Source organism: Phyllopteryx taeniolatus, chromosome 6, assembly GCF_024500385.1.
Source record: "Phyllopteryx taeniolatus isolate TA_2022b chromosome 6, UOR_Ptae_1.2, whole genome shotgun sequence".
Lineage (NCBI taxonomy): Eukaryota > Metazoa > Chordata > Actinopteri > Syngnathiformes > Syngnathidae > Phyllopteryx > Phyllopteryx taeniolatus.
This window is the reverse complement of record NC_084507.1, coordinates 27,914,288-28,162,674: the sequence shown is the minus strand read 5'-3', so window position 1 is coordinate 28,162,674 and position 248,387 is coordinate 27,914,288. Positions and strand designations below refer to the sequence as shown.

At 42.0% G+C, this 248,387-nt stretch overlaps 22 protein-coding genes and 1 long non-coding RNA gene across 52 annotated transcripts; 17 read left to right on the top strand and 6 right to left on the bottom strand.

The window, feature by feature from the left end:
* Positions 1–8,251: 8,251 nt before the first annotated feature.
* Positions 8,252–13,620, bottom strand: has1 (hyaluronan synthase 1). Its single transcript, XM_061775989.1, has 5 exons — positions 13,355–13,620; positions 11,827–12,560; positions 10,942–11,167; positions 10,730–10,862; positions 8,252–10,054 (listed from the first exon to the last, which is right to left on the bottom strand). Exons 2-5 carry the CDS (start codon positions 12,535–12,537, stop codon positions 9,379–9,381), a joined length of 1,746 nt encoding a protein of 581 aa, XP_061631973.1. The 5' UTR covers positions 12,538–12,560; positions 13,355–13,620; the 3' UTR covers positions 8,252–9,378.
* A 2,306-nt stretch (positions 13,621–15,926) lies between these two features.
* On the top strand, positions 15,927–20,209 carry clxn (calaxin). 2 transcript variants are annotated; one of them, XM_061776028.1, is made up of 6 exons: positions 15,927–16,295; positions 17,731–17,889; positions 18,905–19,009; positions 19,087–19,235; positions 19,721–19,825; positions 19,903–20,209. In XM_061776028.1, the coding sequence occupies exons 1-6, from the start codon at positions 16,166–16,168 to the stop codon at positions 19,948–19,950; spliced, it is 696 nt and encodes a 231-aa protein (XP_061632012.1). In that variant the 5' UTR covers positions 15,927–16,165; the 3' UTR covers positions 19,951–20,209. The 2 variants fall into 2 exon arrangements, with proteins under 2 accessions (XP_061632012.1, XP_061632013.1); XM_061776029.1 differs by lacking the exon at positions 15,927–16,295 and adding an exon at positions 17,247–17,559 and having other exon boundaries at positions 19,903–20,204.
* On the bottom strand, positions 20,210–23,486 carry rbm48 (RNA binding motif protein 48). The gene is made up of 5 exons (XM_061776009.1): positions 23,097–23,486; positions 22,774–22,964; positions 21,588–21,733; positions 20,465–20,994; positions 20,210–20,330 (listed from the first exon to the last, which is right to left on the bottom strand). Exons 1-5 carry the CDS (start codon positions 23,310–23,312, stop codon positions 20,268–20,270), a joined length of 1,146 nt encoding a protein of 381 aa, XP_061631993.1. The 5' UTR covers positions 23,313–23,486; the 3' UTR covers positions 20,210–20,267.
* Positions 23,487–24,528: 1,042 nt separating this feature from the next.
* Positions 24,529–27,860, bottom strand: LOC133479286 (trypsin-3-like). Its single transcript, XM_061776023.1, is given in 6 exon segments — positions 24,529–24,783; positions 24,785–24,793; positions 24,874–25,010; positions 25,737–25,999; positions 26,081–26,240; positions 27,813–27,860. Coding segments are annotated over 6 exon segments (750 nt in total). The 5' UTR covers positions 27,853–27,860; the 3' UTR covers positions 24,529–24,642.
* LOC133479297 (uncharacterized) lies at positions 24,735–26,311 on the top strand. Its single transcript, XR_009788903.1, has 3 exons — positions 24,735–24,828; positions 24,901–25,002; positions 26,093–26,311. It is a non-coding gene; the product is annotated as an uncharacterized LOC133479297 (long non-coding RNA).
* A 6,559-nt stretch (positions 27,861–34,419) lies between the features above and the next one.
* LOC133479278 (chemerin-like receptor 1) lies at positions 34,420–40,345 on the top strand. Of its 3 annotated transcripts, XM_061776004.1 has the most exons (4): positions 34,420–34,530; positions 35,581–36,722; positions 38,546–38,589; positions 39,533–40,345. In XM_061776004.1, exons 1-3 carry the CDS (start codon positions 34,479–34,481, stop codon positions 38,546–38,548), a joined length of 1,197 nt encoding a protein of 398 aa, XP_061631988.1. In that variant the 5' UTR covers positions 34,420–34,478; the 3' UTR covers positions 38,549–38,589; positions 39,533–40,345. The 3 variants fall into 3 exon arrangements, with proteins under 3 accessions (XP_061631988.1, XP_061631987.1, XP_061631989.1); XM_061776003.1 differs by lacking the exons at positions 38,546–38,589; positions 39,533–40,345 and having other exon boundaries at positions 35,581–38,509; XM_061776005.1 differs by lacking the exons at positions 38,546–38,589; positions 39,533–40,345 and having other exon boundaries at positions 34,464–34,530; positions 35,561–38,509.
* An 880-nt stretch (positions 40,346–41,225) lies between these two features.
* LOC133479281 (chemerin-like receptor 1) lies at positions 41,226–45,232 on the top strand. Its single transcript, XM_061776010.1, has 2 exons — positions 41,226–41,774; positions 43,529–45,232. Exon 2 carries the CDS (start codon positions 43,540–43,542, stop codon positions 44,647–44,649), a length of 1,110 nt encoding a protein of 369 aa, XP_061631994.1. The 5' UTR covers positions 41,226–41,774; positions 43,529–43,539; the 3' UTR covers positions 44,650–45,232.
* Positions 45,233–46,788: 1,556 nt separating this feature from the next.
* si:dkeyp-84f3.5 (uncharacterized protein LOC334144 homolog) lies at positions 46,789–68,361 on the top strand. The gene is made up of 2 exons (XM_061775987.1): positions 46,789–46,924; positions 62,730–68,361. The coding sequence occupies exon 2, from the start codon at positions 62,890–62,892 to the stop codon at positions 64,723–64,725; it is 1,836 nt and encodes a 611-aa protein (XP_061631971.1). The 5' UTR covers positions 46,789–46,924; positions 62,730–62,889; the 3' UTR covers positions 64,726–68,361.
* A 2,428-nt stretch (positions 68,362–70,789) lies between these two features.
* Positions 70,790–135,685, top strand: znf1035 (zinc finger protein 1035). Of its 15 annotated transcripts, XR_009788895.1 has the most exons (6): positions 70,790–71,593; positions 75,996–76,243; positions 79,080–79,166; positions 80,569–81,762; positions 83,721–83,779; positions 88,273–97,206. XR_009788895.1 is itself a non-coding variant. In XM_061775960.1 (5 exons), the coding sequence occupies exons 4-5, from the start codon at positions 101,320–101,322 to the stop codon at positions 106,916–106,918; spliced, it is 4,842 nt and encodes a 1,613-aa protein (XP_061631944.1). In that variant the 5' UTR covers positions 70,898–71,593; positions 83,721–83,779; positions 101,147–101,207; positions 101,285–101,319; the 3' UTR covers positions 106,919–107,765. The 15 variants fall into 15 exon arrangements, 12 of the variants coding, with proteins under 12 accessions (XP_061631944.1, XP_061631949.1, XP_061631947.1 ...); XM_061775960.1 differs by lacking the exons at positions 75,996–76,243; positions 79,080–79,166; positions 80,569–81,762; positions 88,273–97,206 and adding exons at positions 101,147–101,207; positions 101,285–106,142; positions 106,900–107,765 and having other exon boundaries at positions 70,898–71,593; XM_061775967.1 differs by lacking the exons at positions 75,996–76,243; positions 79,080–79,166; positions 80,569–81,762; positions 88,273–97,206 and adding exons at positions 101,147–101,207; positions 101,285–106,142; positions 106,900–110,337 and having other exon boundaries at positions 71,106–71,593.
* A 1,121-nt stretch (positions 135,686–136,806) lies between these two features.
* Positions 136,807–139,162, top strand: LOC133479274 (uncharacterized). Its single transcript, XM_061775998.1, has 2 exons — positions 136,807–136,966; positions 137,295–139,162. Exon 2 carries the CDS (start codon positions 137,333–137,335, stop codon positions 138,752–138,754), a length of 1,422 nt encoding a protein of 473 aa, XP_061631982.1. The 5' UTR covers positions 136,807–136,966; positions 137,295–137,332; the 3' UTR covers positions 138,755–139,162.
* Positions 139,163–140,393: 1,231 nt separating this feature from the next.
* Positions 140,394–146,815, top strand: si:dkeyp-84f3.9 (zinc finger protein 484). 3 transcript variants are annotated; one of them, XM_061775970.1, is made up of 4 exons: positions 140,484–140,502; positions 140,596–140,703; positions 142,436–142,561; positions 143,034–146,815. In XM_061775970.1, the coding sequence occupies exons 3-4, from the start codon at positions 142,445–142,447 to the stop codon at positions 146,604–146,606; spliced, it is 3,690 nt and encodes a 1,229-aa protein (XP_061631954.1). In that variant the 5' UTR covers positions 140,484–140,502; positions 140,596–140,703; positions 142,436–142,444; the 3' UTR covers positions 146,607–146,815. The 3 variants fall into 3 exon arrangements, with proteins under 3 accessions (XP_061631953.1, XP_061631955.1, XP_061631954.1); XM_061775969.1 differs by having other exon boundaries at positions 140,394–140,703; XM_061775971.1 differs by lacking the exon at positions 142,436–142,561 and having other exon boundaries at positions 140,394–140,703.
* A 469-nt stretch (positions 146,816–147,284) lies between these two features.
* LOC133479433 (trypsin-3-like) lies at positions 147,285–148,695 on the bottom strand. Its single transcript, XM_061776433.1, has 2 exons — positions 148,647–148,695; positions 147,285–147,634 (listed from the first exon to the last, which is right to left on the bottom strand). Exons 1-2 carry the CDS (start codon positions 148,693–148,695, stop codon positions 147,285–147,287), a joined length of 399 nt encoding a protein of 132 aa, XP_061632417.1.
* A 364-nt stretch (positions 148,696–149,059) lies between these two features.
* LOC133479287 (trypsin-3) lies at positions 149,060–150,323 on the bottom strand. The gene is made up of 5 exons (XM_061776025.1): positions 150,193–150,323; positions 149,944–150,106; positions 149,610–149,863; positions 149,403–149,539; positions 149,060–149,324 (listed from the first exon to the last, which is right to left on the bottom strand). Exons 1-5 carry the CDS (start codon positions 150,230–150,232, stop codon positions 149,175–149,177), a joined length of 744 nt encoding a protein of 247 aa, XP_061632009.1. The 5' UTR covers positions 150,233–150,323; the 3' UTR covers positions 149,060–149,174.
* Positions 150,324–151,818: 1,495 nt separating this feature from the next.
* Positions 151,819–159,097, top strand: si:ch211-261d7.3 (myb-related transcription factor, partner of profilin). Its single transcript, XM_061775996.1, has 4 exons — positions 151,819–151,947; positions 152,273–153,871; positions 154,654–155,076; positions 157,104–159,097. The coding sequence occupies exons 2-4, from the start codon at positions 153,616–153,618 to the stop codon at positions 157,895–157,897; spliced, it is 1,473 nt and encodes a 490-aa protein (XP_061631980.1). The 5' UTR covers positions 151,819–151,947; positions 152,273–153,615; the 3' UTR covers positions 157,898–159,097.
* A 149-nt stretch (positions 159,098–159,246) lies between these two features.
* zgc:66448 (uncharacterized protein LOC327401 homolog) lies at positions 159,247–170,714 on the top strand. 3 transcript variants are annotated; one of them, XM_061775974.1, is made up of 6 exons: positions 159,252–160,091; positions 161,334–162,188; positions 162,375–162,476; positions 163,366–165,615; positions 165,858–167,020; positions 167,435–170,714. In XM_061775974.1, the coding sequence occupies exons 4-6, from the start codon at positions 165,243–165,245 to the stop codon at positions 169,157–169,159; spliced, it is 3,261 nt and encodes a 1,086-aa protein (XP_061631958.1). In that variant the 5' UTR covers positions 159,252–160,091; positions 161,334–162,188; positions 162,375–162,476; positions 163,366–165,242; the 3' UTR covers positions 169,160–170,714. The 3 variants fall into 3 exon arrangements, with proteins under 3 accessions (XP_061631957.1, XP_061631958.1, XP_061631956.1); XM_061775972.1 differs by having other exon boundaries at positions 165,858–170,714; XM_061775973.1 differs by lacking the exon at positions 162,375–162,476 and having other exon boundaries at positions 159,247–160,091; positions 161,334–161,531; positions 165,858–170,714.
* Positions 160,013–163,676, top strand: LOC133479431 (zinc finger protein 790-like). Its single transcript, XM_061776432.1, has 3 exons — positions 160,013–160,091; positions 161,334–162,188; positions 163,534–163,676. Exons 1-3 carry the CDS (start codon positions 160,013–160,015, stop codon positions 163,674–163,676), a joined length of 1,077 nt encoding a protein of 358 aa, XP_061632416.1.
* An 811-nt stretch (positions 170,715–171,525) lies between the features above and the next one.
* Positions 171,526–183,285, top strand: si:ch211-261d7.6 (zinc finger protein 135). 5 transcript variants are annotated; one of them, XM_061776761.1, is made up of 4 exons: positions 171,526–172,015; positions 175,906–177,447; positions 181,956–182,123; positions 182,213–182,400. In XM_061776761.1, the coding sequence occupies exons 1-4, from the start codon at positions 171,850–171,852 to the stop codon at positions 182,248–182,250; spliced, it is 1,914 nt and encodes a 637-aa protein (XP_061632745.1). In that variant the 5' UTR covers positions 171,526–171,849; the 3' UTR covers positions 182,251–182,400. The 5 variants fall into 5 exon arrangements, with proteins under 5 accessions (XP_061632745.1, XP_061632742.1, XP_061632744.1 ...); XM_061776758.1 differs by lacking the exons at positions 181,956–182,123; positions 182,213–182,400 and having other exon boundaries at positions 171,527–171,731; positions 171,804–172,015; positions 175,906–180,543; XM_061776760.1 differs by having other exon boundaries at positions 171,531–172,015; positions 181,956–183,285.
* Positions 183,286–184,258: 973 nt separating this feature from the next.
* LOC133479573 (uncharacterized) lies at positions 184,259–196,192 on the top strand. The gene is made up of 10 exons (XM_061776736.1): positions 184,259–184,351; positions 185,966–186,412; positions 186,845–187,354; positions 187,912–191,279; positions 191,409–191,676; positions 192,561–192,740; positions 192,837–192,914; positions 193,130–193,310; positions 193,560–193,734; positions 193,824–196,192. The coding sequence occupies exons 2-10, from the start codon at positions 185,995–185,997 to the stop codon at positions 195,036–195,038; spliced, it is 6,393 nt and encodes a 2,130-aa protein (XP_061632720.1). The 5' UTR covers positions 184,259–184,351; positions 185,966–185,994; the 3' UTR covers positions 195,039–196,192.
* A 2,282-nt stretch (positions 196,193–198,474) lies between these two features.
* On the top strand, positions 198,475–205,352 carry znf576.2 (zinc finger protein 576, tandem duplicate 2). Its single transcript, XM_061776737.1, has 5 exons — positions 198,475–198,679; positions 199,833–200,010; positions 200,896–201,011; positions 202,554–202,697; positions 203,831–205,352. The coding sequence occupies exons 2-5, from the start codon at positions 199,863–199,865 to the stop codon at positions 204,677–204,679; spliced, it is 1,257 nt and encodes a 418-aa protein (XP_061632721.1). The 5' UTR covers positions 198,475–198,679; positions 199,833–199,862; the 3' UTR covers positions 204,680–205,352.
* A 226-nt stretch (positions 205,353–205,578) lies between these two features.
* On the top strand, positions 205,579–210,704 carry wu:fe05a04 (zinc finger protein 135). The gene is made up of 5 exons (XM_061775426.1): positions 205,579–205,674; positions 205,754–205,924; positions 206,012–206,599; positions 207,845–208,815; positions 209,830–210,704. The coding sequence occupies exons 3-5, from the start codon at positions 206,020–206,022 to the stop codon at positions 210,388–210,390; spliced, it is 2,112 nt and encodes a 703-aa protein (XP_061631410.1). The 5' UTR covers positions 205,579–205,674; positions 205,754–205,924; positions 206,012–206,019; the 3' UTR covers positions 210,391–210,704.
* A 979-nt stretch (positions 210,705–211,683) lies between these two features.
* Positions 211,684–215,912, top strand: si:ch211-79k12.2 (uncharacterized protein LOC568844 homolog). 2 transcript variants are annotated; one of them, XM_061775431.1, is made up of 3 exons: positions 211,684–211,894; positions 211,980–212,160; positions 213,026–215,912. In XM_061775431.1, exons 1-3 carry the CDS (start codon positions 211,868–211,870, stop codon positions 214,273–214,275), a joined length of 1,458 nt encoding a protein of 485 aa, XP_061631415.1. In that variant the 5' UTR covers positions 211,684–211,867; the 3' UTR covers positions 214,276–215,912. The 2 variants fall into 2 exon arrangements, with proteins under 2 accessions (XP_061631415.1, XP_061631414.1); XM_061775430.1 differs by having other exon boundaries at positions 211,685–211,894; positions 211,980–212,175.
* si:dkey-34d22.1 (discoidin, CUB and LCCL domain-containing protein 1) lies at positions 215,369–229,222 on the bottom strand. 3 transcript variants are annotated; one of them, XM_061775428.1, is made up of 15 exons: positions 228,778–229,222; positions 225,309–225,530; positions 223,993–224,130; positions 222,337–222,388; positions 222,184–222,256; positions 221,575–221,708; positions 221,454–221,491; positions 221,101–221,292; positions 220,727–220,839; positions 220,436–220,607; positions 220,272–220,358; positions 220,088–220,181; positions 218,701–218,738; positions 218,510–218,617; positions 215,369–216,468 (listed from the first exon to the last, which is right to left on the bottom strand). In XM_061775428.1, the coding sequence occupies exons 1-15, from the start codon at positions 228,881–228,883 to the stop codon at positions 216,092–216,094; spliced, it is 1,944 nt and encodes a 647-aa protein (XP_061631412.1). In that variant the 5' UTR covers positions 228,884–229,222; the 3' UTR covers positions 215,369–216,091. The 3 variants fall into 3 exon arrangements, with proteins under 3 accessions (XP_061631412.1, XP_061631411.1, XP_061631413.1); XM_061775427.1 differs by having other exon boundaries at positions 218,510–218,620; positions 228,778–229,221; XM_061775429.1 differs by lacking the exon at positions 228,778–229,222 and having other exon boundaries at positions 218,510–218,620; positions 225,180–225,451.
* Positions 229,223–229,317: 95 nt separating this feature from the next.
* LOC133479017 (glucocorticoid modulatory element-binding protein 1-like) lies at positions 229,318–246,423 on the top strand. Of its 2 annotated transcripts, none has more exons than XM_061775433.1 (10): positions 229,318–229,620; positions 232,646–232,739; positions 236,040–236,098; positions 236,225–236,346; positions 236,442–236,545; positions 238,931–239,112; positions 240,663–240,788; positions 244,080–244,217; positions 244,397–244,522; positions 245,290–246,423. In XM_061775433.1, the coding sequence occupies exons 2-10, from the start codon at positions 232,654–232,656 to the stop codon at positions 245,769–245,771; spliced, it is 1,425 nt and encodes a 474-aa protein (XP_061631417.1). In that variant the 5' UTR covers positions 229,318–229,620; positions 232,646–232,653; the 3' UTR covers positions 245,772–246,423. The 2 variants fall into 2 exon arrangements, with proteins under 2 accessions (XP_061631417.1, XP_061631416.1); XM_061775432.1 differs by having other exon boundaries at positions 232,608–232,739.
* The last annotated feature ends 1,964 nt before the right edge of the window (positions 246,424–248,387 follow it).

Here is a 248,387-nt window from a genome sequence, read left to right as displayed (position 1 = left end):
AAAAAGCTACAAAACAATGTTTCAAAGCAAAGAAGAAAGTGGCGGCATATTTTTACTTTTCATGGTTCAGGATATTAAGAAACCTCAAGCATAAACTAACCACCCGTGAGGATGTGATTATGTACTTGGCAGGTCAGCACACTAAATCATCAAGATATGGGTCACTGTTAAATGAAAGGCATGTATCTCTGATTTTTTTTTTCATTTTTTTTTCTTTTTTTATATCCGAAACAAGAGAAAATCAGTTTTTGTTGCATTTTTTTTTTTTTTTAAGCACAAATTATCATAATTGGTCTGTGACACCCTCAAATCAGCACAAAAATAAATATAGCGTGTACGGTACAGTTCAGTTGACAGTAAGTCAACTTGTTTCATAAGTTGGGTTTTTTTTCTCTCTTGTATCAAATGGTTCACAACACAATGGGGAAGAAGTTTTTTTTGCTTGTAAATGTTAAAAATCAATTCTTATGTAAAAAAAAAATAATAATAATTCATCAAAATAAAACACAGGAGGTTCGTTGGCTTTCATCTTTTTACAGGTTTGCCTCGAATTTAGGGATCTTAAAATTACTTGACCTTAATGTCCAATAGGAAGCACAGTGTGTTAGTGGTTAGCACATCACAGTGAAAAGTTCTGGGTTCGAATCTCGGCTCCGGCTTATCTGTGTGGAGATTGCAGTTTGTTTGTATGCAAATGCAGCACACCAACATTGCATCTATTTTAATTTTGCTTTATTGTTTTAAAGCTCTTTGAACTTGTAATCTTACAGCCACGGTTCCACTTAATTGTGTTTAATTTATTATACTCTTAAGGCTTTTTTTTGTTTGTTTTTTGCAAAGCACTCAAATCCTGCCAATAATGTGCTCTTTCTTGTCTTGGTGGTGGTGCAGCACCAAGGCAGTGTGAGCGTGAGCAGGCTGCGCGAGCCTTTAAAAAGGAGTAGTAAACTTCTAAATATAGTCAGACATGAGTCAACGCCTCAACGTGACGTTTCACCGACACGTTACTAGAACTTTTTCCACTGGTTTTCTCCGTCTCCCTGGCAACCGCAGATGCGCGGTGACAGCCAGGCAGAAAGTGTCAACTGTACGCATGTCATCATCGACGTCTGGATGTACTTTGGTCCACTGCACTCCTATTGATATTATGGCAGGGTGCGAACTCCAAGTCATTCAAGTAAAACTTAACAACAACAAAAAAAGAAGTTGTTGACACTGTCATAAATCTTTCTTTTATGAGAGATTTTTGTGTTTGGAGGGTGGCGGGGGGACTTGGAGCCTTTCTTTCATGTGTGTCCTAGAAAGCAGCCCTGGCCCGCTTCATTTGTTTTATTTCAAAGTGCCGCGCATCCATCATTATTGTAAATGTTATGCTCTTGACGTCACCGTGTCGTTTTCGCAAGTCCTTTGCTCATCTTGCATGGCAACTAGATTGTTGCTGTGTTTTTTTCTGAAAGAACTTTTTCATCGAGCACAATGTGACAAAAGTCCCTGTGTCATTCTGGTGTGTTAAAACTCCACCCATGAGTGGCGCAGCCTTTCATGACACTGTTCTCGTGAGAAATTTAGTGCGCAAAGGTCAGACCCTGGATGATTTGCCAATTGCACTCAAAGATCGAAAACAAACCGTTGTGCGACACTGAGAATAATCTATAATCCCCGGGTCAATCTGTTTACGATGGATTTACGTCCCTACGGCAACGACGTAACGTGCTGTAAAAGAAAATTTGTATAATCGCCTATTTTAATAGTTCAAATTCGAAATACACCACTAACTATGATCCGAAGAGTTTAGCATTTCAAAATCATCTTCCAACATTAACCTTAAAACAATTGTTTAAAGATTAATTGGTTTTGAAAACATGTACCAGAAGTGCGCATTTACGTGTACACGAGGTGAAGGAAGACGCTCCGAAACTTCGTCTAACAACCCAGGCTAAACTTAATTCACAAACATACAACGCTTGCCTCTAAGTTATGATGTATCACTTTAACAAACTTCCTTGATACCAATTCCTGTTTAGGTAGGGCTTTGGCGGCAACTTGTTGGGGCATTTTAGCGGTTTTTCAGCGGATAGGTGGGAATGAGTTCCACAGGGGGAAAAAAAACAAAAAAAACCTGTAGGTAAATTTGTGAATATCGTGAACCGCAAACATGAAGGGAATTACTATAACATTAACATACGCTAACAGGTCATATATATATATATATATATATATATATTTTATTTTTTTTTTTTTTTTTTTTTGTGTGTTTGTGTGTGTGTGTGTGTGTGTGTGTGTGTCCATTTGGCACATTACTTTTGTGTAAGGGCAGCGCAGTTGCCCTTAGTGGTTAGCACATCAGCCTCACAGTTGAGAGGTTCTGGGTTCAAACTTCAGCTCAGGGTCTCCTGTGGGGAGTTTACATGTTCTCCCTGTGTTTGTTTGTTTTTTTTGCAGTTACCTTGGCTTCCGTCCACATTCCAAAAATATGAATGTTAAGCTAATTGAAAACTTTAAATAGTCGATAAAGGTGTGAATGATTGTTTAGCTATATGTGCCTTGCAATTAGCTGGCAACCAGTCCTGGGTTGTCCCACCTCTCACCCTGAGTCAGCTGGGATAAGATTCACCTCAGCCGCAACCCTAATGACAACAAGCACAATAGATATGGATGGGGGAGCATTTTTGGTTAAAATTCAACGTGTCAGGTTTTCTTGCAAGTTAAAAGTTGCCCATACATCTGACCTTACATTTTCCCCTTTCAGTGTCAGCCAATTTGTAGTGCACAGAAGCAGACGAGGAGCATTTTGGCATCTTTCTTTGCTGTTGAAGCAGTTGCGAGTGGCGTAATGCAGAGAGGGCGAGGGGGGGGGGGGGGGGGGGGGGGGGGGGGGTCGGTACAAAGTGATGGTAGTACAAAATGTCAAAAGATAAACAAATATATAGTTGTAGTAGTGGAAAAAAAGTTGCAGCTGGCAGCTTGTTAGCTTCTGTTGCCTTGGTCTCCCCCTCCCTCACCTGTTAGGGAGACAGCTATCAGATCCAGACGGCCTTTTTTTTTTTCTTTCTCAGACTATTATCTGCTCTCAGTATGAAAATACCGCGATCAGAGTGACCAAAATTAACACTCTTATCAGTATTATCACAATATTTCCAAAAGAAATGTAAACAAAAAAGTAAAGATAACACATTTGATTTTGAATGCAAAGAATGTAAAATCAGCAGCCCTATGTACTGTTTTGAACATTAGAAATTGCACCCCACAGAATCTACTTAAAATGACTTGAAAAGATGAATACATTTTAGCAAACATTTGGGTGGTGTACAATTTTGGGCGGGGACAAGAGGTGATTCAAAAGAATTGACAAATTGCCCCCCTTTGCTCCAATTTTTAATTTTTTTCCCCTGCATTCTTTGCTTGAAGGGTAATTATCTTGACTTAACTTTCCAGTTGCTGTCTTATAAGAAAACAGAGTACGCCCACACCAATTCTGCTCGAGTCCGCCGTCATCCGGGTTGGGTTCTGCCGGGATTCTTACCACCGTAACGCGTGCGTCTGACTACTTCTTCACTGTCTGAGTTGCATCCCGTTCGTCTTTTTCAACGGTTCTTTTTCAACGTTGTCTATCAATGAATTGTACTTAAGGTACCTTGACAAGTGCCCCAACTTACAAATTTTTGCCACTTGGTTGATTTTTATTCATTTTTGTGCTTTGCTGTCTCAAGCCAAAATTTGACTAGCAAGCCTCAGATATGTCGCCGCTCAAGCGATGTGGGGGGAAGAAAGAAAAACAAAGTCAATGTCACCGATACACTTTTAGCCGCTTATTGAAGCGTAGAAACAGTTACAGTAGGCCAAAACTCATGTCCCGATGACGCTCACAGGAAGACTAGCTGGCCATGTTCCTGACATCACGCCGCTTAAAGGCACACATGCAACACTACAGTTTTTGTGACGTCCCCTTTGTCCCTCAGTACAGTAAAATACATCAAATCAAATGTAGTTTCTTTCTTTACATTCTCATTTATTATGTTTTTATTCAATACAAAGCTCTTTTTCTTTATTAAAAACAAAAAACGCGATGTTTTTTTTTATGTGGGCTGCAACGGATTAAAGGCATTTCAATTCATTTCAATGGGCAATATTGATTTTATTGAACAAATTAAACTCATAAGTACGACTGTAATGAAATTTCCATTATTTTGCAAAAGCAACATTTTGGGGAAATCTGATTCAATTGAAGTTGAAACAGCCTCTTGGGATGAATTGTGTTGTGTTGTGTTGTGTTAGTCCATTCTACTTGTTTTTGCACAAGTGCCAGTGTATCAGACAGCAGTGCCTCTGTCGGAAGTGGACTTTGTCCCATCTGTTGCAGTGGTGGCAATTCTGTTATTTCCTTGTCTTTCTTGTACAGTGTGACAGTAACCGTAGTTGTATGGAAAAGCTGATGGGTTCTTGCTAAACTCCAGTCACAGATGTCTTTAATCCCTAAATAACTGCATCCGGAAGGTCCAGACTCATGATTCTTATTCGTACTGAATCAGTCCAGTCATGGGGCCCAGCCAATGTGCTTCCTCCTTCTTGACGTCAGCGAGGGAGGAAAGCCCAGACAGGGTGGGGGAGGACTGCCTAATTGAAAACAGCCTCAAAGGGAAGCGAGCGATGCCGGCCTTTTGCCAGAACTCTCATTGAACACAGTATATCACGGATGAGTCACGCCAATGCCAGCCTTAAGGAAATGCATAAACTTTTACTCATACGACAAAATGTTCTCGGTTTCCAAACTACAACTGCTTTGACAACCGCCACAGATTTTGACTCACAGACTGTCCGGATGAAAACGTAGTGTTTCACGATGGCCCTGTGGTCTCGTCGACGTCGGCTCTGACCACATCTAACATCCAGATGAATAGTGGTCTCTTGCATTTCTACATGGGGAATTTTATCGCCTATAAAATTGGACAAGGAACCGTCATTGGAAATACTTTACATCCCTCTCTATCAAGCAATAGAACCTCAGGGTTTCAGCGGTTCTGGGTTTGAATCTCGGCTCAAGACCGTCCTGTGTGGAGTTCGCAAGTTCTCCCTGTGCTTGTACTCCAGCATCCTCCCACATTCCGAAAACATGTATGTTAGGTTCATCGAAGAATCTAAATTGTCTGTCGTTGTGAATCTGAGGGTACATGGTTATTTGTCATATATGTGCCCCGTGATTGGCCAGACCAGGGTGTCCCCCGCCTCATGCCCAAAATCAGGAAAACTAGTGGTCGGCACGTGGCCAGGTATGTAAAATAGTTGCTGTAGTCGATTTCGACCACGTTACAGAAAAAAACTAAAGCATGCGGATTGGTGTCAGTAGAATACAATAGAATGGAATACAATACAATACACAAACTTTTTTGTCACTATTACAGGAGGAAAATCAGGCATCTCACTTCATTTACAACACTGAGCTAAAAAATATATAAGCACAACATTATCAAAAGAAAAAGAGTTAAAAAGCTAATTCTTCATATAAGATGCCGTTATATTTTTTATAATATTTGTCAAACTCTTACTGATCCTTTATCACATCCACACCTACAGTCAGAATGTATCGATCCATCACCCTGAGAGCATGCACATAAACATGAGTGACAAGAGGACACTTGAGTTTGGAACAAAACTTCATTTCTAAGGTCAAAAGTCACACAAGTGTTAGAGCAATTGGTAACGCCTTGTTTTTATGACTTTACACAACGTGTCTAAATTTGTCATCATTTATCATGGATTTGTTATTTGGAAGCCTGATATCAACGATGAACTAAAAATATTTACAAATGGTTTCACTTTACAGGTTCACGTTTTTATCGTCAGCACAATATTTCATTGATTATTTTTTATTTATTTATTTTATTTTTTTTAAATGATACTTGAACCAAACTATCTCACTTTTCCGGGATCAAAGTCATACTGATGCTCAAAATATTTTGGGTCAATCCTCTTATCAGTTGCGCCTTCCAACCAGTTTTGCTCAGTGTTAATCAATAACGACGTCATTCAGCATACGTAGATATTTTTCCAAAAGACAATTAGCTGTGTACAGTAGGCCTATAATACAGCCTTGCTGCAGCCTAACTCATGCCTCCACAACTCACATAAAATACAAAGTAAAAAATAAAAAACCTTCCTCAGAAGACATAAATGACTACGATAAGCTATTTACAGCTGTCACACTTCTAAGGAACACTCGCTTTATCTTAGCAATCACAATAAACTTATGAGTCTTTCCACCAACTATTCCACAGCTTGAGTATTTTTTAACTCGAAATATAAAAATACAGATATTGACCTACTTAAAATATGTGTTGGCTCGTCTCAGGAAACTTATTTGTTTATATGTCAATACTTTATTGCACTGAAACTCCTCATTTGAGTAACAGAACTGACAGTAGGTTTTTGGCATCAAATTAGCAAATGCATAAAATATGACATTTGCGCTAATGGCATGTTGACACGAAGCACATTAGAGGGATTCAACAAATATGTATTTGTACAGATTATTTTTTTTTTAATTACAAAAAAACATTATTTAAGTATACCGGTCTGTGCTGAGATCTTAATCTGGCCCCCTTCAATTTTGGCCTTCCCATGAATTGTTTTTTGTTTATTTTTGTTGAGAAAAGAAACTTAAAGTATAGTTAGAATAAGGACTAACACAAATATGTCAAAATTCTAACAATTATAAAGGTTTTAAATTATTATATTTCATCATAAAGTCTTAATTTTAGGGACTGGGGCCAGGCACCAAATTATATTTTTCCATTGTTCAAGGTAGGTATTAATTTTTAAAATTGTATTTATTAAATATGCAATCAAATCAGTGTGTAGGACACTCAATACATCCATCCATTTTCTGAGCCGCTTCTCCTCACTAGGGTCGCGGGAAGTGCTGGAGCCTATCCCAGCTGTCATCGGGCAGGAGGCGGGGTACACCCTGAACTGGTTGCCAGTCAATCGCAGGGCACATACAAACAAACAACCATTCGCACTCACAGTCACACCTGCGGGCAATTTAGAGTCTCCAATTAATGCATGTTTTTTGGGATGTGGGAGGAAACCGGAGTGCCCGGAGAAAACCCACGCAGGCACGGGGAGAACATGCAAACTCCACACAGGCGGGGCCGGGGATTGAACCCGGGTCCTCAGAACTGTGAGGCTGACGCTCTAACCGGTCGACCACCGTGCCGCACACGTAATACAATGTATTCAAATTAATTGCTTAATAAAAAATTATATTTTACAGCTAATTTTATCCGGAATTTTTTTATTTGATTTCCTTGTGACCCTAATGGAATTCGGTGGAATACAGTACTGAGGAAATCCCAATTGCCAAGCCTGTGCCCTACTGTCATATTTTGTTTGTTTATTAACATACATCATCATCATCTGTAACCGTGTCAACCTTTGTGTTTGCTCCAATTCATTCCCGCCTTATCTATCTTGTCCTCCTTGATTCGTTGCCGATTTCGGTGGAATGATTATCACTTTGTTAATAATTAAAATGTGTATTTGACAAACACCTCTCCATCAAATACAATAATATATATTGCTCGCTAGCTGTCAAGCTTAGTGGTTTTTAAATTCTAGTCAGAAAACTTTAAATGTTCATGTTCTTTTCTACAGTGACATGGAAAAGTGTTAGCCCTCTTCTCAAATTATTATTTTTTTGTAGTTTCCTCCCTTTAATCTTTAAGATCATCCAATAAATGTAACCCGGGTAAACATCAAGATGCCAGTGACTTTATTTCTCATCTCTAATTTCTTTGGATCGTGGTGGCATTTTATTACACCTTTTTGAGATCTTTTGGCCGACTTCATTTTTGTCAGACGGGTTCTATTTAAGTGATTTCTTGATTGAACAGGCCTGGAGGTGAAAATTAACGCAGCTTTCTAAAAAATGTGATTAGCCGCAGCTCATTTGTGATTTAACAAGGAGGGCAATTGTTTTTTTCACACAGGGCCAGGTAGCTTTGAATACATTTTTTGTCTCTTAATAAATAAAATCACCATTTAAATACTGCATTTCATGTTTAAGTCTACCTTTGTCTGATATTTACATTTGTTTGACAATCATAAACATTAAAGTAGGGGGGAAAAAGAGAATTTGAGAAGAGGCCAAATAATTTTTCACAGCACTGTATCTTTGTAGCTATCTGGCTAGCTAAGCGGTTAATTGTTTGTAGTTTGAAAACTATTTGTACAATTTGCTTGAAAAATATTTTTTTTACATTATTCAATTTACCTTGTGTATGTTTTTATGTTTTAAATTAGAAAATATTTACTTGTTAAAATTGTATCAAGTCTTATCTTGCTAGCTAGCTAGCGATTGAGCTGCCTAAGTTTAGGTGTGTGATTTCTTTTTTCTTTTTTTTTAAGTGATTTGTATACAAAGACAGCAGAAGTTAAAAGTTAGAAAAATATTTTTTTATTCACATTTTTTCTTCACATGACGACATCAAGCCATTTCAAATCCTTTGTTGTTTTATTAAACGTGTAAAAAAAAAAAAAACGACCAAAAAAACTGCTCATACATTCATACTTCACACGTGAGTGGACTGCTACACCGTTTTGTTAAATTACTGCATAAACGTGGCTGTATTCATTTGATGTGTTTCTTTTGTAATGGCAATCATCTATGAAGTGAAGTCTCAGTATAGGCATATACATAGTTTTATTTCATGCAGTTCTAGCTGGGGCACACCTGATACATGCTTCCATGAACAAATAGCAAAAATGATGTCGGTCCCTCAGAGCGTGGGAGTGGTCTCTTATCAGGAACTCAGTGTTTTGGCTCAGAAGTTTCCGTGAAGGTCTCTGGGAGCCAGGTGGACTCCCTTTTTCTCACATCGCAAATCCCACGATTTTGACAAAGGGGATTCCAAAGCAAGGGTCATTTGAAACATATACATATGTAGACACGTTGCGTATTTTCAAGTGTGCAACCCTGCAGCAAAGAACCCTCGGAACTCCAGTGCAACAACAAAAGTAGTGAAAAGTGTTTTTTGTTTTTGTTCTTACCGCTATTCACATATGTACAAACACATATTTCATATAAATATTTCGACAATACCCAAGACCCCGTATGTAATGTGTGTCTCTTATTTAAGTGCATAGGCCCAAAAGCCCTCAGTACAGTTTCATTTCAATGTGCAAAAAACACGTCCGTGTCAAAGGGTGTTCTGGTCCTTATACTAATTAATACTGCATTCACTCTGTTGGTTGGTTTAGCAGCTGCATGAAAAGCCCTTCATTATCCTGAGATTGGAGACAAAATAAATACATTAATTTCAAATTTAAAAGAGCAAACGTATAATAAATTAACTCAGCGGGACGTCACTAGACGTTGTGGACCTACACCTTCAACGTGTAACTTTTGGCACGTGGCCGACATAACCTGCGGAACCACACCCAGTATAAAACCATCATGATCAGCCAGTAACATAAGTAGACTATGCAACCAAAGATAAGAAATTCCGTTTCCAGACTTTTTTCCGGGGTAAACCATTCGACTTGATACTCTCTGTAGATTGTGTAACCCAGTCCTGACAATAAAATGGCTGCCCACACAGACAGGGGCAGCAGGGGCATGTAGTTCCCCACAATCTTACGCCGGCCCGACGTCCCCCAGCTGCTCTTGTTCATGGTGATGATGGCGAAGTACTTGGCCGGCAGCAGGCTGGTCATGTACAAAGCCGAGTAGAGCGACATGAACACCATCACCAGGTCCCGCCGCAGGATGCAGGCGTACGCCGCTTTCACCAGCCCGATCAGCTGGATGCAGCACAGCACCCACAGGATGTCCCACAACGTGCCCGTCCAGAACAACTGGATGATGGTGGCCGTGACGAAGAAGGGGAAAACCCCCGAGACGATGGACTCGTAGGTCATCCACAGGTTGTGCTTGTGCCACCACATGGCGTTGAAGAGCCACTCGCGGAAGTAGGACTTTGTCCAGCGGGTCTGCTGGTTGAGCCAGCGCAAGAACTGAGCCGGCGTCTCCGTGTAGCATTTGGAGCGAGATGTGTATCTGGAGAGGAAAAAGATCAGTGGAGACTCCACGTTATTGGCCGCCGACAGTGCCTTTGTTTGATATTGTACATTTACGACGCCGCTTATTAGCAAAGTTGTCATTCACAATTCACTTATACATTGATGAAGTGTATTCAAAAGATGGCTTTGTCCTGGAGGACAAGAAGCAGTTGGTGTTTCTTTACGTTGTTAATGTATCCTACGGAGATTTTGTATAGATCTTCCAAAAACACACAAACAATTCTGTTTTTTTCTACTAAGTTCTTGTCATGTAAACGTAGCCTTCATTTGTGGAAATAAATTTGTTTCAAACTTAATTTTTCCGTTCCTGTCTTTCCTTGGGGCAGAGTGCCATCTGCCCCTCGTTTACCAATCAACCAACCTAATGGGTGTGCCTGACATATATTGGGCACAAATGACGCTCCACAAATTAAGCGGGTGACCTGACCAGCAGAAGGTACTCTGGCAATTCAGTGGCTCTACAGCTAGCATTTTATTGCAGCAATAAAGTTTTGTAGTGAATAACAAATCAGTGTTGAAACCATTGGAGTTTGATAAAATATCAATAAAACTGGGTGTTGTGTTTTACTAATATGTGGCCTACCTTTGTGTATAAAAAGATTGGAAGGTTATATTGTGCAGTTACTGTAGCATTGTTTAAAACATTGCTTACTTTGTGGCATATCCTATGCTCAGCATGCGGTTGGTAAGATGTCTGTCATCTCCAAAGGTGCAGTGAGTCCCCAAAAACTTTTGATTGTACCAAGATTCCAGAAATGCCTGAAGAAGATCATTCCTGTAGAGACCTAATCCACAAGAGCGTCAAGTTTACATTTATGGCGAAAGATTGCACTGGCGTCGGTTTTTCTCGAGAAATAAACATACCCAAAGGTCCACTTATGCAGGAGACGCAGTTGAAGAAGGACTGGCAAGAGCGCTCTATGTTGAAGGCCATCCAGTAGCGAAGGCTGCTCATGAAGCTGATGTACGAGTCCTTCATGTTGAGGATCATCACATCCCCGCCGACTGCGCCGTACTTGGTGTTACTCTCCAGCACCTTGCACAGCTCCACTGTGGCCAGGGAGTCCAGCTTGGTGTCCGAGTCGCATACCTGAATGAGCGTACGGCCAGCCGTTTGAAAATGTATTGCATACAACTGATAGAGTACGCCTGCGAGTATGGAGTATGCTTCATTTGTATGTGTTGCTGCACCATGTGGGGAACAGTATCATTGAAGGTTTATGATTGCTGTATCATCAATGCTAATTTCTTTTTGCATTATATGTTAGCATTAAGCTAGTGGACTTACGTTAGACACGGGTACAGGTATCCTGTTTAAGGTTCACGCTCTTTGTCCTCGCGAGTATGTCAATGCAGAGCATTCGTTCGTCTTGCTCTTGACTAGCGGTATCGGTATTGCTCGTTAGCAGGATCGTTTCCGCAGCATTGTGCGATAAGACTTAATTGATATGGACAGCACAGATGTCAACTAATGAACAATGTTGCCTCACTAATAACATGTAGTTGCCCTACCTGTGATGACAAAGCGCATACCAGTACATGGAGCCTGAGGCTGAATATCAAGGATATTGAATATATGCTCAAATGACTTGCCATGAAGCCATCTGAGCATTTGTCGATATCCAACAAAAGCACTCAATTGTCTTATTAGTGAGGACAAAGAGCCTAGCGGACATGAACCTTAAGCTGGACATCAAGTTTTATCGAATCAATGTTTAATAGACTGAGATGAAGCAGAGCTCGACCTACCTGGATGTAGTCGACTGAAGATCCGAGGGCCTTAAAGGCGGTGTACATCACCTCCCGCTTGCCACCCCACTTCTGCATGATGCACACACAGGATTTGGTCTGGATCAGGTGCTCCACTTCCTTTCGCTGGGGGTCCTCTCCTATAATATAGTTTCCCCCTAACCCTCCCGGCCCCATGGAACCGGTCTCCTCATCGTGCTGCACCTGAGTGGGGTCCCACGTGTGGTAGTTGTTGTCCCACACGTAACAGGCGGGGTCCCGGTCGGCGAAAACCTCCAAGAACATCTCCATCATGTAGCGGTCGTCGTCGCTGTTCCCGTCGACCACCATGATGATGCGCAGCAGTTCGGACGGGTACTCTAGGGCCCGGACGGAGTTGAGGCACTCTCTGAGGTAGACGGGGTCCTCCTGATAGGCGGAGATGGTGAAGCCGATGGTCTTGGTGAAGGTGCACCGTTTTTTGCGACTCTTCATCTGCCATTGCTCGATGAAGGCGAAGAGGCTCTGGACCAGCACGTGAAGCGAGAGCAGGAGGCCATAAAAGCCGAAGGAGATGATTCCATACGTGGAGGTGACCAGCTGGAAACCTGCCACGTAGGCCCACACCATCACACCAAGGACGATCAGCGCGAAGAGGAACGTGAAGATGGCTCGGAGTATGGAGCCCAGCTTCTTGAGGAGAGGTTTCAGCTCCATTGTGTGTCTGGACATGGACGGTCAGTGCACCTGTATAACTGGGGCATAAAAAAAGAACGTCCAATAAAGTCTCTCGGTGGTTTTATGAGCACACTCATTATGAAACGTAACAGGCTGCCACGCCTACTAAATGTTTGCTATGCTCATTGGAAAATCATGGCAAAGGACACGTAAATTAGAATAGCAACTGTCTATTTGCTATATGGACACTGAAGTCAAATACAGTACTGTTTTTTCTCATCTCAATTCAAGGCAGCATTTCAAAAAAGAAAAAAAATATAACAAAGCTAAAAAAAAAGAAGAAAAAAAAAGAAAGAAATGGAAGCTAATTCAAACGTAACATCTTGTAAAATAAATGAGTTATTCATAACGAGAGTGAATGAAGGACTAAAAATGCCATACAGCACTTGACTGTCGAGAATGAATTTCTACAATGTGAATTTTATCAAAGTGGACGGTATGTGATTATATATACTGTTGTTAACGACAATAGAGTACAAGTTTACCATGGGAGATATTCACAACTGACATGAAACACTTGGAAAAACTGTAAAATTACATCATAATAATAATAATACATGTATAGAATTTAAAATGCTGCAGATGGGTATAAGGTGGACACATGACAAAGACATACTGTAGTTCACAGGGGCTTTACATAATAATAATTGTATTTATTTTTTAAATAACGGTGTAAATAATTTGGTTTGTTCTAATTTAAAGTTCAAATTCAACCCGAAATAAAATGAAAAATAGTAGGTGTTTTGTTTTTTAAACCCCTAAATAAGGAGCACATTGAAATATGAAGTGATCCGTTGGGATCCATCTGTACCTGGCGTTGCGCTGGCGACGCATCCACTCTCGCGTTGCTCCTGTGTGGTGAGCTGGTGTGCAGGAGTTTGTCTTTATAAGCTCCCAACTTGGATGTGAAGAGCCATGTGCGCGCCGGCCTGAGAGTGAGTGATGATCGAACGGCGCCCCCGCTGAGTCAGCCGTGCGTCAGTGAGACTGTGCAAGGCGGTGGTCCCCTTGGCTGCAAGAGCGCGCCCTCCACACTCCTTTGTTCTGGGTTTCTTTTCTTTTCTTTTCTTCTTTTTTTTTTTTTTTTACTCAATCATCACCATAATGTCCGCTATCCCCTATTCCACAAAGTAAAATAACCGACTTGTGTTGCACGGTTGTGCTTGGTCTTTTTTGTCTCTTGAATTTTCACAACCAACCTGGCACCTTTACCCCCCTCCACCTCTCCCCTCACCCTCCTCCAACATTATTTGGCAAGCATGTAAAAATCAAAACTGGAACACCCCCCTCCCCTTTGTAGCTTGATTTTCATTCATACATTCCATTTCAAAGCATTGCGATCAGATCAACCTTGAAAGTTAACACAAAAGTAACTCGTGTTTTTCTTTCCAAATTAAATGGCGCCCTCTACTGGCCGTTTCCTTCCACTGCAAAATTAAATGAGTTTAAATTTGTCTTTCTCTTTCGGCCACTTTTTTTTTTTTTACTGTCAATTATATCCGATATCATTTTGACAACAGACATAGGAATAGTTCTTTTAATAACATATTGCTCAAGATTATTTTTTTTTAATCAAAACAACATGTTCCCATAGCTTTGCTAATGTTTTGAACTGACGGAGGAAGAACAAGAAGAAGAAGAAGAAGGAAATTATTTGGATACTTGACACAACAACAAAAAACTGCACACAAAATGCTTTCCCCTCTTTTATTACCTTTCATAATGAATAAAGAAAAATGCTAGGTAGCGTTTTTTCTTTATTCATTATTTTATGCTATGTGTTCCCATAGCTTTGCTAACATCGTGGACGGAATAGCTAAAAATACTAAATTAGCTATTGGTAACACCGGACAAACTACACCTTATTTGTATGTTGTTTTGTTTTTTTGTTTTGTTTTTTTTTGTTCGAGGAAAAAAAATGAGTAAGTGCAAACGTAAAAGGGAAATGTTACTGTCAGTTATATCCAATAATGTTTTGACAACTTGGCACAACAACAAAAAACAAATTTAGAAAAATTGCACACAAAGGGCTTTCCCTCTTTTACTAACTTTCTTAGTGCTTGTACTTAGAAAAAGGGTTAAAAAAAATTTTTTTTTAAAAAGCTACACACTACACCTTACACTTTGAATGTTTTTTACGATTATGCTGAGAATTTTTGAATGGCAGAAGCAGGATTTTGTTTATTGGTTTGTTTGCATTCATAAATCTCCTCTTTGGTCTTTCTCTTTGCCTCCAACCTGGCGGCTCCATTTCCAGCATCCTAACAATACATCCACTGTCCTTCCTCTGCGTATGTACAAACAAACCATCTCAATCTGGCCTCTCTGGCGTTGCCTCCAAGCCTTCAAGACCGCGCTGTCCCTCTGACGACCTCATTCCTGATCCTGACCATGCTTGTCACTGCCAAAGAGAATCTCAGCATCTTGAACTCTGCCGCTCAGTTTTCCGGTCTGTCTACTGCCTTGTGAACCTTTCTTTTCACTTGACCTGGTGCTCTTCTGTCACAGATCAGCGCCAACGCTTAAATAGCAATAAGGAGGAATATTTAGTTACTCGAAGGTGAGATCAAGCCCACTGTTGCACACTCACTTGCCAGCAAGATCCGGCCCGCAACGCCTTTGTAGATGCAAACTCAGGCTTCATAAAAATTGTGCGAGTTGCACAATTTACATTCAAACTCCATGAGTACAAGTGCATAAATGACCCTAACTATTCATTAAGCCCATTACCCTCCTGTTTTTAACCAATAATAATAACGGTAATCGAAGTGGACGGTATGTGATTATATAATATACTGTAGTTAACAACAATACAGTACAGGTTTAAGTAGTAATTTAAAATCCCAAAACATTTAACCCATAAATGCTCATAATAGATCGTTTTATTGTCGTATCATCCATCTGTTTTCTATGGGGTTTATAATGATTTGGGTCACATGCACATGAGCTGGAGCCGATTCCAACTGTCTTTGGACGAGTGGCCAGCCAATCACTGGGCACATTTGACAACAAGCATTCACAATCACATTCACCCAGACAATTTAGCCTTCAATGAACCTATATATATATATATATATATATATATATATTGCATGTAACATGCATGATTATGAGGGATGTGGGAGGAAGCGGCAGCGGTCGGAGTAAAAGCCACGCCAGCACGGGGAGAACATGCAACCAGAACCTTTCGGCTCGGAGGCAGATGTGCTAACCAGCTGTCCACCGTGCTACCTCATTGCATCATATTGTTCATGAATTTACGATGGTTCTTTTTTTGTTTGTCTTTTTTGTGTCTTTTTGCAAGCCGATCTGTTGACTGCTCATGAGGGTCCACACCCTTCCTTAACCACACGAGCTGCTTGAGCCATCACAACACGCACTATGCAGTCCAGGTCAGGCACAAATAGAAAGCCACCAGGCAGCTGATGTCATGTGAAGCAGCTGGGCCAGTTCATGAGTATATGGCAGGAGGTCAACTAGATGTGTTATTACTCTGACCTTTCCCCGCGAGATCTGTTTATGTGCTCAAATGGACTTTACAGATGATGATTATGCTGGAGGATGACGTTTCTATTAAAGTCAAGTTTCAACAAGATGACAGCATATCCTGGATGAGTAGTCGATGGAAAATTGTTGCGTTTTTAGTTTACTACCGACAGTGGTTTTTTTTTCTTTTTTGGAGCCTTTTTGTGCTGCGATTGGCTGGCGACAAGCGGATGGTGTAGCCCGACTCTCGCCCAAAGTCAGCTGGGGTAAGCTCCACCTCACCCGCCACTCTAATGAGGAGAACAGGAATGGAAAATGGATGCATGGATGGGATTTCAATTCATGAAACAGACAGTGGGTCACACGATCATGTGATGATTTTTAAATGATTATCATGGGGCACCAACCTGTTTAGAAAAGTCTCCATACCAGGAAAACTTTTTAAAGCATATTTTATTCTCAGAGGGAAACATTGTGAATGGTATAGGCAATACCGATTATTTGTGTTCCATGAGAAAACCTCCCAAGCGAAATGTGGTGTTAGCAATCTAGTTAAATTTGCACCGCTGCTTATTGCGCGGCAGAAACTTAGGAACTAAGTTGTTGGGTCCCAAAACCTGAGGAAAAAAAGAAAACTGGCATATGCGAGATGTGTTTACTAGGCTGAGGATGACAAGTATTGATTTGCTGCTCTATATTAAATATTATTATACTCAATGATGATATATTTTTCATTAAATGTTATATATTATATCAATTACCTATGGGTAATCAATTGTAAACATCCGGGACTCATACTAAGCTATAAGCTCCTTTTCCACGTCATTTTGTATTCTTAAGAAAATACATTTACATTTTTAAAATCAATATGTAAAACTATTCCATTTTACATGGTGCCTCAAATTTATCTTTAACAAATTTTTAAATTGATGAGAGTAAATGCAACTAACATTGCTTGAAATAGTTAAATAAAATTTGAAATTAAATTAAAACGGACCGGTGGGCCAGGTAATTCATAGATCTTTTTTTTTTTTAAGTTTTGCTCATACAGTAAGATATTTGAATAAAAATAAGTCCTTCACATTTTGAACTGTATTATTTATATTTCAATTATAGATTATCAATCACTTATTTGACAAAATAAATACAAATACAAGTAAAGCTAAAATGTATTTTATTATTGATTTTTTTTTTGCGTGAAATAAACAAAATATCATATAAATTAAAATTCACGTACGGAACTTTGGTCACCCCTGCTGTAGATTGTGAATAACCTCGATAAACAATGTTCTTGGTGGGTTAAAGGAAAGAAACGAGGAAATGTAATACGGTTCTCGTGAATTTCGTGAGCGCACGCCCTCTCCAGTGAAGCGCAGGTCAAAGCTGGGCGGTTGCTATGGCAACAACAGGTCAACTTCAGCTCGCGCTCCGCCACCACAGCGGACAACATGTTGCCTGCAAGAAGGTCCAAAATGTCCAAAAGGATGGTACAAAACCTCGCGGAAAGCATTTGCAAGCAAGTGGCCCACTGTGAGTATGATGCGATTTATTGTATTAGTTTTTTTTTTTTTTTTTGGGGGGGGGGGGGGGAAAGTAAGCTTGGAGTGTTTGAGCACTGCGCGACTTTTGACTCGTTAACGCGATGCAGCCGCACACCCGACGACGCTCATTTGTCCTTCCTTTCTGTTTTATTGGGCCTAGTCAATAAAAGAGAGGTGGAGTGCCTTATCGGAGAGTTCCGTTTTTTATTGGGCGAGCCGGCCAGTCCTGCGAGGTCAGTGGGCGGCTTGGACAGATGGAAGCTGAGAAGCTTTCTGCACAACACCCTTGGACTCACCAACGACACCATCATGGATGCAGGTGCAGTAGTACACTTTCTCTTTCACATACAGTGGATGTAAAACAAAAAAGTTCAAAAGCCAGGTTTTTTTGTGATAGAAAAAAAAAACAGACCCTGATAAATCATTGAAAAACTTTGCACCATTAATGTGACCAATATAATCTGTACAATAAAAAAAAATATATATATATATATATATATATATAGATATAGATAGATAGATATATATATATAAGCACATATGTCAAGAAAAGCCAACTAGAACTGGTGAACTTTACTGAAATGGTGGCATTTGTGTGCTGACTGTCATTCAACCTAAGTTTGAATGTGATTGGTTACTTCTGAACACAGCCACCTCCCCAGTTATGAGGGTGTGTACACTTGTGCTACGACATTATCTCAATTGTTTGTTTACTTCCTCTCGCGCAAAGATTTTATTTCAATTGAGTTGTAGAGGTTATAGGTCACATTAATGGTGGAAAAAAGTTTTGAAATAATTCTTCTTGGTCTCATTTATATATATATATATATCACAAAAACCGGGCATTTGACAAGGGGTGTGTAGACTTTTCATATCCACTGCACATACACCTAGAGGTGGCAAAAGTACTCACACTCTGTACTTAAGCTGTCGTAGATAATTTGAAATACTACAAAGACTCCAGGAGAAGAAGTACGGATTGAACTCTTTTACTTCCCAACAGAAGTTATCTCAAAGCACTTTAGACATTGAGCAGGTCAAGAACCACACTCCCTCTTAAAGCAGAAAACACAAATTCAACAATCGATCAATCCATTTTTTTTTAACAGTTTGTCCTTGGCAGATGTCTGCGTGGTTCACTCATTAGTGCTTAAATTTGTGATAGCCTTAAGATTTTTAAACACTACTGCACTTGTAGCTCCTTCAGGCCACACGTATTACAGTCAACTGTGTTTTTTTTGTTTGTTTTTTTTGTGTGTGTGACAAAATGTTAACCAGAAGCTCATTAAGATTGTGTAACCTGATGCATGATGTGATTGTGTGTGGTCCTGTAGTGTTCCGGACATTTGACAAAGACAATGACGGGTTTGTAAGCTTGAAAGAGTGGATTGAGGGACTAGCGGTTGTTCTTCGTGGCACCTTGGACGAAAGAATAACGTGTAAGTCTGAAAAGCATACCACTCAAGCGAGGACTTCACCCAGTGATAATACCCCTTTCTCCCCCCGTTTCTGTAAGACTGCTTCCACGTGTACGACTTGAACGCTGACAAGTACATCACCAGGGAGGAGATGTTACAAATGCTGAGGTACAGCCTCAGGCTGCCTGGAGAGGAGGACCCTTACGACGGGATCAAAGATCTGGTGGAGATCACACTCAAGAGGATGGTGAGAATCTTTTTTTTTAATTCAAGTCCAATGAATGGCATGAAATGGTACCAAGACAAATTCATTTTGTGTTTTTTACATACTTGGCAAATAAAGATGATTGTCAAGTGGTGAACTTCCAGAGGTTGAAAAAAAAAACTAGGCAATGTTACCTAAAACTGAATAAAACGGTCTCTAAACTTAAAACTTTAAATTGGACAAAAGCGGGAAAGCCCCCAGTTATGGGAACCTAAGTTTAGGGGGCAACTACCTTTTTGCACAGGGCCAGGTAGGCTTCAATAGTTTATTTTCCCTTAATAAATAAAATCCCCATTTAAAAACTGCAGTTTAATTGGGTTATCTTTATCTGATATTTACAATTGTTTCATGATCTTTAATATATTTAAAAAAAAAAAATTAAATTACAGTAACCTGCCTCACAGGGAGGAAAACAAGATCTATAAATCAACTTTTAAAAAATGTATTATTATTCTGTCCTTTCGCAGGACCGCGACCACGATGACAGGTTGTCTTTGGACGACTTTGAGAAGTCAGTGAAAGAGGTGAATCACATGCTTGAAGCTTTTGGAACTTGCCTCCCCAACACCACTGTGAGTTCAAACAGCTGTCCAGCCTAACCCCCAAAGACGTTCTTCCACTTAAAATCCTGTTTTCTCTCTTTTTACAGAGGATTGAGACTTTTGAGCAGCGTGTATTTCAGAGTCAAGTACACTGATGATGCTGTCATAGAAATATTTTATATACAGTAACAATAGCGGTCTATCTATGCAACACCCATCCATTTTCTTCAGCCCTTGGTAACCATTCCCACTCTCATCCACACCTTTGGACAAATTAAAGTCTGCAATGAATCGAACGTGCATGTTTTATGGGGGGAATGTGCGAAGAAGCTGGAGTACATGCAGAAAACTCACACAAGCACTATGGGAGAAGTTCAAAAGGTGTCAACAGATAAAAAAGGATGTTCAAAGAAACAATTTGAACAGTTGTTTTATTAATAGTTGTGATGATCGTATCAGTCAAGTGTCATGATTAAATGCGCCGACGTGGTTTAATCTTCTTTTCCACTGGTTTGAGGTCGAGAACTGATTCCACCTAAAAACAAAAACAGAACATTTTATTTAGGAACTTGTATGCATTCATGTATGCGTCAAGGCAGCATAAATAGAAAAATGCCCCTTTAATTATTAATGGTTCCAATACACAACACAAGAAGACAGGCGTGTTACCCGTTTCATTGTGTTCCTGATCAGGTTGACAGTTGCGTTCAGGGAGTTGTCCTCCATGTCCACTTTAGGAGCGGCCTCTAGTTTCGGCCCAATGAGTGGCTCATCTTTTCCGCTGACCTCAGCCGGCGAGTGTGAGACGAGCTCTTCAATCTTGCGTTTTCTGCTCTCCAAATGTGTTGTCCTCGGTACAAACGTGACCGCGGAGGGCTGATTCGAGGTCAGTGTAACCCGTGCACCTCGAGATTTATGTGAGTGCTTTTGGCAGTGGCTTGAGTTTGATGCCGCCGCCCCTTTCGCGTCAACAACAGCATTGTGCAACGTCCCCATTTTGTCCTCTGTTGGTACAGTCCTGTGGGGGCTTTTGTGTGCGGTGTAGTGATGTTCCTGAGGAGGTAGTGGCAGCAAAGGAAAGGCTGAATTCACGTTCCAACGCTCTCCTTCGCTGTCATGAGTGGGGATGACGGCTGCTGCGGGTTCTTCTGATGATGCCGGCTCTTGGTTCGCCGCCTCTTCCTGCTCCCTCTCTCGGACTTTAGAATAAAAAAAAACACACAATTGCAAATAAATATATAAACATAGATTAGGAAAATGTAAGACCAAAATATTTTTCTTAGGTTCCAAAAGTAGTCTGTAATATTCCTAGTGGACAAATATTAGCACTTTTACAAGTTTATTCTTGTAAAGGTACATTTTGTTTTTCTCTGAATACAGCAATATTTACAATAGTACAATAGCAGTAGAATCTTTTATCATGTATTCTCTTAAAATTATGTTGTTGTTGTTGTTGTAATTAAAGGACTATTCTCATAAAAAGGTGAGCACTATATTATCGTAAAATTACAACTTTGTCTCTTAATTTTATTCTCTTAAAACAAAAATCCTCTTTTTTACTGTAACTACTTTTACTCATGGGTGTTGGGTGTCACAGGGACTCAGTGACTGCGGGTGGGTGGGAGGTTTGTGTTTACACTTTTTATCAGATGCTAGACAAATAAAGGTTTGGTTGATGTATTGGTTATATTACTTTATGCAAAAAAAGTTAATTCAAGTAAAACCAACAACTTTTACTCAATTTTGTTATTTCTTTTCAGTGGGGGCGTAATAGTTGTTCGTAGGATTATACCTCTGTTCTGCGCCATCCTCATTACGTATCTCTTCCGGTCCTGAAGCTTCATCCTGGTGTCCTCTACCGTCTCATATTCAGGGACGTAGCAAACATGCAGCACACCGCCATAGAAACTCTTCTCATCCATGTGTCGTTTGGCAGCTCTGAAAAAGACAATTCACAGAAGACTTGTTATTCAGATGGGATCCACATTGTGATGGATTAAAGATCTTTTTAATGAAGTGCAGACTTTCTCCCTGTACTTAAGTAGATTTTTCGGGCATCTGTACTTAGGTTTTTATTTTACTGACGACTTTTACTTTTACTATCTACATTTGAAAACGGATATCTGGACTTTCCACTTCTTACTTTATCAAAATAGGCTTCTTTCAACTCCCATGGATGTCAACATGATGTATTAAAAAAAAAAAAAAAAATAAAATAAAATAAGGGATGTAACAGAGAGGTAAAGTCAACCACGGTTGAGATCTTGATCGATTGAGATCTTGGAGTCTTGCTAAGGCGGAATAAAGAGAGTGGCCAGCAATGCCATAAAGGAATGTAAACCAGGGAGCGTTACAGACAACAGCAACAGATTCGGACAAGCAAAATATTCCCCATCCTGGGCCTCATTAAAAGAATTGTTTGACATTGGTCGGCTACAAGAATTACTTGTGGTGAATATATTGTGTCTCTTAAAAAACAGTTTCCGGCGATCAAAAATTGACAAGTCTTATCTTAAATAACAGATAAAAGTAAGACTTATTTTTCTGTTATTATCATTAGCTATTTTTGCTTTTTTTTGTGTGTTTGTTTCTCACTTCACAAGGTTAGCTAAGCTGTTGGAATCAGTTGTTTTAATAGTATAAACATCAAGCCAAAACTAACTAGCTCTTGGTTGGAAAAAAAAAAACATCATCATCATCAACATGATTTATTTCTTCTTAATACAAATTACTGTCAGTGCAGTTTTTTATTGTTGTTGTCAAGTTATCAAACTGGGCATTATATATTATTGACAATAAAAAAATAAATACTTGTGTACTTCAGGAATTTCATAGTCTATACTATTTTACATTTGATTGAGTACAGTTCTGCATTCACGAGTTCTGCATTCACGAGTCAAATTATTATTATTTTTTTACAAAACTATGTGTACTTCTGCCACAACTGTGTACTATTATTAAGCGAAAGCGCTATGAACCTGGCACTAGTGAGCTTCTGGAACTTGACAAGGTAGACCTCGGTGAACTCTTCGGCGGGGTACTCGTCCAAGGGCCTGTACTCTTGCACGACTCCATACAAAGCACACAGCTGGATGAGCTCTGTCATAACTCCGATGGCGGGGACCCCTTGTACCATCACATAACAAGACTCCAAATTGACGGTGTACACCTGACATGAAGACAGACAAGAAGACAAAAGTTCCCCTTTTCAAAGCGCTTTCTTTACTTTCCTTTGACTCACACAGGACTTCGAAACTAAGCTACATCCAACTCTGGATTTTATAAGAGCTTTATAGCTTACCTTGACGGCCCTGGCTTTCCTCCCCTCTCGATATTTAGGTCGAGATATGCACACTTTCCGCTGTTCGTGGTGTTTGTAAACCTCCGGAGCCTTCCAGCAGCTACTACCCGCCGCCATGTTTGCTGGAAACACGTTTCCAGTTTGTGCACTTTCAAAATAAGAGGCAACCCTCAAAAGCGGCGAAGTCGTTGGAGTACAGTTCGGGGATGCAATCATTTATTTTGAAGCGCAGCGGGAAGTAAACGACGAGATCGGATAGTGGCGCCATTAATGCTAATTTAGCACGTTGTTGCTAGATATTGCAACTTTTTTTCGAATGACTTTTCCCTCTCTAAACGACACCCAATAATTTTCTGTCACACAATCACACAATGGCCTATCGGCTAATAGCTGCAATCTACTCACATTAGAAAAGGGACTTACTGTGAAATCTGAGTCTGTTTAGTTGTAAACAAATCCATTATATTCTGTTACAGTATGTGATTGGCAACAGCTGAATACGCAGGCTAATTGCATCTTCTGCCATCTAGTGGATAAGCATTTAATTGCTCTGCCTGTCACTACATTGCTGAACAAAGAGATATTATTTGTTGTAATAAATAATGATTTCCAAACCATTAAGGGAAATTGGATAATTTTCTACAGCACACCTGACGATTTCTCACGGCACAGTGGTTAGGAATCACTGCACAAGATTGTCGCACAATAATTTGCTTACCTTTGTTGTTGTTAAAAGGAACATTAATAAATGTATTGACAGGCTGTTGAAAGGTGAATCTATCCCCAAGGCTTTAAAATCAAAGCTGAAATCTTTGAGATTCCAATATGGTGCCAAATGACATCCACTCAGATCACGTACACATGCTCCTTCACTGGCTCAAGATTTTAATTTCCATGTAAATAACCAACTACAACATTTTTTGCTTGTTTCCCCTGCATTTAAGGTCACACACACAACCACTAAAACATGACCCTCCAATTGAAAAGAGCAAAATACAACATTTGGAACTGGGCTCCCCATTCAGTGATTATGGAGAAAGGCCAGAGTGTATGACATGCTTTGCAATTTTAAAGCCGCATAGAGCAGCATTGCTGTATTTTTTGCTCTAGTGATTTACAGTACATGTCATGTTAGTACATTTGTGTTCTGCTGAGATTTTTTGAACATGAACAGTTTGTAGGCATTTCATTAAAACACAGTTTGTGGTGATGTTAAATAATTGGGAAACGCTTGAGATCTGCTACTTAAGTCAGAGTCAAGTTTACCAATGTTATAAATTGTGCCACTGGCATACGATTGAAACCTTATGGACGTGACCAAAACACCTGTCAGTCAAGTCAATTGAAACCCATTAATGTTTAAAAAAGAAGAAAAGGGGGGAAAAAACAGTGCACATGAGCTGTGCTAGTGTGGGAAAAAGTGACAGAAAAGCAGATGTTCTCACGTCATTTATTTTTGGTCTCTTTTTGCACCCTCATGCTCTGCGTTGCCACACTGATAGACCACAAGGACACTTCACAATGTTCTCACATCAGTCTTCCAAGTTTAGTCTATCATCATTGTCTTCTTGATCCATGTGACGTAATTGCAAACTTTAGTGTACACTCCGGGCTTGTTTCTCAGTGCGCAGCCTTTCCCCCACGACACCACTCCGTGGAGCACTCCATCACATGTCATTGGACCCCCCGGAGTCACCCTGTGCATCAAAGAGATGAATTATTATTGCAGTGGGTATGTCTTCAAGAAACGCACTGTTGGGCGACATCTCCTAATTACCTGACAGGAGTCTTTGCCTCCCTCCAGGTAACCGGCGCAGATCATGTTGTCAGTGATTTGGAGAGGATATGCATTAAAGCATGCATCATCACTCAGGAGAGGGACATCCAGGCACTGCAGCATATGAGGGTACCTCGCTAAAAAGAATGCATGACAAAGGATTTAGTGTGTGCAGAAACAATTAGGCTTTTACAGTCCCATGACATTTTTAGGTATGTTGGAACCTCCACTTTCAATTTTTACATAGATATTGCAATTGAACTCATCTGCACCCAAACTTGTAAACTTACAAATTAAAGTACTTCAACTGAATAGAACACATTATTTGAACCTATTGTAAACATATCTGAACACACAAAAAAACTGCAAGCATAAAATGTATAGAAAACACTGAGCACATTGTAGGGCCTGTGTGTGTAGCTTTAATAGACAGGGCCTGAGAGGGTGGCATGTGATGATGGTGAGTGAGTGTGAGCTGTGGTTGACAGCACTTCCTGCATGAGTGTCTTCATTGTGGTTTTTGTGTTTTACTGTTCTCCCTGCATTCTATAAACCGCTAAAAAGTGCATTAGTGACTGTGGCTCTCCTTTCCTACATGCGAGAGCATTACAGTCAGTTATTTAATAAGAAATTAATTTCAAAGATTCTTGGTGCAAGTGCTTGGTGGGCCTAATTAAACAAAGGAGTGGGCCATATGTGGCTTTTCTCACTTCTGCTTTAGACGCTCACTCAGCTGGTATCGCAAGTTTGCCAAAGTCTCACATGATGTCACACATATAGTAATAACAAAGTTTTCATCTTGACTTCAGAGCCATATTTTTTCCAGAAAGTATTACTTGTAAGACGTTAGTCCCAGAACTCACAGCCTTCATCACTGGGGCGGATGCTCCCCCAACCAGAGACATGGCACACGGTCCCATCAGTGGAACATTTAGAAGGGAGCGTCGCAGGACGAACGTGGCTGCTCAGAGAGGCGGGCCGACTCAGCTTGATGAGCATGATGTCGCTGTCCTGTGTGCGGGGGTTGTAGTCGGGATGGCGAATGAACTCGGCAGACATGATGTGCTGCTCAGGGCCCTCGGGCTCCCAGAGGTCATGTTCCCCAAGCCGCACCTCTACATTGGATCTTGATGAGGCATTTAAGATTATTCAACACTCCTGTGCAAAGGTTCATGATTTGAAAAGTAATAGTGGTCATTTGTCTCACTTTGCTCTGCAGTGGGCAGCAGAGAACACCCACTCTGGCGACAGGAGTGCCCCTCCGCAGACGTTGTACCCAGTAAAGAGAGACACTTGGTAGGGCACTGAGTTTCTGGGACACTCGTACCCGCCGACTATCCTGTCATTGTCCTTCAGTGCAGCTGCAGCTAAAATTGACAAACCATCAAAAATAATCCATCAACCTATCAGCATATGTACGGAGGATATTAAAAGTCTACACACCCCTGGTTTTTGTGTTACAAAAAAATGAGAGTGCAATAAATAAGTTCAAAACCTGTCCAACTCAAGTGAATTTTTAAATATCTTTTCAGGAGGGGGAGTAAAAATAAAAAATGGAAAAAATGCGCTTGCACAATTGTGCACACCCTGTGAAATTGGGATGTGGCTGTGTTCAGAATTAACCTACCACATTCAAACATGTCAAATGGGAGTCAGCACACCCCTGCCACCATTTACAGCTGGCCCCAAATAAAGTTCAGATGTTCTATTAGACTTGTCTTGACCGTATTTTTTTTGGTTTTCTAGCAGAAGGCTGAAGGCTTCGCGCTAACACTGACTGCTATTTCAAACAGTTCATAATGCCATCCATCTTGAGTGATTGGTGTCTGAGGCAATATTCTCATTTTTTAGCCTCTGCCCGTTTGACGGGGGTTTAAATAAAGCCCCTGTGATGCTCACATCCTCTTTATCCGCCCGAATGCAACTTGACAACTTTTGTAAATGTTTATATTGCAACTGGCATTCTAAAGGTCATTGTTTTCATTTCTTTAACAGTGGGAGACAAAAAATAGATTTTGCTGTCATTGTAAGACTAGCCCCTCTTGTGATTTAAAAAACGTGTATTTGAAATATTTTGCTTGGTTGTGTCTTTTCTAAAACTAAAGCTGCTTTTGAGGAATAATGTGTCTTCTATACAGTATTAGACCGTTAAGATCACTGCTGCAGCACAAGCGTGTGTTTAAATATAAAGTAGTGATATACTGTTGGCGGAACACTGGTGTGACATGGGGAAATCATCCAGTTTCACTTAATTGTTTAGAAATCTATTAATATACTACAACTTATGTCTTTGTTCGTCTATCTATGCCAATGATATATAGTGACAGGCCGAACAATTAAATACTCTTCCACTAGATAGCAGAAGGTCCATAATTAAAGTGTATTATCGTGTTTTGTTACCTATATGGTCTAATGTGAAATGCAATTGCCCATGCAGCCCTCCACCGACCTAAATCTTGAGTTAACTGTGATTAACCACGCTTTTTGGACAGCTGAGTTTAATTTTACTGGCCACACCCAGGCCTGATTATCGCCAGATTTGTTGAAACAAGAAATAACTTTGGGGATAGAGCATTGCTTTTCATTCCACCCGCTCATGTTGTCCCTTCAAGAGAATTAAACTCGGCGATCACTTTCTTGAATAATATTGTAGTCATGATAGAAGTCTAAAAAGTCGCTTAATATCGCGACCAAATCACTAAGTTGGCTACGCTAAAAGGTTTTTGTAAAAGAGCTCCCCTGTTCATTGCCATGTTGTTAGTGTAAGCAGTGCACAACAGATGGGATGTGCTTTGATCTACAGCAGCTGCTAAAAAAAAGTTTAAAAAAAATCATCCTGACAAATAAAATCAATCGTCAAGCCCTAATTTGTATAACACGTCCACCCTGCTTTGCTATAATATATTATATATATTATAATATTATTTTTTTTAGAATACCTGCACTTCCAAAGCGAGCGAGGAGAACCAAAAGCTTCATTCCCTCCATTCCCCAGAACAGCAGTGTTAATGTGACCTCAAGCTATTACTTTAAGCAGTGTGAGTGCTCTTATCTCTTTGTTCTCAAGGTCTGTTTTCGTCACACCTCAAAGTACACTAAACATCTGCTACATTACCCGTAAAGTGTTTATATGTTCACATTACAGTGGATATACTGTAGGATGAGCACACCCGTGTTAAAAACAAATACATTGTTGTTGTTTTTTTGTTTTTTTTTTACTGTTAAAACATCCAACCTTGAGTAAACCTATGTTTAAAGAAAAGCTTAGCTTCACCAGAGGAACATGAAAGTTTTGAAATGACGAAAAAAAAAAGCCCAGACCTAAACCCACAACATAATCTGCGGGGTGACCTGAGTAGGGTTGTGCACGTCCTCAAGGAGCTTTTGCGATCAAATCTAACCACTTTTGGGTTGTTTTTCTATTTATTTATTTATGTTTATTTACTTTTTGATTTAATGTATACAGTACATACAGTAATGCCCCACTGATCATTATGACAAAAAGTAAGTTGTGGCTGTGTTGCAATACATAATGTTCCCAACGTCACCGTCCACATTGCTAACCTAAAATGTGAGTCATCTGTATGTTACGAGTCAATAATTCATTTCACTTTACGGTTATTAAAACAAAATATGAATTCATTGTGCGGTGGCTTTATGAGTCAGAGTGGTTTACTCATGTATGAACATATAGGCGGTAATCAACAACAGACAGGAACACAGTTGAATGTGAGAGAACGTTGAACCAAACCCTGTGATTAGACACTTAAGGCTAAAATACAACACATTCCCTTCCAGCACAGGCAGGTTCTACCCCTCTTTTGCGAAAAATTCCATCTTGGTCTTGCAGCTCATGCCTTGCGCTCTTTGACTTCAAATAAAACACACACAAATTTAATTGGTCCCACTCTGCTAAGTATTTCTTTGAAACAAATACTGTTATCTTCCTGTTGTGATGTTCCTTTCTCTGCATTTAATTTGACCTGGAAATAACTTGAATTAACTGCCCTTTACTTTTTAAATTGTGATCAATGCTACAACGGGTGGCGTCGTTATATGCAAAAAAAATAAAAAATAAAAAAACGACTTAACTAGGCTACAAACCAAAAACATTACAGTACTCGATTTACAGTCTGAAGTTGTTTTTTAACTTCCAGTTTCTCTTCCGATGGTAGTATTGTTAATTGCAAAAACAAGACAAATGATTCATTATTCTTAATAATACTTTGTAAGTGAAATACAATTGCAACTGTCTGATTTTGTTTGTGTAGCCACTTGAGTTATAGGGCTTCATCATAACTGCCCCATTGACCAATAAAAACGGGCACAGAAAGAGACGCGAATGACGATAAGAAGTTTGTACACTCTATTTCCTCAAATAGTGGCCGTTCCTCTGATAGACACCGTACCCCAATTTGCCGCAAGGTGCATTATCCTCTAACGGCAAAGATCTCTTCTATTAGAAAACTATGGTCGTAATTGTCATCATTTTAGTTCATATATGTTATTGTTCTCACACCAACTGTTGACCCCATGTAAAATGTTTGAAAGGTTTTTTTTTTTTGTTTTTCCAAAAACTTTCACTGTGTCACATGTGACACACAGATGCCTGTTTATTTATACATCTGCACAGCAGAAATTGTGATGGAACTAAATAAATAGAAGGCTTTTATTAAAAGAAACTTTCCGCATTGTATTTGAACTCAGCGATAAGAATGATAAATGCACAGGCCGTAGTGTTAATCTTAGCATTGCTGACCTTGCTTTCAGTAGTGAATTGTATTTATTTGACCATCTGGTGCCCGCTGTTTAACCAGTTCTGGTTCCCCTCATCTCATTCAACTGTGCCTCCAAATAAACTGGTCCAGTGAAAGGAAGCACTGTATGACTTATGCATTACCAGATTTTTTTTTCTGTCAGGCAAAGCCAAGGTTGATTATTCATAGCCCTCTGGTCTGCTGGAAGGCACCAGCCGTTGTGGTGGAAAGTATAAGGACCAAAGTAAGGAAGTGGTTTCGGTTGTTGAGGCTCAGCTTTTTTCCCCCCTTGTGTGCGGTGTCTTTTGTGAAAAGAAAAAAGAACACGTCAATGAGGCATAATAGGGGCAAGCGCAGTTGGCACTCATTTCGTCTTGAAAAACAAAATTCCCAACCTTTCCACACTCGGGGAGACAAGAATCTGATTACCAGTCAGCACCGCAACAAGGCCAACAAACCTTTGAGGGTTCAGCTCACTGCGGATTCCCACTATTTGTGTCTTTATGACGCCGCCGTAACTGGAATCCAAAAGTTCCATCACGATCGTGTCACTCATCCTGCAAAAGAAAAACGCTGTGAGCTTAACTGTTTTGCACTGCGCAGCTATGATAAGTACCGGGTGAATCACAGTACAGTGACTGTGGAAACTGCACTATGTTATTAGCGATCCAGTGCACCACACAAAGACATGCAGACAGTAGTGTGCATATATTGTTGTTTTGCATTTTGGGTTATTCCCCCACCTCTCTAAATTCTATATAATGAATAATAAAGCCACATACTCCAACTGCGTATATCATTCTGCTCTGGCATTCGCTTTAAACCTCCACTGGTTCCTTTGCACACCCAAATTGGTATTTGTGTGGTGTACACATAATTGCACGTTTGGTTGGTAAATCAAGAACTCTGGCAAAACCCTGGCCTCAGAAGGCGTCCCTCAAACTATAGCCTTGGGATGACTATTAATATCCCCTACAGACAGCAGCGAAATGCTGCGTCTTTTGCTTCTGTGAAAAGACTGCGCACCAAAATGTTTGGGGGATAAATCTTTGTGCAGAAATGAAAGCTGGTATTTGTCAAGAGCATTCAATCTAACTTGAAAAAAGTAGTCAGCCTGTCTAGACTTAAGCTCGAGCAGGCACAGTAGTTTTTAGGAGGTTGCTGAAGTTGACTTTTTGGTCGAGTTGCAGGAATATGGGGAAGTGTTGGTTATTAATGTGCCTGAGATAAAATAGTTGGTGATGGGTCTTCCCACGCGCTCCAAAAAGGGCGTTGTTCAAGTTTAAACTGAGCGTGAGCGGGTGTAAATGGACACAATCCCTGACGTTTAGTGTTTCTTAATCCCCCCTCCCCATTCTTCCTCCCCCTCACATCTGGACTATTGGCAGAGATCAGTTCCTGTGCAGTTGTGTTTGTATATTAGCAGGGGACTTGGTTTTGGGGTTGGGCAGGTCTTGGTAGCTTACAATGCAATTTTGATCATTTCACTGTTTTGAGCATCATCGTGTTCTTCCACATGAACATGCGGAATCAACAAATCTATAATCCCCATTATGAAACACACCTCTGTAAATACAGGGAATTTTCAAAGTCAAATGCGACTAAAATCTGAGTTCAAACTGCTAGAATTATACGTCGGACTTTTTCCTTTCCCTTTTTTTTTTTTTTTTTTTTTTTTTTTTTTTTTTGCATCAGTCGTGTATGGCGAGACATGAGAATATCACATCAGTGTACCTAAGCTCAGTTCATCATTTCACTCTGTGCAAGCATTTTGCTTTTAATTTGCCTTTTTGTTCCTTTTTGGCAACACTTATTCCAAAAGATCGACACTGTTGTGCAAAACGACTTCAGAATATTGCACAAGTCCTCAGCTCAGTTCAGCACGCACCAAAGGATTGACACCGTGTACGCGTTTTGCTTTTTATTTTGCTTTTTTCTGCAGCACAGTATATTATTACAACCCTAAATGCTCAGCGCTGTGTGCATGGCAAGGCATCAGAATATTGCACAAGTCCTCAGTAAGTAAGTCAGTCAGTGAGTCCTATGTAAGAACTGTATCAAAGACTCTGCATGTGTGTTTTTATTATCTTACAATTTGTGCCTGAGATTTATTTGAACTAAGAGACCAACTGGGACAATTAGTGTTAAGGGCGGAGGGAAATGAGAACAGAAGAACACAGGAAGCTCCATTGTCTTTTAGCCAGTCGTGAAGGTATGAGTGTTTTGTTGTTGAAACTGTTGAAACTGTTTTAAAACTGGTCAATTTATAGGACGTGAGGTTGAACTTTATATCAAGGTTTATTGACATTGTTGACCAATATACGATAAAACAGTTTGGCTCGTTTGTATTCCCTCGTAATAAAATTATCGAATGTGCGGATTCAGTATCAACTTCTAATTACTTCCATGGCTTCATATTTCTACACCGTCACATAGCTAAATCACACTGTCATGAGGGACACCGAGCATTTGACATGTTTTGCAACATTTCTCTGGCGACTTACAAAAAAAAAAAAAAAAAAAAAAGTTAAACCATCAACCCAATATCATGTCAGATGTATGAATGAGTGGCAAGTTGGGCTGCGAAAACCAAGAAAACTAACCATGCGGAAGGAAGTGTGACCACAGGGTTAAACTGAGATGCTGGCTGAAAGGTATAGAGCTATACTTGAGGGACACCAGCAAGAGATTGATTTTCCCTCCCTCCGGGTCAACACTCCCACTTCGTTCCATGCGTTCCGCTTGCCCGTCTTATTGTATATGTTCATCTGATCCTGTTGCTGAAGCGCTTATTTTTTTAATTCTGTCACATGGTGTTTGAAATGTGTTTGGCTTTTTTACGACGCCACATTGAAACACTCAATTACAAATGCTGTGTGACCTTTCAGCTAGTCATCAGAAAGAATTTCCATATGCTTTAAAATTAAATTAGTCAAAGCCAATCTCTTTATTTTTAACTCTTAATGATTTTTTTTTTTTTTCAAGGTCTGTGTTTTGAAGCCATGCAGATGTACGACATACCAATGTATCTGGTTTAGTGGATTACATGGTTTGCGGATAAAAGTTTGGATGGAGCCTCTCTGGAGATTCCAACATGCTTCTTTTTGGGCATGGCCTTTGACTGCCAAATGTTTCAGGAATGTATGGTTGTGTGAAAGAAGACAAAAGCGTTCCCAAGTGACCAGAAACATGCTGACCTGTCCACCGAAGACCTTTTTTGTTTTTTTTTAAACTTTGCCCTCTTTACTGCTGTGTACAATTTTGCCTGTCTGTTCATTTGTTTGTTCCTCTATCTATCCCTCCATTTACCACTCTGTCCATCCATTCATCCATCAATGTGCCCAACCCTCATCTGTCTGACCATCAATCGATTTGTTTGTTGATCTCTATCATCCATCCTTCCATCTATCTGTCCATCGAAATCATCCATCAATCTATCGTTCCACCCATCCATTTTGTTGTTCGTACATCATCCATCAATCCACCTCTATCCGTCATCCCGTCTATGCAGCTATATCAACCATCTATCCCTCCATCATTCTGTCCAGTTGACCATCCGTCTGTCTGAACCTTTGGTGGGTTCGTTTGTCCAACTATATCTTTGTCCATACAACCAGCTTTTCCTGTCTGTCTGTCAGTCTGTCCATCGATTTATCCATCCATCCAAAATTGTCTATTGGTTCGTTTGTCTTGATCTGTATACGTCTGTCCATCCATCCATCATCTACGTATATCTGTTCACCCGTCTGTCCATTGTTTCATTTGTCCATCTTTCCATTCATACCACCCCTCCATTGTCTGTCTGTCTGTCTCTTATATCTGTCTATCTGTCAGGCTGCCTCTCTGTCTCCATCCATCTGTCTGTCAGTTTGTTTTTCCATCTTTTTCATTTATCTAAGCCACCATCCATCCATCCGTCCATCAGTTGATTAGTTGTTATATCTGTTGTCCATCTATCTACTTGTATCTATCTTCATACCTATCCATATGTTTACCAGGCTGTCTCTCCGTCTGTCTGTTTTCAATTGTCAAGATCACATACTGTAACTCCAAACTTTGCAGTGTTCACCTACTCACGTCAAAGCCGGGAAGAAGTTTTGAAGACATCATTTTGTCCCTCCACGCCTGTTTTGCTTTGGACCGGACAATGTCCAAAGTAGAGTGGACAGCTGCAAAGATGTTATTTCCTCTCTCTCTCTCTCTCTCTCAAGGAACAGCTCGGTAACTCTAATTATTGACAGATGCTGTACACGTCAAAAAGGGTACATTACAAATACGTTACCTACATGCTCAGATGTCATTTCAAAGTACACAGCAATTAGAGTTAACCTCAAGCATGAGCTCAGCCCACGTTGAGGAAAAACACGTCGTGATTGGTGGAGATGAAGAGACACAGGTTGTCATCTCAACAAACCACAATTGATGATTCACTTTGTTTGATCGCTCTTGTGTTTTCACTTGTGGACTTTCCCAAAGGACAAATGTTCTTTCTTCAAAAAAAAAAAAAATAATAATAATAATAACTAAAATGAATAAAAACGTGCTGTGACAAGGCTCTCTCTCTCTCTCTCTCTGTCCTCAGATGACTTGTGTGTGTCTATGTGTGTGTTATCTTCCGTCCAACGTGGACAAACTTGTGTTTACTTCAACGGGTATCATAAAGTTGATCTCCATGACAGGAGCAGGGTGCACCCAAAATTATAATCACAAAAGCACGAGGGGGCGGAGGAGGGGGCGGGAGGGGGGGGGGGTGATTGGGGCTTGGTTTACGGCGGCTTGTGGTCCCGCCTGGATGTGACCGATGACGTCACATACTTTAATGAGACTGGGTCGAGCTTTGCAGCTCGCATGGAGCAGTCAAGTCAGAGCTCTGCTTCGGACACATCGACGCCAGAACAAGGTATTGTGTCTTTGTTTTCTTTTTCTTTCTTTTTTTTTTTTTTTACATCTAACGACAGTCAACATCTAGATTGGAAGTAGAGCACTGTTTTATGAGTTAATAATACGCATTCCGAGTGGGGACTTGGAATGGATCATATTTTCCCTCACAGAGTAATGACTTGTGTTGAGCATAGAAAGATGGAAAAAGAAAAAAAATTTGAAATATGCGAAATGCAATATGTGAAGAAGTATAAACGTTTTATAGATCGTATCTATAAAACGTCATCTGAGTATTGGGGGCCACAATTAAAAGAGAAATAACTAATGTAGAAAACTGTACACAATAATGTGATGTGAATAAAGTGGTAATATTACAAGAAACAAAACAATGTGACGAGAAAAGGGTCCTAATATTTTGAGAATAAAATTCTATTTTTTTTTTTAAATTTGAATTATAATACAAGAATAGAAGTATTTTAAAATGAGCTATTTGGGGATTTTTTTTTCTTAAGGTTTTAATTGTAAAGAGTGAAAGTCGAAAAGGTCAAAATAAAACGAGCAGCCTTCTCTCTAGAGACCTACCACATATTCATGATCAAAGACACTTCAGGTAAATATCATAAAATATTTTTTTTTAAATCACTTGTAGTTGATGATGGAACAAAGTCAACAAATGCTTTCGTCATGTGTCCTTCTTTCTCAAGAATACACACAAATGTTTGTACAATCACTTTAAAGTTGATGAGACAAAACACTGAATGTTTCATTGTTTGTTAAACTAACAAATTGACTTGCCCTTATCTGAACAAACATATGCATGCTTTTTTCTTGCAACATTACTCTATTCTCATAAAATCCAACCTTTTTCTTGTCATATTACAATGTAATTAGATTTTTACTTTCTTTTTTGTCATATTATTACTTTTTAATTTTACAACTGTGCTCTTCATATTATTTTTTTATTATTATCTTTTATGATTAAAATGTATTCTTGTAAAATTACAATTTCTTCTTCCCCCCCCCTTTTCTTTCATAATTGATAATGTTAGATTATCTGTTCGTGTCGCAGGTTTCAGGACAATGATGGACATAATGGGCGTGACGCCTTACTACGACATAAACACTTCGGACTCCAGCATCACAAATGGCACTTTTTACGATGACGAGTATGATTACAAGGACGACCACGCCGAGCTGAGGCAGTCCCTCAACATCATGTCTCTCATCGTCTACTGCCTGGCTTTCGTCCTGGGCGTGCTAGGCAACGGCGTAGTGATCTGGGTCACTGGATTCAAGATGAAGAAAACAGTCAACACCGTTTGGTTCCTCAACCTCGCTGTGGCCGACTTCCTCTTCACGGCATTCCTTCCTTTGAGCGTGACTTACACCGCCATGGATTTCCACTGGCCCTTCGGGAAGTTCATGTGCAAGCTGAACAGCACCATGAGCTTCCTCAACATGTTCGCCAGTGTCTACATCCTGATGGTGATCAGCATTGACCGATGTGTGTCTGTGGTGTGGCCTGTTTGGGCTCAGAACTACCGCAGTGTGCAGAAGGCATCCTGTGTGAGTCTGGGTGTTTGGGTCCTGGCTCTGATTCTGAGCACCCCGTACTTCATCTTCAGGGACACTGGGCCGTCATACAACAATGAAGAAATCATCAACTGCTTCAATAACTTCGCCTTCTCTGATGATTACGTCACACTACGTGTGACCCAGCTGCGATACTTCCGCCATCAGGCCATGACCATGACTCGTTTCTTTCTGGGATTTGTCGTCCCCTTTACTGTTATTGTGTCCTGTTACGCTGTGATAATCCACCGCCTCCGCAGGAACCGTACCCTGGCCAGCCAATCAAGTCGTCCCTTCAAAATCATTGCCGCTGTCATCACCACTTTTTTTCTGTGCTGGGCTCCCTATCACATTCTGGCCCTGATTGAGTTGGTCAATCACATGGCTGATTATGAGAATGAAATATTGGACCATGTCATCACTATCGGGGTCCCCATAGCCACCAGTCTAGCCTATCTCAACAGCTGCCTCAATCCGCTGCTCTATGTGTTCATGGGACAAGATTTCAAGGATAAAGTTCGCAAGTCCATCCTGAAAGTACTGGAGACTGCTTTCCAGGAAGAGATTTCCCGCTCGTACACCTATACAAACTCAATGGTCACCACTCGAAGCAAAGACAGGTCCCTTTCTGAAGCTGAGGTATAAAGCTGCCCATGTTAGTTACTGTACTTGTACATATAGCTGTTGAGAAGAAGAAGAAGAACCACCTTTTATTGTCATGAACATGCATGCATGCACACAAAATTTGCTCTCTGCATTTTACCCATCACAGTGAACACATTCACATGTTAGTGGAACACACTGGAGCAGGGGGCAGCTGAAGCGCCCGGGGAGCATTTCGGGGTATCAGTGTCTTGCTCAAGGACGCCACAGCCGTGAGTCCGGGGGATGTAGGCGGATGGTCCAGTCGGGGTCTTGAACCTAAGTCCCCCACAGTGGCAGGCGATGATCTTAACCATTGGGCCATTGTTGCAATTCTATATGACAAATAATTAGTTTTTGCCTCAACTGCTACTAATCCACAGCTACAATGTGATTACACTGGCTGTTCAAAACATTGTAACCAAGCTGTGAAGAATTTATAGGCTAAAACATTTTGAAATGTGTTTATTTCTATACCGTGCTGCAGTGTTCGCCTAGCTGGATGGTCACTTCAAAGACAATAGTAATGAGTTAGCATCGGAAATGATACAACTTTAGACTAACTAGGGATGTGTATAAAATTCATTTAATTGATTGTTAAGAATTTGGTCAGTTGAGTACAACTGATTGTCGTTAAATCGTGTCTTGAAGCTATCGAGTCAAAATGTAGTGCACTGCAACCCAAAGAGATGCTGTTGATTCAGTCTCAACTACTTTACAGCGTAAATAAGAACAGCATGACGTCGGCTATGGCAAGTTGAGATACATCCCTGCAGACCTCTGCTGTGGCAACAACTCCTCCAACAGTATTTTTCTGCTAAATACAACACTGGCGCGGAAACAGGAATTCCAAACATTCAGACAGATTCTCTCAAACCATCAATTTCCCCGTAGTCGATCCAGGAAATGTAGTCAAATGCCCGTTCCTAGTAGGTATTTACTGTATTTACGTATTGTTTTGTATCAAATTAAACTATATTAGAATACATGTTCAAGTGAAACTGGACTGCACAACAAAATACAAATTACTATTTTGGAGAAATGCTGCAAAATGGCAAGAACCACCCATTCATCCATTTTTTGCACCGCTTCTCCTCACAAGGGTCGTGGGCATGCTTAAGCCTATCCCATTCACTTATCGCAAGTGAATGATTGAGGCATGGAGTCTATTAGAGGGAAGGCCACTACTTGGGGAAATTATTGTAAAATAATTGTCATTCCAGAAGCCCTCACTCTAAAAGCAGACTATTTTTTGTTCGTATTAATGAATAAATCATACAAATCAATAAGAATACCAAATTTGCACTTTTAACCATACCATATAGTTTTAGTCTCACGCCATAACTGGAATAAACTGCATATCCTGCATGCTTTTGTATGTTGTTCATGGCTTTGTTAGTATCTTTTAAAGGCTTAACCTACTAAATGCATATTGTCGCTATCTAAAGAAAAGCAAAATGCTGAGAGTTCTTTGTTTTGTTTTCACACACACACACACAAACACACAAAAACAATAGAAATGACTTTACATAATTCAGATGGCCGTACATGTTTTTCATTGGCATTATACTACAAAGTGATTCTTTATGGCGGCTACATGATACATTTCACTCGATTGTTTGCCCCCCTCTTAGTAGTTATGGACTTAACTAGTCATGAGATGGCTATTGGGATATAAGCACATGACCTGTATATGAAAGCTTAATTGTGATGTAAAAAAAAAATGTAAATGATAAATACAGTATGTGTGTACAATAAAAATGGTTAAGGATTTGTTCAGTGAAGTTGGTATGTAACGTCCATTCATGTATTCTCTCTAGTGACCTCCAGTGGCTCAAGTTCAGTACGGACTCTGTAAAGCCATGTAAGTCTTCTTTGAATTCCCTATTAATAAATGTTATCATTAAAAAAATATATATATTGTCCAAAAAAAGCTATTATTTTCGTAGTTTTTGATATGTTAATTATTATAGTAGGCAATAAATAAAAGACAAAATACTGTAGAAAAAAAAGCTGATTTTCCACATACCCTCTATATGTACAATTTACACAGTCAATCCCAAGAAGTTTATTACCCATTTCTAATGTGCTTGTTTTTCTCCCTCTCCCCTTCGGTGTTCTTTTGGTGCAAGGGGCACTGTTTTGCATTTCTCATCATTTGATAAAGAAAATAGGCTGAAGCAGTGTCTGCATTCTACATAGTTAGAGGGTATTCCTTTTATTCTGCAAGTTAGGGATGTCCCTTTTCATGTTGCATGTGATGGGACACTGTGATAACAATAGTTTTTATGACATTTCAACCTGTGATTGTTTTGTAATGTCCGCTTTATGTCCATACTAATGTAAAGCCCTTCACAAATTTTGTCTCCAGATTCAAAATGTTGTGTTATTCCCATCATTTTTTGACGGGCTGCATCGGTAGGTTATTTGTGTGCACTGCAGCTTGCCAGCGATTCCATGATGCCGTGTGTTGCATTATGAAGTCTGCTCTGATTCCAACCAGGCAAATGTCTTTACAGAGTTGTTCTATCCTTGAAGATCATATTTCCAATCTGAACTTGCCAAGTCCAAGGCACCCAAAATTGCAGGTCTATCATGTGAATATTGTTATTGAGACGCGGCCATGGTCTTTGTCAGGGACTATTCCGGTCTTGCGTTGGCTCTGCTGTTTTCGGGATTTTTAAAAGTGTGTTTTGGCTCTTTCTGGTTCTGATCATCTTGCTTTATTTTCTTGGGTTACTCTTTACCCTTGTTTGAGTTGACTGTTATGGTTACCACTCGTTAAATTCTCCTATTCTTTCACACAGAGACACCACAAAAATTGCCGCATTGGAGCCGTTACCAAGAACCAGCATTTATCCAGTTGCACAGAACCCACAAAGCCGGATATCGCCACAACTGTGTGCAGTTTGACTTTGGTCACATCATCCACTTAAGACACCCATATTGTCCGATCAGGAAAAAAAATGCAGCATGCCCATTTGAACTCCATTGTTAACCAAAACAGCAGCACCAATGCATGTCTCTTCGGTCAAAACAGCAATGGTGTCAAAACAGCATCTCGTACAGGCAGTGTAAAAAGGGACAGCTGTGTCTAAATGTTAATCAGCCTTAGCCAGGGTGGGCAAAGTATGGCCACACACGTCACACTCCTTAATCCTTAATTCCTTAATCAAACCCTGCACTGAACAGTTATATGATCAAGCGTCCTGTAATATTTGTGGCATTTATTTCGTTGAGTTTTCTTAAAATTGGTTAACTGAATGTATTCATTCCTTTTTTTTATTGTTCTAATTTATTTATCTCATTGTTATTGGTTGATTCATTGTAATACAATTGATACATTTTATATACAGTATATACTGTAGTCCTATACAGTTTTGTGATCATTTTATTAATTGGTTAATTATTTACACAGTGATTAGCTGTTTTATAACATAAAATGAAATTGTTATAAAAATAAACTATATAAAGTATATATTATACAAACATTTCAACATTTCCCCCTCATCTATAAATGTACTGACCCATCTGTTTTAATAACCAAATGTGGCCCTTGAGCACAAACGTTTGCAGGATCCTGGTATAGGCTCAATCATTAAAGTCTATTCTAATTGTGACTGCTGTGACAACACTTACTACATTATTTATTTGGTCTATTCTTGCTGTCATGCAAATGTGTTCATGTACAGTATTTCAATTCATCCATCCACATTCTATAGCACTTCACATGGGGGAAATGGAGCCAATCCCACCTGAGGGTGAGAGAGGAGGCGTACACCCTGGACTCATCACCCTAAACAAAAGTCAAGAGTCAATATTCAAAACAAGACCAAAACTAGATGCACTGTCGAAATACTTAACAATTGTTCATTCTGATTCTTTTTTTTTCCCTTGAAAGATTGAGAAATTATTTGGACAGCAGCGAGATTGGACAGGCCTCAAATTCTAGAACATGATGGACACACAAAGGAAAGCTTACCGAGGAGCAGGGAGGTTTACACGGAATGCTTGGCTGATGATGGCAAAACTGGGAATCTTGCGAGTAACTGGAAGCATATGTGAAGGATCAAGGCATTGATACAAGCAGACAGCAGGACGAGAACTGAAGTCAAGTTTGTTTATATAGCCCTTGGTCACAAAAGAGTCTCTCAAGGGCTTCACATGGTCTAACCCCCCCAGACGGACAAGAAAAAACTCAAAGAAACACATTTAAGAAAAAAACACGTTTAGAAGAAATCACAGATGGATGGATAATTCTTCCAGGATGACCAGGCCGAAATAGCAAGTGGGCACCTCTAATCACATATATTAAATAGATGCTCGCTCGCTTGCTCTCTCTCTCTCTCTCTCTCTCTCTCTCTCTCTATATATATATATACACACACACACACACACATAATGTTTGTTTAAGCAGCATGAGTCCTTTTGATGAAATGAAGTGGCACAGGTAGACACTTCCAAGGAGGTGGTGTGGCTAAGGTCAGGCAGAATCCTCCACAGCAACAGCCTGACTCCGCTCATCGCCACCTATTGCCGGGGGAGTGAAGAGAAGCGACAGTTAGAGAGGCCAAAATCCAAATGTCAGGGGGTGAGTCAGTGCGAGAGACTAGTTGCATACGAGGTGTGGTTCAACCAAATGCGATATTGTAGAAATAAGTCTTGAGTCGAGATTTAAACATTTCGACAGAGGCTAAGCAGAAAATGCTCTAGAACCTTCTGACTTCGTTTTAGCTCTCGGAGTCCCAAAAAAGACCAGCATGTCGTGACCATAAGGCTCAGGATGGAGTGAGAAAATAAAAGATCAACAAATTTAACAAGACACTAATGGGAGCACGTTGGCCAAGTTGTTAGCACGTCTACTAAGTTTACATGTTCTCTTTGTGCTTGCGTGGGTTTTCCAAGCTCAAGCTTCCTCCCACATTCAAAAACATGGTTAAAAAAAGACTAATGTGGTGTCATCACACCTGTTGCTTTATTAGAGCGATGGACTCGAGTAACTTCTTCTTTTGTTGCATATCTTCAGCTCACTGGAGAGCTTTGAGAAAGGTACTGTACATATGTTATTATTAAAGTTTATTTGATTTGGTGCATCTCAATAAATTTGAACATTTTCAAAAAGTTCATTTATTTCATGAGTTCAATTCAAAAGGTGAACCTCATTTATAGTCTTTGAACAATAAATACAGGGAAATAATTTTCATAAAGCCAATTCCAAAGGAATTGATGTATTTATAATAATTCTGATTGTTTTTTATGTAATATTCAGATTTCTTTATCTGGTGAATCTTAAAATTTCTGTTACTTTAACCTATAATCATCAAAATTATAATAGATGTAAGTACATTTGAGAGTAAATTGAGGTAAGTTCATCATTAATTCAATATACATTACACACTTTTAGTGACATTTTTGCTTGGTGTTGGTGCTGTAACCATGTAAAATGTATCTTGCCTCAATAAAGATGGGGAAACACTGCTTAGATGACAAATTGACTCATTTTTCTCTCAAGTAATTTCAACACAAAAACCTGCATCATCATATGTCATGTCATGAGAAATGTTAAGGTTGAAATATTTCTCATTTTTCAGATGTAAAAAGTACAACCCCAATTCCAATGAAGTTGGGACGTTGTGTTAAACATAAATAAAAACAGAATACAATGATTTGCAAATCATGTTCAACCTATATTTAATCGACTACACTACAAAGACGAGATATTTAATGTTCAAACTGACAAACTTTATTGTTTTTAGCAAATAATCATTAACTTAGAATTTTAATGCTGCAACACGTTCCAAAAAAGCTGGGGCAGGGTCATGTTTACCACTGTGTTACATCACCTTTTCTTTTAAAAACATTCAATAAACGTTTGCGAACTGAGGACACTAATTGTTGAAGCTTTGTTGGTGGAATTCTTTCCCATTCTTGCTTGACGTACAGCTTCAGCTGTTCAACAGTCCGGGGTCTCCGTTGTCGTATTTTACGCTTTATAATGCACCACACATTTTCAATGGGAGACAGGTCTGGACTGCAGGCAGGCCAGTCTAGCACCCGCACTCTTTTACTACGAAGCCACGCTGTTGTAACACATGCAGAATGTGGTTTGGCATTGTCCTGCTGAAATAAGCAGGGGTGTCCATGAGAAAGACGTTGCTTGGATGGCAGCACATGTTTCTCCAAAACCTGTATGTACCTTTCAGCATTAATGGTGCATTCACAGATGTGTAAGTTACCCATGCCATTGGCACTAACACAGCCCCATACCATCACAGATGCTGGCTTTTGAACTTTGCGTCCATAACAGTCCGGATGGTTCTTTTCCTCTTTGGCCCGGAGGTTTACAATTTAGCTCTGTCGCTACAACGATGACATAAGGCGAATTTGTACACAAGTCCGAACCCACTGTAGTCTATCACTAACCTACGTTAACGCAGTGGTGAAGTTATAACTCCAGTAAATTTATGCATGTATGAAAAACACTTCTCGGCCATTAAAATGAAACAATCAAATTTAAAACAGATGTTGTTCCACATGACCACAGATTTGAGCGCCACTGCACTTTTCATAACCTCGAAACGTTTGTCGGTACCATCCAAAATTGAGCACTCCCTGTATATAAACGCGTTCAACTATTTTGAACAGTTTGTTGATTAGCCAACAGGAATTACGACATAAGGAAGTCACCATTTTATTATCAACAAAGGAACTTGCAGCGTGTTGCATAATTGCTTATTCTGTGCACAGCATCATTGTGAACTGAGATCGAGAGATATTTGAGCTGAAAACATTTTTCTTTACAGGTTTCAAGACAATGGAGGTCACGACTCTATCTGTCTTTCCCATTAATAAAACCACTTCAACTGGAGAGGACTTCAATGACTCAAATGACCTTTTTGGGAACCAAACAAGCGATCCATACGCTCAGCTGAGGCATTCTCTCAATATCATGTCAATTGTCATTTACTCCCTGGCTTTCGTCCTGGGCGTGCTGGGCAATGGCGTTGTTATCTGGGTAACTGGATTCATGATGAAGAAAACCGTTAATACAGTATGGTTCCTCAACCTTGCCGTGGCTGACTTCCTCTTCACAGCCTTCCTTCCTTTGAGTGTGGTTTACACTGCTCTACAATTCCACTGGCCCTTCGGGACATTCATGTGTAAGCTAAGTAGTGCAGTTAGTGCTCTCAACATGTTCGCCAGTGTTTACATCCTGATGGTGATCAGCATTGACCGATGCATGTCTGTGGTGTTCCCTGTTTGGGCCCAGAATCACCGTAGTGTCCAGAAGGCTTCCCGTGTGAGTGTGTGTGCTTGGGTGTTGGCACTGATTCTAAGCACTCCATTCTTCGTCTTCAGGGACACAGGCCCATCGTTCTTCAGTAAAGATGTCATTAACTGCTTCAACAACTTTGTATTTTCTGAGGACTTTACACCAGAGCTGAATCAGCTCCGATTGTTCCGCCATCAGGCCATAACAGTGACTCGCTTCCTCCTGAGTTTTGCTATCCCCTTCACCGTCATTGTCTCCTGTTACGCTGCCATCATCCATCGCCTCAGAAAGAATCCCAACCTGGCCAGCCAATCAAGCCGCACCTTTAAGATCATTGCTGCCGTTATAATTGTTTTTTTCCTCTGCTGGGCTCCCTTTCACATCCTTGTTTTAATGGAGCTAACCAGTTACAAGTACACAAGTGTAGTATTCCAAAGTGTCGTAACGCTCGGGCTCCCAATTGCCACGAGCTTGGCCTTCATCAACAGCTGCCTAAATCCACTGCTCTATGTGTTCATGGGACAAGATTTCAAGGCTAAAGTTTGCAAATCCATTGTGAAAGCACTGGAGACTGCTTTTCAGGAAGAAGGCTCTCATGCAGACTCAAAGACAGTTGAAACCAGTCAGGGCAATGAAAATAGTTACGTTTGAGTCTCTTGGAGACACGGTTCCAACAGATACAGAAACATTACATTGTAAATAATTGCAACAAAAATGTAAATGTTGCTGTTTTAGCTTTTGCAGTCTTTATTCGTAGTTTGGGTGTCTAAATCTTGACTTGAACCACTGACTTAATGAATACAGGTACATCTCAATAATTTGGAAAAGTATAGAAAAGTTAATTTCTTTCAGTACTCATACATTATATACATTTATTATACACTTGAGAAAATACTTTTCGGAGGGAAAATTCCTGCCTAATTTCAACATTAAAAATCATTTTCATTGTTTGTTGAATTTTTTTTTTTTTTTTTACACAATTTTCGAGTTTTTAGAAATGAAGGATTTGAGGTTTTCATTTGCTATAAGCTATAATCAAACATATTTTAAAAAACATCATGAAATATTTCACTCTGAGTGTCCGTAGTGCTTATCTATAATGAGTTTTACTTTTTGAATTGAACTAACTAAACTCCTGACACTATTCTATTTTATTGAGATGTACCTGTATATTGTTCCTGCATGTTGTGTTAAAAATGCATGGCTAAATAACCAATTAAATTGTGCATCTCCATTTGTTGATTGCTTTTCTTTGTTTTAATAAACCAAGTACAAACAACCTTAGGTTTAAGCAGAAAGTGTGGTGGTAAAAGTACACTTTTTAAATCATTGATTGGATTGTGACAGATCCATCCTCATTACAGGTAAGCTGGAGCCTATCCAAGCTGACTTTGGCAAGAGGTAGAGTACAACCTGAACTTGTGACAAGCCAATTGCACAGAACGTATTGACAAACAACAATTCACACTCGCAAGCGCTATGGAACATTTAAAGTCTTCAATAAACCTAACATGCATGTTTATCCAAGGAAGCCAGAGTACCTGGAAAAAAAAGTATTTTCTTTTTCATGGTTTGTTTTTGTCTTTTGTATTGTTTTTGTGACAGTGGCCACTGTATGTTCGACATATATTGAGGACTGACAATAAATATTACCATACCATACATGCTAATCATAGGCCACTTTGTGACTGATGCATGCTGATCACTGTAGGCTGAATTAGTCATTCAGTTTTGAATGATGTTGATTTCAAAGTGTCATTGATGGGGTAGAAGATGGATGATTTCAACGTAAAATAACAATACTGTGATCTGAAAGTGCCTGATGACCAGTCCAGGGTGTACCCCTCCTCTTGCCCAGCTGGGATAGGCGCCAGCTCACCTGTGACCCAAGTGAGGATATGGCATAGAAAATGGATGGATGAATAATAGTGCTGTGATGAAAATGCAAGCTTTGTTTGGACAATTAATTTCATATCATTACAAGATGGCAGTAACGTGAACAGATTTGCAGCGTTCCTCTTAAATAGGAAACCATTTTTACATTTACAGTTACACACTTGTCCTCCCTCAAACACGGACATTCCAAGCCTACTTCAAAATTTCAAGACAGTCAACATACACATACATACACAGTGATAACTGTAAACATACAAATTGTATGTTTCCGGTGCTAAATCTGTCAAATTGCAGCCATTTGTGGTATGTTTTATGAAATATTTTCCGCAAAAGACTACAATTGTCATAATGTCACACCTTGTGGTGATTAATGAAAGTTTTAATAGATAATTTAAAATACATTTCCCAGAATTTTGCAACTATTTCAAATAAGTTGCTACATATGGAAATTCAATATAGAACCACGTATTACGACAGTTCTGTTGGTAGCTACCAGACAAGCTAGTAGTTCGTATTTTGAGAATACATTCAAAAGACGGATGAATATATATTTTTAATTACTATTTTAACTTTCCAAATGAAGGAAGTTTACAGAAAGGACTGTTAAATGATTTCTTGGTTCGCCATGTTGAGAACGCTGAAGCGAAAGAGATGTTTTGAAAGTGAAGACTCTTCTACAAACTGGATCATAAAATCCTGCGACCGCTTTCTACTGTCGATATATGTCAACAAGTGAAAATGTAAGCATCACTGACCGTTTGTACACACAGCGAATAGCCCTAATTGCAACCATTAGCTCACAAGTAACTAGTTTAATAAACATAAGAAGCGAGTTGTGAAGCGGTTGCTGCGTCGTAACCTTTCGTCGTGGAGGGAAAAAAAAAATCACTTGACGCCATCTTCCTGTTCGACAGGATCTTTGGGTGGTCCGGCCTGCCTGGAGCAGGAAGCGGTGAGCTAGCAACGAGCAGCGTTTTTGGGAGCCTTCACGAATCACTCTGCGTTGTCAACAACCGTGATCAATGCCTCGGTAAGTGCTATCTTAATTAATTATGAGTGTGTAGTGGTTGGCATACGTCCCTTATTTAAAATGTGCCAGTTATATGACGTTCTGCTAGCGGTGGCTAACGCTGCCGAGCCCCGAACACAAACTGAGACAAAAGCCTCGAAATAAGATGGCGTACAGTACTGTTCTTGCTTTCTCACATTTGCTGTTAATTTATAATTTTTTTTTATACCGTGTGTATGTCCCGCATGAAGGTGAGTTTCGGTATCGTAGAGGTAAGCTGAGAAAATGTACAATAGGCCGTATGGAAAGGGGAGTTCTCCTGTCTCCATCTGGCGGTGTTAAGGTCTATATCTGCAGACCTTTTTGGACTGCCCTGTTGACATTTTTCCTACCTTCTAAATATTTGTACTATATCTCTTTATTATGTATTTCTTTTAGTGAAATGTATTATGTGGGTTTATATTTTTGTGTTATCTGGTACTATGCTTGGAGTGACTTTATGTTGCATTATCCATTGACTATGGGACACTGTGCTTCTCAAAGTACAAATGAAGTTGTGTTGTACTCCATAGCATTTAACCTTTTTGTGTACTAACCTGAGTGTTACTTTTTGGCAGTAATTCCCAACCAGTGTGCCGTGGCACATTAGAATGCCATGAAAAATGATCAGGTCTGCCACAGGAAATTATCTAATTTAGCTTAATTGTTGCAGAAATGATTTATGTACTGCAAATATTGTATTTGTTCATCTATCGATGCTAGTGACGTATAGTGACAGGCAGAAATATTAAATGCTCTTCCAGTAAATAGTACATAATTAATCTTTGTACACGCTTTTTGCGACATTTTTGTTTGGTGGTGTGCCATGTTCCATGAGATTTCTTTTCCAATGTAAAATACTGTATGTGCCTTTTACTCAAGAAAGGTTAGGAAACACTGTTTTATGGTATTGTTAGATGTTAGTTTTTACCACTATTCAAACATTGCACGAGAGCATTTAATTATTCATGAGCTACTTTCATCAATAAGAATTACCCTACATTAAACATAATGAATTTGTTTAGCGAACGCCTTTTTTTTATTCAGAAAACATGCAGAGAGTAAAAAGTAAGTTTTGTTGACCGTTTTGTGTCTTGACGTGCAAGCAATTAGAACTTCACATATTGTACAGGAGGTTAGAACCCTTGTGTATTAGTCATAGTTGTTGTCATCTCTCGTTGGCAAGCTTCACCCCCTCTCATGCAGAACAACTGGTATAAAGACATTCCTCTGTAATTTGGGGCTTTTGTTTAATCAGAAGACTAGCATGGAAAGAACCTAATATAATGCTGATTCTATCAATAAAAATTGTAAACGTCAAATTGGACTGTTCATTGAGTCTATCAATATACTTTGGAAACTTAATATTGACCTGTTTATGGACTCCTTTCCCACAAGCTCAATTAAAGAATTGTAAGACAATTAAAGAATTGTAAGACAATTCAATATCATATTTTTGCAGCTCAAACATGGAGGGATTTGGTATTTGATTGACAGTTGAACTGGACAGGGTTGCAATGAATTCAGCGGTCATGCCCACTGTGACGGAGAGCAGAAAAAATGCTTGATTTTTAACAATTTTGAAACCTAATTTTATATCTTGACGATGTTTTTCAATTGTTCAAATTTGGCAGGGTTGATAATAGGGCTGCACAATTAATCAAATTTTAATCGTGATCACAATTTTGGCTGCCACGATTAAATGCGCCTGATTGTTGGCGATTTATTTTTTTACATTTAAAATGCGGGCACTCCTGCACACGATGCTCTTTTTCAATCTAGTCAGCCAGCCACCAGGGGACGAACGTGTGGTTAAGGCTTCATTAAGCTGCCTAAAGAAGAATGAACGCGCCCAGCACCCCCTGCAGTCTGAGCCTCTCGGTGGAATTAAATGATTGGTAGTCATGCCAAAAGAAGCACGTACAGCAAAATTGGGAGCCAGGACCTCAGAAAGGGATCAACATCCATTCTCTGGACATGTTTTGATTCAAGGCAAGTGACGTTAAACAAAAAGCTGTTAAGAGTGCAACTGAGTTTTTTACCCAGCAATCTAAACACAACTAATCTGTTCAGCCATCTGAAACGTTAAAACACTGGACAAGAAACGTGATCCCCTTATGCAATTATTTATCCGAAGCGGTATTAAATACACTGTACGAACAATGACTGCTGTCAGGACAGCAAGCATTACGGTAACACGCGGCCCGATGCCAACTTCAAAATAAAAGCCTAAAATGGCATTGCTGTCCAATGTATTAATGTCCAATGTATTAATATGTGAAGATTTTATTTTTAACTTGTCCCTCGCAACACATTGGCAGAGAGGCGGTGTGTTACCGTAATGCATTAGCATTAACAAGCGTTGAAGCGGCTGCCTTGACTTTGACTGGAAGCTGGCCTGACCACAGTTACAAAAGCCGGGAGTGAATAGAGACCGAAATCACAACTTTGCAGTTTGCGACCGTGCACAACTGACCTATGGTCAAGCAGAACAATGGAGCCTTAAGGCTTCTTTATACTCGCGCGGACGGCGACCGCGCTGACGTCACTGCGGCTGTGCCTCGCGTAGTTTGCCTTTATACTCGAGCGCAGTTTTGAAAATGTACTGCAGTTCACCTTCAAGTCGGGGGTGTCGCTACGGCTGGTACTGGCAGGGACACCACAGGGTGGAGTTTCCTCTGCATTTTTTTGCCCATTTCCGGGAGCCGTTTTTACTTTCCTATCAGTAACAAGGAACAAAGCAACAACAATGGCGACCGTGGAACTGTGTCTGCTAGAACGAATGGACCTAGATGACCAGATGATGCGTTTAATTATGCTGGAAAATCGATCGAGAAGGCGGCGGCGTAGATGGTATGTAGAACCAAGGGGCACGCTGAGTACATCATCACAGCATGTGACTAAAACGGACCAATCACGAGAGATGATCTCCGTGGCATTCGACACAAAGCAACTTTTTTTGCCGTGTGCGCGTCAGGCTACGCAGAGGGGCCGCGCGGGGCAATTCGTCGGTCACGTTATTCAATGCGGGCGTTGTCGACCGCGGGAGTACAAAGAGGCCTTTACCCTTCCTTGACAATTCACTATGTTGATGGGGATTTTCATTGCCTTTCATGCCTGAACTTTAAATTGCAATTCATGATTGCACTTTGCTATAGCATATTTATTCAATTAGCCCTTGGTAAATTATAATTTCTTAGGTAATTTAAAAAAAAAAAAAAAAAGACTGAAGACGGTTTATATATTGTTTGTTGAAAAGTAGTGCAATTAAAAATAAGTTTTCCCTAACGTGGAATAATCGTGATTAATAATTGTGATTACAATATTGATCATAATATCCATCCATCCATTTTCTGAGCCGCTTCTCCTCACTAGGGTCGCGGGCGTGTTCGAGCCTATCCCAGCTATCATCGGGCAGGAGGCGGGGTACACCTTGAACTGATTGCCAGCCAATCGCAGGGCACATACAAACAAACAACCATTCACACTCACATTCACACCTACGGGCAATCTAGAGTCTCCAATTCATGCATGTTTTTGGGATGTGGGAGGAAACCGGAGTGCCCGGAGAAAACCCACGCTGGCACGGGGAGAACATGCAAACTCCACACAGACGGGGCCGGGGATTGAACCCCGGTCCTCAGAACTGTGTGGCTGACGCTCTAACCAGTCGCCTACCGTGCCGCCTTGATCATAATAATCGTGATTATTATTTTAGCCATAATCAGCATATAAGAACATAACATCACCCTTGTTTGTGGTGTGTCAAATTTGAAAGACATATTTTCACTTGCCAGTACTTTCTCTGTCAAATCCCATTCATTCATTTATTGCCTCTGTTAACAAGTATGCTATATTGCTCCCTTTGTGGCTTCTGTGTCGGGCTCGAGCCTGCAGAACATTTGACACTAATTCCCACTTGTTAGAAATGAAATGAGAAGAGCTAGTTAATGTATAGACCCTTTCCACAAAAAATTTATATCATGGAGAAGTTTATTTATTTCCATAATTCCATTCAAAAAGTTAAACTTTCATAGATTATAGATTCAGGGCCCACAATTTAAACAATTTGAAGTATTTGTTTATTTTTACATTATTTGGCCTTCCAACTAATAAAACCCACAAAATCAGGAATTAAAAAAATTTGAATACTGTGAAGAAATCAGCCCAAATTTTCCAGGCCATAAATGTTTTAGTGTCTCAGTGTCGCACACTAATCATCTACTAAACTCAAACCACCTGCACAGGTTTTCCCAGGTGTCATTAAATTGCTTCAGTTTGATTCAATTGTCTCAGTTGGGTGCAATATGGGGAAGACTGCAGACTTGAGAACTGGCCTGAAGAACATCATTGATAGCCTCCATAGGATGGGTAAGCCACAAAAGTTCGTAGCTATGGAGGATAGCTGTTCACAGAGTGCTGTGTCCAAGCATAAAAATGGAAAGTCTAGTGGAAGGACAAAATGTGGCAGAAGAAGATGCACCAGCAGAAGAGATGACCGTGGGCTTCAGTGGATGATCAAACAGAGAAGATTCAAGAATCTAGCAGAGATCCAGAAAGAGTGGAATGAGGCAGGAATCACAGCTTTAAAAACCACTACATTCAGACGCATCCGGGAGATGGGCTACAACTGTCGGGTTCTTCGGGTCAGGCCATTTCTGCGCTTGAGCCGACGTAGGAAGCGTCTCAACCGGGCCAAGGAGAAGACGGACTGGACTGTTGGGCAGTGGTCCAAGGTCCTCTTTTCCGATGAAAGTAAAGTGTGCCTTTCATCCGGGAATTAAGGTCCGAGGGTTTGGAGGAAGACTGGTGAAGAACAGAACCCAAGCTGCTTGAGGTACAATGTGAAATATCCACAGTCAGTCATGTTTTGGGGTGCACTGTCCAGTGCAGGTGTTGGTAAACTCTGCTTTCTGAAATCCAAGGTCACTGCAGCAGTCTACCAGAATGTTTTAGAGGACTTCATGGTTCCTGTTGCTGAGGATCTGTATGGAAATGCAGATTTCATCTTCCAACAGGACCTGGCCCCTGCCCATACTGCCAGAAGCACTAAAACCTTGTTTGATGCCCATGTCATCACAGTGCTTGACTGGCCAGCCAACTTGCTGGATCTAAACTCCATTGAGAATCTATGGGGTATTATCAAGAGGAAAATGAGGGGCACCAGACCCAAAAACAAAGAAGAACTGACAGCAAGCATCAAGGGAATCTGGGCTTCCATAACTCCCAGGCAATGCCACAGGGTGATTGCCTCAATGCCACGGTGCATCCAGGCAGTGATTCAAGCAAAGGGATTCCCAACCCTATTGAAGTATTGAAGATTAACATATCGTTTTGAAAGCATCATGTTTTGATTGATTTAATGTGACCCTAATTTATTTTTTTTCCTCCAAAAACTGAGAAGTAAATGGTGATTTCTTCACAATATTCAAATTGTTTTCAATTCCTGATTTCGTGGGTTTTATGAGCTGGAACCCCAAATTATGTAAAAATAAACAAATGCTTGAAATTGTTTCAATTGTCGGCCCTGAATCTATAATCTATGAACGTTTAACTTTTTGAATGGAATTATAGAAATAAATAAACTTTTCCATGCTGGCGACCAGTTCAGGGTTTACCCCGCTCTCGCTCGAAGATAGCTGGGATAGACTCCAGTAGGCCTGTGCAAAGTAACCGTTCAAGTTCACTTCAGTTATTTTTTTTACCTTCAATAGATGGTTGGGACAGTTGAATATAGTTGAATATAGAATAGGTGTAATTTTTTGTGTGTCGTATTATAGTGAACTTTAACTGGAGTGTCAATCAATGACTTTAAGCAAACAACATTCATGCTTACTCCTTGCTACTTTGCTAGCACACGATGTTGTTGCGATCATGTGGGCGCTGCACGTTATGGGTCCGACGCTGATGGATAGAGGTGGTGGTGCAAAGCCTAGAATGGACTGTCTTGTATCAAGAGTGCTTACGTCGGCAATTTTAGATCCAGTCTGACATAATCCGATACTTTTTTGCTGATATGGGGCCAATATCAAAAATTCAATTGGGACACCCCTAATTTCAATGTTGTGCCACAACAAAAGAGGAATGGATTAGAATCTTAAAATTAGGGGTGTCCCGATCCGATCTTTGAGATCGGAAATCAGTCCGATGTCAGCAAAAAATTTAAGATCGGCTTGGAAAGGATCTAAGTCTTCGATTTTACCACTCTTATACAAGCAGTCCATTCCATGCGCTGCTCCAGCACTCTATCCAGCAGTGCCCGGATGGCTTGCAGAGCCCATGTGATCACAACAACAAGGAGTAAGAGTGAATGTTGCTTGCTTAAAGTTTGACACTCCAGTTATGTTCATTTTTGTTCACATAAATCGCTAGCACAAAGCTAAAACACAATGAAAGAAAAACACTATTGACGCGCTAACGAAAATTAGCATCAAATTCGCGCCACTTTTATTTCTCAAAATAATGAATATTGGTACACAAACGCTGTATAAACACATACAAACAGACAATATAACAATACTCTGGCATATATTCGTCAAACTGTGGAAAAACAAGTTATAATTAAAATATTGGATCGTGACTTCTACTTTCTTTGTTATTGCAAGTGTGTATCTCATTGCATGCACCACACTGCTCCTCAGAGTTCAAGACGTGCACCGCAGTTTATGTAACCCATTGGTTAATAATAAATGGGTCAGTTTTTTTTCATAGCTACCGTTGCTGGTTGATTGTTTTGCCTTTTCTAACATTCGATACAACTAAATAAATAATGTATGAAATCGTATCAAACCGATACCGGTATCAACCAAAACTCAAGGCTGCAATATCTGTATCGGATCGGAAGTGAAAAAGTTGGATCGGGACAGCCCTACTTAAACATATTGTAACCCTAATTCAGGGTTGTCAAACTCATTTTTGTCGCGGGCCGTGTCGTAGTTATGGTTTTCCTCAGAGGGGGCAGTATGCCTAAAACCATAAAAATGTATAATCACCTCATATTACAAATCCACAATAAATTAGCTAATGAAAACTGTTCAACTATTATTCATTTTATTTTAAAAGGGGCACTCTTAACAAAAAAGCTTGCAATTCTCAGTTGTTGAAGGTGAAGACAATTTGCAATTTTGGTATTTTAGCAAGAAACATGGTTTCGTGCGCCACATTAAAAGTTGTGGTGGGCGGGATCTGGCCCCCGGGCCTTGAGTTTGATATCTCTGTGCTAATTTCTAGGGGAAGACAACTAATTTTGATGCAGCAGCACGTCTGCATAGGCATTAACAGTATGCATTTGTTTCTGGAGTTAATCAGCCGCCCCCACCTTACTGTCACCTTACCGTGGTGTTTGTGGGTCCCAATGATCCTAGGAGCTGAGTTGTCTGAGGCTTCATGACTCTAGTAGGGTCACCAATTGCAAACAGTCCCCAACGGGAGACCTTGGAGGGAGTGCTGAAGTACTCTCCTGTTGGGGACTCCCTTGTTCTGCTGGGGGATGTCACCGGTTACATGGGTAATGACAGTGAGAACTGGGTGTAGAACAGGTTCTAAGTTTGTTCATATGACTGAACTTTAGAATGTGTCTTAAGTACAAAAAAAATCTGTTTATCAAACGTGCAGACACCTGTTGTATGCACACTAGTAATGTTGATAAATCCCACCTTTTCTAAACTGCCATGCTCGCGCACATTTAGCCTCATTTGCATAGAGAAAAGCCTTCAATTGACCATATACAGTCCCCTCCAAAAGAATTGGAATGGCAATGTCAATTCCTTTGTTTTTGTTGTATACTGAAGACATTTGGGTTTCAGATCAAAAGATTAATATGAGAAAAAAGTTCAGAATTCCAGCTTTTATTTCATGTTATTTACATCTTGGTGTGTAAAACAACTCAGGACAGAGCACCTTTTGTTTGAAGCCAGCCACTTTTCAAGTGGCAAAAGTATTGAAACGTGCCTAATGGGTGTTTCTAGTTGGTCAGGTGTTGCCTTTTAGATTGATTGCTTAAACATTAGATAGTGCTTGATTTTGGCTTTGGGTTGGGTGAAAACTGCATTTGCTGTTAAGCAAACATAAAGACCAGGGACCTGTCTATGGGAGAAAAGCAAACCATTTTAGAGAAGAGGGAAAATCGATCAGAGCTATTGCACAAACATTGGGCATAGTCAATACAACAATTTGGAATGTCTTGAAAAAGATACTACTGATGTACTGAGCAACAGACATCGATCAGGTCGGCCAAGGGTATCAACAGCAGTTGATGACACAAACATTGAGAGATGAGAAGAAACACCCAAAGACAACAGTCAGTGGCATCACACAAGGAATGTGTCTCCGGTAGTTGGAGCCGCTCTTGTACGACAACAGACAGTCAATTGACAGAGAACACTTTTGAGACATAAGTTCGAGAGAAGAAATATACAGGCCATACCACAAGATGCAAACACTCTTCAGCAAAAAGAATCAGAAGGCCAGATTGTATTTTGCAAAGAAATACAGAGATAACCCACAAAAGTTTTGGAATTTTAAAGAGGAGACCAAGATTAACCTCTACCAAAGTGATGGATAGGCCAAAGTATGGCAGAAAGGATCTGCTTGTGATCTAAAACACACAAACTCATGTGTGAAGCATGGTTGAGGTAATGGAATGGCTTGGGCTTGCATGGCTGCTTCTGGACCGGGCTCACTAGTCTTTATTGATGACGTAACTCATGATGGGAGCAGCAGAATGAATTCTGAAGTCTACGAAACCATTTTGTCTGGCAAGTTACAGAAAAATGCATCCAAGTTAATCGGGAGAAACTTCATCATGCAACAAGACAGTGACCCAAAACACACTGCCAACACAACAAAAGACCTCATCAGGGGGGAAAAGTGGAAGGTCATAGACTGGCCAAGTCAATCACCGGACCTTAACCGAGTAGAGCATGCATTTTACCTCCTGAAGAGGAGACTGAAGGGAGAAACAAACAAGAACTAAAAGAAGCTGCAGTAAAGCCCTAGAAAAGCACAGACGAGCATTATCTCACCAGAACCAGTACCATCAATCAGTCACTGTAGACAATATAAAAAGCTGAGCTGAGGCGTTTGATAAATATTTATTTAGATGGTTTAATTTGAAAAAATCCATCCATCCATTTTCTGAGCCGCTTCTCCTCACTAGGGTCGCGGGCGTGCTGGAGCCTATCCCAGCTGTCATCGGGCAGGAGGCGGGGTACACCCTGAACTGGTTGCCAGCCAATCGCAGGGCACCTAGGAACAAACAACCATTCGCACTCATGCCTACGGGCAATTTAGAGTCTCCAATTCATGCATGTTTTTGGGATGTGGGAGGAAACCGGAGTGCCCGGAGAAAACCCACGCAGGCACGGGGAGAACATGCAAACTCCACACAGGCGGGGCCGGGGATTGAACCCGGGTTCTCAGAACTGTGAGGCTGACGCTCTAACCAGTCGGCCACCGTGCCGCCTGAAAAAATCCAATACAGTGGAACTTCGATTTAACGGACTAATGAGGGCGGGGGTCGTCCGTTACAGCCGATTGTCCGTTATATTGAAGCACGTTTTTTGTGGCCATATGCGCCCATATTACTGTACAGTACAAAATTGTTTTGCACTTTTTTTTTTCCATGGCTGAAAACGCCCAGCACTGTACAAAGGTAATGTAAATACAAAACACAAACAAACAAAAAAAAGCTAAAATGATTGAACTTTTAAATTTTATCCAAACTTATTACACTGGTGTGCTTGGTGGCAACGGTCAGTTGTGGCAAGTTAGGACAGGTCACTTTCATGAGCCGCAAGGAATTAGTGTGCTTCCTGTTTCCAACTTTCCGTTAAGAGTAGTTGCTTGACAAAAGAAACTGTTACTGTACCAAAAATGGAATATATCAAGCAAATTCACTGCAGTACGGCTCCAGAGACATCTCTTAAAGTAAAAAAAACGCCGTTCATGCGTTCAATAAATAAATAAAGTTGAGTATCTGATCACCACCTGGGGGTGTGTTTGCTTCAATGGTGGGGCAAGATTATGGCCCGACCTGGCAACCAAATGTATTGCGAGGGTTTGGTGGGAATGTCTGGCAGAATCCTGTCAGGAGGAGTTTCAACACCCACCTCCGGCAGGACTTCGACCAAGTAGAAGAAGAAGAAGAAGAATCACCTTTATTGTCATGAACATGCATGCATGCACACAAAATTTGTTCTCTGCATTTTACCCATCACAGTGAACACATACACATGTTAGTGGAACACACTGGAGCAGGGGGCAGCTGAAGCGCCCGGGGAGCATTTCGGGGTATCAGTGTCTTGCTCAAGGACACCACAGCCGTGAGTCCGGGGGATGTTGGCGGCTGGTCCAGTCGGGGTCTTGAACCTAGGTCCGCCACGGTGGCAGGCGAAGATCTTAACCATTGGGCCACAGCTGGTTCTCGGGGTAGGCGAGGGACATTGAGTCCAACTGGGCCATGTTCCATGCCTCCATTGTTGAGACAGCCATCCAGAGCAGTGGCCATAAAGTGGTCGGTGAGTGTTGTGGCAGCAGTCCCCGAACCTGTTGGTGATCACCAGCGGTGAGGGATGCCTTCAAGTGGGAGGAGTCCTATCAAGCCTTTTTGGCCAGTGGGACTCCGGCATCAGCTGTTGGCTACCAACAGGCCAAGCAGAATGCAGCTTTGGTGGTCAGTGGAGCAAAAACACAGGCGTGGGAGGAATTGAGTGAGGCTATGGAGCAGGGCTGGGATAAAAAAAATCAATAACTCTGCTAAGTCGACTTAAAAAATACATCAATGCAAAATTTCTGTCCGGAACCATGTTTCCGGAGCCAGAACTAATGTTTCACACAGACATTTATTGCAGCTGGACGCAGTGCATAAACTGCCACAAACGAAATAGGAGCGTCTGTAAGTAATTTCTTTTTAAGGCACTGTTGGATTTGTAATGTACAGATAACATTTATGAGCGAGCTGAATGGTAGTTAGCGTTTTTTTAACCTCAAATGGTAATCGTTAGTGTGCTAATGCTAATCATGATTCCTAACCATTAAGCATTTACCATTTTGCTGTCTCAAATTCTGTACACCAAATTCATACCATACTCTCCCTACCAACATGCAGTTTAAGGATCAAAGTCCATCCCGCATAAATGAGAATGAAATGCATGTTAGTAGTGATTTTATTTATTTTATGATTTATTTTTTTTCTTCCCTTTTTTTTTTTTTTTTCTCAATAGTGGTGGTTGGGTGGGGGGCTCGGAGTTGAGATCTCCTATCCCTGGGTTTGAGGTCACAGAGGTGGTTACAAACCTCCTCTGTGGCACGGCCCCAGGAGTGGATTAGATCTGCTCAGTAGCTAAAGGCTATGGATGTCGTGGGGTTGTCCTGACTGACACGCCTCTGCAAAATCACATGGACATCGGGGACAGTGCCTCTGGATTGGCAGAACGGGGTAGTGGTCCCACTTTTTAACTCATTCACTGCCAGCCTTCCCAGTTAAAATGGATATTTGACTTCTAAAGCCGTCATTGGCAGTGAATGTGTTAAGGTGACCAGAGGGTGTGTTCCAGCTACAGTGGGGTCACACTCCTCAGCCTACCTTTTGAGGTGTATTCAGGGGTTTTAGAGAGGAGGCTTCGTTGGGAAGTCAAATCTCAGATTCAAGAGGACCAGTGTGGTTTTCACCCTGGTTAAATTTGTTTCCAGTGCGGGTTAGACTCCGCCAAAGCTGCCCTTTGTCACCGATTCTGTTCATTACCTTTAGGAACAGAATTTTAAGGCGCAGCCAAAGCATTGAGTGGGTCCGGTTTGGTGACCTCAGTATTGCGTCTCTGCTTTTTGCAGATGATTGCAGGTTATTTTGGCTTCATCAAGCTGCGATCTCCAAATCTCGCTGGAGTGGTTCGCATCCAAGTGTGACGCGGGTGGGATGAAAATCAGAACCTCCAAATCTGAGGCCATGGTCCACAGTCGGAAAAGGATGGTCAGGAATGAGAGCCTGCCCCAGCGGTAGATCGACAGGCACCTTCTGCAGTAATGCACTCTGTATCAGTCTGTTGTGGTAAAGAAGGAGCTGAGCTGAAAGGCAAAGCATTCGATTTACCTGTCGGTCTACAATCCTACCCTCACCTATGGTCACGACCCACAGCTCGTGACCGAAATAACAAGATCCCGGATACAGGCGACCGAAATGAGTTTCCTCCGCAGGGTGTCCTGGCTCTCCCTTAGAGATAGGGTGAGAAGCTCGGTCATCCGGGAGGATCTCAGAGTAGAGCCGCTGCTCCTTCACATCGAGAGGAGCCAGATGAGGTGGCTGGGGCATCTTATTCGGATGCCTCCCGGACGCCTCCCTGGTGAGGTGTTCCGGGCACGTCCCACCGGGAGGAGACCCCAGGGACGACCCAGGACACGCTGGAGAGACTACATACTTCGGCTGGCCTGGGAACGCCTCGGGATCCCCCCGGAAGAGATGAATGAAGTGGCTGGGGAGAGGGAAGTCTGGGCGTCCCTGCTAAAGCTACTGCCCCCGCGACCCGACCTCGGATAAGCGGTAGAAAATGGATGGATGGATGGAAAACACTTTGTCCATAACATCCAAATTATTAGGGCGATCATTTTGATATTTTCATAGGTTGAAGTGGGCATAAATAGAGATGTCCACATAGATCTTGGTGACGATTGACTGCAGTTTAGTGACATTAAGCGACTTGAAGCTTTTTCTCGAAAGTGAGCAAGTGGGCGGCTGTGGCTCAGTAGGTAGAGCAGGTCGTCCAGTGACCGAAGGGTCATTGGTTCGAATCCCGGCTATGACTGTCCGCATGTCGAAGTGTCCTTGGACAAGACACTGAACCCGAATGTGCTTCCAGTGGGCCTGGCAGGGCCTTGCATGGTAACAGTCGCCCATTGGTGTATGAATGTGAGTGGGTGAATGTGAAGCTTTGGGTACTGTGATGGTGTGGATCAGGGGTGTCAAACTCATTTTTGTCGCCAAATTGTAGTTACAATTTCCCTCAGAGGGCCTTTGTGAAACCATATAAATGTTTAATCACCTAATCACATTATTACATATCCACAACAAATTGAAGGATACATATTGAAATCAGAAGACAAGGATAACAGTTTTTTCAACTTCAACTTCAAGCTACTGTAAAAAGGGGTTTGGTAATGGAAAAAAATACAATATCTCAACATTATTGTTATTTATTACATATGAGATTTAGAAATTTTGTACAGATTTCAGCAAGAACCATGGCATCTGACGCTTATGATTTGCTTTCGCGGGCCACATAAAATGATGTGGCGGGCCGGATCTGGCCCCCAGGTCTTGAGTTTGACACCTATAGTAAAGCACTATATAAGTGCAGTCCATTTACCATTCTCTATAGTGAGCATATACGTATAGAGGAGTCTCCAAAGAAATTGAAGATGTTCGATTTCACTGCCGACTCCCTGGCGAACCGGGTAGTCTCCAGGAGACTTGAGTTGCCATCAGGTCACCAACTAGTCTCCAGGCCAGTGAGATAGGGGTCTAGTGTTTTTGCTGTCTGTCTTGTAGGATTTAGCTATTTTTCAGCCTGATGAGGGCCTCCTTCACTTCAGATGTGCTTAGTCATTATATTGGTTTCTCCAGTCTAACAGCTGCCCAATGCCAATGCTAACACCTGACAAACTCCAGATTTTTATCTGTTCATCTGCCTTGAAGCAAACTGGGAGCAGACTGCACTGGGAGAACATTCATTCAAACATTTATCCTGTTCATCAGATAGGGAAGCTGGACACCACCACAGTAGACTTTGAGTAAACAGTTTGGTATCACCGTAGACTAACACCAGTCATCACTTGGCATGTGGAGACAAGCGTTGACTCTCACATTCACATCTATGGGCAATTTAGAGTCTACTGTAATGACTCAGAAATATGTGTTTTTCGATTCTGGCTGTAGGCCGGAGTCCACAGAGAAAATCCAAACAAGCACAGGGAGAGCAACTTTGTGAGACAGACCTTGACCTTGTTAGTGCAGTACATCCATGCTGAACAATGTCTTCTTGACCATTATTTTAAAAGGGGCTTTACTCCACCTGGACCTGAATGTTAACCTGGAAATTTAAATAAGTGCTAAGCATCAAAGAACTATCACGACAGTCGTAGCTAAAGTATGCCAGAACATAACCAAAAGCATCACACTGCCTTTACCACCTTGCATACTTTCAATTGTGCATCCTTTCCTGGGTAAGTACTAGGGCTGAATGATTTTAGGGGGAAATATTGTGATTTTCTTATTTGGGAGATATTGCAGTTTTGATTTGATTCACGATTTTCTTCAAATCAAGCTTCAGTGCAATATTCACAGTGTACAGTAACATTTACAAACATGACAAATGTTGTTGATTTATGGAAGAGTTATTCATTTAGATGATTTTGTTGGTGCAGTGGTTCCTATACTTTTTAAACCTGATCAGGGATTACTGATCCATACCAGTAACAAATGTGTACAGGGCAAACTGGAATGGAATGGAGCTATTGGTGAAAACAGGGCCCTGAGTATATTTTCTTCGTGTGAAATAAAGTGGGTGATACTCCACCCTTTGTTTCCAATCGAGTCCACTGACCATTTTCATTAGTAAAGTTTTCAAATTACCACAATTAATGCACTTGCACATATTTATCTGTAAATGAATGAGTGAAGTTCAATGCTTCTTAACCTGGGTGTGATCGAACCCCACGGGTTGAGTTCTGACTTTCTGATGACAATTTGTCCAACTGTAGACTGATGGACATCAAGACTTTTAGATATACTTTTGTAACCTTTTTCAGCTTTATACAAGTCAACAATTCTTAATCGTAGGTCTCCTGAGAGCTCTTTTGAGGAAGGCATCATACACATCAGGTAAGGCTTTTTGACGGATGACAATTCTGACCTGATGTGTGGTTTCTTGTGGCCAGAGCAGCTTTAAGCCACACCTCCAATCTTGTGTCATTGATTGGACTCCATGTTGGCTTACACCTGCCTCTGATTAGCTCTTGCAGAATTCGCAGGCCAGAGGTTCACTTTCTTTTTCCTCCCTGCCCTGTGAATGTTTACATGTTGTTTTCAATAAAAATATGAAATCATAGAATTGTTTGTGTGGTATTAGTTCAAGCAGACTGTTTTTCTTGTAATTTAAATTAAAATCAGACCACATTTTACGACCAATTTCTGCAGAAACTTAAGTAATTGCAAGGGGTATGCATACTTTTTCCTTCTACTTTAAGAATAAAGGAAATGCACAATTGTCAAAAATTTTAAAAATCTACCGGCATTACCAGATTACTGGCAACCTTTTATTGCTCAGTGTTTTTCTCAAATGTCTTTGTCCCAAAGGTATTCTCTGTCAATTGACTGTCTGTTGTCTTACTAGAGTAGCTCCAACTACCGGAGACATTCCTTGTGTGTTTTTTGGACATACTAAAGATGATTCTGATTCTGATTGGGCAGTATTATGCGATATTGGCTTTAAAAAAACATCCACTCTTCCACCCGGTCATTAATCTGCTTGATTCCACCATTCTTCCCCATTACTATTGTATGACCAGCAGCAAATTAAAAAGAAGAACCAGGTAAAACCACCAGTCCCGAATAACGCTTTGTGTACCACAAAATTGCAGTATTTAAAACAAGCAACATCAATAGAAAGGCTGGTGTCTGAACTGTCATTTATCGGTAGTTGATATAAATTAATGAGTAGCGGCAGAGTAAATATTAGTTGTGCCAAAAGGATAAGTGTTACACTTTGGTAGTGATTTTGATCTTTTTTTCTTCCAGGTGCTGTTAAAAGATGGACAACCTATACAGGCAAGAATGTGCAGCTTTGAAGGACACATTTTTGGACAGTTTTTGAGAGACTGAGGACTTTTGTTTCCAACTCCTTATGGAAAATAGTTTTGTGAGTGTTTGGATAGTTTCTCTTCATCTCACATAAGTGATGCCTTCAGCACATGGACCACATCATTTCATTATGGAAAGGCAGAAAGCATTGAATAGTGTCTCTTCAACACAATTCGGTGGAGAGCCATGTACCTTCATCTGCACAGAGTGTGGTGATGGGTTTTCTCATTACACGCAAGTGCTAGCCCACATGGCCATTCATGGACCTTTGGAATCGTTTTCCTTTGACGGCTCATCCAACGGATTTGAAGTCCCTCGCGAATACGTGCTGCAGGAAAATGGCACACTGGCAGTTGTAAACGGCTTTTCACTGTCGCATTCCTCTGTGAAACCACCATCTCCTGGAGTCCTTCCACATTTCACACCCGTTGCCAAACCTTTGTCTCCTAATCCAAGGCCACAGTCCATTCCAGAGCCAAATACCCAGAAGTCATTGAACGTGAATGGTCCAAAGGAAAAGCCTCCCCAGGTCGATTACCGTTGTGAAATATGTAGTAGATCGTTCAACAGCTTGCATACTTTACGTTGCCACTATCAGTACAGAAAAGGAGAGCAAAGTTTCAGGTGTACTTTGTGCTGCAGGCCCTTTGAAGGTCGACAAGCGCTGGAGACGCACCTCCAAGAACATGCAAGAGAACGGTTCTATTCCTGTAGTCATTGTGGAAAGCGATTCATTAAAGCATATGCTTTGGTTGCTCATCAAAAAGAAAGTCGTCATATTGCCACTCCTGGTAATTCAGAGAACAATGAGGAAAACAAGTTTAACAAAACTTATCCATGTCGGAAATGCAAGTTACATTTCTTTTGGTTGTCAGATTTTCAGACTCATGCACAGCACCATTGCAAAGGTAAAGCATCTAATGCTACATTTGCATCTGAAATTGAGGTGAAGTCCAAAAACAATAATGACAGACTACTTGAAAACTGTTACAGTAATGGAAACTTTACTGACCTTAAGGATGGTCATGAAATGAGTGATCAGAATACAAGCTACAACATTGACGCTACACACTCTTTCACACCGTACAGATGTGGTTTATGCGGGAATCGTTTCCCAAATTTAATCACACTTAAAGAGCATCAGCTCACACATCAGAATAAGGAATTGTATCATCTGACTCCAGAATTGATCACCCCGAAGCAAAGAATAACACTTAAATCTCGACATAGAAGGGCAAAAAGTAAAAATGGAAAACGATATCCCTGTAAAGTTTGTCAGCGTGTCTTCAATCATTCAAGTAGTTTGTCGAGGCACATGAGATATCATAAGGGTACTATGCACAAATGTACATTATGCGGTAGGCATTTCCCGCAGCGCTGTGATCTAATGAGGCATCTAACTCTGAAACACAAAGCTGAAATAGAAAAGAAAACAGGGTTGAAACAATTGCTATTGCGACCAGAGAGTCAAAATTCAGGCAATAAACAGTCTGTATCAGAAGTAGATCAAGAGGGGATGAAACCAAAGAAAACAGGCCGGGTCAAATATAAGTGTCAAGAATGTGGGAAGAGATTTGGGCTGGCATATGTTTACCAGCGTCACTTGCGCTATCACAAAAGATGTCACTATAAGTGTCCCATATGTCCTGCGAAATTTATGACTGCTTCCTCACTTGAGGTTCACCTTAAGAATCACCCAAGCGGTTGGGAAAAACCCAATGTCGAACAATCATTTCATGCCACTGACACAAATGGGAAGTCTGTGAAGAGCCATGCAGATGATATTGAGGACAATGACACAGTGGACCACACCCAAAATGATAAAAGAAATTCCAATGTTGTCTATGAATGCACTGAGTGCACAGAGACATTTTCATGCTTGGAGCTGTTTCTTCAACACCAGACTTCTCATGGCTTCGAAAAAAATGGGTAACTATGTTTGACCTGTCATTGATATTGCCAAGAATGGAGCTCTCAAGAGTTGAGCATTTTCTTACGTGTAAATGATAACAATATTGAAAGTACATTTGCTGCAGTTCTATTAGAATTTTTATACAGTTTTCTGTGGCGTAAGGACAGAATCTCTTTCTGCAAATGAGAGTATTTTCAAAAGCTCTGAAGAATACTAAACAGTTCTGCAGTTCTAGTACAACATATAATGTTAAATAGCTGAAATTTGATTGTGAACATTTTCTCACAGTCTAACATTGAAGTTTACCAGAAAATTCCACTCAATACCTGGAGAAATAAGGAATGTTACTTTCCAAGGTTTTGTCAAAGGCATACCACATTTGTCACAATTTGCATTCATTTTTATATTTTCTTCCTTGTATCCAATCTGTAATGCAACAGGATGGTTATTCATTGTGATTTTATTTTTTTATTTTTTTTTGTCCGATTAAATTTATTAAGAGAAATTACTGAATGTTGTCTACTTTTTAGTCCCTCTTTTGACCATGTATTATTATTTTTTTTTGTATGGAATTGGAGTACAATATTTAAGGCATTCTCATAGCGTGGCTACAACACAATAACCTTTGACAATTCTAGGGTAATCCAATGTAACTGTTGGAGGCACAAATTTAATTCACATGTTCATTTTCAGAGTGAGTGGCAATTGCTTGCCCCATAGGCAATAGGAATTTTGACACTGAGTGTTTAGGAGAAAGTGTGCCTTAAAAGGGTGTCTCACCTGCAGACATACTCTTGATTTTATTTTAGGCATATTATGTTACTATTTAAATTATTTTCACCAACGTACATGGAAGGATAAAGTTTAAGATAAGGGAGAACACGTACAACTTTGGTGCAGATCTGGATAAAGATCCAAGGTGTCGTCTTCATTTCTTTGGATGTTGTTAATGTTATTTTGGCCACTTACTTAGGTGTGTTAGAAAAGTTCCAGGACTGGTATCATAAAAGATATATTTCAAATCCAAATTACAAACTACCAGTTTCCCCTACCACGTAATCCCCCTGAAGTCTTAACACACATTCCCAGTCTTTGCAATGCCTTCATGCACTCATGAAACGATTCTTCCCAGATCCTCCGCAGCTCCCTAGTCTTGGCCATCTTGATGTTGGCTATGTCTTCAAAACAGGTACCCTTGATGAACCCCTTGAGGAAAGAAATCACACGTAGCTAGGTCGGGGTGAGAAGGGAGATTGCACCAGCATGGTGATGTTCTTCTCAGTTAGGAACTGTCAGATGCTCAGGGCATTCTGAGGAGGCGCGAGTTGTTCTACCACAACTATAGTCTCTTCTCGCACTAAGCAAAGCAAATCCCGCAAAATCTCTTTGTCGATGTACTGGTTGACTGTTGACTCTGGCAAAAACTCACTGTGGACGATGCACCTCACATCGAAGAAGCAATCAACATGACTTTGGACTTTGTCTTGCTTTCTGCGGCCTTGGCGACATCTGACTCATCAATTGAGACTGTCGTTCAGTCTCAGGGTTGTACTCAAAGATCCATGACTCCTCACCAGCAATGACCCCCTAGCAAAGTGTTGTCTCATTGGTCTCATCATCTGTCACTCTGCTCAATGGTTGACAAATTGACAGAGGGGACATGTATTGAAAATCATGTAGGGGAAAAAAGTGCAATGGCTGCAGAGAGCTGAGGTCACAGTTATAAATTCCAGGGCGTTCACATTGAAGGGAAAACCCTTAGTTTGGGTTTGAAATTTATCTTTTATGACACCAGTCCTTGAACCGTTCTATCACACCTAGTATGTCATCTGGGCAAGGATCCCTTATGTATGACTCAATTTACAACGCTGTTAGGTGTTTCACCTAAATCGGCTACAGTACCCTCTTTCACACTGGCAATCAAAGATGACATTTTATTGATTGATTGATTTTTTTATTTTTTATTTTACCCCTTGGGGGGGGTTGAAGTCGACATTGCAGCCAGCTGTGACAAGTATTACGTTGAACACCGGTAAGACCAACTGTCCACGCCCTCTTCTGTTGAAAATAGTTGTTTCCATTGCACTGATGTCACACACATTCAATTATTTTATTGGGCCAAGCCCCAACTGCTGTGTGAATGCGCACTTTGGATGCAGCAATGTTCTGCTTTGATGAGTTTTGCACTCTTGCTGAGTGCCCTTCTAGTTCCCATTATTTTACATAATGTAATCCCTGGCCGGGTCTACGTGGAGCCGTATATTCTGATTCAATCTTTTTATCTACTTGTAACTTGTTTTTATCAAGTTGTGCGTTAAGTGAAAAACGAATCTCAACTACTGTCCTAAATAGACAACTGACCTCCATCTCGATAAATCGTGATGTTTACATCGATCTGCACGTCACACGGCTGTTCTGATTAAATGTTGTGCTTATGTATACACCAAATTGGAATAGATCACATCACATGTTGACCAGAGATCTTTAATCCAAATGAATTTAATCGGAATGACAAAAAGGTCTGCATGTAAATCTGGCAAATGTAAATCACTCAGCACAACCTTGATACTTGAAGTGGCAGTAATACAGAACACATCCTTCAAAATGTTTTAGATGACTGTGAATTTTACACTGGTACCTTGACTTATATGTTCAGTTTGTTCCGTGACCAAGCTCATAACTTCATTTAGTCGTACATCAAATCAGTGTTCCCCTATGAAGTTAAATGCCACTAATTTGTTCCATCCCCCAAAAAACACCACCATTTTTGGGGGTGTTTGTAATAAAGACTGCACTTCTGAATGAAGAAAAATAAACGAGAAAAGAGAATTAAAGAAAATAGTTTTGTAACGTGTCATTATCGTACATACTGTTGTATTTGTTCGGGATGTGCGCCTTTAGGGATGTGGACTAGTGACTAACATCAGGAGCTGGAGCAGGTTGGTTCAGTGTGAGCATCTGGGTGTGAGTTGGCGGTGGTTGTTCTTGACAGTATGTACCATTCAATAAACAGCTGAAAGTCCATCAGCAACTGTGGCTATCCTTGCCCACTTGTGAGGGCATTAGTGTATCTAAATTGCTTTATTTCATTTTCTCACTGGAGCGGTGATGTATTTGAAGCTCGCATAAAACTTTATTTTTTATTTTTTTTAACTCGTAACACATTGCAAAAAAGTCGACCAAGCGATGGGTTCTAACACGAAAAAATCTGAAGTTGGGGCACTGGGGATGTAACTCAAGGTACCGCTGTATTTGGAATCGCAGGGTTTTAATAATGTGTAAACGTTAATACAAATATTCTTCTTGGGTCAGTAGCCTTTGAATTACACTGGGTCATAACAGTTGTACTGCTACAAACGTTTGGACACTGGTTTTCAAGCTGTGCATATTTGAGACGGAATGAAATGGTAGTACCGTTCAGTCCGCTTAGATACAGTCTGTCAACTTTCCATTTGAGTCTAGTCTTCAAACCAACGTATGGGACCTGTCACCAGCACTACCTCTAATGGTATACTACTCATTTTACCAGTTTGTGTCCTGGAGATATGTACAAAACTCAGCAAATCAGGCTCAGAGTGCTGTACGTGTTTCACTGATTGTGTTACATTGTAAAATATTGAACCTTTTCTATGATTAAACTGCAAAATGATTACATGATGAAGTCTAAGGCAGTTTTGTTAGGCATGTCTGGAAGGTGAAGTACAAACACGCCATCTTAATCAGTTCGTCGTTTTGGTATGTCATGCATTTTCTATACCACAGACTGATCACAGGACAGCTGGGGCCCATGCCAGCTGACTTCAGGTGAGAGGTGGGCTCGACCCTGGATTGCTCACTTGTCAGTCACTCAGATTTGTTATTGAATGCTGTCTCCCAGAAACAGCAGGAACAATCGCAGACATAGTTTTGACTTGTCTGTCGAGATATCACCACCTCCATAAGTGACTCTTAAACCTGATATGCATGTCTGTATCTGTGTAATCCTCATCCCAAATTAATTTAGCTCTATTGGTATGTTCTGGAGATCAAAATGGAAGTTTAATTTTTATACATTTGTGTGGTCCTCAGACATGATTCTGGTTCTTCATGTCCTCCCAAAACCTATGCTTGTATATCATTTGGTGTTCCCAGTCATTGGAATGCACCTCTTGAAACATTTATTTCTCCTATTTGTAAACGCAATGCAATTGAATGTCCACAAGTCCAACTTTTGGATTTGATTGGTACAGGTATTTTGAATTGTGGCTATTGGTGGTGTAGTACCCTTAGCTTACTTTACCGCAGCTGTTACAGGCATGATTCCTGGTGAGTACCCCATTCGTAATCACCTTGGAATTGATTGGCAATAAGACCATTGTGTAGTCCTCCTTTCACTGCAATAGGCTCCAATATCCTTGACATCCCTAAACAGCATGATTGGAAAATGTTTGTGTAGTTTATTACATGCTGAATGGTGAAACTTCAACAATCAGCAATAGTTCCTGGTCTCCAAGCTACTGAGAAACAGGCAATGTACTTTCTAACCTGAGGGCACTACAGAGATAACAAGTGGTTCAGATAATTGAAGTCGATGTACCAACCACTTGGGTAGTCCACGTACACATGGGAAAAGAACAGCAATTTACAAGTTTACTTTGAACCCACATCCATGAGTTGGAGCTGTTCACTGTGACCTGCCAGCACAGCATTTCTGTTTGAAAGGGGTTATTGTAATTCATTATATAACAAAAAAGTTTTAGTTAGCAGGTAGACGCACAGACATTCTTTAGGCCGGCTGTGGCTCAGTTGGTAGAGCTGGTCGTCCAGTGACCGAAGGGTCGCTGGTTCTAATCCTGGCTCCGATTGTCGGTATGTCGAAGTGTCCTTGGGCAAGACACTGAACCCTAATTTGCTCCCAGTGGGCCTGGCAGCACCTTGGACGGCAGCAGCCGCCCATTGGTGTATGAATGCGTGTGTGAATGTGAGGCTTTGTAAAGCGCTTCTGGCACTGTGATGGTGTCGATAAAGCGCTATATAAGTGCAGTCTATTTACCATTTTAAAGTCGGGAACAATCCAACGAACACTAAGGATATTAATATAAAATGGCACTACAAAGGCTGTGACAAGTTTATATCAACAATTTTGCAATTACAGTGTTGTATCACAAACAAAACAAATGAGCTTTTTTCAACACAATGGCATCTGCTGGATGGGGGTGTAATGCATTATTGAACTAGCCTCTCACGTAAACTCGACTGGGTGCAATGTTCCTTAAGCATGGTAGGGAACCGCAGGTATTTACAAGGTTACATATAAGAGCGACAACTGTACCATACAGCCCCTGCACCTCTTTTCAGCTCTACACACACCATGAGCCACCTCTCCTCTCAAGATTTCATTGGCCACTTTCTAGAACCATCAGGTCCTTGATGTGTCTTCTAATCTGTAATGTAAGATTAACAGCAGGTGTAAAAGCAGAGATTTGTTCCCTTCCCACAAAAATATTTTTGTTTCTGAATTTTATCCATTAATCTATTTTGCTTATCCTCACTTTTAATTATTATTTTTTTATATAAGTCATAATCGCTCAAGGAGACATTCACCTTGTACTCTGCTGTATATATTTTGTATTGCACAACACACAAAGAACCAAATCAGCCTTCTGCAGGCATGCTTGGAGGGATCTCAGTGAGAGGGAAACAAACAGTGCTGCACCTCATGACCTGAGGGCAAGAGGTTACAGGACACTGCCTCGTTCAAGGACACCTCTCCAATAATGAGTTGCATTTAAAAAAAATATATATGTTTTTATCCACAGTTGGAATTTAACAATGACCTTCCAGTTCCAAAGACCAAGTCTTTACCGACTAGCTACTGTCAGCCAATTGCAAAAGCCATCATGTCCAGGACTTAAGTGTCACATGAACAAGTGTCTGCTGTTTGGCACCTATCTTGAGACAACATAGGATTAACTGCATGTATCCATCCAGACACTGCGCCTTTCCCACAAATATATATATTTCTTGTTCCTAAATGACTATTTTTATTGTCACTTTGCAAGGTTACTCCAATAAATTTATCCTTCTTTATCTGATGATCTGCAACATCAAATAACATAAAATAGTCATCATAGATATTTGCAGGAGATGTTCACCCAGTTTCACCACTAGGGGTTGTTCCCTAGGGGGGCTTCTAGTTTTCAAGTCAGGCTGCGCCATTTTGTAGTGGATCCTGCTCACAAAATGGTGGTAGGCGACCGATTAACCCTTTGAGGACCAGGGAGGCACCAGGGTCCAGAACAGGAGCAGAAGCACCAGCAGTGATTCTGCCACTCACTCACCAACGTGGAAGTATGGAAACAAACTAGAGGCGTACGTGAACCCCGATGAGGACTTCACCCCTGCGCACAGAGGCTGTCGAGCACACACCGCAGAGCCAGAACACCAGGGAGGTAGGACCGACTGCAGCAGGCAGCAAGGAGCACCAGTGGCAGACCGGAAGCAGTCGTGGACGATTCGCGCCATAGAGCGAAGAGGGGAGGGCTCTCCCCGACTCCCTGCACGTTGTTATTGGTCCTACTTAGAACCACGCACACATTTGCGGCACATTGTCTGAAAAATCCGCAAAGAAAAAGGAAATGGAGGATGGTCGTGCTCTAGCAGGGATATTCGAGTCAAGGGCGGGCTCTAGTAGTCTTGAGTCACGCTGAGAACGATGTCCAGTTGACTTGACGACCCCCCCCCCCCTTGCTCCTTACTAGTCTCCTCGCGGCATTATTGATAACAGCCAAGCCATTATTAAGGAAGAAGTCGGCCTTTTGAGTCGGAAGGGAAAAGGGCACGTAAAACAATGACAACTTCGAGACGCGAGACAACGATGGTCTCGATGACGAGACGGAGTATTTGAACGGTAAGGACCGACCTACAAAATGTTTGATAACCTTTAACTAGTTATCAAAGATGGCCAAGATTGGCTTGCTAGCATGCTAGTTAGCCTTCCTAGCAGTCAGTCAAAACCCGTACCCGCGGCAGAGGGAATCAAAACTAGAGAATCCATCTCTCGACCAGAGTACGATAGTGCCCCCACCACTCTGTGGTGTGTTTGAGGCAGACTGTTAGTCAATTTAACTGGTTATCCAATCGTTGAATTTACTCGTTGTCCACTAATCTGGTTGGCTGTAATCTGCGAATAAACAGCACCACACACACGTACATCTTGCAAGAGGATGTACGATTGTTGGTTCCATAACATTACATACAAAGTTTCATAAAATTACCTCATGTAGTCGTAAATTAGCTGCATTTTATGCTAAAGAAAACAATGGGGTTGCCAAGAGACGGACAAGATGTGTTGACATTCAGCAGTTGTGACTCTGGGTTGACATGTTATGTTTTAATATGATATTTATCACACAGTTATTTTCCTGAATAGAAATCGTGCCAAAATGATTGGTATGATTTCTTTGCTCCTTTTTAAAAGTTGTTTTATTACTAATTTATTTATTCTAACCGTATTGTCCCAAATTTACTTGGTGGGTAAATTCATCCATTTTTTTATTACTATTAAAAATTTGTTTTTTGTTTTTTATACCACTTATCCTCAAGGTCCTGGGTGAGCTGGAACCCATCCCGGCTGAATTTGGGCCAATGCTGGGGTACACCCTGTACTGGTCGCCAGTCAATCACAGGGGACAGATAAACTAACAAACATTTACACCTATAGACAATTTACAATAAACATAACATGCATGTTTTTGGGATGTTGGAGGAAATCGATGTATCCAGAGAAAAGTACAGGGAAAACTCGCAAATTACAATAAACTTAACATGCATGTTTTGAGAATGTGGGAGGAAATCGGTGAATCCAGAGAAAAGTACAGGGAGAATGCGCAAACTCCAAGCAGGAAGGCCGGAGCCGATATTTGAACCAAGAGCGAAAGAATGTCACTTCCTTACACACAGGACAACGTGCTGCTGAAGTCTCTAGTTTCTAATAACTAGGTAATATGAGCAATATAAGATCATAATATTGGCTATAGAAACATTTTTGTCATGAGACATTTGTTTTGTGGCTAAAAACTGCAAATGCATGTTTTCTTATTTGCTACAAAGAAAGATTACAACTCAAAATGTTAATTGCAAAATAGATGTGTACAGTGGAAACTTGACCAAATCATTGCTCAATTTAATTTTATTTAACTGTTTAGGAAATGTGGCGGCACAGTGGTTGACTGGTTAGCACATCTGCCTCTCAGTTCTGAGGACCCGGATTCAAATCCGACCGCGCCTGGTTGGAGTTTGCATGTTCTCCCTGTGCCTGCGTGTTTTCTCCGGGCACACCGGTTTCCTCCCACATCCCAAAAACATGCATGGTAGGTTGACTGAAGACTCTAAATTGCCCTTAGGTGTGAATGTGTGCTCGAATGTTTGTTTATATGTGCCCTGCGATTGGCTGGCGACCAGTTCAGGGTGTACCCCGCCTCTTGCCCGAAGATAGCTGGGATAGGCCCCAGCACGCTCATGGCCCCTGTGAGGATAAAGCGGTACAGAAAATGGATGAGTGGATGTTTAGAAAATGTTTTAATCACAATTTTAACACTGTAAGCAAAGGTTTAACGTGATATAGTATGTATAAATAATAAAATGTGTACTCACCTTTTGATGACTAACTTCAAATGTGACAGCGAATGAGCAGAGAAAGTAAGGGAAAAGGAGGGGAAAGGAGGAAAGCATAAAGACTACACTCGTGAGCTACAGCGTATGTTCTGTTCCTCCGATTATTATTGTAGCCATATTGTACTGAGTAGCCTGGGCATACTGTAGATATGTGTATCAAAGACCATGTGCAGAAACTGCACTGCGATCAATAATTGGAAAAATAATCACGGGCAGGCAGACAGCAAGGGTCCGGTTTCTGGTGTGGTGCCCTGACAGCAGTCGCAGGGAGCTGTTCAAAAACAGGTGCTTGTTATAAATATTAGACAGTTCACTGGTGTCCATTCCATTCTTATTTTATATTTAGCAATATTATACTGAGCAGCCAGAACAGAGAGCAGTATGCACATTTCCATTTCTTCATTTTTCTGTTGTGGCTGCATTCACAATGACATCGATAACAATGGGAGAGGAGAATAAGATCTCCCCATTGGCTTTGATAAGGAGACTTAACATTGAGAGGAGAGTCAGGGCAGAAAGACAAAAAAAGTGTTTGCCCCCTTCTGGATTATTATTTTTTTTTATCACACTAAAATGTTTCCCATCATTAAACAAATTTAAATATTAGTCAAAGACAACAGAAATACAAAATTCAGTTTTTAAATGTTTTTTATTATTAAGGAGGGAAAAAAATCCAAACCTGCATGGCCCTGCCTAAAAAACTGATTGGCCCCCCTCTAACACTAACCCTCCCGTTAAAAACATATAGATGGGACGGGAAGTATTCAGACCCCCTTAAATTTTTCACTCTTTGTTATATTACAGCCATTTGCTATAATAATTTAAGTAATTCTTTTTCCCTCATTAATATACACACAGCACCCCATATTGACAGAAAAAAACGGAATTGTTGACATTTTTGCAGATTTATTAAAAACGAAAAACTGAAATATCAGCAAGTATTCTGACCCTTTGCTGTGACACTCATATTTAACTGCTGTCCATTTCGTCTAATCATCCTTGAGATGGTTTCACACCTTCATCGGAGTCCAACTATGTTTGATTATACTGATTTGACTTGATCCAATCCACACATCTGTCTATATAAGACCTTACAGCTCACAGTGCATGTCAGAGCAAATGAGAATCATGACGTCAGAGGACCTGCCTGAAGAGCTCAGAGACAGAATTGTGGCAAGGCACAGATCTGGCCAAGGTTACAAAAAAAATTCTCCTGCACTTAAGGTTCCTAAGAGCACAGTGGCCTCCATAATCCATAAATGGACGACGGGGACGATCAGAACCCTTCCTAGAGCTGGCCATCCAGCCAAACTGAGCAATCGGGGGAGAAGAGCCTTGGTGAGAGAGGTAAAGAAGAACCCAAAGATCACTGTGGCTGAGCTCCAGAGATGGAAGAAAGTTCTAGAAAGTCAACCATCACTGCAGCCCTCCACCAGTTGGGGCTTTATGGCAGAGTGGCCCAACGGAAGCCTCTCCTCAGTGCAAGACACATGAAAGCCCACATGGAGTTTGCTAAAAAAAAACACCTGAAGGACTCCAAGATGGTGAGAAACAAGATTATCTGGTCTGATAAGACCAAGATAGAAATTGTTGGCCTTAATTCTAAGTGGTATGTGTGGAGAAAACCAGGTACTGCTCATCACCTGTCCAATACAGTCCCAACAGTGAAGCATGGTGGTGGCAGCATCATGCTGTGCGGGTGTTTTTCAGCTGCAGGGACAGGACAACTGTTTGCAATCGAAGGAAAGATGAACGCGGCCAAGTACAGGGATATCCTGGATGAAAATTTCTCCAGAGTGCTCAGGACCTCAGACTGGGCCAAAGGTTCACCTTCCAACAAGACAATGACCCTAAGCACTCAGCTAAAATAACGAAGGCGTGGCTCCAGAACAACTCTGTGACTGTTTGGCCCAGCCAGAGCCCTGACTTAAACCCAATGGACCATCTCTGGAGAGACCTGAAAATGGCTGTCCACCAACATTCACCATCCAACCTGACAGAACTGGAGAGGATCTGCAAGGAGGAATGGCAGAGGATCCCCAAATCCAGGTGTGAAAAACATGTTGCATCATTCCCAAAAAGACTCATGGCTGTATTAGCTCAAAAGGGTGCTTCTACTAAATACTGAGCAAAAGGTCTGAATACTTATGGCTGTGTGATATTTCAGTTTTTCTTTTTTTAATAAATCTGCAAAGAGTTCAACAATTCTTTTTTTTCTGTCAATCAATATGGTGTGCTGTGTGTACATTAATTAATGAGGAAAAAATGAACTTAAGTGATTTTAGTAAATGGCTGCAATATAACAAAGAGTGAACAATTTAAGGGTGTCTGAATACTTTCCGTCCCCACTGTAACTGTGGTTTATCATACCTGTGTTCAATTTCTCTAGCCACACCCAGGCCTGTTACTGCCACACCTGTTTTCAGTCAAGAAATCAATCAAAGGTCAAATGACAAAGATGTTATGGGGTCAGTTAAAATTCATATTTGCATTGTTTATATGTTATGTAATGCACGTAACTTCCAGCAAGTTTTCAACTGTAGCTAAAAATGAGGTTTTTATTACGTGTATTGAGCATTCCCCGAAGATACCCGAAGCTCAAGACGCCGGTGTGTGGTTACTCTATCCATTGCAAGGGCTACCAGAAATGACGTTGCAATTGACAAGCACAGCGCGCGGCACTCTATACACAATGGCGAGCAACGTGTTGGAATATGAGGAGGAGCAGGATTTCGACGTACAGCAGCACCCAACTGAACTTGGCATCGTCAAACCTTACATGTTTGAGCCGCTCAGGAGGTTGGAACCTGACAGTGACGACGACGAGCATCCAAGTAGCAGCTGTACAACAGAAAAAGAGAGTGGCCGCTGGGTCGATATGACGGTATGTCAAAAGCATGTCTTTTTATACAGTCATGGCTTTGAGCACGACTATACGTATTATATATTCATATATGTTTCAGTGACACGGCACAAGCTTTTACATTGTATGCAGTATTCCTATATATTGTGTGCCCCTCGCTTGAGTAGCGTTATAACACACAGCACAGTGTTGGCTTGTCATATAGGCAAAAGTAAAGACGACAGTACTGAAAAGTACTGCGTGGGTCTTTTTTGTCCTACTGCCCAGTGCATAGTAACCATAATAGTGTCGTAGGTATATACTAGAAAATCCTCACCTCTTGTCTGCGCCGCTTCGCTGCCGCGGCTGCGAGATTTAGTTCTCTTGCTGGCCGTTGAGGTCCCGATCGCCGTGGGAAACATAGTTGGCACTGCAGATGGTTTCAGCCTCTACCTCTGTATCCAATGCTTTCTGCTCGGTCTTTCTCAAAACACGCCGGTTTGAATTGATCAGCACAGAGTTTGGAATGCTTGCTAGGCACCCATAGCTGACCACGTTTCCTCCCATCGATTGACTTTTCCTATCCGCTGGTCACGTATTCCTTTTTTACTTGGAAAGCCCAAAAAAACTCTTGCCACTCCCTGAACCATTTGTACAACCAAATGCCACACAATAAACCATCGTGACATTGCTAAATCATACAACAACAAATATACAAGGATGGGAACAACAGCACACAACGCCGAATGAACAGACTGTTTGGCTCGTGTGACGTCGCAGCGCTGGATAGAGCCGAAGACAGGAAGGCGCGAGATGCAAAAAGCAGAAGGCGCATTCTGAATCATATTTATCGATTTAACTGCTGTATATCTGCTATATAATCACTTCAAAATGGCAGATGTGGTTTGTAAAGGGGTACTAGAGTTATGAAGAACATTTTTAACATCTTTGTCCTCTGACCTTTAAAATAGGACCTGCCTGACAAAGTGAAGTAGACCAAAAGATCTTCAAAAGCGAGAAATCATGCTGAGATCTAAATAAATTCAGGAACAAATAAGAAAAAAAGTAATTGAGGCCAGTGTGGAAAAGGTTATAAAGCCATTTCTAAAACTTTGGTACTCCAAAGAACCACCGTGAGAGCCATTATCCACAAATGGTGAAAACACAGTGGCGCAAAAAAGTATTTAGTCAGCCACCAATTGTGCACGTTCTCCCACTTAAAAAGATGAGAGGCCTGTAATTTTCATCATAGGTATACCTCACCTATGAGAGACAAAATGAAGGGGTAGGGGGGAATCCAGAAAATCACTCTGATTTTCAAAGAATTTATCAGCAAATTAAGGTGGAAAATATGTATTTGGTCAATAACAAAAGTTCATCTCAATACTTTGTTATATAGCCTTTGTCGGCAATGACAGAGGTCAAACGTTTTCTGTAAGTCTTCACAATTTTTTCACACACTGTTGCTGGTATTTTGGCCCATTCCTCCATGCAGATCTCTAGAGCAGTGATGTTTTCGGGCTGTCACTGGGCAACATAGACTTTCAACTCCCTCCAAAGATTTTCTATGGGGTTGAGATCTGGAGACTGGTTAGGCCACTCCAGGACCTTGAAATGCTTCTTACGAGGCCACTCCTTTGTTGCCCGGGCGGTGTGTTTGGGATCATTGTCATGCTGAAAGACCCAGCCACGTTTCATCTTCAATGCCCTTGCTGATGGAAGGAGGTTTTCACTCAAAATCTCACGATACATGGCTCCATTCTTTCTTTCCTTTACACGGATCAGTCGTCCTGGTCCCTTTGCAGAAAAACAGCCCCAAAGCATGATGTTTCCACCCCCGTGCTTCACGGTAGGTAAATGTGTTCTTAGGATGCAACTCGGCATTCTTTCTCCTCCAAAGATGACAAGTTGAGTTCTTACCTCAAAACATTCTATTTTGGTTTCATCTGACCTATCGCATTCTCCCAATCCTCTTCTTTATCATCCAAATGCTCTATAGCAATCTTCATATGGGACGGACACGTCTGGCACTGCAGGATTTGAGTCCCCGGTGGCGTAGTGGGTTGCTGATGGTAGCCTTTGTTACTTTGGTCCCAGCTCTCTGCAGGCCATTCACTTGGTCCCCCTGTCATCATGAGGTGAGGTGATCATTTTAACCCCACAGGATGAGCTCTTGCGTGGAGCTCCAGATCGAGGGAGATGATCAGTGGTCTTGTATGTCTTCCATTTTCTAATAATTGCTCCCACAGTTGATTTCTTCACACCTAGCTGCTTACCTATTGGAGATTCAGTCTTCCCATCCTGGTGCAGGTCTACAATTTTGTTTCTGGTGTCCTTCGACAGCTCGTTGGTCTTGGCCATAGTTGAGTTTGGAGTGTGTCTGTTTGAGGTTGTGGACAGGTGTTTCTTATACTGATGAGTTCAAACAGGTGCCATTAATACAACGAGGGGAGGACAGAGGGGCCTCTTAAAGAAGTTACAGGCCTGTGAGAGCTAGAAATCTTGCTTGTTTGTTGGTGACCAAATACTTATTTTCCACCATAATATGCTAATACATCCATCCATCCATTTTCTGAGCCGCTTATCCTCACTAGGGTTGCGGGCGTGCTGGAGCCTATCCCAGCTATCATCAGGCAGGAGGCGGGGTACACCCTGAACTGGTCGCCAGCCAATCGCAGGGCACATATAAACAAACAACCATTCGCACTCACATTCACACCTACGGGCAATTTAGAGTTGTCAATTAACCTACCATGCATGTGTTTGGGATGTGGGAGGAAACCGGAGCACCCGGAGAAAATTCTTTAAAAATCAATGTGATTTTCTACATTTTCTCTCTCTCTCTCTCTCTCTCTCTCTCTCATTTTGTCTCTCATAGGTGAGGTATACCTATGATGAAAATTACAGGCCTCTCATCTTTTAAGTGGGAGAACTTGCACAATTGTTGGCTGACTAAATACAGTAGGTAAGTAAAGTATTCAGACCCCCTTAAATGTTTCACTTGTTATATTGCAGCCATTTGCTAAAATCATTCAAGTTACTTTTTCCACATTAATATACACACAGCAAATTGTCATTCATCTGCCATTCCTCCTTGCAGAATCTCTCCAGTTCTGTCTGGTTGGATGGTGAACATTGGTGGGCAGCCATTTTCTGGTCTTTCCAAAGATGCTCAATTGGGTTTAAGTCTGGGCTCAGGTTGGGCCATTCAAAAACAGTCACAGAGTTATTCTGAAGCTACTCCTTCGGTATTTTAGCTGTGTCCTTAGGGTCATTGTCTTTTTTTGAAGGTGAACCTTCGGCCCAGTCTGAGGTTCTGAGCACTCTGGAGAAGGTTTTCGTCCCGGATATCCCTGTACTTGGCCGCATTCATCTTTTCTTCGATTGCAACCAGTCGTCCTGTCCCTTCAGATGAAAAACACACCCACAGCATGATGGTGCCACCACCATGCTTCACTGTTTGGACTATTGGACAGGTGATGAGCAGTGCCTGGTTTTCGCCACACATGCCACTTAGAATTAAGGCCAACAATTTCTATCTTGGTCTTATCAGACCAGAGAATCTTATTTTTCACCATCTTGGAGTCCTTCAGGTGTTTTTTTTTAGCAAACTCCATGCAGGCTTACATGTGTCTTGCCCTGAGGAGAGACTTACGTCGGGCCACTCTGCCATAAAACCCCGACTGGTGGAGGGCTGCAGTGATTGTTGACTTTCTAGAACCTTCTTCCATCTCCAGACTGCATCTCTGGACCTCAGCCAGAGGTCTGGACCCCCCCCCCCAATTGCCCAGTTTCGCTGGGCGGCCAGCTCTAGGAAGGGTTCTGATCGTCCCAAAAGTCTTCCATTTCAGGATCATGGAGGACACTGTGCTCTTAGGAACCTTAAGTGCAGCAGACATTTTTTTTGTAACGTTGGCCAGATCTGTGCCTTGCCACAATTCTGTCTCTGAGCTCTTCCGGGGGTTCCTTTGACCTCATGATTCTCATTTGCTCAGACATGCACTGTGACCTGTAAGGTCTTATATAGACAGGGGTGTGGCTTTCCTAATCCAAGTCCAATCAATATAATCAAACACAGCTGGACTCCAATGAAGGTGTAGAACCATCTCAAGGATGACCAGAAGAAATGGACAGCACCCAAGTTAAATATGTCACAGCAAAGGATCTGCATACTTATGGCTTTGTGATATTTCAGTTTTTATTTTTTTAATAAATCGGCAAAAATTTAAACTGCCATTTTTTTCTGTCAATATGGGGTGAACTCAAATGATTTTAACAAATGGCTGCAATATAACAAAGAGAGAACAAAAAATTTCAGGGGGTCTGTAAACTTTCCGTACCCACTGTACTTTTTTGCCCCACTGTAGAACAGTGGTGAACCTTCCCAGGAGTGGCTGACCAAAATTACCCTAAGAGTGCAGCAACGACTCATCCAAGAGGTCACAAATGACCCCATAATAACGTCTATACAACTGCAGGCCTCACTTGGCTCAGTTAAGGTCAGTGTTCATGACTCCATCATAAGAAAGCGACTGGGCAAAATTTGCCTGATGGAAGAGTTCCAAGATGAAAACTACTGCTGAGCGAAAAGAACATCACGGCTCGTCTCAATTTTGCCAGATGGCCTTGATGATCCCCAAGACTTTTGGGGAAAATACTCTGTTTGATAAGACAAAAATGTGACTTTTTGGGAGCTGTGTGTCCCATTACAGCTGATATAAAAGAAACACCTCAGTTCAGAAAAAGAACATAATACCAACAATAAAATATGGTGATGGTAGTATGACGATCTGGGGCTCCTTTTCTACTTCAGGACCTGGAAGACTTGCTTTGATAACAACAATTCTGCAAAGATGAGTTGGCCAAAAATCCTCCACAGCGCTGTAAGAGATTCATTGCAAGTTATCGCAAAAGCTTGATTGCAGTTGTTACTGCCAAGGGACAGACCAGAGAATCTTATTTCTTACCATCTTGGAGTCCTTCAGGTGTTTTTAGCAAACTCCATGCGGGCTTTCATGTGTCTTGCACTGAGCAGAGGCTTCAGTCAGGCCACGCTGCCATAAAGCCCTGACTGGTGTAGTGCTGCAGTGATGGTTGACGTTCTAGAACTTTCTCCAATCTCCCGACTGCATCGCTGGAGCTCAGCCACAGTGATCTTTAGGTTCTTCTTTACCTCTCTCACCAAGGCTCTTCTCCCCCGATTGCTCAGTTTGGCCGGACGGCCAGCTCTAGGAAGGGTTCTGGCCTTCCCAAATGTCTTCCATTTAAGGATTCTGGATTCCATTCTTCTCTTAGGAACCTTAAGTGCAGCAGAAAGTTTTTTTGTAACTATGGCCAGATCTGTCCATTGCCACAATTCTGTCTCTGAGCTCTTCAGGCAGTTCCTTTGACCTCATGATTCTCATTTGCTCTTACATGCACTGTATGCTATAAGGTCTTATATAGACAGGTGTCTTTCCTAATCAAGTCCAATCAGTATAATCAAACACAGCTGGACTCCAATGAAGTTGTAGAACCCTCTCAAGGATCATCAGAAGAAATGGACAGCACCAGAGTTACATGTGAGTATCACAGCAAAGGGTCTGAATACTTATGGCTGTGTGATATTTCAGATTTTTAATAAATCTGCAACCATTTCAGCAATTACCTTTCTTTTCTGTCAATATGGGGTGCTGTGTGTACATTGGTTGGGGGAAAATTAACTTAAATGATTTTAGCAAATTGCTGCAATATAACAAAGAGTGCAAAATTTAAGGGGGCCTTAATACTTTCCGTACCCACTGTACCAGGATCCATTATGGGCTCTTGAGAAAATGGATTTGTCATCAGTTGCAGCATTCCAGATGTGATCCTTGGTTAGCGAGTTCTGTTGCAGAGCACTGAATTCACAGAATTCAGGTTCAGCACCTAATGCAGGCCTACCACAGGCCTACCCTGTGTTCCAGCGGTTTCCTCTGGAACCTGTAGTATTTTTTATTTTGTCTTGGCTAGTTGCTTGATGCAGTAGTTGTTGCCCGCTTCACCCATTTTGTAAAAATAAGCAAATAAAGTAATTAAATAAGCAATGCCGTAGCGTCGCCCCCAGTTGCCATTACAACGAAGGCCGTACTTGCAAGGTGAGCAGTGCCTCACTGGTATGAGGAATTTTTTTTTATTACAACCTGTGTGGATGTTGTCTGCACTGTAATTCTTTATCCTTTTGTGTATTTGGATTGAAGAAATTCAGAGAACTTTTGTTAAGAATCCTCAGAACTGTTTTAAATTATGACAACAATCCATACAATGTGTCTAACTCTTGCAGGAATGGTTTTACTGTCAAGTTAGGTCTTGAATTAATTAGCCTTTAAAAAAATGTTTACAGGTTGAATTAGCCATTCCCATAATTGTCCTTTTCTATTTCTTTCCATAATTTGTGATTCCTAAAGTCCCAAGTTGAGAAGCGGCACTATAGAGCTGATTACTTTTAGCACTACACTGAGGTTTAAGGGTTACTTACAATCAACAAGCTTTTTCAATCACAGGACAACAAGGGCTAATGCCGAGATTAGACGACAGGATTTCAGCCCTGATTTTGGCCGATTAGCTACCGCGGGCGATTTCCCAGATCGGGCCGGACATATTTTGTCGGGAACTACAACATTTCTAGTAGTGTGACATAATCCACGACCAACGATGTGGCCTTACGATAGACCTATGACGGCTAAAAGAAGTCTAGCATATGTTTGATTATTAATTTGTAAACATTTTTTTCCCCCCTTCCATGTAGTGTGACATAGTGGGAACACAGAATATCGCATACAGTACTATACGAGCCGCTGTCGGCCACAATTCACTCCATTTCTGCCTTTGTACATAATTTTTGGATCCATTTTAATGTGCACCAAACATTCACAGTTAAAAAATGTCAAAAGGCCAGGGTATCGCCTTCATTTAAATCATATATAACATCAGGAATGCTGATACAAACTGCAAAGATTATTAAAAGTTGAATGTACTATTAGCAGATCAACACTGTAAATGATAAACTGTAATATTTTTTTTTATAATTGTATATACATGATCTGATTAGTCAACTAATCAACTAAATAATCGGTGACTAATCAACTATCAAAATAGTTGTTTGTGTCAGCCCTAGCCGTAATCCTTGTATGTCCATCCATACATCTGTCCGCAATCTGACAGTGTATTATAATTATATTCTGTCTGTCCAAATGTGTGTCTACAACACATGATTGCATATTATACATATTTTCTGTCTGGCCACAACAAACAAATTCTAAAAAATAAGAAAGCATCCATAAAAGAAGGCTGAAAAGAACGCTGCTCTTGTCTCAGTATAGAAGGCTGAAAAGAACGCTGCTCTTCCCTCAGTATAGTGGAAGAGTGGATTTGAGTGTTTTGTCTATTTTATTCATAACTGGCCACTTGTGTGTAATCTGACAAAACAAAAATTGTCATGATAGCTAACATATGGGGGTATGTATTTATCTACTACAAGTAATGATGTTTTCATTTACAGGGTGGCAGAATTCACTGACTTCCCAGATTTAGAGACCCAAAAGCATTTGGACACATCAGGTAGGTTTTTAATCTTGAATTAATAATTCTCTCTATCTATCTAGATATCTAGATATATAGATATAGTAATCAGTTTTGGGACATATTAGGGACATTGGACCATAATTTTACTCAAGTCAGCAAAGGCACACAGCAACGCACTTTTCTGGCTGTGCCCATTCTGCCATCCAACGAATTCTATCATTCATGGCCATATGCCCACTCTGGGTGGAGTAACCCTGAAGTGTGGGCGTTCCCTCTTATATTTGGCCTACCACGTATTCTCCCAAAGACTTAAGCACGTTTGCGGATCAGCATTCCACAGGCTCTAGTAAGTCTAGTGCCCTGGGATCGTGAAACATCATATGGCACTTGACGTTTGGAGGCCGTTACAGTATACGCCCTAATAAGTGAAAGAGACTCCCGGAAAGCTACCAAATGTATTTAAACCGCCATTGTCACGTTTCTTTGTTATTGTATTTTTACCTCCAACCTTCACAAATACAGTACCTGTGTAGGGGACGACAGCACAAGTACGCCAAAGGATTGTCAATCGGCATTTCAAGGGATGTTCACAATTCCACACCAGTTAAAGGAAGGACACGGTCACCACAGAATACTTTATTGAATATACAGTTCCGTAACTATTTTATATATATATATTTTACACAGTGGGTGTGTCAGAAATCATTACAGGATAATTGGCGCACCTTGACAGCGCGCAAGCCAGGCGCGTAAAATACAGACTTGTGCACCAACGGGAAAGTATATCCCATTGTCCTTATAATAAACTAGAATTAAGTGAACCATTAATCACTTCAGTGTCAGCTATAATAATAATAATAGTAAGCACAACTTGCACAAGTGAATGCGAATCAGTTTCACATGTTCCGGTTTAAATGAGTGCCGCACGGTGGAGACTGGTTAGAGCATCTGCCTCACAGTTCTGAGGACCGGGGTTCAATCCCCGGCCCTGCCTGTGTAGAGTTTGCATGTTCTCCCCATGCCTGCATGGGTTTTCTCCGGGCATTCCCAAAAACATGCATGCGAGGTTAATTGAAGACTCAAAATTGCCCGTAGATGTGAATGTGAGTGCGAATGGTTGTTTGTTTCTATGTGCCCTGCGATTGGCTGGCAACCGGTTCAGGGTGTACACCGCCTCCTGCCCGATGATAGCTGGGATAGGCTCCAGCACTCCCACGACCCTTGTGACGATAAGCGGCTCAGAAAATGGATGGAAATGACAATAAGTGCAACAAATGGGCAAACTCCTAAAAAAATTTTTACCACTGGAAAATGGTAAATTGCCTCATTCTTACTGCTAACGTCAGTGTTACTGCATGAGACAGGACTTGCAGCCTAATCATATTGCAAGAAGGTTTGCGGTTTTTAGAGCTCAGCTCAGCCTCAAGAGCATGATGCAGTGATAAAGGCGACCATGACACAAGGAGCACTGGACAGGGTTGTATAAGGCCGTCAACCAAGGAGCAAGGCCCCTTTATGCTCCTCTATACCAGAAGACAAGTTGATGAATGGACTTTAGTGTTCCAGTCCTATAGTTGGATCTGTGCTTGCAGCCCAGCATTGTGCAGTTCGATTGCCATTTGTCCACCATCTGCGCTGCAGTCTCCTCACATTATCTTCATTGCTTCATAGTGAGCACGTGACAGGCATTTGGATTTGTTCTGGAAAGCGCAATGCTACTTGTAGCATCATTGAGTTTTACTGGTTTGGCGGTGGGTCAGTTACAGTCTGGAATTATTTTTTTCAGACTTCTGTGTCATAGTCAATGTTATCGACTGTTGTTGGCTAGTAATATGGAATGCTCAGACAGTGTCAGAATTAAAATGCTTTTAAAAAGTATTCATATGAAGTATTTTGCCACTTTACAACCATCCATCCATCCATCCATCCATTTTCTACCGCTTATCCGAGGTCGGGTCGCGGGCGCAGTAGCTTTAGGAGGGACGCCCAGACTTCCTTCTCCCCAGCCACTTCATCCCGCTCTTCCGGGGGGATCCCGAGGCGTTCCCAAGCCAGCCGAGGGATGTAGTCTCTCCAGCGCATCCTGGGTCGCCCCCGGGGTCTCCTCCCGGTGGGACGTGCCCGGAACACCTCACCAGGGAGGCGTCCGGGAGGCATCCGAATCAGATGCCCCAGCCACCTCAATTTGGAGGAGCAGCGGCTCTACTCTGAGATCCTCCCGGATGACCGAGCTTCTCACCCTATCTCTAAGGGAGAGCCCGGACACCCTGCGGAGGAAACTCATTTTGGCCGCTTGTATCCGGGATCTTGTTCTTTCGGTCACGACCCATAGGTGAGGGTAAATCGAGAGCTTCGCCTTTCGGCTTAGCTCCTTCTTTACCACAACGGATTGATGCAAAGTCTGCATCACTGCAGACGCTGCACCGATCCACCTGTCGATCTCCCGTTCCATTCTTCCTTCACTTGTGAATAAGACCCCAAGATACTTGAACTCCTCCACTCATCTCATCCCCGACCCGGAGAGGGCACGCCACCCTTTTCCGTCTGAGGACCATGGTCTCAGATTTGGAGGTGCTGATTCTCATCCCAGTCGCTTCACACTCAGCTGTGAACTGCGCCAGTGAGAGTTGGAGGTCACGGATTGATGAAGCTAACAGAACCACATCATCTGCAAAAAGCAGAGATGCAATACTGTGGCCACCAAACCGGACCCCTTCTATGCTTCGGCTGCGCCTAGAAATTCTGTCCATAAAAGTTATGAACAGAATCGGTGACAAAGGGCAGCCTTGGCCAACCCTCATCGGAAACGAGTCCGACTTACTGCCGGTTATTCGGACCTAACTCTGACTCCGGTCGTACAGGGACCGAACTGCCCGTATCAGGGGGTTTGGTACCCCATACTCCCGAAGCACCCCCCACAGGACCCCCCGAGGAATACGGCCGAACACCTTCTCCAAGTCCACAAAACACATGTAGACTGTTTGGGCGAACTCCCATGCACCCTCGAGGACCCTGCCAAGGGTGTAGAGCTGGTCCACTGGCCTTGGCCAGGACGAAAACCACACTGCTCCTCCTGAATCTGAGATTCAACTTCCTGACGGAACCTCTGCTCCAGTACCTCCAAATAAACCTTCCCAGGGAGGCAGAGTGTGATCCCCTTTAGTTGGAACACCCACTCAGGTACTCATCACCCCAGTCTGCAAAGCCAAAAGCATTGTGCCTGACAAATTTTGGGGGCGCTGGGAGGCAATTTTTAAATGTTTATAAAAAAATATATTATTAATGAAAAACAAGATTCAAAGATACCTGACCCTGTATGTAAAAGTAATTGCTCCCTAAGCCTAATAACTGGTTGGGCCACGCTAACCAGTAACAACTGAAATCTGGCAATGAGACAAATCTGTGGAGATATTTTAGTACACGCTTCCTTGCAGAATTGTTTTAATTCAACACAGGAGGGTTTTTGAGCATGGCAAAGGAAACCTGAGTCCATTTTTTTGTCGTCATCATAAGGGGCCTTTGAGCCGTCCTTTGTCTGGTCCCTCACCTAGGACCTGTATGCCATGGATGACCCTGCCAGGGGCATAAAGCCCCAGACAACTTAGCTCCTAGGATCATTGGGACACACAAACCCCTCCACCGCGATAAGGTGATGGCTCAAGGAGGGGCACTTTGCAACCACAAAATTCAATGTTTTTTTTTTTTTATGGGCTCAGCCAACACAAAGTAGCACGTAATTGTATAGTGAAACTGAACTAATAATTAAATTTTAAGCAAATCAAAATCTGAAAAATTAGGTGTGCATTTGTCTTCAGCCCCCTTGCGTCAATATTCTGTAGAGCCACCTTTCGCTGCAATTACAGTGCCACCAGAATGTATTCACACCCCTTCACATTTTCCACATTTTGCTGTTTCAGACATGTTCTAAAGCTGATTTGAGTATAGTTTTCTTTATTAAAAAAAAAAAAAAAAGGCATAAAATATCCCATAATGACAAAGTAAAAGCATATTTTCAGGGATTTGTTTGAAGGTACAAATCTGGGGAAAGATACAAATGAATTTCAGCAGCAAAGAAGGACCTGAAAAGCACTGTGGTCTCAATTATTCGGAAATGGAAGACGTTTGGAACCACCAGGACCCTTCCTAGATCTGGCTGTCCGACCAAGCTGATTAACTGGGGAAGAAGGGCCTTTGTCAGAGAGGTGAACAAGAACCCTATGGTCACTAAGGCGGTGCACCAGTGTTCCCTTGCGGAGATAGGAGAACCATCAAGAAGGTCAACCATTGCTAACGCACTCAACCAATCAGGCCTCTATGGTGGAGTGGTCAGATGGAAGCCACTTCTTCCTAAAAGGCACATGGCAGCCCGGTTGGAGTTTGCCAAAAGGGACCTTAAGGATTCTCAGACCTACAGAAACTAAATTCTCTGGTCTGATGAAACCAAAATAGAACTTTTTGGCCTCATTTGAATCATATCTGGAGAAAAAAGGCACTGCTCAGCACGGGCTAACACCATCCCTACTGTGAAGCATGGTGGTGGCACCATCATGCTGTGGGGCTGTTTTTCTGCTGCAGGAACTGGGCGACTAGTCCGCATCGAGTGCCAGATGACAGCTGCCAAATAGAGAAATTCTTCGAGAACTTGCTCCAGTGCGCTCTGGAACTCAGACGACGATGTTGATTCACCTTCCAACTCGACAATGACCCAAAGCACACAGCCAAGACAACAAAGGAGTGGCTTTAGGAGCAGCCTGTGAATGTCCTTGAGTGGCCCAGCCAGACTTGAAAGACCTAAAAATGGGAGAAAAGGCCCCAAAACAGGTGTGCCAAGCTCATAGAGACGTACCCAAGAAGACTTGAGGCTATGATTGTTGCCAAAGGTGCTTGAGCAAAATATTAAGCCAAGGGTGTGAATACTTATGTACCCATTATGTTTCTATGTTTACATTTTCAATAAATTTGCACAACTCTCTGAAAATGTTTTTACTCTGTTATTATGGAATATTTTATGTACAAAAAGTGAAGGGTTGTGATTACTTTCTGGTGGCACTCTACAGCTCTTTTGGAGTATGTCTCTTAGTAGCTTTGCATATCCAGACACTAAAATTTCTGCCCATTTTTCTGCCCTGAACAACCATTTTCAAGTAGTCAAAGATGCTCAGTGGGATTTAGGTCTGGACTTTGACTGTGCCATTGTAACACATGAATGTTCTTTGATGTAAACAATTTCATTGTAGTGCTGGCTTTTTGTTCAGGGTCAGGCTGGAAGATGACTCTCCTTCCCAGTTTGTCTTTTGTGGCCTCCAACATTGCCCTTTATTTAGCGTTATCCATCTTTCTATTAACTCTGACCAGCTTCTCTCTCCCTGCTGAAGAATCCCCCACAGCATTATGTTGTCTCCACCATTTTTCACGGTGGGAATGGTGTGTGCTCAGGGTGATGAGGAATGGTAGTTTTCCACCACACACAGCACATTACATTTAGGCCCAAAAAAAATCAGCTTTGGTCTTATCTGATCAAGGAACCTTCTTCCACATTTGGGGTGTCCCCTTACATGGGTTGTGGACAACTACAAATGGGACTTTTTAATGCCTTTCTTTTATCAATGACTTGCTTCTTGCCACTCTTCCATAAAGGCCAGATTTGTGGAGTGTGCGACTTGTAGTTGTCCTGTGGACAGATTCTCCCATCTGAGCTGTGGATTTCTGCAGCTCCTCCAGAGTGACCAAGGGCCTCTAGACTGCATCTGTGACCAATGCCCTCCTTGCATGATCTTTCCGTTTAGGTGGATGGCCATGTCTTGGGTAGGTTTGCAGTTGTTATACTTTTTCCATTTATTTGGATGGTAGATTGAACAGTGCTCCTTGAGACATTCAAAGCTTGGGATATTTATTTTAATCTGTTAATCTTGTCTGTTGTTGACCAATACTGGCCACTCATGCCAGAGTAGCATCTGCTCCATTTGCACACTGACTGAGGAGTATCTGCAACATTTGCACAATCAACATTGTCCCAGATTATCGCACTACTCTCTTGAAGTCTCGGCCCCCTTAGCACAATGGTCATTGCACCGGACTATTCCAATATTAGTCATCCGAACTGCTCTAAGTGCCAGAGGACTCTGCATCTTTTTGTACAATTGTCAAAAAAATAATAATAATAAATATACCGGCATTACCAGATAACTAACAAGCCTTTATTGCTCAGTGACTTTTTTGTTGTTGTTTTTGTCAATGTCTTTGTCTCAAAAGTCGTACTAGAGTGGCTCCAATTACCAGAGACAAATTCCTTGTGTGTTTTTTGGACATACTTGGCAAATAAAGATGATTCTGATTCTGATTACCTAACCCTACTTAAAACTTCTCCACAGCTTTATCCCTGACCTGTCTGGAAAGTTCCTTGGTCTTCATGATGCTGTTGTTCACGAGCGTTCTCACAAAAAAATCTCTAAGGCATTCAAAGAACAGTATCCATATTGAGAGTAAATTACAAAGAGGTGGGCTCTATTTATTTACTTCGGTGACTTCTGAAGACCGTGCCCCACTTCAGATTTATAGTCGCTTAAAATTCTGAAAGACTTTCAATTTTCACTCCTCTTCACAATTATCTATTACTTTGTGTTGGTCAATCACACAAAATCTCAAGTTAGTAACATTCAAGTTAGTAATAGTAAGGTCACAGTTTGAAAGTTCAAGGGGTATGAATACTTTTTCAGGGCACTATCAATATTGCAGTGGCCCCTGGGTTCCTCAGGGTGCAAGACAATATCATGTAAATACATAAATAGAATTCTAATTTTATGTACAGTGGCTGAAATAAGTATTTAAACAGTCACCATTTTTTCTCAAATATATTTCCCAAGGTGCTATTGACATGAAAAATTCACTAGATGTTGGGAACAACCCAAGTAATCCATACATACAAAAAAAGTAGAACAAATAAGATCAGAAATTAAGTTGTGTGTTATCATGTGAAATGACACAGGGGAAAAGTATTGAACACACCAACTGGTATTTATTTAATTGTACAAAAGCCTTTGTTTGCAATGACCGCTTCAAGACACCTCCTCTTTGGAGAAACTAGGCGCATGCATTGCTCTGGTGTGATTTTGCCCCATTCCTCCACACAAGCCAGTCTTCAAATCTTGTAGGTTCCGTGGGCTTCTTTTATGGACCTTGAGTTTCAGTTCTTTCCATAGATTTTCAATTGGATTCAAGTCAGGTGATGGCTGGGCCATCCGAGGAGCTTTATTTTTTCGTTTGAAACAAATTGAGAGTTTCCTTGGCAGTATGTTTTGGATCATTATCCTGCTGAAAGATTTTAGGTGTTGTCTTGGCTTTCCGATGGCCTTTTGCACCTCCCTTTCTTAGTATTAAATGTTTTTTCCCTGTGTCATTTCACATTTTTGTGCGTATTTGTTCTACTTTCTTTTAATGTATGGATTACTTGGGTTGTTACCAACATCTTAAATTTTCAGGTCAAGAGCACCTTTGGAAGTATATTTAGCGAGAAAAATAGTGACGTTAAATACTTATTTCAGCCGGTGTATCTTGGATAGCCAATGCGCTGCAAGGGCTGGCGTCTGGTTACCATAATGAATAGTATTAACAATTGTGGTGGCTAACTTGACTTCGACTTGAGGCTGACCTGACAACAGTGAAAAATGCCAGGAGTCAACCTAGAGGGAAATCAAAACTGTCGAGTTCTTTGCAGTTCAGGACCACAAGAAACCTATGGTCAAGCACAACAATGGAGCTGTTCCTGTCCTTGACATCCTTGGGGATTTCCTAAATGAACTGAAGCCTGTTATGGTTTAGTTTGGTTTATGTATAAACTGTATTTGCGTCCATTGAATTGCACTTCATAATTGCACTCTGTAATAGCATGTTTATTCAGTTGACCCTTGGAACATTTTAAATCCTTTTTTTTTTAAATCATATTTTTTTCTGGAATTTATTTTTAGTTTCATTTTTCACCGGAAACTTTACGTATTGTTTGCTGAAAAAATAATAACTACAATAATAATAATAATAATACATTTTGGAGGCACGGTGGACAACTGGTTTGCACATCTGCCTCACACCTCTGAGGACCAGCGTTTAAAAATCTGGCCTTGCCTGTGTGGACTTTGCATGGTCTCGCCGTGCCTGCATGGGTTTTCTCCAATTACCTCCCACATCCCAAAAACATGCATGGTAGGTTAATTGAAGACTCTAAATTGTCCGTAGGTGTGAATGTGTGTGCAAATGGTGGTTTGTTTATGTGTGCCCTGCGATTGGCTGGCGACCAGTTCAGAGTCAGGTGGGATAGGCTCCAGCACATTTGCAACCTTAGTGAGGATAAGCGGTTCGGAAAATGAATTAATGAATTTATGAATGAATAAGACATTTTATTCATACGGTGCCTTACAAGCCAATCAAGGTCGCTGTACAGGATTTAAAACACAGTTGAAACACAATCAAATATACAGCAAACTAATATATACAGTGGAGCAAAAAAGTATTTAGTCAGCCACCAATTGTTCTCCCACCTAAAAAGATGAGAGAGGTGTGTAATTTTTATTATAGGTATACCTCACCTATGACAGAAAAAAAATCTAGAAAATCACTTTTTTTTCTCCTTTTTTTGTTAAATAATTTATTAGCAAATTATGGCGGAAAATAAGTATTTGGTCACCTGTAAACAAACAAGATTTCTGACTCTCACAGAACAGTAACTTCATCTTTAAGAGGCTCCTCTGTCCTCCTGTATTAATGGCACCAGTTTGAACTCGTTACCAGTATAAAAGACACCTGACCACAATCTCAAACAGTCACACTTCAAACTCCACTATGGCCAAGACCAAAGAGCTGTCAAAGGACACCAGAAACACAATTGTAGACCTGCACCAGCCTGGGAAGACTGAATCAGCTGCTTGGTGTGAATAAATCAACTGTGGGAGCAGTTATTAGAAAATTGAAGACATTAAAGACCACAGATAATCTCCCTTGATCTGGGGCTTCATGCAAGATCTCAGCCGTGGGGTGAAAATGATCACAAGAACGGTGAGCAAAAATCCCAGACTCACACAGAGGGGACCTAGTGGATGACTTGTAGAGAGCTGGGACCAAAGTAACAAAGGCTACCATCAGTAACACTACGCCGCCAGGGACTCAAATCCTGCAGTGCCAGACGTGCTTAAGTCAGTACATGTCCAGGCCCGTCTGAAGTTTGCTAGGGAGCATTGGGATGATCCAGAAGAGGATTGGGAGCATGTCATATAGTCAGATTAAACCGAAATAGAACTCTTTGGTAAAAGCTCAAATTGTCATGTTTGGAGGAGAAAGAATGCTGAGTTGCATCCAAAGAACACCATACCTACTGCTTTGGGGCTGTTTTTCTGCAAAGGGACCAGGACGACTGATCCGTGTAAAGGAAAGAATGAATGGGCCATGTATCGTGAGATTTTGAGTGAAAACCTCCTGCCATCAGCAAGGGCATTGAATATGAGACATGGCATTGGTCTTTCAGCATGACAATGATCCCAAACACACCGCCCGGGCAACGAAGGAGTGGCTTCGTAAGAAGCATTTCAAGGTCCTGGAGTATCCTAGCCAGTCTCTAGATCTCAACGTCATAGAAAATCTTTGGAGGGAGTTGAAAGTCTGTGTTGCCCAGCGACAGCCCCAAAACATCAGTGTTCTAGAGGAGATCTGCATGGAGGAATGGGCCAAAATACCAGCAACAGTGTGGGAAAACCTTATGAAGACTTACAGAAAACGTTTGACCTGTGTCATTGCCAACAAAGGGTATATAACAGGATTGAGATGAACTTTTGATATTGCCCAAATACTTATTTTCCACCATAATCTGCTCATAAATTCTTTAAAAATCAAACTGTGATTTTCTGGATTTTTATTTTACTTTGTCTCTCATATGTGAGGTATACCTATGATGAAAATTACAAGCCTCTCTCCTGTTTTTAAGTGGGAGAACTTGCACAATTGGTGGCCAACTAAATACTTTTTTGCCCCACTGTAGTTTTAAAATTAATCTGCAGGAGACCACCAACCATCAGGATAACAATAGCAGGAAATTAAAGTGGGAACAACAATCAGAGTGAATATGCCTGTAAATCTTTTTAAGTGAAATTTAAAATTAGATAAGGAGTCCATGTTCCTGATGTCGGGCATGAGGGAGTTCCAAAGCTGAGGAGCAGAACTGCTGAAAGCTCTGGATTCCATGGCAGACAGATGGGTTGGAGGGACGATGAAGGCTGATGGACGAGACAGACAGGAGAGTCAGTCCGTGTGCCATTTTTGATATGGAGGAGGTTAGAGCCACATGATGGAGCGAGGTTATGTATGGCCTTAAATGTGTAGAGAAGAATCTTATTCTCATTGCGTTGTTTGTTTAGCCAGTGGAGTTGTTGAAGAATGGGTGAGATATGATTAGAGGATGTTGTGCTAGTAATGACGTGGGCGGCAGCATTCTGGACCAGTTGGACTTTATGGATGCGCTTTAGGAAAGGATATACAATAGTCCAAACTGAATGTAACCAGTGTATGGACCAGTATTGTGGCACTGTTTGGGTTAAGTGATGGGTGGAGGCATCTGATACTGTGGCAATGGAAGTCGGTAGGCCGGGTAATGTTACTGATGTGGATTTAGAATGACAGGGTACTGTCAAGGATGACACCCAGGGGAAGGGGAAACACACGTGTTTTCAATGTTAAGGGTAAAACTATGATGTTTGGTGAGAATTGTGTTTGAGCTGGTGAGCACAATCTCAGTTTTGTTTCTGTTGAATATTAGGAAATTAGAGGGGAACCAGGATTTGATTTCCAGGAGACAGGCACAGAGGGATGAGGATGGGGAGGTGGAAGTGGATTTGGATGAAAGGTAGAGCTCTGTGTCATCCACTTAACAGTGGAAGCGGATGTTGTATTTCCAGAATATATGGCGAATGGGACCAAGGACTCAGCCCTGGGGAACACCAGAGCAGAGGGGAGATGGTTGGGATGAGAAATTCTTCAGCTGAATGAACTGAGTACAGCCAGAAATACCAGATTTGACCCAATCTAGCGGAGTTTCAGATAAACCAATTGAGGTCAGTCTGTTGAGGATGGTGTGGGAAAATGCTGTCAACGGTATCAACTCAAGTCGAGAAGGATGAGGATGGATAATGGTCTGGAATCAGCTGCTTTCAGGTCATTTGTGATATTTAAAAGGGCTGTCTCTGCCGTACTGAAATTGCTCAAAGTTTATTTTAGAGAGAAATGGAAAGTTGGAGATAGGGCAAAGGTTATTGAAGTTGTAGGGGTCTGAGGCATGTTTTTGGAGTATTGGTGTTACTGCAGCAGACTTGAGAGATGATGGAACAGACCCTCTGGTAAGTGAGGAATGAATGATGGAAGTTATCAGAGGTAACAGAGAGGGAAGGCATGCTATGACCACAGAAGACACCAGGGTTTCAGGTTGCCAGGTAGATGGCTTAGGTTTCTGGATGACTTCTGATTAAGTCTGCAACAGAGGGAAGTTTGAAACAAGAGCGTGGTTCAGGAGGGGGAACATGGAGAACTGGGGAAGAACAACAACTGGAAAAGTGGGTTGTCAATTGTTGATGGATATTGTCAATTTTTTTTTTTTTTTTTTTTTTTAAGTTATGAGAGAATTGCATTGAGCAGGGGAGTAGAAATTTGGGGAAGGGAGTCTGGAGTGTGCAGAGAATTATTGATCAGTGTGAACAGGGCCTGAGTGTTCCCTTGACTAGCAATGATCAATTTGACACAGTATTGGCATTTGACTGAGCAGAAGGTTCTCTTTGTACAATAGAATATGGGTGGGCATGATACATTTGTTTGTGAAAAGGAAGTCTGATTTTATTTTATTTATTTTTGTTTTTTATTGTTATTATTATTTGAAAAGCCGCTCCAGCTGGCGTTCTTTAGCTTTAAGTTGATGTAGCTGAGGTAAAAACTAGGGTGGAGAGTCGGAAAATGATACAGTCCGGTTTTTTAAAGGAGCAAGTTGGTTTAGAAGTGTAGAGACAGTCATTGTAAAAATAAACTAGTTGATTAGGGGAACGTGTGGCTAATGCTGTGGGAGTTGCTAAATTGTTTTTGATGTTGCAAAATAATATAAGACTTGGCTGTTTAATTATGGATAGTGTCAAGTTCACTTTGAGTGAAACAAGTATGTGATCGCAGATGGAAAGATCAGCAGCAGAACAGTTAATAGGAATGACACCAGAGCCAAGATGTGACCTTTGGAGTGTGTAGGAAAGTCAATGTGCTGTTGTAGTCCAAAGCAATCCAGGAACAAGGTCAAGTACCAAGAGTTAAGTTAAATTGGAAGCGAGTGAGCTGATATGGGTGAGAAAAGCAGTGAAATTCATTATTAAAATCCTGACGTTTGCGTGGGCAGTAAATGGTAGCTAGAATAGTTGAAGTACGACCATTTATTTGGAGAGCATCTGGTTCAAAGGAATGACACACTGGCGTTGTAACTGGAGAGACTTTCCAGGTCTCATGGTAAATGATTGCGACACCTCCTCTGCCATTGAGACCAAAATGACGGATGTAAACAAACTCAGGATTCGTCCACCTGTGAAAATTAATTCGGTTGCCGCCACGTCTTTGTTGAACAAAAAGTCATACATACGGTCAAGGACCCTTTCCCGATCTGGCTACACTAGCTAATAGTGCAATACAAATAGATGTTTTCCCCAACATCCGGAATAATCGTGATTAATAATGATGATTATAATATTGATCAAAATAATGAGGATTATCATTTTGGCTATAATCATGCAGCCTTAACGCCCTGTTTAGGTACTTTCATTGATGTGCTGTATTTTCTCCACTTGATGATGACTGTGTTCCATCGTTAGAAATTATTTTGTACCATCAAAGGTATCAGTTAGCAGAACAATGAGATCCCTCTGATGCTGTGGAAGCTTTTTGAAGGCTTTTGTCATTTGTATACTGACTCCCATTTAACATGAGTTTGCGTATGATTGGTTAATTCTGAACACAACCACATCCCTAGTATGAGGGTGTGCACACTTCATTTAACCACATTATCTCAGTTGTTTATTCTTACTTCTACAGGTTATACTCTAGGTCACATTAATTATAGGAATACGTTTTTAAATGATTGAGCTTGGTCTCAGATTTTATATCACAAAAACCTGGCATTTGAACAGCGGTGTGTAGACTTTATAACCACTGTACAGGGGCTGGTCATATACAACCCCACTTCCAATGAAACTGGGAAGTTGTGTTACAAATAAATAAAAATAGAATAAAATGATTTGCAAATCATGTTCAACCTATATGTAATTGAATACACTACAAAGACAATATATTTAATGTTCAAGCTGATAAATTTTATTGTTTTTAGCAAATAATCATTAACTTAGAATTTTATGGGTACAACACGTTCCAAAAAAGCTGGGACAGGTGGCAAAAAAGACTGATAAAGTTGAGGAATGCTCATCAGACACCTGTTTGGAACATCCCACAGGTGAACAGGCTAATTGGGAACAGGTGGGTGCCATGATTGGATATAGAAGGAGCTTCCCTGAATTGCTCAGTCATTCACAAGCAAAGATGGGGCAAGTTTCACCTCTTTGTGAACAAGTGCGTGAGAAAATAGTCGAACAGTTTAAGGACAATGTTCCTCAATGTACAATTGCAAGGAATTTAGGGATTTCATCTTCTATGGTCCATAATATCATCAAAAGGTTCAGAGAATCTGGAGAAATCACTGCATGTAAGTGGCAAGGCCGAAAACCAACATTGAATGCCCGTGACCTTCGATCCCTCAGGCGGCACTGCATCAAAAACCGACATCAATGTGTAAAGGATATGGATATGTGTAAGGACGACATGGGCTCAGGAACACTTCAGAGAACCAATGTCAGTAAATACAGTTCGGCGCTACATCTGTAAGTGCAACTTGAAACTCTACTATGCAAAGCAAAAGCCATTTATCAACAACACCCAGAAACGCCGCCGGCTTCTCTGGGCTCGAGCTCATCTCAGATGGACTGATGCAAAGTGGAAAAGTGTTCTGTGGTCAGACGAGTCCACATTTCAAATTGTTTTGGGAAATTGTGGACGTCGTGTCCTCCGGGCCAAAGAGCGAAAGAACCATCCGGACTGTTATGGACGCAAAGTTCAAAAGCCAGCATCTGTGATGGTATGGGGCCGTGTTAGTGCCAATGTCATGTGTAACTTACACATCTGTGAAGGCACCATTAATGCTGAAAGGTACGTACAGGTTTTGGAGAAATATATGCTGTCATCCAAGTAATGTCTTTTTCATGGACACCCCTGCTTATTTCAGCAAGACAATGCCAAACCACATTCTGCACGTGTTACAACAGCGTGGGTTCGTAGTAAAAGAGTGCGGGTACTAGACTGGCCTGCCTGCAGTCCAGACCTGTCTCCCATTGAAAATGTGTGGTGCATTATAAAGCGTAAAATACGACAACAGAGACCCCGGACTGTTGAACAGCTGAAGCTGTACGTCAAGCAAGAATAGGAAAGAATTCCACCCACAAAGCTTCAACAATAGTGTCCTCAGTTCCCAAACATTTATTGAATGTTGTTAAAAGAAAAGGTGATGTAACACAGTGGTAAACATGACCCTGTCCCAGCTTTTTTGAACTTGTTGCAGCCATAAAATTATAAGTTAATGATTATTTGCTAAAAACAATCAGTATATATAATATATACATTTATATATGTAAATATTATATAAATATATAAAATATCTGACGGCCAATAAAGTTATATATATATATATATATATATATATATATATATATATATAAATCTATATATATAAAAAGTCGCCGATGTGGAACAGACAACACGTCTGACACGTAATGCCTGGATCAAACTACAAAAATTTGCTCTTTCATGATTGTACTGTCAGACTACTGCAATAAAATCTTGTATTCCGATACCACCGCATCCTGTTTTTTGCGATCATTGGGCCTTATCTTGTCAACTCAAATGTGACCGGATACACTCGTTACCGTGGCGACGACAACAAGAGTGGAGCGAGCCGACTGTATTATAAGTACAAAATGGGGGGAAACGTGTGTTGGTGGTCACCGGTGCTCAGGACAGGAGAGGACGTTCGTTTAAGGCTTGCTTGAGGTATGTTCCCGTACGTTTAATACAATACGGCTCGCAAGCAGGCAATACAATGTTATGTAGCCTAGCCAGCTAGTGGTACCACGAACGCTTGGACGTAACCATGCCGCCGTTCTGTCGAATCATGCTCTGAAGTTTCGGTGTGGGTGAAGTCATTTAATTAAAAATAATTTAATTACAGTAAGTTAGCACCCATTATTTGTGTCATGTAATGTTGGTTTGACCTGACTGATTAGAATACACGATCTGACTAGAGCAGTGATTTCCAAGGAACATAATTTACAATTGAAAAATCTTACGGCACACCAACAAACAAAAATGTCACAAAAAGTGGATACATTAATTACTGTATTTACTTCCTGCCATCGAATAGAAGAGCATTCATTTGTTCTGTCTGTCACTATGCCTCACTGGCATAAATAGAGGAACAAAGACATTATTTATTGTAAATATATATTTTTTTAGCGATTAAGTACACAAATATATACAATAAATGAACAGGTCATTTAAATAGACACATTCCTCCATGTTGAGATCAGTTATCGTTTTTTTAAACTCTCTGATCGGCCCCAAAACTCCTGATCGTGTAAACCTAGTTTTCACTCAAAATCTCACGATACATAGCCCCATTCATTCTTTCTTTTACACGGATCAGTCGTCCTGGTCCCTTTGCAGAAAAACAGCCCCAAATCATGTTTCCACCCCCATGCTTCATTTGTTGGATGCAACTCTGCATTCTTTCGCCTCCAAACATGACAAGTTTAGTTTTTACCCAAAAAATCTATTTTGGTTTCATATGACATTCTCTCTATCCTCTTCTGGATCATCCAAATGCTCTCTTGCAAACTTCAGACGGGCCTGAACATGTACTGGCTTAAGAAGGGAGACACATCTGGCACTGCAGGATTTGAGTCCCTGGCGGAGTAGTGTGTTACTGATGGTAGCCTTTCTTACTTTAGTCCCAGCTCTCTGCAGGTCATTCACTAGGTCCCCCTGTGTGGTTCTGGGATTAATTTTCACCCCACGGGGTGAGATCTTGCATGGAGCCCCAGATCGAGGTATATTATCAGTGGTCTTGTATGTCTTCCATTTTCTAATAATTGCTCCCACAGTTGATTTCTTCACACAAAGCTGCTTACCTATTGCAGATTCAGACTTCCCAGCCTGGCGCAGGGCTACAATTTTGTTTCTGGTGTCCTTTGACAGCTCTTTGGTCTAGGCTATAGTGGAGTTTGGAGTGTGACTGAGGTTGTGGACAGGTGTCTTTCATACTGATAACGGTGCCATTAATACAGGTAATGAATGGAGGGCAGAGGAGCTTCTTCAAGAAGTTACAGGTCTGTGAGAGCCAGAAATCTTTCTTGTTTGTTGTGACCAAATACTTATTTTCCCCCATAATTTGCTAATACATTTTCTGAAAATCAGGTTGGGTTTTTTTTTTTTATCCTTTTGTCTCTCATAGGTGAGGTATGACACATGGAATGCGACAGGTGAGACCCATGTCTTGCATACGTCTGTGCGTGGTGGTTCTTGAAGCACTGACTCCAGCTGCAGTCCACTCTTTATGAATGTCCCCCACATTTTTTAATGGGTTTTGTTTCACAATCCTCTCCAGGGTGTGGTTATCCCTACTGCTTGTGCACTTTTTTCCTACCACATCTTTTCCTGCTCTTCACCTCTCTATTAATGTGCTTGGACACAGAGTTCTGTGAACAGCCAGCCTCTTTAGCAACGACGTTTTGTGTCTTGCCCTCCTTGTGCAAGGTGTCAGTGGTCGTCTTTTGGACAGCTGTCAGGTCAGCGGTCTTCCCCATGATTGTGTAGCCTACAGAACTTGACTGAGAGACAATTTAAAGGCATTTTCAGGTGTTTTGAGTTAAGTAGCTGATTAGAGTTTGCCACCAGGTGTCTTAAATTTTGCACCGCTCCACAATATTCAAATTTTCTGAGATTCTCAATTTGGGGTTTTCATTAGTTGTCGGTTATAATCAACATTAAAAGAAATAAACACTTGCAATATTTCAGTCTGTTTGAAATGAATGTATACATTATACAAGTTTCACTTTTGAATGGAATTACTGAAATAAAGCAATCTTTTCATGATATTCTAATTATATGACGAGCACCTGTATTTCCCTCTTCTCCCGGTGTAGTGGGTAAGATGTCCTAGGATGGGGCTGAACTAACCAGTGGTGCAGCAATTGATATTGGCTCTTTTTGGGTCTCTAAAATGCTGTTTTGCTTCATTTTCAGAGTTTCTTTCAGATGTAACACCTTGACCGAAAAACCCTAGTCTTTCAACACTCAAGAAAAGGTGACACTTATAAATCCTATTAATTGTTGGCTTCTAATTGTGTTCTATTTTTATAATGTCATGATTTTGAATTTTAGGGAGAATACACACAGTCCCAGTTTCCTAGAAGATAATGGCTCACGAATGGGATTCGTATTTTCAAAATCTCACACCACTGTCATCAGATCCAAAGACATTGAGGACATCAGAGCCAGAAGGAAGTCTAGCCCAACATATTGAGACCTTTGTGGGACAGCACGAGTTCTCAAACTCCACAGCTTCAGACTCTGCCCCTGCAACAGACTCTACATTTGATACAAAGTATTACTCAACTTCCAATGTTGGAAATTCCGCTTCTGATTGTTCTTACGAAAGCTTCTATAGAGAAACACCTTGGCAAGCTGATGAAGGACTCATGTTAAAGGATACCTCGTTGAGATGTGAAAATGCTGATATTAAAGATTTAGCCATGAATGGATTATCTTCATCTGGACCCTCGCCTTCATCCTATTCAGCTGAGTTACAAGGACTTCAGCAAAACTGTGAACTTTTAGCTTCATCGCTTCTTGAGGACTATTCGGATGTCAGTAGTTGCTCGGACACAGAAGTAAATGAAACAAGGCCTTCTTGTAAATTTATTACTAGTCCAACTCGACAGCCTAAACCGGATTCTACAACGAAACAAAGTCCATCAGATTGGCTTTTCACACACCCTGAAAATGTGACATTTTCAAATGAAATAAATGCAATTTGCCCAGGATCACCAAAATTGATGACTGGAGGAAATATAGATGAATGTATACAAGGGACAAACAAAGGTTTTGAAGAAAATGGGAGTTGTAACACAGTACATAATCAATCCTTCTCGGGGATTTCAACGAGAGAGAGTGGGACCATTGAGGATTGTAATGAGAAAGAGGGACTTCCAATTCAAGAACAAGAACAAAATGTAGACCATTATCAAATTGAGGGATACTACTCAGACATCTCAGTAAGTGACAATGAAAACCTGACCGGCATTGAGGATCACCCAGATCATATGGAGGAGCATAGGACTGTAACACCTGAATATACAAAAATGCCAATTGCAAAGATGGAAGATGAGGACAATGGACTGGAGAGAGCAACAGAGGAAACAAAGGAATCATGCCTACTGGAAAATGACGTCAATGACAGCCCTAACGTCATTGGACAGCAAAAAATAAATATGACCCATGGTGAGGAGGCTTGCAGTGCTGTGCGACAAAGGGAAGAAAAAGAATTTGATTCTTTGGGTGAGGAAACGTTCAATGTACCAAAGCAAACAAATATCGAATTTTCCAGTGTTCATGATGAAAGCATGGAAATAGACAACCCCCTATCAGATATGGAGATAAACTTTCAGGACAATGAAATGAATACTGACACCCCTCAAATCTCAGATCCTCCTGAGTCAGAGTCTAATAATGCGCTTCGTGAACTGGTGGAATGCACAAATATGCTGGAGACCAATAGAGAAGATATCGGTTCCTGTTTACAGTTCTCGAAAAGCCAGCCTTCTCAAAGTGTGGTTCTGGACAATATTTGTTGCCCTGTTCCAATGAGTGATGGTAATTTGAGTAATGCCAGTGCCAAGAAGAGTTTGTGTAGTAATTCATATTACTCTCTAAACACAAATAACCCAAGAACAGACAGTGATTTGGTTAGTGACGATCTGGGGAGTGGCAATAACAAGCAAGATGTTGATATCATCTCAGACTGGCAACAACAACCCTGCTCAAGAACAGAAACAAATATTTGTGAGGAAGAGGAAATTAAATGTTTCCAAGAGGAGAATCAGACATCCTCTAAAAGTTCAGATTGTACTGGTGTCACTATTGACGCTTGTATTTTGGATGTGCATGTTGAGAACAAACAGAGCATTTCAAATGATTTAAAATCCTTCTCACAGAAGAGCGACTTGAACAATGATTGTGATTCCTACAAAGATAAGGACCCTGCGGAAAACACTCCTCAATGTCCAGAAAACATACTTCATCAAAATCCAGTATGCCCGGAGCAAGAGCTGACTCAGTGCATTGATGAAAATGTAAGGGTGTTATTCGAAGGGATGGACACTTCAGAGGAAGAAAAGTTGATGCTTGGTGAGCAGTATGGGGAACCTCCTGTTGCAAAACACTCAAGTGACACTGACTCGATGAAACCTGAAGAATCAAAGTGTATTGTCCAATCAAAAGGCAATAGATTGGATGAGTCAGAAGAACAAGGTAGCGCTCTAAAATCCTCTTTACAAATGAGGAAACGCCTACAGCCTGTTGTAATTATGAATAAAATGGAGCCTGCTCCAAGTGTTTTATACCAGTGTGCACTTTGCCAGCAAATAACCCATAGTGTTGACCATCTAATTGAACACCACCACTGTCAACATTCAGACCAGATTTTCCAGTTTTGCAAAACATCCAATAAATACTTGATCAGTAATGAACAATCACACAAGCATGTGGGCAACAACACCGAAGAACCTCAACTTGCTTCTGATTCTTCTCACCGAAAAAGAAAGTCTCATCATTGCAGCCGTTGCAATATGACATTCTCAAAAATAATTCTATATGTGCAGCATATGCGTGGTCACACTGGTGTCACGCCTTATAAATGCGATGGATGCGGCTTATATTTTGCACAGAATTGTACCTTGAAAAGACATAAAAACAAACCTGGTAGATGCAGAAATTTCAAACCAGAAAATCCAGATGCAAAATCCAGTGACCATGAAGTTATCAAGCTAGTAAAACATGAAACTACACCACCATCACCACCACAAAACGTTGTGATGGATCGGAGACCGCTTGAAAGTCTTTCTCAATGTTACGTGAATTTGTTTGATGTCTGCAAAACTAATGTCTGTGTCTATTGTGGCAAACAATACTCAACTCCGAGGAAAGTCAAAAAGCATATTTACAACATGCACAAAGGAAACCCTCCAGGTGTTTGGCAAAACCATACTACTATGAAACTGACCAAGAAAACAAATGAGAAAACATTAAAAATATCTCTTGAGAAAACTGAAAATATTGAAAATGAGACAAGAGGTAAATATAAATGTGCTCTCTGTCCACGAATTTTCATGCAGTCCTACAACAGAGCTAGACATTTGCGTGATTGTGTCAGACTGGCTGTTTCTCGTAATAAGGGAAAGGTTGGCAATAAATACAGGTGTCCACTGTGCCATGCTACATTTACACAGCCAGGTAATAGATACAGACATATTAAAACCTTCTGCCTCAGAAAAACTCATAATCAGTTATTAAAAGAGAATGCAGAATCAGAGCAAAGGGTGGAACTCAATATTAAGAAAGAGTTGAAGAGAATGGGACAGAAAAAAGTGGCCATGGAAAACAAGCAGACAGAATCCAATTCAACAACCCCTACAACTATAACTTACAAATGTGGTGTCTGTCCAGCAGTTTTCCACCAAGTGTCTGGTCTCTACCAACATGTAAAGAGACATGAGTCTAAAATTACTGGCAAAATGATCAAGTACAAGACTTCAGTTTTGTCCAGGAAGTCAAATATAAAACCTTTGAGGACAAAGACAAAGCAGACAGAGCAGACTGAGGACATTCTGAAAACAGATGAGAAGGCCAATGTTTCCCTGAGCTGTCGATATTGTGAAAAAAAATGTGACACGGAACAGTCATTAAAGAATCATGAGAGGTGTCACAGGGGTGAAAGGCCATACCGCTGTCTTGATTGTAGAAGAGGGTTCAAGAAAAGAGTCTACCTTATGGCTCACAAAGTTGTTCATCAGAGTATACAGTGCACACTTTGCAGAAAGATTCTTCCAAATGCCAGAAATCTTGTCCAGCACGCTAAATTGCATCATAAAGGGAAAATGTTTCCATGCCCCAACTGTCAGAAGCAGTTTTTGAGTCCTATGGAGCTCCTTAGACATCTAAAATTACATCAAAAGGAAGGACAGGCACCGCTTTTGAACGGGGAAACACTGAAATCCTTGAACTCTGTACAAGCGCCAGGTGAACTAAAGGAACTGCAATGTTCCCTTTGCAACGAAGTATTTGATGATGGCCACTTGCTAAGGAAACACAGTCTAACACACATATCTTCGTGTCAATGTCCATATTGCGATCAAAAGTTCAAAGCCCGTCGTTATTTACTCCTTCACATGTTCAAACATACAGGAGAGAAACCTTACTCCTGTACTCAATGTGGAAAAAGTTTCTATCATAAACCAAGCCTGGAAACTCACAAGGAAATGTGTGTGCCAACTCAAAACCCAGAGCATTCCCAACCTAAAAACCATGAGTGTTCAATTTGTTCCCGAACATTCAAAAAGAAAGTACACCTGATGGCTCACAAAAATGGCCACAAGAATAATACTCTGCGTGTCTGCACGAATTGTGGGATGTTCTTCGGCTTAAGTAAATTTGGTCTTCATCGGAGAACGTGTGGAGAGATATCGCAACCCAACAATATCTTATCCTCTAATGGTGATGCCTGTCAAAACATTCCACAGAAAAGCCAGACTGTTACTAAAACCACTTCCCAGTCCAGTGCATCGAGGATGCTTCCATTTAAATGTCCTAACTGTACAAGGAGGTTCAGGTTCAGATCATTACTCTTAAAACACAGCGTTTCACATACGGGTGTACAACCGTATGCATGTATACATTGCGGTGAACGATTTTCATCCAACTTGTTGCAGTTGCAGCATGAAGAGCACTGTAATGATGTTTCCAAGGAAGAGGAATCAAAAGTTAACGAGGCTTCAATCGAATTGACAAAGATGCCTGCTTGCATGGAGGAAGAACCGATATCCCTAGAGAAAGCTGGAGATGAGTACAAATGCAAATTCTGCACTAAGACCTTTGTGAAGCCACGAAGCCTGCGACGTCATATTTTGACTCATAATGAAGTGAATCCCTATCGGTGCAAAGCCTGTGGCAGCTGCTTTTCAAGGTATGATTATCTTAAGGTACATCATGCTCAATGTAAAGGAAAACGATTGCGGTTGCAAATCTGCATTCCCAAAATCAGTTTGGATGATGTTGGCAAGGGCTGGCAAAACAGGCTTGCCATTAAACCTATGAAACAGCAGGAGAGATTTGACTGTAAAGTTTGTTCCAAGAGCTTCCCAACTCAGTCTGGAGTCTCCCGCCATGTCACACTATTTCATACTGTCAAATTGTTTAGGTGCCCACATTGTGATACAGAGTTTACTCACGAAAAATCTCTGAACTACCACATGAAGCATAAAAACTGTAAAAAAGTATCCAAGAAACAAGATTCTACTCCACCACAGGATAATCTACCATCAGGAAATGTTAAGCCACTCCAGGAGGAAAAAGCTACACACCAACTCCAGCTTTATTCTAACAAAAAGCACAAATATACTTGCATTTACTGCCCCCGTGCTTTTGCAAACAGTGCACGGTTACGAATACACACTCGGTTGCACACAGGGGAGAAACCGTTTTCTTGCGATTGTGGCCTGCGATTCATCAGGAATGACTACTTAAAACGTCATTGTCTAAAGTGCACCGTCAAACTTTGTAAGACATGTGGTGTAGCATTCCCCCAAAAAGAACTTTACGATCATCAAAAAACTTGCACTTCAACCTCATGCCAGTCAATGAAGCGGGAAGAAACTTCTCAAAGCCTTACAAAAGGCTTTTCTTGTGCCTACTGTTCTTTACGTTTTTCTTTGTTTTCACAGCTTCAGGAACATTTTTTGAATGCACACAAACTGGAAATGATGGATCCACCAGCATCTCTTGCTCCTCTTCAACATCATCTTTCAAAGCTACCACCCATTAAAGATGATGGGCGTGACAAACAGCCCGGCGAAGGTTCGAATTTGACATGTAAACTAGATACCACACTTGTTGGTGATGTTTCTGAATCACTAGTTTGCCCAGTCTGCAATTTGTCCTTTGAAAATAAAGCTGGACTAAAGGGTCATTCTCGCATGCATTCAAAGGAGATTCCGTTCAAATGCAAAACATGCAAGAAAGGCTTTTGGAATAAAAATCTACTCCGCAACCACAACAGGAAATGCAGGTTTGGAAATGTTAATGCAAGGGATCCAGCTCAGAAACTGGAAGGGCCTCAAAAAGCAGACCTTAATCTGACACTGCCCAGCTCTGTTCTAGTGTTCAAAGATGAGTCACAAACAGACTCTGGAGTTCTGCAGAGAACGTTCTCCTGCAAAGATCATTTGGAGGAGTCCCCACAAAACCCTAATGAAGATCAGATTCAAAGCAGCGCAAACAAAGATAAGAAAGTGGTTCAATACCAATGTTCTGAGTGTGATTTGAGCTTCACTGATGGCTTGATGCTCATCAGTCACCTGGAAGACCATGGGAGAGAGGAGCAAGCAAATAAATGCATTCCCTGCACAAAGTGTAAAAATGTTTTTTCCAGTCAAGCAGATCTTGAAAAACACATGAGGTCTCATGGTTTAAGTAAGAATTTCTCTTGCTCAGGATGTACCAAGTCATTTTATACGTTATCAGAGTTGGAAATCCACAAAACATATCATGACTTAAACAGGCCATTTGCCTGTAAACTGTGTAGTCACAGATTTTGGTCCAGGCAATCTCTTGGCTATCATTACACTGAAGAGCATTCTGAACATACATCTGCTTGTCGTTTTTGTAAAAAGACCTATGCCACCAAAAAATCTCTCCAAAGACACTGCAGAAAATGGCATCTAAAAGAGCAAAAGAACTCTGAAAGCAGTCTTGAGCAGAAACCCAATGTGGCTTGTCAAAGTAGTGAAGATGAAAGTAATAGTAGTGAGGACAGTGACTCTGCGCCTTACTTCCCGTGTCATGTATGTGGAAAGACATTTCCAACATCGGAAAATCTGGAAGATCATCAAAAATGTCATCTTGGTGAAAAACCTCATGAATGTGCAGAATGCGGAAGATGTTTTTTCCAGGCCTCCCAGTTGGAGCAGCACAAACGCATGCACAAGTCTGAGTTACAGTGTCAGGTGTGCGGAAGGGGGTTTGTGTCCCTCTTCGCTCTGCGAAAACACAAACATAGTCATGGCAAGAGTCGTCCACACCGTTGCTCCAGATGTCAACTCAGCTTCTCAGGGGCCTCCCAGTTAGCAGAACACATGTCTACCCACCGTGAAGAAAACTTTCCATGTGACATATGCAATAAAGTGTTCCCTTCCAAGAGTAGTAGAGCTGAGCACAGAAAAGAACATACATCAAGTGAGCGCCCCTCTTGTTTCCCTGAAAAGTCTACTCTCTCTGAAAGTTACCCAGAAAAGTTGAAAAACTTGAAATACCGTTGTGGTTTATGTTATGAGTGCTTCAAAGACCCAGAGGACCTCTCAGAGCATGGTTGCAAGGCCTCCAAGGAGCGGCTGTATTCCTGTTCTGGTTGTGATAAACATTTTCTCCACTTATCCCATTTGAAACAGCACAGGGTCATCCATCAAAAATCAACGACTGATAGTGAGTATTCATGCAGTCGCTGTAATACCACTTCTTCCTCCATTGAGCAGTTCCTCAGCCATGTGAAGACTCATAAAAATGAGCTTATTGGAACTGGAAAGAATGCTGATGGTTACAGATGTCCCATTTGCAGCGAATGTTTTGTTAAGGCCACCGAATTGATTTCCCATATTCCTGTTCATTCTGAAAATATGCTGAAATGCGAAATGTGCAAAATTAGCTTTTCCACCAAAAATGAGCTTGAAGAACACGAGCAAAGACATCATAGCTCTGTTTCCGAATTCGAATGCAAGGGGTGTGACAAGAGATTTTTGGGAAGTGATGCTTTCCACAAGCACGCCTGTTCCCCTAAACGGCAAGAGATGGTGGTGCCTGCAGAGAAGTCAGGTGCAGAAACTAACCATCAGGATGCTGCGGAAGAGGAAGAAATTGATGTCACAGGAGAGGAACTGTACAACTGCAGCACTTGCGCAATGCAGTTCTCGTCAAAAAGTATTCTGCTGGAGCATCAAAACAAAGTGCATTTAAATGAGAAGCCATTCAAATGCAAGCACTGTGCAAGATCCTTTGCCTTTAGTCATACCCTTCAAAGGCATGAGCTGGGGGTGCACATGAAACAGGCTCAACCAGCACCGGAAAGCCAGTTGAAATGTCCCCAGTGTTCTTCTAAGTTCAACACAGCCCAAGAGCTTTCATTGCACATGAGAATGCATGCCGAACGACAAGTCGGACAGCACCGCTGTGATATGTGCTATAAGTCATTTGCACACTCGACTCAGCTTCTGCGGCATCAGGAAAGCCATGTTGGCCAAATTGTGTATGAATGCACCGAATGTGACAAGGCCTTTGCTTTCCCTCACCTGCTGGAGGAGCATCAACAGACACATGCTTAGTGCTCAAATAATTCGCCAATGCACAACATCTCCACAATACTACTTGAAGAACTTGTCTCCGGCTGAACCCCCTCCCCCCCACCCCCCAAAAAAAAAAATTATAATAATCCTATTTGTGTTAGTCCCTATTGATCTTGTAAATATAAATTTTAGTGTTGGTCTTTGTATCAAGTACCAAGACCAAATCTTGTTGTTCATATACTGTACATGGATTCTCTCATTTTGAAGTGTAAAATTGTACATAATTATGACAAACATGGTTTATACCATCCTGGTACAAGGGTTCAGTATTCTAAAGTTTTAAGCTTCATTTTCAAGGCTTTGTAAGTTGTTTTTGTCAGTTTCAGCAAATGGCTAGTATTTTTTTTTTTATATAAATACATTAGTGATTTTAGTTCGTTTGTTTAAAACTGAGGAAACTCTTGTACACTCATTTGACAAATGTTCGAACTGAATCAGCAGATCTGACCTGAACATGGTCATTTAAGAATTGTGTTTATTGAACTGGAAAACCTGAGTTTTGCTGTTACTTTTGGGGAGGAAAAATAAATGTTTGTCATGGAAATTGTCGCTTTATTTGACCAAATAGTTCACCATGTACAAAGTTTGTTGTCGCTTTACACTTTTAGTTTAGTCAGATTGTGAAGCCTCAGTGAGTGTTTACTTCTATAAGATACTATTTGCAGCGTATAAAAAGTCTGTCAACCTGCTTGGTCCTACAAAAACTTGTGAATACTTCATGTATAATGTTCTTAAATGTTATTAAAAGGTCTTTTTTATGGGAAGAAATATTAGAACTTTTCTTTTTATAACCATATTTCTGAAAGCTAGGTTTGTTGCAAAAACAAGACTTAACATCATCAATAGAACACTGTATGAAAGCAATTTTGACAGCTTAGGTTTTGCGATATATATATTTGTCATTCACTTGCCCATGGCTCACCAATTGATATTGGAGCAGCGATTCAAAATTGCCACCTGGCAAGATGTTTTTCTGTCCATGGGTGAAGTTCAACGCCAGTTAGAGAAGCTTTATGGCCGTGACACTGATTCAACGCATTGTGCAGTTTGTGATCCATGGAAAGTTTTTTGAAATAGGATAATTTTTTTTGACAAACCACATAGCGGAAGGCCTGCGACTATCACCACTGATAAACACCAAACTACGAGAGAAGGTATTCGGCAATAAGGAAAGTCTATCCAGAGGGCTGTCCTGGAACCTCGCATCCACAAAAGCTTGATTCGGGGACTGCTTGAGGGAGCGATGGCTTTATCTGTACCGACTTCAGGTGGGTTCAAAGACTACGAAGTTGAAGATTATGATGCTCAAAAATCTGAAGTCTGTACAGGTAGGCTATATCACTCTCTGAAGCTTCTGCTAAATAAACATTTTCTGGATCCTGAGTTTAGGTGCAGGAACTGGAATTTGGTGTTTAATTAAGTGGTAGTAGCAGGCCCCTGATGTGGTTTGTCAAAAACAGGGTTTCGACTTTGCCAAGGCTGCCCTTTGTCACCGATTTTGTTCATAATTTTTATGGACAGAATTTTGAGGCACAGCCAAGGCATTGAGGGGTGTCCAGTTTGGTGCCCTCGGTATTAGGTCTCTGCTTTTTGCCGATGATGTGATTCTGTTGGCTTCATTAAGCCGCAATCTTCAACTCTCACTGGAGTGGTTCGCTGCAGAGTGTGAAGCGGTTGGGATCATAATCAGCAACTTCAAATCTGAGACCATGGTCCTACGTTGGAAAAGGGTGGAATGCCCTGTACAGTTCAGGGATGAGATTCTGTCCCAAGTGGAAGAGTTAAGTATCTTGGTCTTTTTCATGAGTGAGGCAAGAACGAACCAGGCAATCGACAGGCGGATCAGTGCAGCGTCTGCAGTCATGTGGACCCTATAGATATGTTGCGGTGGAGGAGGAGCTGAGCTGAAAGGCAAAGTTCTCGTTTTACCGCTCAATCTATGTTCCAACTTCAATCCTCACCTGTGGTCACAAGCTGCAGGTCGTGACCGAAAGAACAAGATCACAGATAAAAGTGGCCGAAATGAGGTTCCGCCGTAGGGTGTCTTTGCTCTCCCTGAGAGAGGTCATCGTCAGTCATCCAGGAGAGGGGCTCAGTTTAACTGCAGCTACAGAGTACGAGAGGAGTCAGATAGGTGACTCGGGAATCTAATTAGAATGGCTCCTTGATGCCTCCCTAGTGAGGTTTTTGGGGCCCATTACACTGAAACGTAGATCGGCCGGTAAATCGTGACCTTCACCTTTCGGCTCAGCTTCTCCTTCACCACGACAAACTGACGCAGAGTCCGTATCACTGCAGATGCTGCACCAATCTGCCTGTCGATCTCCTGGTTAATTCTTCCCTTACTCGTGAACAAGACCCCGAGATACTTGAACTCCTCCACTTGGTGTAGCATCTCATTCCTGACCTGGAAGGGTGGAAAAGGGCACTCCACCCTTTTTTTCAACTGAGGACCAAGGTCTCAGATTTGGAGGTACTGATTCTCATCCCAACCACTTCACACTTGGCTGCGAATTGGTCCAGCGAGAGTTGGAAATTATGGCTTTGAGTCCAACAGAACCACGTCATCTGCAAACAGCAGAGACATAACACTAAGGTCACTAAACCGGACCCCTTCAACACCTTAACTGTGCCTGAAAATTCGGTCCGCAAAGGTTATGAACTAGAATCATTGACAAAGGGCAGCCTTGAAGTTGTCCAACCCTTACTGGAAACAAATCCGACTTAGTTACTGCAATGTGGACCAAACCCTGACACCGGTCGTATAGGGACCAAACAACCCATATTAGGCGGTTCGGTACCCGACACTCCCAGAGCAGCCTCCACAGGCCTCCACGATGGTCACGGTCAAATGCCTTCTCCAAGTCCACAAAGCACATTAGACTGGTTGGGTGAACTCCGATGCATCCTTGAGGACTCTGCTGAGGGTGTAGAGCTGGTCCACTGTTCCATGGCCAGGACGAAAACCACACTGCTCCTCCTCCATTTGAAATTCGACTTCCCGACGGAACCTCTGCTCCAGTACCTCCAAATAAACCTTCCCAGGGAGGCAGAGGAGTGTGATCCCCTTTAGTTGGAACACCCACTCAGGTACCCACCACCCCGGTCTGCAAAGCCAAAATCATTGTGCCTGACAAATTTTGGGGGAGCTGGGAGGCAATTTTTATGTTTTTAAAAAAAATAATAATATTAATGAAAAACAAGATTCAAGGCTACTTGACCCTGTATGTAAAAGTAATTGCTCCCTAAGCCTAATAACTGGTTGGGCCACGCTTACCAGTAACAACTGAAATCTGGCAATGAGACAAATCTGTGGAGATATTTTAGTACACGCTTCCTTGCAGAATTGTTTTAATTCCAACACCTGAGGGTTTTTGAGCATGAATGGCCTTTTTAAGGTCATGCCACAGCATTTCAATCGGATTCAAATCCAGACTTTGACTAGGCCACTCCAAAACCTTTGTTTTTTTATTTTAAAGCCATTCAGAAGTTGACTTGCAGGTTGTCTTTTGGATCGTCGTCCTGCTGCAGAACCTAAGTGCGCTTCACCTTGAGGTCACAAACTGATGGCTGAACATTCTCCTTCAGAATTTTCTGGTAAAGAGCAAAATTCATGGCTCCATCAATCGCAGAGAGTCAAACAGACCCTTTCCAAAAATTTGTATATCATGAAAAACCTTTATTTCCATAATTCCATTCAAAAAGTTAAACTTTAATAGGTTATAGATTCAGGGCCCACAATTAAAACAATTTCAAGTATTTGTTTATTTTTATGTAATTTGGGCTTCCAGGTCATAAAACCCATGAAATCAGGAATTCAAAAAATTAGAATACTGTGAAGAAGTCACCATTTCTCTGTTTTTGTAGGAAAAGCAAAACAAAACAGAAATTAGGGTCACATTAAATCAATCAAAATATGGTACTTTCAAAACTTCGTTTTTGAATCTTCAATACCTGAATATCTTCAGTACTTGGCTGGGAATCCTATTGCTTTAATCACTGCCTGGATGAGCCGTGGCATTGAGGCAATCATCATGTGGCATTGCCCAGATTTCCTTGATGCTTGCTGTCAGTTCTTCTTTGTTTTTGGTGCCCCTCATTTTCTTCTTGATAATACCCCATATATTCTCAATGGGGTTTAGATCCGGCAAGTTGGCTGGCCAGTCAAGCACTCTGATGACATGGGCATCAAACCAGGTTGTAGTGCTTCTGACAGTATGGGCAGGGGAGGAAATCTGTTGGAGGAGGAAATCTGCATCTCCATACAGATCCTCAGCAAAAGGAATCATGAAGTCCTCTAAAACATTCTGGTAGACTGCTGCAGTGGCCTTGGATTTCAGAAAGCAGAGTTTACCAGCACGTGCACTGGACATTGCGCCCCAAATCATGACTGACTGGATATTTCACACTGGACCTCAAGCAGCTTGGGTTCTGTTCTTCACCCGTCTTCCTCCAAACCCTTGGACCTTGATTCCCGAATGAAAGGCACACTTTACTTTCATCGGAAACGAGGACCTTGGACAACTGGCCAACAGTCCTGTCCTTCTTCTCCCCGGCCCACTTGAGACTTCCTACGCTGGCTCAGGCTGAGAAGCGGCTTGACCCGAGGAACCCGAAAGTTGTAGCCCATCTCCCGGATGCCTGTGAATGTGGTGGTTTTTGAAGCTGTGACTCCGCCTCATTCCGCTCTTACTGGATCTCTGCTAGATTCTTGAATCTTCTCTGTTTGATAATCTGCTGAAGCCCACGGTCATCTCTTTTGCTGGTGCATCGTCTCCTGCTTCATTTTGTCCTTGCACTAGACTTTCCATTGATATGGTTGGACACAGCCAGCCTCCTTAGCTATGAATTTTTGTGGCTTACCCATCCTATGGAAGGTATCAATGATGGTCTTCTGGCCAGTTGTCAAGTTTGCAATCTTCCCCATATTGAGCCAAACTGAAGCAATTTAATGACACCTAGGGAAACCTGTGCAGGTGCTTTGAGTTTAATAGATGATTAGTGTAAAATGTAAAACATTTTACATTTACTGCTTAGAATGTTTGGGGTTCAGGAAAGTCTATCCCTGCTGTCTGAGAGAGGAGTGGAATGTACCTTTAACTGATTACCAATCAATAACGGGGCTGACAAACCACATTCGCACAATAATAATTTTCCCTTACAAGTGAAACTAACATACAGTACGTTTTAGGGCTGATGGGAAAGCCGGAGTACCTGGAGAGAACCGACATAAGCACCATGATCTTACCTTTGGTTATCTGTCGTGCGGTGATTCGTAGTGATTCAGGCAACGAGCATGGGGTTGATTTTTGCTCAACAACCATAGGTGTCAGCAAGAAATTGTCTGCCTCTACAGTTGAGTCCATAAATATTGGGACGCCGAGACAATTCTCAATTGACTAAACACCACCCAATGGATTTGAAATGAAACAAGCAAGTTTCAGTTTTGATATGAGTGTATTTGTATCCAAATCGGGTGAATGGTGTAGGAATTACAACAGATTGTACAACCCCAATTCCAATGAAGTTGGGACGTTGTGATAAATAAACACAAAAACAGAATACAACAATTTGCAAATCATGTTCAACCTATATTTAATTGAATACACTACAAAGACAAGATATTTAATGTTCAAGCTGATAAACGTTATTGTTTTTAGCAAATAATCATTAACTTAGAATTTTATGGCTGCAACACATTCCAAAAAAGCTGGGACAGGCGGTAAAAAAGACTGAGAAAGTTGAGGAATGCTCATCAAACACCTGTTTGGAACATCCCACAGGTGAACAGGCTAATTGGGAAAAGGTGGGTGCCATGATTGGGTATAAAAGGAGCTTCCCTGAATTGCTCAGTCATTCACAAGCAAAGATGGGGCGAGGTTCACCTCTTTGTGAACAAGTGCGTGAGAAAATAGTCCAACAGTTTAAGGACAATGTTCCTCAATTTACAATTGTAAGGAATTTAGGGATTTCATCATCTACGGTCCATAATATCATCAAAAGGTTCAGAGAACCTGGAGAAATCACTGTATGTAAGCAGTAAGGCCGAAAACCAACATTGAATGCCCATGACCTTCGATCCCTCAGGCGGCACTGCATCAAAAACCGACATCAATGTGTAAAGGATATCACCACATGGATATCACCAGATGGGCAACTTGAAACTACTATGCAAAGCAAAAGCCATTCATCAACACCCAGAAACGCCGCCGGCTTCTCTGGGCCCGAGCTCATCTAAGATGGACCGATGCAAAGTGGAAAAGTGTTCACATTTCCAATTGTTTTTGGAAATTGTGGACGTCATGTCCTCCGGGCCAAAGAGGAAAAGAACCATCCGGACTGTTATGGACGCAAAGTGCAAAAGCCAGCATCTGTGATGGTATGGGGCTGTGTTAGTGCCAATGGCATGGGTAACTTACACATCTGTGAAGGCACCATTAATGCTGAAAGGTACATACAGTTTTTGGAGAAACATATGCTGCCATCCAAGCAACGTGTTTTTCATGGACGTTCCTGCTTATTTCTGCAAGACAATGCCAAACCACATTATGCACGTGTTACAACAGCGTGGCTTCGTAGTAAAAGAGTGTGGGTACAAGACCTGTCTCCCATTGTGGTGCATTATGAAGCATAAAATACGACAACGGAGACCCCGGACTGTTGAACAGCTGTAGCTGTACATCAATTCAATGGTAATGAACTCCACCTACAAAGCTTCAACAATTAGTGTCCTCAGTTCCCATACGTTTATTGAATGTTGTAAAAAGAAAAGGTGATATAACACAGTGGTAAACATGACCCTGTCCCAGCTTTTTTGGAACGTGTTCCAACCTTAAAATTCTAAGTGAATGATTATTTGCTAAAAACAATTAAGTTTATCAGTTAGAACATTAAATATCTTGTCTTTTTAGTGTATTCAATTAAATATAGGGTGCGCATGATTTGCAAATCATTGTATTTTGTTTTTATTTATGTTTAACACAACGTCGCAACTTCATTGGAATTGGGGTTGTATGTAGTATGCCTCCAATTTTTTAAGGGACCAAAAGTAATGGGTAAAATTGGGTAAAATTAACATTCATGAATCAAATCCTTGGCAGTCAATTACACCCTGAAGTGTGGAAAACAGACATCACCAGACATTGTTTTCATCCCTGGTGATGCTCTGCCAGGCCTCTCCTGCAGTTCCTGCTTGATCTTGGGACATTTCGTCTTCAGTTTTGTCTTCAGCAAGTGAAATGCATGCTCATTTGGTTTCAGGTCAGGTGATTGTTTGCAAAACATTCCCCTTTGGTTTCTTTTGCAGTATAGTCAAATCAAGTTTATTTGTATAGCCCTTCATCACAAAAGAGTCTCAAAGGACATCACAGGCCCACAGTTGGCAATGATTGATGACATCCCCTAATCTACACACCCCAATCGGGCAAGGAAACACTCAAAACGTTATTTGGGGAAAAAGAAACCTTCAGATTGGATCGCAGGATCCTCTTTCCAGGATGACCAGGCTGCAATGGATGTCGAGTGGGCAACATTTATCACATAGGCTGTTGCTGTTCATTATGATGCCAGAATGCTGTACAATGTTTATTAAGATGGCATGAGAGTCCATTTAAAGAGAAAAGGCACCGCAGGGTAGACTCCTTTGGTGATTCTGCCTCAGGACGTGCCCCGGTCAGTCAGAGCAGAATCCTCCATAGCAACGACTCCGGGGGAAGTGGTCCACCTCAGATCTTGTTCCAGTTGGTCAGTCCAGAGCTCAGACAGCAACACCCTCAGATTCGGTCAACATCACCTAGGGAGGAGGGGGGAAGAGATAGGAGATAGAACAAGCAGCAGTAAAACAGACCTACATGTACTTTAACTAAATGCCAAAGAGTAGAAGTAAGTCGGGATTTAAACACTTCTACTGAGGTAGCAGCTCTAATATTCGCGGGTAGGGCATCCTAGAGTACAGGAGCCCAAATAAAAAATGCTCGAGAGCCTACACACTTCTTTCTGGCTCTCTGAGTCACCAAAAGACCAGCGTTTTGCGAGCGTAGGTTTTGGGACGGAACATACCGTGCAGCTAAGTCAGTGAGATAATAGGGTGCTAACCCATGTAATATTTTATGAGTAAGTAACAGGACCTTAAAATTGCATCTCAAGTAGCACAGGAGCCAATCCAAGTTGGCCAGAATGGGGCTAAAATAATCTATCTTTGTCCACGTCAAAAGTCTTGCTGCAGCGTTTTGTACAAACTGCAAGCTTTTAATACTAGATGTGGGAAGACCAGAAAGCAGCATATAATAATATTCAATAATATACAATAATATAATATTATCCATGTGTGTTTGAAATGAGAGAGTTGTGTCAAATATGATGAGAATTTTTGCTGACTCGCTTTGGGTAATAATAGTGCTTTTGTCAAAACCCAGAGTGATGTCCTTAAACAAGTGGCTATGTTTAGCAGGGCCAATAATCAACAGCTCAGTTTTCTCAGGGGTAAGGAGCAAAAATTTACAGGACATCCACTGTTTAATCTCAGCGAGACATGACTCCAGATTTCAGCAATCGCGTGGCTTAGTTAGTTTTAATGGCATGTATAACTGATCGTCAGCATAACAGTGAAAGCTTATATTTACGTATGATATCGCCAAGCGTCAGCATATAAAGAGGGCTGAGTACCGATCCCTGCGGGACTCCACTAGTGACATTATAATACTCAGAGGTCACATTACCATGAATTACACAATGTGTCCTACCCGAGAGAGAAAATCTAAACCAACAAAGTGCTTGGCCTATAATACTCAAGTAGTAAATCTAATAGTATATTAGGATCAACGCCATCAAAGGCAGCGCTGAGGTTGAATAATAACTCTTGATGAGGTGCCACAATCCATAGCTCGTAAAAGAACATTCATCACTTTTGCAAGGGCCGTTTCAGAAGAGTTGTCTGCCATGAATCCAGACTGAAGAAATTCAAATAGATTACTCGAGGCCATGTGATCATTAAGCTGTTGTACTACAATTTTCTCAGAATTTTTTTAATTAATGGGAGATTTGACACCGGGTCAAGGGTCAGGATTAGGGTTGGGGTCAAGTTTGGGTCTTTTAAATAAGGGTTGGATAACTGCTGTCCTGAAAGCTGCAGGTACAGCACCAGATGAGTGATAAATTTATAATGTATACGGTGCCACCAGAAAGTATTAACTCACCTTAACTTTTTCCACATTTTGCTATGTTACACTTATTTTAAAGCTGCTAAGTATAGTTTTCTCTAAAAGAAAATCTACATAAAATATCCCATAATGAAAAAGTAAAAACATTTTCAGACAGTTGTGCAAATTTATTTGAAACGTAAACAATTAAACATAATAGATACATAAGTATTCACACCCTTAGCTTAATATTTTGTTGAAGCACCTTTGGCAGCAATCACGGCCTCAAGTCTTCTGTATGTCTCTATGAGCTTGGCACACCTGTTTTGGGGCATTTTCTCCCATTCTTCTCTGCAGATCCTCTCAAGGTCAGTCAGGTCGGAGGGCGTCAGTGGACAGCCATTTTTAGGTCTTTCCAGAGGTGTTTGATTGAATTCCGGGCTCTGGTTGGGCCACTCAAGGACATTCACAGGCTGCTCCTGAAGCTGTTCCTTTGTTATCTTGACTGTGTGCTTTGGGTTATTGTCGTGTTGGAAGGTGAATCGATGCACTAGTCTTGAGTTCCAGAGCACTCTGGAGGACGTTCTCATGAAGAATTTCTCTATATTTGGCAGCTGTCATCTTTGTGGACTAGTCGCCCAGTTCCTGCAGCAGAAAAAGAGCCCCTTCTCCAGATATGATGCTTGCAATTCAGGCCAAAATGTTCTATTTTGGTTTCATCAGATCAGAGAACTTTGTTTCTGGAGGTTTGAGAATCCTTAAGGTGCTTTTGGCAAACTCCAAGCGAGCTGCCATGTACCTTTCAGTGAGAAGTGGCTTCCGTCTGGCCACTCTACCATAAAGGCCTGATTGGTAGAGTGCGTTAGCAATGGTTGACCTCCTGGATGGTTATCCTATCTCCGCAAGAGAACACTGGAGCTCCACCTTAGTGACCATAGGGTTCTTGTTCACCTCTCTGACCAAGGCCCTTCTTCCCCGGTTACTCAGCTTGGTCGGACGGCTAAATCTAGGAAGGGTCCTGGTGGTTCGCGCCATCCCCATGCTTCACAGGTAGGAATGGTGTTCTTTGAATGCAACTCTGCATTCTTTTTCCTCCAAACACGACAATTTGAGTTTTTACCAAAAAGTTCTATTTTGGTTTAATCTGACTATATGACATTCTCCCAATCCTCTTCTGGATCATCCAAATGCTCTCTAGCAAACTTCAGATGGGCCATGTACTGGCTTAAGCAGGGGGGCACGTCTGGCCCTGCAGGATTTGAGTCCCTGGCGGCGTAGTGTATTACTGATGGTAGCCTTTGTTACTTTGTTCCCAGCTTTCTGGAGGTCATTAACAAAGTCCCCCCGTGTGGTTCTGGGATTTTTCCTCACCGTTCTTGTGATCATTTTCACTCCACGGGGTGAGATCTTGCGTGGCGCTCCAGATCGAGGGAGATTATCAGTGGTCTTGTACGTCTTCCATTTTCTAATAATTGCTCCCACAGTTGATTTCTTCACACCAAGCTGCTTACCTATTGCGGATTCAGTCTTCCCAGCCTGGTGCAGGTTTACAATTTTGTTTCCGGTGTGTTTTGACAGCTCTTTGGTCTTGGCCTTAGTGGAGTTTGGAGTGTGACTGTTTGAGATTGTGGACAGGTGTCTTTTATAATGATAACGAGTTCAAACAGGTGCCATTAATAAAAGTAATGAGTGGAGGACAGAGGAGCCTCTTCAAGAAGAAGTTACAGGTCTCTGAGAGCCAGAAGTCTTTCTTGTTTGTAGGTGACCAAATACTTATTTTCCACAGTAATTTGCGAAATAATTATTGAAAAAATTAGGCAATGTGATTTTCTGGATTTATTTATTTTTTTCCTTTTCTTTTTTTTTTTTCTCATTTTGTCTCTCATAGGTGAGGTAAACCTATGATGAAAATTACAGGCCTCTCTCATCTTTTTAAGTGGAACAACTTTCACAATTGGTGGCTGACTAAATACTTTTTTGCCCCACTGTACGGTACCACCTCATCAGTGAAGCATGGAGGTGGTAGAGTCATGGCATGGGCATGGATGGCTGCCAATGGAATTGGTATCCTTGATGATGTTACTGCCATTAAAAGCAGCAGGATGAATTTATTATCTGCTCATACTCAGCTAAATGCTTCAGAACCCATTGCACAACACTTTGCAGTGCAGATAGATAGTGACTCGAGGCATACTGTGAAAGCAACCAAAGAGTATTTCCAGGCAAAATGGAATGTTCTGCAAGGGTCAAGTCAATCACATGACCTGAATCCGATTAAGCATGCATTTCACTTGCTAAAAAGACAAGTGAATGGAAAATGCCCGAGAACAAGCAGGAACTGAAGACAGTTGAGGCCTGGTAGAGCATCACCAAGGATGAAATTCAGCATCTGGTGATGCTTACGTGTTCTAGACTTCAGGCTGTGGTTTCCTGACTGGGGTCAGCCGTGGCCCAATCGTTAAGCTCATCACATGCCACCGTGGGGATCTAGGTTCAAGACCCCAACTGGACCATCCACCACCATCTCCCGGACTCACGGCTGTGGTGTCCCTGAGCAAGACACCGATACCCCAAACTGCTCCTCAGGTGCCTAAGTTGCCCCCTGCTCCAGTGTGTTCCACTAACAAGTGTGTTTGTGTTCACTGTGATGGGTAAAATGTAGAGAACAAATTTCATGTGCATGCTTGCATGTTCATGACAATAAAGATGATTATTCTCGCTCAAAGGATTTGCAACCAAGGACAGTTTGATTTAGGATTGTTCATTTTTCCCCCGTTACTTTTGGTCACTTAAAAAGTGGAAGGCATATATACAAACTTCATAATTCCTACACCGTTTGGCTGATAAATATCCTTAAATTTGAAAAGCTGAAACTCTGAAGTTAAAGCACATCTTGTTCATTTCAAATCCATTGTGGTGGTTTTTATAGCCAAACTGATGAGAATGATGTTCATGTCCCAATATTTATGGACTTGACTGAATGTGTGTCCTGTAACAGGTGAACGATGCAGGGGAAAAGTCTGCCTTTTGCCCACATTCAGCTGGCTGCAGGTTCAGGATATCCGACAGGATAAGGAGTAGAAAACGGAAGGTTAGATGTGATACCCATACAACTCTCTACCTTATACAGTATAAAACAGGATTTGTCTGGGAGGAGAACAAAAGTGCAACACTCACAACACACAAGTCTGTTATGCGGATGAACTGAAGTAACCATCCTGGTAAGCCCAATGAGTGCCCAACTGTCCAGCTTCCAATTTCTGACAGTCTGTGCACAACTTTTACACTCGAACAAGTTTTTCTTTAGACGTCTGTCTGGGTTATCTCAAAAGACTGTTCCTGATAAGGATCAGATGGACAAACAGGGTGCCTGATTCATGACATTGCCAACTATACTGGCCTGGCTAGAATATCAGAGCTTTTTTAGGTGTCATTTTTCAGGTCAGTGGTATGGCTATGTGGAAAAAGAAAACTTTTAGATTAAAAATTTGAAGTACCCTGTAACATTCTTTTCCATCACGGAAGTGACAATTCTCTGTCGACCAATCTATGGACAGCTATGCTATGGGTCAAGCTCCAATCTACACAACCTTACCTAACTGCTTCTGGCACCCCAATAAAAGGGTATTGGAAAGTGGGTCAGTACACAGGGGCCCTGTAAGGGGGGAAAAGTGCTAATAAATCTACAGGTCTACATTAGAGGCCCTTAAAAACACTATTTTCTGTCCCACCTGTACTGCTTAAAGCAGACTACACCTGGAGTGGTTGCCAGAGAATCACATGGCACATAAAGACATCCAATCAGTCATACTTGCACTCATACCGGCACAGTGTTCAATTCTCACTCAGTAACGGTTTAAATGTTTCAGTTGTCACTCAGTAACGGTTTAAATGTGAGTGTCAATGTTCGTCTCTGTGCCCTGTGATTGGTGCCCAGTCTGCCTTTTGCCAGAAATGAGGTGGGTTAGGTTGCTCTTCTTCTGAATACCCCTAACCCCAGAACATGCAAACTCCACAAAGGAACCCTGGAGCCAAGATTCAAACCCAAAACCTCAGAACTGAGAGGCAGAAGTGCTCTCTTTTGAGGTCACACATGGTGTACGTAGTTTTTCATTGGACTGACTTCTGTGCAGGCAGGGTGGGTTCAGTTTCCACCCAGTGAATGTGAGTGCGAATGGTTGTCTGTCTCTATGTGCCCTGTAAATGACTGGCAACTAGTCCAGGTTGTAGTCTACCTTTCGCCTGAAGCCAGCTGGGATCGATTGCAGCTCTGAACAGAATAGATGGTAGTAGTAAATAGATGGTGCCAAAAAATTCTACTTAACCAAACCGAGCCAACTTACTTCTTGTTGGTACCCCTTGTTTTCATTAGGGTCATAGGCGTGCTGGAGCCTATCCCAGCTGATTGGATGAGAGTTAGCGTACCCACTAGACTGTGGGAGGGAGCCAGAGTTGCCAGAGAATGAACACGCAAGTACGGGGAGAACCGACAAAACTCCACACATGAAGGCCGGAACTAAAATTCAAACCCAGATATTCAGACCTATGAGGCAGGCCCAACTCCCAAGAAGGAGCTAGCGAAAAGTGTGATGGTTCGAGTCCGATATTTTGTGATCTTTTGCAATGGAAATGCAATCAAATACAGTATGCAGTGTACCAAAGTCAATTGAACCATATCACTGTGGAAATTAGGCTAATACTGTACCCTATATTAACATACCTTGGCTGTTTTTCCCCAAAAAAAGGTGTTGAATTGTGGGCTGGTATGGATGGCATTGTTTGGGACCCTTTACACCGTTTGACAATGGACATGCCAAAAAATGTACTGCACCGAACTGAGTCAATTTACAGCTTGCTTAGAGTCTTCAATAAACCTAACATGCATATCTTATCTTGGAGGGTACCGGGAGCCAGAGTACCTGGAGAAAGCCCACACAAGCATAGGGAGAACCTAAGTCAAGATTTGAAATCAGAAACTTGGAACTGTGAGGTGGATGTGCTTCCCATTTATAAAATGGTTGCTTTTGGCAGTGCAAACACGTGTACTGGTCTAGTGAGACTCCCTGGGTTCTGCACAGTACAGTATTTGGCAGTCGAGAGGCTGCTTAGGGGAACCACGTGACCAAGCTTTCCAGGGGCAGAGGCGTTTTCACTGCAGGCGTGTCCACTGCGCATGCGCCGGTGTGGGCTTCCCAGTCTTTCGACCCCGCAGCTGGACGTCGCTCTTCCTCTTCCTCTTCCTCTTCCTCCTCCTCCTCCTCCTCCTCCTGCTGCTCTTCCCCCTGGCACATTTTCACATTTGTTCGAGGTTGAGCCGCGTTACCGAGACCTCACGCACAGTACCCGGCCAGATGTCTTCGGATCCACGCAGCTAGTTAGCCTTTTGTGTCCACCTCAAAGGCTTCGGACACCGCGCTTTTGGGACGAGGTGAGTGTTTAAACGGGGCAGGAAAAAAACAAAACAAAAAAAAAAAAAACAAAGCTACTGAGAGGAGACCGCGGTAGCTCGCTCGTATCCGTTGTTTGTGTGGCCTCTCCCGGGAGCGTGGCCAGCCACCTCCCCTCGCTTATCTCTCACTATTTCACCGTCCGAGCAAGTATACGAGCTTAGCATGCAGCTAGTCGATTTTTTTTTTTACAGCGCCTAACCATAACCGTGTGTTGAATTTAGCGTCGCAATGTTAGCATAGCTGTGTTAGTTAGCGAAGTGGTCGGGATTGATCACGCTCGAGTCATTTTAGCATTAGCTTGGCGTTAATTTTCATTCGTAATTGCCGTTTAAAGTAATAATCCGTACACGTTCACATTGGCAGTCTTATGTTTTGCACTTCACATAATTGCATTTTGTAGCCAGTCTCCAAAGCACGTGTTGTTATCTATATAATAGGTCAACTCTAGTTTAGGTATAAATGTTAATTAAAAGAGGTGCCGTTGGCACTTGAAAGACATTGACATGATTTTTATTTCACTGCAAGGCTGCAAATTATATCTATTGAAGAAAGATATGAAGTTCAAGGGGATTAGATGGTGGCACCACATGGCATTGCTTTCACGTGAATTACATGAATCTGTAGATCCTTGATATACCTTGAGTAAAATGAAATCGTCTATAGCAAGGGTGTCAAACTTTTTTTATTTTTTTTGTTGGCTGCAGTGTTGGTACAGTTTCCATCAGAGGGCCATTATGACTGAAACCATATGTTTAGTTACCTCATCAAAGTATAACATATAGACAACAAATTGATGGATAACTAGTTTTGAAATCAGAAGGATAAATGGTTTGTTAAAACTATTGATCAAATTACTGTAAAAGGGTGTTTCTCAACAAAAGGATGATTGCAGTATCTCATTATTTACAATTTAAAATTTTGGTACAGATTTTAGCAAGAAAGATGTTGACACGAATTATTTACTTTCGCAGGCCACATAAAATGATGTGGTGGGTCGGACGTGGCTCCTGAGCCTTGAGTTTGACATCTGTGTTCTATAACATTGGTTGTCAACTGTTATCACACCAGAACCTACATGCTGTTATTACACCAGAACATACATGTTCCTGTTGTTGTTGACGTTAACAATAAAGGAAACGTATTGATCAAAAATCCCTTTTTGACAAAACCACACCAGGAAAATAGCCTTTGAAAACATATCGTAATGCCCAAGGATGTGGTCAAGGATGGCACATTCACTGGTCCACTTCAGTCAGTGTCATCACTAGCAATAACAGCATGCACATTCATACAAGAGCTACAACTCAAGCCCGAGCACTCCACACACAGATTCCCTGACTTGAGCCAATGTTGAACCTTAAATTCCCCTTTGCAATTTCATCTGAGCTCTTCCCTTGTGCTTTCCTCGTTACTGATGTCACAACTGCAAATCAATCAGCCCACCCTTAAAGGACATATAGCGTCCAGATGGCCTAAATTCTTTGTATTTTTTGCTCAAGAAAATTCAAGTGGAAGTCATTTCCAATAGTATCTGTTTTGGAGCAGCAATATGTAAATAATTGCCCTTGGAACGCCCCTTTTTCATCACCAAAATAGATATGCCACAATGTCTTGGTGTGATGTCACTGATGGAACTGGAAACCAAATTTGCTTCGATGTGGACAAAGGAATGTGCTATATTATAAAGTAGCAATATTTACTCATATTTTAATATATAGTTGCTAGGGCTTTACACGATCAGAATATTTGGGACCGATCAGCAAGTTTAAAAAAACGATAACCGATCACTGATCCGATCACAAGATGGAGGAATGTATCTATTTAAATGACCTGTTCATTTACTGCATATACATGTGTACTTAATTGCTCCAAAAATTATATTTACAATAAATAATGTATCTTTGTTCCTCTATTTATGCCAGTGAGGCATAGTGACAGACAGAACAAATGAATGGTCTTGGCAGGGCGGAAATACAGTAATTAATGTATCCACTTTTTGGTGTGCTGTGAGATGTTTCAATTGTAAAATATGTTCCTTGGCTCCATAAAGGTCGGAAATCACTGATCAAGTCACATCGTGTCAGGTCAAACCAACATTACATGACAGAAATAATGGGTGCTAACTTACTGTAAGTAAATTACTTTATTTTTAATTAAATGACTTCACCCACAATGAAACTTTTAGAGCATGATTCGACAGAACGGCGGCATGTTTACGTCCAACCGTTCGTGGTACCACTAGCTTGCAAGGCTACATAACATTTGATTGCCTGCTTGTGAGTGGTATCGTATTAAAAGTACGTGAACATACCTCAAGCAAGCCTTAAACTAACTTCCTCTCCTGTCCTGAGCACCGGTGACCACCAACACACGGTTTTCCCCATTTTGTCCTAATAATACAGCCTGCTCGCTCCACTCTTGTTGTCGTTGCCACGGTAACGATTGTATCCAGTCGCATTTGAGTTGACAAGATAAAGCCCAATGATCGTAAAAAACGGGATGCGGTGGTATCGGAATACAAGATTTTATTGCAGTAGTCTGACAGTGCAATCGTGAAAGAGCAAATTTGTCTTGTAGTCTGATCCATGCATTAGGTGTTGCCTGTCTCCGACGTGTTGTCTGTCCCACACCGTCGTTTTGTTTTTTAAAACAACTTAATTGGCTGTCAGATATTTACAGTACTACGTCAAAAGACGTGACAAGGCTAAAAATAAACTAGCTTTTGGATTAAAATATACTGTGCACGTGGCGACACGGAGTAAATGTCTTGCATAGCCGATCGGATCGGCGAATTATGACATTTCAGCCGATCGGATCGGCGAATTATGACATTTCAGCCGATCGGCATACAATCCTAAATATCAGCCGATAACGATCAGCTCGATAAAGTCGGTGTAAAGTCTAATAGTTGCTGTCAGGCAGAATCCTCAAACCTCCAAAATGACTTCAGGGGGAAAAACATTTTGTTGAGTTTCCAAATACAGCTTTAAATTGATATTATACCATATAATGGTATTATATATTGTTGCACACACACATCAACACAACAGTACCCCAAATTTATGTTCAATTGCTAATTTGCGAAATAAATTGTAATTTATTAGTGTCATTGATGAAAATAGTATGAACTCGGCACATGCCAGTTGTCTTTATCACAAGCTTTGTTCATGCCAAGCTATCATATGCTATATTGCCAAAAGTATTCGCTCACCCATCCAAATAATAGGACTCAGGTGTTCCAATCACTTCCATGGCCACAGGTGTATAAAATCAAGCACCTAGGCATGTTGACTCTTTTTGCAAACATTTGTGAAAGAATAGGTCACCTCTCAGGAGCTCAGTGAATTACAGCGTGGGTAACTGTGATAGGATGCGATTGTGCAACAAGTCCAGTCGTGAAATTACTTCACTACTAAATATTCCACAGTTGAATGTAAGAACATATTGTAAGAATGTGGACCTGTGTGGGAAAGACAGCAACTCGGCCACGAGGCGGTGTCAGCAGATGCTGAGGCGCATAGTGCAAAAATAGGTCGCCAACTTTCTGCCGAATCAGTCACTACAGACCTCCCAACTTCATGTGGCCTTCAGATTAGTGCAATAAAAGTGCGCAGAGAGCTTCATGGAATGGGTTGCCATGGCCGAGCAGCTGTATCCAAGCCATACATTTAACTAGTGCAATGCAAAGTGTCGGCTGCAGTGGTGTAAAGCACGCCATCACTTGACTCTAGAGCAATGGAGACGCGTTCTCTGGAGTGACAAATCACGCTTCGCCAAGTGTAAAGTCTGGTGGAGGGGCGATTATGTTGTGGGGTTGTTTTTCAGGAGCTGGGCTTATGCCTGGATCAGACTACAAGACAAATTTGGTCTTTAACAATTGCACTATGTCAGAGTACTGCCATGAAATCTTGTCGTATCCGTCTCGGTCAGACAGTGGCAACACTACACGACATGTATTCCGATACCACCTTATCCCGTCGTTTACAATCACTCGGCTTTATCTTGTCCTATCAAACACTGTCGGAGAGGCAGAACCAGAAAACATGTCACTGGTCAATGCAACTGGGTACACCCAATACAATGGTGATGACAACAACAATGGATCGTGCAAATGTTTTGTTGGGGAGGGGACAAGAGAGAACAAAATGAGAAAAAGCGTGTGGTGGTCATCACCGGTGCTCGGAGAGGATGTTCATTCAAGGATTGCTTGAGGTATGTTCACATACTTTTAATACGATACGGCTCACGAGCAGGCAACAAAACGTTATGTAGCTTAACCAGCTAGTGCTAGCACTAACAGTTGTAGATAAACATGCCGGCGTTCTGTCGAATCATGCTCTACAGCTTCGATAAACATTGGTTTGTGCGTGTAAATGTTGACAACGGCAAGCACGGAAGCCAATGTGCCGGTCGCAATACGCAATCCTATTGGTCGACGTCAAGGTGCGCTGTCGGAGAGTCGTCGTTGGTATTTCGCACTACACGGAAGAGATTAAAAAAATAATAATTTGCCGTCGTAGGCCCAAATCGTTGGTCGTGGATTATGTCACACTACAAGAAGTTTTGCTGTTCCTGACAAAATGTTGGGGCCAATCTGGGAACTCGCCCGTGATAGCTAATCGGGCCAATATTGGGGCTAAAATCCTGTAGTCTGATCGAGGCATTATTTCCAGTGAAAGGAACTCTGAATTGTTTCGGCTTACCAACAGAATTTGGACAATTCTATTCTCCCAATGGAAGTTTGGTGTTGGCCCCTTCCTCTTCCAACATGACAAATAAAATCCATATAGACATGGATGACAAAGTCTGATGTGGATGAACTTGACTGCTCTGCAGAGTCCTGACCTCAACCTGATGTAACACCTTTGGGATGAATTGGAAGTGGAGACTGAGATCCAGGCCTTCTTGTCCAACATTAGTGTGTGCCCTCACAAATGTGCTCCTGGACAAATGGTAAAAAAATTACCATGAACACGCTCCTAAACCTTGTGGACAACCTTCCCAGAAGAGTTGAAGCGGTTATAGCTGCAAAGGGGTGGAACGACATCATACTGAACCCAATGGATTAGGAATGGGATATCACTTAAATTCATATGTGGGTCAAGGCAGGTGAGCAAATACATTTGGCAATATACAGGGTGATTGAAAAGTAACTCTCTATTTTAAAATACTTACTATTAGTAAGTATCTCAATTTTTGTTTTGTATGAGTGGCCAGCCAGAGGTCCTGACTTAACACCCTGCGACTTTTTTCTGTGGAGTTCGTTAAAGGAGCAAGTCTATTCTACCAAACCAATGACTTTGGAAGAACTTGAAGGACGAATACGAGAGTTCCTTGTCAAATCAGTTAATGCGGTTCCCAGGCGGCTTGAGAAACTGATGGCTAATGCTGGCGACCATATCGAATTTTAAATAAAACTCCACGCAATACTTTCTTCTCATGTTCATTTCTTGTAAGAATTATAGTTCAGAAATTAATTACAAGTACTTAAAAATAGGGAGTTACTTTTCAATCACCCTGTAGTATATATTGTTGCACACTCACAGCAGTGACCCAAAATTCTGTTCAATCACTGATTTTAAATGCTAAAAGTCACTAACGTATCAGTGTCATTGAGTAATGTGGTACGAACACTGCGCCAGCCCAGCCGTGGTCTTCAAAGTCCACCTCGGTCACACGACGCCACTACTCTACAAAAAGCCTTTAACTTAACAAGCAAATGCCCGTGTTATGTAATTTCCCCCAAACTCTTTTTCAAAGGAGAGCGATATAATAAATACAGCAACGAACTGACAAAACCTGCACTTACCTTAAGTGACTGGCTCTTTTACAATGACTCATTACGACAATCAATTAGAACAAAACAAGCCGACTCAAATGTATCTAACCTCACTATTTTCACTCGTTATTCTTAACAAATAAAATCCAGGCTTTCAATGTAGGCAACAATTACGCAGGAGAACAGATACTAGTTGACAAGGTAATATGCTCATCCTCCATTGTTGTTGCATGGTTAGCCGGCTCACGCAGGTTTCGACCTGAATGTTGGCGGGACAAAATCTGTCTGAAAATCAAATGTCATCAGAAAACAAGCTTATAATTACTACTGAGTCTATTTTGGGGGGATTTTTTTCTGCAGACATTGTTTTTAAATCCAGAAGTATGGAATGAATAAGTGCCAATGTTCACAGCATCAGAGAAGTCCTTTAACAGCCCACACTCAGATTTCAGATACTACAATATAATGTTTTTAACTACACTTTCTTACATGTTCAAATTGCCTTTCGGAGCACCTTCTTAAGAAACTGACGATGAACATGACAAATGTATGTCCAAAAGTGAATATCCTGGCACTGATCTTTTTCTTAGGAACTTTTTAAGTGGGAGAACTTGCAGAATTGTTGGCTGACTAAATGTTTTTTTGCCCCACTGTATAAAATAATCCAATGAAAAAACACCTAAAAGCGCTAACTATTCTTGTCATCTCTAAAGTCAAAATGATGGTGCTGTCGTAAACTGAGGACACCCTTGTAAATTCTATTACCAGTTTGCGATAGGTAGTGCAAATTGAGAAAGTATAAATTAATGCAAGAGCCTCTACAATGTTTCAGCGACGTATTTCGGGTGAGCATTTTGCGTCTTACTTATGGATGAATTAGCACTGGTAGGAGTATGTGGAGGGCACCTGGAGAAGAAACCAACTCTAAAGTGTTCAGTGGTGTGAATCTTAGGTGACCTGTGGATGACTGACATCAGGTTAGGGTGAACACCACTACTCGCTAAAAGTCAGCTGTGATGGAAAATGACTCTCCACCCCATTGCTAATGTGGAAAAAATAAATACGAGCGGTCTTCAGTTTATGATCGTTCCCTTCCTTCAGCCTAACGAGAATTTGTAGAAAAGGCAGATTTGAGTTATAGTCTTATCACTAACCAACGCTAACACAGTAGTAAAGTTATCATTCAAGTAAATATTTGCATGAAAATATTTATATATATATTAATTATTATATTTAGCTCATAAATAAAATTTAAAAAATGGTAACTACTGTGGTACCTGAGCATGTCTTCTCGTGCCTCATGATGACGTATTCGAACGCAAATTAGTTCTTTGTGTGCCGTTTTCTAACCGAGCACACCAGGACAATCGTAAACCGATAGTCTGTAGGCTGCACGTAGGGCTGGGCGATAGACCTAAAATTCATATCACGGTATAAAATCACGGTGTAAATTGAATCCCTTCACGGTAACTGTACACTCTATGGAAGTATTTTTGAATAGTTGGTATAGTACTTTAGCTCAGCTAAATTGATTAAAAATAAGATTTCTACAACAAAAAACAAGGGCTGTGTTCCCACTGCAGGGAATGATTCCCAATTCACATTTTTTTTTTGTGTTAAATCCATTTTTATGTAGTCGTTCACATTGCAAAAAAAGTCACTTCTAATGTGGACGAAATGAGTGAAGTGACACACATGCGCATAAAAATGCAGTGTGTTTACAGAAGTAAATATAGCCCTGTGTGTAGGTCTCAGTCCTGACATGATTGTGGCAATTTCAAGGATTTTTTTGCAACCAGAGCCAACCACTGACCGTTTTCTACTCCTTCACCTGCAGTTGCTTTTGTCATGTGTCTGTTTTGTTGAACAGTTGTGACGTTTGTCACAATGAGCGCGACTTACGCATCCAGGCTGCACTCGGATTGTTTACATATCCAATTTAAATCCACATACGAAAAAGGCCTGGTTTGGTTTTGAAAAAATCTTAATTGTACTGTTCTCATTGACATGAAAAAAATTAGATGTCACATCGGTCAAAATAATCGGAATTTACCTGTTTAATCTTAAATATTAAAATGGGGAAACTTTGCAAAAAAAATAAGAATTTGAGAAGGAGGCAAATGCTTTTTCACAGCACTGTATTTCTCTGTCTTTGCATGTTTTCAGGAATCATCTTCAAACTTGTATAATGTTATTAGAAACATCTGTTATTAGAAACATCTGTTAAATTTACAGGGTCTTTAAGATGCTCCACTGTACTTTAAGATCCTGCTATTGCTGGGATATGACCCTTTAAGTCTTGACAAAATTACAGCTTGTTGAACACACCATATTTAAAGATTTATTAAAGCGAACGTTGTGTGCAATTTCCAATGACATGCCTTTGTGTGTTATTTACAGGAAACGACAGTCCATGATGCTTGGACTCCAGGGAAATCTGCCACCATCCTCCAAAATGTATCGTTGCGTGGCATGTTCGGCAACCTTCAGTGGGCTGGCCGCCTTGCTCGTACACCAGGCGACGCATGCCAACATGCTCCCCAAGGTCATTGCTTCTCCTTCAGCGCAGCCTGACATGAGCGCGCAGGGCGCTTTGACAGCAAACCTAAAGTCAACCAATCCATCAGCGTCGTCTGATGGCGCTTCACCATCTTTTTATATCTGTGATTGTGGGGAGGAATTTCACGACTTCTGTCTTATGCTTGAACATAAGCAATCGCATGATTCTCAATTAAAGTCACTCCAATTGACAGATGGTAAAGTCCTCTCAAGTGCAGTAGGGTCTACTGATGATTCTCCAAATCTGATTGTCAAGTTAAGGCCAAGTGTAGCAAAGACAGATTCGGTCCAGAGTTGCCCCTCTACTTCAGGTTCCCCTCCTTTTAAAATAGAGCTTGAAGCCCTTGGAAGACTGGAAGAAAGAAAAGTTGTTTCATCAACTCCTCTTGAGCAATGTTGCCCCTCTACTTCAGATTCCCCGCCTGTTAAAGTAGAGCTTGAAGCTATTGAAAGACCAGAAGACAGCGAAGTTGTTCCATCAACTCCTCTTGAGCAATGTAGAACCCCCGAAGAAATTAATGGACAACTTGACAAGACATCTGCAACGACTGAGCCAATGCCAGAGACAGAGAGGGATTCACAGTCTGTTCATAGCAGTGACAATGAGGAACGACTGACTAGAAATAACAAATTAATGAAAATGCTGGCATCGGCCTACATGAAGCACGCCTCCGTGTCTCCATCTCCAAAAGACAGTAATTATATTATCACCCCCAAACAAGAAGCCGTCCCAGTTGATATAACGCCAGTCAAAGAATTTGAAGAGCCACCAGTCAATGATCTCTCTGTAGCAAAGTTGAAGCGACTGCTTGCGAAGCCTGGTGTAAAGACAAAAGCTCCCACCATTAGCCGAATTATCGACTCCAGCAGGAAGAAGATCGTTTCTTTGACCAAAGTGCTCTCACCCGTCGTGGTTCTTGAGACCCGTCAGAAACTCAGAGATCCTAGCAATAATGCTTTCTTTGGGAGATATCAATGTGGCCGCTGTCGCCGGACCTTTCCGAACTCTGACAGATTGACTGAGCATCACTTCTTACACAAAAAGGAGAGAATTAAATGTTGCCGTCGCTGCAAACAACTCATCATTGGAAAGCTGCCTTTCACTGACAATCATGTCTGCATTCCGTCGATGAAAAAGCCTGAGCATCTGCCAAGTGCATTGCCACTAGTCCAAAAAATGATGCCATTCCATAGCTTTAACAATATGAAAAAATCTTTCTATTGTCCTGTATGCAAGCACAACTACGCTCGCAGGTACAACCTGAAGAAGCATAAGTGTCATGGCCCAAAGGCATCCCCCCCTCACACCTATCCTTCCGCTGACAGATTGCTAGTATTAAGATCGAGTAATAAAGCCTTAGCATACAGGGATGGTCAAGGTGAGCATGAAATTGGCAGTGTTTCTGTCTACACTGAAGCCCCTCGTGTCAAAGTCGAGGTAACCTCTACTACTCCTGAGCAGTCAGAAATGTCAGACTTTTCCTGGTGTGGTTTTGCCAAAAGCTTCCCACCCTTTTTGTCCAAGTCTTCCATGATGGACACGCATAAGCATGGCCCTGGCAGTGTGATGGAAAACAATTGCTCGGATGTGGCGTCGGTGCATAACGAGAGCAGCAATGAAGGCCAGTGGACGATGCCCTTGGACGATGACACGGAGCTGCTTAGTTCTCAGAATGCTGCTAATGACGGTGAGATGGAGTCGGAGTCAGACCTGAGCTATTTTGTCAGAGATGGTGTAAAACGTTACCCTTGTCCCAGGTGTCAGAAAACATACAGTCGACCATCTACTCTGGCCCGCCATTTGCGGCTCTGTGGGTTCCGGCCTCGGGGGCCTGTGCCTGTATCACACAGTGCTAGTTACAGTGGCGTTTCCCAAAATAGCAGCACGAAACCAATGTTTGCTTGCTTTGTCTGCGGCAGAAACTTCAACCGCAAAGATAACATGATGGTTCACAGGCGAAGATGTCAGATGCAGAGGACAGAAACTAAAGAGCCGTTGCAGCACAATTTGCCGGGAGGTGCAAAAGGTATTGCAGATAATGACGCAAACAACTGGGGCATCATGTCACTGCCATCTGTGCTACCCAGGAGAGTGACATGTGAGTGTGGGGTTGGATTTACATCTCCAAGACTCCTCCTGGAGCATCTACAAAAGCACGCGCAGGAATCCTACACGTGCCCAACCTGTGGAGAGACTGTTAATTCTTGGGCAGACTACGAGGTACACCTGCAGATCCACATGCATCCTCATCACCAGCTGCTGACGGGACTCCAAACACAGCGATCACAACCCCTAGTACTAAGGATCCAACATCAGCCACTTCAACAACAACCACAGCACCACCAGCAACCGCCTCCTCCACCAGTGCATAAGCCGTCACAGAAGGAACTAGTCCCAGAGCGCTCAAACGGTGACAAAAAGCAGCGTGTTATATGCACACGATGCGGAAATACGTTTGCCACTCGGTGTTCCCTTCGAAGGCACTTATCCTGGGACCGATGCAAAGGCGGACGACCTCAAAACGCACCCAAATTGTATCGCTGTTCCCGCTGCAGCTCTGAATTCCCCAACATGGTCAGTCTTCTGTTTCACCAGAGGAGTGGCGCCTGCAAACCTACCATCAAGCCTGTGCGCTGTCCCGTTTGTCTCCGTTGGTTCGGCACGGTGGACGGTTTGCAGAAGCACCTGCTGACTCACAAGCAGTCTGAATCCCACCGCTGTGATATCTGTCAGTGCTCATACCCAAGTCTGAAATCACTGAAAACCCATCGCAGAAGGGTGCATAACGTCATGGTTGCAGAACTATTGGCTTAATAGCATTTTCTGTTGTTTTTTTAAAATAATGTTAACTGTGACATGATGCTGCATTTTGATTTGTACTTGCTTTGCAGTAACAGGAGGAAAAACACTTTAGTTTTATAGCAGGTTGCTGCTGCGTAATTAAGTGTAGTTTTGTCAAGTTAAGTCCTGTTTTTCAAAGGATGTACATAGTTGCACTTCAAATTTTATCCACTAGTTGTACTGTAGCTAGCTTGTTCTGGTGTTGCTAAATATACCAATTCATCAACATGGTTTTGTATTTGTTTCTCTTTTAATTCTTCCAAACAGTTGGCTCTGTAGTGTATGGTATTGCAATTGTTCTACAGGCATCCTGAAAATGGATAACGAATAAACGGAACATCTGTGGGGACTTGTTTGTTTTTTGGTTTTTTTTTTGTTTTGTTTTTTTGCTTAAATATTGTAAGTACTCACTAGTAAGAGAACTAGCAATGAAAACAATATAGATGGGTTTACGACGGTCAAAGAAGTGCTTTTAATACAAATATTAACCTGAATTATGACTTTGCTGCTGCCTTAGCTAAGCACCATGGATTTGCTTTGTATATGAATTGTGCTATACAAATAAATTTGCCCGGCCTTAATGATCGACTATGGTGCGTCCCGTCTTATGTATATATGTCTACTACCGCCCTCGGAATGAAATCCTGTCATAAACTGGACCCCTGTAAAAGCTGCTTTTTAAATAGGGGGCAGGGGGGATGAAATAATTAAAATGCATGAAAACGTGTTTGTGAGTATTTAGCCCAGTAGTTTGATTCTATTGAGTTTGGACACATTTGCCATCTTAAATATAAACATACATTAACTTCTATATGCTGTTAGTATATTGGTTATAGTTATACTTCCAAGTTCAAATGTGACTATTGGCATAGTTTGTCATTACGTATGTCTAATTACATGACAGAACCGTCAATTGTACTTCCCCACTTTGCACTAATCATACAACTATAATTCTCTATTTGGAAAAAGTGGTTTTAAAAAAAAAAAAAAGTAAAAGTAGTGAAATGAGGAATTAATTCAAACAGATTCTGCCATCAGAACAGGAAACTTTGCAAGATTTCTTAAAATAAGTTACCATAGCTAGTCACCATGGATGTCATCAAATTAGTATGCAAACGGTGCAAACTAGTATACTACCTGTACTTCTAAAATTATGGTATTTTGTATTTTAAGCCAAACATAAGATTTCAGGGTGAAAATGCTTGATGCAAGTGAAAAACGGACGACCTGGTAAGAAATATCTTCGCAGACAAAGCTCAAGCATATTTTGCTTTGCTTTAGGACATTCGCAGCGTATCATCATCAAAATACATGACATCACTTCCAGCAGTGACGACATTATAAAGGTAGTTCCGGTTTTCAGTCACTAGGGGCCAGTATAAACCTGTCAACACAGGATGTGCAGTTAGCAAAGGGCGCCATTCGCAGAAGAAGACTGTTATCTCCTCCCCCCCCCCCCCTCTTTTTTTTTTTTTTTTTTTTAATGGTGTGGTCGGATGCTACTCACTCTATGCCTGAACGCCGACACTACAGCTTTCCCCGAAAACGACGTCGGCTCTGCACTGTCCTATTTGTGGCGAGGATAAACGTCGAATTCTCCTACGCCGCTACTTTTGACATCACGGCCGAAGTAAGCTAACGTTGTCATCAGCGAGCCGGCTAAGGCTACGCTTAGCTTGTTAGCATTAGCAGGCTCACGTTCCATCAAAATAGCGTCTGCCACTGACAAAAATGTCACAATCTAACTCATTTGTTCAAAAAAAATCGATCACTGGTATGCGTTTTGAAGCCCCCGTGACGCGTTGTTGATGGTTTTGCCTCACCTTAAAGTGACTATTCTGCGCGTGTGTTAAACATCAAAAGTGTTAATCGTGCTCCTGTTGAACGCGTGACGATTCAAAGAAAGCCATGTCTTGTGAAAATATTCTTACATCTTCATTTTAAATGTTTTTAAACAGGTGCCACGTTGAAAGTATATTCTCCTATTCCCAGCCCGATGATGGAGCGACTTCAGGAACCCCAGGAAAGCAGTGATTTGAGCACTGGAGGGATTTGCTTCAGCTGTGAACAGATCTTTTCCAGCCAGAAATTTTTGGAGGAACATGTGTGCCCCTTTACTAGCCACATCTGCTCGTGCGGAACAGAGTTTGCCGTATACGAAGACATGATCTGCCACAACTTCACACATGAACCAGGACAACAGGTGCTGCATCACGAAACAATAAAGAAGCGGCGATTTGAAAAGCACATTGAGGAAGAGGAGAAGCTGAAACGCTTCAAGTCGGGTGAAGTTGTCTGGAAAGCAGTTGGTGCATCTGTGTCGGGGAAGCCGGCATTGCAGTCGCCCTCCGCATCAGTTTGTTCGACAAAGATTTCAAAACCGATCTCTCACATGCCCACCATGTACCCCTCCGTGTGGTCGTCCATTCTGCCTCGCAAAGCTGGAGTAGACATGAAGAGTAGTATGTTTTCTGGTGCGGGGGTGCCAACAGTGGATCTTTGGACAATCTACCAGCCTGTGGTGGTAGTGCAAACGGTCCGCAAGTGGAACCAGTGGAAGCCGTACACTTGTGGTAAATGTGGCGAGGGTTTTGTCACCAAGCGAATGCTCATTTCACACATTACGACTCACATTGCAGATAAAATCTGTGGCTGCATTGGATGTGGCCTGCTGCTTTCCAGCAGGAAGTTAGTGCCTCGCTTCCACGCATGTAACTCCCCCAGCACCACGGCCAAACTCAAACTCATTACGGCTAGGCCACTGAATTACAAGAAGCCTGTCCCGGAAATAGACTTGACTCAGAGCCCGCGCAAGTATTCCAATGCGGGTAACAAAAACAGTCAGATGCTTCAAGTCACCTCTGCCCTGCAGTTGAAAAATCTAAATGTCCGAACCTCCGGCAGAGTCCCTCAGGGAGCTCGCGCCACGCCTTCCCAGCAGGTCAAACGTCAAAATTCCATGTTAAACACGGCCCAGAAAAGCACCTGGAAGCATTCGCCCTCGCCCACGACGACGAGCGTAAACCTTAGCCAGTCCGTGGAGACGTCCTCGGGGGTAGCCGACTTCACGTGCCGAGTGTGCCACGTCCCCTTTGAGAGCATTCAGCAGCTGCAGAGGCACAAGTGTCCCAAAGCTGACGAGTTCATGGCCAAGCACGGCCGCATCGGCAAGGTGATCAAGCCCAGACGGGATGCGGTCGTGTCCAAGGCCACCGTCACCCGGGTGAACGGTGAGAGGAGTTATACGTTCCCTGCGGACGTCAAGAAACAACAAGTCGCTTACGACAAAGGGCGACGCGCTGAAAATGTGGGTACAGGAGACGATACGGAAGACGATTGTTACATCGTGGAACCCGGACCAGAAAAAACATCTGAAATGATCTACCAGGTCACCTCATCTGTTCCCATTAAAACTTGACCGGTTTGCACGTCGCACATTGCTTATGTTCATTCCAAAGGAGTAAAATGTTTCCTGACACCTGTACTTTTAAAATACATGTATGAGTGTATGCTTTTAGATTTGATAGAATTTAATATGCATTTGAATCTGGCTGGATCCTGTTTTTGTCAGGACAAAACATCTGAATTCTCAAGTTTACCAGTGAATTTGAACATTGGTGCTAAATTACAAAGTCAACCAATGTAGGTTAAAGATGAAAAGTGTGGCAAAAACAAAGGCGCTGTATTTTAGTTTTCTTGTCCTTTTTCTAAATATGGTTTAGCATGATCAGAATGTGTTAGGCTTTGAGGATTCACTTCTGTGACCATTTTACTTTGACTCGTTTAAAGTGAACTTTATGTATTAAACTATATTTTCAAATTCTCACTTGTTTCTATTTTTCAAAATTAGTTGTCCCTGATATCCAGTTTATGGTCCATGTACTAGTACATTACAGAAACAATGAAAATCAGGCATCTCATCCTTTGCAGCATATTGGTCAATTATCAATTAGGCAAAAAAGGCTTAATACAGAGCAGTTATATTTTGGACAATGAAAATATAAAATGGTAGGACTGTAATGCGATTACGTACATTACGGTCTTGCACAGATTTTCGATCAGACGACTACATGTTACTGGTAAGGCAAAACTGCACTAGTTGACATCTGCGCACCACTTGAGACACGTTAATGAGCAGACTAATAGCACGCAGTTGTCAACTAGTGGACAATTTTGTCTCACAAGTAACGTAGTGGCCCTAGCGGAAAGTGGAAAGCTGAGTATCATAATTGATATCCCGCTTTAGGTCGTGCTTGTAGAACGGAAGTGGCACTAGTAGTGGAAAACATGTTACTATTAAGCCACATTTGCTCTACTAGTGTCCTAAATTATCTTAACTAGTGAATGCAAAGAACGTACTAGTACTTGGACCTTAAGTTGCATATCAAGGATATCGAGTAAATGCTCAAACAGCTTTCCATACTGTTTTTTTCTCTCTCTTTTTTTTTCTCTCTTTGTTTTTTTTATCTTTCGACTATCGTTTCTGGTCTTGTCTTTATTGTCCAGGAAAGGTCGTCGTTTGGAAGTACACAACACTAAACGGTCAATGAAAATCTTTCATTTTCTGTACCGCTTATCCTCAATTTTAATAAAATTTATTATACTCATATTTTTTGGAGGGGAAATTAAATTTAAGGTTTTCTGTATACAGTATTTTGTGTTGCACACAACACGGAGGACCAGATCACACGTGGAGGCATGAAAGGAGATATTCAGAGTGAAAGAATATTGCAGCCTTTCACCAACTTTTTCATTTTAAGACGTCACGGATTTCCATATACATAAGCTAACATTAACCAGCACAGACAAGCCATTCCACGTCCCAGCCAATATTTGGGAAACATTGGCATAATAGTGACTACTATTTAACTGTCATTCAAATTACATGTTCGAGTGTTATTCGTTTGTCGGCCAAAAGAAACCAGAATCGTAAATCCTCCTGCTTTACGAGATCAATAACGGCTGGGGATAAAACTGAATAGTTTCTAGAAGTCAAAACATCGTACTCAGTGTATGTTGTTTGCATGGCAATCACTTCCACTGTGGGGCATTCCCAAAATTCCAACTGCACATGAAGTAGCCACTTGGTACGCAAGACGTGATTGACAGGCTCTTGTGTAGCTTTGTGCCACCGTACCGACGTAGTCAAGTCACGGCTGCCCAAAGGCGAGAAAAGATTTTAAAAAAAAAAAAAGTCGTGGCAGGTTTACAAATTCTAATTGTCAGACTAATGAATGCGGTTGTATGTTTATAAAACAGCCACGCAGCGACAACGCTGGTAATAGCTTCGTGCTAACCAGCACTAGCTAGCCGAGCAAGCCGTCAGTGCATGGGCACCAAGGGACCAGTGTTGACTCTCCCACTCAGGCAAGCACTTTGTTTTTTTTTGTTTGTTTTTTTAACTCTTCAATTTACAGTCACCAAACAATATTGGCAACTAAGTCTTGGAGAGCATCACTGGCATTGACAATGTGCTATTGTTGTTCACGCTTTCGTGAGTGTTGTTGGTAATGAGCTAGCAACCGGGCCTTCGTTAAGCAAAACGCCTTTGCTGTTTAGTGTAATTTCAGATTTTAAGATGGATAGCAAAATAAAAAATAAAGCGTCTGGGACAAGGTTGCTGTCGTAATAAAAGGTTACAGACACTTATGTAAGATGGACTGAATTAAGCTAAACTACAAGACATGTTGCGAATCTACTACTTTTGTCATTTAATATTAGTGCAGTATTTGTAAAAGGTCAACTATGAAAATATTGTATTCATGAAAATTAATAAAACTCCACATAAAAATTAGCTTACTCCTAGAAAATAATACCACAACTGTCAACAAATGATTTAATGCAGTCCTAATTCCTCTGAGGTTTTTATCTTCGATCTATCTGTCTTTTGAGATCATTTTTGGTGGCATATATGGTTTAAACTATTAATGTAAGCAATTCTAATCACTTTTAGGGGAACTTCACAGTCGGGCTCGGTCCCTATTCCCTACGAATAGCAGGGGTCCACTGTATTTTATTTTGTCCGAGATGCCATCGTGGTTCCTTAATTTGTATTATGATAATTCTGGCTTGACTGCCATTATCAAGCATACATGCAGCATATCTTTCTTAAAGCATCGGGTACACCTACTGATTTTTAAAAATGTGTTTATATATATATATATATATATATATATATATATATATCAACAGTTTTTTTTAATGTGAGAAACCAGACAAATCAGGAAAATATTGGTGTGCACTTACTGCTCTTATAGTGGGCTCAATTTAACTAACACGGCACATCATTTCTTCACAGGCAATTGTTTCTCCACCCTTAAAATCGATGTTTGTCGTAGTACCAATACTGACCTTTGAGATGTAGTGGGGTGCCACCGTGCATCCAGAATGCCACAAAATACAAAGATGATATAGAAGTGAAAGAAGAAATATAACAAGCTAGACTAACATTTAGCCTATCTGGAAACTACATTGAGGTAAAAAAAAAATATTGTCATTATCATTTTTATTGGTGAATGACTTTTGAGATATGTTGTGTACAGCAACAGCACAAGCTTTTAGGTCGCTGTTTCACACTCACAGTCTGTGGTTCCACAGACCTCGGTGTTAAACACACACACACACAAAAGGATTTGGAATCAGAAATATGAAAGTTGATTAACGTGTTAAACACACACACACAGGGATTTGGAATCAGAAATATGAAAGTTGATTAATAATCTTTCAAAGACATCAAACAATCAGGTTTTGAGAGAGATTTGAATAATGCTGAATGCTGAACCCCGCTTTAACAATAAAATGTTAACATTATTTCTCGTACATCTTTTGAGTTACAGAATCAGAGTCATCTTTATTTGCCAAGTATGTCCAAAAAGCACACAAGGAATTATGTCTCCGGTAGTTGGAGCCGCTCTAGTACGACAACAGACAGTCAATTGACAGAGAACACTTTTGAGACATAAATACATTGAGAAAAACAGTCACTGAGCAATAAAGAGTTGCTAGTTATCTGGTAATTCCTGTACAATTAATTTTTTATTTTTTTGACAATTATGCAAAAAGATGAATTACACCCTTCTAATCCCTGTTTATTCCACAGACTCATGACATGGGGAGTAAAATTTCCTTCAGCAGAAGAAGGAGTGACCAGTATACAGTCTCTGAATTAACCACTGTGACATCACACCCTTGTAGTTCCTTTCATGCACCTACAGACTGCAAAGAGGTAGCTAGTTCGTAGGACAAATACACATCTGTCTGCCCTACCATTCATCCATCCCACTATTTTCTACTCTGCCTTTCCCTGGTTGGGATTACGGCCACCTTTCCCAGCTGATTTAGGGCGAAATGTGGACTACATCATGGAAAAACAAAAAGATTAGCAAAGTAACAAGACTTAAAAATAAACCAGTACCTTGTCAGGGGTAAATAATTTGATTAGAATTTCCATGGAGATACTTTTATGGATTCTGCTTTTACAGGTGCACTTACATGTGCCTTTCTGATAATTTACATTTAGAACACAATACAGATGGTTCACCATAGTCAAATCTAGTACAACATTTAGCACAGTAGCCAAGCAACTGTTAACAAAACATTCGAACCCTTATCCATGGTGACATATGCCACAGTTGCATGCCTGGGCCTGATGAAATACTATTGTGATGTACCTGTGTCTTTTTGTCTGTCTTCCACAGGCACCTAGAGATACAGAATGCAGTGAGGAGAGCCAGGATTCTAAATGGGGGGAGGAAATGAAAGTGAAAAATCCATCTAAACCTTTATCTGCATCCCATTCATCAGAGACTCTGAAATCCGAAGGACCTGTTGATACTAACTTGCAACCAAATGCCACGTCACAGTTAGGGATGGATGCAAAGGCTGAAATGGCACCTGCAAGTGTGTGTCACTTGACAGCAACCAATAATGGATTACCTTTGGCCGGTCGAAGGAAAGGTGGTCGTCCTAGAAAAATAAAACCCTCAAAGCTTGAGGATAAAGTGTGTACTACTACTAACGACCCTGTGGCAGATGAACATGAAGAGATCGGCACTGCAATGGAAGTGCCGACTTGCTCAGAAATCCACACTGCTGAGGCTGTACCCAACAACGTCAAAAGTCTCTTAAATGAGTTTCCTCACAATGAGACCGCTGGAACTTGTCCAGTCCCTGATTGCAAAGCAGAGGATGATGTCCCTTTGGGGTGTAAAAGAACACGAGCAAGACCAACGAAAAGGGAGATTGCAGTTATTGAAAATGTTGTTTCTGAGGCTATTTTTGTTAATGAGCCTGGAAGTCCGACACAAAAACTGAGAAGTAAAAAAAAACATTTCTTAGCACTAGAGGAAAACAGCTGCTCTGATGTTATGGTTTCCCCAAAAGAAATGGAAGTGTCTCCTACTCCTGAAAGTAGCGCAAGACTTGACGCTATTGAAAAATCTAACTTGCAAATTGATTACCAAATCCCTGCTAAAGTTTTCAAACCAGATGTTTCTCTGGAGGCTGTGTCTGTGGCAAGTGGTGACACAGGTTCCGGGGATGTAGCAGAGATTGGAAAACTGCAAGGTGGGGATGGAGAGCACCTGCAAACTGTTCCAGACAAAAACTCAAGACAACTGTCCCCGAGGCCTGTAGAATGTGATACAGACAAGCAGGTGGAAAGGGATGGGGAGCATATACAGGTGAACAGTGGTGGAAACGGAGTTGACCTGTCACCCCGGTCTGTAGAAGGAGGGACAGTGGAGCAAAGGCACAGTGACCATCAGCAGGCTCTTTCAGATAGTTGCCTGTCGCCACAGTCTGTAGAACTGCAGCAACCAAAAGAAGCTGAAGGTCTCTTGCCTCAGATTTCCAAGCAAGCAGATCAACAAACTTTTGGAAACCACTTTTATTTTAATAATTCCCCTAAAATGCTGCCAGTAGATGATGAAAGTTACAAGGATTCGGAGTGTCCGCGCAATTGCGACAATTCAAAGAATGCTGTTTCTCCTCAGACGCCAGCGCCAAGTGGCAATGATGTGCCGGCGTCTTCTGAAGAAGCACCTGAACCGGTTGAGATCCCCTCTGTTGTCAAAGTGGAAAACGAAGAGGAACCGTTGGATCAATTAGATCCCTTGTCCAAGTCAAATAATCCTAGCTGTTCTCAACAGATTGCGAAAATGACCAGCAGTTCTGAAGGTCATTACATTGAACAAAGCGTTTTAAGGCGAAGAAAAGGCCGCATGAGAAGAAGGAGAATAACTATTTTGTTACGTCAAGAAGATAAAGTTGAAACTCAACATGAAACAGACTGTGGTGATACAAATACAGAGGCTGATCAAAACATAAGCTACACCCAAAAAGGGTCTAAAACCCTGTTGAAATGTGGTGTCTGTAGCCGCACATATAAATTTATGTCTCAGTATGTCATACATCAACGCGTTCATACAGGAGAGCGACCCTTTGAATGCCCTGAATGCAAAAGAGGGTTCAGCAAGAAATCAAACTTAAATCTCCATCTTAGGACGCATGTGAAGAATACCTTAAATAAAGAATGTACATTTTGCAAAGTTACATTCTCAGATGACAAGTATTATAGCCACATGAAGACGCACACTAAAGTGCAGGAACGAGAAGCTGTCATGTTAAATGCGGAGGACAGCCCTGTAGAAACTCTTCAGAGAGCTTTGGCCCCTGAAAAGAGTGAAAGCAAAGTGTGCCAGTACTGTGGGAAGTCATTCAAATTTCAGTCTGCCCTCATAAGACACGAACGTGTCCACACTGGGGAGAAGCCTTACAAATGTGATATTTGTGGCAAAGCCTTTGGCCAGTCATATTTCCTCCGCGTGCACGAGCTGACACATTGGTCGGTAAAGCGTTACAACTGCACAGGCTGTAAAAAGTCCTTCAGTCATTATAGCAATGCAAAAAACCATACATGCCGACCTCCAGGAGGCAACTCCCAGATGCAGCCCAGCGATCAGGTAGCAAAGGCTTCATTGACCTACTCGTGCCACATCTGCAAAAATGTTTTGGAGAGCCTGCCAAAGTTCAACAAGCACATGAGAGATCACATAGGTACAAAGCTTTATCGCTGTTTGTATTGTGATAAACTGTTTGGTCTGCTATCCGAGTTTCATGCCCATTGTAGCATGTGCCAAGGAGAAAAAAATGGCTCCTGTTTTGCGGTCAAGGAGGAAGAGAGAATGTCAGTGGTAGAGTACACTGTCTCTGCCCATAGGTTTTCATCAGAACAGAAATCAGACTCCTCTCCCATAAATGGCAATTGTGAAACTTACAAAAGGCCACCATCCCAGATCAACTGCAAGAACTCTAACTTGGTGAAACCCTTCCAGCCGACAGTCACACCGACACGTCTTCGCTCTCATTTTGTGTCCAAATTGAACAAACTCGACAACAGATCGGACCCCAGGAGTTATTTATGCCCCAGTTGTGGTCGCCTGTTCAGACACATAGGCAGACTTCGAGCCCACATGCTCACTCACGCTCCACATCAGCGTTACACATGCTCCTGTTGTGGGAAAATGCTTCAAAACTGGACCAAACTGTGGCGTCATCAAAGAGTCCACCGACAACGTCGAGGTCGTTTCACGTGTACAATATGCGGGAAAGGATTCCGTTTTGTCGAGTCGTACAAAAAACATATGAGCGAGCACCCGTACTTCCGCTGGATTCAGTACAAGCCTAAGACGGTGTTCCTGCCTTATAATTGTGATCAGTGCACAAGTCGTTTTAAAACTCTTGATTTGTTGTTCAGTCACCAAATTTGCCATTTCTCAGCACAGGTCACACGCCAAGACTCTGTTTTCGATCTGTCCATGGATGATCATTCTCCACAGTCGAATAGCATGTTAAATCCTACTACAAACCACCAGTCAGCAACATTGTGCCATGAACTGGGAAACAATGCCCTTGTGTCATCAGTCCCAAAAGGCAATGCTCTTTTGGGCCCCACAAATCAAGTCTTGCATCCAAGGGACTCCCCTATCCTGACTTTGAATTTATCTGACCAAAAGCAGGATTTTGGTTTGAATAAGACTGCCCAAAGTCCCAGAAACACACATCGTATGCAAAAGAAAGCCCTCAGTTGCCACAGAAAAGATGGAAATGTGATGAAAAAGCAAAAAGGATCTTTGAGAACTGCAAACAGATATTCATCCCCAAACAAAGGGGCCTCACAGAGCCTTATCTGTGCTATGTGTGGTAATGAATATACTGCTGTTTCAGATCTTTATCATCATTATTTACAGCACGCACAATGTCAAGTGTAATAATAGCCTCAATGTATACAATTCAACAGTGTACAGTACATACCCACTTCACATCATACTCTACAACTAGAAATCATTTTTGCATTACAGTACATAGGATGTATATATTTTGTTTTGATGTTCAAAGATAATGCACCCACGAGTGCAACCATTTTTAGTAGTAATTGTCAAATTAATCCATTAAAAATTAACTAACTTTTTTCACCTCATACTGGATTGTGTTTTTGTTACTAATTTTTCATGTGCATCTTTGAATTTATTTTGAAGCATATAGCAGATGTTGTGTTGAAAATGTAAATCTAATCGGGCATACAGACTATTGTGTGTTGTTGGAAATCAGTCGATCCGACATTTTCCAGGAAAACACTGACAAATGAATAATGAACGTCTTGCACTCTAAAATATATGATTTCATTAATTGTTGACGGTCTATCTTGAGTAAAATGCAGCCCTATTGGGGGCACAAGCCAGTGCAAATTGTAGGCCGGTCCCAAGCCCGGATAAATGCAGAGGGTTGCGTCAGGAAGGGCCTCCGGCTTAAAACCTTGCCAAACAAATATGAGCGTTCATCCAAAGAATTCCATACCGGAGCGGCCGTGGCCGGGTTAACAACGTCCGCCACCGGCGCCGTCAACCTGCGGGCACCAGTGGAAATTCAGCTACTGTGGGTCGAAGTCTTTAGTTGGAAGACATGGTGCTGCGAATCCAGGAGTTGTAGTTGCAGACCTTGGCGTAGACACCAGGCTTGTTCCTCTGGGCGCAACCGTAACCCCAGGACACGACACCCTGAAGCTGGCCATTACACACCACAGGGCCACCAGAGTCTCCCTGCACAAGTACAAAATACATATAGCGTGAGCACAAAAGGTTTTGGTTTGTTCGCTTGAAGACTCTTTTTACTCGAACTTGGCAGGAGTCTTTTCCTCCCTCTTGGAATACAGCACAGAACATGTTTGAGGTAATCTGTCCGGGGTAGGAATTCCTGCAGAAGAAAAGAAAATGAGTGTTGATGGAGGAACAAATGGTTCCTTTTGGTTTTTACTGACTTCCAGAGGCGCTCATGTTTCCCCATCCAGAGACCATTGTACAAAACAATCATTAAATGACAACAATGATACCTCAGATTTGTACTCACAAGCCACTGCGAACAGAGCCAGAAGAATGTAAGCCTTCATGGTGGTTCCTTCCTGAGCCTACATTTCTGCTCAGTTCAGCTCCAGGATCTTTCAAAGCTCCTATCAAACGCTTAAATTTTTTCCTTACCCTTATCTTCTCAACTTGTGTGTGGCACACCTGGAAAGCAGCAGCCAAATTATTGATGATGTCCGCTTTGGTTGCACTAAAATGCCAACATACATTACGTAACGTAGCGGGATAAATGCACAAAGCTGCATATCATTAATTGATATTTATGTCTAGCAAATGGACACTTTCAATTACCTGTGTATAATTTGTGTGCAACAAATTATCAATCTACTAAAACACACATTATTTGGTTTGTTATTACATTGTTACTCTGTTGGACATTTTTAATACATATAATTTTCCAGTACCTCAGTATTGGTAAATGTATGCTTGCTTCTGTGAAAAATCAGATTGCAATTGCATTTGACTGTAAACTAAGATACATTTTGGAAAACCAATTTGCTCTGAGATATCCTTTTGTACCAATAACTGTTTTATCATCTGATAAACATTGATTTCAGGTAAAACTAAGTTGGTTGTGGTGTGCAATCCAAGCTGTTCTGGGACATTTGAACAGAAGTTCCTTTATATCCAAGACAAATGCCCTCAAAGAGTTTTGAAACAGCAATTTGATAAGAATATGCCATATTAAAATGATTGTGTAAACTAATTATTGTGAAATGTCACCCTAATTTATGATGATTTCTTTGTTTTCCGTGGACAATAATGACATTTAATACAATTAAGGAGGTAAAGGCAAACTTGATTTTTCTCCATTCATTTGTTTTTTGGAATGTTTCACTTATTTTAAATTTCTATTTTGACATCAATAGCCTTGCTATATGCTCATTTCACCAAACAGCTCTGCTCTAAAGGTTACTCCTTTCTTTTCTTTGACGGACATACTACTTTTTTCGCCGCTAATATGATTGGGGTGCACTGTGGAAAACAGGTGTTTGATATAATTACCACAAACATTTTCTCATTTTGTCATCTTCCTTCATTTTTAAAACCTAATAAGATGGTCTTTTATAACTTTTAAGGAATTATTTTGTTAACAATGCACTAAAAGCTAATGGGCAAATGTTATGCTGGTCTTTGGTACCAATGTCTTCTTAGTATTTAGTAAGTATATATATATATATATATATATAGTCTATAATGCAACTCCTTTATATTAGGCTATTACAGTAATAATACATAGTAGCTTATCTGATCATGTTAAATGGTCAACCTGTAGGTCACTTTAGAAAAGAAAAAAATTCAAGTGGTTATGGGAAATCTTTATTGCATACAACTCATGAAGTTTTACATATTGCGGGACTGCTGTAATGTATATTTAACACATGGACAGATGGTAATTCCACGCTGACATTCATCCATTTAGTTGGATGACATGGTGCTGCGAATCCAGGAGTTGTAGTTGCAGACCTTGGCGTAGACACCAGGCTTGTTCCTCTCGGCGCAACCGTAACCCCAGGACACGACACCTTGAAGCTGGCCGTTACACACCACGGGACCACCAGAGTCTCCCTGCAGGTACAAAATACAACGTGAGAACGAAAGGTTCGGTTTGTCCACTTGTAAATTCGGTAATCTTTTTGTCCGAACCTGGCAGGAGTCTTTGCCTCCCTCCAGGAATCCAGCACAGAACATGTTGGAGGTGATCTGTCCAGGGTAGGAGTTCCTGCAGCTGCTGTCGATCAGGATGGGAGCATCCAGGCACCTCAGACGATCAGGATAGTTGTCTGAAGAGGAGTAAAGAACTCATGTGAGTGTCGGTAGACGAACAAGTGGTTCCTTTCGGTTTTTACTGACTTCCAGAGCCGCTCATGTTGCCCCATCCAGAGATCAGACAGCGGGTGCCAGATCTGGCACAGCCGGAGGGCAGGGAGACAGTGCGCACGTAGCTGTTGAGGATGGCGGGCTTGCTCAGCTTGATGAGCATGATGTCGTTGTCCAGGTTGCGGCTGCTGTATCTGGGATGTCTGATGACCTTGGCAGAGTTGATGAACTGCTCCGTGCCCTCATTGACGGCGATGTTGTGCTCACCAAGACGCACCTGGATGCGACTGCACGGAAACACACCACGGTTATGTCAACTTGAAATGTTTTGAGAAGTATTAGGATGTCAGCAAAGATGTTCACTCACGACTTGTAGCAGTGAGCGGCAGACACCACCCAGGTGCTGGAGATCAGGGAACCTCCACAGAAGTGGTAGCCAGAGTTCAGAGAGACCTGGTAGGCCACAGCGTTCTTTCTGCACTCATATCCTCCAACAATCTTGTCGTCCTCATCGTCAATGGGAGCAGCAACTGCAATGGATGCATAACATTTGTATCAAACGCAAAAACCAAAAATGTTCTGTTTTATTGCCCACAGGAGAGCAGCGAATACTCACAAGCTGCAGCACACAAGGCTAGGACAATGAAGTACTTCATGACTGTTCTGAAGCCAGTGGACAGTGGAGGATTGGTGGGTTTATATACTTATGAACTGCAACTCTTTATCTGAGAACCTCCGAGAACATCAAGGATTTTCCCATGTACTGTGCAAAATGATTAAACATTAACCCACCTGGGAAGTGCACCAGCATGGTCTAAGTGAAATATTTTCCATTGGTCATGTCTAAATGGACACAGATGTAAATAGTGGTATTAAAGATCACATAGGGGCAAATAGGTTTGGATTTCTTTTCCCCCTTAATAATAATAATACAAAAAATCCATATATAGCACATGCGCCACTAATATTACAAATCCCAGAATGCTTTCCGAGTGTGTTGGTCCATCAGTCTAGACCGGCGAGCGCCCCTTCCCTTTCTGTTGCAGTCGTTCGCAACTATGCTACCAGTTTCCTCGAGCAAATTTACACTTCCCCTTCCCAAAAATGCCCAAACGAAAGATGGAAAACGGTTAACTTCCAAGACAGGTGGGAGCCAGATTATCTGTTGACTAAAGTAAAAGACAGACCTGTTTGTTCTGTGTGGAGCAACGTGGCTGCAACAAAGAATATAACATAATTGAATTCATGTTTTTGTTAATGGCCTTTATCAACTCCTAGGCAGGGACTGTTAAAAGTTTGAAGTTTGGATTTTTATTGAAGGACGTTCTTATTTGTTTGGGGTTGTTTTGTTGTTGGCCTTTGAAAAAAGATTTACATAAAAAAGAAAGGTAGTTGGAGATAGATAAATAGACGATAGAGAGAAGAATTCATGTTATCTATTTAAATACAAAACAACAAACAAATACCACTGATGTCTTTGATCGCAAATTTGATTTCTCGTGTTTATAATATTCAAGTTTGTTTATTCCAGAGTCAGTGTTTAAGCAAAATGTAAGTTTGTTGCCAATGATAAACTTTAACGCTACATTTCTGCAGAAAAGGGAAACGTGCACATCGCAGTGATTTTTCATTAAATATTGAGTTTGGCCCGCGACGTTGTCCCAATTTTTTATTTTGGCCCACCGTGAATTTGAGTTTGACACCCCTGATGTACACGATCCCTCACTAGCTTTATTTAAACGATATTGGACAAATGAGGGGAGGTTTATAATTTATTGCAGTGTTCCAATCGTATGGGGAAGACAATTGAAAAAATCCACCAAAAGTAAAGTACTGCAGACTTTGGGAATGAAGAGATTAATAAAACTGCTGGAACGGTGAGTATTTTAGTTAAAAAATTTGTAAAAATAAAAAAATATATTTTAACTTTTGGACTAAAGTACATTTCAGTAGGTCCATGTACATATTTTTACACACATCTGATTTGTACTTGTACCTCAGTACAGTGTGTATACTTTTACCTATATGCTTTTACACGGCTGTAAAGATGTCCTAAATTTTTAAAAAGTCTTTATTGAAAATAGTCAAATAAATTATAATAACACAAAAACAGATAGTCATCCATACATAAACTAATACCAACGAGGGGTCAGGGGGATTTTAAATAAAAACATTAAATGAAGAGCATAAAATAACAGTTAACTATTGTACTCATGAATTATTGTCTGGTTAAACCGCGATTGGTGCTATGGGTACGCCTCCCTAGTTGCGTCATCAGAAAGCGACCGCCTGCGGTTTGTGTACCCCTGCCGAGCTGTACCGATTTGTGTTTTGCCTCCTCCCTCCGTCCTCCACGCGTCGTTGTCATGAGGTAGGAATAACGACAGTTTGACATATATAATATGAGTAATATCCGCGTCGCTCTTTGTGACATGTTCAATCCGCGACCCGGACAGAACGTGTGCTAGCGTGTTAGCTTTAGCGGCTAGCTTCTCCCAGGCTCTTGTCACCATGTCAATGTATGTCCAGTGCGCAAACGTTGCGGTCCCAATTGCGCATCGATTGCGACGCGGCGCAAAAAAAAAAACCAAAACAAAAAAAACAGCAACAACAAAGCGGAATATTATAATCGCGTGTGTGCGTTTATATAAGTGACGAGTTTGTTAAGCGTGTCACGTCTGTTTGTTGTCTTTTAGCGTCGGAGGGCATCCTCATCTCAGGCTGGGATGATGCATCTTTGTCAAAACAGCTGGGCGGTCAGATGAACTCAACACTGGCCCATTTAAGTACGTTTTATTAACACAGCGGATTTACAAATATAGGGTCTGGGACCTGGACATTCAAATTGGATTGATTTTCAAGCAGGCACGCGGCGTTTTGATCGACGTATGTTGTGTGCTTTATCATGGGTTATATACGTGATGTATTTGCATAGGTTGGAGGAACCAAATTTCAGGTTATGAAACGCTGAAATAATTAAGTATATTTATAAAGCCGCACTAGTTTTATAAAGATGAGAGGAATTCTAAGTCTCGCCCTGTTCCATCTTTTATTACATCGATCAAAATGTGGCTTGATTGGCCTGAATAGTGTAATATACAGTGCTTGAAGTGGAATTGATCTCTTTATATTTTCATTTAACCTTTATTTAGCCAGAAAAAAACAAACTGAGAATAAAAGATCTTCTCCAAGGGTGTCCTGGTCAGGACAGGCAACAAACACATGAAACAGGTTTGACAGGACAAGCTAAAAACATCCAGACAAAACAATCTCATAACACAACAATCCTAGATCATCGATACAGTGTAGCAGTGGCTTGAATTTACTCTCTGCTGTCTATTTTGGTTGTACACTACTAGTGGCGGGCTACATATTTGGGAACTGGCCCTTTAGTGGAGCCTTAAACCACCTCTTAAAACACATTCACTGCCATTGACGGCTTTAGAAGTCAAATATCCATGTTAACTGGCAAACTATCACATCGCTATTGTAGAAACCAATACTGCACAAAAATGCAATGTAACAGCACACAACTGTGCCATCTACATCATTTGGAGCGGTTTAGAATCAATATTATCTAATGACATGACAAAAACATAAAGCACTTAAATACATCATACTCACCAGGAATGCGGATTATTAAATTGTGCAGATTACCACAGCTGTGTCTCAGTCGTCGAAATTTGCTTTCTCCGAACAAACCAACCAATCAGAGGAAGGAAAAATCAGAGGAAGGAAAAATGGTCAACGATATGCTGATATAGTTGATGTTACATTGGCCGGGACTACTGATTCTGAGCAGTGCAGCCAGGAGAAACACTATGAAATGAGGAGTAATCAAATTTAGGTTGTAAATGTAGGTCACTGCTTCTGATAGTGTTTTGGCCAGTCGAGAAAGTCTACCACTACAGTGTAGTGACTTTATAATGTCTTAGACGGTATCTGCGGAGATACCTTGATCCGGTGTTAATGGGGCCGCACTCGTCAGCACCAGAATTGGCCCCCCAGTCAGTTCTACGCTGAAAGCGGCCCCCGACCCATGACGGAGTACTGCGAGGACGGGGGGCTGCTGTATGAGCAATCACCTCCCATGCACATCAAAGTGGAGTCTCCCGAGGGACACTCTGCAGGGGGGGCTTCCGACAACGGCTTCCCCAGGGATGACGACGACTCGGAGGGCAGCTGTGACCAGAGCAGTGGACCGCGCGGGGGCCTGCCCTTCAACGTGGTAGTGGTGCACCCTAAACTCATGGCGCCCGGCATGTCCTCAGACGACCTCTTGTCCATGGAACAAAGTAAGCCGTCGCTGCTCAACTTGTGGATTGTAGAGAGAAAACATGAAATAACATGTTGTCCTAGAGCGATTTTCTATTTAAATGAGGCATATTATGCATTTTAGAATAGAATAGATTTTTCCCTTCGATTTAGAACTTTTTTTAATAACGTCTGTGACATGCTTTTGTCAAAATATCCCAAGGAGGAATAATCAGTACACTTCCCCCTCGCCCCCATTTCAGGCAAAGGCATTTTACACTGAAACACAAGGAAATAAGCAATTACTTAGCTTATTTCATATCCTACCAACAAGGGACCTTTTAACATGCAAAAAAGAAAAAAAACATTTCCAATTATGCCTGAAAAGGAATAGGAAGAATAATAACTTGAGTCTGACCCCACCTTTCTCATGAATATTGATACAAGGGATCAAAAATTTATCCCAAATTAATCTGATAACAATTGCTTTTTTATTTTAAATACTTGTCTGAAGGTTTATTTTGAAAAACTTGTTTAAGCCTGTCCTCTTCCTGTCAGCCATTTTGGAAATTAGGTCATTGTCGGTCAGAAGCAGAGAGCTGTGATGGAATTTCTTACTCTGGAAGGGGTTGAACCACCACTAAACATTTTCAAAATGTTGCAAAATGTGTATGAATGTGGGGGGACGCGCATTGAACTGTGAAAGCTGAAAAAAAAAAATTAATCTATTATAAAAAGTCTCTCTGATGAATACATTTGAATGAATCGATTCATCAACCATCCCTACTCAACTATTTGTGGTTTGTGGTTGTGCCCCCTACAGACGGAGCTATGTCAGCTGCACTTGCAGCCAATGGCGCGGGCAAAAGAAAAAGTCGCTTCAGCGGCGCGGAACTTGAGGTGTTGGTCTCCGAGGTGACGCGGTGTGAAGGAGAGCTGTTCGGCCCGGCAGGGAGGCTCCGACGGCGCGAGAGGGAACGCATATGGGCAGGAATCCTCGAGAGGGTCAATGCCGTGTCTAGAGTCCCACGTACGCTTCGGGAGGTCAAAAAGCGCTGGGATGACCTGAAGAGACGCAACGGCGGCCGCCTGGCGGACGCCCGCCACCGTAGCTGGTCTCTGCCACCCGGCAGATCGTCGACGCTCGGACAGTCCTCCCAGTCCAGCCCCAGGCTTCAACATGGCAGGCAAAAGCAAAGCTCCAGACCAAAGCCCACTTTCACGTGCTTCCCCGAGTCGGACACTGGTAAACTATTTGTCTTTCCTAGTCTGATCGGGAACTTTGATGGGAGAGGATGGGAGGAGTACGAAAAAAACTAAAAATATTCTTGATGTCACTTTAGCATTATAGCATTATAAGCATTATACGCACTAACTGCGCATTAACTGCTTGCCCTCCCTTGTCAATTTTACATATGATTTGACAGCATTTACAGAGAGAGGTTAAAGATGTAATTTCTCAAAAAGGCTATTTTTTATTCATTTCCATTGAAGACATTGTGAACTGTTCTGACGTCTAATTGAATGCATCTTTCAGAAGGAGACAAGCTAATAAATAACAATACAGTTGTAAACTTGTTTACTTTTTGGCATGCGGTAAAGACAAATGTATACAGCGTGTGCCGTACAGGGACGGTCAGAGGATAGGCAAACGTTGGCCCGTATGTTTAATTGAGTATTTCAAACTGCAGTGAAGACAAATCTGCTTTAGCACGGAGCGACCAGTAGTGCTTTATGTGACACAAATTGTATCCATCGTCTTGGCTGAGCAGGTAAAGGCTGTCCTCGATTTACAACGGTACCTATATACGACTTTCGTTGCTAGGAACGGGGCGCCATGAACTAGTTTGCGCATCGGCGTAAGAATATGTCATCACGTGGCGCAATGTCACACTCAGTTACCACCGTATTTACCGGTTTCCCTTTCTTTATGTTTAAGGTGCAGAAGTGTTTTTCATTCACTTTAATTATGGGCTTTACTCCTGCGTTTGCGTCTGTTATGAATGTACAAATTTGGGTTACGTTATAGTCTGAGGACTCCCCGTAAGAGAAATGGTACCTATTCAGCCGTGGAAAACAGCAAATAGCAACCTTAGCAGGGGTAGGCAAAGGATTAATTTAAAAAAAAATAATTACATTTTTTTTTTGTTAAATAACTGAATTAATTGATTTAGTGTAACATTTTAATATTTGTTTTATTTTTTAAAAAATTCTAATTACCGTAATTTCTCGTGTATAATGCATGTTTTTTTTCTCCGAAAAATTGACAAACGTCAATAGTGCGCATTATACATAGTTATAGGAGAAAATGAAAACTTTCCCATTTTATACATGTATGCCGCCATATAGAGTTTATGAAAAAGCTTTACACTTTCATTCCAATGTTCTACCGACCCCTAGAGGTTATGAAAAAGTTGCACACTTTCATTCTAGTATGCTACCGAGAGGTTATGATAAAGGTGTAGCCTACACTTTCATTCCAATATGACGGGGGTACTACATATGACTGCATATATGTACAATTGTGCTCATGTGTTTACGTAGCCAGGCAGAATTTGTAAATTTTTATTTTTTCTTTAATACGACTGATGACTGAACCACAACCATCATTAATTTCTTTACGGTTATGTTTCGTGTAATGATAATGCTTTTTTGAAATAATTGACAGTTTAATTAGAATCCCATTGAAATAAATTTAAATGTGTTTCCCCTGGTCCTTCATGTTTTCTGTAAAGAATTGTACACAACTCACAAATTCTGCCTGGGTAATCAAACATGAGCACAACTGTGTGTTTTCTCATTTACTAAATAAAAGTAGGGGTGTGAATTTCAAAAATAAGAGCAAGTAAATAAAAAAGTATTATGTGTTCAAATAAAGTGCTTAACTTCAGAATAATTATTTGAAGAAACTAACAAAAAAATACTTCGTTTTGATCATGGGCAGAAGCAAAATCGTGAATTGTAAAAATGCATTAGACATGGTTTTGAAGGGTTTTCCAGAATTTTTAGCTCAGATTTGGGGGTGCGTATTATACATGGATGCGCATTATACACGAGAAATTACGGTAATTACAATTAAATTATAATATTAATGAATGACAATGAATTCAGGACTTTTTCCCCCCCTCAATGACCTGGCTCATCTGTTTAAAAAAACAAACAAAAAAAAACACTTCAGCACAGAAATTGACACACCCCTGCGAAGTGGAGTAGGAACCAAGCAGTTTTTCAAACTACTTTCTTACAAAACACATTTTATATTCATGTTTTCAGGTTTTGGAGGGGAGGGGTCCGAAAAAGATGCTTTGGACAAGGATGACGAAAATCCAGAGCACGAGAGAGATATCGGGGATCCTGACTGTGAAGACGAAGAAAACAGCATGGAAGACAAACTAGGCCTCGGATTAGGTCTGGGCATCGGCGCGCCTCCAACCTCAGAACGATGGCTTCCTCCCTCCCCGCTGTACAGCGCCCCTTTCTTAAACGGCAGCCCGGAGCCCAGCAGTCCTCAGCCGTCGCTCGGAGCGCAACAGGGTCCTCTCGAAGCCCCGCCACGCGGCTCCTGGCTCGAAGACGAGCTGCGAGGGGTCGGAGAGGCGGCAATTCAGCTTGGAAATCGGGTGGACAAGAGTCTGCGGGAATTCGCCGACTGTTTCAGACAGGACATGAGAACGCTCGTCGCATCGCAAGAGGCCTTGGCGCTCAGTCTCCAGCAAAACAACGTCCTCCTGCAGAGGCTTTTGGCAGTGCTGGAGGCGCAGCAGCAGCAGCAACGCGTGCCACAAACGAACCACTCGCAGACATCGCAGCAACAGCAACACATTGAACAACATTTACAGCAGCAGATTGAAGACCCACAGCACACAGTGCAAGAGCAACACAAACTACATCAGCTCCAGCTCACGCAGCATTCAAACTGCCCCTCCGCTGGAGCCACGCTTCCTTCGTCGTCGCCGCCTGACCTACAAACCACTTTTCCCTCGCATCCGCCCGCTGGCGTGAATGGGTGCGCGCAAAAGCCGCGACGAGGAAGAGCTCTCGATCACAGACGCAGGAGACGGCGCTGAAAACAGAAAGGACCGGCTGGCAGTTAAAAGCACACACTAGTTTGCATACTTGCTCAATAAGGGTGTGAAAGTGTGTCTTGTTTTTTTTCTATTGCTATTTGGGGTTCAGCTTCAGAAATACCCATTGCACTTAAAAGTTGTCCTTAGAACTATTAGATGTGAGCTTATAGGGTGGCCTTAAATTTTAAATGTACATATTCTTGTGCTATAAGCCCTCCTAACAAATTGTGTTGAGGATCAACTCGACCCCTTTAGACACATTCTTCCCAGTCCAGAATTTAGTCGAGGTGTTTACATTCATGCTTTTCAATAGAGCTTGTACTGTAAAAAAAAACAAAAACATTGTCATGTAATGAAACTTATAACTTTTGGGGATTAGTATGGTAACTGGAAAGTTAGGGATGTTTGGCCTTCGGGTGATATTGCAGGATGAACCTAAAATGCACGACAAACATTACAGGTGGACTTATTTTGACCTTCTCTAAACTTTTGAATGCACATGTTAAAATGTTCAGTACATTTTGCACAACTTACTGTCATATAGGGAAAATTTGATCCATGAATTGACCAAAACATTTCCGGCCTAAGCTCCGAGCGGTAGCTTGTTAACATTTTGAGACCAAGAAAAACTCGATCAACAGTACTTTGCCATTGCGAGGCTTTAAACGACGTTCTTTGAGTGAAGTGCTTACTGAGATCAAACACCTGCTGTGAATTTTGCCATACAAATGTGCATTCAAAAATTCAAAAAGGTTATTTACAGGCTCATCCTGAAATTTCACCCGAAAGCCCAAAGTGCTGAACTTTTTGTGATTACTGTAGTGTATATTGTAGTTCAACTGCTATTGTAACTACCCGCTATTGTATGCCTGTGTTTTAGCAGTTTCATGGTGAATACTTTTTCAGTTTAGGTGACACATTCAAAATGTGTTGCATTCAATGCCTAATGAGGCAAAAAAAATTAATAAATGGCGCCTGATTTTGCTTGCCTGCACCATCAAGAAAAACTTGAGGCTTTAGCATTACAGTTGGATTGAGTCCAATTGAGGGCAAATATATCCCTGCATAGTGTCAGAGTTGTGTGTAGATTGTTGTCTAAAAACACGCATATTGCTATCATATTTATAGTTTTGCACAAGCTATATTTTGTAGATATATATAATGTATTAACACAAATAAAAGTAAGACTGGTTGATGGCCTGTGGAATTGTCGTGTAGATGATTATTGCAGGGCAGCACGGTGGAGTAGTGGTTGGCACGGCTGATGTTCGGGAGTTTGACTCTCGACTGCACCCTTCGTGAGTTTGTTCTCCCTGCACTTTCTCACACACGACAAAAACTTGGTTAGGCTCTTTGAAACACTTTCCTGCGAGGTTAAACTTGGGTTAATTGTGGCCCACATTGCACTTATGGTTTCACTCAGACGGACATTATTAATGTGAAAATCATATACTGTTAAATGTTATTACGCACACCAATAGCCACTGCATTTCATTGATCTACATCATTTTGTCAACAAATTGAATTTGAAATCAGAAGTCATCACGGGCCGACTAAATAATACAATTGTTCAATTTTTTCTCAAGAAGGGATTATGTGAAAATTAGCAATTTTGAGACACATTCCATGCCAAAATGAATAGAACGAATCAATTGAGTAAGAAACATGAAGAAGGCACACTTGATTTGGTTTAGTAGGCCACGAAAAAAGAAGCGGTAGGCTTTGAGTGCAATATAGATAATTTTTAAAGGGCAGTGCGGTGGATTTTAGCACATCTGGGGTTCAAATGTATGCATGTTCTCCCTGTACTTGCATGACTTTTCCGTTTTAATTTGAAATGCCGGATCGGAGAGAGAACGTCATTTCCGCGTTGAGCTCGGTGACTTCGGGAAGCTTGTTTGCTGTTCGAGTCTAGGTTGTAAGTGCATGGGGGTAATATGGCTGCCATTGCCACACCACAGTTGGCCGGAACGGCATAACTTGCTGGCGAAGTAAGTCTCAAGCATACGCTTGCAAGAAAGACGCGGTGGAACCGGAAAGCACCTCGGACCAGGTGGAAGAAAGCCCATTTAATCCACTTGGGGATTGACGACGACAGCGCATGTAATTCCAAAAATGGCCGGGTCATCAGGTGGCGAACGGCGGACCTTTGACTTTTCCGAGTCCGAATACGAAGACGACTCGGAAGAAAATGGTACACTTTAACATCGTCCTAATCCTGTATTTTACTGTTAGCTTTAGCCTTCCAGCTCAAATAAACTTTGCCCAATGTCCGGTGTACAGCGCAATCTAGAATTGGAGAACAATTTAGGCACCAACATTTTTGAGGTACGGATAAATGATGTTTTATCTATAAACGGGTAATAAACCGTTTTATAATTTTTGATTTGTCCAGAACAACCATCAAGCGTTTTTTTCTTTCTTTTTATTTCTCGCCTATATTTTGCAGTGTTTGGCGCAACCAATATTTTGCAATGTCATTTACAATTAAAGGCAGTAAAATGTTCTTGAACGACTAATTTAATATTTGTATTATTTGTTGCTCAAGAAGTAGCCTATATGCTAGCTGTGTTAGCTACTATGCTAACTGGTCAAAAGCAAAGTTTATATATGAAACTGAAGAAAAACTTCAATATTAACGTCATTTCTTAATTATGAATGGACTAACCGGGTTACATTAGTTTGAATGACACATTCCATTACGACTGCAATTATAGAAAAAAACATGAAAAGTAGAAGTGAGGACTTCAATTAGCTTGCTGTTGATATTGCTCCCCCCCCCTTTCTCGAGTTGGCGGGTATCAGACCCAGGGCCCAGGGGCCAAATGCGGCCCGCCACAGAGAATCATGTCTGTCAAGTTACTGATTTTTGCTGAAATATCCTAATTACAAATTGTATTTTAATAATGTTAATGTTAATAATACTGCAAAAAGATTTTGGTTATATAGTTCCCTTTTAAAATAAATTGAACAGTAGTTGAATTATTTTTTTTTACTGGCTTCTGATTTCAAAACTAGTTATCCATCAATTTGTTGTGTATATGTAATAATATGAAACATTATTTGATATGCAAGTTGGTCATCAAAAGGGAGGGATGAGAGAAAAAAGTATTTTTATTGCGTGCTCAAGAGCGATTTGGTATTTTAGTACTATACGGGTCACTTTCACTACAGCTACAATTACATTTGTCTCACGGCAAGTATAAACTACACAACAAGTGCATGTTTCTATAGTTCATGTGTGGTTTATTTGAAATTTTGTGTATTGGGGGTGCAGAAAATAATCCTTCAATTCTGTAATGACCTGTACAATCAATACAGCCACTTACATTTTGTCATTTATTTCTACTTGGTTTTGTGTGTTATTTGTTATGTATCAACCTATAATTTCGTTTGAGAAAATCTATATAATAGTTTCACTCATTTCAATTTTCAGTTTTGGAGACTGTGGAGAAAGTGCGCCCAGAAAAGCAAGCTCTTCCTGATGCAGAGGAAATTCATCACAACGTTGCGCGAGCAAGCTCGGCGAAAGAACTACCTGAGGATCCAGTGGAAGATGTCTACTCGATAGAGTATGTGATTGAAGATCACGGTGAGGCTGACAAAGTGCAGGACGCTGATTCACCAACTACCGGTAAGCCCAAAAAGTCTCGTATGGTGTGCAAGGAGTGTGGGACGTCTTTCCCCCGTCGAGAGATGTTCTACCTTCACCGCCACTATCACGCACACAAGGATGAACTCGTTCCCCTCACCTGTAAAGAATGTGGCCTTGCCTTTAAGGACCGCCGCAGCCTCATTAAACACAAACATGTGCATAAAGAGGAGCCAAAGTATGAGGAGGAAGCTGCTTTTCAGTGTGCTGCGTGTGAGAGGTTTTTCCCTACGGCACAAAAACTTAGGCTCCACCAATGTGACGATACAGATGACAAGCCTTATCATTGTACACTGTGCCGCAAAGAGTTCCTAGTAAAATGTGCCGTCGCCAAGCACATGCTAAACCACTCGCAAGAGGTCAGCTGGTCGTGCAAGGAGTGTGGTCGAAGCTTTCCGGACTACAGGACATTGCGCTGCCACCAGCGATGTCACCCTGTCCTTAAACCCTACGAATGTCCGGAGTGCGGCATGGCTTTCACACACAGCTCAGTCATGGAAGCCCACCGGCGCAAGCACACCGAGCGACTGCGCTCTTTCCTGTGTCCTGTTTGCGGTAAGACCTTCAAGTACGGGAACCTCTTTCAAGAGCGTCAGAATTTGCGCTTCAGCAAGAAGCCCTTCCGCTGTCCTGAATGTGGTAAGAAATGTACCTTTGCTCAAAATATGAAGGAATACTGTCACAGTTTAGCATAAACTGCACCAAGCCAACTCTCCTACATCATTTACTTACTGAGCAGCCCACAAAACCGACTCCGTGTCTGTATTGGAGACGGTGCAGAGTGATGAACCAAAAAGCACTTTTAACTGTCACCATTGTCCCCAGACATGCAGCTCACCAGCCAACCTGAGAGCCCACATGAATTGTCATGAGGTGGCGTATGAGTTGCAGGAGAGAAGATTCGAGCCACACCCGGAGATTAAAAAGGTTTGGGACAAAGCGTACACCTGTTCATGCTGAGATAAGTTTAAGATAAAACATTGAAAACCCCCAAGTACGTAAGCACATGATTCAAACAACGTGCCAGCTTCCGCCTAAGAAGAGTTGAGCTCCTTAACCAGCGAAGATCAGAAGTGATGACTTAAGGCCGCTGCACGCCGAGAGACGTGACCGATTCCGACTGGACTACAGAATATGCGGGTTTCTGCAACGAGTTTTCATGAGTGGCCAACCGTCAGCTACCAGTTTTTCTGCGTTTCAAAACTACTGTAGAATCAAAGGCGAACGTCTTTACAACGTTGCAGATTTAATGGCCAGCCAAAAATATGTATAAATATATGGTCACTACTTCACGGCTTTTCATCTATCGTGGGGGGTTCAGGACTGTAACCCCCATGATGAAAGAGGGACTACTGTACTGTTGAAAAAGGAAGGAAATGGCTAGACAGGAGAATTGTTTTGCTTCACCGTTTTGGTTTGGAGTTGGTGCAAATACTCTTAAGAACAAAGAGGCAACAAAAAAAAAGGAAATAAAAGGTTAATTTATTTTTATGTCTTTTCAACTTTACTAAACCCACAAAACTAGGTAAATATAACTTGGTTCTCGTACTGTCCCGGTTGAATTATATTTCCATTCATTTTATCCTGGTCAGGGTCGCAGGGAGATGGAAACCTATGCCAGCTGACTTGGGGCGAAAGGCGGACTACACCGCAGACTGGTCACCAGTCAGTCGCGGGGCACATTTAGAGACACCCAGTCACTATCACATTCATACCGTCACTAAGTCGGTCGGCACTGAGCCCGCATACGATTACGCCATCATTGACAACTTCAAACTACTCGCTTACAAAATACATTTTATTTTCATGTTTACAGATTTTGGAGGAATTTGGTCCAAGAAAGCTCTTTGAACAAGGATGACAACAATCCAGAGCACAAAAGAGATGTCGGGGGTCCTGACTGTGAAGATGAAGGCAACAGCATGGAAGACAAAGTAGGCCTAGGATTAGGTCTGGGCATAAGAGCACCTCCAACCTCATAAAGAGGGCTGGCTCCCACCCCCGCTGTGCAGCTCCCCTTTTCTCAACGCCAGCCCAGAGCCCAGCGGTCCTCAGCCGTCGCTCGGAGCACAACATGGTCTTCTCGAAGCCCCGCCACGCGGCTCCTGGCTTGAAGATGCCCTGTGAGGGTTCGGAGAGGCAGAGATTGACTTCGGGAGTCGGGTGGACCAGTGTCTGCGGGCACTCGATGACTGCATCAGACAGGACATGAGAACACTAGTGTCGGCGTCGGTGCTCACTCTTCCAGCACTCCCAACGTGCAATTTGCAGACATTGCAGCAACATTTACAGCAATAGATTCAAGTACAGTGAACCCCTGCTATTCTCGGAGCATGCCGTGCAGAGTGAAACTCGTGAAGAATTGACGCCCCATCAAAAGGGGGTTGTAATTGTGTATAGATGCCACAAGATGAAGGTAAAGCACTTAAAATGGGGCGGATCATGAAACGTCACATACACGATCTTGAACGCATAGTACATAAATGACTATTCAGTAGTTCCATTATCAAAATTTCACGAGGCACATCAATAGTATTAGGTAGTACAATAGCCTAAATAACACGTAAGCACAAACTGACGTGTCATCACACATGGGCTAACAAACATGCTCTCCTGCACATTACACAAACGGCATAAGTCATTAAACTCAAATTTTGGCGTTTACACACAATAATAAATGTTGGGGAACACAGGCAAATTGTAACAGCAAGTAGATTACACGGGCTTAGTGGCGTTATTGGGAGAGAAGCAAAAACAAACTTTCATTAGTTTCAATTTGCGCAAGGTGCATTCAAGGACCCCAATAAAGCAGGACCTCCCAAGCGACATATAGTTAATACTGACAAGATTCCACAACATGGCATCAAAGTCATAGTTTCATCTCTTTGGACTCACACAAAAACAGCGGATAGGTTAAGTTGCCAATGCCGAACCACCAATACGCGGGGCTTCACTGTACTACAGCACGTAGTACAACAACAAACTCCAGTGGATCAGTTACAACTCAATGCATTCAAACACCCCCCTCAGCTGGAGCCATGGTTGCTTCCTGAGTTTGTAGGTTGTCTAAAATTGCATCTTTTGTCAAAGCTATATTTTGTAGATAGGAAATGTATTAAAGTGTACATAAATGTAGACTGGTTGATCACTTGTGGAATCCGCATGTAGATTATTATAATGGGGCAACGGGGAGATTATCATAGCACATCTGAGGTTCGGGGTTTGAATCTCTGCCCTGTGTGGAGTTTACATGTTCTCCCCATGCTTCTGTGGGTTTTCTCTGGGTACTGCGGCTTCCTCACACATTCTAACAGCATTCATGGTTGGGTAATTGATGACTGCAAATTTCTGAAAGCAGGGGTTCTTAAACATTGTGGGTCAGGGGATTATTTATTTTTTCCCCCCAAAAGACTCCATCCTAACACCAATTTATTACATATGGTAACAACGTGTGTAATCCTGATTGCCTGATAATAGTATTATATTTTTTTTCCAAATGTGTCCTAAATATTCATATTTTCTCCGTTTAACCAGTTTGGGTTCAGCTCAACTTCGATGTATTGCACAGCGTAATGAGGGGAAGCGACCGATGGTAATTGTAGTCGTTCTGTGTTTTATTTTGAAAACGGGGAACGGAAACGTCATTTCCGCGTGAAGTAGCTGAATTCAGCGAGTCTGCTGCCGCTCGAGTCCATGCGAGGGGTGCATGGGGGGAATATGGCCGCCATATCCCCACCGGAGTCTTCGGAACGACACAACTCCCCGGCGGAGGAAGTGCAAACATCAGGGGGGAGGACAGACACCGTGGAACTGGAAAGCACCTCCGAGCAGACGGAAGAAAACACATTTAATCCACCGCGGGAGCGTCATAGTAGCGGACACAGTGGTAACAACGGCGCTTCCTTGCCCAGCCGTTCTAAGGTTATTGAGTCGGGGGCTGGAGGCGACCAAACATGTAATTCATCGGAGCCAAAAATGGCCGAGTCACCGGGAGACGAGCAGCGGCCCTTTGACTGCCCCGAGGACGACGACGGTGAAGAGGCTCACTCCCACACGGAAGAAAATAGTAGGTGTACGCTAACGGTGTTGTTAGACTGATTTTTTTTTGTTTTTGTTTTTTTTTACTGAAAGCTTTAGCCTTCACGTTTACCAGTAAGTACTGCTTTCGCCCCGTGCCCAATGTACCCTGTAGGCTACTGTACAATCACGCTAGCCACTGACATTTTGGGTCCATTATTTCATTTCGTATCAACTTATAATTTCCTTTGAGTCATTTCATAAAACATTGAGTCTCATTTCAATTTTCAGTTTCAGAGACAAAAGCTAAAGTCCTTCCTGGTGCAAAGGAAATTGATGAGAAGGTTGATCAACCGATCTCTGAGAATCCAGTAGAAGATGTGGACTCAATAGAGTATGTGGTTGAAGACCACGGTGAGGGTGACAAAGGGCGGGACACCGATTCAGCATCTAAGCCAAAAAAGAGTCGCATGGTGTGCAAGGAGTGTGGATTATCCTTCTCCCGCCGTGAGATGTTCTACCTTCACCGCCACAATCATGCACGCAAGGATGAAATCGTTCCCCTCACCTGTAAAGTATGCAGCCTTTCCTTTAAGGACCGTCGCAGCCTCATAAAGCACAAACATGTGCATAAAGAGGAGGAGGAGGAGGAGGAAGAGGAAGAAGAGGAGCCCACATTTGATGAGGAAGATCGTTTTCAGTGTGCAGCGTGTGAGAAGGTTTTCCCTACGGTGCAAAAACTGAGGGTTCACCAGTGCAACGATACAGATGACAAGCCTTATCACTGTTCACTGTGCCGCAAAGAGTTCCAGTTAAGGTGTTCTGTCGCCATGCACATGCTGACCCACTCGGAAGAGGACAGCTGGACGTGCGAGGAGTGCGGTCGAAGGTTCCGGGACTACAAGAGATTGCGCTGCCACCAGCGATGCCATCCGGTCCTTAAACCCTACGAATGTCCGGAGTGCGGCATGGCCTTCAGATACAGTTCTGTCATGGAAGACCACCGGCGCAAGCACAGCGACCAACTACGCTCTTACCTGTGTACCGTATGTGGTAAGACCTTCAAGTACAGCAGTCTCCTTCAACAGCATCAGTATCTGCACACCGGTGAGAAGCCCTTCCGCTGTCCTGAATGTGGTAAGAAATTTGCCTTTGCTCAAAATATGAGGGCACACTGTCGCCAACATAGACTGCATCAAGCGCATCCTCTCTCTACTCCCCTCTCTACTGAGCAGCCCAGCAAGCAGACACCTGTGTCTGCCCCGGAGACGGTGCAAGTGGTGCAAAGGAAAGAGAATGCACACCAGAGTGACCAACCAAAACGCACTTTTAACTGTCCCCTTTGTCCCCAGACATGCAGCTCGCCAGCCGCCCTGAGAGCCCACATGCATTTTCACGAGGTGGAGTATGAGTCACAGGAGAGAAGATTCCAGGCGCCCCCAGAGATTAAAAAGGTTTGGGACAAAGGGTACACCTGTCCACACTGCCCATGTACGTACCGTGATGAGATAAGTTTAAGATTACACATATTTAAAACCCATAAGAGCGTAGCGCAAGATTGGAACAAAGTGTCAATTTCCCCACAAAAAGAGTTGAGCGCCCTAATCAGTGAAAATCTGCAGACAAAGTTCAAAAGTGATGACGTAGGTATTAAGCCATACAAGTGCCCTGAGTGTGGAAAAATGTTTCGCCATCGCTCAGTGTTAGAGCTGCACATGCGCATACATTCCAAGGACAAGCCTTACCAGTGCAACGTGTGTGGCAAAGGCTTTCGGTTCAGCAGCTACTTACAGCAACATATCATCATCCACTCGGGCCAGAAGCCTCATAAATGTCCTGACTGTGGGAAGGATTTCGCTTTCCTGCAGAACATGAGAACCCACCAGAAGCTGCATCAGGAAAAACCCTTCCGCTGCACCAGCTGCCGCAAAGGCTACAGCGACGAGACGCAACTGCAGCACCATATGCTCTCTCATAACGGCGACAAGCCCCACAAATGCAACCTCTGCAATAAGAGCTTTGGCTTGGCGTATCTGCTCCGCGACCACCTGAACACGCACACAGGAGAGCGACCCCATCACTGCGGCGAGTGCGGCAAATCTTTCTCCTGGTTAAGCAGCTTGTTAGTTCACCAGAAGATCCACACTCGCAAGAATTTTAGTCCACTTAATTCTGTCCCCGCTGGTGGAAGGACAAGAGGCAGAGGGAGCAGGGGGAGGAGAGGGGGAAGGCTGATGTGGGGGATGTCTCGAACAGTAGGAAGGCCTCCCCTTTATCCCGTCTCAGGGGACCTTTCACAATCTTCCATGATCTCATCTCAAGAGGACTTTCAAGTGAGGATGCAGAAAGTGTTGCTTTCCGAACTACAACCTCCACCTGTCCAGTGGGAGGTGGATGGTGACGGGGTCATACCAGTCCCTTTATCACAGCAGACAGAGCTGTTCGACAGCTCGCCACAGCTGGGCCGGCACAGTCGAGAGCGCGCGCCCTCCCTTGTCGGCTCCCCTCAGAAAGCTGGCCCCTCGGGAATCGACGAGATTGCGAAACATGGGCACCCCACAGCCACAACATCAACTTCCTATGGTTCTTTTTACCATGACTCTCATGGGGCGTCCTCCTTCGTAGATGGTGCAGCGTTGTGGAGCGGCCAACCTCCTCTGCTGAGTTATCCAAACAAGCTCGGCCAAGAGCTTCAGTCGCCGAGATGGGCGGGTGCTCCGGTGTCAAAACAGGAGACGTTCATGCTTCCTGTGAAAGAGGACGGCAAGGTGTGGGATCCTCAAGCAATACCGTTGACTGTTAGCCAGCCTGACAAGCTCTGGACAGAAAGTGAGTCACAAAAGCAGACGGTTTCAGGTGTAACAGGTGCACCATCCTCAGCTCAGATAGACCAAAGCATCCCCATCCCAGTATCCACTGCTGTTGGTCATGGGATAGGTAGCACTTTGTGGGGCATTCAAGCACCACTGGGGACTTCAAACACAATGACCTCCCCTCAGACACTAGTGAACAGTCAAGACTTCCAGCTACAGCAGAAGCAGGTGGCTGCTGCTTGGGCCAATGTACAGAATCAGACTGCAACACAGAAACTTCCCATCTCCATCAATCCCTTTCCCCAAGCCGTCGGCACTACAGTTTGGGGCTTCCAAAATAATCCAGTGTGTCCTCAGGTGCTTTTTACTGGGCAGCTCAAACCTGGGAGCGGCCAGGACCTGCAGCAGCACCCCGTGGTCACGGCCAATCAGATCATCCTAAACCAGCCGTCTCCATTTTTCTCCCCGGCGCTCGCCACGCTCCCGACCCTGGCTTTGCCCGGTCCGCACTCTCTTCACACCGTCTCTGTAGGTGCGCTGTCGAGACCGCCGCTCCCAAATATTTTCTTCACCCCACAGGCTGTCTTGACTGAGAGGCCACCCCTGCCACAAACCCCGGCCCTACCTCAGCTCGTCCCGCAGACCGAAGCTCACAAACTCGGAGCCCGTTTGCCTTTTGTCCCAAAACGGCTCTTTCAGTGCATGGTATGCGGCTGCTCTTTTCCACGAGAGCTGGATCTACAGTTGCATTACTTGCAACACGCACAAGGAGAAGTTTGACATCGCAACGGTAGCAGCGCAACTTGTTTATGTATTTGTTACTTTTTGTATTCTGTTGAACCTCATTGCTATGACGCTCACTTGTGCGTTTTGACCATCTTATTTGGATGGGCATTAGAAGCCACAAAAAAACTCGAGTTTGGCTGCACACTTTTTAAATTGTACAATTTAACTCTAAATAAGACTACAGATACTGTTGTTTTGGTTATAAACAGTAGTTGTTTCACATTTAAAAAAATGCTTTTAATATGTGGGTTGAACAACTTCTAAAGGGTGTGGACCAATCGACCATTTCATTAACTGCCAATAACAAGATTTAAAAATGTTGTTTTAATTTGTAAATTTTTGGTCCTGTGTAGAACCATCTGAAAGGTTTATTTCATGTACAGTATACTGTGTGCCTTTGAATACCGTCTGCATGTCTGCTTCGTTGGTATTCTAGGCCTTGTTTATTAGTAAAGTAGACTGAACAATTATCTTACTCCTCACTGAGTAAACAGAACTGTCCTCCATATACACTAAAATACTGTATATGGAAAGAATGAAGTACAGTACATGGGCGATGAAAAGTCTGCACACCCGTGTTGAAAGGCAAGGTTTTGCATAGTAATACGATCAAGACAAAGGTTTCAAATCTATTTCTACCACTATTATGAGCTATATAGCCTGTGCAGCTGAATTTTAACAAATATATTTTCTAGAGGTGAAGTGAAAAAAAAAAAGTTATTGTGGTTTCACAAGTGTGTACACTAACTTATAACCGAGGATCTGTCAGTGTTAAGAATTAACCAATCACATTCAACCTCAAATGGAAGTTTGAACTTCCACCATTTTAAGTGTCTCTGATTTGTCCCCAACAAACTCTGGGTGCTCTGGTAGGGTTTTCCTGCCATTTTCTTTATTTTGCTTTGTAGCAGAAGCCTGAAGGTTTTGTGTTGACACTGACTGCTATTTGGAACTGTTCATAATTCCTTCCACCTTGACACCCCAGTTCCAGCTGAAGAAAAACAGCTCCAAAGTATGATGCTGCCCCCACCATACTTCACTTGAAGGTATTATGTTCTTTAGGTAATGAGCAGTGTAATGCTATTGTTGTGCTGTATATTCTCCACTTGCTGACTGTCTTTTCTGTGCTCCATGGGATACTGAATATTATTTCAGTATTATTTATTATTTTGTACTCTTCTCCTGACCGATACATTTGAATAATGAGATCCCTGTGATAATGTGGAAACTCTGCAGAACATAGCCAACTAGAACATTTGAATTCTATTTGTGGTTAATCAGAGGCACTTTAAATGGTAAAAGAGCATATTTGTGCAACCACATTCTTATTTTTATATTTACTCATCCTCTCAGAGACTTCTATATTTTAATTTTAAGTCAGAATAGGTGGATGGTTTTGAAATTATTTAGCTTGGTCTAACTTTTTTTTTTTTTTTTTTTTTTTTACATCACAAAAACCTGGCATTTGAACAGGGGTGTGTAAACTGGTGTGATACCACATTGATCTGGGTTTTTACTTCATGCAAATAAAGTCATAAAATGAATTAAATTATGTAAATGTCAATCCATAGTAAGAATAAGGACCTTTTAAATTATTTTTTATCATTAATTGGTGCAAATAAGTCTTCTTATTCACCAGCCAGTCAACCACCTTTTCCGTTCAGTTTTCTGAGCAAGGGCCACTGGCGAAGTATTCATCCTTGCTGTATAATAATAATAATAAAAATTTGTAAAATTATTAAAACTGCCCTTTGTACGTCACAACATCCAACAACGTGATTAAAGAGAAAAAAAAATATGCCCTTCTTCCTCTGTCTTCTGTTGCAGAAGTATTAAGTATCTTCTCATGGTGTATTCATATTGGTTTCACTTGGAACATATTTGCCCCTGAAAAAAATTGCTTTGAATGTACTTAATTCAAACGTACATTAGTTGCACATGATTAAAATTGGTTAAACTAACGTACTGTACAATAAAAAAAAACATTCGTCGAGAAGAGGAAAATTACATCAGTTTACCACACTAATTGTGCAACTGATGTACATGATCAATGAAGTACTTTACTGTACTACGGATCACTGTAAACTGCATTTCAGGTTCAATTGGTCTTATATCTACCTACCAACGTTAGTATAGAGTAAAAATGCCTTTTTGCATATCTCAGCAACTGCTTTTGTGGTTTTATAATTAGCAAAGACAAAGCATTCAAGTCCATTTTCATGTCAGCCAACTTTGCTTCCAACACAATAGTACTTTCCTCGTTCGAAATTGTATTTAATCACTTTTAAGTTTGAACAATGTTGGGGTAGCAGCATGGAAAGATAAAACCGGAGATAAATTGGACGATTGGAGGTTTTCAGTTGGCTCGCCTGAGAAGGCGGAGGCCAATCGATCCCAAGCACCCTTGCGGTCAAAAAAACCGACGAAGAAGAATTAACTTCCGGAGAAGGATGAATCCTCGGTTGACTACGCGGGTCAGTTAGCCGTGTCCTGAGACGTTTCCCACCTTGGAGAAAACGTCCTCAAAAATCTCTGCTTATTCGTGGAGTTAACTTCACAAACACAGGTAGTGGTTTACCTGCTTTATTGTGTGTCTTTGTCGCCGCGTAAGGATTTATGCTCTCGCCGTTCGGCTAAGGAGCTCGAGTCAAGAGCAAGCTAGCGCTAACATCACAGCCGCACCAATGATGGAGCAAGTTCCGGCCGTTGTGACGGAAGACGTCCGGCCGGAGGAAGAGTCCACAGTCATGGATGTCGCGCCGTGCACCCCCACGGATGGGACATCGGCAAACAGCGATGCGCCGCCACGCGAGGACACAGCGGACAGCAAGTGTCCAGTCTCGGTTCAAGGTAGAAAACATCACCCTTGTTCTAATAAGCCAGAACTATCCGTCGGCGTTGATATACGTTACGTTACATTTAAGTGATATACCATTTTAAATCTATATGCTTTAATATGATGTTGATCTACCCTTTGCAGCTATAACAGCTTCAACTCTTGTCGGAAGGCTATCAACAAGGTTTAGGAGTAAGTTTATGGGAAATTTTGCCCTTTCTTCCAGGAACATATTTGTGAGGTCACACACTGAGGCCTGGCTCACAGTCCACTCAAAATCAACCCAAAGGTGTTCTAACGGGTTGAGGTCAGGACTATGTGCATTCCAGTCAAATTCACCCTTACAAAATTCTCTTATCCATGTCTTTATGGACCTTGCTTTGCGCACTGGTGCACAGTCAAACTGTTCGACTGGCCAAAATCTCTTGGTTCGCTGAAGCATTCCTTTCACTGGAGCTCAGGGGCTAATGTTTTGGACATTTCTAGTTTTGTGGGAACTGTTTGGAGATGGGCCCTTTCCTGTTCCAACATTACTGTATATTAGTGCCCAAAATCAAGGTTCATAAAGACATGGATGAGAGAGTTTGATGTGGATGAACTTGACTGGCCTGCACAATCCTGACCTCAACCCGATAGAACACTTTTGGATGAATTAGAACAAAGACTGAGACCCAGCCCTTCTCGTCCAACGTCGGTGTGTAACCTCACTAATGTGGTTCTGGGAAAATGGTCATAAATTACCATAAATGCACTCCTAATTTTGTGGAAAACCTTCCCAGAAGATTTTAAGCTGTTATAAGGGCAGAGGGTGGAGCCATGTCATATTAAACCCTATGAATCAGAATCAGAATCATCTTTATTTGCCAAGTATGTCCAAAACACACAAGGAATTTGTCTCCGGTAGTTGGAGCCGCTCTAGTACAACAGACAGTCAATTTACAGAACACTTTACAGAACACTTTGGAGACATAAAGACATTGACAAAAAACAATTGTGCAAAAAGATGCAGAGTCCTCTAGCACTTAGAGCAGTTCGAATGGCTAATATCGCAGATGCCACTTAAATTCATATCTGCGTCAAAGCACGTGAGCAAATACTTTTGCCAATATCGTGTATGTGCACTGACTTAGCAAATAGCCTGTAATGGTTAATATAGGTACATCTTGCTAATGTTACATATAAGGGAAATTTTGGTGTCTGTGCATTCATGAAACATTAAAATACGGTAATGTCGTTTGTCCTTTATAGTATAGATGAGTTACTGCTAACCAAAAGGATCCTAAGATAAGGAATTAATACACATGAAGGATTTTGATTACAGCAGGCATGACATTTTCAACCTCTGATCCATTTAGGATGAAATGTATACATAAACACTCACTTTACAGGTCCTAATTTTTACACGTGCCCAGTCTAATGTGATCCACGGCACATGAGCTGAAAAATACACAAACCCACATAATTTGAATATAAATTAATTGTTCCGGTTCTGGGTATTGTTTAAATTTGGATTAAGGTAGGGCTGAGGAATATGGCCTTAAATTCATATCATGGTATTAATCGAATAATTTTATGATCAACTTTTAAGTGTTAAAATTTGTTTTTGTTTTTTTTTGCATCTGAGTCGGCAACAGTAATTATTTTCATAAAAGATTCAATTGACTTTTTTTTCCTTCCATCCATCCCATCCATCCATCGGGTTGCGGGTATAGTAGCTTTAGCAGGGACGCCCAGACTTCCCTCTCCCCAGCCACTTCCTCCAGCTCTTCCGAGGGGATCTCGAGGAGTTCCCAGGCCAGCCGAGAGGCGTGGTCTCTCTAGCGTGTCCTGGGTCGTCCCCGGGGTCTCCTCCCGGTGAGACGTGCCCGGAACACCTCACCAGGGAGGTGTCCAGGAGGCATCCGAATCCAATGCCCCAGCCACCTCATCTGGCTCCTCTCGATGTGGCGGAGCAGCGGCTCTAATCTGAGATCCTCCCATATGGCCGAGCTTCTCACCCTATCTCTAAGGGAGAGCCCGGACACCCTGCGGAGGAAACTCATTTCGGCCGCTTTTATCCCGGATCTTGTTCTTTCGGTCACGACCCACAGCTCGTGACCATAGGTGAGGGTAGGAACGTAGATCGACCGGTAAATCGAGAGCTTCGTCTTTAGGCTTAGCTCCTTCTTTACCACAACGGACCGATACAAAGTCCGCATCACTGCAGACGCTGCACCGATTTGCCTGTCGATCTCCCGTTCCATTCTTCCCTCACTCGTGAACAAGACCCCAAGATACTCGAACTCCTCCACTTGGCACAGGATCTCATCCCCGACCTGGAGAGGGCACGCCACCCTTTTCCGACTGAGGACCATGGTCTCAGTTTCCGAGGTGCTGATTCTCATCCCTGCCACTTCACACTGCATACAACTCCAGTGAGAGTTGGAGTTCACAGCTTGATGAAGCGAACAGAACCACATCATATGCAAAAAGCATAGATCCAATACTGAGGCCACCAAACCGGACCCCCTCTACGCCTCGGCTGTGCCTAGAAATTCTGTCCATAAAAGTTATGAACAGAATCGGTGACAAAGGGCAGCCTTGGCGGAGTCCAACCCTCACCGGAAACGAGTCCGACTTACTGGCGGCAATGTGGACCAAGCTCTGACACCGGTCGTACAGGGACCGAACAGCCCGTATCAGGGGGTTCGGTACCCCATACTCCCGAAGCACCCCCCACAGGACTCCCCGAGCGACACGGTCAAACGCCTTCTCCGAGTCCACAAAACACATGTAGACTGGTTGGGCAAACTCGCGCGCACACACCCTTGAGGACCCTGCCGAGGGTGAAGAGCTGGTCCACTGTTCCACGGCCAGGACGAAAACCACACTGCTCCTCCTGAATCTGAGATTCGGCTTCCCGACGGACCCTCCTCTCCAGCACCCCTGAATAGACCTTACCAGGGAGGCTGAAGAGTGTGATGCCCTCGTAGTTGGAACACACCCACCGGTCCCCCTTCTTAAAAAGGGGGACCACCACCCCAGTCTGCCAATCCAGAAGCACTGTCCCCGATGTCCACGCAGAGGCGTGTCAACCAGGACAGCCCCACAACATCCAGACCCCTTTATGAACTGCGGGCGAGTCTCATCCACCCCCGCGGCCTTGCCACCGAGGAGCTTTTAACCACCTCGGTGACCTCAACCCCAGAGATAGGAGAGCCCGGCTCAGAGAACCCAGACTCTGCTTCCTCATGTGAAGGCGTGTCGGGGGTATTGAGGAGGTCTTCGAAGTTTTCTCCCCACCGACTCACAACGTCCCGAGTCGAGGTCAGCAGCATCCCATCCCCACTATACACAGTGTTGGTGGTGCACTGCTTTCCCCTGCTGAGACGCCGGATGGTGGACCAGAATTTCCTCGAAGCCGTCCGAAAGCGACTCCCACCCCCATAAACTGATTATGATTAAGTTCCTGTTTTGGTCCACAACATGTCAGAGAATAGGCAAAAATATCATTGTTTTCCAAAATAAAAGCAGATGTTTGCAAATGTCCTAGTTTGATTCAACACAAAGATGATCAGTGTGCTTTCATGGATTACTACAGAAATCAAAGAGTATTTACGGTTGCGAGAATGAAATTGGAGGATTAGACAATTTTAAGTTAGACAATGGCTCAAAACAATTAGTCGCAAAATAGTTGTCGAGTAATTCGATAATCGATTAGGTTTCGATTAATCGAGTAATTGTTCCAGCTCTACTGCATACCCTGACAGTATTACATTTCTGGGAATTATGCTTTGATATTCTGACAGAGTGCTTTTGGAAAGCTTTGTTTCATTGTGTAGACATTTACTGTTGTTGAAATAAAGACAATGCATATTTGTATTGGCCTTCCTGAAGGCTTCTCTTCTCCCCTTTCAATGTTTAGAGTTTGGGCTATTCTGCCAAGATTGCGGAGAAGCCTTTGGTGAGGAGGCAGCCTACTTGGACCATCGCAACCAGCACCCCGATGGAAAGTGCGCAATGTATTTGGAGCCGATGGACTATTCAGATGAGGCTGACGAAGATGAGGAAAGTACTAGTTCCTGTCAGTTATGCACGTTGTCATTTGTTGATATGAACGAATTCCGATCCCACATGGAAACCCACCGTGTTCAATCGTCTGGCACCCAGGAGATTTCTGGGTTCACAAAGCAGAACTCCTTTGAATGCTCTGATTGTGGGAAGAGATATTCCATGTTAGGACACTTTCTCAATCATCAGCGCACCCACATTCAGGCTTCCAAATCTCTATTTAGTGACTTGGAGGATTTAAAGAAAAAGTCCTTTCAGTGTGAGACTTGTGGGCGGAATTATTCTCGTGCATCTGCCCTTGACGCCCACCGACGTGGCCATGAAGAAAAGTTATTTAAACGCCGATACAAGACTTCAAGACACATGACTACTACTGATGAGTCGACACTCAAGCTAATTGGAAAGCAGACTTATGGTACTCCTGAGAAGCTTTTCAAATGCGCTTGTGGAAAAACCTTTCCTAGTATGGTGCGTTTGAAGACACACCAGCGATTCAGCCACAATAGCGAATGCTTTCCACAAGAAGCGACAGGAAAGCTGAGGAAAAATGTTTTTTACTGTCGAGAATGCAGGAAGGTATTCCATGGCCATCTTGCCTGGTTCAACCATGAGAAATGGCATGAAAACCATTCGAAAGATTCTCCGAACAGATTTCCATGTGAGTCCTGTGGAAAAGTGTTCATGACTCAAACCTTCTATTACAGACATAACCGCATGGTGCACAGTGGTGAGACTCCAGCAAAGTCTTTTCTCCATCAAGTGGGCCAACTGCAGAAGAAAGGATTTGAATGTACCGACTGTGGCCTAAAGTTCTCCAGACCATCAGCGCTTCACTCTCATCAGCTTCAACACACCAGTGCCTTTGGAGAAACCGAGAAAGTGTCCCAGGCGCATTCTTCTCTGCTACATCAGGAAACTTGGGACGGAGAACTGAAAGGCACTCAGCAGTTAAGTCATCACGTCCTGGCAGAGAATGTGCTTGCTGACATTAGGTCTGAAGATGACCCACATGTTAATGAGCCTGATGAAGATGTTATGGAGAGTTATGAACCTGGGGACTTCAATGTCCTGGTGATTAGTGCAAGTGAATCAGAGGACGAGGCCGTCCAAGATATGAACCCTCACCTTGAATCAGGATCCGCATCCGACCAGGAGGGCCGAGACAACGTTTCAGCCAGTAATCTGGTTTCAAAACCAGAGCTTGACTTGAAAATTGTACAAGTTGACTTTGAGCCCGCCAAGGGACAGCGCTCACCAGCAGCGGAAGCAGCTGAAGACAACGCAACCAAAGAACGATTTGATTGTCCAGAATGTTACCGGTGGTTTACTAGTGCGGCATCACTGCGGGCTCACATAGTGTGGCACAACTTTCGTAAGAGGAGACGTCAGACTAAAGGTCAGTCAGTGGAAGTTTACACTTGTGACAATGAAGCCCATACCTTTGCAGCAGGTCATTTTACAGAATATGAGAATGAAACTAACCAAGAATTAAACCAGGCAGAACTATTAAAGCAGAAAACTGTGACATGTGACATATGTGGTACACATTTTTCACATTTGCCCAATCAACGCGATGAACTTTCACTGTGCCGTAATTGTGAGACATCTAGCTTGTTAAACCACATGAGCAACCGCTCTATACAGAGGAAAGAGAGCATTTCGGCTACTACAAAAGTATACAATCCAAAGAAAACTCTTCTTGGGCCCAAGATTTACCACTGCGAGCAGTGTGGGAAAGGTTTTTGGTCTTTAGGAGCTTACTTGCATCATAAGCAAAGTCCGAGTCAGTGTATAGATGTGAGGCTTAGAACCGGTCGTGCACAGCCTGCGCACCGTGGACGTTCTTGCTCCAGCATGAAGGTTGCGTGTCCTGTTTGTGGTAGAAAGTTCCGACACAAGGGAATCATGACGTTGCACATGCGCACGCATGAAAATGGAAATCACAAGTGTGAAATCTGCAACAGAGCTTTTCGCCTTTTTTCCAGTCTGATCAGACACCAGGTTGTGCATAATGAACTCCTGCCACCACCTTGTAAATCTTTTCAGCATCAGGTAGAGCAGCTACAAAAGAATACGTACAGCTGCCCCGACTGCGGGAAGCTGTTTTCCCGGGCCAAAGCACTTCAGTTTCATATGAGGTATCACGGAAATGAGAGTGGGCATTCGCCATCACCACCCAGGTCTTCTGTTAGGCACGAGGACTTTCAGTGTGCCACGTGTCTCAAGCATTTCAGCAACAGGGCCTCCTTGCGGACGCACAAAAAGCTGTGCATTACAAAAGAACGTATATTGCTTGGTAAGACAGGTACCCTAAATAATAATGAGACAGGGAAATTGTCTAAGGTGAACTTGCAAGACAGCGCGGTGAAGTTACCACATAAAGTTAAGAATGAAATGGAGGAGGTAGGCATGGAAAGTCCAAATACAAACCCCAGTGAGTTCAAATACAAGTGTAACAAGTGTGAAAGAAGCTTTTCAGTTATTGGTGCTTTGAACTTGCATAAAAGAATTCATGCTAAGGGTTACAAAAAAGTAGCAAAAGCAACCTTGTCCTCAGCACCTAGCGAGGAAGAGTTAAGGAAAGATTATCCATTTCCCTGCTCAGAATGCGGGAAGCGATTTTTGTCCAACTCTGCCCTCGGCTCTCACAAACGATGGCATAAAAATGACAAACGGCCCAATCTTAAAGAACAGGTTTCCGACCACCAAAGGTCCACACTGCAGCCTCAACCTGACATTAAACCTAAGACTCACCAAGGTTACCAAGCATATGAGCAAGGCTCTCTTTTAGCTGAGCAAAGCAACACTCTGGAAACTAGAGATACTCAGACAGGTGACACCTCGCTCAATGTGAACCGGGTCATGAACGATGGGGGTGAAACCGTCTCGACGACGACGATTGCAAAAAATTACCAGTGTCCCCTCTGCTTGGCGAGCTTTTCCAAAGCCAGGGGCCTTCGTGCCCACACATGGCAAGCCCACTCAAAGAGTACAGAAAACAAAGCAAAGCGGGTCTTTGATGCTCAAAACACAAGCTGTGAAATAACGAGTGAAAGTATTTCACCAAAAATAAGCAACCCCCCTGTAAGCAAATTTGACGCTTCTCCTTTGGTTGTCACAAACCATGAGTGTGGACTTCACTGTGAATCTGCTGCCACAGTTCCTGACCATAAATTATGTCCAGCATCTGAACTGGGTGTCCAGGCTCCTGAGGCCTTAGCTGAGGTCTTGCCGCCTTACAGTCGCCTATCAGAGCAGATCGTCAAATGTCTCTTCAAGTGTGGGAAGTGCGGCAAAGACTTCCAGACTGAGGGGCAGTTAGAGACTCACAAGACCAAGGCAAAGAGCAGGCCTTTTTGCTGCGCCCTGTGCTGCAATGCCTTTTTAACTGAGAATCAGCTGCAGCAACACCTCGCCTGGCACGATCAGATCCGATATCGGCTCCCGAACGAGGTTCGCTTTCGCCTCAGTGCTGCTTTGACCCCAAAGTCTGTCAAACTCACAGGGAACGTACCAAGCCAACATGCTTTGAAGCAAGAGAGCCAGTCAGTCAGTAGCAGCGAAGCCTTTCTTTCATCATCCGCGTTGCAAAACCACAAATGTTGGCGTTGTAAAAGTGCCGTGTGTGATTGCGCTGACCCTTCCGTGACCGCCGATGACTTCAGGTCCCTTTCTAAACATGACCAGGCATCTCTTGGTGATTGCGATAGCCCTGCAGCTGTTTGGTCAGGAGCTAGAGATTCCCTTACTTGTCTTGAATGTGGAGCTACTTTTAGTCAGGAAACTGATTTGCACCAGCACTATACCAAACATGCACAAAGCATGTATTAAAGCATTTGTTTACATGTAAAGCTTGAGAGACTTTTGCTATTTGTTTGGTCGAGGAGATCCCTTTGTATGTCACTATACTAGATTATGTGTCAATTCTCCGCTTCCCAGGCTTTCCTGTTTACACCGGATTAGTAATGTATAAATGTTACCAATGCCACCTTGTGTGACACTTTAAAACCTTCCACATACTCAACATTTTGGTGTCAAGGAAGCACGCCCACTACTATAAATTAAAGTTGGAGCTAATAGTTGTATCTATTTTTCTGTCATTTAAAATATTGAAACCTTCTCAAATGCCATATTGGCAGAGCAAACCCATTGTATGCACTGTTCATTAAAGAAACAAAAAAAGCCTGACATAGTGCACTAATATTGTCAGTCTAAATGTACATTATGTACAGATTGTTTTGCATGAGTTGACTACTAAGCCCCACCCATTTCCATTGTTTATTTCTATATTGTGGAAAAGCTATTTATTGATCAAATGAATATGTGGTACTTGTATTCATTCGGGATGGTTCTTGATTACTTTACCGCTTATTTGGGGGAAAGATCTGTGGAGTAAGTATGAATGAAGCTAGTTTTCCTTAGGGTGATCATATGCCTACATGTTTACATGCTGTTTCTGAAGCTAAAATAAAGGGAAATATTGTAGTCTGAATTAGTGGCTTGTGTAATCACTTCACACCAATTTACACTAAAGCTTGTGTGAACTATATATATAAAAATCTATAAACATATTGTGTAAAATTTGACAAGTCATCATATTTAAATCTTTGGTTACTGGAGTCACTGGCTTTATAGTTGCGTCTCCCAACAAGTTTTAATTGCAGTACGTTAAAAGTTTGTTTGGAACTATCTCAACAAAGGCCAAAGTTTTTTTTTCTGTCTTCAGTTTTGAAGAGTCATGCTAAGTTTGGTTTGACTGACCTTATTGTTGGAACCTAATTGTTTTGTTGACAACATTTATGGTACATATTAGTGGTTGGAATCGCACAATATTTTGCCAGTGAAATCATTTTAAAGGCGGAAAATATATCTGGCCTGACTTCTCATCAAAAAATAACATGTCGGAGTGGCAAATTTCGTAGCAAGTCCAAGGTTAAGAACACGACATGGTTACTCAAAAGGTCATTTAGATGCATTTTGTTCAACACAGAGGTGAAAAGACCATCATAAAATCACTGTTATATCCACTAAGGTTAATTTAATTTAGTATTAAATGATGGATTGGCCTTGTGGATCAGTGCTTAAGGATGATTAGCAAGCCGTCTTAGAATTTTTGAGGGGGCTTGTTTTTATAGCATGCTTCATATCCCCCCCACACTCCTAAAAAGAACCTTGTCATTTCGTTAGCCTAATAGCATAATTGCCTGAGTCATTTTTAACTTGGTGTCACAATATCAATAAAAAATAAAAATATGCTTGATAAAAAAAATTTTTGTCTGTGTAGATCAGGGGTGTCAAACTCATTATTGTCACGGGCCGCATCGTAGTTATGACTTTCCTCGCAGGTCCGATATAAATGAAAGATTACATACACTATACACAACACGTTGATGAATAACCAGTTTTGAAATCAGAAGCCTATAAAAAAATGTTTATCAACTATTGCATTTCTTTTCAAAGGGTGATTGGTAACAAAAAAATGCTTGCAAATATCTCAATGTTATTACACCAGAACACAATGACCAATTTTGATTTGCTTTGGCGGGCCAGATAAAATGATGTGGCGGGCCGGATCTGGCCCCTGGGCCACCAGATTGACACCAGTGGTGAAGATTCTCAGTCATCCAGGTCGTCGTAATCCGCACAGGTTGAATCGAGGCAACGGGGCTTGGTTTTTTTCTTGTTTTCCGAAAAACGTTCAAAATGACTTGTGCAATTATGCGCATAAGGCTAACGATTTAGTCATAGAAATCTGCTGCTGACTAATATACATCTAACATCTGTGAGCGAAGAAATCTGCTGCAGCTAAATGTGCGTAATGACCTTTTCTCACCTTTTCTGAAAACACTTTCCAAAATGCTTACAAAATACCTTCTTTAACCGTGCATTTCCCCCTATTTCTAGCCAACCAGAGCAAAGTTGCGCAGGATTGCGGACCGACGTCGACAGCATCTTTGGATTACTTGGGCACCCGAAGGAAGGTGCTGAAAGATGACCAGGACATTAAAGTGGATGAGAATCTTGAATCTGAGAAAGATCTCCAAAAGAGCGCGGATGGCCCTGACATGAGAGGTTCACCGTCAACTGAAGGCTCTATGAAGTGCATGTACAGGTGCCAAATATGTGGGAAAGTTTATATGTATCTGCTCTCTTTTCAAAAGCACCTCGAGCTGCATACGGGAAAGAAACCTATACCTAAAAGCCCGATTGGCGAAAGTGCTCGTAAGTACGACTGCCCCATTTGCGGAATGGAATTCTACAGGAAAACCCGTCTCCGCGGTCACCTTCTGACTCACATGTCCCGTGAAGTGCACAGGTGCGATCAGTGCAACAAGACCTTTGATAACCTCAGTTTGTGGTTGGGTCACGAAGAGTTCCATAAAACGAGGCCCTTTTGGTGCCTTAGCTGCTCCAAGGGGTTCATGCAAGAGGATTACCTGAATAAACACCTGCAAAGGCACCACCTGGGGACGTACAAGTGCTTAATTTGTTCCAAACGGTTCTTCACGTCACGTCTGCTCGGTGATCACCTCAGCAGCAGCCACGCTTCATCGCAGCCCGTCGTAGGCTCCGCAAGTCTGAAGATGGCCGCTGCCGGGTCCGGTGATGAAAGCGTGATGGAAGACGGAAGCGTGCTTTCTGCTAATGATAAAGATGAGCAAGAACCGCAAACGTGTGTAGAAACAGAGGGAAGTTTGCAAACATCTGGAAATTTTGAGAAATCTGGAGAGCTTTTTGAGAATCGAGAGTTTTCTCAATCCAACGTGTCTGATTGCGGAGACCTGGTGCAGCAGCCCCCAAAATCATCTACCGCGCCTGCTGGTGAGGAACTTAGAAAAGCAGGAGTAGCACAAACGACACAGGAAATTAACAGTGGTGAGCAACCGGAAGATGGAGACGATCATAAGCATTGGGAATTTGAATGTTTTGAATGCGGTACGGGCTTTGACGACATAACTCTGCTTCATTTGCATTACGTGAAACATGCCACTGGGGACCTGCCTTTTCCTGACACTGAGGGGTGAACAATAATTAATGCAAGACTGTTTTTATTCCACAGAGACTTCACCGACAGCTGGGTGCTGCCTTTTCAGGAGTTTAGAGGGATAGAAAAATGAAATTGAGTTATCAAACTAATTTTTTGAATGGATTTTCATGCTTGTAATAAACTGTCTTGTCCATGGTTGATACTACTTTTCATTGTTCAACATAACAGTAAATTGTTACAAATACACACACTGTCAAGTCATCCATGTGATATTTCATATCTAATTTGGTTAGACAAGCAAACACTAGGAGAACATAAACACCACGCAGGGCCTGAGCTGAGATTCAAACCCAGAACCTCTCCACTATGAAGCAGATGTACGAAGTACTTTATTCCCCGTGCTGTGGTAGTAGGTGAAATGAAGTGTGTAAGGACTTCCCATGGTGCACTATTTAAAACTCATAAGGATTGGAAGATTTGCTCGACAGTATATCAACATCTTAAATAGCCCACCTTGACTGGAACGCTTTGTTCCCTGTGTTTTTTTGGACATACTTGGCAAATAAAGATGATTCTGATTGATTGGCGACCAGTCCAGGGTGTACTTTTGCATTTTGCGAAGTCAGATGTTCCGTCTCACTCGTGACTCGGAACAGGATACACACAATTGAAAATGGTTAGCCAAAAAGATAGTTGTCATAGTAGCGAAATTCGCACACAAACACTTGTATTAGTAACAGTACCAACAAACTAGCCTTGAAGAGGGATTCAAATATAAATCTAAACAAAAACAAAAAACGGGTTCAGGTGTTGGATGTTAGTATATGGTAAATAAGAGCCTAATTATCCGAGAGTAATATTTGTACAATTGGTGTAATATGGGAAGTATAATAGGTGGGGTGATAAGATTGAACTATTACTATGATACTATGGGTATTATAATACACCTGAAATATTAAGATTGAACTATTACTATGATACTATGGGTATTATAATACACCTGAAATATTAAACATCTGTAGTCATGCGTAGGTAGATGGCTTTGTTACTTGAAGAAAGATCATTTAAAAAGATGAATGGGAGAGTTCAAGTATGTGTTAAAAACAATACATTGAGTGGCATGAAAGAAAATTGAGGCATTTGAGTCGTGCGCTTCACCTTCCGGTCCAGTTGGTGGCGCTAATTGGCTGTGCCTACAAGAAGAACCGCCTCCCTCTCTTAGGCGGCTGCTCCTCGGTCGTGACGTCACACAGGCTGTGGCTTCATTGTGCGAAGACGACGACGTGATGTTTATGTGGACAGCACAGCTCAGGTAACACCCGAAACAATAAATAATACTTCCACGTGCGCCCATTAATTTATACTTCATAAACGAACAGCAGCGACGGGATGATATTGGACGTCTCGAGCGATTCGCACCCGGAATAGTAGCTCAATAAATCACAGAATTTATGCTAACTATACTACCATTATATGTGCAGATAAGGGATACCTTGTTTATTATGCTAACTATACTACCATTATATGTGCAGATAAGGGATACTTTGTTTATGCATGTTTTAGTATTGGGCCCACTCCCAGCTCTACACTAATGTAAATAAATGAATTTATAAATCCGGCTAGATGTCCCGACAGCTGCACTCCAGCTTCCATCACTCGTCTATTGTAATACAAATGCATTAACCCATTCATTCTCCTGCCTGTGGCCATCTGGCTAGCGCACAATAAACACACAAGTCGGTCATTCGGTCCCAATTCTAATGAGTAAGTCATTCTTTCGAAGGACTGAAACTTATAATATGCGGAACAAAAAAAAAAAATTCTTTATCAAACGTTTGCGCATAAATCGTATGCACACCAGTGAGTAATCGGTGTTGATAAATCCCACCTGCTCTCTCCTGTAACATCGTGCATGTCTACTGATGTACAGCATTTATTGTTTATAAATGTAGAATGAGAGACTTAAAGTTGGAATGGTTTGAATTGGTCAAGATATGTGGAAGAAGAAGGTAATAATGTCAAATTAATCCGAGAATATTATTGTGGAAATTTGGGAATGTGCTACTGTATATGTCCTGAATGATCTGAATATTTTCAAGCTGGAATGGTTTGAAACTTAAGAAATGTGTAAGGAGAAAGTCATCTTGTAAACTATCTGTTCACTTAGGAATTTTATTGTGAAAATTTGGGGAATGTGAGGCGGCACGGTGGGCGACTGGTTAGAGCGTCTGCCTCACAGTTCTGAGGACCGGGGTTCAATCCCAGGCTCCACCAGTGTGGAGTTTGAATGTTCTCACCGTGCGTGCGTGGGTTTTCTCCGGGCACTCCGGTTTCCTCCCACATCCCAAAAACATGCATGATAGGTTCATTGAAGACTCTAAATTGCCCGTAGGTGTGAATGTGAGTGCGAATGGTTGTTTGTTTGTATGTGCCCTGCGATTGGCTGGCAACCAGTAGGTTTCAGCACGCCCGCGACCTAGTGAGGAAACGCGGTACGGAAAATGGATGGATGGATGGGGAATGTGATAAATAGTTTGTTCCCAAGATGTCCTGAATGAGCTGAATAGTTTGATGTTGGAATGGTTTGAGTCGATCAAGAAATGGGGAAGGAGGTGGTATTACCTTAGGAAATTTTATTGGGAAGATATGTTAATTTTTGGAATGTGAGAATTATTGGAATATGGAAAGTAGTTTCCCAGATGTTCCAAATGAGCTGAACAGTTTAAATATGGAATGGGAAAGATGGTTTATGATATTTTTAACTGTCTCGTTCACTTTTTTTGTGATTTAAATGTATTTCTTTATTTTTGGGGATGTGGGGGTGGGGTGGAAACTAGTTTCCTGCATTTCCTGATTTTGTTGCTATTTGAAAGCTATAGCATTCACAAAATAAGTTATCTTATTTGGGGTTGATCTTGATCCACAGCAACGTGTGAACAGTGCTGTGGAGGAACCATGCCGAGCCCAGGCCAGGAGGAGAGTGGGCCAAACCCAGTGAGCACCCAAACCGCACTGGAGCCATCAGCCAATGACACGGATTCTACTGAGCCAGCACCAAGTGAAGCAGGTGCACAAGAAGGGAGGATTACATCCCCTGAGGAGACGAACGGAACCCAAACTGATAAAACGCTAGCAGATGATTCACTTCAACAAGCTGCGGCGACTGTCGAACCCTCAGACAACACTGAAGGGATGAAGACTGATCAGGGTCCAAAGACAAATCCTCCATCAGAGTTGACACCCGACACAAACAAAGATGCCGGGACTGAAGAACAAAAGTCAAATAAAAGGGACAGATGTTTCCCCTCCAAGAAAGCCATGGTAGATCCTCTGAAGATGGACATGACCAAGCCAGTGGTTATGCCGCTCACATGTAAGTAACTTGACGTCCATGTGTGTCATTTCGTTAACACTGAGCTCGGTTGATGTGGCCTTAAAATGAAATCTCAGATTTCGATCTGAATCTATTTTTTTCCACCACGCCTATAGAAAAAGCAAATGATAATGACACTATTCAAAACAAGTTTGTTTTTTTCCTTCTGGAATTATCTTTTTTTCTTCTGATTCTAATCCCCTGATTAGATGGCTTCGAGGAATTTCTGGTCCACCATCAGGTGTCTCAGGAGGGGCAAGCAGTGCACCATCAACATTGTGTATAGTGGGGATGGGGCGCTGGGTGCTTTCACCCATGTTTTTCAAAACAAAATCCAGAAGAAAATGAATAAAATTGTAGTAAACACAGAGAACTATAATGTTCTTTTTTCAACTTCCCTCTGTTCTAAAACAAGCTCGGATTGTTTTTCAGCATCGGAGCTCTCCCTGCAGTGCATCGAGTGTCACATCATCTTCAGTGACTCCAAGAGCAAACAGCGCCACCTGAAGTTGAGCCATCCAGTCGAGTACGAGCAGTGCATCTTGAGCAATTCGCTTTTCACCTGCTACCACTGTGACCGCCACTTCACCAACTCCACGGAGCTCAGGGCCCATCAGAAAACCCACGTCGAAAGGAAACCCTTCAAGTGCCCTCTATGCGGCCAGGCCTTTAAAAGGTTATCCGAGCTCACGCTTCATAATAAGATTCACATCGGACAGGATGGTTACACCTGTCCCGACTGTGGCAAAACATGCAAAACGATAACACTGCTGAAGTACCACTGTCGCGTGCACACTGGAGAGAGGCCATATGTTTGCAAGGAGTGTGGGAGCAGGTTCAGCCTGTCCCAAACACTGCGGAGACATATGCAGTCACACTTGCCGGAAGGTGCCCAAGAAGCAGAAGATGCCGCAGCCAAAGCGCAACGGAAGAAAGAGCTTGGTAAGAGAAAGTATTGAGATGTACAGTACAGTAATCCCTCGTTTATCGTGGGGGTTACGCTCCAGACCACCCCCGCGATAGATGAAATCCGCAAAGTAGCGAGTATATTTATTTCTATACAAGGGTGCACATAAGTGGGGTGCTTGCTCACTCAAAATAATAAAAGGGCACCAGATTCAAGTGTATCACTGCGGACATGCGTACCAACCATTTTGCTTGTTTTTGGGGTTAGGGGTGGAGCGGTAGGCCAAGCTTGAGCAGTGTTGTCCTGCACGTACAACACATTAAATTGAACAAACCTTTTGGGTGAATGTACCGAATGGAATCACTTCATGTTTCTTTCTCAGTTCAGTGGGGCTCAGCCAAGAGCGTGTGCTGCACCAGAAACTACCCTTAAATGCTGCCACTCGTGTGGCAGCTACGGCTTCGCTAAAAATCTGTGATGCAGTGAAGCTGCAAAACGTGAAGCGTGATATGGCGAGGGACGACTTTACATATAATTTAGCGGCGTAAATGTATCATATGTTATGATGTATTTCTGCTTTCTTTATCTTTAGATGCCTTAAAATCCAAGTATCCCTGCTCTGTTTGCAAGGCCACTTTCAAGAGTCCCAAGACACGCCTTCGTCATCTCACAAACAAACACAGTGTATCACTCTCTTTGATTGGTAACCCCCTGCGAGCAAGGTCACACGTAAATCAGTTTACTCCAGTAATAATGCCGATATCCATTTCTCAACCATCGTTGCTACAGTTGGAGCCCAATGGGCCTCTTCAGAAAGTAGACGGCAATATTGACACGGAGCCAATACGCAGGCTTATTGAATCTTTGGGAAATGTCCAGAAAGTAAACCAAGTTGTGATTTTGGGTCAAGTGCCTCCTCATGCCCCAGCATTGGAAGTTCAACAGATCTCTGAGCTGTCCAATTCAGTCAACCCCAGACCACTCCAATCACATTCTGTGGGATTGAAACCAGCGGAATCGAAGACGGGGGAAGGAGACTTTTCAAACTCATGTGAGCCAATGGCGCAAACAATCATACTGGAACAGATCACGCCAGATGGACAGTTCATCAACCCGCCGTTCTCAGACTTGAGTTTTGGAGCCAGATTGGAACCAGAGGGAGAGGTGATTCATCAAATTAATCCACAACCTGGGATTAATACAACAAACTTCAATGCCTTTGAGCCATTGATTTTCCATAACGAAGGAACAGATCTAAAGGAAGACCTTGAGCAAACTATCATATTGGAACTAACCCCTGCCCTGTCACCAACTGCTGAGCTGCAACAATCACAAAATGAGCAACAACCAGAAATCCCACCACCTTCACTGGTACCAACCACAGAACTGGAGAAAACTTCTTATCAAAGTATCGTAAATGAGCATAATACTGGGTCACCAGTCCCATCTTTAGGGCCTACAGTTGAGCAGCACTTGACATCTTTACAAAGCGAAGTCCCATTGTTAGGGCCTGCAGTTGAGCAGAACCTGACATCTTTACAAAGCAAGCAACAACATCTCCCAGCTTCCACTTTACCCTCATTATATGCACCCACACAAGCTTTAGGAGAACCTGGGGCTAATTCACAGGAGAGGGCTCAATCACAGACTCAAAAACTCAGTCAAGTTCAGGTGCACTCATCATCCAGCACTGGAACCCCTCAGGAGTCTGAAGAGAAGCCTTCACAAGATGAAGAAGCACTGGTTAATCGAAAGGACGACAAATATCAGATGGAAAGTCCGTCTGATGCCATCGATACTTCTGCTAAAAAGAAGGGCCCTTCACAATCATCCGGAAAGCAGGGACCACAGACGTCAGAGTTACCTGTGAATTTAATGTCAGCACAAGAGCTTGTGAAAGTACGCAAAAGAAAACCAGCCAGGGCCCTAATCATACAAGGTTATATGCAAGAACTAATTGGGTCCATACTTGATGAAGATTTACAAAGTGTTGGCAAACCAGCCAAACGCAAAAGAACGAAAAAGTCTCATCTTTCTAACTTTAGCCCACAAAAGAAAGACAAGAAAAACAAAAAACAAGGAGTCCCTTCTCAGCAATGCCAATCTCTCCAAAAAGAACCCATAGTCGGTGGTGCATCAAATCTGTTAGAGAATAAAGTTCCATCGAAGAAGGGAAAAATTGCCAATAAAAATAAAAAAGCAAAGAAGATTGCATCTTCGGCTGAAGTCAGTATGTCACCATTAACCAATGATTCACAAGGGAAAGTGAAAATAAGCAAGAAAAAAAAATATGCTGCAAAAGATCAGCATAAAAGTAAACAAAAGGCTACAATTAAAAAGAAAATGAAGTCTAAAATAGTGCACAAAGGTGGTTCCAAGAATACAATAGTAACAAAGATGACAAATAAAGAGAGAGAGAAAAAACAAGACACAGCGAGCCCAAAAAAGAACCAAACCAAAAGCCAAGCAGAGTCACCTGGCAAACAAGTAACACAAGACTCCCTCCTTTTGCTGAAAGGTCATAAGCAGCCCCAGCTGAAGGTTCACAAATTGGATCCTTCCAAAACATCTGGGCAAGAAACATCACCGAGAGAGAACCCATCCCAGCACAGCAAAGACAACCGGGCAAAGCCTAAAACCAAGACTGCAAAAGATCCCAGCAATGTTGGTAAGAAAAAAGGGAAACCCAAAAAGATGTCATTGCTGTCATTTCTAAATGCATCCCATCAATCAAGTGAAACCCAGCTTGTCAAGCCAAAGACCGTTCGGAAACGCAAAGCTTCTTCAAACATTGAGACTGAAGGGGTGATAACCTCCGTGCATTCCAAGCGAGCTTTAGAGTGTAAAAACTGTGGGGAGGTGTTCAGTGAAGTCGCCTCACTTCAGAAGCACAAGGCAATGGTGCATATTTTAGAAAGTCCTGAACTTACATACACAAATGGGAACATTTTTGAAGGGGTCCCCAGATTAGATGTTTGCCGTCAAGAACGAGTAATTCGACTGATGAATCCGACCACAGGTTGGGATATTGAACCGGAGATGGCATTAGAGGACAGGGAACAAAGTGTCTCTTTTCCTGCTTTGATTCCATCTCCATCTTTGCCTGCTCAACCTGCTGATGAAGGCAGTGTTCAGCTTCCTGTCTCTCTGAAACCATTAGATCTGCTGAAAAACAAGACTTCTAGTCTGAATCCTCCATTCGATAGCACCACTCAAATGAAGCAAAATGAATCTGTGCTGTCCATAGACAAACAGCAAGAAAAACGTGCGCCCAAGAATCTCTGTTTAGAATCAGAACACCGGGCCCCCATAGAAGAGGACATTAAGGAGGATGCTATTTTTGGGGTAGATCTTGTTACAGTCGGGGAACAGAATGAAAGTAACAGTGTGGCTTTGCTTCAAGACAACCTTTCCCAAAGTGAATCTGTTGAAGATGCCAATTCAGAAGCAGCTGGCTCTGAAAACCCAACAGAGGATCATGCAACAATTGTGAGATGTTTTCAGTCGGTTTCTTGCTCCACGCAGCAAAATGGAGTTAAAGATGAGGAAGAAGAGGTGTTAGTCCAGAGGAAAACCAAAGCAGGTAGTGGAGCGCATCTAAAATTGGATGAGATGTCTAGATGTTTGGAACCAGATGCTGCTTCGGAAGCTGTATTGGAGATGGAACAGGAGGATTGTCAGGTCATTTACGAAAAAGTCAAGAGTAATTCCCAAATTAATGAAGATGAGACCACTGCACAGCCTTCCGTGACTGATATTCATCCGGGACCTGATCCCCATAGAGGCCCTTCTAATGCCTCTAGTACTCCCCCAACACCCACGATTTTGGAGGAATCCGGTGTATCTCAGGGAGAGCCGGACAGGGAGAGTCAGCCATCTCCAGGAATCTATCTTGAGAAGATTGTCACAGCCGAACCCGTGTTGGCTAACAGGGAACCTCACAGGCAGACTGAAAGACGGGTAAGAGTTGAAGTACTGTACCGCTGTGTTGTGGGATGTTTTGTTGCAAAAATGGCACCAACATACCCAATAGTCAATGAACACGAGGCTGCAATCCTTGAATGTTTTTTCTTAATATATAATTTTCAGGGTTTGAAATGCACCGCTGAGAATGAGATGCAACCACTGATCAAGGTTGAGGAGAATACATCAGATCCACTGCTTGGTGCACCCTTGATTCAAAAAGAGAGCGGCAAATCAGGAGCAGGCATGCAGCCACAGCAGAACGGAGACATTCGGGCGGTTCTGGTGAAGCAGGAGAGTCGAGTCATGCTTGATGACGCCCGATCCACACCGGATAGCAGACACAGCCAATGGAATGTGGAGCAAGTCACTGATCGAAACTCTGCCAGCCCACGTAAGTACTGATTTCAGTTAATAGTTATTCAACATTGCGGTCATGTTAAAACTGGTGTTACTTTTAATCGGTCGTGCAAACAAACCTGGTCCAACCTTTTCCACATCTGAGTTTGTTCACTTCTGGTCCTAAATCCAATACAGGTTTTATGTTTTGCCACCTCAATCTGAATTTTTGATATTCCTACGACCTTGACGACACTTACCGCTAACGTTTGTCAACAAAGTCACGTCTGCACCAGTCGGTATTTAAATTCCCAATGTTTGTGTGTTTTGTGTTTTTCGGGTTACCTTTGTTGAAACGCATTGTGGGGTTTATAACTAGCAGGAAGAATGTACTCAAATGTCTGTCCGTGTGAGCCACGTCTGCCGCTGGGTTTAATAAACGGTTAACTTTCCCTGAAGTGTCCCTGTTATGTGAACCCACATAACACAACACCAAGCGAGGCGGTGACGTATTGGATGACCCCGCCGCCAGTCCGTGGCATCCGAAAGCCTGTTAGCCCACGAGCTAGCCTCTCGTTGTAGCATGGAAAACAACTATGTTGGATATTTTCCAGCCACCAGAGGCTTTAAGTGGATATATTTTTGCGGTATAGGCATATGTTAGACGCACCAATGTATTTGAGTGACAATTGAAAGTTGTGCTGGGTGTTTTCAGTTAATTCAGCGGACAGGCCTACAGCATCTGAATTTTGAGAGAGCATCTTGATTTTTGACCATTTTGAAGCCTGATTTCATATACATGGGAATTTTTTGTATTCATTCAAATTTGCCAGGCTTTTTGGCACACTACTCTGTGGTGTGTCAGTCAAATTTACATTTTCACTTTACGGGGACTTTCATGAATTTGTTCAGCGCTTGATGGCGTTTGCTTGCTTACAGTCACAGACACCGAGGAGACGTCCAGTGACTGCCACTTGTCCTCTGACTTAAGCAACAAGCAGTGCATCTTCTACCCGGTGAAGGCAGAAGAGAGGGAGCTTCCCCTGGGTGCTGCTCACACGACCGGTGGAAGCCCAGAAGCATCCACTGATGTCAGACAGACTCTACATCCAGCCACAGGTTGTCGTTTCTCTGAGTCCCGGCTGTTTCCCGATGTGTTCGCACTACTATAGCAAAGCTCGCAGAACACCTTTTGAACTGTCAATGTTTACACAGATGAAGGCACTCAGCAAGACAACCATGATTTGAGAGGACCAGAGATGATGGGTGTTCATGACTTTGCAGATGGACAAGGTTTGTTTTCTCTTTTTCACTTACCGGAGACTACTGCACACATCCAATTATTTCGGATAGAGGGGGAGTATCAATAAATGTTGTAGATTCTAGCTTGTTTGTACCTATACCCAGTCAAGTGATGCATTATTTTGTCAAACCGTACTTGGTTCAACTTTAACGTTGTCTCTCTACGTAACGATCAAATGTTAACCAAGCACAACTTGAACTTCCAGCCGAAGCAGAGTTTCAGAATCCACCGGACATGCGGCGCTTTCTCCTCCAGAGTTCTGATGAAGATCATACAAGAGGTTCGGCGTTGTCACAACCTCATGTTGACGCAGAGGCCGAAGTCCTGGCCCATTTCGGCCAGAATCAAGGCAACTGCTCACACCAACCAGACGTAACAACACAAACGTAAGGAGCAATGTTTTTGCTCTTCAAAATACTTGACTATGATACACTTTTTTTTTTTTTTTTTTTTTAATTTGTTGTTAGATTGAAATAATAGAGAAAATTGTGAAATTATGACTATTTAGGGAAATAGTTTCTTGTTTTGATTGTTACAATTTAAGCAGTCAGAGTCGGGCTTATAGGAAATAAAAGTAAAAACTTGATTTGAAATATTCAGCTTGTGCCGACGTTTTTATGTTTTGCTTTGTCAAGGGTGTTCCAAGCAGGACCGAGAGAGGCCACAGAACCTATTGAGTACTTCTCCAGGTACTTTGGCTGGGACACCTGGGTAGAAATGGCCCACTGCACCAATCAAACATCTGACTCCGTCACCGCGGCGGAAGTAGCCATGTTTGTTGGGATCCACATTGCAATGGGAACTTTGAAGGTTTGCTCATCTAAGTTCTCATTTGTGTGGCTTTCACGGGCAGGTTCAAAACTTAGCTGAGCTAATTTAGTTTGACTTCTTTCCCCTAGTTTCCCAGTCCACGACTCTACTGGGACAACTTGACGAAGGTGCCCTTGATTGCAGAAGCCATGGCACTTCCCCGCTTCCTTCAGCTGTCGTGGTTGTTGAAGCTTGCCTCACCTGCTAAGGATCCACTTAATATGAGAGAAAGAACTCATACTGACTTTTCTCGTCATTCCGCTAACAGGAGCGGCCAAAAGCGATTGCCAAATGACTCTGTGGACCCTTTGTGGAAGGTTGTGCCATTATTGTGCCGTTTCCAAAAAGGCTGCCAATCATTTAGAAGACTGGGTGACTATGCAGTGGACCAGTATTTAATTCCCTTAACTAGTAAGGTGCACAATAACAGGCTGGCTCTGCATAGCACCGCATTGATCGGATTTGGGGGTTTGCTCGTGCATTTGGATCTTAAAGCAGATCTATTGGACAAGGAAGATTCCGTCGAGAAAATGGTCCCCAAAGGCAGTACTGTGTTTCTTTGCAAACAAGAACTCTCCACTCCCGCTATGCTCGAGAGCCTCCTGGTGGCCGGGATCCACGGTGCTGGCCGAGTGGGCGGCGCGCAGGGCCAGATCGGAGATGAGTTCGTGAGCTCAGACGGCAAGCTGATGCTGCGCAGGTCGAACCGTGGCTTCATTCTCTCCACGGCGGGAAACGGTCACAGAAACATGGCCTCTCTTATCAACAAGTTTGAGAAAGCCCAGGCGGCAGTTCGCCTCAACAGAGATTTGTTGAATCTTTACTCCATCCCGGTTTCCACCTCACCAACAGGCTGGCCTCTTTCTGTGCTCTGGTACCTCACAGATTTGGCTTTGGTCAACTCATGGCTCTTGTACAGACACGATCAGATGGCCACATCTGCACCTTTGTCTCTTATGGACTTCAGATTGGCCGTTTCCAAGGCCTTGATCCATTCCAGCGGGTCAGACCCTCAGAACTCTGTCCTCCCTCAACCCTCCCCGGGAAAAGCTAATGCGAGAACCGACCCACCGAATCCCGGCACAGTAGAGGAAATCCCCCTCCCCGATGCGGCCACACGGTACGATGGTTCAGGCCACTGGCCAGAGCAGCTAGCCGAAGGCGAAGGAGGCAGGTGTCGTTTCGGCGACTGTCAGAGGACGTCGCGAGTTCTGTGCCTCAAGTGCTGTGTCTTCCTCTGCATCTCGCGCAACCACAACTGCTTTTTGAATTTCCACAGCCAGGCAAGTGCAGGAAATACCTAGCACCAGACCTTTCAGTCTTACTTTTCTGTATGTTACTATTTTGGTGACAAATGAGGTCACCACAACAAACTAGCGGTGTCACAATATTAATTAATTGAGAACAGTGATACAAACACTACAGCACTAGTAGTTCAGAAGCTAGCTGTTACCTGATTCGGCAACATTTTGTTTCTTCCCCCCCCCCCCACTCTTTTGCACTACAACAGTACATACAGTATATGCTGAAGTACAGAAATTCCCAAAATGTTACGTTTATTTAAGAATTGTTAATGTACAGTATTTCCTCATATAGTGGCCATTAATTGAAAGGGGAGAGGTCTTTATTTTTACAGATGTTTTTTCCCCCCACAAATAACTAATGATCCTTACTTTCAACACTAGTGCAATATAGTATGTATTCAAATAAAACAATTATGATTATAGAAAACATCAATTCTAACTTCCATCGGTCACTGATGCTTTCTTGTTTTTCTGGTTGTGTTCGTCCTATTTGGAAACTTTCTGTTAAACTTTCCAGGTCAATGTTGCTTCCAGTACTCCTTTAAAATCCATCATAAACGTTGGTTGTCCAGATGCTAAGTGGACTGTGCAGGCGATATGTGTTGTTGTAAAGACCCCTGGCGTAACACATCAGATGTCATAGTAAAGGTTTTTGCAGCCACTCAGGCGTACCACATATTCATTTTTTTCGTTGATGAGGTGTCTGTAGGTTGTTTAATATTTATGACACAGCCCAGCCGGCAATAAATCAACGCATGGTATCTCTTAGCGGAGGCCACTGTTTAAGGAAATGCTGTATTTTGTTATTTTATTAAATTTTTTTGGTGGGGGTCGGGGGGAGTATTGTGAGAATGTCCTTGACTGGGCTTTAACCACGAAGGGAAAAGCTTATATCGAAACAACAGTAAATAAGTCCATGTAGTCTTGTTTTTTTTCCTGTCCTTCCTTCTTTACAATAATATGCACTGGCCATGTTGAGCTTTTGGAACATTCTGTCTTGAAGTAATAATAATTTTAAAAAAAATCATTGTATAGTATGTCATCTTTAAGAGTGTAGAAATACTCTACACGAACAATTTTGCACACCATTATGGATGTATTTACTGTGAAGGTCTTACTGTACGTACTTGTCGGAACAAGGTGGGTTTGACTCATTTCCTTCTGTTATTTTTTCTTCATTTTTATTATTATTTCACATTTCACAATGTTTATATTTAATAATTACAGACATTGTTTAGTTCTACTGTTGATATGCGTCAAAAGATTAGGCGTCAGAAGGCGGCACGGTGAACAACTGGTTGGAACGTCTGCCTCACAGTTCTGAGGACCGGGGTTCAATCCACGACCCCGCCTGTGTGGAGTTTGCATGTTCTCCCCGTGCCTGCGTGGGTTTTCTCCGGGCACTCCGGTTTCCTCCCACATCCCCAAAACATGCATGGTAGGTTGATTGAAGACTCTAAAATTGCCCGTAGGTGTGAGTGCGAATGTGAGTGCGAATGGTTGTTTGATTCTATGTGCCCTGCGATGGAGTGGCAACCAGTTAAGGGTGTACCCCACCTCCTGCCCGATGATAGCTGGGATAGGCTCCAGTACTCCCGCGGCCCTTGTGAGGATAAGCAGCTTGGAAAATGGATGGATGGATGGGAGTCAGGACTATATAAATCATAAACAACGTTGCATTGAAGAAAATGTGTGGCTTTGTAGGGGCATGCACAACAAAACTGGCCATGGAATTCAGGTGGAATTCTTTTTATTTTTTGTATTTTTATTTAAATTTGTGTTTCATCTTGTCACAGATCAAATTGTCTTTTCTCATGAAATAAAGTTCTATGAACATATTGAAATAAAATAATTTGAAGACAACACAAGTTGCTGATCCACGGCACAATAAGGCACGATCAGATACCGCTGTAATTACGGTCATTGTAATTAATATTCATGGCCTGTTTTTCATGCAAATAATTACTGTATTTACGACTGCATTAGCGCAGAGTAATGACTGCCAGACTATGATACGTTCTGACGTCCGTATTTGGTGGTTCAAGGAATGGAACTGATCCATTGGAAACCCCTGTACTTTTTTCATAAGCAGTTCATTAATGAGTAATTCACAATTGAAATGCTAAAAAGGCTATATCTTAATTTGTCACCACCTGACAACAGATATGTTTATTTTCAGTAGCTTAAATCAAAATGTTTTAAAAGATGCAAATTTATGTAAGATAAGGGAATGTGAACTAACAAATACTGTACAACATTGGGCAAGAACAGGGCTGGGATACTCAACTGGTGGGTCGGGACCCAAAAGTGGGTCATGGAGAGGTAGTTAAAACAATTACAGCGGATCCTTCATTTACGACATTGATTTAAAGGTACAAATGGTGTCAATGAACTATTTTATTATAGCGGTGTAAGAATATGCACTCACTCAGTTTAGGACAGATACACATCCGTAAGAACAATTCGTCAACGGAGGAACCCCTGTAGACTGAAATATTTAATATGCATCCCAGGTCGGACTTTGGAAAATAACATTACATTGCTGGATATGTAATGATAGGCCTACACGTGCTCGCATTTGTTACACCTCTGTACCATACCAAGTTCCCACACGGGACATATTAGGTCTGATAAAGAAGAGATCAGTGTCAAAATATGGGAAATTTTGTGCAGTTGTGAATTATCCATCCTTCTGTACTGCTTAAGACACTAGTGTCGTTGGTGTGCTGAAACCTATCCCAATTGACTGAGCGAGAGGCAGGATACACCAGCCAATCGCAGGGCACAGACAGACAAACAACCATTCACACCTTAGGAAAATTGAAAGAGTTTTCAATGAACCTAACATGCGTGTTTTTGAAGAGTTGGAGAAAAACCACACCAGAATTGAGAGAACATGCAGACTCAAAGGCCAGAGCCCAGATTCAAACCACCAACCTCAGAATTGTGAGACGGACGTGCCAACTCATCTACCATGCCATCAAATGTGATTTAATTTTACTATATGTATTTTTGTACACACAGTTGTCAAGTTCACCCTAAGGTGCTCAGAAAGGCACTTTGGTCATGTAAGCATAAAATATAATATACTGTTTCAAAGTCTCAATTTATGAAAACAGTTGAGAACCACTGCTATCGGGAAAACTTTTGCATAATGTATTGGAATTCAATGTTGTGATTGTGAATATATTACCACATTATGCACATTATAGTGCAGTTTCCACCAGTGTGCGTATGTGTAACGTGTAGTTTAAGCATTTGGTTTAAAAGAAGGCCGCCGATGAGATTGTCCAATAAACGCTCAAATTTTGGTCACGTGACCAAATAATCACTATAGAATCAGACACAACTGAACGATTTAAAAAAAAAAAAGATTCTCCGTTCACTTTAGTCAAATTACAAGTACACATTTAAAATACCGCGTGCAGATTTGCGTGCGTACAGTTATAATTTGTCTGGCCAAAAAGGTTGGTTTTTTTCGTCGTTTATTTGGTCGGTAGGGAGTGCCGCCATCTTACTTGTCCTAACGGCTGGTCTCGCATCAGGAAGTGTCCGACGACTATTTTTTTTTTTTTTTTTTTTAATAATACTTCTCTGGGGTCAAGTCTGTCAATCCATCTACATTCAGAGAGCTCTTTGAGGTAACGTACTTGTCTATCTAGATGTTATTTTAAAGACACGTCTTTATGTCTAGGTATTTGCTTATGCTCCAATCACTTGCAACACGTTTGCAGGCGCCATCCACGGGTGCAAACTTAAAGACGAAAAGTGTTTGAGCGGCATTCTGTGTTGTTAGCGCTAACTAGCATAGCTTAGCATTACGTTTGATTCGCTACTTTGGCATTACGCAATTTGAGCACCTATAGTTCTTGTAGGTAAACACGAACGAGGGGCATATACGCAAAATAATATATTCCGGTACTCCAGAATGAGATATGCACATTTAATGTGTACATATTAGCGCTTGAAAATGCTTGCTTACATGAGGCTAACGAGTCAGGCGAGGTAGCGGCCTGGAAAGGCTGCAACGCGAGTGGACGTGAACTGAAACTTGAGTGGGAAAATAAAATACCCAATAAACTTGGCACAGTTAACACGTTGTCGCTGTGTAAATACGCATATTAGTGCAACCACTTTCTGTAATTATTTGCACCTTAATGTTCTATGTCTTACGAATGTTTGTTTGTTTAACCGTATGTGACGCTGATTTGATTTGTACTTAATATAAGCATAAGCCTATTAGCATAATTTGAACGTTTTCTGAAGTCAAGTCAAAACGCAACAATTCAACATGTAACTGCATCTCGATAAATTTGAATACGGCAGGAGAGTTCATTTATTGCAGCATTGCACATACAAAAATGAAACTATACAGATTCATTCAACACCAAATAATTTTCAGAGGGCCAATTTCAACCTCATTACCATTAAAAAAATAAATTTAAAAAAAAAACCTTTTTTTTATGTAACATTCTAAGTTCTTGATGGTAAAATGTGGGGTTCTTTAGCTGTAAGGTAAAATCACCCCAATAATTAAAATAGCTTATTCTGTGTCGTGAATCTATATAATATGTTTTTGAAATAAACCACACAATTTAATTTAATTTAATAATTTATTGAGATGCATCTGTACAGGAAGAGTCCAGTTGTCTCAATTCAACCATTGTGGATTGCCATGCTCTGGATGACTGAAAATCTACAAAAAGAAAGAAAAATAAATAAATGTTGATATTGTGACAGTAAGGTTAAAATCTATGTAACTATTTGACATTCTATCCATTATATTTTGTACAGGATTTCACTGTGGATTCTTAATATTCCACGATGGACTCTGACATTTTAAACATTGAAGATATTGTGATGGGACGGGGACTGCCCAATCCCCCCCCACAAGCCGCTCCTGAAAAACCAGTGGAGCCATTCAAGCGGCCCATTAGTTTGAATGGACCTCTAGCACCCACTGCGCAACCCTGTGAGTAAAACACGAAGCTTGACTGGTGATGCATTGCCAGAATGATGATCTACAAAGGCGAATGTGTTTCAACATTCCAAATGTTTTTTGCAGTTTGGCGGAGAGTCCACAAATGTGATTTTCAGTGGCACCTCTGTCTGCCTCAGATTTTGATTTTCAAGACAAAATGTGCATTGAGGTCAATTATTTGGAACAATTTGTTTTACTCCACACTATTGCCATCGCAATACCTTTAATTGTACACTTAACATATTTTAAGTGACGTTTTAACATAAAATGTCTTGCAAGCCTCAGCAGAAGTTAACTATTCATGTGAATATAATAATGACGGTAAAACACTTAATTTATGATGACGAATAAGGTGGTGTTTCAAATATGCTCCACCATCGGAGAAAGAGGACATCTGACTGAGTGCAATGCACCAAATAAAAATGTTCATATCATCAGAAGTTAGTTTTCGAGCAGGAAACTGAAAACTCATAGCGCCTTTTGATCACCGGTGACAAGCATATCTGTTGGCAGCTAGCTAACGTAGCAAACAGATGTGACTCAAATGCACTAGAAACATGGCGACTATTTCCAGCTATCATGACACTGAAACACTTGTTGGACAAAAGGGCATGTTCTTTCTCATCTCTTACCACAGCACGTCTTTCATAAAAAGTGTTGAAATAATAAAAATACATACACAGTTAACCCTTTGATTGCTGGCTGAAGTGGGGTCAAATTTAATTTTGTTTAAAGGCATACTATGTTTGAGGCAAATATGTGAAACAATGAAGAATTCATCTTCTCTTTTATTCAACCTCTGAATTTATCATGATGCATATGTCTGAGCGCTTCACTGGCATATTCACCTGTTGTTTTTTCTTCCATCCCCTTCAGACCAGCATGAGAATCTGCAGTGTTTCCAGTGCTTCATCACCTTCTGCAATGCCAAAGCCAAGGAGAGACACATGAAGAAGAGCCACCGGGAAGAGTACAAGCAACAACTTCAACAGGTGTGCTTTCTCTAATCTGCTGCCCGTCTATCTGTTCAGTGATTTATTTTTCCTAATTGTAATAAGTTAAGTTTGGATACCCTATTTTTTTACATAGTGGCTATTTATTTACTCAACAGCAGGGCAGTAGGCATCTATTAGTAGTAAGGTTTTTATCAGGCCTGCTGCCCACTGAGCAATGCGGCCGAAGTGGACCACTGTGAAAAGTTTGATTGGTGATTTCCGTCACACATCAAGCGATTGAGACAATGCGTAGGTAGCGACACGCTTTAATGAAAAAACTGCGACGCTGTTTTGGGTTTTGAGGCACTACATAAACAGTATACTGTGCTGTATTAATATTTGTAATTTTTTTTGTATTGAACAGCAAAAATATGGCGCTATTGTCAAGGAAGAAATGGATTGCCACAATGAGAGGAAACAGGCGAGAATAAAGGAGCGATTATTCATATTTTGAGAGGCAATTGGCAATAATGGATCGTGGTATTCATTGGCTGCGCCAGTACATTTTGCCAACAGAGATGCCACGATGTGCTTTGTAGCAAATATTTTTTTTGTGTGCTAAATCTCTGGATTTTGCTGTGATAATTTTTTTACGTAAATGTTACTGTAGACTCACATAGCAATAAGCCAGCTGGAAAGCGTGCGTAAATGGCAATGTCTACATTTTGGGATAATTTCACACACAATTTGTATTTATTAATTAATTTATTTTTTGCATGTGCCCCCACGAGTCCAAACATGGCATTGTGATTAATATTGCATTAGTGGTCGAGCGAAATTAACGTCACAACTACCTTCGCACGTTGCGTCAGCTATATGCGTAACGTCACATGACCAAACCTTACTGTAATGCCCTCGCATGATGAACTTTTAGACGTTTATTGAATTGACAAACACACATATACAAAATGAAAACACTCGCTGGGAGGACTGTAGACCACAGTGGCACCAAGACGCTCACACTCCAGCTCTTGTCACTCACTAGGCCACACCCCTTAAAGGCACACATCAACACAAATCTAACAGTTGATGTACAGAAATTAAACTTTATAAAACTTGAAAGAATTATTTCTCTTCATTCTTTTGTGTGTATACAATATAGTGTTGTTTTCCTTCATTAAAAACGTGACAAAAATTGAAGCTTTTTATGTGGGGACTGGAACAGACTAATTTCACTTCCATTTTTTTTGTATACTACATCGATGAAGGCTTTTAATTTACCTGATGTAAATGTACAAGCTTTCATCTAACTTAGTCGCACTTCTAAGAGACAGTATGGACCTTTTTCCACAATTTTTTATTTTTAGCGGGTTCTGTAGTTCAAATGGCGTGTCCCTGCACTGCTTGCACGAACAACATGGCTGTAAACAGAGAGGCTCTCGTTTACAGTAAAGTGTTGCCAACATAGCGATTTGGTTGCTATATTTAGCTGCTACTTAAACCCCCTATGACAATTTTTCCGAAAAGCAACTCAGGGAACTACTGTTTACTTATCTTTTTATTCAATGAATCTTAATCTCACGTGCCATTCATCCTCAGGGCAACACGCTGTTTACGTGCTACGTGTGTGACCGCACGTTTTTATCATCTGAGGAGCTGACACTGCACCAGCCGACACACAGCAAGGATGACAAGCCCTTCAAATGTGCCCACTGCAAGGAGAGCTTCAGAACATTCACTGAAGTGAGACCAATATTTTTTTTCTTACGATATTGTATTTAGGCAGCACAGTGTTCTAGTAGTCCGCGTGGCTGCCTCACAGTTCTGAGGTTTTGGGTTTGAATCTCTGTTCTGGCATTCCTGTGTGAAATTTGCATTTAATCGACTGGACGTTTTTATTAGCCGATAATAGCCTTTTTCAAATCGGCTTTTTTTTTTTTGGGGGGGGGGGGGGACATTCAATCAAACAACAGTAGAGGAAATAAGAGTAAAACAAAAACAGCCACAATGCACAAAATGATAAACTATCAGCAAAACTAATGTACACAAAAAAGATTGGCTCCTGTTTCAGTTTAACTGTCTATGTACATCATATATTTAAAAGGCAACTCTCAAATGTGAGACAGGTGTCCCTGGTTTTGATTTCAAAGTCATCTCCTCATGACAAAGAAAATGATGGAGAAATGTGATTTACCATTAAATAATGTTTTGCCATTAACTTAACTCATCATGTTTTTAAACTGCATACATTTATGTCCTAAATGTAAAGATAAATTCATCACTGAATGCTTTTTTTGCATGTTTCTGTACTTGAAGATTCCTCTCTTTTGTAAAATATAAATACTCATGGACAAAGTATTGTAAAATGTTCTGCCTGTAATTCTTATCTTGGTTGTAAGCATTGAGACCCCAAAAGTTATTTTAGTCATATATATATTTTTAAATTAATCGCCCAATTCATCAGTTATCAGAATTTTTTTCTGTAAAATATCGGAATCGGCAACTGGCAAAAAAATAAATCCATCGGTCATGCCCTAGTTTGCAATTATCAAAAAAAAAACAAAAAACGTTTTATCTGCACTTGTGTGGGCTTTGTTCCTCCCACATTCCCAAAACATGCATGCTGGGTTAATTGAAGACACTAAATTGTCATTGAATGGCGTTGAATGTGAGTGTGAATGGTTGTTTGTATGTGACCTGTGATTGAACAGTCCAGGGTGTACCCCGCCCTTTGCCCAAAGTCTGCTGGGATAGGCTCCCGCTCACCCATGATCAGAATGAGAACAAGTGCTATCGAAAATGGATGGATGTATATTGCCCTTGTTTTTCTTCTTCTTCCATCATTACAGTGTGACTTATGTTCTCCTTTTTTGCAGCTGACGACACACAGAAGGCACGTGTGTCCAGAGAAGCAGCTGCCGTGTAAAGATTGCAACGAAACCTTCAGGAGTGCGGCGATGCTGCGTACGCATCGCCTGGCCCATCACTCTCGCCCCGAAGTTGAGACGGCCGAGCAGCCAGAGGAGACTGCCAAAAGCCATCGCTGCAAGAAGTGTGGCCAGGGATTCGACAGCGAATCGGAGCTGAACGAACACGAGCAGAAGTACCCCGAAGGCCAGCAGTGCGACGGCAGCGACCCGTCGGCCAAGAAGCGCGGACGGCAAGCCAAGGTCGAGGAGGGAGCGGGCGTGGAGAAAAGAGGAAAGCGAAAGAAGAAAGATGAGGCGGAGGCTTGTGAGGAAGGGGAGGCTGCCAATACTGACGCCACTCCTGAGCCACTGGCAGCCCCAGCGGAGGAGAAAGCAAAAGCAGGCGGTGCAAAGCGAGGTCGCCCTCCTAAAACAGCAGTTGTTGTAAAGTGTGAAGCAGCAGATAAAGAAATTGCTGCAGCTGGCAGCGATGAAGCAGCAAAGGAGACAAAAGTTAAAGTTGAGGCGGCAGCGCCCCGGCAGCACGCGTGTCCTGAATGTGAGCTCTCCTTCCCCAGCACACTTCAGCTGCGCGCTCACAAGAAGGAGAAGCATACGGTCCGAAAAGCCCACCCGTGCGCCGAGTGCGACGAGAGCTTTGCCCGGCCCGAGCAGCTGGAGACGCACATGTCACGCGCGCACGCCGTCGGCCGCTTCGCCTGCACCACCTGCGGCAAGAGCTTTGGCCGCGAGCGCACGCTGAAGGCTCACCAGAAGACCCACCCCGAGGAGCAGCCGGAGTCTCCCAAAAGATAATCGTGACAGGAAGTGACGAGAAGTGTCCTCTTGTTTTAGCATCCTCATTCTCAAGCTGTTGACATTTTGACAAATGGCATTGTAGGAGGTTTACACGGGATATCTCATTGACTAGCGAAATGTTTACTTACTGTTAACTAAACAATAGTTGATTTGTAAGAACATAGTTTTGATTCACTTTTTAAGATGTTTTTTTTTTTTTAAGTATGTAATGTGTGGTGTGAATTCTATTTTTTTCCCCTTAACAAAAAACAATTTAAGTGCGTATTTTGTAAGCTATTAGATGCCATGTTTTAACTGTTTGTCAAAATAATGTACAACCTCTGGTTCATATGTATTGTTTACACTTAATATTTTGATCATGATCCTATCCCATTTTTTTAATAGACTTGATACAAGTATTATTTTTTTTTCTGAGTGCTCCAAGTTCAGTGTAGACAATTGATCCACTATAATCATGATTTCTAATGAGTGCTCCTTTCCTTTGCCACCAAGATGGGTTACTGTTATATACATTTCGTGAATGGAACTTATGGCTCTATCATGCCTACAGAGTCTCACAGTAAATAATGTATATTAAGTGTCTTCTCTCTGGATTGTTTCTCCCCCACTGCTGTGTCTGGACAGTGCAAATATGAAATAAAACAGGCTGCCCATGCAGGCTTTTGGACAAGTCATTTGTAGCGTCTTTGCTTACAAGTCAACATAAACATAATTTTGTGGTAGCTCATCGACTCTTATTTTATTTTTTTACGGTCACCTGCTACCACAATAAGGACACGCGGCGTAGATAATTAATCAATGGGTCCTCATTAAGCCACATAGAAGTAATTCGAACGACCTCATCGACAAACAAATGTAACGCCCTGTGAAGACGTTTATGACGTGTAATACCACTCCGGAACAACAGGCGCGCTGTCATTTCCACGGCGACTTCCTGCCTTTGTGGTTGATTTGGTACCGTATTTGTTTTCATTGCTGCCCAACTCGGCCAAGTGAGTTAAGCGCTCGCCGTAATTGCTTCGTTTTGTTATTCCCACGGAGGACTTATAGTTGTTTTGTTCTGCCGTTTAGTCAGTAAAACTGACTATATCGTGGACCGAGAGCAGCGAGTCTTCCTCCCAGGTGAGCGGCGTGCCCCGTTGAAGGCGACTCTTGCCGGAATTCGAAGGATGTTTTCAACAAAGCAAATGTGGAAGAAAGGCCACGTTCGAATGATTTAACACCCGTCTAGCTGTTTGACAGGTGCGGCTAAAGACTTACAGCAAGTATGTATAAGGGTCGTACTTTTAACGAAATTAAACCACCATCCTGCTTGTGTTCACTCCCCAGCTGGCACTATGTCCGTACAGTACACAATTGATATCCAACTGACAGAGTTGGGCTTTCCCGACATCCTCCAACCTCAGGAAAGTCTCTCCACGTCATGGGACGACTCACTGTCATCTTGCCCCTCTCCCGCTTTGCCGACCTCTGACCTCCCCAGAGAAAGCCAGCTAGTCAAAGGGCAGCTCAAAGGCCCACAGGCCTGCGCCTCACCGGTGCTCCAGGCAGTTGGGTCACCTGCGCTCCAGGCAGTTGGGTCACCTGCGCTCCAGGCCGTTGCGTCTCCTGCGCTCCAGGCCGTTGCGTCTCCTGCGCTCCAGGCCGTTGCGTCACCTGCGCTCCAAGCCGTTGCGTCTCCTGCGCGCCAGGCCGGTGCGTCTCCTGTGCTCCGGTCGCCACCATGTCAACAGCTACAGCCATCACATAGTGGACAGGAGACCGGTCGCTTGGCGACCCCCTCGCAAGGCGATGGGACCAAACCGCCAGTGCCCCAAGAGCCACTGGAGGACAGCGACTCCGATGACAGCGATGTTTCGGTGGTCTGCCAGGAAGATGAGGAGGAGGACGATGATGATGAAGACGGGCTCGACAATGGTAGGGCATGCCTTTGACAATTATGGAAACCTTATTGAAGTGCAAATTTTTTTTATTTTTTTTATTTTTTATTTTACCTTTACTTCTCCAGTTAAGGCAAATGAGAATAGATTCTCTTTTTTAATACCAACCTGGCTGCAGACAGCAGAGTTAAACAAGGTAAAATAAAAGCAAATACAAATAGACATATACAACAAACTGTTCAATTTGACATACACAAACTGTATACAAAACACAATAATAATAAAAAAACAAACAAAATCTCCAATCAAAATGCACCACAGCTTTCTTCGCCCAATCCTTAATCTGTTGGTAGATGAGAGAGATGAGAGTCTTCTTTGTCCATTATGAGGGCGCTTTGATCATAGATGTTGTGATCACAGCGCGCATGACGTCACTCATTACAAGCTGTAGTCCCAGGCTCAAACTGTCGCCACCATACAACCGCCGTTAACTCGGCAGGCAGTTTTTAAAGTAACATTTCAACATCAGTAATAAGTGTAAAAAGAAAGTTAACTACTGTAAATAAAGTAACAGGATGGTGTTTGCTGAGTGAAACTCACCCAGTGGCTTTTTTTTTAGTTACTGCAGTAATTTGTCTTGCATAGTGTTAAGTAAACAGTATCCTCGAGTCAGTAATGTGGTCAAGTAAAACGTAAAGAATCACAGTGTCTCTTGTATGGTGTTTGGATCTTTGGGATCCGTTTTCATTTCTTATGAATGGAAAATGAAGACAAATATTGGCTCATTTCCTGTGAACAACATGTATCAGAACACTTTTTCAACACTTTTCTATTACATACCTGAGTGTGTGGACATTTTGTGTTCTGAAGTTTGCAATATTTGTTGCAAAATTCAAGCACCAACATCTTCTGATCTCATATTCCCAAACATTTGACCAGAGGTGGGATTAAGCCACATATCAATGCAATTCAGTCCATTTATAAATTTTTATGGGTTTTAATCCCAGATTTCCTTCAAACCCACAGATAGTGGCTGAAATACAAAAATATGAACACCACACAAGGGTTTTAATTCAATGGACAATCTGCTGCTCCTTCTGGTGTATGAGCCTTGCCCACCAGGGGGTAGTATAATAAGGTCACTACTAAACTGCAATAATATCAGATGTTTTTCACAGAGCATAAAGAATTTATTTGCACGTAACCCCAAAATAATCATTTATATTGTCATGAACAAAAGAATGCAACAATCTCACATCACCACTCCTTGTTTTTCTTATAGACTTGACAAATTCAGGCGACTATGTCTGCAGTGTGTGCGGGCTGCGGCTGCCCTCCAACTTCAAACTGCTGGACCACATGAACCTGCACACGGGAGCGCGCCCGTACTGCTGCGCCGAATGCGGCAAGCGCTTCTCGCAAATCCACAACTACCGCGTCCACCTGCGCAAGCACGGCCAAAACAAAGCGGATCGTCCGCACTGTCGCATCTGTCTCGTGTCGTTTGCCTCGCCCAAATCTCTGGAGCACCACCTGTCCAATACCCACTTTGAGAAGCAGTTCTACGAGTGCGACCTGTGCAAGCGTGTGTTCACCAACTTGAAGGCCTGCGAGCATCATGTGGAGTTGCACAGAGCCCTGCCGGAGATTGTGTGTGAAAAATGCGGCCGCCATTTCTCCCAAGCAAAATCTCTGAAGCGCCACCAGAAGAAGGCGTGCCACCGCATCTTTAAATGCACCGACTGCTCCGAGACCTTCAGCAACAAGAACTTGCTCCTCAAACACAGCTTCTCCCATCTTGGCCTGTTGCCTTACACGTGCATAAGGTGCCGGTGTCACTTCCGCCTAGCCAAGCTCTACCGCCAGCACAAGTGTGAACCAGGGCGCATCCACTGTGTGGCGTGTCTGAGAGAGTTTTCCTGTCAGGTGGACTTCATCCAACATAAGAAGGACACTGGCTGTTGGGGCAGCTGTGACGTCAAAGGGGACGAGATCCGATGTCTGGAGTGTGGCCTCAGCTTTAGCACCAATGAGGAGCTGAAGAAACACGGCGGGGCTCACCAAAGGGTCCTCAAATGCGCCGAGTGTGGGAAGGGATTCCGTTCGGCCTTGTTGCTCATGTCTCACATGGGCGGGCATGCTGGCAACTCTCCCTGCCTCTGTCAGAGCTGTGGATTGGGCTTTCCCCATCAGCAGAACTATGACAGCCACTTGAAGACGTGTGGACAAAAACCCCAACCCGCCAAACCTGCGGTAAGTTTGGACACTTGACATTTACAAAAAAAAATTCTTGAATTAATTGATTGTTACTGTTATTAACAGTACCTCTGCTGGTTGCACCTCATTTGTTACGTGACAAGATTAATTAATTAATAAATTAATTATACACAACTAATTGATTATCAGGCGGAGACCTTGAATGTATCTACTTTGTTTAAAAGTTTGAATTGTATCTCTTTGGTTGTATTCAGCTTCTTCAGTTTTTATGTCGCTCAAATCCATCCATCACCACTGGTGTTCCTCAAGCTACTGTACTAGAGCCCCTCCTTTTCATCATTACTTGCTTTCCCTTGTTCTCATTTTCTGGAACTATAACACAAACTATTATTGCTGCACAGATGACACCCAACTCCACCATGAAATTCTTCTCATTGGCAAGGAAATCTACCATAACTAAATCAGACAAATTTCTCCCCACTATCACTCTTCCACAAGTCAGTCGTCGGTCATCTGTCATGCAAGATTGTCTTTCAAAACTCACATCTGCACACCTGCATCTACGCTTCAGTTATTGTAATAAGTGGGAGCCGTGCGCTAGTTTCTCTTTAATGAGCCGGTCCTGTCTTGGGGTATTAGGGTATCTTGGTGCTTGTATTTAGGTAGGATTGCTGAAATTGTATCATAAACCCAGTTTTCTCCATTATGAAAGTTGTAGGCTCTTCTTTTGTGTCATCATTTGGCCTTTTCCCCTTTCTTAAGAAGTTCTCTAAAAATGTTTTTACAATTTCTGATGGCTTGCAGTCATACTTTTTCATTTCATCACATGACAGAAACTAGCGGTTTGACGTTTACAGGGGCACAGGCTGATGCGCCTGATTTTCAAAATAAATTTACTTTCAGACTCTAAATGATAAACGTAGTCATCGTATCCACATATATATATATATATATATAAAGCTAATTTTGACAGGTTGTGCCCGTTTGAAGGACAACAATGTTAATTTTTCATATCTCCCTTTATTAAACAGATGTTTTGTCTTATTTTAGACTGCTACAAAGAAACACCCTTCATTGAAGAAAAAAAATCTTGAGACTGTTCCCACTACAAAGGACACACGGAATCCAGCACCAGCACTCCCTGAGCCTATCCATGTGCAAAACAACACTGCTGCACCTGTCACCGACCCCGCTGTTCTACAAGTCGGGACAGGGGACATCCCCTCCTCGGATGGCTGTTGGAAGCTCACCCTTGACAAAATCCCGCCACCCGGAGCTAATCTCGTCCTGTTTGTTGCAGAGGGCTTGACATTCCAGCCCACGATCTCACAGGCAGTCCCAGAAGTCCAAAATTTAGCAGCTGATCAACAGCTCGGCGTGTGGCGTACTATCCAAGATGCAGAGTGTGAACCGATGGATTTATCCAAGAAAGCATCCAATTCGACGCAATCCAACGTTCCTTCTCCTGTGTTTAAAAGTGAGCCAATGGAGTGTGAGGTGTCGGGAGAGGCGGAGATACAAGAATTGAGCGACTGTGTTATGGATCTCACGACAACAAACTCCGTAGTAAAAACTGAGCCTCAATCTCCTGACTCATCACAGAAGCCTTAGGAAGAAATTAAAACGGAGGTTGACTTTTCGTAATTAAGCATGTGCTTAAACAAACCCGAAAGAGACAATAATACAATGTAATGGTTGCAGCCACCAGACTCTCTCTCCTCAGCAATGCTATTGTTTTGGTTAGTAAATGTTTATTTTCTTTTATTAAAAACATTCCTATCTTTGGCATATTAGAATATTTTTATTTTGTAAAAATCGCGGGGAGTGTTTTTTTTTTTATTTTAATTTTATTTTTTTACCCTTTTCAATGTGTTAGGCAAATTTAAATAAATAAACACTGGGTTCTTATTCTGCAATACTTGAAATGATGGTTGTGTGCAGCAACGTCATGTTTGTTTCCTTTTGCTTTAAAATGACTAAATGTTGAAAAGAAGAAAAAAGACGCATGTATATTGTGATGTTTTACTTGGGTTGCAAATGCAATACAGTTTTATGATGGCAGTAAATACTCCTCTGTGTGAATGATTGGAAAGTTGTCATACAAGTAAGTGCAGTTAGATTTTTTTTACCATATGATGTGGTATGCTTTGGATCACGGGCTTCTCCTTTTCAGTAGAGAATTCACACATTGAGTATGCAATTAGAAATAATTGGTTAGTTTTAATTGATCTAGTGTGGAATTAAAGGTTAGGTGTTTTTTTTAGCTATTAGATTGAATTAGACAGTGCCGTGAATGATGTAAGTAAGATGAATATAAAATAACCAGAGTCTTCCGAAAGAGGTTACGGAGCACAGGCATACAGTATAGCCTACAGGTACGTATTTTATTGATGATCACAAAAACCATCTGTCCATCTGATGTAGTCTCTACTCAGGAATAGTGCTTGGGACTTGCATTTTATTGCATGTGGTATTTTAAAGTAACATTTGTTTGAGGTTGAATCTCGTTCAATGCATACTGACTTCTTAACACAAATAAAGATTTGTGGGAAAGAATTTTGTTGAAAATGACATTTGACCTATAACTGCAAACAGCAGAACCAACTACAGGCCCAACTACAACAAATATTGTTTTGTAGTATAATTTTTATGTGTATTAACAAGATAAATTTCTTGCCATAAAATGCTGAAATGGCTTGACATAATATAGACCGAAAAGCCACATTATGACCATTCCCAAATAGCCTTTCCAAAGACCAGAATTATTTAATGTGTTATAGGCTGTTATTATTAATTATTATTAATCTATTGCCTTGACAATATATTATTCATAATACCTCATAAGATAATGTATTCAAAGTATATAATAATAGTATTTCTTAATATGTGCGTCACATTTTGGACTGCTGTTGACTTCCGGTCATGTCACAAACGCCGGAAGTGCGACGTCTACTAGCCAGCGATGTTGAGCTAGAGTATACGCATACTTCCATAAAAATGTATTATATAATTTCAGTAGTCGCGTTTCCTGTATTTATTTTAAAGCAAAGTGTACGATTTGAATCCAATCGTGTGTGGGTGTAAACTGATGGACAAGGACAAGAATCACGACATTGTAAGTACCTTTTCATCCTAGCAAAACAAGTAGCCTTGCTAGCCTAGCTAGTGACAGTCATTTTGGTCCGTGATGCACCATCCAGCCTGAACTCAGCTCTTGGATGGAGATGCACCAGTTCATCGGCGACCTCCTGGCGTCGTCTTCTGGGAGCTCCGCGAAGGAGCAGGCCAACGTCATGAACGCGTGGAGCACGTTAGGAGGCGACACGTTCCAACAACGAGCCCGACCGATGCACGACAAGACCGAGGCAGCCCTGAGGAAAAGTAAGCATATAGACGGTACGTGCTTTTTAAGTCGGTGTGTTAAGAGTGATTTTCAGCCTCTGTAACATGCTCGTGACTGTTTCCGTCTGCCGTCGTTGTGACGTGGGACGCATAAAACATAACATATATCGACCAATTGCTTACACATGGACGTTTGTATATAGTTCAACGTAAGACTTTAAATAAAGACTCAGAAAAAAAAGATGGCACTTATTTATAGACACTCAGGAAACGCCTTTACTATGACGTCAAGTACGTCACACCTATTATTAGCCAATCACGAAGTAAGCTGTACGAAGATGCCGGAAGTGAAACAAATTACAGCAACAACAACAAAAGACTGCAAAAAGCACGTGGCTTAAAGTGACATTGAATGTAGTTTTTGTAATTAGCGGAAGCCCTGAGCTTGTTTCTATTCAATGAGATGGTTTTATCTTGGGCTATTGGCAGACAATGACACCTAAAGTGTGTTTCTTATGTCCTGTGTACTCCTCCGTCACTGTGAAAAATTCCACTATGGGTTCACTGTTTTAAAAAGAGGAGCGATTTCACGTGCACTGAGACATAGTGGTTAACTGGCGTGAAGCACAAAGTCATATGTGAAGAGTGCAGCAGAGTTGTCTGCCCCGCAAGATAACAGCGCGTTACCGCAATACGAAGTGTGAACAATGGTTGTGGCGGCTGGCTTGACTTTGTCTTTTCGACTGGAGGCCGGCCTGACCGCAGCTCTAAGCCACTGTATTATATAATGCACAGTTGGAACATTTAATTCATTGATTTTTTTGGGAACCAGAGTACCACATTTTGAGGATTACTGTCTTAAGTCATTAATAAAGTGTAATCCTTTGCCTGTCATGTGTGCTAGATGTGCACCATGTCTGCACCTGCCCCGGCTGCCCGTTCTCTCCCAGACAAGCCTCGTACTCACTTCTGCACTCAGAAGCTCCAAAAGAGCGCGGCACCTCCACCGCCGGCACCCGCAATTCTCTTCCGTTGAGCTCAGCTGACGGCTGCCCCGAACCAAGCGGCTCATCTGAGAGCAGGCCCGACGCGGAAACTCCTCCATCCAGACTGTCCTCCTTCAGCCGCCTCTCCTCCGTATTCCCTTGCTCTGCATTCTGCCACACGCACCACCACTTCCACCACCACCACTGCCCTATCAGTACGTGTCTGCCGTGCCCTCCACCTCCCTTCCCCTGCCTGGCGTCTTTCCAGCCCTGCCCGCACCAGCGCGGGGCGGAGGAACGCGGCCGCCCGGCGATGGCCGCCTCGTCGCACCCCTGCATGCACTGCTCCGCGTCCTTCTCCAGACCCTCGCAGCTGCTGCAGCACCAGCGCGCCGAGCACACCCACAAGCCGTCCGGCTTCCTGTGCATGCAGTGCGGGCGGACTTTCAACTCGCACAGCAACCTGCGCATCCACCTCCACGTGCACACGGGCGCCCGGCCGTACACGTGCTGCGACTGCGGCAAGGGATTCAGCCAGTCGGGCGCTCTGAAGATCCACAGGCGGATCCACACGGGCGAGAGGCCGTACTCCTGCGGCTTCTGCGGGAGGGGCTTCCCCCACCTGGCGGGGGTCCGAGCCCACCAGAGGATCCACACGGGGGAGAAGCCTTACCGCTGTAGCGAGTGCGGGAAGTGCTTCACCCAATCCGGAGCCCTCAAGATTCACATACGCATCCATACCGGAGAGAGGCCGTTCGTCTGTAACATCTGCGATAAAGCCTTTTCCAACCGCTCCGGCATCCGCTTCCACAACCAAACGGTTCACGGTCTGGCCCCGGAGCAGGCGGGGCTCGCGGGTGCGCCACTCGGGCGTCCTCGTGCCTATCCGCCCGCCGGTCTTCTGAACACGCTTCACGGCCCCGACAGCGGCACGTCGTCGCAGACCGGGAGTCAATCTGGATTCACGCTGCTTGGCGGAAACACGAGCAAGTGTCAGACGGAGGGAGAGAGCGCAAGGCTGACGTACGCGTGCGAGGACTGCGGTCTGCGTTTTAAAGACGCGCCTTCCCGGAACAGACATCAGACTGTGGTGCACTACTCTGCGGAGGAGGGGCCTGCCAAAGAAGCAAGCACAAATGAGGGAGTCACTCACGACAGTGGAGAGTGAGTTAGTTTTGCAACACCAAATTGTTGCCAAAATACATTTGTCAGGCAAAAGAAAGTATTGCTTGACCTTCCACTATCGAATACAGTGGAACCTCCAAAGTCACACAGCCGATGCTCTTTTCATTCGTTTGTTAAACGCCGGGAGAACAGTAAAACAAACACAATGAGCACGCCTACGCAGGAACTGCTGCCAGCCACAGCTCACGCCCAGACACTCCCACGCAGACTCGCTGACATCACACGCTACCCCACCAGGTCCCGCCTCTTAAAGGCGCATATCTAACACACAGACACTACATTAAGTTCAGTATTTTACTTTTACGCTTGCAATTTGCAACTTCTTGTGCTCAAATATCTTTACAATGTGTTTTAAATGTGTTTTATAAGTTTAAATGTGTTAACCTGTGGTAGGGGTAACAGTATAAAATGTTAAATATTTTTTTAATATAGTTTCTCTGTATTGTGGATTTTCACCTATTGTGGCTCGGTCTGGGATGACGTATCCATGATAAATGTGGGTTTACAGTACAACTCTTGTCCAATTTATATTAAGAAGGGATGTCATGGAATTTTAAACCGGTTAAAGTGAGAAAATCTTTTGACTTCATTTTAGTGTTTCACTTTTTTTACTTTTGTTTAGTTAAGGTTTCATGATGGTGACTTTGGAGGTTCCGCTGTTCAGTTCCTACTTTAATTGGAAATAACTTGTTTCCAAACATGAGCTGGGATGAGCTCCAGCTTCATCGCTGCTCAGTATCAGCAAGAATACAGTATGATTACAGGACATTTTGTTAGTGACACCAGCACAATCTTTGGACTTCAATACTGTATTTGTATTCATTTGTCAATATTCTTTTTTACTGTGGTTGTAGAACTGCACTGCATCATACTGAAAGTGTTTTAAAACCTATTATGTACCTAAAGTTATGACCAGTGATGCATTGTGTTCACAAGCAAAATAGCTTTGTCGTGCCTTACAAGTGAAATGTTTCCCCCTTTTATTGTTGACCAAATGACACTACAGTGACCTTCAAATTAAGCACTTTTTGTGCAACCATTAGTTGCGTTATAAAACAAAATTGATGAAACAGCTGTAGTTGACAAAAAAAAAGCAGTTTATTTTTAATTAAATGTGTGAATCTTAAATTTAAGACCAACATTGTGCCAAAAAGTTGATAAAATTCACAATTGTTTATCTTGTGTTTAAATGTATTTGTGTAAAGGAAACATTTGTTGCGTTCTTATGTTAAAAAAAAACTTGAAAAAGGGTGTCACACAATCTTTTGTTTCTTTTTTTTTTTTTTGCAGCACAGGTACAACATAGAATCTCAACATGTCAATTGTGCCTTTATGTGTCATAAAATATTCCATTAAGAAACATATTAAGCATGTTGCACTCAATACTGTACTAGCCACTGTCCAGTCCACTTGTTAGACGTTTAGAGCTCGCTAGAGCCACCTGGTGGTAACGTACAGTACATGTCCACCACGTCAATCCCATTTAATCACATTTGTTGGAAGAAAAGGTGACTAAATACTTTTGCGTGTCGTTTGTTGTTTTTGCATCTGTAAAAAAAAAAGTGCAGCTTGTGACCAAAACAACCTTTCATCAACAATAATAAAAATACATGAAATATGGTCATATTGTCTTTGTGCAACAGTGTATTTACACATTGTTCTCCTTTCAGATACACAGCAGTGTGATACGGCTCCCATGTCAAGCTCCACTTTGGGGACTTGCGTCATTGGAGATTCCGCTGTGTCAGCTTTAGTCCACTTTGGACAACCCAGTCCATCCCGGTTCTTGAGAGTTCCTCTCACAAAGGTTCCTCGTACCTCTGCAGTAAAGAGTAACATGATGATTTTGGCTCGGCGTAGACGGCGCTGGGAGGTCGTGGTGCGTTGGCGTGGAGGGCGGGAGTGCAGTAGCCGTTGTCGAGCATCCTGTGGGAGGGGCAGTCGTAGCTACTGGGGGGGCCGCGCGTGTTGCCGTGAGGGCCCCCCGCTGAGGGGGAAGGTTCCTGCTCGCCGAACGGGGTGGCGTATTCGGGCTCTGGCGGAAGCGGCTCTGCATACTCTGGCAGGTTGCCAGGGGAGTCGTAGTGGTTGAACATAAACGGGACCGTGTAGCCCTCGTTTGAGCCGGGCCGAAATGTAGAGCCCACCTTCTGTCCAATGGCGGGCTGCGCATAGTCTACAAAAAAAAAAACCACTTTATTTAAAATATGGTTTAAAAAAAACAAAACAGAATCTTGGTATTTCATATTGGCTCTAACAGAAAAATTATCTATCAAAAGGAGAAGCTCATGATCCAAAGCATATCTCATCATGTGTTTACCTATTCCAAATACTCAAGTCATCATGCACTTAAGCTACAGTAAATAAATTCCTTACTCAACTACACGCCTCTTAAAAAAATTAGCAAATGCACTACGTCAGTCCGTAATCACTATCGTTGAGAAACTAAAGTGTTAATTGCTGCGCCCATTTGGCTGCTAATCAAAACAGCAGCACATACTGAGGCATGTGAACAGTCTCGCGGATGGATTCAAGTGTGGAGTCTTAACTGCACATTATAGATGAGTGCCTTGCCCTGCGATTGATTATTCAAGATGAGGACATATTGTGTTTAACGACGCTCATCTTCCAGCTAGACTGACAATCGCTAAACACAGATGTGGTGTGGTGTTTTTAAATGAGGTAAGATTTTTTATTTTTTTTCCCAAAGTTCAAATGTGTGTGTAAAATATTTTGTTTGAACACATTCACTGCCATTGACGGCTTTAGAAGTCAAATATCCATGTTAACTAGGAAGGCTGGCAGTGAATGTTTTAATTTATATTTAATTAAAAATCATTTTCATTTTTAATAGAAAGCAAATGTTAAAATGATATCTTATGTTAATATATATTTACAATAAATTAACCAATTAATGATATAAATGATAAAAATGAATAACTACATTCCAACAACGTAATTAAATGCTAAATGAATTCAACAAATATTATAGGACTCGGAAATCTGAATTATGTCTGCTCTGTGGGCCTGATTAAAGAACCAGGCGGTGTCCCACGGACCGTACATTGCCCACCCCTAAACTAAACTCTAAACTACTCTACTTTGGCTTGACATAAATTATGATACAACGTACTGATAGTATTGGTCTTTCCCCACTACTGTTAGTGGGGATATGGTGTGGTACCATTTACTTTGCACCTTGACCTGTTTTTATCTTTTGGTTGCAAATTTGTGTTTAAAAAAACAACAACCCTCCAACAGACATTTGCCATAATTTTGAATAGCATTGTTGATTGGTCAGTTAGTTTCTTATATGGTCAAATAGTGCCCGCTCTTCAAATAGACGTCTGGCACTTCGCCGTTGACTGCTGTTCCCACGCCAGGATTTCAGGGGTGGGTTTAAATACTACAAAACCAATTGCCACAAAAGAAGGAACCAATGAATGAAAATACTCGAATTGAGGCCAAACTCGAACTGAATTACCCACGAAGTGAAAAAAGCTGGCTGTATTTGTCAGTTGCCACCCAGTGTGTTGTGCTTTACCACCGCCTAGAGGACGAGGGTGGAACAGTATCTCCTCATTCTTAAATCTGAGTCCAACTGACATGTTCAGGATGTCTTTGTACAGTACAGACTAACATTGATCTTCATTAGCTACCAGGCCACTATCAAAATGTCTCCAGCACACATTTAACTCTTCAACCTCTTAAGAGTCCACTCTTCTGCCTAGTCTGTGGTGTGGGGGGCCTAGACGCCCCTCAAGAGCTCCAGTAGCCACAATCCCACAGCTGTTTTAATTAGACAGGCTGCGCCGGATGGCGTTTTGTCTTAGCGTCGCCCCGCCGTCCTGTTTATCACTCTCAATGAAGGGGCCCCTCTCTGGGGAGGGGGATGAGGGGGCTGCAAGGAGGACCAGTGGGAGGCGAGGGCGCTCGGGCTGAGCGGCCTTTGTCGAGCGCCAATTAAACGGTCCCTTTCAGAGAGGCTCCGCGGGTCAAAGAAAGGAATGTTTATACAGCGACTGGGTGACGGCCCAAAGAATGGACGGCCCGCGGAAAGGGCTGAGAGGCCCGCTGTGACGACCCTTAGCCTGCTTACACCGGGGAGAATTGAATGAAGGAAAGCATGAATCAACAGTAGAATCCCAAAGGCCAAACCAAAAAGGACTGAATATCGCTGCATGAACAAACAAATGCATCATCGATATCATTCTCACCATTGAGTGTGGGGGTCGGGAGGTCGTCGTGGATATGTCGCTCCAGAGGGTACGAGATGAGCTCTGAGGGAGGACACGGGAGAGTCTTCACCTGGAAACTCTGGCAACCTGCTGAACACACAGCAGTCACGCTTACGCTTTAACCCCAATAAACAACGTTGGCATCAAGTTAAGGGGAGAAGCACACTTACTTGTTGGCACGGAGTACTTCATTTGGGAAGCCTTTTTCCTGCATGGAACAGAGCACAAAACATTACAATGTCTGACAAAATACATAGTTTCTTGATTCTATACAGCTACTATATGTGGCGCCGTGCCTCGATTCTCTATGGGGATCCCACAAAAATGCTGCGTCATTCGTTACAAGTAGACCAGCATTTATCCACCTTTTCCTCCTACATAAAACTTCATTTCATCAACAGTGTGCGCCAGCGTTTGTTACGATGTTTAAAGTACTTTCAACACACACAACAGGGTGGGACAAGTGCTGCTTTCCCCGTCCTGCCTTCTTAAACAGAAGTGAGGGCGGTAAAATGCCGGCTTTTTATAAACAATGCCTTTCCAAAAATACACAAATACAGTGGCGCCTAGAAATACGAGTTTAATTCCTTCAGTAATCATGCTGGTAACTCAAAACACTGAGATCTCAATCATCTTTGCCCATTGAGATGAATGGAACTGCCTTTAATCCGTTCCAGCCGCCTGTTATTTTAATAAGGAAAAACAGCTCTTTTAAATGTTGTACTTTATAAAAACACAGCGTAATAACAAACGAGTGTAGAAGAAGAATTTAACAGTTTGTCCATCATGATTTCATGCTGCAATCCAATTCATGTGAAGTGCTCGCCTTGGCCACTGGGACACCGTACAATATAATACAGTCATGCAGACATGAAAAAAGAAGAATTTTCTTATTTTACTCCTACTGTGAGTGACTCAGTAAAATGCTATAGTGTTAATTATTTTTCGTGAATGACAAAGAATATATACCTGCGAGTATTATTATATGATTTGTCTAAATGTGTCGCTTTCTAGAACCGCGACTATCAAAATGCACAGTCGAAGTCCACAACTAGAATTTTTGCGCAACGGTCCACTTTAGTCACGTTTGGCCAAGTCGCTCGATGTGCGGCAGGCCATAGGTTCATTGAAGATTCGAAATTGGCCATTGGTGTGATTAGAAGTGTGAATTGTTGTTTGTCTATATGTGCCATGCGATTGGCTGCCGACTAGTCCAGGGCGTACCAGTCTTGCTCCAAAGTCAGCTGTGATAGGCGCGAGCTCATCTAGAGCCTTGATGACAACAAGCGATATATAGACAACTGACGGAATTAACCTAAGATGCATATTTTCACAAGGAGGAAGGAAGCTGAGGAAAACCCACGCAAACACGAGGAGAACCTCAGAACTGTGAGGCATACTTTCCAACTAGCTAACCACTTAGTGTTATATACAAGTCAATTACTTAGCTGTGGAAAGTCTGCTTTCTAATAAATGACTCGTACTCTCTGCAATTGAGCCAATAAACGCCCTAGGCCACTAGTTGAGGAAAGCGTGAAAGTGTATTAAAAAGCAAACCTTCTCTTCCACCAGATTCCAGCCAACAAACAACCGAAGCACATGATTAGACCCAGGACCAGTCCCACTGCGATGATGACTGGTTGGCTGGATCCTGCAAAGTATAAGTAAGTCATTTGTACTCTTGCTATAACTTTGAATCCAAATGTGCCAGTGTACAACAAGTAATCGTAGACGCACTCACTCTGCCTGGACTCCACTAAAACGGAGCCCTCTGTGGGAGCGGGCGATGTGTTTGGAGTCACTGCATTAGATTTGCCGGGCAGAGATTCTGTCAGGCAAAGAATGTCAGGTGAAGAAAATTCAGGTAAAGATAGACACAAGATAAAGATCGACACTATCCACTACCTTCAGGTGAGCGAGACCTCGGCGTGACCTTGAAGGGGCAGCCCAGGATTTGGAGCTGAGCTGAAGCTCGGCCACCCCAGCTCCGAGGCCGCACGCGGATGAAGCGAGCCACGGCGGGAGGAAAAAGGCTGTTTACCACCCTCAGGTGACCGTCCGCATAGGACTCAAACACCTTGTTAGATAGAGAGACAGAGTTATGTTTTCTTCATCCTGTGAGGAAAATGAAATAAGAGCCACAAGAACAAGGTTGCCGACTGATATTTTCTCCGCAAATGTTGTTTCAACCCCAACCTTTTCTTCTTTGCTGACAGCATCTTTGTAAACTTTCCAGTTCTTTCTGTCTCTGCTAAAAACGAGGACGTAGGATTTGATGTGGTTCTCGCTAGATCCGGTTGTGATCACACCTGGAAAAAGAGAAGTGCAACAATGTGGATTCACTTCACATTTTGTCAGTTTCACGGTCAAAATCGTGGCTGAATTGCCACATGGTCTGAATGAGAAAGTAGAAGCACCTCTGTTCTGATTTTGAGTGGTCCGTCAAATGGGAAGCCTCACTAACGAGCGCTTCCTGTTTTACATACAGCAGCTCCTCAGTGCTGCATTTCGACATTTGCAAATGGAACGCAATCAACTAGTTTGCAAAACGGAATCAGGTTCAATCCCACCTGTTATAGAGCTTTTGTCAGGGAGTCCAAACTCCACCCAGGGCGACGGATCATCCCACTGCGCGGTCCAGACGAGCCCCTCGTGTTCAGAATGCACGCTTCTGGTGGACCAGGACATCTTGTGCTCTCGGCTCTCTTTGTCTCCAAAAGATGAGGCGTTTAAACCGTGCACCGCCAGGATGTTGTTACATTCTGTTGAGCAATCACAGGAATGGATGGACTGCTGGAAGTAGTTCATTACGATATGCTGAAAAGTTTTGTAAACAGCCACTTTAGACGGCCAGGAAATCATGTTTGTAAACTGTAACACACTTGAGAATGAAAATATGTGATTTGAGGCCATCAGGCTGTACCTTGAGTGAACACCAGCTTCTTTTCAGATAACGACCCCCTGTCCGAAAAGATAGGTCAACGTTCACAAGAAAGTCCGTTTTTAAAGTATTTACACCATGTCAACAACTGCAGCTTACGGACATTTTAGAAAGGATCCCATTGGAAAAAGTGGACTCGTAGAGCGTGAGGCTCCTCCCACGGCTCACGCTCACGCGGCCTCCGAGACTGTCGGACATTGCTCCGGCGTGCACGGCGGACTTGCACAGCACCGACGTCTGTGGCAGAGCGGGCAGAGGTCAATCACAAACCACTTAAGATCCGGCAAAGTTACAACATTGGACCCGTTTAGAAATGACACAGAACCTAAAAAAAGGCATGGCATCCTGCAATCAATTAGATGTGTGATGATGTCATTAACCAATGTCTGGTGTGATGTAAAAATAATTGGATAGGGACAATTGCTTTCAACACAACAGAGCAAGAGAAGCACGAAACCTCCCACCACGCTATTCAAATAAGGCATTCTTTTACATGCAGGTGGCCGTGCCACCACAGTTACTGCTCTGATACTTCCTTTTAATGCCCAAAAAATGCCATGTCAACTCAATCACCTCATTTGGTGTTTGGTGTGATCAGCAACACAGAAAAATGTGGAATAATGCCAGCTTTTACAGAAAGACACATGACACACAACACTAGAGGGTAAATACTACTTTTCCACAAATATAGCCGCATGCATTTTATACTCACATCTCTGTAGCCCTGGTCGGAACTTCCCCAAACGTCTCCCGTCACGTTTTTGCACCCGGCTGGGCAGTAAACACTGAGAAGCAGAAGACACGTGAGCGACTCTCGATACTCTGCTTCTTGAACAAAGATGAGAAACATATAGGATTCACCAACCTCAAATGTGGCGAGCTAAAATGAGACCCTCGTTGGAAACAAGAGATAATATCTGCAAAAACAAGATAGAGGAAAATCATGTAAACTGATGAGGAGTTGGATTCAAAGGAAGGCGTGAGTATTTATTAAAAGGGCTTACATAACAACCCCCCTCCCTTTATAACCCATACATGAGATAGCCCAGTGTGGCGCAAGTGTTGCTATATTAAGGGACGAGCGGTCATCAGTGTTGAGATGAGCGAGGCCTTTGTTGCGCTGACTGACGAGCACGGCGACTGCCTCTCGTGCGATCTCAGCTAACAGACGGCGGTTTGTGCGTCCAGACATGGCAAGATTTCACAAACGAGCCACGGGAAAACAGGAAGCTCTGGTACATGCAGCGCAGTCAGGATGACCTCATCCGGGGAGACTAAGTATAGACTCCTGTTCAGACCAGTCGCGTGGGGCAGGAAAACTACTCAATCCCTACATCCTTTTGTCTTAGAAAAATACACGTCATATAGCTGTTGTCACGTAGCCGTTGATGGTCCCGGTGTCGTGAGAGGAGAAGAATCAGTCCTCACTGAACCACACACGGAAGCTGGAGGCCTCCTAGTATTCATCCTGAGAGGAGTCTTGCTTTCCCAGCAAACACGTCAAGCAAAGATAGCGACAGAGGCTGAATACCAATCAGCGGTTACACACACACACACACACACGCATACGCACCCACTACAAACAATTGCGCACACACTGTGACAAAAACAACAACAACACACAGAGCCATGTCAAATGACGTGAAACATTTTTCAACAGCTCACATTTGTACTTGCGCAGCTCTCATGATCACATGAATTGTATTATTGTAACCAAATAAACACATTTGGACACAGTTTCTCATTCAATAATACTAGTAAGCGTGTCCAAACTTTTGACTCGGTAGACCAGAACATTAGTCTGCCACAGGTAATTATCCAATTTCACTTAATAGGTCTGAAAATTATGATTTCTTTCTTGCAAATAATGTATCTTTGTTTACCTGTCTATGCCAGCGGCATATAGTGACAGGCAGAACAATAAAAATTCTCTGCCACTTAATGGCAGAAGGTACGATAAACCTGTGTATGGACCTGTTGCCATTCAGACGACAAATTCATAGCTCTTTATGTTCAACTAAACAGGCCCACATTTCACACTGCAAAAGGTCAATTTTTAAGTAAATTGAGACTGCGTCATTATTTCAGTGGATATACTTTTTGCGACATTTACTGGTGTGCCGTGAGATTTTTCTCACGTCAAATATTTGCCTTGACGCAATAAAGGTCGCTGTAGAAGACGACACTCTATCCCACCTGTCATCTTTTGGGTGTTGTAATACATTCCAATACGATACCGACTAATTTATTACAACATACATGACTCATCATCCCATCTATGCCTACTTGATGGTCAACAAAATTGCTTACATCATTTCATTTTGTGACTCAATAAATTCAGACCCAGGACCAATTTTAAGTGTCTATTAATTGCAGTTAATCTATGTACATAAATGCTAAAATAAAACTGGCTATCAATGTATGTATAAACACGTCCTACTGAGATGTAATTCCCCCAACCAACATGTTAATCAAAATAGTAATAATCCAAAGTTGCGAACGTATGTAATGTGAGTCATACCTGGATAGAGGTCTGTGGCGTAGGACAGTAGAAACCCCCGCCCAGACCGATGTGTCCGCGACTTGAAGGTTATTGTCACTTCATTGCTTGCGAGTGTCATATTCGTTTGCGACGCATTAAGCCGCCCACACACCGGACCTGTGAACACACAGAAACTCTTTGTTTTTTTAATTAGAATTCTATTATACATGCAGTATTTTGACTGGAAACCAATCCAGGGTGGACCCGACCTCTCGCCCAAAGTCGCCTGGGATGGGCTCATGCTATACCGTGACCCTAATGAGGACAAATGCTAAAGAAAACGGGTGGATGGATGGCTATGGTAAATTATTTTTCTGCTCCAGGGTTCCCCCTACAGTTGTGAAGTGTAATTAGGTCAGCAGTTTGTTTGTTTTACATAACATTCGTAACTGTCTTACAAGTATACAGAGACGTTAACTACTGTGTAATTAAAACTAAATACAACTTAAATAAAGTAAAAACTACTCCCTTTCTTAAGATGCCCGACAGACACATAATGGAGAGGGAACCACAAGGATCAAAATGTGCTATTTGTTGGCGGCAAGTTTCTCTGCACTTTTTCATGCTAGTCATAAGCCAAAATGCATTTAGCTGCATGCTGTTGACGTTAGCATGTGCGCAAATAATTTGTGTATGTCATCAATATTGAATTAATTGTATTGCTCATTTATAATTTGTATATATTTTTAAATGTATTATATGATTGTACTGATCAATACAGACACTTTCATATGCCACAAGAAATTGAATTTCCACTTTTATGGTTATGATTCCACTATTCCCAATTGCCATCGCTGGATCATTCTGTGATGACAGCATTGCGAAATAAAAAAGCAAAACACACTAAGTTGAATTCTGGAAAATTATAGTTTGAACCCCCTAGTTGTTGTTCTTTTTTTTTTTTTTGTTTTTTTGGGTGGTTGATCTCCAAATTGTACAATAATAATCATAATAATGTAAGCGCTGTAGACTGTTACTGCTTTTAGGAACAGTAACCCGGCAGAGAGAAAAGAATATTAAAGTCATGACTCAGGAGCTACGGTTTCCAGTAACAAACACAATTGGCAACGTAACTTCCATCATATATTTCTCAATCGTATTTTGGGACAGAGACAAATTTGTATGCCTTCAAGACAACTTTGTGCGCGTCTGAGTTGGGTTCTTACATCAGTGTGTCAAAGGATCGGCATGCCCTGTGTGTATTGGCACGGGGAGTGTCGACAACGGCACGGGAAAGAAAAATCCATTTGGCTGGAACGGATATGTCAAGTTACACGGCCAGTGAAACTTCGTACCTAGGCTGGGATGCCCATTTTTATCTGTGATCACCAGAGAGCCGTTGCTGCAACCGGAGCTGCTTTCGATGTCAAAATCCCCAAAAAGAAGTCGCAGTGTGCGGCCTTCTGGGACACGAAGCTTCCACTTGCACCAGGTGTTACTGGGATACGTGTTCGGGTAGTTCTGTGAGGCCAAGGTGCCAGACTCTGTGCCCAGCAGTGTATGTCCACAGCCATCACCTGAAACAATACAAATAAAGCCCTTCCATTGATTTGAAAACTAGAAAAGAATTGTTTTCCCCATGTGTTTCAAGAAGCAAGCAGATAAAAGCAGTTAAAGTGCGGTTGCTCTACCAAGTGGGAAGTTGATAAATTCCATTGAATCAACCCCTGACAAAGAAATAATAAAATAAAATTAAAAAAATACTAACAACTATTAATCCAATGCATTATGGTGCGTACAATTAATTGATTAAAAAAAAGAATTAAGACATTTAAACTGTAATTACAATCAGAAGAAGCATTTCAATAGTGTATTAACTATTTACATTTTATTAGTACTTGGTAGCAACTTACAAATTATTTATTCCATTTAATTCAGTAAAACATCACACACAATTTGGGAATTTGGATGTTCATTACTTTCCTCATAAGTTCATTTACTATTGTACTGCGCAAAGTTTGAAACCATCCATAACATAAAGATTCTGGTAATGTAATTTTCTTCGAAACACAAAAATAAGCAGTCTGCTTTCATGGAGGACTACAGAAATCAGAGAATATTTAGTGTTTACAGGCTGAAATTCCGAGGACTGTCTCTAAACGATTAATTATCACAATAATTGTCAATTAATCAACTAATTGTTGCACCTGGAGCACAAAGGCTCATCACCAAAAGAACACTACACCTACAGTGAAATATGGTGGTGGCTGTTTTTCTTCAGATGGAATTAGGCCTTTAGTCTGGTCGGAGAAGATTATGAATGACTACCGTTTTTTTTTGGGGGGGTGGGGGCTTTTTTTGTTTTCTTTTTACTTTCCCTCGCTGAAGAAAAAATATTCAATTGAGTCGTACGGGTTATAGGTCACATTTAATGGTTGAAAAAGTTTTGAAATGATTTATCTTGGTCATAGCGGTGCTTGACAAATGTAGTTATTCACTGAACTTAGAGTGGTTGTAGTGGTTGAATGTTAATGAATGAGTTGATTTCTGAATGCTGAGCGAGCCAGCAAAAATTGGTGTGGTTGCGGCGAGCTGTCCGATCAATCTGTTAAGCACCGTACCATCGGTCCTTGTTTTACGACAGTGCCGACAAATGACGCAGGTTGCGAACAGCGCGCAATGAAATAGTTTCCATGTGCTGCCATCCGGCGCTATTTACCGTCACAGACTTTTCTACTGCGTTGGCGTAGGCCCTGACTTATTCTGAAAGTTTGTCTTTAGGTTTCGACTGTCAAACGCTGAATTTGTTCCCTTCTTTCCCCCCATGCTGATTCATAACATCATCTGACTGTTGCTTCCTGCGACAAAAACACTCGGACCAGACTGGAACACTAATATTTAGATGATCTAACTCATCAGTGGGCAACAGTAAATACATATTTCCCAAGGTGATCACGCAGAGATAGGTTTTGTGGAGGCGGCAGCAATATGTTAAGAAGTCAAGTGGTACAGGAATGGTCCAAAGATCCAAAATGCACAGGTCACCGTCTGAGCTTCATTCTTTGTCCTCGTCTTCCATATAAGGGAACTTAAGATTTGTTGAGTTCAAACTGCGGGATAACCTTGTGTGCTCACCCTGTGTCCTCTCTCTCACTCTCTCTCTCACACACACACACACCCCAGCCCCCAACTTCTACACAGCTCTTTATCTGTTTTTCAGTTTTTGCCCCTCTTCGAGCCCCCTAAGGATTTCCTGGAAATGCCACAGCGACATACAGTAACCGTGGGCAACAGAGCACGGATCGGTCACTTCACTCCGGTGGAAGGGTCACTTTAGCGAAATCATCTTTCCCCTTTCAGACAAAACACGAGCTCCTTTCATCCTGATTTGGCCTGTTTGGGAAATTGAGAAGAACGATTGCAGAAAAGTGGATCCATATTTTCGTCTTGTGCTTTGCTGGCAGGTCCTCACAGGTCCGCACAAGCAGACGGGATGCTCACCTGGAGGACCTGCAACTACATTTTCATTACCCTGTCTCATGTGTCAGTAGGATTTTATTATTATTATTTTTTACAGAAAATTCTCCCCTCCAAAATCCCTGCATTGCATAATACCCTTCCAAATGGGTAGCATCCCACTATCGATATGGCTCGGATACTCCCCCCTAAAGTGTAAAATTGCCGGGTCGATTTCATTGCCCTTATTCCGTGTCAGTGTAGAACAGCGATGTGTAAAAATAAAAAAAAAATAAAAAACAAAAACAAAAAAAAAAGGAATCCACATTTGCCTTCTACAGGGAAGCCAGCGGCCGCGGGATATTGCCGCAACGACACAGCATCCCGCAATCAAATCATGACAGGATGTCAGGGCAACTATGTGCGTTTTCAAACAGCGACACATCATCCCGCAATCAGATGATTACATGCGTGACTATTATACTATACTATTATAATTGCCAGAGAGCGACAGTTTCTTTCAACACAACAGAGTGAAAGAATGTGAGCGTTCGGCGTTAAACTTCACGCTTTCATCACACGCCTTTACATGCAAGAACCAGCCCGCCTCACTTACGGATCTGATACTACCTCTGCACATGTAAAATGGCCGGGTCGACTTTTTTTTTTTTTTTATTACCCCCAATTTGGTAAACAGTCATCCTCAGCTGTTTTGCAGTTCACTTATTGCGGGTTCTATGCATTGCAGATATATATATATATATATTTTTTTTTTTCAATATTTTTTAAATTGTACATTAGAGTTACTAAACTGCACAACTCCGGTAAATAAACATCATAGCCTACCACAGCTAGTTAGAACGAATTGTAATCCATAACAGGCGGTATAGATAGCGGGTGGATGGAAACAGCCGCCTATGTGCTTTCAATCACTTTATTTGACAAACGGTAACCAAAAGACAGTCAAAAGACCTGCGGGAAAGGTAAACTCATTGCTGCAGGTAAACATGAAGGAGTATGTCAAGAATGTAAAGAACACGTGATCAACAGCAACAACAACAAAAAGAAAATCCTACTCTACTAATGTATACTTAACCTACACAAATGTGAAAAGTGCATGTTTTGAAGTGACGGTGATATGATGTTGGAGACCACAGGACAGTAAATGTAGTGTTTGTAGTAAATAAACATAGTTTTACAGTGTGCCAGTGACTTCAAGCAGAAACATAAAACAATATGATCTTTAATAAACATGTCAAACTTGGATGTCAGTTCGGCTACAGCTATCAAACCTGCAGAGAAGGAAAAAAAAATAAAAGCTTCGAGACACAAATGTGAGCTAATTAGCTAAGTCATTTCGTAACTTACCCTCTTGGGCGCGGACGCGTATGGAAAAAGTGTTAAATGCAAGGCAGTATCCAATAAAAAGTGATTTCAACCTCGCATCTTCGAGGTTTCTGCACTTAGTTCTCATGGTTTCCAGAGCTCAGTGCAAGTCGTCCAGGCTCGTGTGTGTTTTCTTGCTGCTGCTCTCCCGACTGAGCAAAACTTGTAGTAGAAACTACTCGGCCGTTTTCCGATTGGACACGAAGCGCTTACCTGACTTGCGATTGGCTCGCTGAAACTGTCAATCAACACACCGCCCACATTCCAATCCTCAGGGGGCGGGCTCCTGATTATACTGATCCGAGGTCAGTCTGTGCGCTCGTGTTAATGGTTTACCTTTGTTCACCGGGCACGGTAAAACTGAACTCGGATCAATTACACTTTCTTGATGATTAATGCAGGCTGGAAGTACGTTACGTTGACATGTTAGGACACTCCACGTATACGCCCCCGCCCCCCCCCCCCCCCACACACACACACACACACTTTCGTCACCGTTTGACAAAAGCAAGTCTCCTCGTACGTTCCTACCAAAACAAGGAAGTGACATTAATAACCGTGCGCTGTCGTCCCTTTTTATAGCACCGAAGCCGTAAGAAGTGTGTCCCGCGCTCCAATCAAGCGGCGCCCTCGCACGTAAGAGTAATTTGAGCGATTTACACAGCATCGCGTGCGAGCGCGCCGCTTGTCGTGACAGCGGGACAGATGCTTCTCAGGCAAAGGCTGGCCGCCTTCAGTGCGGGGAGCGTGGACGCGTCACGGCGCATGCTCTCCTCCCGCTGTGGCCGGCGGACGATGAGGAGAACGGCGCCTCGCTCCGCAACGGTAAGTCCAACTGAGACAACGTCGACTCCAAGTTAGCAGGCTGCTGTGTTTGGGGTCGCGCTTGCCTGCTTTCTCTCTATTTTATTTGTTGTTGGTGTTTTGTTTCCGACTGTGTGTTTGTGCGCTCGCTGTGGAGCGTGCGTGCCGGGGCTGCGCGTGACGTCACTTGGAGTGGGTGAAGGAGTGTGAGGGAGACACGCAACGGCTCACGCAAAGGCTCAGGCTCAGGCTATACTTGCTCGTCTTGCTGGGTCGGAGTCCTCGCATTTGGCACCCATTTAATTGGGAAAAGACAATTTGCTCGTTCGTATTTTTTCGCCGTTGTCCGTGGAGGCTGCTTCTTTGTGCACGATTGGACATGGCGTGTTGTGCAAATAATTCCATTTCAACGAGCGCTGACTGATTGTCACAATCTGTTTTGTACATTTGTAGGTTGTTATTAACCTTACATTGTATCCTGTTTGTCCGTGACTAGACCAACCACGCAGATTGAAATAAGAATCATAGCACGGTCGACGTATTTGACCTTATAATATACAACAGACTACCTTGATTGTTGTGACGGTATTGTGCAAATTTATTTTGTCGTGACATTTGATCCTGTATTGCGGTGATTCTCAAAGTACAGGAAACAATTACTGTATATGTTTAAACTCTGTATAATGTTCCAGTAACCAAGATTTGTTTTCAGTTTGGTTCGGTTGTATTTAACTTTTAAGTAAAATACAGTTGCATTTAATCTTTTCGAATTGTTTTGCTTTTAAATATCTTTAGTCCAATTTTGTATTGAACTTATCTTTTAAGTAATCATTATTTTAGTGTATTTTTAATTATTTACTATAATGAAGTTTGATTTATTATCGTATGACTAGCTACTGTGTTTTAATGTTGGTCCTTAGGGTGGTACTTGGTGTAAAAGGTTTGAGAACCACCGCTTTAAATGTATCTAAAAGTATTTTTTTTCATGCAAAATTGAGCGCCACAAAAGTGTTCTAATACATTACACCACTCACCCGCCTGACACTTTTTAAATGTTTACTCACTGCCAGTATATTTATCACATTATCTGATATCGTTAGAATACAAACCCCAATTGCAATGAAGTTGGCACGTTGTGTAAAACGTAAATAAAAACAGAAAACAATGATTTGCAAATCATTTTCAACCTATATTCAATTGAATTCAATTGATTTTTAAGGTTCAAACTGATGAACGTTATTTATTTTTTACAAATGTTCTCTCATTTTTGAATTGATACCTGCAACATATTACAAAAAGGCTGGGACAGCGGTGACAAAAGACAGGGAAGGTTGAGGAATGCTAAAAAAAAAACACCTCTTTGGAACATTCCACAGGTGAACAGGTTAACTGGAAACAGGTGGGTGCCATGATTGGGTATAAAAGGAGCATCCCCGAAAGGCTCAGTTGTTCACAAGCAAGGATGGGGCAAGGTTCATCACTTTGTGAACATCCGTGTGAACAAATAGTCCAAAAGTTTAAAAAAATTTCTCAAAGTACAATTGCAAGGAATTTAGGGATTTTATCATCCACTGTCTATAATATCAGCGAAAGATTCAGAGACTCTGGAGAAATCTCTGCACGTAAGCGGCAAGGCCAAAAACCAACATTGAATGCCTGTGACCTTTGATCCCTCAGGCGGCATTGCATTAAAAACCAGCATCGTTGTGGAAAGGATATTGTCACGTTGGCTCCGGAACACTTCAGAAAAAAATTGTCAGTTAACACAGTTCGTTGCTAAGTCTCCAAATGCAAGTTAAAACTCTACCATGCGAAGCGAAAGCCATATATCAACAAGACTCAGAAAGGCCACCGGCTTCTCTGGGCCAAAGCTCCTCTGAGATGGACTAATGTGAAGTGGAAAAGTTGGCTGTGGTCTGACGAGTTCACATTTCAAATTGTTTTTGGAAATCATGGACGTCGTGTCCACCCGGCCAAAGAGAAAAAGGACCATCTGGATTGTTATCAGCGCAAAGTTAAAAATCCAGCATATGTGATGGTATGAGGGTGTGTTGGTGCCCATGACATGGGTAACCTGCACTTTTGCTAAGGCACCATTAATGCTGAAAGGTACATACAGGTTTTAGAGCAACATATGCTGCCATCCAAGCAACATTTTTCCAGGAACATCCCTGCTTATTACAGCAAGACAATGCCAAGTCACATTCTGCACGTGTTAAACAGTGTGGTTTCGTAGTAAAAGAGTGCGAGTACCAGACTGGCCTGCCAGCGGTCCAGACCTTTCTCCCATTGAAAATGTGTGGCACATTTTGAAGCGCAAAATATGACAACGGACACCCTGGACTGTTAAGCAACTGAAGTTGTACATCTTGCAAGAATGGGAAAGAATTCCACCTACAAAGCTTCAGCAATTAGTGTCCTCAGTTCCCAAACGGAAATTGAGTGTTGTGAACAGGAAAGGTGACGTAACACAGTGGTAAACATGCCCCTGTACCAGTTTTTTTTTTAAATGTGTTGCAGGTATCAAATTCAGAATGAGTGAATATTTGCAAAAAAACAACAACTAAGCTTATCGGTTTGAACATGAACTATCTTGTCTTTGTAGTGTATTCAACTGCACACTGGTTGAAAATCATTGTATTCAGTTTTTATTTACATTTTACACAACATCCCAACTTGATTGCAATTGGGGTTTGTATGATTATTATTCATTAATTCTTTGGAAATCACATGGACTAATCTTAGTATTAGTCTCCTCACGTGTACATTACCTTAATGCATAGGCTTGTTTTGTACAGTGAAACAATACTTCATGCGTGGATTATGCCATTCTAAGCCCATTATGGGTTCATTTTCTATGGCAGTTGCATGTCAGACATCACGTCTGCGGGGTGAGAAGCTTTTCATTGACGTGGCATGCGTGTGTGCGTGGAAATAGCGTCTGTGCGTGCGTGCGTTTGGTCTAGATACGGCTGTTAACATGCGCGGCTGGGCCTCTGTGCGTGCAGCTCTGTGAGGAGGGGTGCTGAGGTCATTGTGTCTGCAGGGGATCTCATGATGGAGAAGGAAGAGGAGGGGGGGTCAAGTGGCAACAACCATAAGGCTCAAGTCATCCTGCACCTGCAGCCCCTCTTGCACGGGTAATGCTATGGACGTCGAGACATCACTAATAGATACATGAAAACAGATAATATCAGCTTGGCATCTAGTTTAATAGATTTACTGGTACAGTCGAATATATGTTACATGATGATTCACAACAGTAGCAATATCAGACGACTGTATTATATGATTTTTTAAAACATATGTTCCCTGTATGGGCCCCTTGTGGAGTTTGCAAGTTCTCCCTGTGCTCGTGTGGGATTTCTTTGGGTACTCCGGCTTCCTCTCGCATCCCCCAAAACGTGCGTGCTAGCTCAGTGACGACCCTAAATTGTCCATAGGTGTGAGTGTGAATGGTTGTTTTTCCCCTGTGATTGATTGACTGGTGACCAGTGAAGGGTGTAAGCATAGTCAGCTGGGAAATATGCCGCAGCTCCCCCGTGACCTTAATTGATAGGGACAACGAATGGCTGGATAACGACAGTTATCATGATTTTGCCGACATACGTGAACAATGGATTTGAAGATCCGTTTGAAACTGATTGGAGTAGCGACAATCAGCTTAAAATTAAAAGGAGAAATATTATTTTATTCGCAATTTAAACATGCCTTGGTGTTAACATGTCTCTGTCATGTTTTTGTCAAAATACTTCAAGGAAAAAAAAAAAATATATAGACATATTTTTACAGCTGAAATGCATGAATTGAAATGCCATTAATGTGTTCCAATCCCCCCCAAAATAAAAGGTTTTGGTTATGTGTTTTTAATGAACAAATCTAACACTGTATTGTAAAATACAAATATAAAAAAAACATTCTTAAACCTCATAAAAGAGGATGTAAAGAAACAACCTGGGTTAATGAAGTGTAATTCAGCTGCGAGTCACACACACTGTAGTATTCGTGTGTTGACGTGCGTGGAGGCGTTGCTTAGTGAAAGACGTCATTGGCTCTTACTTCAGCTCCAGCTGGCCATTTACCACACATTAGTTCAGTGTGAGGATGTTCTCCATGCTCCTCGAGAGTCTTTTCATTTTGCATTTGACTATCTGTACTGTTCGACAATCAGCTTAAAGTGCATTGGAGACTGTTGGACTCCTCTTTTTGTTTTTTTGTTTTTTCCCCCCCACTTGCGCGGCGGCATATGTTAACGCAAAGCAAAACATCGTGCAAATGATGGCTTGTAACTGGAAAAACACAAGATGGGGCGCTTGTGAGCCAAGGTCAAATTAGCTGGTTTTAAGGGTAGATTCGTCTCTGTTTGCCTCGCTCGACTGTGAACGTTCGCGGCATTCCCACAGCTCGAATAAGCGAGCGTCCAAGACAATAACAGCATCTTGTGGTGCGTGGGCACATCACCGAACACACGACACGAACACACTCCAGGGTGTTATTATGTAAATTAGGCTTTTCATGATCAGGATTTTTGGGACCGATCAGCGAGTTTAAAAAAACGATAACCGATCACCGATCCAATCACAAGATGGAGGAATGTGTCTATTTAAATGACCTGTTCATTTACTGTATATACTTGTGTACTTAATTGCTCAAAGCGTTATATTTACAATAAATAATGTATCTTCGTTCCTCTATTTATGCCAGTGAGGCATAGTGACAGACAGAACAAATGAATGGTCTTCTATAAGATGGCAGGAAGTAAATACAGTAATTATTGTATCCACTGGGTGCTAACTTACTGTAATTAAATGACTTTATTTTTAATTAAATGACCCACACCGAAACTTTAGAGCATTATTCGACAGAACGGCGGCATGTTTACGTACAACCGTTCGTGTTAGCACTAGCTTGCTAGGCTACATAACGTTTTTTTGCCTGCTTGTGAGCCGTATTGTATTAAAAGTACGCGAACATACCTCAAGCAAGCCTTAAACTAACGTTCTCTCCTGTCCTGAGCACCGGTGACCACCAACACACATTTTTCCCCATTTTGTCCTTATAATACAAAGTCGCCGCGCTCCACTCTTGTTGTTGTCGCCACGGTAACGAGTGTATCCGGTTGCATTTGAGTTGACAAGATAAAGCCCAATGATCGTAAAAAACGGGATGCGGTGGTATCGGAATACAATATTTTATTGCAGTAGTCTGACAGTGCAATCGTGAAAAAGCAAATTTGTCTTGTCGTTTGATCCGGACATTACGTGTTGACCGCCGACATGTTTTTAAAAAAAAAAAAAACTTTATTGGCTGTCCGATATTTCCAATACTACATCAAAAGACGCGACAAGGTTAAAAATAAACTAGCTTTTGGATTCAAATATACTGTGCACGCGGCGACGTGGAGTAAATGTCTTTTGCGGAGCCGATCTGCGAATTATGACATTAAAGCCGATCAGCATAAAATGCTAAATATCGGCCGATACCGATCAGCCCGATACAATCGGTGTAAAGTCTAATGTAAATTGCTCCCACTGTTACGCAACAGTAGGGTGCAAATGCCGAACGACTCGCTCACTGACACATTTTCACAAATAGGAACATAACTAAAGATTTACTCAGTTGTTTTATTTCACACTTGATGGGTGGGCACCTAACTATTTGTCTACAAGCAAATATAGCAATTAAAATGTAGGATTTGCATCAATTTTATACATAGTATATACAGTATGTTGTCCTCGGTTTACAACAGAGTTCCATTCCTTCGCCAGCAACGTAACCCAGTAAATATTTGTACGAAAAACACTTCTATGCCTGAAATATAAAAGAATTAAATGAAAAGTACACCGGTAACTGTGTGCGACGTTTTGTACCACGTGAGGACGCGCCGCTGTGCAAACTAGTCCATTGCATTCTGTTCATAACCTCGAAATGTCATAATTACAGTAAATATTTGTAGAACTGCAGCAAATATTTATATGAAAAACACCCAAGTGACAACGTACTCTTATTTGTAACCTCGAAAGACAATCAGAAATATAGCCATAATTTTTTGATGCTATATACTACCAGAGGGGGAAAAAAAGCACGCAAGCGCAGGGAAAACATGCAAACTTCACATAGGAGACACAGAGCTAAGATTCAAACCCAAAATCTCAGAAGTGTGTGGCAAAAGTGTGAACCACTAGTATATACCATGCTGACCATGACATTTTCAAGTTTATAACAATAGCAGTTCACTCATAATGAAAAAGATGCATATTATATGTATGTATTAACTCTAGCTCAGACATTATAAATTGTAGAGAACCCTCGAATTGTTTACACCAAAGCTGTTTCCTAATAAGGTTAATAAATTAACGGGCAACTTCACTATTCCACTAGTATTTGATTATTTCTTTATATATTTTTTTAAATAAACGATACTCTGTTGCCCTCTGCAGGGGAAATTATGACATTGCAGATACAAGCAGCACAGTCTTGGCCATCGAGACTCAACATGGTAAGTAAAAGACACTGCCCTAAGGGGGAAAAAAATGTGAAGTCGTTGCTGAAATGCACTTAACAGATTCTTCTTGTACTAATGAAACATTTTGACAGGCATCTTTTTTTCACTGTACCTTCGTAGACGACAGTAAATCAGAGGGGGAGAATGTGGAGTACGGCTATCCTATTACTTGCGGAGAAAGTCGAGCTGTTTTGCTCTTCAAGAAGTTTGTGTGTCCTGGAATCAACGTTCGATGCGTCAAAGTAAGTGGATGGAGGCCGTAATGTTGTCTTTATTCTCGTAGCGTATGTCTTTGCAGGTTTGTTTACAAGCACACACTGTTGTCCTGTTTTTACAGTTTAATGACCAGCTTATCAGTCCTAAGCAGTTTGTACACCTGGCAGGCAAAGCCACCCTGAAGGACTGGAAAAGGGCAATCAGACTAGGCGGGGTTATGCTCAGGTAAAGTCTTTTTTTATTTTTATTTATTTTATTTTTTATTTTTTTTTGTTTCTGTCTGAATCAGGTTTTAGTTTAATCAGAATACAGTCATTGCAATAATTGTTACCCTGCAAAAACAAAACAATGCATGTGAATATCTGTGACTGTGAATGAACCCAAAAAAAACATTTTTGCCTTAGTCAAAATAAAGTTTCAATAAAATATGTGTAGATAAAAACATACAAAATACTTTATGGGCAGCTGTCATGAACATGGTTAGGGCGACGGCGAGGAACGCAAGGCAAGAACATGGTGGACCCAATTGCAGGGAAGCAGGGAGGCAAGGCAGGAGTGCGGGAATCTCAAAATAATAATATTTAATCACAATGATAAAACAACAGGCGACTATGACAAAAACAACTGGCGACTATGACAAAAACAACTGGCGACTATGACATGGCAAGACATGTGACAACGACAATGAACCGACGAGAACTGAAAGAAACCAGGGAACTAAATACAAACAAATTGACGAGACAACGAGGAACACCTGGACAAGACGAGTGGCTAGAGAGAGCTGATTGGTCAACACAAAGTAGACGAGAACAGGTGGACACAACAACCTAATGAGCACACGACAAACATGGAACACAGGAAAACATGGAACAAAACTAAACAAACCAAACCAAAACACAGACCATGACAGGCAGCTATTACAGATAGAATTAGGTTTGAATTCCCCTTTTCGCTGTTGACTGGAAACATTTTGGTTTAACATTAAAGAGACGAATGTGAGACAAGAGATCAAAATGTCTATCAGGGTCACGTATGTAACTTTGTCTAATTGTACTGATTATTCAAACAATTAGTCGCGCTGAATGTCAATGATCAGTTTCAGATTTTGGTTTTGCCTGTGAACGCTACTTTCTGTCCTGAAGAAGAACGAAAGAAGCCACACTGGCTGTACAAATTAAAAGATGTCGAACGGGTAGACCAAGGACAACGGCTGCACTTGATGAAAACTGTAAAGAAAAAAACAAAAGAAAACCCTAATACAACTGTTAGTGACATCAGCAATGAGACAAAGATGAACCTTTCCAAAGAGACGGAACCGATAAAGCTTTGAGAAAGGAGGGACCTGCACATCATCCCAATTGTACAAACTTGTTGGTGAAAATTAGTGGTGCAAATGTCATGTCAATGTTAATCTGCATTGAATGAACACACGATGGCAACAGAAAAACAAACTCAGAAGCCATGTCATTTGTAGATATTTAAAAAAAAAAAAAAAAAAGGAAAATTGTACTATGTGGAATTGTTTTAATTAGAACTAGTAAACCAATGATTTCATGAAACGAAAAGAAAATGTTCAATGTGTTTATGAGTTTTTATTAACAATAAAGCAATTAGCCAATTATTGAATACGATAAATGAATTCAAAATAGGTAAGAATTGAAAAAAATACATTTTAAAGAAAAAAAACAATTGAATGCACCAACATTATTACACTATTAGTTTAGTTGTTTGCTTGGGTGCAGGCAGCGTGAGTTCAATTCCCACTCAGTAATGGTGTGAATGTGTTGTCTGTATTTATATGCTCTGCGATTGCTTAGCTATCAGTTCACAGTGTTGTCCGCCTTTTGATGGATTTCGGGGGACAGGCAATAAAGAAAATGGACGGATGGATATTACAGGGCTCTTGATAATATAAATGCTCTTTTGGGCGGATTCAAGAAAAAATGCAGTGAAAGGCTGGAAAAGCATCACAAAAGCAGAACGGAAAAGTTTGGTGAAGTCAGTGGGTCACAGGCATGACGCAGTTGTTGCAAGCAAAAGATTTGCAATCGAATATTAACATTTTTTTTCACCTAAATCTATTTCATGACTAGCTTTTAATCACCTAAAAGTCAGTGTTTCATTTCAAATCTTCTATGTTATGTATCAAATGCAGATGCAAATTCTGTGCCTGGAAATGAAAGCTATATTCGTCTTTTGATGACAAACCCAGACATCACCAGTCTGCACAAGAAATCAGTTTTCGTAATAGATTTCAGTTTTTAGTAACATTTTTTTGTCCCATCCGTGTCTGCTCAACAGACTTACGTAATCTACTCTGTATGTGGTTGCTAAGCAGCATTATAAAGGTGGCAGGTTCAAGTACCCGGGCAAACAAGCTGCAGAGTATTGCTTTTTGTGTCGTTATCATGTTTACTCTGGTTCCCTGAAGTTGCTGTGAGTCAATACGCTGACTCGAAGGCAATATCTGTTGTTCTCATCTTGCATCCTGCAGAGAGGTCTTTGTGTTTGAGAAAAGTGTTGGGATGGTTCTCAGACTTAAACAGTCCTTAAGCAGCTGTGCAATAAACACAGTGTTTTCGACACCGACGCGCTTCTTTTCCCACGCAGAAAAATGATGGACTCTGGCCAGATTGACTTCTACCAGCATGCCACGGTGTGCAGCAACACGTGCCGCAGCACGAAATTTGACATGCTGATCAACAGCTCGCAGCTTCCTCTGGGCACGTCGGTGCCCAACCCGTCGTCTGTGGCTTTCGAGTCTCTCGGCGGGCAGGTGCCTCCCCTGACAGGTGCGCCATTCCCAACCACGGCTCATTATTCTGGCGGGAGAGAGGATTCAAAAAGGATTATTTACCACAAATAATCTCTTTTTCATTCATCTATTTATTGTATGCCAGTGATGTAAAGTTGCAGGCATAACAAATTTAAATGCTCCACCGATAGATGGACAGAAGGGACAATTACCCCGTGTATCCGTCTGCTGCCATTGACGCAACAGAATAATAGCTTTGTGTTCAACTAAACAGGTCCATATTTCACATTGTGAGGAAATTAGGATGAGATAATTATTATTTCAGTATATCCTCACTGTCAGTCCAAGTTTGGTCAATTTCATATTTTTTACACAAATCCAATTGGGTCTATTGTTTTTAACAAATGATTAACCAGTGTAAAGTGTTGAAAATACCTTTCTCTCTTTAATAATACATTTTTTTTAAACAACTTTTAATAACCAGAAAAACAATGTTTTTAAAGATTCAAGCATTTTTTTGTCCCATTTTTGTTGGTTGGTGTGCCGTGATATCTTTTAGAATGGCAAACGTGCCTTGGTTGGAGAAAAATTGGGAAACACTGCCCTAGTAGTTGGCCCCTTTCAATTTGCTCATGTTTCCCCCTTTGGCATGTTGTTCCATAAAGATGCTCGCACAAGCCCCCTGGATTTAATTTCTCTGTCTTCCATGATAATGAAATACTTAATAAGCTTTAGAAAGAAAAAAAAAATTGACTTGGCACATCGGTCTTCCCTCGGCCTTATCATTATTATAAAAGAACCTCAAATCGAATACCCCTGAGGTTGTATAGTTTGGAATTAGAAAAACATTTTCTCATCCAAGAAACGGCTCAACTCTTTCTCTTTCTTGCACGAAACATCAACTGCCTTCACACATTACATCATGTGAAATCAGCGTATGCGGACTTCCCAGATGTTCTCATTTCAAAGCACTTTTTCCATAGGGAATAATGCAACCCGAATGAATTTGTTCCAGGCTCAAACTGTTACCATCGTAAAAACGTATTTAAATATACAGCCAATATTTTAAATAGCATTTTAGAATCGTACAAGTGTAAAGAGAAGTTGACCACTGCAAACTAAAAACTGACAAAATAAAACGTAACAAGAAGGTGTTTGCAGAGCGATACTGTCACCAAGTGGCCTTTTATATGTACTGCTACTACTTAAGGCATCATGATGCATTATTTTTTTCACAATTTAAAAAAGTTCAGGTTTTAGTAACGTTGTGTCACATGCTTTTCTGAAAAGCATTTTTTCACTTGTAGAGGCAGCACTTCATACACTCGCTACACTGTGTTTATGTGTCGCATGGACACATCATTTAACCGAACCCTAACCCTATATAAGCCAGCAAAAAGTATATTTTCCTTAATCCTTTCAGTAATTGTATACTGATTAATGAAATTAATTACTTGCCTAATACAGGATTGTATTTCTAATATTGTAGCGAGGTGCCAGACACTTTTATATCTCGCCATTTGTCCTGTTTGTACTTGTAATAGAGGATCTTTATTTTCTGTGTTGGATGACCCCTCCTCATTTCAGGAGAGTCTTTACATGATGCAGCTGACTTGGAGGAGTCGTTGGATGATAGATTTGGCGGGGAGTGGAGCTCCGCGCACCTCACCACTGCCAATGGACATCCAAAGAGGAAGCGGAATGACACACCCGGTAAATAAAATGCAGTGGTTTTTTTTTGTTGGCACTGTGATGGAATCTAAACACAAGCGATCTGTCGTAGAGCTGGAAGAAAATATGCTACATATAGCTGACGAGCAGTCAACTAAAATTGTGTCTGCTTCATCTGTGGATGTATTTTAGATTCATTAGAATGCAGGGTAATATTTGCTGGTACATTCAAAATCGGGTATTGTTACGAGTGTCTCTCCCTCTGGGAGGAAACAAAGGATCAATGGGATGCACTGAATGTGGCATGTAACTATATATGTAAGCTACATTGAAGAAAACTTCAGCCCGAAAAAGTTTGCAGCCTAACTAAAGCTTTGAGACTGAGACGGTTGGAAAAAAACAATGTAACTGAATCATCACTCAACAGTACAGGAAGTCAGTAGATTGTTCAAGCGTGAGCACGTTGCGGGTCACATATCATAGATGTCATTGAATTTATGAAAAGCAAACTTTGCACGCTTCAACTAAATGTGCAGATCCAACATTGGTAGTCTTTTACACAGTAAGGGAAACAATATTAGTATTAGTAGTCAAAGTAATAGCACCGTCACGCACTTAACAGCCCTCAGATCCCGATAATAGTCATACACACATCGCAAAACATCTGCTGAAGCCCCCCAAAATATCATCTTCGGACCCCTAAAACAAAACCAATGATGGCAGGAGTCATTACGATGCGTTTTGTCTTTTATTTTTTAACACTGTCTTCGAACCCTTAGAGCACAGGTGTCAAACTGGTGGCCCAGGGGCCAGATCCGGCCCGCCACGTCATTTTATGTGGCCCGCAAGAGTGTGCATCGACTTTGTGTTTTTTGCTAAAATACCAAAATTCCAAATTGGGTTCACTTTTAAAAATATTGAGATATTGCAAGCATTTTGTTTTTACCAACCCCACTTTTAAGAAGAAAATTGATTCATACTGTAGTTGAACAAACAGTTTTTACTGGCTTTTGATTTCAAAAGTAATTATCCATTAATTTGTGTATCTGTAATAATAGGAGGTAATCATACATGAGTTTGCAGCGATAACGGCCCTCCGAGTGGAACCATAACTGCGATGTGGCCCGTGACAAAAATGAGTTCGACACCCCTGCTTAGAGCGAGACAAAGTATGATGTAATCAATTGTTAGCTCTTTTTCGACACCCATTTATGGAATGATATGTATTTACATTATATTATCATATTTTAAAAAGTTGTTTCATTATAAAATAGGTTCTTAAATTAGACATTTATTTTCACTTTAAAAGGACTTGTTGTGAGTTTTTGAATTGTCAGTTTTAGTATTTCAACAGTGTCAGTCGCGAATAACAATTTGCTATATTGACTGCCTTATGTGTTTGCTTCTTATTTCATCAACCAAAGGCTCGCTGGGTTTTAATGAAGCCTGTGATTATTCATCCATAATTATTATTAGAACACATCATTTAAAATACTTATTGTATTGATGTTTTTTTTTTAACACGTATCTAATTTTGGACTAAAATTTGGAGAAAGGTTGGGTGCTTCTGCAAGTAGCACATTCCATTTAATTATCTGAAAGTTCAGATCCTGTCCGACCAAATGAGGTGGATAATGAGTGTGATGATACAAATGTATTATTAATAATAATACTTACCTTCTCAGCACGTTTTACTCCCTTTCAGTAGATTTTTTTTGTTTTAAATCGAGAAACGCAGCGAGTCTCAGCCTTTTATGTAAAATGTGCTACATAAATAAACTCGACGTGACCTCTTCCATCCTTTTTATCCTCCATCGGTGCGACTGCCGCACCTTTTCTCAGCGACTCTATTTCTAACTCGTGTCTTCCCGACATCGTTACAAACAGTCTTCCTTACCCGCTACCTTTTCTTTCCCCCCTGCATTATTTTGTGTGCTGTTCTCTGCTTGTTGCTCGACAACTAGAACCAAACAATCCATCCATCCATCCATTTTCTGAGCCGCTTCTCCTCACTAGGGTCGCGGGCGTGCTGGAGCCTATCCCAGCTGTCATCGGGCAGGAGGCGGGGTACACCCTGAACTGGTTGCCAGCCAATCGCAGGGCACATAGGAACAAACAACCATTCGCACTCACAGTCATGCCTACAGGCAATTTAGAGTCTCCAATTCATGCATGTTTTTTGGGGATGTGGGAGGAAACCGGAGTGCCCGGAGAAAACCCACGCAGGCACGGGGAGAACATGCAAACTCCACACAGGCGGGGAACCCGGGTCCTCAGAACTGTGAGGCTGACGCTCTAACCAGTCGGTCACCGTGCCGCCAGAACCAAACAATATGTACCCAAAAATAGACACACAGGTCGACTAAGGCAACGGTTTTCAAACATTTTGGGTCCAGCAACCTCTTGACGGAGATACATTTTTCCAAGGACTCCCCTTTTTAAAGATACAATTTTATTCTTGTAATATAGCACGACGGCCTTTATTCTGGCAAAGTCACCTTTATTCTTAAAAAAAAAAAAAAGGACTCTTCTAAGAAATATACACCTTTTCTTCTTGAAAATCGGGCTTTATTCCTGTCATTAAATGCCTTTTGTAAAAATCTAAACAAAACCCAAACATGCAAAATCACGCAGGAATGTGAGATTTACAGTATATGATGATACAGTATGTCACACTCGTATCAGAGCTTTTAATTGGTCCAAAGCTAAGGTAGGGATAAATCATTAGTTTAATGTTTAATTTATTGGTACACCAGTCCCCAGATGTCGGTCTGGACTTTTTAGATCAGTGGTTCTCGACTGTTGTCAACCTGGGGACCACAGTTTCCTATTGTTTCAAAGTCGCGACCCACTTTTATAAACGTTTAGAACAATAAAGCATTTCTTTTCTGTTCAAAAATAGCCTCTGAAAACACAGTACGTTATATTTTTTGAATGCTGTTTGAATGCCAGAGGCTGAGCTGCACTGTGTTTGTTTATGGGGTAAACTAATGACGAGAGCACATGTGAGTAACATTTCCTGTAGCTTATGTAATTTGTTCCACGCGGGAACTTGGTACCCCTCTCTACTGTAATGAAAAAAAATCGGAATATGACCAATGTAATTTTTTTTTTACTAGCTATCCACGACCCACCCAGAATGCTGAGACCAGTTGAGAATCACTGTTTGAGATGATGCGACATCATGATTCATCACAAATGTTGTGGATCCTCAAGTTGAGGCTTGTTGTACGTTGGGTATCTGGTGACTTCTGTTTGAGAAGTGTGTAGCGCTTCCTTACAGCACGGGAATCCCCAAAAATATGCTATTCTGCCTCGTATTTTTTCATCTAGATGGCATATTAAGCCTGTGGAAGGGTGTGGCTGAGTGCGGGCTGATGGGGGAGGTGCTGTCCGGTCTTCAAGCTCACTTATTGACCGCTCTGAAAGGAGTGGAGGTTCGCAGCGAGAAGGCCGAGCTGCAGGAGACTGGTGAGTTCACACAGCGAGAACCTTGGAGGAAAAAAATAAAAAATTAAAAATGGATTTGCTTTGAGTAGAATATTGATCAAGTAAATGTTTAATGTAGAAGGCCCCTCCAGCTAAATATGGCCTTCGAGTATTCAAGTCTTGCACTGCTGCTGAAGATTGATCTATTTGTGTTGCTCCAGACGCCATCATCCTGAATTCCCTGTGTGAGATGTTTGGCCTTTTAGACTCAGTGAAGCAAGCGCTGGAGCAGCGGCGTAGCCAGAAGGAAGACGACGACGACGACGACGACGACGACGGTGTTTATGGTGAGGAAAAGGCAACATTTGCAGTGCGTGTACATGGTTATTATTCGCAATGGAAGCACTGAGGTCAACCTCCTATTTGTTTGAGTTGCTTAACTGTTTGTCTTAACTATCAAATAAGTAAAAATAAGTCAACGCCATTTAATATCCATCAAATCATTTGCAATACAACATAATCCTCTTCAGGGTCATGGGCACTGTTAATATAAAGACATAAAACAATACAATATCCATCCATTTTTCTGCTGTGCTTGGCCTCGTTAAGGTCACGGATGAGCTGGAGCCTATCCTGGCTGATTTTGGGTAAGAGGTGGAGGACAACCTGGACTGGTTGCCAATCAATCGCAGATAGACAGACAAACAAACAAACAAATAAATAAATACATCTTGTAGACTTTTTGTGAAAAAGTCAATCTTTTACAATGTAGATATGCAACAAAATAGGAGGAAAAGTTGTTGAAATGCATCATTGTTGTAATATACTGTGTATGTAATTTATTGAATTTTTTATTCTAAATTGTCACACAAATGTAAGAATAAAAACACTGTAACGTACTTTAAAAAACAGTATCAAACAATTCCAAAACATTTTAACATGGCTATGTTCATAACTTTGTCTTGGAAAGTTTTTTCTTTTCTGGCCCTTCTTTTGAAGTAAATGTATTTGTAATGTAAATGTGTGCTAAAAATGTTCGAGTCCCTTTTCCCCCCTTTTGGTCGGAATCATCTTTAGATGTTGTTGTAGTTCATCCTATTCTGTCTCCCTGTAGGGCTGGAGGAGCTGTCAAAGGAGCGGAGAAAGCAGGCGTGCATTAAAAGCACATCCTACAAACACGCATCCCCCAAGCACCTTCGACCCCAACGCCACCAGCCGTCCAATAGCCAGCTGTCGCCCACCCTCAGCAACACCGTCATCCAGCCTCTCTCACTCACGGGTTTACCTGAGCCGCCGTACACTCATCCCAACATCAACCCACAGCACGTCAGCCACTTCCCCACCTCCGGCGGGCCGCGAGCGGGGCACGTGAGGAGAGAGGAGAGGACACGGGCGCTCTGTGAGTCGGGTAAACATGCGAGGGCCCGCAAGGCGGGACAAGAACTAACCTTTGAGATGCAGCAGGATCTTGAACAAAGGGCGTGCAAGCTTCAGGCTCAGTTAGGAAGTGAGAAGCTAGGTGAGGCAGAGCGCTTGCATGGCTGTGAAAAGGTGGCTATGGGGAGAAAAGGCTTAAAAAAACTGAAAACTAAATGAGAGAGTGCCGCAGAATGAAGTGGGACACGCTCCCAAAGTCAATGGCAATTTGTAAAAGAATTATTTTCGACTACTTTCAGAGTTAGTCTTTGGTGACGATGTATTCCCTCGTGGTAAAAAATAGTTTGGGATCGGTAGCAAAACGAAACATTTCTTATGATATTTGTAATTGAGAATACTTTTTTGGTGAGTTATTGTATAATCAAGTGTTGAGGTTTATATGATTCCAATTTTTAAACACCTTCTGTCCATCTCACTCAGGCTTATATTAAGGCATAATGTTGCTGCCCAATAATAAAAGGCATGTATCTCCAAGGTTTGTGTTTATTTTGATCTGGAATTTAAAGAAATGTTTTTTTTGGTTTTTTTTGTCTGAAAGTACATAGCACACAACATTTACAGATGCAGAGTGCTTTTAATAGGACAGCAACACGATCTCTGCACAAGACACAATTTACAGTATATATTATTGTATCTATAGTGTGTATTACAAGATATTTTCAACTGTGATTGATCCATAAGCTACTTTTAATGAACAAATGACTTCCCTGCTAATTTACAAGTGTAGAAGATGTAAAAGATGGCATTTAATGTCCCGAAATTACCCTGTATAAGCAGTGAAGACATTTCAATAAATCCCTTTATGTTTCAAGCTGCAATCTAAATTGTGTTTTAGGAGACATGCAATTTTTCCCAGCTGTCTTAATGATACGTCTGCCATATGCTTCAGTCAAAATACCGCAAGGATCAAGACTTATAGGACACTTTACATACCCGATTTTTTGTCTTGCTGAAATTAGCCTGTTTGAGAGGACAGACTTGTCTCATGCAAGTGTGGCATCTCTCCCCCTGCCCTACACATTGCTGGGAACAAAGGCAAGTGCGGATGCCGTTACCATGACAACTAGCGTTCGCACGCGCCCCGAATCTAAAAAAAAACCAACAACCACAAACTGCGAAGCATAAGCGAGCCCCGATAATCAAAGTCAATTCATTTTGTATTTATAGAGCCCCAATTCACACCAGAGGTTATCTCAAGGGGCTTAACAAATTAAGCGGTTCTAGAAGAACGTTTGTCTACAACCGCAGCTTTGTCCTAACGTGGAACTAACCGACAATCATTCGGCGAAGAATGCATCCTGAAGGACATATTAAGAGAGATGAGAGCTGGCGCTAAAATGAAATAAAGTGAAGCGAAAGAGCGGACAAAAGAGCAAAATTGAAGCTTTCCTTCTGTCTGTGTGTTACCCACCAACGGACAAACTGTCGGCCGTTAGGAAATTGCAGTTGTTTGTTTGCATTTCAAACTCAGCTTGTAGCAAGCGTAAGTGACGTCATGAGAGAGCGAGAGAGAGAGAGAGAGAGAGAGAGAGAGAAATTGCTGAATTACTGCTGCTGCTATGGTGAGTCTCAGCTTGAATGGTATTAGTGCTATTTGTATTGATGGCTTTAGTACTACTAAATAAGAAGGTATTAGTCAAAGGGAGAGAGAGAGTTAGTCACATCAAGTAAACCCTCGCTGTTTGCTGGGGAAAGGACCGAGCTCGCCCTGCCCCGAATAGCGAAAAACTGCAAATAATCGCCGATGTTTATAATTTCCAATCTTAACAGTTTAAACCGTAAATTTACCACAAACTATGATGATCCCGAAACTGGTTCATATAATTTCAAACTAATATTACAAATGTTCCTCTGGTTGGCCATTGCTTGAAAGTAGCTCTTTTTTGGCTAGCCTAGCTGCAAAGTCATGTGGGAAGAAACTCCTTGTTGGGGCAGTTATTAACAGTGGGGTGGAAGTGCAGAATGGAGACGCAACTATTTCTGTCTGAACAATAATAAGTACATTTTCCATCCCTTCGCAGCATGAAGGCCCACTGGTGCAATTCCAATTGCTTCCCCCCCCCCCCCCCCCCCCCCCCCCATAGCTGCTGTTATATGTTGCTACTAGAGGGTAAATCAATACTAGATCACATCTACAAAGCCGTCTCTTGTGTATTGACCTTTTGAGCATGTTGCACTTGAGGTGACATGCACAAATCATTGCTTTCAAATAAGCATTTTCTCTACATCTGAAGTCTGTGTTTGTCTTTTGTCCACGAGTGCACTATGTTAATGTCAATGTGTGCGATGCCAGAACTGCTTGATGGACAGTGACGGACCCGAGAGACTTCACTGTGTTGTTAATCAACTGCACATCTTCTCTTTCAACAAACACATAATCATAGCGAGTGCCGCCATCCTTCACAATGATATTATAATAATAAAGTACTGATATACAATATATTTACAAACAGGAAAGACACCGTAAATTCCGTGAGTGTTCTGCGTGTTAAATTACAACCCCAATTCCAATGAAGTCGGGACGTTGTGTTAAAACATAAATAAAAACTGAATACAATGATTTGCAAATCATGTTCAACCTATTTAATTGAATACACTACAAAGACAAGATATGTAATGTTCAAACTGATAAACTTGATTGTTTTTAGCAAATAATCATTAACTTAGAATTTTATGGCTGCAACACTTTCCCAAAAAGTTGGGACAGGTGGCAAAAAGGACCGAGAAAGTTGAGGAATGCTCATCAAACACCTGGGGCTTGTACAAGCGCTGGTT

Excerpts from the sequence above, each read along its gene's own strand:
- znf576.2 (XM_061776737.1), top strand. The coding sequence starts at position 199,863 with ATGGACTCTGACATTTTAAACATTGAAGATATTGTGATGGGACGGGGA. Across the intron at positions 201,012-202,553 it reads ACAAGCAACAACTTCAACAG|GGCAACACGCTGTTTACGTG; the intron begins GTGTGCTTTCTC and ends ATTCATCCTCAG. Across the intron at positions 202,698-203,830 it reads GCTTCAGAACATTCACTGAA|CTGACGACACACAGAAGGCA; the intron begins GTGAGACCAATA and ends CCTTTTTTGCAG.
- LOC133479278 (XM_061776003.1), top strand. The coding sequence starts at position 34,479 with ATGGAGCAGTCAAGTCAGAGCTCTGCTTCGGACACATCGACGCCAGAA. Across the intron at positions 34,531-35,580 it reads CACATCGACGCCAGAACAAG|GTTTCAGGACAATGATGGAC; the intron begins GTATTGTGTCTT and ends TTCGTGTCGCAG.
- LOC133479281 (XM_061776010.1), top strand. The coding sequence starts at position 43,540 with ATGGAGGTCACGACTCTATCTGTCTTTCCCATTAATAAAACCACTTCA.
- si:dkeyp-84f3.5 (XM_061775987.1), top strand. The coding sequence starts at position 62,890 with ATGCCTTCAGCACATGGACCACATCATTTCATTATGGAAAGGCAGAAA.
- LOC133479274 (XM_061775998.1), top strand. The coding sequence starts at position 137,333 with ATGATGGAGCGACTTCAGGAACCCCAGGAAAGCAGTGATTTGAGCACT.
- si:dkey-34d22.1 (XM_061775427.1), bottom strand. The coding sequence starts at position 228,883 with ATGAGAACTAAGTGCAGAAACCTCGAAGATGCGAGGTTGAAATCACTT. Across the intron at positions 220,608-220,726 it reads CTGTCAGCAAAGAAGAAAAG|GTGTTTGAGTCCTATGCGGA; the intron begins GTTGGGGTTGAA and ends CTATCTAACAAG. Across the intron at positions 220,359-220,435 it reads GAGGTCTCGCTCACCTGAAG|AATCTCTGCCCGGCAAATCT; the intron begins GTAGTGGATAGT and ends TTTGCCTGACAG.
- LOC133479431 (XM_061776432.1), top strand. The coding sequence starts at position 160,013 with ATGGCCGGGTCATCAGGTGGCGAACGGCGGACCTTTGACTTTTCCGAG. Across the intron at positions 160,092-161,333 it reads AGACGACTCGGAAGAAAATG|TTTTGGAGACTGTGGAGAAA; the intron begins GTACACTTTAAC and ends TTCAATTTTCAG. Across the intron at positions 162,189-163,533 it reads CTTCCGCTGTCCTGAATGTG|AGGGCTGGCTCCCACCCCCG; the intron begins GTAAGAAATGTA and ends AACCTCATAAAG.
- znf1035 (XM_061775959.1), top strand. The coding sequence starts at position 101,320 with ATGGCTCACGAATGGGATTCGTATTTTCAAAATCTCACACCACTGTCA.
- si:ch211-261d7.3 (XM_061775996.1), top strand. The coding sequence starts at position 153,616 with ATGACGGAGTACTGCGAGGACGGGGGGCTGCTGTATGAGCAATCACCT. Across the intron at positions 153,872-154,653 it reads CCTCTTGTCCATGGAACAAA|ACGGAGCTATGTCAGCTGCA; the intron begins GTAAGCCGTCGC and ends TGCCCCCTACAG. Across the intron at positions 155,077-157,103 it reads CTTCCCCGAGTCGGACACTG|GTTTTGGAGGGGAGGGGTCC; the intron begins GTAAACTATTTG and ends TCATGTTTTCAG.
- has1 (XM_061775989.1), bottom strand. The coding sequence starts at position 12,537 with ATGTCCAGACACACAATGGAGCTGAAACCTCTCCTCAAGAAGCTGGGC. Across the intron at positions 11,168-11,826 it reads CTTCAGTCGACTACATCCAG|GTATGCGACTCGGACACCAA; the intron begins GTAGGTCGAGCT and ends ACGCTCATTCAG. Across the intron at positions 10,055-10,729 it reads AGCATAGGATATGCCACAAA|ATACACATCTCGCTCCAAAT; the intron begins GTAAGCAATGTT and ends TTTCCTCTCCAG.
- si:ch211-261d7.6 (XM_061776758.1), top strand. The coding sequence starts at position 171,850 with ATGATGGAGCAAGTTCCGGCCGTTGTGACGGAAGACGTCCGGCCGGAG. Across the intron at positions 172,016-175,905 it reads GTGTCCAGTCTCGGTTCAAG|AGTTTGGGCTATTCTGCCAA; the intron begins GTAGAAAACATC and ends TTCAATGTTTAG.
- si:ch211-79k12.2 (XM_061775430.1), top strand. The coding sequence starts at position 211,868 with ATGGACAAGGACAAGAATCACGACATT. Across the intron at positions 211,895-211,979 it reads AGGACAAGAATCACGACATT|CCTGAACTCAGCTCTTGGAT; the intron begins GTAAGTACCTTT and ends TGCACCATCCAG. Across the intron at positions 212,176-213,025 it reads GAAAAGTAAGCATATAGACG|ATGTGCACCATGTCTGCACC; the intron begins GTACGTGCTTTT and ends CATGTGTGCTAG.
- zgc:66448 (XM_061775973.1), top strand. The coding sequence starts at position 165,243 with ATGCGAGGGGTGCATGGGGGGAATATGGCCGCCATATCCCCACCGGAG. Across the intron at positions 165,616-165,857 it reads CTCCCACACGGAAGAAAATA|TTTCAGAGACAAAAGCTAAA; the intron begins GTAGGTGTACGC and ends TTCAATTTTCAG.
- LOC133479287 (XM_061776025.1), bottom strand. The coding sequence starts at position 150,232 with ATGAAGTACTTCATTGTCCTAGCCTTGTGTGCTGCAGCTT. Across the intron at positions 150,107-150,192 it reads AGCCTTGTGTGCTGCAGCTT|TTGCTGCTCCCATTGACGAT; the intron begins GTGAGTATTCGC and ends CATCCATTGCAG. Across the intron at positions 149,540-149,609 it reads CAACATGAGCGGCTCTGGAA|ACAACTATCCTGATCGTCTG; the intron begins GTCAGTAAAAAC and ends ACTCCTCTTCAG.
- clxn (XM_061776028.1), top strand. The coding sequence starts at position 16,166 with ATGGAAAATTGTTGCGTTTTTAGTTTACTACCGACAGTGGTTTTTTTT. Across the intron at positions 17,890-18,904 it reads CGACACCATCATGGATGCAG|TGTTCCGGACATTTGACAAA; the intron begins GTGCAGTAGTAC and ends GTGGTCCTGTAG. Across the intron at positions 19,826-19,902 it reads CTTGCCTCCCCAACACCACT|AGGATTGAGACTTTTGAGCA; the intron begins GTGAGTTCAAAC and ends CTCTTTTTACAG.
- si:dkeyp-84f3.9 (XM_061775969.1), top strand. The coding sequence starts at position 142,445 with ATGGGGAGTAAAATTTCCTTCAGCAGAAGAAGGAGTGACCAGTATACA. Across the intron at positions 142,562-143,033 it reads CACCTACAGACTGCAAAGAG|GCACCTAGAGATACAGAATG; the intron begins GTAGCTAGTTCG and ends TGTCTTCCACAG.
- rbm48 (XM_061776009.1), bottom strand. The coding sequence starts at position 23,312 with ATGATTGCATCCCCGAACTGTACTCCAACGACTTCGCCGCTTTTGAGG. Across the intron at positions 21,734-22,773 it reads CAGAAGCTCACTAGTGCCAG|AGCTGCCAAACGACACATGG; the intron begins GTTCATAGCGCT and ends TGTCTTTTTCAG. Across the intron at positions 20,331-20,464 it reads TCAGGAACACAATGAAACGG|GTGGAATCAGTTCTCGACCT; the intron begins GTAACACGCCTG and ends TTTTGTTTTTAG.
- LOC133479573 (XM_061776736.1), top strand. The coding sequence starts at position 185,995 with ATGCCGAGCCCAGGCCAGGAGGAGAGTGGGCCAAACCCAGTGAGCACC. Across the intron at positions 186,413-186,844 it reads AGTGGTTATGCCGCTCACAT|CATCGGAGCTCTCCCTGCAG; the intron begins GTAAGTAACTTG and ends ATTGTTTTTCAG. Across the intron at positions 191,280-191,408 it reads ACAGGCAGACTGAAAGACGG|GGTTTGAAATGCACCGCTGA; the intron begins GTAAGAGTTGAA and ends TATAATTTTCAG.
- wu:fe05a04 (XM_061775426.1), top strand. The coding sequence starts at position 206,020 with ATGTCCGTACAGTACACAATTGATATCCAACTGACAGAGTTGGGCTTT. Across the intron at positions 206,600-207,844 it reads TGAAGACGGGCTCGACAATG|ACTTGACAAATTCAGGCGAC; the intron begins GTAGGGCATGCC and ends TTTTTCTTATAG. Across the intron at positions 208,816-209,829 it reads CCCAACCCGCCAAACCTGCG|ACTGCTACAAAGAAACACCC; the intron begins GTAAGTTTGGAC and ends GTCTTATTTTAG.
- LOC133479433 (XM_061776433.1), bottom strand. The coding sequence starts at position 148,695 with ATGTCCGTCAAAGAAAAGAAAGGAGTAACCTTTAGAGCAGAGCTGTTT. Across the intron at positions 147,635-148,646 it reads CTTTAGAGCAGAGCTGTTTG|GAACCATTTGTTCCTCCATC; the intron begins GTGAAATGAGCA and ends AAAAACCAAAAG.
- LOC133479017 (XM_061775433.1), top strand. The coding sequence starts at position 232,654 with ATGATGGAGAAGGAAGAGGAGGGGGGGTCAAGTGGCAACAACCATAAG. Across the intron at positions 236,099-236,224 it reads GGCCATCGAGACTCAACATG|ACGACAGTAAATCAGAGGGG; the intron begins GTAAGTAAAAGA and ends GTACCTTCGTAG. Across the intron at positions 236,546-238,930 it reads CTAGGCGGGGTTATGCTCAG|AAAAATGATGGACTCTGGCC; the intron begins GTAAAGTCTTTT and ends TTTCCCACGCAG.